The 260,159-nt window shown below is 33.9% G+C and overlaps 2 protein-coding genes across 2 annotated transcripts; both read left to right on the forward strand.

The window, feature by feature from the left end:
* Window positions 1–49,266: 49,266 nt before the first annotated feature.
* Window positions 49,267–228,460, forward strand: beat-VI (Immunoglobulin domain-containing protein beaten path VI). The gene is made up of 7 exons (XM_073962969.1): window positions 49,267–50,439; window positions 149,518–149,588; window positions 199,063–199,176; window positions 206,667–206,758; window positions 207,455–207,565; window positions 226,536–226,805; window positions 226,917–228,460. The coding sequence occupies exons 3-7, from the start codon at window positions 199,092–199,094 to the stop codon at window positions 227,358–227,360; spliced, it is 1,002 nt and encodes a 333-aa protein (XP_073819070.1). The 5' UTR covers window positions 49,267–50,439; window positions 149,518–149,588; window positions 199,063–199,091; the 3' UTR covers window positions 227,361–228,460.
* Window positions 228,461–238,782: 10,322 nt separating this feature from the next.
* Lsp2 (Larval serum protein 2) lies at window positions 238,783–240,958 on the forward strand. Its single transcript, XM_073962968.1, has one exon. It carries the CDS (start codon window positions 238,793–238,795, stop codon window positions 240,896–240,898), a length of 2,106 nt encoding a protein of 701 aa, XP_073819069.1. The 5' UTR covers window positions 238,783–238,792; the 3' UTR covers window positions 240,899–240,958.
* Window positions 240,959–260,159: the final 19,201 nt, after the last annotated feature.

The following is a 260,159-nucleotide window of genomic DNA, read 5'->3' on the forward strand; positions in this document are numbered from 1 at the left end:
TGTACCTTAAAACCACTAAAAAACCCGCCATGGTGCGGTCTATGTTGCGTACGCGCTCCCTAGGAATGAGGAGGTGGCCCCTCGGTCGGCAGGGGCGAACGTAAAAAAGGGTAAAGCCAATAATTTATTTTCTTCTATTTTGTTGATATATACGTTTTCCAAATTTCTTTGACCGTCCGTATTACCCAAATATACATATATATAACACCGCATAAGTATTTATAACACCGCAAAATATTTGGTGATATTGGGTGTTGTATTTACGGCTGTCCGTCCACCCCCTATGTTCTTTTGTAATTTGTTTATACCCTACGCCACATTGTGGTAAGGAGTATTATGTGTTTTTAACATGCAAAAGCTTCCATATATAATTATTCAAGATTTTTGGTATTTGTCCAATTCTGATTAAATGTAGTAAACGTCACCTAATTCGGACTATAAAAGTATTCCCGAATTACATACTTTCGCCCGGTTTCAGGCATTTGGTGCACTAACTTTACTACGTATGTTCAATTTTGACGATATTTGAAATGAGTGACGGAATTTGATACCAGTGTGAACAAAAACAAGAACTGAAAGAAATGTATTACCTTATTCTATTTTAATTTTACAAGTTATCATGAAATGCTCAACATAAAACTAACAACATTTTTTGCAGTACTGTCTTAATGTAATGTTATTGTGGAAATGCCATGGGCCCATTTTTCACTTAAGATCTAATGTATACTTCCCTTAAATGTTGAAATCCTCCCTTGAATATTCTCCTGGTTTTAAATTGTCCCTATCATTTGATTGCCCAAAAATATACAAATCAATTTCCTCAGACAATATCCTTAATGTGGCGATATTACACATGTTTTCTAGATAATATTACAAGGATGTGTTCATTCGACCGTATACACCCTTATGGACTATATTTTTATGAAATAAAAATTTAAGCTTCATGTTCACGTCATATACGCCATCTATGTGTCTTCTACACACTCTGGTAAGCGTATATTGAGTTTCTTATGACGGAGAGAATCGTAACATCTGATGTGGAGAGGAGCGGCAAAACACAAATGCTACGCCATAAATGTCTTTTAAAGGACATATCCAACAATAAACATTTGCTTTTAGTATGGCTCAATAACAAACAAACAAAATGGCAAATTTTATGGGACCAATGAAAGTAGGACAATTTCCATGATTTTATGTGACAGCAAATGAAACCATATTTCCAGTAGCGTTACTACGCTGCTAGCCACCACAAAACAAATCTCTAGAACATAACACAGTTGTGAGTTAGAAAAAGAAAGAAAAGAACAACGGGGTATTAAGGCTTCCTAAGCGAACAATTAAACTAAATTAACAACATTTGATTTACCAATAACGCAAGACATATCTTATTTGTAAACAATGAGAACAATGAACAACTAGTCGGCAAAACTAGTTTTGCAAGTACAGAGTCCTTAATAAGATTCTAAAATCAATAAAAGATTAGTGATTTTTTCTTGTTCCATCCAATGCTCCGAGTTAAAAGAATTGTTGATACTCATATTATTTTGAGGGCAACTGTTTGGCATATGTGGGTTGATGAATTTGACTCAAAATTATTATGAAATAACTCAATATTTATTTATATAACATTTCGTATTATATGTATATTGATTGACAAATTCCTAATTTCATGGCCCAGTAAATTTTTGTACAATTATTTGACCAATATGTAAGACATAACAATTCTCTGCATTAATTAGCAGACAGAACCAGAAAAATATTTGCGGTTATTGGCTTTTACACAAAATCAAACATTTACAATACGATTTGAGATAACTTGTTATTGTCTTTGAACAATAATTTGTCTCTAATAAAGTTATACAACAAACAACTGGTCCGGAAGACATGGACATAACTAAACACAAGTGTCATTATGTTCGAAAGATTGTAGTCAGGAATTGTAACAAAGCCTCTTGTGTTCGATACAATACAACAAGATTTAAGTCGATACAATCAAATGCATTCGTTTGTGGACGTGGAAGGAGAATTAAATCACCTGACAAACGTCTGCAGCATGCAATGCGCATTGTTAGATGAAAGAATAAACGCTGTAGAATGCAATGTGAAACCACAATTGGCAATGAAAGACATTTAATGAAATGGTGCAAAGCAGTAATATTTCTTAATTTATTCAAAGACTAAGCTTCTAGTTATGTTATATTAGCAGAGAAATTTCATTATATTTATATGTATTGGAAAATAAATGTAAAATTCTTGCATAATAAGTCAATAAAAAGGGATCTATTGTGACATGTATACTGTCGAAGATAGATTGCAGATCGCAATAAGAAAAGCGGAATTTATTGTGGAAGGTACTGCGAGGGGAAACAAATGCAAAATCGAAAGAGGTTGTCGTTTAAACAGTTACAGTACATATTAGAAAAATGAAACGCGGGTAGACACAAAGAAAGAAGTATCCCCAATGGGATGTCAAAAGTTTTTAGTCCTTTTCCAGGGACAAATGTTGTCAGATCGACTCGGCTCGTCGGGACGTTCATTTTGGTATTTATAAGTATAGGTCTACGGCATTATTTCGTTGCGTTACAAACTTTTTGAACAAAATCAATTTATAGTACCCTCTCCACATAGCGGTGTAGGGCAAAGTATGTTCTGGAGACATGTACCTCCCATATGACGAAATAGTGCAAGAGTCGTAGAACATGGAAAGTGTGACATACTACTTCCTTAAGGGTGTTGTATACCCATCATATCAACTCCTTGTTCCAACCTTATTCACAACTTAATATCATAAAAGTGTTATACACAAACTAATATATAAACAAGTAAGAAAAGTCTATAGTCGGACGGAGCCGACCATGAGATACCCTATACCACTATCCCTGGACAATCGCTCTCCACGGAACTTCTTTTCAATGGTTGTGAAAATTTAATTATCAAATATCAGAGATGTAATGTATAATACTTATGACCAAAACCAAAAAGTTATGTAGCATGACAAAGGCATTTTTGTAGCAGGAAAGGAAAATTTAGTTCACACAAACTAAAATGTAAGGAAACCCACTTATGTAGTACTACTACTTCCGTTGTTTAACCGCTACGTTATTGAAGTTTTTAGCAATTTCACACAAAAGTTTCAGTCCATTTAACCCGCTAAGTATTATCTGATCTTCACGTTGGTTTGTACGCTTCTTCTTCATCATAAACTCAAACTTTGTTTAAAATTTTGCGGGTTATTATTTTGACCTACAGAACCGCTACAAAATTGGTTAAAATGTTGTTTTTGGTCCATTTCATTCCCTGAACATTTCACGATCATCAGCAAAAACTAATCATTAAAAAAATTCGTTACAATCGGTCCATAATTGTGGCCTTAAGCTTGTTTACAATTTTTAATGGACACACATCGCTAAATCGCTTTATCTCGTGGAGATATGAATTTTGGCATTGGACGAATATTTCGTGGTGTTACATAAACTTTTGGAGAGACAATATGTAGCATGGGATAAAAATGTGGTTCTCTACTTCTTCTTCTTTATTTGCGTATCCGATATTCGGATGTAAAGCGATCATACAATATTATTGTTTACATATTCAAAAATATATTTCAAAATATAGATATTATCTAAGTGTATGTAAGCTCTCGATTTTTAGCGGCATATAGTAAGTTGGTTTCATCTCTGTATCCCGTCCAATCTAGAATATTTTTTAGCCAGTATGTCTCCCTCCTGCCTCTGTTTCGGTTTCCTTCTATTTTGCTTTTTATAATGTTTTGTATAAATTTGTATTTTTCATTTCTCATTAGATGACCTAAGTATGAGATTTTTCGCGATTTAACAGTATGCAGGAGTTGTCTGTCATGGTTCATTCTTCGAAGAACTTCCTGGTTTGTTATATGTGCAGTATATGGTATTCTTAAAATTCGTCGATATATCCATATTTCGAAAGCTTCGAGTTTCTTCTCATCTGCACTTTTAATAGTCCAGGTTTCGACTGCATATAGTAGCACTGACCAAATGTAACATTTCACAAATCTTATCTTTGTTGCTAAGCTTATGTCATGATTTGTTAGCACGGTTTTATATTTGAAAAAGGTATCTCTAGCCATCTCCACTCGACGATTGATTTCATTTGAATTATTCCAGTTGTCGTTTATTAGGACACCAAGGTATTTAAATGTTTTTACACGCTCAATTGTCTCGTTCTTTATTTTTAGTGTTGTATCAAAAATGTTATTATCTTTTCTACTGATCACCATGTATTTTGTCTTTTTTATATTTATATTGAGACCATATATTTCGCTTATTTGTGTCAGTTTGTTTAGTAGATGTTGTAGATCAGACATACTGCCAGCAACTATGGTGGTATCATCGGCGTATCGTATATTGTTTACCATCTTGCCGTGTATTTTTATACCCATGCGTTCTTTTTCAACTGATTCACAAAATATTCGCTGAGAGTATACATTGAAGAGGAGGGGTGATAATATGCAGCCTTGTCGAACACCTTTGGATATGGGGACTTCGTCTGTAACTTCACCATTTATTTCAAGTCTTGCGGTTTGGTTTTTTTTTTTTTTATTATTATTTTTTATTTCATAATTAGTAACAATTCAGATTATTTTATTTGCCCCAGCGCCACATGGACATTTTAGGGGCGAAATGATCAGGTTTACATTGCATTAATTTCAATTACCATAAGAGTAAAAGTGATTGATAAATGGAAAACAAAAATTTTACAATAGAAGCATTTCTATGTTATCAGTAAGATATTTTTTTAGATTCGATTTAAATACAGAGATTGTCGATATATTTTTGATGTTTTGGGGGAGATGGTTATATTCCAAGCAGCCGGCATACTCAATTCGTTGTTTTGTGGTTTCCACACCTTTTAATGTGAAGATTGCTACTGTTTCTTGTATTAATACAAGTTTGATTTTGAGAAAAAGTTATTGCATGGTAACCAATATTGTTTAGCGATGTAAACATGTACATTAAAATTTGCAGTTTATATAGGCCATATATAGGCAAAATGGTTTTGGATACGTTTTTATACAACAATACTGTAGAAAATGTTTGTGGGAGGTTATAAACAATTCGAAGAGCTTTGTTTTGTGTTCGTTGCAAGGATTTAAAGTCTATATTCTTTTTGAAACCATATATCATTGGCAAGTAGCTGAAGTGACTATGAATAAGATTATTATATAGCAATAATTTGGTTTCCTCATCAAATTTATTCTTGAATTTAAAAAGTAATCCAATTGCAGGTGCTACTTTTGACTTTAAATACTGCAAATGTGAATTCCACGACAAGTTATTTTGGAAATTTATACCTAAATATTTCAGACAAGTGCTCTCGGTGATATTTCTACCGCAAATAGCTACATTGAAATCATTCCGTCCGCTAATGTGAGGACGAAACCGAATGATTTTAGTTTTTTCTGAATTTAATACTAATCCATTGATTCTAGTAAATTCATGAATTGCTAAAGCGTCATTTTCTATCTGTGATTTTAATATGACCTCATGCGAATAAGGATAGAAAAGGCTCATATCATCTGCATACATTATTAATTTCCCATGTAGATTAAGATTCGATATATCATTCAGATAAAGCGTAAATAACAAGGGACCTAGCACACTGCCCTGAGGCACTCCGTACATGATATTTTTCTTGGTGCTACACATTTTCCCTACCTGTACATACTGCTTCCTGTTGCATAGGTAACTTTTAATTAATTTGAGAGAATTCCCTATGACTCCGTAGTACTGAAGCTTTTGTAGTAAAATTTTGTGGTCAACTAAATCAAAAGCCTTTGACAAGTCGTAAAAAACTCCTGCGACGCCTCCGTTACCACTATCCAATCCGTCACATATAGTATTAACGACATTGACAATTGCTTCCTGTGTGCCACTGCCTTTTTTAAACCCAAATTGAAAGTTGTATAACAGTTTGTATTGTTCCATGTATGCTGTCAACTGTTTATGTAATATCTTTTCAAAAATTTTATCAAAAGATGATAATAATGCTATGGGCCTAAAAGAATCCACTCTGCATGAATTTTTGTTTTTGGGAATTGGTATAACTTTTGAGACTTTTAAATCGTCAGGGTAAACTGATGTATCAACAATCGTATTGAATACCGACACCAAATATGGTACAATAGCATTTTGACAAGTTTTTAACATCTTTGAATTAACGTTATCAAGACCAGGGGATTTATTGATCTGAAAATTAGCAATAATACCTATAATTTCATCAGGAGTCGTCCTACAGAAGTTAAAGGAGTGCTGAACAGGTACTAGCGTGTTGAACATATTGATATTGTCTTCCGGAAATTTCTGAATCTCTTCCTTCAGTTGTTTAGGAACATCGATAAAAAAATTGTTAAACATTTCACACATTTCACCTTGAGTTGGATGTTCTCCATTGTTGCTTCTTAATTGTATTTCTGAACGCGTAAACCTGCCTAAATGTTCATTTAGAAATTTCCAACATTTTTTAGGATTTTGTTGAAGCTCTTCCAGATTTGATTTGTAAAAAGAATTCATGCAAATTCTTGTAGCTATTTTTATAACCTTACTTACATTTTTTAGTATATTTTGGATACCAACGTCTCGACCTTTCTTTCTTCGTTTCACTAATAACTTTTTCTTCCATGTCATTAGTGCAAACAAATTATCATTAACCCATGGTGTCATTAAACGTTTAATTGGTATTATCTCTTCTTTTTCAGTAGTAGATTGCTTAATACTTTCAGAAAATATATTTATCAGCTGTGACATGTCAGAGTTTGCATTACCATACAGCTGTAGGTTTGCAATTTTTTCACAAATAGTTTCTTTAAGTAAATTATAGTCACAATGACGATATATTTTGTGAGTATAATCATTACTTTCTTCATTACAAAAAATTTTGCATGAGACTATATTGTGATCTGTTAAATTACATTCAATTGAGTCCACGACGATAGTATTTTGAATATTACTAAAAATATTGTCTATCGATTTCGCGCTGGAGGGGCGAGTAATCAAAGAATGACAACTTCTGTAGTTAAAATGTGAAAACAAATTTAGAAAATCAGAAGAAGATGCAATGTCTAGCAAATCTATGTTTGAATCGCCAACAACAATACTCGGAGAAATGCCAATGATTTGTAACTTTTCTTCAATGGTTTTATAAAAAGTAGTAAGATCACATTTTTGAGAACGGTAAAAGCTGGTAATTTTAACAGGTTTTCCTCTTATTTTGAAATTATTTATTAAAATAGTTATTATATCAAAAAAGTTCTTGCTTTCACAGTACTCAATTACGTATTCATAGTTGTTTCTAATGAAAAATGATGTACCACCATATGCATCATTCCTGCAGCAATGAACAGTATTATATCCAGGAATATGATAGATTTCTTTTATATTACTTTGAATCCATGTCTCCTGAACAGCAATAATATTCGGTAAAATCTCAAATTTTGAAATCATTATTTTAGTTATCTGCATTTGAGGGTGATATAAAATGAGACTCAACTTCATCCTCCGACTCATCAGAATCATTTAATGGGGTTACAGGCCTTTGAGATTGTCTTCTGCTTTGATACTTATTCGTTGTAGCTTCCAAAAGAATATCATCGACGTATTTCTCGGTTTTAATTAGTTTTGGCCTAGTTATATCGTTCTTTTTAGCAAAAATTCTTCCAGAATGTGAGTACACTTTGTTGTATCCAATTGATTTTAGTGATCTTGCGTAGTTTAGTAAATTCATCGACTCTTTACTCAAAAAATCATTTATATAAATAGATTTTGTTTCATCATTATTCTTTAATTTTGATTTAGCTGTCATAAGCGAATCTTTAGCTGATTTTGAAGTGAATTTTACCACCAAACTTGCCTTTTGGCTTGATTGATTTTTCCTTTTTAAAAAATAGGCTTCATCTATTGTTTGTTCAGGGATTTCCACACCAACAGTTTTTGAAAGTTCAATTACAGATTTAGCAGCATTCGCATCACTGCTGTAATTCAGTCCACTAATCACACAATCGTTCTTTACGCGTTGATCATTTAAGAACTTCAATGAATCTTTCAAGTTTTTTACTTCAATTTTTAAATCTCGGTTTTCTCTTTCAACATGTTCAATCTTTCTTCTATTTTCATTTATTCCTTGCATAAGTGCATCAAATTTTGATGACATATAATTCATAGATTGTTGCAAATCATCAAGTTTATTTAATTTTTCTTTTATTAGTTCCAATTCTTCTTTAACCGAGCCTGAGGATTTGTCACTATGATCACATATGTGACAAATGTATTCCTCCTCTTTATCTTTCACTAATCGTTCATATTGCCGTTTGCTCAGTTTTGTACACACAGCATGGAAGATTTTACCGCACTCGTCACATTCAATATTGTCCTGCTTATCCTCCTTAACCTCCACTTTGCACTGACCACATTTAATCACATTTTTAATGCTGCGGCGACTTTTACTAGGCATTTTTGCGTTTTTTTTTTACTTTGTTGTTTTTTTAGTTCAATTTGAGTAATTTGTTTAGTTCTCTGCACACTCGGGGTTCTAAATTACACTTTTAGTTTGTTTGTTGGAAATTATTGCATACTTTTAGGGGCAACAGTAAAATGTAGGGGTTTATGGTAATGCAGTGTTTTCTTTAATGCTACTGTTAAAGGGAATTCACAAAGTTAGTAAAAGCTTTTTTCATGTATTAAACATTTCCGAAAATCTTCTCTTTTTAGCACATTAAGTTTAGTTGTTTACGAATAGAAAACGTCAAAATAATAATTTTGCTCTCAAAATTTGTATTTTTTTTGTGCACTTATTCTCATTTGTTTTCACTTTAGTTTTTATTTTTTTTTTAAAAATTCTGGCTTTTAATTACAAAAAAAGATTAAAGCAGTAGATAAATCACTTCCGCATTTTTAAATTAGTGCGACTTTCACTTATTTTTAGCTTGATATAGCTTAAAGCGTTCAAAAAACACGATTTTATCAGAGCTTTACAGAAACACGTCCGTCTTGTATCACTTCACTCTCTGTGTAGATTTCTTATACACCTAATTTCCTTTTCTTCTATCCCAATATCTCTTAGTATGTTTATCAGTTTATCATGTTTGACAGTGTCGAAAGCCTTTTCATAGTCTATGAAACATATGAACACATCCTTATGAACATCTCTACATTTTTGTACAAGTATTTGAAGAGATAGTAGAGCTTCTCGGGTACCCATACCTTCTTTGAAGCCGAATTGGGATTCCCCCATAGCAGTTTCACATTTGCTGTATATTCTCGTATGGATTATTCGGAGGAAGATTTTTAATATATGGCACATGAGACTAATAAGCCTGTATTCACAACACCTTTTTGCATTCGATTTTTTGGGTATCGGAATAAAGGTAGATTTTAACCAATCGTAAGGGTATTGACCAGTATCATATACACAGTTAAATAGGCGGACAATCAATAATACGTTGTCTCCATCTATAAGTTTTAAAATTTCAGATGGAATTTCGTCAGGTCCAGTTGATCTCTTATCTTTTAATGATAAGATCGCACGTTCCACTTCCGATTTCGTGATAGGGGTTCCAGATATATCAGCACTTACATTATGTTGGTATATTGAACGTCGGTCGTCGGTAAATAGTTGTTCAATATAGTTTTTCCATATATTCTTTATATGTTCTGTCTCAAAAATTGGTATATTGTTGTCATCCATGAGCAGTGTTGATGTTGTTCTTCTATATATCCCAGCGGTTTCTTTTAGCTTTTTGTGTAAGTTAAAATCGTCATGGATATGTTGTAAATGCTCGATCTCTTGGCATTTTTGGTTTAGCAGAGAATTTTTGGCAGCCCTGATCGCTGTTCGAATTTCTTTATTTATCTCCCAGTAGCGTTCATAATCAACATTTTTGTATTTTCTTCTTTCCTCTCGAAGTTCCATTATCTCGTTGTTCATCCACTCCTCTTGGGTTCTTCTTGTTTGGTTTCCAATGTAGTTCTCTACACAGAACCCATTATATATTAGGCAGTAGGCCCGTTATCTACCAAACACTTTATTGCAATTTACATCAGAGGAAAGGTCAGTAGTTTTTTCCCATCTGTAGGCTACCTTGCGAATTATATATGTCCTCAAGGAATTAAAATATCGACCAAAAATAAAATTTTTATATTTTTTATACAAAAGTAATGATCCATTTCACCCGCTAAAGAATATCAGATCATCATTCAAAATTGTAGGCATCTTTTTCGACCTATACTCTTACCCGGTGCAAAATTTCGTGACTATTGATGTATAATTGCGACTTCAAGCGAGTTTGTTATTACACTACAAACAAATAACGGAAAATATTAGGCTGTAACTCTGTTATCTGTTCATGCACAGCAACATAATTGGCATCAATTGAAAGGTCAAGCGTTTCACTTTCAAGTATATCTCATTGGTCCGGAATGTCACTTCCAGGAATTAAGATATAAGCTGTATATTAAGAATTTTCACAATTTTCACACAAAAGTTTTGGCCCATTTAACCCTCTAAATATTATCCGATCGCCATCTCAAATTGCAAGCTTCTCCTTTGTGATATACTCTTACCTTATTTAAAATTACGCGTTGATCGGACTATTATTGAGACCTACAGTGCCGCTAGAAAATTGGATAAATATTATGTTTTTGGTCCATTTCACCCGCTAAATATTTCACGATCATCACCAATAAGAATAGGGATCTATTCTGATCTGAACCCGACCTCCATACAAAATTTGGTGACGATCGGTCTATAATTGCGGCCCGGAGCATGTTTACAATTTATAATGGACAGACGGACGGACGGACGGACAGACACACATCTCAAAATCGCTTTATCTCTTCGAGATATGAAGATTGGTATACCACATTGGGGGTCTCCGACGAATATTTCGCGGTGTTACATGAATTTTTACCAAAACAAACTTATAATACCCTTTTCCACATTGTGGTATAGGGTATAAATAGATACATGCATACAAACATTTTTTCAATTATTTACAAAACCAAAAAAATCATAATTATTTGTGAACCTGTGGAAAGAGGAAAGAGGTCTCCTTAAGAGATTGATCTATAACCAGGATAAAAGATAAAGCTGCCTATATAAGGCCACATTTGTACGTAAAATGTGAAGGGGTGTATATATTGGGATGGAAGTAGATTTATGGGCAGGTATCGGCAGTATACTGCACAGGAAATATATTGCAAACATAAGATCGAAATTTCACTGGGCAACTTTTTAAAGGTAATCGTTTGCAAACAACTTCTTTTGAGGTTTTTATGTAAGACATACCCAAACGCAACTCTTTTTGAGTTTTGTGTTGTCTGATCATGTTTGGATTTTATGGTATTATATAAACATGAATTGATATTAACTTTTAAAGCAAATCAATCATCTCTGAAACCTACTCGAATCTTGTTTTAACCTCTGGAGCAAACTTCTTTATAAGACCATGAAGAAAATATTTGGAGAAATAATTTTTTGCTTCACGATATCTCTAAAAGTATTATTTTTTCGTAGTGTTATCTTTGGGAAAATATTCCCTTAAATGTAGTAAACAACCCTTCAGAACACTCCGTGGTTTTAAAATGCATCTATCACTTTGTTTGTGGTATATTTTTACACGATAATTTGATAAATATATCAACAATGTAGTCAAGTACCAAATGTGAAAACAAAATTTAATCTAGAAGTTGTTTGCACTGTTTCACAGTGTAATTATATAATTGAACTAAAAAACTGATTTGAATATTACGGGTCCATATGCGGTAGAAACAGCAATAAATTTAGAGGAAACCATGACATCCATTTATTTATCCTTTTATGATTGCTAACATACATATTTAATATTAATATTTATGTCGTTATATCCCAATATATGGAAACTTACATACTCATGTACGTGTGTGTGGCTGTCTTATTATGTTTAACGTATGAAAACATTGTCTCCTCTTGGTTGTAACTGTGGGCGAGAGTGTGTCATGGAAATATTTAAGAAATTTACATATTTTATGTAAATATTTGATATTATTAGGCTTACACTCAAATTACTTTATATAGCTATTTAAAAGCAAAGAAAAGAAACTAACTAAACGAGACAACGAGGGAAATTGCAGAAAAAAAGAAAACAACAAAACCGTAACAAAATAATATAGGTTATTTTTATAGCCTCAAATACTAAACTGAATTTGAATAAGGTACTTAACTTACAATAGGGGGACTAAGTACACTACATGTATCGTGCACGTTAAAAACATTTACTTATGGTTTACGTCCAAATTGGGTATACGTTTATTTCTGCTCTAAGTCACCATCAGTGCGTATTGTGTTCTAAGAAATCGTGAATACATGTTTGTGTGTGAAAGGGAACTACGTATATTGGTGAAATGAATAGTAAACTTACTCGCTATTGATAAAATGTTGATTATCCTCAGTTACGAGTACCTCAGTTAAAAACATTGCAAACTTCGTGACTATCTTTTAGTTCTTTCTGTATTTATAAGTAGAAAAAATTGTTGTCGTTTGACTTAGATATTTATGAATGTATGTATATATAGAACATGAGAAAACACATACGCCCTTTTTGCTATAGAATTCTGTAGTAAATTGCCAGTAAATCGTTTGGCAAAATTATGTTAAATAAGTGGTCACATTCGTGGTCATTCTTTTGCAAAGGGCATGTGTTTAATTTGGTACAGTTATTAAATCTATTGTGTTTATGAAAAAACATTGAAACCTTTAACGAGTGCACATGAAATTCGCCAACAAATATATAGCATATTGGACCACGGGACATTCCTGAACATTTTCTGAAAATTTCATGAAATTAGGTTCAGTAGCTTTGGAAAAATAATGTATTGAAAAGCGTGGTCATCATTTGTAAAGGCCGGGCCGAACTTATTATACCCTCCACTACAAGTTATAGTGAAGTAAAATGGAACAATTAGTTTTCTTTCGTTTATGAAGAAGACTAATTACCAAATTTCAGCAAATTTCGTCGATCTATACCGATAAATTCATGCGGAAAGTGTTTAGACTCAAAGAAGACTAATTATAAATTTCCGATATTTCGGTAAGATAATGTGACTTAAACCTAAAAAATACCAAAATTTAGAGGTATGTTTCTGTGGGGGATGAAGAAAGACGTGGACATATACTAATAATTCTTTTCAGGAATACTTTACTAAATAACAAAACCCAGTCATTTCGGTGGGATATTGACGTTCTACGGGGGTTATACAAAGGCGTAGGCCTATACCGACAACTTTCATACGGAAAGTTGTATACCCCAAATGAAGACTAAACACCAAATTTCAGCCAATTTGGTGGAATATTGAGGCAACAACTTTCAAAATACCGAAAATCGGGAGGTACCGTTCTATAGAGGCTATATTAAGGCGTGAACCTATAACGACAAAATTAGAGGGGAAAGTTGAATACCGCCAACGAACACTTGAGGGCACAAACTTCAAAATACCGAAAATCGGGGCTATATGAAGGCGTGAACCTATAACGACAAAATTCTAATGGAATGTTTTATACCCCCAGCGAAGACTAAGTACCAAATTTTAGTCATTTTGGTTTGATACTGAAGCTAAAACCCTAAAAAATCGGGTGGTGCCGTTATATGGGGGCTATATCATAACGTGGACCGATATAACCCATTTGCAAAACCAATCATCCTCGGAGTAATAGAAACTTCTGTACCAAATTACAAAGCTCTATCTTAAAAATTGCGAACTGTACCTTGATTTCAACAGACGGGCGGATGGACAGACTGCCATGGTTATATCGACTTAGAATGATCAAGAATATAAATATATTTTATAGGGTCTCCGATGAATATTTCGATCTGTTACAAACGGAATGACAAATTTAATTATACCCTCCATATTATGGTGGAGGGTATAAAAGAGGGACGCCCAGGGATTTTGGTTCCAAATATGCACCTAGGGTCGGATTTAATGCTAAATCCGAAACTCATAAAATATACATTACCCTTGCAAAGCTTGAACATTTGCTGCACATTTCGCAGAAATCGGTTTAGCGGTTTTTGAGGCGCGGTCGGGTCTTTATGCCCCAACGAAGTACATAGATTCTCAATTAATTCGTAAATTTTCAAACCTAGAACCTAGATTCTCGATTAATTCGTAAATTTTGAAACCGATACATTCGTTATTATTGTAAATTTCGCGTTTTTTTTAATATTCAACAAAATACATTACCTGAAAATTTCAAAATCGGTTCAGAAGTTTTGTAGATATAAAAATTTTTCTTTCCATAAAAATCTATGTTGGGCTATGACGAATATTAAAAAAAATATTCAAATTGGTCCAGTCGTTCTCAACTGACGATATATAGCATTTTTAAAATAATAGGGTATAGGGGAAGTTCCACGCCCCCTCCGAAATTCAAAAAAAAAAAAAATATGTAGCCTGATTTTACCGGGCGACATCCATGTATATTCTTTGACCATTTCAGGAAAATAGGTTCAGTAATTTTTGCAGAAAAAATTTAAGTTGAAAAAGTGGGTGTGTAGTTCTTGCTCAACCGCGTTCTAGTAAGCAAGGATTTCTTATGGTAAAGCTACGTACACTCGGCAACGTTTTAAATGCATAATCTAGCTCCAGAAGTTTTGAAGAAATATAGACCTAGAGATTAAACCGGATTAAACAGAAAAACGAACGGACGATTTTTTTTATACTGACTGGCATGTAAATTTTTATGTATGCATGTAGCTTCTATCGTTCGAAATAATTATATAAAGATATATTAGGATTGGGAGTCTGTAATAACTATGGCATGTACGGATAAGGTTATATAATAGGGTACGGATAAGGTTATGTAATAGCGTGGGGCGATTTGAACACCATTACGGGCGCCTGGAGTTTCTGATTCTAAAGTGAAAATCGAGCCACCGGATTTTGACTTGAAATTTTTTATCCAGGTTTCTTGAATATTTTGGCATATAACTGCCAAACCACTCAGATTTCCGATTTCTTTTCTCTTACGAACTGTCGGATTTCTTCGCCCATTGATGCTGTTTCATTATCGTCCATGTCCCCAGACTTTATCCTAAAGCGATATAATGAATTTTAGTTTTTCGTGGCTGATGAACCGTCGAACCTCACCATTTAAGGGAATTTGTAAATTTATCGTTTTCTTTGATCGAGGACGCACCCACCGTTGTTTTGAAAATTAATTTGAAAGCCGATGCCCTCATGAGTTTAGCAAATATAGCGATTATAAAACAATAGGCCTCCGAAATTCGTCTACAAATATATAGGGTATAGGGGAAGGACCCCGCCCGTTCCGAAAATCGGTTCAGTAGTTTTTGTAGAATTGATTAAAATTTAACATTTAAAAAAGTGGGCATGGTCAAACTTTCTTCGCATAAAAACCTAGATTGGGTTATGATGAACATTTCAAAAAAAGGATTATATAAATCGGTTCAGCCGTTCTCAACTGATGCCATTATCAACGAACGACATTTGATTTTTATTTATATGGATTTTACCCTTAATATTGTTCCAAAGAAATAACTAATGTGTATAACAAAGATTAATATAATGTATAGGAATTTTATTTTATGCCCGTATATGCCACACCAATTCTATTTGCCATATTTTCGGGAATTCCAGGGTTTCTGGGACAAACTTATAAAGGAAACCCCCTTATGAATATTTTAGCTTGAGTTTATATTTTATCATGTTTCAACCATAACCTACCATATATAATGTTTTAGCAATGTCAGTTTATAAACACAACTTTCGATGTCTACTTTTAATCCATAGCACCTGAAAATTACAGTTAAAATTTAATTAATTGACGTGTGCGGAATCTAAGAAAAACATGATAGATAATTGTCCAACTCATGTTTAGGACTTGTGTTTCACATATCTGGTCCCATTCCGACTAAAGCTTTTCTCTTCATAAAATGCATATTTTAATTGTCACCATATTGACAACAAAATTGCACTATTTTTTATGGATTACCATATTTTTCAATATTTCATCAAAATGTTACAAAAAACACCACTGACGTAATAATCACTCCCATTGATAGCAACAAAATTCATAAAAGTTGTTTTACACTTCCCTTTGTGAAATCACTCCTTTGTGGTTGTGGAATATGGGAAAATAGTTGAGAGTTAGTATTTTGTCTATATTTTTGCGAATAAATCCTTTTTAGTTGTATAAAAATACAACAATTCTCATAAATTCGTTAGTTTTCTAGAATTACATTTTTTTTGCGTTCTGCAAATCGTCCGAACTTTTTTCCCCACAAACATGTGTAGATCTGCTAACAAAACGTAACGAGATTGTAGTCATGCTATTTCAATTAAATTGGACTTTTTTGCCATGAAGTGACCAAATTGGTTTCAGTGTTGGCAGAAACAATATCAAATATTAATAAAAAGCAATAAAGCGTTACGTGAATTGCTGAAGAGTTTTTATTGAGAATTTGCGATATGCGGTCTGCAAGTGCAGATAAGATACACAAAATATTCAAATTGTTATAAGAGTAATGAAGCAAAGTTGCAGTAAATGTGAATTCATAAAAGGAATTGGAATTATTGCGGTTTTTGCAATGGAATGGTTTACGAGTGTAATTCGAAGTAACGAAATACAAACCAACATATTTATTTTAATTCGACATTTCTGCCATTTCATTTGTCCTATTTCTTCTTTGGATACTGAGTAAATGTAAGAAGAAAACAATAATAATCAATGTACATACGTATGAATCATAGTTACGATGACAAGTGTTTTCTGACGAATATAGAGGCCATATGCCACTATATCTATCATATTATTACATTATTTTGCTCTAACTCGAGGAATTAACATTACTTCTATATAGAAACATTCAGAAAAAAGAAGCAGATATCAGCGACCAAACTACAAAAGCGGAAACTACAAACAAACAGAAAGTTGTTCCTCAATATCATCAGAAGAACAAAACACCACAAAACTCTCGAAAAAGAAACATTTCAAGTACCTCGCAAGGAGGATTCTACTGCGAAGCTTTGGAAGAGAGCCATGAAGGAAGTTCGAATATGAGAAATGTGAACTCGACAACACAATCTTTTGCAGAGCATCGTAATTAAAAAAAATCGATCCCTATAGAAAGGAAATATGCCTTAAAACGGGCTTCATAAACTGGTTATGCCATATGGCATAGAATCACAGAAAGGGTTAAAAAGTGCCAAAAACATGCAAAACGACTATGAAAACGCGACAAAAATGACTATGAAAGCGCGACAACATCGATTAGTTGTGAATGAGAGCCGTACCAAAAATTTTATGAGCGACATTTTTGCAGAACATTTCGAAACTAAAAAACGTCATCTTGTGGTACTTTTATAGCGGCTCTTAAAGTTAAGGACGAAAAGGACATTGAAGCAAGCGAGTTAGAAGGTCGAGGTGCTCTACGAAAATAATCCTCATTCGATTTGACTGCACACATGTCATCTCAAAAATAAGCCAAAACAACAGTGAACAAAGATATAATTCCTGATGGCTTACAGGGTCTCTAGCAAAAACTTCATCACGCCAAAACGCGGAAGTTCGACTCACGGCGAATCTGTCCTTCGGGATTCTTAATATACTCACCAAGGGCTTTCATCTCCAAAAGGAATTATCTCTTCCTCAACATTTGTGTTCACAGTGTTATGGGAAAATATCTGCGAGGACAATAGCCTGTTTGTGGCATCATCCAAAGGACTTTTTTGTTTACAAGAAGACGATTTATAATGTTGGTGTATACAGTAAATATTAAAAAAAAAAATTGCCACATTTCTGTTAATGAGTTAAGAGTTGGGATGCGAACAATGCTAAACAAATACAAAATATGCCAAAATGGATAAGCGTAACCATGTTTATTTAAGCATTTTCTCGGTGTTTATGGGCACTCCTATTATTTTGAACACAGCTGTATATGGTAAAAACCAAAAATGTTTTACAATCGATGAATCCTAGTTTCACCCATTTAGAATTCGCGAACTGTTAACATATTATATATAGTATGACTGTAATTCTTTAAAATTAGGTGTTTTAGGAGGGATCCCATAATGTCGACCATTAAAATAAATTTTCGTGGAAGCTGTGTTGGCATCAATGTAGAAAAATGGGTAAAAATGGGTTGAAGCCAATAAGTTTTTTATGTTCCCTTCCGATTTCTGGCTTAACCTTAAATTTTATGTACCAATTTCCAAAGAATGAATCACAGAATACTCCATGGGCAACATGATACTAGTGTATGGTTTTTCGATATATCCACTGCATCCAACTAAAATTTAAATTAAAGGACTCTGGGACAGAATAATTTGGATTTACTTCCAATTTTTTTATTTTTTGTTGATTTTCCGCGAATATAATAATAAATTTAATAAATATTTAAATATCTACGAATAGATATGGAATGCTGTTGACGATTTATGCATAAATATTCTCATAACAACAAATAAGATATTTTTAAATATTTTTTCTTTATATGAGAATAAAAACCACTATAACTTTTGCGCGCATCCTCCAATTTTGTGAACGCAAACAGATTTGAAACCAGATTTTTTTCCTTAACCTCTATGCCAAAAATTGTAGATGTGTTCGCAATTTTTTTTTTAAATTTTTTCAAATGGAATCGCAAAAGAATTTTACTTTTTACCACATTTGTATGTATTTAAATTTGTATGTATTTAAACGAATGTTAGACTACAAAAAATATTATATAAAATAAATATTACAGCTGAAACATAATAATTTCAAATGTTAAATGAGCTGTGAAGTGAAAAACAATCTGCATAAATTTTGTGTATATTGGCCAATTTGCAAAATTTAAGAAAAAAAAACAAAATTTGTCGCATATCACATCAATATTTTACAAAACATGTTTCTTTCTTGGTAAATAAACTCATCTTGTATGACAATTATTGTTGCTCTTGTTGTTGCCGTTCATATGAAGACAATAAACAAATTATTTGACTTTGTGTACAAACACAACTATAACAAAGTAATGTTCATGCCCCGTTAACAAATCCTGCACAGTTGGATGACTGCCTATACCACGCAATTCCTCAAAAAAATAAATCAGTGGCAAAAAGTACTTTTGCCTATGTAGGCAAGTGCTTGGTTGCCATCCAAGGCAGCATCTTGTAAATAAATTCTGTTTCCGCTCATTAAAAAAACCAATTTCATTAGCAATCGTTTCCACATCATTGATTTTTCATATCTTCATTCAAATATGCCTCTGCCACTACCACCATACAGGATCTGAATCACTCAAAGATATTAAGTCGAATTATCTGTGACTCATTTACAAATTTTCATTTTCTATATTAAAAAAGTATTTCTTGTTTCCTTTCATTTTTAAGGAAATTTTCATGGCTAATATATTTTTTAAAAACATAAGAAAAAACTACACTGCCGTCAGCGTGACATGTCATTTATTCAGCTTTGGGCTCTACTTTTGACTTATCCAACTGCTTCAACGAAATAAGTATGTGTTCTCCAAACAAAGATGTGACGAGAAAACATTAGCGCCCATTGACATATGAGAAAATTATGCTATTCTTCGAGCATCTTTGTGCTTGTGTCTGTGCATTCATGCTTATGTGTACGTGGAAGATTGTATTTTGGATAGGATATAATACAAGAAAAATGAAACAGCGTGCAAACACGCGTATTCTTGTCTTTCAATTTAAATCTGTGCAAAATGCTTACTTCCGTCTGTTAAATTGTTGAAAAATGAACATTGAAACATACGAACATACCCAGAACAGTTAGGGGTATGTTTGGAAATACACTGCAGATCGTTTAAAAACGGTGTTGTAGTCTTTTCAAATACTGCCAAATGCCAAACGTCATGGTAGAACAATATAATATAACTTCATGCTATACAACTCAACAATAACCACATAGATATTTGTTTTTGTTTGTAATGTTAGTGTCACTAGTATGTAAAAACAGAACAAAAGGCAAAACTTAAAAAAAATAAAAAAACAAGAAAATTTTTATAAATTATTGGAATTTAAACAAGTAAGAAAAGTCTATAGTCGGACGGAGCCGACCATGGGATACCCTATACCACTATCCCTGGACAATCGCTCTCCACGGAACCTATTTTCAATGATTGTGAAAATTTAATTATCAAATATCAGAGATGTAATGTATAATACTTATGACTAGAGTTAGGCAATCTCATTCAATTGAATGATCCGGATCACTATTTCGTTCAATGGACACCGGTAATTTCTTTGACAAAACTGCGTATACTTAATTTCACAAGTTGGTTTTTATGATGTTACTCATTCGTTTTTGAACGAGGACAGTGATCCGTATCGTTCAATTGAACGAGATTGCCCAACTCTACTTATGACCAAAACCAAAAAGTTATCTATCATGACAAAGACATTTTTGTAGCAGGAAAGGAAAATTTAGTTCACACAAACTAAAATGTAATGAAACCCACTTATGTAGTACTACTACTTCCGTTGTTTAACCGCTACGTTATTGAAATTTTTACCAATTTCACACAAAAGTTTCAGTCCATTTAACCCGCTAAGTATTCTCTGATCTTAACGTTGGTTTGTACGCTTCTTCTTCATCATAAACTCAAACTTTGTTCAAAATTTTGTGGGTTATTATTTTGACCTACAGAGCCCCTACAAAATTGGTTAAAATTTTGTTTTTGGTCCATTTCATCCCCTGAACATTTCACGACCATCACCAAAAACTAATCATTTCTATTCTAGCCCGAACCCAACCTCCTTAAAAAATTCGTTACAATCGGTCCATAATTGCGGCCTTAAGTTTGTTTACAATTTTTAATGGACGGATACACATCGCTAAATCGCTTTATCTCGTCGAGATATGAATTTTGGCATACCAAATATGGGGTCTAGGACGAATATTTCGTGTTGTTACATAAACTTTTGGAGAGACAATATGTAGCATGGGATAAAAATGTGGTTCTCTACACAGAATCCATTATATATTAGGCAGTAGGCCCGTTATCTAGCAAACACTTTATTGCAATTTACATCAGAGGATAGGTCAGTAGTTTTTTGCCATATGTAGGCTACTTTGCGAAATATATATGTCCTCAAGGAATTAAAATATCGACCAAAAATAAAATTTTTATATTTCTTACAAAAGAAATGGTCCATTTCACCCGCTAAAGAATATCAGATCATCATTCAAAATTGTATGCATCTTTTTCGACCTATACTCTTACCCGGTGCAAAATTTCGTGACTATTGATGTATAATTGCGACTTCTAGTGAGTTTATTATTACACTACAAACAAATAACGGAATATATTAGGCTGTAACTCTGTTATCTGATCATGCACACCAATATAATTGGCATCAATTGAAAGGTCAAGCGTTCCACTTTCAAGTATATCTCACTTGTCCGGAATGTCACTTCCAGGAATTAAGATATAAGCTGTATATTTAAAATATTCACAATTTTCACACAAAAGTTTTGGTCCATTTAACACTCTAAATATTATCCTATCGCCATCTCAAATTGCAAGCTTCTCCTTTGTGATATACTCTTACCTTATTTAAAATTACGCGTTGATCGGACTATTATTGAGACGTACAGAGCCTCTAGAAAATTGGATAAATATTATGTTTTTGGTCCATTTCACCCGCTAAATATTTCACGATCATCACCAATAAGAATAGGGATCTCTTCTGATCTGAACCCGACCTCCATACAAAATTTCGTGATGATCGGTCCATAATTGCGGCCTGGAGCGTGTTTACAATTTATAATGGACAGACGGACGGACGGACGGACGGACGGACTGACGGACGGACACACATCTCAAAATTGCTTTATCTCGTCGAGATATGAAGATTGGTATACCACATTGGGGGTCTCCGACGAATATTTCGCGGTGTTACATGAATTTTTACCAAAACAAACTTATAATACCCTTTTCCACATTGTGGTATAGGGTATAAAAACTAATATTTTTCACAACTGATTGAATATTTTCAAAAACATTATATGGAGGGTATAATTAAATTTGTCATTCCCTGTGTAACACATCGAAATATTTATCGAAGTATATGTGTATATATTCTTGATCAGAGTAAAATTCTAAGTCGATATAACCATGTCCGTCTGTCCGTCCATCCATCCGCCCGTCTGTTGAAATCAGTTTGCAATTTTTAAGATAGAGCTTTGTAATTTGCTATAGAAGTTTATATTACTCCTAGGATGTTTGGTATTGTAAATGGGGTTTTTTATATAGCCCCTATAGAACGGTACCAGCCTATTTTCGGTATTTTGAAGCTTTTAGGCTCATTATCACACCGAAATGGCTGAAATTTGGTACTTAGACTATGTTGGGGGCATAAAACTTTCCCCCAGAGTATGTCGATATAGGTCCACGCCTGCGCCCACAGAACGACACCATCAGAATTTTTGGTATATTGAAGGTTGCGGCCACAATAATCCATTGAAATGGCTGAAATTTGGTATATGGCCTTCATTTTGTACATATAACGTTCCATATGAAATTTGTCGGTATAGGCCCACGCCGTAGTATAGCCCCCATAGCCCCCTCCCGATTTTCGGTGTTTTGAAGGTTGCTGCCCCAATTTTCCTCAGAAATGGCAGAAATTTGGTATTTGGTCTTCATTTGGGGTACTAAACGTTCCATATGCAATTTTTCGGTATAGGTCCACGCCGTACAATAGCCCCCATAGGCGGTACCAGCCGATTTTCGGTATGTTGAAGGTTTTAGGCTCAATATCACACGTAAATGGCTGAAATTTGGTTATTTTTCTTCGTTGGAAGTATAAAACTTTCTCCCAGAAATTAGTCCGTATAGGTCCGCGCCTTCATGTAGCCCCCATAGAACAGTACCTTCGGATTTTCGGTATTTCGAAAGTTGTGGCCACAGCAACCCACCGAATTGGCTGAAATTTTGTATTTAAATATATGAAAAAATGAAAATTTTATTTAGTCTTCCATGGGGTTATAAAATATTTCAGAAGATAATTATCAGTATAGGCCCGCTGGTTCCTATTTCCCCATAGAATCGTACCTCTTGATTTTCGGTATTTTTGAAGGTTTTATCGAAATATCAGAAATTTGGTATTTAGTCTTCTTTCCGCAGGAAATGTATAGGTGTAGATCGACGTTTCGATATAGCCCCATGGAACGCTACCTCCCGAATTTCGGTATTTTGAAGGTTAGGCACACTGATTTACCGAACTTGCTGAAATTTTGTATTTCCTCGTTTGTGAAGAAGACTTCATATATGAAAGGAAATATTGTTCCATTTTACTTCAATACAGCTCGTGGTGGAGGGTATAACAATTTCGGTCTGGCCGAACTTAACGTCGTTCTTAATTGTTTTTTCATTTTTTGGGTCGATATAAAAACGTTTTTCATATTTATTACTATTATTACGATATATCAATTCCTCGTGGTAAGGAAGTTACCAGATGTTACCTGTGGGCAACATTGGGCCATTGTGGTTATAAAAACCAACATAGTTTGTTTCTTAAGACTTTTTATTATCATTATATTTTTTATTATTCGCTTTTCCACGTAAACTCATGAGTTTCTTTAATTCTAGAGGAAAATTTATGGAAATAGAAAGGAAAATTGGTCAACATTTATCATATCTAGTTCACAAATTAGCCAATTTCGAAGTATGTACATGGTGGTGTTAATATAATTTGTAGTGCTCATATTGACATTTTTTAAAGCAGAAGCGTTTGAAAAATATTTTTTATTTTGTATGCAGACTCTACACTGATATTTTTTCCTTTCGTCCAATACACAACATTATCATCAAAGATATTTGAGCATATATCCCCTAGACAACTTAAAAATCCCTAATATGTAATAGTACCAAAAAAGTGTCAATATCCTCTAAATTCAAGTCATGTCAATATTATTAAAACATCGGATCTTTCACCACTTCAATTGCACTCATGAAAACTCGATGATAAAAATCAGATCTTTACGACTTCAATTGCACTAATGAATATTCGATGAAAAAGATCGGATCTTTCACGACTTGATTCCCTGCAAAAAATCCTCCCAAAATAATGAGTTTTGTAAGGGATTTTTAGCAGCCGTAAATACTTACAAATTCCCCTATTAACTCATTATTTTAACAAGGGCATGTCGCACTGAATTACTACCCTGAAGGAAGCCTGGGGTCATGTGTCGACATGTCACCACTTTGTCCACTTTTATGGTGACTTTGTCAACATTTTATCTACAAGTAGTCAACAATCGTTATTTTACTTTAATTTCTTTAATAAAATATTTATTGTAACTGTTTGAACTGTTCATTGTCTTATAGAACTGGATTTCAAATGTCAATTACCTTGCTTATACGTCAAATAAATCCTCGTCATATATCCAGTGTATTTTATTGCCCGTATAGCTATGGAGTGGACAATTGAAATCCACTGGATTTCGTTAATATAAAGGTAGTGCTATGCATCTGGCTCACTATCCAATGTCTCTATTGACTCACTACCTCTAATGTCTACACTGACTTACTACCTTAAATGTCAACACATCAGCAACTATTGACATACTAGTTCCAATGTCACTACTCACTTTCGAATGACACGTTCATACAAAATGTCTATAGGAAATTACATGAGTTGTCTACACTTTGTCAGTTGTACTGTTGACAATGTCAGTAGTAAGCCAGTATAGATTCACTAGTGACATTTACTACAGGGTAGTTATTCTATGACAACTTGAATAACTAGTTATTCTACGCCCACTGTTATTTTTAGAAGAGTTTAGGTGGAATTAGGTGGAATTTCAGCACATTTCACGAACATTAAATGTTGTTTCAATGTTTACATGTGCACCACCAAGTGTTCATTGGTTTTTCTTTTAACAAAAAGTACTCGGCCGGCGGTGAGCGTTGAACACACAACACTCTGATTGGTAGTCGCACACACTAGCTCTGTGCCACTCATGACTTAATAAGGAGTCATTTAAGTAATTATTTTTGGTTACATTACTTTGTAATGGGATACATAATGACTAACGGATCCGATTTTTTTCTGGGTTGGAACTCATGCAAAAGAACCAGTGAAATCATGATTTCATATGGAACCACTTCCATTTAATTTTGCTGGGTTGTTAGTATCAAAGTTGTCTTTGTTCATCCTCTGATTCTTGTCCATGCCTTGCACACGTTTTGATTTATTTGACATTCTTATGAGAATTCCTATTGTATTCAAACTCTTATGGCTAGACTAGTATATTTTCGTAAATTAATTATAAAAAAATGTGCACATGTTGCTTATCCCATGTATTTTAATACGTACATCTCCGTAATTTACATCACAAAACTCACTAGACAATATTTTTTTTCATTCATTGTGGAGTAGTATATAAATATGTATGTTATTTCAAATAGAATTAAAAAAAATTGGACGTACTCTCTATCAATTTTTTGATTATACAATTGTCAAAATTTTAGTAAAAAATAACATCTAGTAAAATGTTGGAGACATTGTTACAAAATGTTGATTGAACAGACACACGTGCTAATCAGAGTTTTACAAAATTCCATGTTTGGTTATCTAAAAGATTACCAATATTCGGCCACTGTTTTTTTTTATAATATCGTTATCCAAACAACGCGCAGTGTCAACATCTTAGTAACACATACGAAATTGTTCACATATCGCGATATTATAAACATTCATACACTCATTCCATATCATCCTCAACTATAAATACAAACACAATCACACATGTATTGTTGTGAATACAACAAATATTTTTCTATGCGTACGTGTGTTTATATCCTGGAGTGTGTAGAGTGAATTATGGCAATCATTTCAATGGCGCCACACAAAAAATGACAATAAATAAACAACATAGTTTGTTGTCATTGTTAAAGGCATTCGCATGACGAAGGCCGATATGATAAGATGTCACAGGACTACCTAATAAGCCAAGAATTGAGGAATTTCACCCTTTGCTATGATCTTTATCTGTTGAAATTGCTGCGATTATAGTCGCAATGATGAATTTTAAATGCCATAAAACGAATTTAAATTTATATATTTATATCATTCGAAATATAGTTCATTTGCATATAGCACTTCTACTTTTGGATCAAGTTTGAGGATGGGCTACATTGAACCATTACACTACGGTTTCAACCATGAAATTTTTGGCCAAAACTATTTGTTGGAGTTTTCAAAATTTTAATTTTTTTCGCGAGGCAAAGTAAAAACACTTCAATTAAACCGAAAATAAATAGATTTTGTTAATACCGATAGATGCCGTTAAATTCCAGTGTTAAATTTGGCACTTTTTTTTAAAAAAAGAAGGAAGAAATTTGTAAAATTAGCGTAGTAAAATCAATGTTTTTATGTTTGAAGAATATTTTTTACAACTAGTTTTTAAATATATTGAAACTTTTAAAAAATTACCGAATATGACCTCCGCCAAATCAATTTTGGAAGCTAGCAGGGGGTCTGTACTAACAATGGGATTTTTTTTTTATAAATACCTGTTATGATTGTATGTCGGATCCAATTGAAATTGATCGGTCATAGCTACATTTTCAACCGCTTTTCCTTAAAATTCATATTTAACTTTGCCCATAGCCCCCATATAACGAGACCAATCGGTTTTAGATATACTGGCGGTTTTACCTATATTTTGTACTTCAACTTCTTGGAAAATAGGAATCCTTCTTACTGAAAATTGCACTCCACGTCAGTAGAATAGAACACCTCAATTTTTGTTAATGTTAGCGTATTTATCCCAAAACGAATGAATCTACGAAATTAATCTTGTAGGGATTTAAAGCCTATGATGTTCCGTATCAATCACAATAAGAATTATGTTTCTAGCTTTTCGCGAAATGATTTTCTGATAATTTTTCCGATAGTACTATGAAAAATAGGCATTTATTTTCGGTCATCAGGATAGAACACTCATTTTATTTTCGTGAATTGTGGAGATATTAGCGCCGAATTTTCTTTCAGTCGATAAAGCGTGGCTTTCTAAAAATTTTTCACCAATAAAACCATATAAATAATTGACAGATAATAGAAACATCTCAGAATATCAATATGAGTCGCGCAGCTATGTCATATTTCTTCACAATAAGATAGAATATGACACAGACAACCTCGACGGATACAATCGAGTGCTTCGGATGCTGAATATATGGAACATTTTCAAAATAAGTATGAAAAACTTCAACATTTCTTGGAAAAACCTTGATATTTTGTTCAATTAAATGATTTTTCCGCGATTATCTGTCAATTTAAACCCGTTTACGCTTTTCTTTGAATGTCCATAACCGACAAGATACCATACTTCCTCTAATTAATTTAATGCTTTGAGAAATAAATTAGGGAAACTTGGTCTACATCGTGTTCATTCAATGTACGCTGCATTGAATGACTGTCTGAGAAAGTTTGAAATTTAAACAAAAGCTAAACTTCATTTGAAACTTTTGTTTTTCGCCACATTTAGCAGACATAAATGTTTTTTTTATTTTGTTTTATGCACATAACGGTAGCGCCCAATTAGAAAACAATAAGTCAAAAAATAAAACCAAGTCTAAGAGTATAATGTAAGTTATATTATTTAATCAATAAGAAATTTATTCATCTGTGATCATAACACCATAACATAACACTGGACATCTTCATCACAATTCCCGTAGTCATAGAAATCGATTGTATCAGAAATATACCATTGCGGGTAATAAACCGAAAAAAGTATTAATAATATTTTTTGGAAAATATTTGACAGGTAAATATCCGAATTGGGTACTTATAGAAAAGTAATTAACCGGGACAGTTTGAAATCATTTATATGAAAAACTTTTGGGGATTTAGATTATGAGGCAATTAAACGGGAAAATCAATTAAGTAAAGAGGTAAATAACCGGGGTGAAGTGTAGTTCACTGACAATGTGGAGAACAACATATTGGGAAGGTCGGCCCACGTTTTGGGATAGTCCGCATGCAACGGTACTTCTTAATGTTTCGGTATTTTGAATATTTTAGCTAAACTTATCAACCAAATTGGTTGAATTTTGAGATGCGAGGTTTTCACTTTACAAAAAACTTTTTCTATTTTGTTTTTCAAAATAGTCAGGCTTAATCCCATAGTCGTTGTTTTAATATTTTATTAAAACAACTTTAATTTATTAATGGGAAAAATTGGCAATGTTTACCAAGGGGTAAGGCAGGGAAGACTATAGTTTCAGATCTCGCCACAGATCTTCACCAGTTCCCTTGTTTCTTGTTTTTCAACAAGAAACTTTTTTTATCCAAGGTAGTGCCAAAGAAATTCTCGATCAGAGTGTTCCTTTGTATCTATTTGAGCGAGCAATTGACACTTGGGTATAAAAGGTTTCTTGTTGAAAAACAAAAAACAAGGGAACCCAAAAAATATGGACATAGGTCCACGTTTTGATATAGACCCCATATAACGGTACCTCCCGATTTTTGGAATTTTGAAAATTTTACATATGTTCCACGCCCAAATACGCCGAAATTTTGCATTGAGGGTTCCCAATGGACCAAAAAACTTTTCTGATAAAAAATATGTACATAGGTCCACGTTTTGATATAGCTCCAATAGAACGGTATCGCCCGATTTTCGGTATTTTCAAGGTTTTAGCCACATTAAACAACCAATATAGCTGATATTTGGTATTTAGTCTTCGCCAGGACTTGCGAAATATTTTTACCGCCCAATTTTCGAGTTTTTAGGATTTTAGCCACATTAACCACCCAAAATTACAGAAATTTGGTGTTCAGTCTTCAAAATTTTGATGTATTTAATAAACTCACAAAATTATTGAATACATCAAAATTTTGTCTTCAAATAAGAGAATTTTCCTTAAAAATTTTTTGACCGCTTAATGGTCAATAAACGGCACATTTTTTTTAAATCGAAATTTTGACTTTGTATTCTTTTCCTTGACGGTGTATTTTTTCGGGGACAAGTCCATACTTTTTGATATAATGGCCCTGGAGCTCCAAAAAATCTACCGGCACTAACTACACTTGGTTGTGCCTAACATAACACTCGCGTATATACTTGGCTTACGTCAACTATGGAATGTACATCGTACCACTCCTTAGGGTATCTCCCACACAAAATTTGGAACATGTAAAGTTTAAGGTTTTTTATACCCTCAGCATTTATGCTAACGAGGGTATATGGGCAATATTATTGAAAATTTAACATCGTTGAAGCCAAGGTTTACCCGTTTATAACTCGCGAATAGTGGTTGTATATTGTGCAATTTACATGCTTTCGGATAAAATGAAATGCTATATTTATGTTAAAAAATGGGTAAAAATGGGTTGAAGCCAACGTGTCTTTTTTTGTTTTCTCTCGATTTGTGATTAAACCACACTTTTCACGATTTTCCCGTTAAAGTAGAAGTAGAAGGCAACTAAATAAGGATCATCTCACTAGTGTATAAGTTCTCAAAATTTGATCTGCGTCTACCATTAAATGATGCTGACATTTTGAAGCCAGATTTTAAGTGTTTTTTGAAACTTTCTTATAATTTCGTTCCGCAAACAGGTTTTTCAAAAAATCATATATAGGAATGAAGAACTCACGATTCTGATTTATTTGATATATGTGTCGTGAATGTAGCCTACACAGCTTCAGAGAAATCTGTATCCAAATACGAAAATTTTGTGCGAACAAATTTCTAAAAATCATATATTTCGGGTCTAATTTATACAATTGGCATTCGATTTACTCGTGCATGATTGCAAATTTTGGATTTTTACGTTGCGGATCTAATAAATCATTATTCGTTAAAATCCATCTACTAAAACGCGAGATAGGAGAAATTCCAAGGTAGGAAAATCACCTAATTTTGTTTTTGAAAATATCGCGCATTTTATCGCGTATTCTGTCGGCCGCTTGCACTACTATGAAAAAACTAGTGCAGCATCTTCCTTTTTGCGGAAACAGAGATTTAAAAACTTCACTGATAAGGGAACTAAATTCATTTTATCCCAAAAATAGTGTGTGATGCTACATCCACGGTTCTTGACTGATTGCCTTGAAATAGGTATATATAGATGCAGATTTTCATGGTGACACTAAAACCGGATGCGGAACGAAATTGTATGAACTTTGCGCAAATTAGCGATGTTTTATAGGTTTTTTAAAGCTAAGATGCAGCCGATGCTACATCTTAGCGTCCAAATTATATTTCGAAAAATATATACAAATTAAAAGATATGGTCTTGCTGTACATGAAAATCACATGCGGACAAAACGATTTTGGTAATTACGCAATTTACACATATTTTAATAATGCATGTAAGTTAAAGCGGTTTATTTGAATTCTATTTCCGTTTAAGAAGTCTAATGATTTATTTCAACAACCCGATAACTTTCCTCAATGGGAAACCTTCTATGTAAATGTAGATAAAGCAAAATCCGGCAATTTCCTTGAGAGTTTCAAGAAAAATAAAAGAAGTACTCCTATAGAATTTTTCCAATATTTTCGACTCTAGAATGCATGTGAAAACCATTATTCCAAACCAAAATTAGTTTTTTGTAACACAAATATTTGCTTATTTTGGCTATAATATCCTAACTACTATCCCGATGATTATAAGTTTGGTCTCATTTGATTCCCCGTTAAGTCTTTCTTTAAAACTGTTACTTTTTTGTAATATTTGACGGGTAAATGCACCTATATTTTCAAAAAATTCGGATTACATTTAAAATTTTGTCAATTTTTTGTAAATTCCGCGAATGCTGAGTAACATTTTACAAATATTATGCAATCTACTTAATGACGTCACTTCGTGATAACTTTTTAGTGACAATTGTGCTCAATATAATAATTAGCGTTTTTATAATAATTTTTTCTTAAAAGCAAAAGTAAAACCGCGATAACATTTGTCCGCAACAACCAAAAATTTGCTCGCGAGCGGATTTGTACTGGGGAATTTTTTCTTAACCTATGTACCAAAAATCGTTAATGTAGCGCGAAAAGAAAAAACTCAATTTTTTTGAAATGGAATATGAAATAATTGACAGTTTTGCCCATATACACTTTCATACAGGCAAAATGTGCCTCACCGAAATAATGGTTTTAGACTCCAAGTATGTTTGGACGAAATGTGTTTCAGACAATTTGGAGTCGATTTAGCAATGTCCGTCCGTCTGTCTGGCTGGTGCGTATGATAACTCTCGAACCGATTTGGTCCAAAATTTGGCTTTCGCAATATTTTGTCCAAACTTAGTTTAAGTTCGAAGATGGATTATATTGGTCCAGTCCTTCCGGTACCTCCCCCACAAAAGTTCGAAAATGTTCGGAAAATTTGTGCGCACGATAACTCTTGAAAGGAGTAACCGATTTGGCCTACACTTTGTACATCGTGAAAGTTCTACGAGACTTAGATGAAGTTCCAATATGGACCCAATCGGTCCACTACATTGGGTACCTCCCACACAAAATTTCGGATAAGTTTACTTTAAGACCGGCTCTGAAATCACTTTGATTTTTGTTGAAGCGATTTGCATTCGCTACCTCTATTACGACGGTAAACGTTTTTTTTCAGGGACAAGTCCATATTTTTTCGCTCTCGAACTGTTCTATCGATTTGGTGCAACATTTGATCTTGGTCATATTTTATCCAAACTTAGTTACTTGGGGCGATACCGGTCCACAGCTTCTGGTACTACTTCCCAATATTTAAAAAATGCCACTAAAATGTTAGGACGATGTCACTTGAATGGTGCAACCAATTTGGTCCCATCTTTGGATCTCCTAATATTTTGTTTAGTTTAACTTCTAAAATGGCCCATATCGGTCCTCCCTAAGAGTAACTCGACCCACAAAAATTAAACATTTGTGTTAATTCCTAATCCACATTTTTGTCGGCATGTTTAAATGTTCAAAAAGGGCCACAAAATTCTGAAGAGACCCTAAATACATTCGATCTGTCCGTAGATGAAAGTTCCAATTTACATTGGGTGAAGGTATATATCTGTCGGCAAAACCGACTGACCATTTTTTACTTGTTTATTATAATAATGGAGAAATCTTTTTACAATTATGTTATTGTTAATCGATCCCTATGACAGACTGTTATCTAACAATAGCGGCGATAGTATGAATATATGTACATGGATTCCGTTTCCGAAGTTTTTATACCCTCCACCATAGTATGGAGGGTAAATTAAGTTTGTTTGTAACACATCGAACTAATCATTTGCGACCCTATATATTCTTGATCAGGATAAAATTGTAAGACGATCTAGTCGTATCCGTCTATTTTAATCACAAGCATTGAAGATGAACCAGGTAGTGGACGTCCAAAAACAGCAACAACAACAGAAATTGTAGCCAAAGTGCATGATATGGTATTTTAATCAAGGGATAGAATTGCTAGAAAAGCGTTGGACTAACTGTATTGAAGTTTCAGGAGATTATATTGAAAAATAAAAATATGTTTGAAAAACTAACTAACTAACTTTCATTGATAGGCTAAGAAGTTTCCGAACCGCCCTCGTAGGTCTACGTTTTGGTTATAGCCCCCATATACATTTTTGACCAAACTAATCGAAATTTGGCATTTGAGGTTCATAATGGACTAGAAATTTCTCCACTAAAATTGTCAAGATAGGTTCACGTTTTGGTATAGCCCCCATATAAGGGTACCTCTCGATTTAAAGTATTTTGAGGCTTTTAGCTCCATTTTTTTTTTGCCGATATAGCTGAAATTTGACATTTGTGGTTCCCAATGACCAAAAAGCTTCTATACTAAAAATTATCAAGATAGGTCTACTTTTTGGTATAGCCCGCATATAACGGCACCTCCCGATTTAAAATATTTTGAGGCTTTTATCTAACCGAATAAGCTGAAATTTGACATCTGAAATTACCAATGATCAAAAAGCTTTTCCACTAAAAATTGCCAATATAGGTCCAGGTTTTGGTATAGTTTCCATATAACGGTACCGCCCGAATTTAAGTATATTGACGTTTTTAGCTACATTTGCAGACCGAATTAGCTATAATTTGTCATTTAGGGTTCCCAATGATCAAGAAACTTCTCTAACAAAAACTAGGGACATAGGTCTACGTTTTATTTTAGCCCCATATAACTGTACCGACCGACCGATCAGAGTATTTCATGGTGGAGGGTATAAAAATTCGGTCCAGCCGAACTTACCGGTTTTTACTTGTTTTAACTTAACAAAGAGTGTGCAAAGGATCCTCATCATATTCCATAACAACAGCTGGGTACGCAAGTAATGGGAATATATATGTAAATGCAGGCGTGCTTAGAACTCCTAAAAAATAAAATCATCCATTGTCATCATAAAATATATCTCATAAACATTTCATAATTACTCAAAGACTATCATAAGAGAATGCATGTAATTGAGCCAATAATCAACAATTTATTGACGTCTTTGTGCTTGATCATCATAAAGAATATTATATCGAATTTACCGATACATCCTTTGTCGTCGTCATCATCATCGTCGTTGCTGATGTAGTCACAGCTTTCAGCATTTTTATGGGAATTTAGCAACATTAATCTAAGAAATTTATGGAAGAACTAAAGTGTGATTCTTCTATTCATGAACTTCACATGTCTAGAACCTGGTATGGACACGGTCCAACACGTGTAAAAGGATTCCACTCACCTCTCATCATGACTTTCATACTCCTGACATCACGAACTGCCTTCTACATATTTCTGTCAATCGGTGCTGATTTCAGTTACTCTCATTTCGTACACACATTTCGACCCAAATGTTATGGCCGTGCACTCTAACATGAGCCTTATGTTGTTACATCTCTACACACATACCTAACTGTGTACGTATGTACATATATTTTTGTGATTTTGCAGCACTTTTTCTTCTTTAAGTTGGTATTCTATGACGATAGAGGTGTTAAATGTGTCACGTGCCACAAAAGTAATTTCACTTTTATAAGCTCACATCTTGGTATGTGACAAAAGGACACACTTAAGTTTACATAAAGCAATGCCTTCAACTATAACCCAAAAAGTAAAAAAATAAGCAAACGATGAGCTATTGAAAGAAAACATCACAAAAACTGCTTGATGACCAGTCATAAACTTAAGTGTTTGTGCAAAATATCATGAAGAGATTTTAATTTTACACACATGTACATGTGTACTTATGTGTGTTTATGTACACGTCCCCCTGTACACATGTAACACTACATGGAATAAGAAATTTACGACGTAAATGTACTAATGTTGATTTTTGACGAAAGCCAAATATTCGAGGTATGCCTTGAAAAAAAAAAACTTTTAATTCGAAACGAATTTTAGTAACGATTTCTTGACACACTCGACTTCTTTTCCTCAGTTCCAAGGAATATTTAATATTTCTCCTCTAAGCTATTTTTTTACATGTCAACTACAATGATAGTGTTTGGAAAAATTCGTTTTCTGACCATAGTTCCAGGTTTTGGTATATCCCCCATATAGTGGTACCACCCGATTTTAAGTGTTTTAAGGATTTTATCTTCATTTTTAGCCAGAATTGGCTGCAACTTGGCATTTGGACATAAGTCCAGGTTTTGGTATAGCCTTTAGATAACGGTACTACACGATTTCAGGCATTTTAAAGTTTTTATTTAAAGTTTCGGCCTAAATTTACTATAATTTTGTTCTCAGTGGTCAAAAATGTATTTACTAAAAAGTTAAAAATAAAAAAAATTAAGTTTCAGTGTTTTATTTAGAAATTCACTTTAAACTAGGAAATAATTTGTCGCTTAGCCTCAATAAATATATTCTTTCTCATGATGGAATCTCTCAAATAACACGCTTGTACTTAAATTATAAATGATGGCAAAATTAAACGACAAGCGTTTTATTTTGAGAGATTCCATCATGAGAAAGAATATACTTATCGAGGCTAAGCGACAAATTATTTCCTAGTTTAAAGCCTAAGACCTCTGCAGTCATGGCTTCGCTCTCCCTTTATACGTGTAATTTAGTTATAAGTATAAACATGAAATAAATAAATAAATAAATTTCCTAGTTTAAGGTGCATTTCTAAATAAAACACTAAAACTTAATTTTTTTAATTATTTTTTATTTTAACCGGCTTTGGTGTGTGTTTAGTTCAAATTTAGTAACTCATTTTCCACACAGTTGCAGTTCACCAATCGAACTAGAACTTTGCACACTTTTCAGATTTGGATGATAATACATTAATATGAAACCAAAACTAATATGGGTCCATTCTTTCTTATAGCCCCCATATAGCGGAACCACCGATTTCAGATATTTTAATGATTTTATCTACATTTCCGGCCTAAGTTAGCTGTAATTTTGTTATGAGGTTCTCAGTGGTCAACTATTTAATTACTGAAAAATTAAAAAATAATTAAAAAATTAAGTTACAGTGTTTTATTTATAAATGTACTTAAAACTAGAAAATATTTTTTCATGATGGAATCTCTCAAACAAAACGCTTACATTTGAATTAAAATTTGTGATAATATTAAACGGCAAGCATTTTATTTGAGAGATTCCATCATGAAAAATTATTTTCTAGCTTTAAGTACATTTATAAATAAAACATTGTAACTTAATTTTTTAAATTATTTTTTTACTTCAAATTTTATTAAATAAACTAAAAAAAAACATTTTATTATTTTCATTCAACACCATATTATACTATTTTTATTGATAAAAGGTAAAAATTTAATCAATTACTGCCCTCAGTGAAAGTGACGCCATAAATTGAGAAAGCTATTAAACCACATCTGTTTACTGCTTCTTTTTTATTACAAAATATAATGAAATTGAAATAAATATCCGCTCCTTCTAAACATTCAATTAAATTCAAACTGAAAATATTTATATTTCAACTAAGAAAATCTCTTTTAATATAACCGCTAGATTCCATTTCAAAAAGAGAACCTCATTTGCATTTATATGCAAATTGTTTTTCATATCCGGGTTTTTGGCTTTCTTTCATCCCCTAAGCTTAGCACCAAGAACATGCTGTCCATTGCCTTTGTGCTGAAATATGTTTGCCTTTTAGACCAGACTCCCTTTCCAACGACTCATCGTCCAGTACTGTTTTGACCAAATAATTGCCCATAAATATATTCTAGTGGTTTTTTGTGGGTGTGTGTGTGTGTGCTCATGGTTGTGGATGATTAACGTTCAAAAACTAGAATGGCTTGTGTGTGAGTGTTTAAAGGCAAAATATTCCAGTTTTAAATAAATAGTATAAATTTAAATATGTATAATTCTATATTGTTTTGTATGATATTTACATTGTATGTGTATAAAGGATATCACTTAGAGCTGACAAACAATCTATGGAACTATCAATAGTATCGATACTCTATTTCAAAATACACTATCGATCGACAATATAGAACTTAACTGCTTTATTTCGAAAATTATCGTAAAATTATCTATATATCGTATTAATTGTGTATACGAGGGCAGTTCGGAAACTTCTTACCCTAGCACAAAAAGCGCGGTATAAACAGAAAAAGTTAAGTGTTTTTGGAAACTTCCATCTCTGTTATGAACACATGTTAAATTTTGTTTCGATCTGGCAACTCCTTCATATAGAAACAGGTGTTCAAAAAAGACGCATCCGCAATTTTTTTACAATGGACAAATTAGAAATGCTTGCTGTCATTAAATATTTACATAAAAAAGGTTTATCGGGACAAGAAATTCATAATGATATGGTGAATGTGTTAGGTGAAAGCGCTACTTCATATGCAACAGTAAAAAAATTGGGTTGCTGAATTTAAACGTGGTCGTACAAGCATTGAAAATGAACCACGTAGTGGACGTCCAAAAACAGTAACAACAACACAAATTGTAGCCAAAGTGCATGATATGGTATTAAATGATCGACGAATAAAAGTGAGTGAAATTGCTAATATCATGGGCATCTCAAATGATCGAGTCCATTTAATTTTGCATGAAGAACTACAGATGAAAAAGCTTTCTGCAAGATGGGTGCCGCATTTGCTAACAGTCGATCAAAAACGCATAAGAATGAACATTTCTCAAGCTTGTTTGTATCGTTTTAAGCGAAATAAAATGGATTTTAAGCGTCGTTTCATAACTATTGATGAGACATGGATCCACCACTATACTCCAGAGACAAAAGAACAATCCAAACAATGGACTGAAGCTGGAGGAAGTGCCCCAAAGAAGGCAAAAACAATTCAATCGGCTGGTAAGTTTATGGCAACGGTTTTTTGGGACTTCAAAGGTATTTTATCTGCAAAAAATAAATTCAGAGTACTATTGCAACCTTTTGTATCAATTAAATGTACAAATTCGAGAAAAACGTCCTGGCTTACAACACAAAAAATAATTTTTCATCAAGACAACTCACCAGCGCACAATAGTGTTTTAACAATGGCTAAAATCCACGAATTAAAGTACGAGTTACCTTACCTTACCTTATTTTCCTGATTAAGCTCCCAGTGACTTTTACTTGTTCCTAAATCTAAAAAAAATTCTTGCAGGCAAGCGTTTTACCTCAAATGAAGATGCAATTACAGTTGTAAACCACTATTTTGAAGACCTTGAGGTAAACTATTTTAATTATGGGATAGAATTGCTAGAAGAGCGTTGGAATAAGTGTATTGAAGTTTCAGGAGATTATATTGAAAAATATTTTGAAAAACTAACTATTCTCTTTCATAAAAATGATTTTTATTTATTTTATTTATTTATTAATTTATATTTATTATTATATTTATTTATTTTTGGTTGAATTAATTTTTATAACCTCAGCATTTATGCTAACAAGGGTATATACACTTTATACGGGCAAAATGTTTCGACGAAATGTGTTTCAGACAATTTGGAGTTGATTTAGCCATGTCCGTCCGTCTGTCTGGCTGGCTGGAGCGCATGATAACTCTCGAACAGATCAATCGATTCGGTCAAAAATTTGGCTTTTGTTATATTTTGTGCAAACTTAGTTTAAGTTCGAAGATGGGTTATATCGGTCCACTCCTTCCGGTACCTCCCCCACAAAAGTTCGGGAATGTTCGGATAGTTTGTGCGCACGATAGCTCTTGAAGGAAATAACCTATTTGGACCATACTTTGCACATCGAGAAATATCTACCAGACTTAGATAAGGTTCTAATATGGACTCAATCGGTCCGCTCCTTCTGGTACCTCCCACACAAAATTTCGGAAAAGTTCAGTTTAGGACCTGTTCACAAATCGCTTTGACTTTTGTTGTAGCAACATGTATTCACTGCCCCCCATATAACGGTATACGTTTTATCAGGTGCAATCCATACTTCCTGAGAAAATAGCCTGAAAGGTACAAAAAAGCCCTGTGATACCGTGTGTAGTGGTTGGAGCCCAAGGTAACTCTCGAACGGATCTGCCACAATTTGGTCTTTATAATATTTTGTGCAAACTTAGTTTAAGTTCGAAGATAAGCCATATCGGTACACTCCTTCAGGTACCTCCCCCACAAAAGTTCACAAATGTTCGGAAAAATTGTAAGCACGATAACTCTTGATGGGAGTGACCAATTTGGCCCATACTTTACACTTCCTAAAATATCTACAAGATATAGATCAGGTTCGAATATGTACTATATTTGTCCTCTCCTTTTGGTACCTCCCACACAAATTTTCGGATAAGTTTAATTTGAAGACCTGCTCTCGAATCATTTTGATTTTTGTTGAAGCAACTTGATTTCGCTGCCTCAATTACGACAGTAAAAGTTTTTTAAGGGGCAAGTCCATACTTCTTGAGAAAACAGCCCAAAAGTTGTAAAAAAACCCTATGACACCATATGTAGTGGGTGGAGAGCTCGAACCGAATACTGCGTTTGTCCACTCTTTGGATATTATTGCAGCCGATTTAGCCCAAACTTTGTATCTCTAAATATTGTTGAAACTTAGTTTATGTTCAAATTTGGGCCCTACCTGGCCAATCCTTATGATATCACACACACAAATGTTCAACATTTTTGTGTGGTTAAGGGTATGATCGAGGATCCTTTGAAAATTTTTACCGAAGGTTTTCCTAGTGGCCCTGTTTACAGCAATATTATGTTTTTCGTAGGCTAGTGTGATAAAAACAGACCTATCTATCTTTTTTGAGCTTTAATACTATCCATACTTTTGTTGGTTCATACGCCTAATATTTTGAATCCCCCCCCCCCCCCCCCCTCCCTATGTAGCTTTTTTTTGGAATAAAAATTTTCAATCCACACAGGCTGAGGGTATATCGCTGTCGACAAAGCCGACTGATACTTTTTCACTTGTTTTTTAAGGAAATTTATAGATTTTGTTCGCAGATTGAAAATTGATTGAATGTTTTGCTACACATACAAGCACATACATACGTACAGAAGGGGTTCACCGACTTAACAAACATATTTGATAGTGAGTGCCCCGCTTAAAGAATTTTTTAATTCGTTCCAAAATTTTTTTTAGACTTTTTCATATGTCATTTTGAATATTTATTGATACAAATGCTATGTAAATGATATTTTTATTAGCATACAGAAAATCAAAATCAGTACATTTACGAAAAAGTTTTCTAAAAATGTTATAAATAGATTATAATTGGTTTTTTTTAAGATACCGTCAGCATGAATTTCGGAGGCCTATTGCTTTATAATCGCTATATTTGCTGAACACATGAATGCATCAGCTTGCAAATTAATTTTCGAGACAATGGTGGTTGCGCCACCGATCAAATGTTCTTTGTTGGTGCCGAAGTCCCGACCACGGCAGTTTTTAAGATTTTTTTTATGACATTTTGTGGAATGTACATTAGGCCGGGGCGATTTGTATGGAAGGAAAAAAGTGTTGTCGGGCGCCTGGAGTTTCTGATTCTTGGGATTGTACTGAGCAAAAAAGTCAACTAGACCATATGTCTACAGTGAAAATCAAGCCCCCGGATTTTGACTTTAAGTTTTTTGTCAAGGATTTTTGGATATTTTGGCATATAACAACCAAACCACTGAGATTTCCGATCCAACACAAAGACAACAATTGTAGCCAAGACAATAATAAAGAACTCTCTAGTACATCGCAAAAGCATTGGAACGATCCTTCAGGCAGTTATGGCCTCGAGAAGGTGCACATTTTTCGGAAAATATTGATAAATGACACTGTGCTACAAAATGCGACTCAAGTTCAGTGGGTGGTAAATTCCTTTTGGAGATGAAAGCCCTTGGTGCGTGTACTAAGAACCCAAAAGGAAATTTTCACCATAGATCAAGTTTCCGAGATACTGCGTGATTAATGGTTTAATTTTGTCCCCTTAATTTGTGAGAAAATAGCTTTATATCCCTCTAAAGCGTTATTGTAGCTTCATTTTGACATTACATGTCTTCAGTCAAATCGAATGGTGAATCTTTTTGTAGAATATTTCATCCCTCTAACTCCATTCCTTTTATGTCCTTTTCGTCCTTTATTTTTTGAACCGTAGTAAAAGTACCACAAGACGAGATTTTACAGCATCCAAATATTCTACAAAAATGTTGTTCAGAAGATTTTAGGTACGGTTCTCATTGATGACCAATCGATATTGTCCCGTTTTCATGGTCCTTCTTGACGTTTACCTGGTTTTTGTTCAGAAAATCATTTTTTGTTTTTATGTATATTCGTTATTGGTCTGTGGTGCTTCTGAAATACTTGCCATAAATAGCTCTTGTAATGACGAACATGTTAATAACAAATTTTATTGAAGGATAGATCCGGTTATCTAAATTTTTGAACCGGATATTCTGATATCAAAACCGATTTTGGAACCGGTTTTAAGTAACCGATTAACCGTATATGTATATCATTAGAAAGCTAATAAAATGGTCAATCAAATGACAGCAAGTAGCTAATTACAACTTTGTTGGTTCCGAAGCTAGAACAAAACAATTTTAAATATCACTGGGTTGACGTGGTTCAAACTTCTGAGTTATGGCGAAATTAATTCATTTTTGATGAACTTTAAGTGCATAATAAAAAAAACAACATCACAACATCACACAAATTTGTATGTAACATACAAAAGGAAGCGAGATAGACCCATAGTTCCTTCTAGGGATATACATAGAATCACTTTCTGAGTCGATTTATGCATGTCCGTCCGTCCGTCCGTTCGCAACATACAGGTCGCATTTGTTGACCGATGTCGCTGAAAATTGGGGAATACCATTTTTTAGCCGTCGGAAGATCAAGTTCGAAGATGGGCTATATCGGTCCAAGTTTTGGTATAGCCCCCATATAACGGTACCTCCCGATTTAAGGTATTTTAAGGATCTTAGCCGCATTTGTTGCCCAAACCAGCTGAAATTTTACATTTGAGGTTCCCAATGGCCGCGAAATTGCTCCACTAAAAATTGTCAAGATAGGTCCCCGGTTCGGTATAGTCCCCATATAACGATACCTCCCGATTTAAGGTATTTTATGGATCTTAGCCACATTTTTTGCCCAAACTAGCTGAAATTTTACATTTGAGGTCCTCAATGGCCGCGAAATTGCTCCACTAAAAATTGTCAAGATAGGTCCACGGTTCGGTATAGTCCCCATATAACGATACCTCCCGATTTAAGGTATTTTAGGGATCTTAGCCACATTTTTTGCTTGAACTAGCTGACATTTTACATATGTGGTTCCCAGTGGCCACGAAATTTCGCCACTTAAAATTGTTAAGATAGGTCCATGTTTTTTGTAGCCCCCATATAACGGTTCCTCCCGATTTTAGGTATTTTAAAGATTTTCCCCAAATATGGCTCCAATTTGCGTATTGGGATGTATACTAATTATTCCATTTTTACATATTTCGACTGGTGTAGGGTATTACATAGTCGGCCCCGCCCGACTTTGGTCTTTTCCTACTGATTTTGTTCTAGCTTCGGAACCAACAAAGTTGTACCACTTGCTGTCATTTGATTGACCATTTTATTAGCTTTCCAATGATATACATATACGGTTAATCGGTTACTTAAAACTGGTTCCAAAATCGGTTTTGATATCAGAATATCCGGTTCAAAAATTTAGATAACCGGATCTATCCTTCAATAAAATTGGTTATTAACATGTTCGTCATTACAAGAGCTATTTATGGTAAGTATTTCAGAAGCACCACAGACCAATAACGAATATACATAAAAACAAAACATGGTTTTCTGAACAAAAACCAGGTAAACGTCAAGAAGGACCATGAAAACGGGACAATATCGATTGGTCATCAATGAGAACCGTACCTAAAATCTTCTGAACAACATTTTTGTAGAATATTTGGATGATGTAAAATCTCGTCTTGTGGTACTTTTACTACGGTTCAAAAAAATAAAGGACGAAAAGAACATAAAAGGAATGGAGTTAGAGGGATGAAATATTCTACAAAAAGATTCACTATTCGATTTGACTGAAAACATGTAATGTCAAAATGAAGCTACAATAACGCTTTAGAGAGATATAAAGCTATTTTCTCACAAATTAAGTTCACAAAATTAAACCATTAATCACGCAATATCTCGGAAATTTGATCTATGGTGAAAATTTCCTTTTGGGTTCTTAGTACACGCACCAAGGGCTTTCATCTCCAAAAGGAATTTTCCACCCACTGAACTTGAGTCGCATTTTGTAGCACAGTGTCATTTATCAATATTTTCCGAAAAATGTGCACTTTCTCGAGGCCATAACTGCCTGAAGGATCGTTCCAATTCTTTATTATTGTCTTGGCTACAATTGTTGTCTTTGTGTTGGATCGAAAATCTCAGTGGTTTGGTTGTTATATGCCAAAATATCCAAAAATCCTTGAAAAAAAATTCAAGTCAAAATCCGGGGGCTCGATTTTCACCGTAGACATATGGTCTAGTTGACTTTTTTGCTCAGTACAATCCCAAGAATCAGAAACTGCAGGCGCCCGCGATGTTGTTAAAATCGCCCCACTCTAATGTACATGTAAACATGAAATTCGAAGGTGGCACGGTATCACTATTTATAAAAACTATGTATTTACAAATCTCCTAAAATGGTGAAGTTCAACGGTCCATCAGCTATGAAAAACTAAAAACATATAGTTCTCAATAAGCGGGAAAATTCAACTTTATCATTTTTTCAACTTTTATTTAAATCATTTTAGGATAATGATAGGGGACATGGGCCAACATAAATGGGCGAACAAATGCCACAAAGTCCGTATGAGAAAAGAAAGGTTACAAATCAGTTATAAATTTAATATCCTCAATGAATAACTTAGTCTGACAATGTACCCAAAGAAATGAGGTAGAAAATACCCATTTTTGAATTGTAAAGCATAAAGTTCATAACAAGTTGTCATTAAAACTCAATACGACGGGCCAACAACGGATCCGGGTCTGCTAGTACTTAAATAACAATCCATTCGGAGGGCATTTTCGATTTTGGAAGCAAGTTTTAAATACATATGTATGTCATATAAATTTAATCATAAATGTTACATCCATATAAATCCAGAGATTTTTTTAGGAATATAGTAAAAGAATTTTCTCAATCAAAAATCAAGGAAATTTAAAAAATATACAAACCTTAGTTACTCTGAGCCTGATTCCAGGAAAACTATACGTTAAAAAATTACTTTTAAAACGTCTCAAAAAATATTATTTTCATACAAAATTTAAAGTTTTCTAGCAAAACAATTCTTGGAGCCAATTAGGTTAAGTAAGAAAATAATGTATTTCTTCTATATATAACCTTTTTCTTATCCAATTTTCTTCATACATTTAACATTTATTTATTCATTTTTTAGTATTTTAAAACCTAGAACACCTTTTATAATAAACCCTCAGTCATAGGTGGGCATTTAAATATGATTAAAACTGTGCCCCATTGAAATTAAAGTTTTAGATATATCAGGAAAAATGTCTAAAATTGTCTTTTCCATTTCAAAAAAAAAAATCAAAAAAAAAATTTGATACTACATCAATGATTTTTGCTACATATATTAAACAAGTAGGAAAAACGTTAAGTTCGGTCGGGCCGAACTTTTTATACCCTCCACCACAAATTTCAGCCATTTCGGTGGATTAATGTGGCCACAACATTCAAAATACCGAAAATCGGAAGGTATCGTTCTATGGGGGCTATATGATGGCGTGGACCTATGCCTACAAATTTCTGGGGGAAAGTTTTATACCCCAACGAACACTAAATACCAAATTTCAGCCATCTCGGTGTGATAATGAGGCCAAAACCTTAAAAATGCCGAAAATCGGAAGATATCGTCCTATGGGGGCTATATCAAAACGTGGATCTATATAAACATTTTATGGTAGAAACGTTTCTTAGCCTCTGGAAACACAAAATACAAAGTTACAACCGATTCTGTTGTCACCTACGTCAATCCGTTCGGACGTTAGAGTGATTTCCACAGACGGACAGACATGGCTATATCGATGTAGAATTTCACGCTGATCAAGAATATATATAGTTACAAGCGGAATGACAAACTTAATATACCCCCATCCTATATGGGAAGGTATAAATAAAATGCAGCATTCCAAATCTGTTTTCGTTACTAACTTTGATCGTTGCGCGCAAAAGATATGACCGTTTTGATTATGATAATTAGAAAAAATTCTACAAAAATCGAGGCTTAATATTGTTAGCTGTTATATCCTATTATCGTTAACTGAATTCGTACCCTTTGCGATGATGAAAAAAATAATCGCAAAGTCTTAATGGATTCGCGAAAAATCAAATTTGTTAAATAATTGCACGTATTTACAAACATATTTTTGAAACAATAGCGCTCATACTTACGAAAAATATATAAAACAAATTATAACAGTATCCAGACACTTTGAGGAATAAAATGAAACCTAAGTTGTGAAGGTTGGAGCTATAGTGTTCATGTTATTTGAAAAAATACGAAGAAAATATTACGAAAAATTAAAATCATATTATTTTAATTTTATTTTTTATGGTTTTATAGGAAAAGTTGGAAAAAAAATGTTTGAGTTGTTCGGTATTTTCGTCAAAATTTCACGCAATAATGATGATATTCCGTTGTAACAAATTTTTGGCTTCTAGTTTTCCTATTGGATAATATTATTAGAACCTTATATTAAATCACAAGGAATTCCAATTGTGGCATAACGTTAAAATGATGTTATATTGAATATTACAACATTTGAGACGCATATAAACCGCGTAATTATGAAAATGACATGATGCGCATCCGATTTTCCAACACAGCGAATCAGTCCCTCTTATTTGATGTACAGTTTGTCAAATTCTATTTGGCGGCCACGATGTAGCATCTGCTGCATATTAGGGTGCAAAATACAGTAAAATGGTCATAATTTCCGCGAAGTTCATTTACATTTTAGGCGCATGCGATTTCAATAATCACCATTAAAAAATACATCATTCTATGCCGTTTCAACTCGATCCATCAAGAACCGTGGATGTAGCATCGCACTCAATTTTTAGAAAAAATCTATTATATCTCTGGATTTAAGGGAATTTTTAAATATCTGTTTTCGCGCAGTTTAAACACGCGTATCGATCTATTTATTTTAGTAGAACTGACACATACAAAACGCGTTTTAATATGCGATATTTTCAAGATATTTTTTTTTGCAAATTTTCGAAATTTGAGGGGTATCACAACAATTTCGTTTTTTGGCGCAGATTACTGTGTCCTGTGAGCGCTACACCCTCATGTTATACATTAAAAAATGCGAAATCGTGAGTACTTCAAGCAAATAACAAGCTTTTAGGAAAATCCAGCTGCGCGTCCCTATTAGAGCAAAAATTAAAAAAAAAATCCAGTTTTCAAAATGTCAACATCCGTTTGAGGTAGATACAGTGGATATATTAAAAAATCATACATTAGAAACTTTAACTCTGAAGTGTACTCTTTCACTCCTCCTTTGAGCATTAAGCTCTACATTGTGTTGTAAAACCACTAATTGGAAAATAACTTAATAAAACTTGTTTCCTTCACGATTTTTCCGAGTTTTTTACATTAGTACGACCACAGATTCCGCTCAAATTATTATTTTAAGTAACCCCTCAGTCAATCAGGCTAAAAAAGTTTATTTTACCGAAATGCGGTCAAAAGTCATGGTATAGTAAAACTGATCGCGAGTTACAATAACCCAATCCTCAGTTTCAACATAAGTTAATTTTCTACAAAAAGCTTGATATATGTTAGGTCCAATTGAGTATCCAATAATTTGTTGTTGATTTAACAGTACCCGTAAGTTCCGCTGAACTACATGACAAACCCTAGAAAATAGTAACATATTAGTCCCACTAACGCTGCCCACATATTTCCCGCATGTTTTAGGGTTTTATTAATATTTTCCCAATGAATTAACTGTAAGTTGAAGTTTCGACTTCACCATGGACAGGAAACCTCCTCTCAAAATGTTGTTGTTATAGTCCGTGTTTTAGTATGAAGCCCAACCTAGCGGTTTTAGTTATTGTATGTTATTTATGGATAGGAAAAGGGAACCAAATTATGAAAGCCCTTTAAATATTTTTTTAATTGGTTAGATTGATAATTCGACATTAATTAATGGGGAATATTAACAATGTTTGTATCATTAAACAAAAAATATTGCAAAAACATTCCAAATTTGGTTTTGCTTAAAGTTTCTGTCGTGAAACAAGCATTTTTACAGTGTTTTATTTAACTTGCCTTGGTGTGTGTTTAGTTCAAATCTGGTAACTCATTTTTAACACGGTTGCAGTTGACCAATCGAACTAAAACTTTGCACACTTCTCAGATTTGGATGACAATACACGAATATGAAATCAAAACCAATATTGGTCCATTTTTACACTGTTTCACAGTGTTTTATCTAATTTGCTTTTCAAATCTGGTAACTCTTTTTTCACATAGTTGCAGTTTACCAATCGAACTTAAAATTTGCACACTTTTTAGATTTGGATGACAATACATGAATATGAAATCAAAACTAATATTGGTCCATTCTTACAGTGTTTTACGGTGTCTAACTTGACCCCCTTTTCAAATCTTGTAACTGATTTTTAACACGGTTGCAGTTGACCAATCGAACTAAAACTTTGCACACTTTTCAGATTTAGATGACAATACATGAATATGAAACCAAAACAAATATGGGTCCATTGTTTCCTATAGCCCCCATATAACGGTACCACCCGATTTCCGGTATTTTGCTTTTCAAATCTGGTAACTCGTCTTTCACGCAGTTGCATGTGACCAATCGTACTTAAACTTTGCACACTTTTCAGATTTGGATGACAACACATGAATATGAAATCAAAACTAATATTGGTCCATTCTTACAGTGTTTTTACGGTGTCTAACTTGACCCCCTTTTAAAATCTGGTAACTGACTTTTATCACGGTTGCAGTTGACCAATCGAACTAACACTTTGCACATTTTTCAGATTTAGATGACAATACATGAATATGAAACCAAAACCAATATAGGGTCCATTTTTTCCTATAGCCTCCATATAACGGTACCAAACGGCTTCTGGTATTTTGAGGATTTTGTCTTCATTTTAGCCCGAATTTGCTGTAACTTGGAATTTGGAGTTCTCAATAGTCCAGGAACTTTCCCACTAAAAATTGTGGATGTAGGTCAAGGTTGAATATAGCATCCATATAACTGCACCATCCAATTTGAAGCATTTTAATCTACATTTTGTGCTCAAATGGACTGTAATTAGGCATTTAAGGATCTCAGTGGTAAAAAAATGTATTTACTAAAAAGTTAAAAATAAAAAATATTTTAAAAAAATTAAGTTTCAGTGTTTTATTTAGAAATGCACTTAAAACTAAAAAATAATTTGTCGCTTAGCCTCAATAAATATATTCTTTCTCATGATAGAATCTCTCAAATAAAACGCTTGCCGTTTAATTTTGCCACCATTCATAATTTAAATGCAAGCGTTTTATTTAAGAGATTCTATCATGAGAAAGAATATATTTATTGAGGCTAAGCGACAAATTATTTTTTAGTTTTAAGTGCATTTCTAAATAAAACACTGAAACTTAATTTTTTTAAAATATTTTTTATTTTATTTTTTTCTATGAACTGTTCATTAATTTTATTTGTCAATTTTAATAGATTTTACGTCATTTCGATGAAATGTTCTTATGAAAACTCGTTAGTCAATCATAAACATTTTAATATTTTTAATTGTCGATGATATGGGGGATAACACCATCATCAACCATGTCCAACTATAGCTGTTCTTAGTTATTTCGTAGGATGATACCATACATTTTCAACCAAAACAAATTATTGCGGAGCTCTAAAGTGTAAACACCCCACTTTAGAGCTCCGCAATAATTTGTTTGTATTTTACTTTTATTTTTGATTCGCTCAAATGCAAGTGCACCATCCAATGTGGACAACTGGAGGCATTTATGGGTCAGGCACAGCTACAGCACACATCCATACATATATAAACAGAATTCGATAAGCATCTACATGCATTGTTTATCGCAGGACGAACGTTAAACCTACGAACAGGCAACCAAGCGAACGACTAACAATGGCAAGTACTCAATACAAAATAAATTGAGTTTCATCCAATGGGGGCAACACGATGGAACAATGGAAACGATGTTTATCTCCGAAAGAAAAATGAAAGTGAAACATAATAATATGGGAGTATACAACGAACATACAGGATAATTCGAAGTGGTGAGAGAATTGGTTTTATTTTGAGAGAGGAGAATTTGAATTTCGTGTCACAAATAAACAGCTGATTGCTCCAGAAGCGTGTGCGCCAGAATGAAATTGAAACAGCAAAACAAGAGACACATTTCATCTTCTCAAGTAACGAAGGGCAAAACTTGCGAAGAGGTAATAATTTTCTCTTTGACTGCGCCCCTTTTTATTGTGTAAACACAGCATCCTGCGTACAGAGGTCGCCTTTGTTTCCTTGGGAAAAATAAGACATTATACGACGTAATCACAGCAAAGAGATACGTTTTTAAAAGGGGCTTTATTATTTAGAGAGAAAATAGAGAGCATGAGTATTAAGTTTGCAATGGAATTTTTCAACTTTTCGTCCGTTCATTTGTGCGAGTCTGTCAAAATATTGAAATGTGATTCTTGGTCTCATCAGAGTTGTTTTTACGCAATTCTGTCGTTTTCCGTTGCTCCTTGCGGTCCACTAATGTCTCTGACACTCGTTTTAGACCACAGCTGAAATTGAAACACATTGAGCTCGTTTATTTTGTCAGATGTTAGTTGGAAAAGTACTTTCGTATGGATCGGTACAACGAGGTGATGTTTTCGTTACAAGCGCTAATGTTGAAAATATAAAAGTAAACACACACATACACACTCCGCAAGCAGAAGAGAAACAATCAAAACAACTGATGATAATTTGAAAACCTTAAAACCTACAAAAAGAAAGAAAATAAACAGAAATCAAAACAAATGATAAATTCTAAAATCAATTAAAAAGTATTGTGAATAGTGATGCAAATAATTGCAATTTTTATTCAAAAATCAATTAATGTTGATTACAAATTGTGCGCGGATGTTACAATAACTTCTCATACATTACTCCTCACTGCTAAACATTGTCCCATATAAAATTAAGCCAATCTTTTATATATCTTACCTATAGGAGCAGTTGTTTAAGTCGCATTTACTCTAGTGTTAGCATATAAGTACATATTTTTATGACAGTGTTTTTGAACAAAGTGTGCAATTAATGATATCCTGATATTGTACACGCCACTCGTAAAATTGTTGAGGTACTGTCTTGGAACATGCCTAAAATACCAATGAACCAATAATACGAACACAGCAGAAAGTCCTCAAATCAAATGAACGTTCACCCTCCTGCTGTGTACCGCCATTAGGGCATACCATAGTAAATACCAATTTGTTGATAAATATCAAACCACCATCATACTAACGTACATAACTGCAACCTTTGCAAAAAATCACACCCGCCCGAATTCGATTTCATTCAGGACATTTTTGGTGCGAAAATAAGTGTTGTGATGTAAAAGCCATACGAAACGTGCACAGTAAGCAAAAATAAGATGTTAAAGTAAAAAAGCGCGATTAACAAGAGTGCAAAGTGAATCAAAATCAAAAGCCAACCAACCAAAAAGCAAAAAAGCAAACGTATACAAAAATTATGAAATAAATTTTTTATATTTTCCTCATAACGTGAATTGGATTAGTAATCATCTCTTCACGACGGAAATAGAAATATTCACACGCACACACGCCTATCCACATTTATAGGGAAGCGTGTATTTGATATAAAAAACAACAACTACAAGTGGAGCAGCAATTTAATCAACCATAACGAAGTCAAAGCACACGTTTTTTTCTTTTGCATAAAGTTTGATAGCAGACGCTGTTGCTGCATTCGAAGAAGTTATCATACCGGAATAAGGTAAACATTTAGCATTCTGTATTCTAATACACACATACTCACATGTGATGAGTTTATTTATTCACTCACACATGCTAAAAATACCGCCACTGCCATAACGCATAAAATATATTATGGCATGTTTGTTGGTAAATTAGTGGCATAAAGTTGATCCTTTATTGTTCGTTGAGTTTTTGTTTTTGCTTGTTTGCCTTTGGAGGGCACTTAAAATTTTATTGACATTAGCGTTATGAGAAGAAAAACAAAAATGTTTATTTTCCAAATGAACTCTTGTATTACGAGGGGGTTTCTTTTTCGTAAATTGAATGAGTTGAAGTTAAAACTACTCATGGCATTATATTTGTATAACCTACACCATACTGTGGAAAGAGTATTAAAAAATCTTTTCTTCCCGGAAGTATTGGTCCTATGGAATATTTAGCTGATTAAATGTAGCAATTATAGCCCAATCAACATGAAATTTGGTGAAAGTTTAAACAATAGTTGTTGTTGTCTTGGCAGCATAGGTTTGATGCTGGGTTGGCTGCCGCTGACTAAAACGCTGTTGGTTTCGGGTCGTGAGTTTGGTTTAGAGTTTTAATGGTGATATGATAATATTAGGGGGTAAAATGGACAAACTTTTCTCTTAAAAATGTTAATTTTGTAGGAGAAAAGCTATTGATCTTAACACTGTTATGTTGCGAAATGTTGTCAGATAAGACCACATTAGCCAAAGAAATTTAGCTGAAAAGATATTTATTCACGATGATCCGAAAACATTTACCGAATAAAGTCGACATATGTGTATGTGTGTAAAGAAGAACATATATGTATGTACTACAATTTTTGCGACATATATACCAACTACGGACACCTTATTCGCAATCCTAATATATGCATATTCGTATTCCTCCAATGGCTTAACTTCATATTACTCTCTATTACAGAGAGTAATGTTTACAAAACGAACTGACAACATTGCAAAAATTGCTGATTATCACCAATATCATCCGGGCATAGGGAATTTTCAATTGCCTCGGTATGATATTTTTGGTGAATAGTGAGTTCTTTAATTATCGATTTATCTCATGTAAATGATTATTATACTCATCTTTCGTCGTTCCAAAAAAAACATCAGAATAAAAATATTTGTGGATGGCTAGAAAGAAGTTAGTATCATTCTTAAACAATACAAATCAAACACAAAACTCCTTATGCTCACAGTCACTGTTATTGGTCGAGTTGTTGATCGTTTTCGGCGATAAATAGTTTATGATAGTTTTTATCACTTATCTATGAGTTGAAAATGGAAGCGATAGAAGTCTCCCTTGGTACCGACCTCTTATGTCCCTAACCAAAGAAAACATATTTTGAAAATTTAAGGTGCATGACTTTTTCAAACTAGTTCGACTACCAACAAATATATGGGATGTCCGTCCACGAGTTAATATGTGAGGACTTTTATGTTAATTCGGAAAATGGAAGTTCCATAGATTAAGTAAGACACAAGCCAACAAAATTCTGTAAACTGTTGGTTAGTTCAAAATACCTCAATCAATTTTTTGGTGACCAAGGATAACGAAAATCCGCGTAAAAATCGTAAAATAGTATTCTAAACTATATCTTATCAAGCAAGAAAGGACTATAGACAGGCGGGCTGACCATTTAATACCCTACACCACAGTGATTTTAATAGTGAATAATCATAAGATGGCCTCCTTTATAAAGAAGCTTAGTAGGAAATCTGAATTTGGTTTGTTTCAAAATATGACAAAATGAGTTCATCCATCACCATACAACAGAGGTCCTGTGAAAATGCAACGCTGCGGGAAAACCTTTCTCAATTATTTGTGGACAATAATATGCAAGTGTCAGTTCTATCGAACGCGGTGGTTCCAAATATTGCATTATTTCAAAATTTATGAACTCTCTTAAAAGGTTAGCCAAAACGACCACAATAGTTGCCCATTTCGACAACATTCTTCAGTTATCTATTTTACAATATTGAAATGAAAAATTTACAAAAAGACAATATCTACTTTTCCACACCAATCAAAAACACAAACATAAAAATTATGTGGGCCCGAAGATCCATTGAAAAATAAGCTGTCTAAATTTAGCATCTGAATTTTAACCAATCCATACTCTTAAACTATAAAGTCTCCTGTTTTAAACGTCTCCATTTTGATATTCCGCCCATGGACGAATCCATAACCTAAAAATAGTCACGGAGACTGCTAACGAGAAGTAAATGGCTTATGTGGTAATGATATCACTGGTAAATGATATCTCATAAGCAGTCTTTATTACAATTTTTAGGCTATGGCCGTATCATGTGCGCTGTTTAGCGTAATGCTTTTGTTTTTTTTATTTTTTTTTAATAAAAACACATTCAGAATGTTTGGTTTTTTTTTACTTTTATGTTAATTTAGTTTGTTTCACTTAAAAAAAAAAGCAAAAATTGTTTTTTAAAGCTTCATTCTTCATGTCTATACGTTAATCTGAAGACAAATAACTTTAATACTATAAATTCAAAGTGAAGAATGTTATAGATTCCATAACACTAAAACGAAGGAAGGTTCTTATTGACCGAATGGTAATAAGATCCTTGTTAGTCAATGTTACGGCTTGTAACACTGCTATGCGCAAATGTGGAGTTTAAACTAAGGTTCTTTTAGGAAGTTGCTAAGGCAACAGGACTAAGGTCCGGGAGAGAATTATTCACTGGTTTCTTGAGGAACAATAAGGGGAATCCACAGAAATTCGATCTTCAACTTACATATTTTATTAAGGTATAGAGATATCTTCAGGTGCGATCCGTTGAACCAACACCGTACAGCCGAGATCGTATGGAAATGGAACGTTTCGAGAAAATTGTATTCAAAATTTTGTGGAAATTTTCATTGTAAAGATAATTATTATCCGCTCTTTCGAAATCAAGTCACTTGACAAAGATACGCCGGCTGCTTCAGGAACTATGTATGGCCTCTAGAAAAAATTTTCAAATGTTGCAAAATTGGCTATATCTCAGAGATGTGTGTAGCTTAGGGTGGTTTTAAAAAATCGATGTCGGATTTTTGTAGACAGCAATCCTCTAATGTGTATAGTTTTCTTAGATTTTAAGATTGCCAAATTTTGAGCACAATTGGAATATGTCAGCACTTGCCACTGGGGCCTCAAAGTTTCCATAGCAATTTATAATTTCGGCCAAATATGAATTTTCACGATATTGCTCTAAAGGCTTCATTTATTTTCCAATCGACGAGTATTTTTACCAGTTCATTGCTGTGCAAGAAAACGAATCCTACAAACGTGTATTTGTGCAATTTTAGGTAATTTGGGCCCTATCTGTAGCTTTATATTAAAATCCAACCGATTTTCAAAATTTTTTGTAGGATTACTTTTTTAAACACCGAAATGAAATGGTAACATTTTCTCATCGATTGGATGATTTGGTGAAAATCCACCTTTGGTCCCATGCAAAATGCTATGGAAATTTTCAGGACCCAGTGGTAAGTGTTGACATATTCCAAGTGTCCTTAAACTTTTGCAATCTTAAAATCTAACAAAACTAAACACTTTAGAGGGGGTGCCGTCTAGAAAACCGATATCTGTTTTTTCTTTCAGTTAAAATTGCTGGTATCTGTGTAAATGTGGGATTCGCTTCTTTAAAAATAAAGCAATTCCGTTCCAAAACCCATCTAGGACCAAAGATATTCCTTATTCTAAGAACAAAATAGTGTATTTTAAAAATCTTAAAATATATGTTGTTGTTTCAAACATATATATTTTTTATCAGGAAACATAATTACACAAAATATATTGATGCATCAACAATACATATTACTGTGATTGCTCCTACAATATCTCTTCTCTTCGTGTATATAATAATTGTTCCACAAACATCCCAGATGGGACAAGGGAGACTCCTCTCATATCAATGAGTGCACGCCGATTCATATTGGCTCAATGATTCTTATTGCCGAGTCCGAACGGCGTGTCTTACGACACCACTTGTAGAGAAGTTTTTCATGGCTTAAATACTCAGGAAATGTCGCCAGCATTACTGAGGGGGAATTTTGCCACCGTTGAAAATTTGATGTTGCTTGGCCTGGGATTTGAACCGCAGACCTTCTGAGTGCAAGGCGGACGTGCTAACCATTGCACCACGGTGGCCCCGTGTATAGAGTAAACAATTTTTAGTCAATTCTGACCCCTAAATATGTTTCAAAGTTAACCAAATTCAATACCAATCGTAGTTAGTGAGAAGCCTAACTGTATGCAAAATTTTTAATCGATGGCACTCAGAATGCGCAGAGAAGTCGATCGGTCGATCGGAAGGTGGACCTATCTCCATTAGTTTGGTATGTTATAAACTTTTGGCCCAAAACTAACTTATTATTACACTCCACACGTTGTGGTGCAGGGTATAAAAACATTTGCTGATGGAGAAAAACTGTTTTCGGACAGCTCAACAATTTGAGTTAGAAACCAACAAAAAAAATGCGGACGAAACAAAAGTCGTGCTGAACAGTGTTTTTTTTTTTTTTTTTTTTTGAAAATATGACAGGCTTAAAAAAGCCTGTCTATACCAACCGTCTATATATTGCGTCAAATTCAATTAAAAGTGTAATTCAACGAAAGATAATGGGTAATTTTTTTTTACCGATTACTCAATAATAAAAATGCGTAATAGTTTCATTGGATCTATGCAGTTCTTACTTGGAGTGAATTCGGACTCTGTTCCATTTATTGTTTCATATTAAGACTAAACTATTCTCTTTCATAATATGTGTGTATTTTTTTTTTGGAAATTGTTGTACCGCGTCAGGGGTTTCTTAAACACTTTATTTAAACGTACTATTTCTATTATTGTTGGTGGTTCAATCCGCATAGCGCTGCTTTTAGGAAGTGATTTCTTCATAGTACTATTAGTTGTTTCTTATGAATTGCGACATATTTTAACTGAAATACATAGCTTGTGTCCCCTTCTATATGTGACATTTTGTGAAAATCGGTTCAAATTTGTACATCCTTCCCATATTCGGCCGACTTCATGTATTTGATGTACCAAACACCCTGTGGATGTCCAATTTCAATTAAATTTGAATGGTGTGACAGAATTCGGTCGAATTATATAGAAATCGGTTCAGATTTCGTTATAGTTTCCATGCACCAAACACACTATATTTGTAACATTTTAATGAAATTTGGAAAATGTGAAGCAATTTGGCATAGAAAAAATTTCGTCAAGTTATATTGGAATCGTGATGGTTTAGGTATCGTATAGTCGGTCCTTCCCACTTTGATCCTTTTCTTACTGGACTTAATTCCATTCTTAATTTAATTAAAATTAAGTTCAGATGATGCAAGACGCTTATGGGATAGGTTCAATCGCTGAAGGAAATATCGGTTCTTTCACGATCCCTGAACCAATCGAAAATATCCAGTAAAATAATGGTATCGCTTGGAATCACTTGCTGGGACCTTGAATCAGTTCCTCCACAGCAAAAATAAATAAACATTCTGCAGTATTTTTGAGTTGGATTTAAAACGGTTTTTGGTAGTCCTAAAACATTTTTGCAAATTTTAAACATAACGCTATATAGTGGCATATAAGGGCATACAAGGAGGAAATTTGCTAAAAACCCTAAAAAATGATGAAAGGATTATTGATTGATTTCATTCCGGCGAAGGGAATTATCAATTGGCTTTTCAGTTTTTTTTGAAGTGATGTCATTTTTAGCGAAAACCCGAATTCTTTAAGTGTCCAGTATTCTCAAATAAATGAGAATCACACCCATCTTTCTAATTTCCCAAAAAACATCAGACTTAAAACAATCAAATGAGATTGAAACTTCAACAAAGCCAAAAAAACATTAAATATAATCTTCAATATCGGACCATTCTACATAAGTTTAAAACAAGATTTTCGCCAAATTGCGATATTTTAAGCATTTATTTTAACTTAAATAAATTATATGTACACAAATAAGTGTTTGTACAAAAAATTAAATTCAAGATTTATAAAAATATTATAAAATGTTCTTTATAAGTCATATTCTGCACGCTATTTCGTTATAAGGACTATATTCCCCACATGGTATTGGCATGGTAGTATTTTGGTTATAGCCATAGTTTGCAGTGGAGGCACTTACATGGGAAGGTGCGACAAAAATACTTTTAGATAAGATATCGAACTTCAATTGTACCAATGGGTCCCAGTGACTGGAAAGTGTCGTAAGAAAAATGATCTACGTGTAATTTAGGTCAGTATCATCCCCTTTGCAAAAATTAACTATGTCGGGTCCTCATTTTGCCACAGTCCTCACAAAGTCATGCTTCCAGAATTATGGTATGGTTTCCATACATCTATAATATTGACTTATCGTAGATCCTTCTTCTTCTAATGGCTTATCACTTTTGAATATTCCGGTTCTTAGCTTCGATCTACCACATATTTGAGAATTGTCAGCCGAATAATTCTAATTGCGACTTTGTCGATAACGCTTCGTAGCAGATATGTGTTGTTGTATTTCTATGTGAAAAGAAAACTTCGACATACTCAACAAATTAAAAATATATTTGCAACATTTATGATTGTTTTGGAAACATATTTTTTATATAGCACATACTTGCACATCTGACAGTAACTTCTAATGTTTTGTAACAGAATATCATGTTTATTTGTACGAACAAAAGTATTCACATTTACATGTGTGACGGTCTCATAAATCATTGTCACTGCTGCTCATGTCGATTTTATCCAATATCAATGCAAAGAACAAAAGAAAGTACGCAGAATACACAACACGAAATAACGAAGGCAAAGCCATACAAACAAATTGAAATAATATTACACACAAGAATAAAACTTCTAATGACACATGTGACGAAAAAAAACTCACATAGCATAAAAACAAGAAGAAGAAAACATGGTACATCAATACACATTTATTTAGAATCCAAGTGTCACAATGAATCATCGATCTTTAGTACGACGACAAAAAATGTAATTGAATATTTCAATAAAATACTTTTAGAATTGAAATCAATTTACATTAATTTTTATCGGGACTTTTTCTTAATGGAATTGATGAAAGACAATGAGACTTGAAATAATTAAAAGGCAATGTAATTACATATGTTCGTACATACAAACAAACATACGTATATATTAATCACGAATATGTCGACACATCCATCTAAGTCTAAAAAGTGAGTTTTGCAGGAGAAGCTCTCAAAGTGTGAACATTTTTTTGAACTTCAGTACTATGCTAAGTCAATATTTGTTTATAACTTCTGTTCGGATTGACCGATCATTACCAAAATTTGACAGAATTTAAGTTAAAGGACGTTCGACACAGCCAAATAATAGTTTGCTAATTCTGAACAGTGAGTTTTGCATGACAAGCTCTAAAAGTTTGGAAATTTCTTTGACTTTCAGTACTATGCTAAGTAAATATTTGTTTATAACTTCTGTTCGGATTGTCCGATTATTACCAAAATTTGACAGAATTTAAGTTAAAGGACTTTAAATATAAAAATGTAAAGAACTTGAAAATATGCTAAGTCGACTTAGCATACTATTGTTTGGAGGCGTCGATGTGTGCTAATTTTTCAATATTGATATTACTGTTGTGCAACATTATGTACATACACTCCGATTCACCAGGCTAGAAACCCAAAAGTATGCAAAAAATTATCTGTGCACGATATTGTATTAAGTGGTCTTTTTTTTGGCTATACGAGTAAAACAATATATCCTAAATCGGTTGTAACGGTATTTCTTTCTCGCTATAAGAAAATAACCATACATCTTTAAAGTTCCACAGAATATAAACATATTATTAGGGCCACGGCCGTACGTTGTGTTTGAAATACGTAGAAAAAAGTAAAGAAGTCAAAATTTTATACTGAATTAGAGTGAGAAAACCACTGTTGCGGCCAAAAATACCCATTTAGATAGTTTTTAAGTTTTGAACAGAAAATTCGGTTGTGGATATTTCACATCAAGTCCTTCAATCTTCAAGAGATTTAATTTTATCATTGGGAATGGTAAGAATTTTTCTGAAGCATTTTTTTACATTCCATATCATACAATCTATTGTAACTATACAGTTAGTTAACTACATTAATGCAAAACCAAAATTATTACAAAATTTTAAATAAATCAACGTTTTATTGGAATAAATAAATAACATTGGTAACAGTTGAATTCTTACACATGATTAATAATAAAATAAACAAGTAAGAAAAGCGTTAAGTTCGGTCGGGCCGAACTTTTTATACCCTCCACCACAAATTTCAGCCATTTCGGTGGATTAATGTGGCCACTACCTTAAAAATACCGAAATTCGGAAGGTACCGTTCTATGGGGGCTATATGATGGCGTGGACCTATACCTACAAATTTCTGGGGGAAAGTTTTATACGCCCAAAGAAGACTAAATACCAAAATTTAAGCCATATCGGTGTGATAATGAGGCTAAAACGTTCAAAATATCAAAAATCGGGAGATATTGTATTATGGGGGCTATATCAACACGTGGACCTATATAAACATTTTATGGTAGAAATGTTTCTTAGCCTCTGGAAACACAAAATACAAAGTTACAACCGATGCTTTGGTCAAATGGGTCTAATACATTCAAAATATATTAAAATGACGCGTACTTTGTAAGGGGTCTTATGTGGGGACTATACCAAAACGTGGACCTATATAACCCAACTTTGGTAGGAATGTTTTCTGGCCTTTGAAGACACAAAATACCAAATTACAACCAATTCTGTGGTCAAATGGGTCTAATACATTCAAAATATATTAAAATGACGCGTGCTTTATATGGGGCCTTATATGGGGGCTATACCAAAACGTGGACCTATGTAACCCAACTTTGGTAGGAATATTTTTTGGCCTCTGGAGATACAAAGTACCAAATTACAACCAATTCGGTGGTAAAATGGGCCAAATATCTTAAAAATTCCTTAAAAAGACGACGCGTCACGCGTCATTTTGTATGGGGGCTATACGAAAGCGTGGACCTACATAGCCCGCTTTCAATACCAAAAGTCCTACGTAAATATAACATATTTTCCCAAAATTTCATCAACCTACGTCAATCCGTTCGGACGCTAGAGTGATTTCCACAGACGGACAGACGGACGGACATGGCTATATCGATGTAGAATTGCACGCTGATCAAGAATATATATACTTTGTGGGGTCTACAATGATTATTTCGAGTAGTTACAAACGTAGTGACAAACTTAATATACCCCCATCCTATGGTGGAGGGTATAAAAGTAGTAACATTTTACTAAAAATGTTCTTAAAATTTACAAAAAAGAGAACATATAATTGTTTGTACTGGTTACTAAAGAATTGCAAAATTCACAACTTCTCTGTCTTACACGGTATTTCTTGAAAAGTTGGTTCTAATATTTCTTAAGGTCACCTCGGTCATCAATAACAGCTTGTAAACGTCTCGGAATTGAATAAATAAGTTTCGGAATGTTGTACCCCACTTATTGAAAATTGGCCTATGTATTTCATGAATTTTTTACAAGAAATATACCAAACATTTCAGAATATTTTCTTTTAATCTGATAGGTCACACATTGAACAACTTTCATGTTTTTTTTTTGTTGAAAAATATTGCACAGTGTTCTGGCAAATGGCCGCCCACGAAACACTTTTTTTACTAAAGCAGTTTGCGGTGTCCATTGTGGCTCGAAAATGACTAAACCGATAAGCATCTGTTTTTTGTGGGGTTATTATATATATGTATATCGTATCTTCCGAAGCGTGTTTGGGAATATTCCGTCTTTGTTTCACTGACGACAATCAACTAACGACAACAAGTTATGACGCGTCAACAGATTACATCTGCAAAAGTCATAAAAATCCTTAATTTCAAAAAAAAAAAAAATTGCGGGAAATTACACGATCATTAATTTTGCAATTATTTAGTTGACATCAAAAAACACCTACTTACCGTTTTTGTTTTTGTTAGTCCATATTTACGTTATAGTACGGTTACACTAGAGTTTTTTGCTGGGTTAACCCACTTCGAGAGGATTTATTTGACGTTTGCGCTATGGAATTGACATTTGAAATCCAACCCCACTGGGTTAATCCGGTTAAGTGTAACAGGGGTATTAGGCCATTTTCCTTGCGGCAATTGGCAGTTTGTAGGTGAGAGAGGGTGTTGAGAGGCAAAGGGTTACAAATGCCTCACCTCTCAATCCATCAAACTGACAATTGCCACAAGGATAATTGTCTAATATGGACTTATTTCCGACCGATTTCTGCACTTATTGCCACTTATTATAATGTTGACATAAACAGGTAAATCGACTGATATGTAAAAATAAACCCAAAATTACTGAAAGAATTTCTTGTAACTCCTAATTGAAAATCTAAATTCTTATAAATTCATCGTTTGCAATAATTTAGTTGACTAACTGTATGTCTTTGATGTGGACAAGAAGTGTTAATATGTGCATTGGTCTTTATTTTTTTGAGTTGCTTATATACATTGATTTGTATTCGTTAGGTGTAATTTAATTTTTGAATACAATAGTTTTAATTTTCCGAATGTTATTTACAAATCTCCTTGTTACAAATTCTACATTAGAATATTTGTCAGAGCATAGACATATTTTTTATAATTTTCCAGGGTCTTTCTAATATTTTTGGCAGACTTTATTTTTAATATTTCATTTTGAAAAACAACTGTGACCTTTCTTCGGTACATAACGGTATTTGGTTGTAGTATTGTGAGGCTTTAACCGGAGATACCGTGGCGATTAGCTTATTCATAGGCACCGGACCCTATTTCTTGTCCAATTTACGTCAAATTGCGGATCTAATTAAAATGCAATAATATGCTAAATGTATAAAGTTTGAATATGCAAATAACAGTTTTGGCGTATGCAAAATTTATATTTACATATGCACGTTCATCTTCCTGATTTATACAAATGCGCAATATAACTCAGCGCCCATTTGATCCGACGGGGGTGAAATTTGGACCCCTGGCATATTTATTAGCTTTAATTTAATGCATTTATTTTGCACATGCAAAAAATAAGTGCATATGTATTTTTTATTTATGCAAATATGTAAAAATATGCACATATACAAAAGAATAATGCGGTATTCTCTTCATTTTTTGATAAAATTGAATTTGGTATAATCGGTCATACAGCAGCATAGAGTAACTATGACCACACTATGCATTGTATGCATTTGCATAGGTTTCCGCTGTCTACTTAACGACCACTTGAAAAATTTACAAAATCGCAATTTTGATTGGCTCATTTTATAGTACAGGTAGAATAGAACATGTTGAAAACAATTTTCGAGTCTATCGGACAAAAATCGAAAGGAAAATTTCATTGTGATTTGTATGTAATATCGAAGTCTTAAACGAGATTTTCTTGAAATGGCATTTTTGAAAGCGGTGCCCACTGTAGCACGAAAACGGATAATTCGATCTCCATATGTTTTTGTCGTATTATTATACACAAAAAAGCTTGTCCTTAAGCAAGGGAATTAAATAAAACAGTTCCCTATCATTTTTAAAAATGAATATTTTTTAATTCTTAAAAATATCCATGGGTAAAGAATCAAATATAATATAACGGAAATACAATACTCTTATCTATAGAAAATAATAATATACATATATTTTTTGTCTGACTTTGTTAATCCAGAAAAAAAAATCCTTACTAAATAATGGGTTTTTATAGCACTTTTTAACAAGGGCATTCTATGACCACTGGAATAACTTGTTATTCTGTGGTCACTAGACGTTGAAAAATAAGTTTAAATAACTCTATTTTTAGAATAGTTCACATTTCGATCACTGCTGGATTTGATCATGCGAACTTTTGATTTATAGACGAACACAGAACAGACTCGGCTACGCGTACGAACATTAAGGGTTGTTTAAACGCAAACATGTGTACCACCACTTGTTATTTATCTTGTCAACAAAAAACTCTAGTGTCGACGGTGAGAGTTGAACACACAACACTAGGATTTGTACTCGGACACACACGCGCTGGGCCGCCGTACTCAAAACTTAGTAAGGAGTAATATACGTAGTTATTTTGGTTTACATTATTTTGTAATGGGTTAAATAATGACATACGGATCCGGTGGGTAATAGTGCTCTTAATTTTGTCAGGCATTTCGAACAGTTTTGTGGGGAGGGAATTATAAGTTTTGGCCAAAAAGTTTGTAACGCATCGAAATAATGGTCGTAGACCCATATGTGTGTCCGTCCGACGGTCCGTCTGTCCATCTAAACCTTGTTATCACGCTAGAGGTCACAATTTTGATTGGATCGTCACCAAATTTTGGGTGAAAGGCCAATTGTTGTTGGTGATGGTCGGATAATATTTAGAGATCGGAATGGGCAAAAAAACGTATTTGGAGAAAAAGTCAACGATTTCTCCTGTGCGAATATCTCAGCTTCTATAAAAGGTATACCTAAAAAACCTGATAATTAAAGTAGAAAATATAACCTTTCCAACGATGTAAATAGGTTGTCGTAGGTGGTCAAACGACGAAAATATCGCAACAGTTGCATACGAATATAAAACCCAACTTTTTTTCGATTTTAATTATAATGTCGCAGCTTTGCTTGGAGAATTTCCAAAAGCAAATCCTGACTACGAAAGTTAAAAATACCATATTTACAATGATGCAAATTAGGTTGGCGTAAGTGGCCAAATAACGGAGACATCGCAATAGTAGGTAATACATGCAATTTTTCCATTTTTTTTTTTTTTTGAAATCAGTGATCGGATCGTCTCGAAATTTTGGGGCTTAATGGGGTCTTGGAGGGGAAGAAGATTGCTGATTTTGGTGATGGCCGGAAAATATTCAGGGGTCAGAATGTCCAAAAAAACTTATTTGGAGAAAAGTCAACGTTTTAATCCAAAGCAAATATCTCAGCGTCTATAAGGGGTATACCAAAAGCAAAATTAAAGTAGAAAATATTACCTTTCAAACGATGTGTCGTAGGTGGTCAATTAGCGAATAGTCGGTTAAACATTCCTTTTTCCATTTTTTTTTTTTTTTGCAGTAACACTACAGTTCGGAATTTTCATCGGATCATCACGAAATATTGGGTGTTGATGGGGATCTCACAGAGAAATAAGCCTATTGATATTGGTGATAGCCGGATAATATTCAGGAGTCGGAATGGGGAAAAACTATGTTGGGAAAATTCAAGGTTTTATTCGTATGAGAATATCTCCGATTCTAGTAGGCATATTCCAAAAGGAAAGCCCGTCAATGGAAGAATATAAGATTTCCTTTACATTGTTGCAAAGTAGGTCATAGTCGGGCTCCCGTATGTGGACAAAAAATCAAAGATGTTTTTCTTATGCGAATATCTCCGCTTTTAGCAGTCGTATACCAAAAGGAAAATTCGTCAATGGATAAGGAAAATATCGCCTTTATTATGATGCTAAAAAGGTTGGCGCACATACCACATTCCAACTTTTTCATTTAATTTGTACTGACGAGTATCATCTCAGCTTTGTTTGGATGCGTTTCAACAATGAAGACATTCAATGATGTTCCGGCTTGAGTTACCAAAATTGGTGAAATGCTTGTGATGTTGAAAAAGACGCTGAGATATCCCAATTTCCAATTTATGGAATTTTATTTCAATGACAGATATTTCTGCTTCTGTTTGAAAAAATTCCAAAATTCCGAGTTTAAAGCATCTGAGCTTTAAATTAATACAATAGGTGGTATTTATGGTAAAATATCAGAGTTATTGCAAAAGGCGCTAAGCTATCACAATTTTAATCTTTTGAAGTGTTTACTTTAATGAAAAATACTTCTTCATATATTTGGTAAGACATGTAATCCGCTCTATTAGTACCAAGAAGATGTCGACAGTAGACGAAAATAAAATTCGCCTTATGTCATTTGATATAAAAACCAGATAGGTGAAAAGAAATGCTTACGAGTGAAAATCTTATGCACAGGGGTAGTAGTGTGTAGGGTATCACATAGTCAGCCCCATCCCGACTATGGCCTTTGCTCACTTGTTGTAAATTGGATTTGTTTTTTTAACCACACACATAAGGGGCATCTTATGATGGTTTGCCCTCTTTCTTTGCTGGTTGTATGTATCCATATAACTATCCCAATCCCTATTCCTTATGTTTACATGAATGAATTAATCGAGTTAATATTGAAACAAATGTTATAAACAAATGTTTTATCAACAACATCATTTTACAGCGAATGCCTCACTAGTTAGGCCAAAACTGACAATAATTTAATTTTTCAGCTAACAATGGAACATATTAGGAAACATTGTGATTATGTAAAATACCTTGGAACACATTTACATTTTACAAATTACCTTTTTCATTGAAACAAATTCATTTCAAGAGGTCATATTTTGTAAAATGTCACATAGGAAAAGTTTGGTGTTTTTTTACGAAAATTCTCCTTGTTTTCCTCCGGTAAATAATTCTAGGATATTTGTAGCGAATGTGTATACTTTCCCAGTCGCATTTATCTTTTGGGCTTATTGTATTTTACGTTGTGAAAATCTCTTAAGGTGTATTTCGTTATTTATTCCGTTTTTATGGAATTTGTCGTATTTTTCTTTATTCCGGTTACATGGAGCCACGGCTCTCGTGGTATCTTCGTTCGACTTGAGTCTCAGAGGACAGTTTTCGTCTTCTTTTTTCTGCTGTTTTTTTTTTTTTTGTTTTGCTATATATTTATATGTTTATTCTGGAGAGCGGCAAGAAATATCATCCTGAATTTCATCGTCAACATTTGCAATTTTATGTTGTGCTTAATGTCGACCATGCTGTCTCGTAATTTTGCATGTGTGCTTATATTGGAGGGCGAATGCATGAAATTCATATACACATTTGTGCGTGGGCTTGAACCCGTGGTTTTCTCTGGCATTTGGGGAAAATGGTAATTGTGCTTCGCTTAATGCCATTGCGGTTTGTGAGGCATTAAATGCCATAAATATTCTCAGCACTCTCGTTGAACGGGTCGTCCAACTTGAGTCTTTTGATGCCTTAATTTTTGCAACTGCCACGGCTGTTGGCATTTTAGCCATGGCTGTGGTCTCCATTGTTCTGTTATTAACAAAATTCTTTGGTGAAATTAAAATATCTCCTGTGTTGCGTTCAATTTGTTGTGCGTTTCATTTCACTTTGCCTGCCATCGTTTTGACATTTATAATTTTTCACTGAAACTGCTTCGAAGAAGAAGCCACCACAATTTCTTCGGTCAACACGGCCGTACAAATGCCTTGATTATCTTTATTATCTTAAGAATTTCTCTCGGCCAGAGTACATAGTTGTGGTCTGGGGCATAAAAGAGCACAACTAGGAAATGCTTCGGTGGCCAGTTTTCTCATAACGTTTGCGTTGTTAATACGGCAATAATATAATTAATGAAATTATTTATCGCTCATAGTAGGGGATGACTTTAAATGACATCTCGCATTTTAAGATTTTTTTTTTCGCAGAACAAAATAACAAATATTCAACTGTGAAATGGTATTGCACTTACAGAAGTTATTGCAAATTACTTTTTATTATTGATTGGAATTTTCAAACAGATTTGTGTTAAAGATAAAATTTTTTACGAAGATATGCTTACATCCGGTTAAAGTTCAATTATAAAACAATCATAACTGGAAGGATAAAATTTCATTTCAGAGTAATTACGCTTCCTTATTTATATTGCTGACGAAGCTGGTCATTCCGTTGGGCTACATTTTCGTCAGCATAATTAGCCCTTTAAAATCTATGGGCTGAAACGGATACACGCTTCTGTCAATTATCAAAATTTGCCAAGTATGTTAATTAAATAGTAACTTGCTAACAACTTCCACGACTTAACTCGTCAAGCAACAATGCATTATAATCTTCGTTTACGAATTTGCAAGCTAGTTAAATCAAACTCAAAAGTCAATTTCTTTCATTTATTTACCTTGCCCCAGTTATTATAATAAATTTAGCAACAACAACAACTTTATTACTTTCGTTCCTCATACATTGTTCTTTGGGGATCCAAGTATCCTTGTTTACAGAAAATTGGTTTAGGTTGGTGTTTTTAAGGAATAACATTATGGCAACATATTTTTCAAATTTGATTTATTCCGATTTGCTTAAGTGTCTACTCTTGTTCCATACACGGTCTGTTGGTATGCATACATACATTCATATATAAAAAGTTGTGTGCCTTCAGTAATTTCTATGTTTTCAATGTTGGCTAACATTTTTTGTGATTTAATATACACGCATTCAAACACATACACGCATCATTTCAAAACATCGTCAACCGTGAGGGGGATACACAAGATGACGATGTTGTTCTTGTTGTTGTTTGGGATCCGCTTTTAAGCATTGCGAATGTTGCATGGAATATTAAAAGAAACCAAATTCCTTAATATCAAAACATAAACGAACACACACACATCCATCCATACATACGTAATCAATTCTCCGACCGTTCAACAACAGCAATACAATCACATATTGCAGGAAACAAGTGACATATACATACACACACATGTGAGAATTGTGTGAAATACGAGTGTATTTGCCTGCAAAAAGAATTCCAATTCACAAGTGAACGGCGACGATGTCGACAATGACAATGAAGACGAGTGAGTGGTGTATGCAGTTTTTGTTCTGCTGTTGGTTTTTCTGCGTTCATTCTTCTCTCCATTTAATGTTGTTTACACTGCCAGATGTTCTAACCGGATAAGTGGATAGGGGAATTTGTTAGATTTTGGTGCTGGAAGATTTTTTCCCAACGCGATGTAGCTGCAGCGTAAGCACGATTAACACGCTTTAGCAATTACATGAATATACATTTAATTCGTGCTTGATGTTGGTGTGGTTGTTACTGTTGCTGTCGCTATCGCTGTTTGCCATTTCTTCGGGAAGCGTACATATGCCATTCTTAATTATATTTGTAACGCAATTTATTTGACGACATTTTTAAGTGAAACGTTACTTTTGTTAAAAGCTATATCGGTTGGTGTAGCTGCTGTTATCAAAAAGGGAGCAAATTTCAATGTTTTGCTTTATTATCACAGTAACAGTTGGCTGAATTTCATGGATGCAGAAAGGAACAAACACTTCCGCTCGGATGATAAGTATTTGCGATAATTTTGTTGTTTGTTTTTAACTTTTTACCAGGCTACAGATGAGAAACGCGGGGAATGCTATTTTGCAAGTATGAAAATCACCAACATAGAAAAGCTCTATCGTGAAAAAGATCGCATCTTAAAGGTTAAGTTGAGTTGTGTAAATCGTGGATGCTGCTTCTCCAATGATTAGTCTTACCCATACCAATGGCTACCTCAAAGATCAGTCTATATAACGCGGCGCAAAAGGTAACAAATCTAATGAAAAAAAAATAAAATTAAAAAATCCTATACATTGCAAGTCAATGATTGAAATCAAATAATAACGTAATTATATTCTTAACACTTTCAAACCTCCACAACCAAAAAATTACAATCGGGCATCGGCCCACGGCGACATGCCAGCTGTCAAAGATAACATAATTTTCATTCCGTTTACTTCTGACATTCAGTCGTAATTAAACAATTTAAATATTTTGGCGCCAAAACCTGATCTGTTGAAATTATATATATTTTTCAAAATGGAAAATACGGGTAATGGAGTGTAAATTAAGATTAATATTAAAAATGTAAATCTAATAAAAGATGTGTTTAATAATTTGGTGTGTCAGTAAGTGATCTTTTTTGATGTAGTCTGTGGTATTGTCGATGTGTTCTTTGGAGTAGAACTTTCGGTATCGGGGAGTATTCTCGTAAATATATATATGTGGTGAGAGGTGAAGAAATTTGCGTATACTTGCGAATTAAAAATAAACCAATTTCCAGGCTTCGTAAAACTTGAAAGTTTGGATATTTTTAATTTTTGGTTAGAAACCCAGCGAAAACCTAAACATGTTATAGACTGGATTTCTGCGAAATGTAATAGAGGTGCCAAAGATAACTATATGACGGGAGTTAAACAATAAATTAAAAACATTTGTGCACGCCTTTACCAAATAAAATACTTCTGTGCGCAGGAAAAGACCAAAGTCGGACGGGGCCGACTATGTGATACCCTTTCTTAACAACTTAACATTAAATAGGATGAAAATATATAAGGGGCCTATAGTTAACTCTGAACTGAATATAACAAAAATTTACCGACTCTACTCTTGGCTGATTTCGGCCGGAAGTACCGAATTTAATCCGGATCGGACTTATTTTACGAATTTACTGTACAATAAACATCAAATCGGATGAAAAATGTATATGGGAGATATATTCTAATCAGAACCGATTTAGATATAACTTGGCAAACTTATTTATTGTCCGAATTCCGCGACATTTCCCAATTTGCATCAAAATTAGACATAATTTGCGTATTTGGTGCACCGAATACCTCAAATCAGTCTAATAAATATATGGGAGCTATATCCAAATTCGAACCGATTTCAGTATAATTTGGCAAACTTTTTTCTAGTGCAAATTCCGTAAAACATTCCAAATTTCATCGAAATTGGACAGACATAGCGTGATTGGTGAACCAAATACCTAAAACCGGGCGAATATATCGACGCCACCAAACAATAGTATGCTAAGTCGACTTAGCATGTTTTCAAGTTCTTTGCATTTTTATATTTAGCGTCCTTTACCTTAAATTCTGTAAAATGTTGGTAATAATCGGACAATCCGAACAGAAGTTATAAACAAATATTTACTTAGCATAGTACTGAAGGTCAAAGAAATTTCCAAACTTTTAGAGCTTGTCCTGCAAAACTCACTGTTCAGAATTAGCAAACTATTATTTGGAGGTGTCGAACGCCCTTTAACATAAATTCTGTCAAATTTTGGTAATTATCGGTCAATCCGAACAGAAGTTATAAACAAATATTGACTTAGCATAGTACGGAAGTTCAAAACAATTTCCACACTTTGAGAGCTTCTCCTGCAAAACTCACTTTTTAGACTTAGCATACTATTATTTGGAGGTGTCGATATATGGGAGCTATATCCTATTCGGAACCGATTTCAATACAACTTGGTAAACTTATTTATAGTAAGAATTCGGTAGCATTGTCCAAATTACATCATAATTGGACAGAATTTGCGTGTTTGGGCCATCAATTACTTGAAATCGGACGAACATATATGTGAGAGCTATATTTATATATGAACCGATATCAACAAAATTTGGCAGATTCGTTTCTTGGCCGATTATAAACATCTGCACGAAATTTTGAAGGTCTAGCTTGCCCATGTGATTTTTTGCCTCAAATGCCTGACTTTGGCCCCACTGTGCATTGGAAAGATGGTAGATTAAGTGGTGAAAAAATTTAATGAACAAAAGTTAGATGATAGCGAAGCCGCTCCACAGCCGATATGCCTGATGAGCCTCTACCAAAGGCGAAACATATCACATAGCGGTGGTTGTGTGGATTCGAATCTTCGGCCTTCCTTTTTCACTTACAAAAATCATAGGTCATTATGCTCGACTCTAACGAGAAATTAATTAAAACAAAAATTTTAATTAAATTAATTTCTCGTTTGAGCTGAGATGAATGACCGAAAATATTTTGCACATGCAAAATCTTCGATCAACTCCAACGGGAAATGATTTAAAATTAATTAATTTATATGAGCGTGGACCCCAAAAGATGCTATTCATTTTTGGATCCAAAGCATGTCATTTACACCAATGCTCTGACATGTCATTTTCACCAATGCTTTGGCATGTCATTTCCACCAACCCTTTGCAATGACATTGTTATTACTACGAGAGTTTTAACAACGTTGATTCTGATTTCGAGTCTCCGACAACATCAAGCCTATTGTAAATAATTAATCTTATATATTTAGAAAAATGTGTATAAATAAAAACACAAAATTCATCACTATTGGATCGATGGAATGGGTTCAAAGGCTAATGAAAAGGTCGGATCTTTCACAACTTCGTTTGAACCAATGCACAGTGTCCGATTTTCCGAAAAACCTGGCCAAAACTCTAAAAATGAATGGATTTTGACCTAACCTTTGGTTCTTATGTTTTTCGGGCCGCTGATTACATTTTTGATATTATTTAACCCTCAGGCGGTCATTTAAGGGGTCTTTTTGGTCCGTCCTCCTTTAAAATTTGATCTTATCTGATCAAAATATTCTACAAATTTCTTCGGCATCAATTTTTACTATAGGTCCTAGAATACACCAAAACTCTATATCTTACCTTAACTCCAGAAATATGCAAATTAAAAAAACATTTTAGGGTTAATGTCGTACTTCATCAAAGTTTTGGAAAAATTGTCATACAAAGCATCATTTTAGAAGATTGGCGTCAAAGACAAAAATGTTCTCAGCTAAATTTCACTATAAGTCACAAAGAAATGAAATCCCTATTTGCATTACCTACCAAGGAAATATCGGTATCAATTTTGCCAAAAAACCAAGAAACTAAAATAGGTGTGCAAGCTTCCACAATTTCTACAGTTTTGGAAATATTTGAGTTAAGATAACTTGGAATCCTTGCACTTTAGGTGTATAATGCCTTTGGCAACTTTACTGACAATAATGCAAGGAATAATTGTCTTAAAAAAATTAACCCTCGTGCGAGTCCTTTTGGTCCCTTTTTCCACAAATCTTTAAAATCTCCTATAAAATGTGGTCGGATCAGACCAAAATATTCTAGAAATTTTTTCGCCATAAAATTTTACTATAGGTCATAAAATATATCAAAACTCTAAATTATGCCCAAACGCAAGAAAGTGACCCTATACTATATTCTGACATTCTGAATGAACGAAAATCTGTACATACCTGCAAGACAAAATATCACATAAAAACAAAAAGTGCAAATATGTGCAGGATGTTTCGATGGACATTTGTAAAAACCCCTTCCTTTTTTATGAAATGATAAATTACACGGCCCAACTCGATCTTACTCACAACTATTTTCATAATTTATTGTGAAAATTGATCTCGAAAAAAATTAACAAGTACGGGCATCAATTATTAAAGAACGCACAATTCATTGGCGACACTGAACATCTTAAATACGTTTCACATACCTTTCATTACAATTACTAAAAGAAGATATTTAATAACCGTTGTTTATTTTGCATATTATCATATATTTACAAACAACTTAAATATTAAAAAAAAATCCAAATAGGGTCACTTCGACCTGCTTTTATACCCACTTATTAAACAAGAAATATATATATTTTTTCATAACTATACGCACTGGGATCCTATAAACAATATCTGACCCTTTTTAGTGAAAATTGATAATTTTTTTTTTCGATTTTTGGCCAGGTTTTTTTGGAAAATCGAACACTGTGCAATGCAAAAGATGCCATGAACTCACGTCATCGCATGGAACCCTTCCTTTAAATGTTGCTGGGTTGAATTGCACTTGTAGGGGGTTCTCTTAGTTAGGCAGACCAAAAAATAATTTTTCATGTTTATTTTTCAAAGAAACTACCAATATTTTTAAGCTGAAAGGCACGACTTATACTACTTTCAAAATTTTCGTTGTTGGAAAATTTTGCAATGTTTTGTGGTAAATAAACTTCCTGCGAAAAACTTTGTTCGTAAAATAGTTTTGCATTGGCAACGGCAGCTCCAAAAAAAAAAAATGGGCCGATCTTCGTATATTTTGTGGGCGTCTTAAGAACATAATAATCGCTGTTGCAATTTTGTTTTTTTAAGTCTGGTTTAGAGAAACGTTTGGTATTGTTCGCCAAGGGGTAAGGCAGGGAAAACTAGTTTCGATCCTTGCCACAACATCAAATCAGTTCCCTTGTTTCTTGTTTGTGGATATTCTCCACCAAAGTTATTTTTCAATAATTTATTCAACAAAAAACGTGTTTTCTTAAATATCAATCGTCGACTCGAAATATTATCTTTAAACGAAACAAAATTTTAAAAAAAATTATAAAAAATTGAGAACTCACAAAGTCAAAATTTCGATTTTATCGAAAAAAATTGACCGCATTGTGTATCAAACGAAATTTAAAAAACATCTTTCTGGTTTAAGGACAATACTTATTATTTAATAAACTCACCAAAATATATGAATACCATTTCGAGAAAAACGCGTTTTAAGTTGCACATCTACACACAAAACACAAAGAGTTCTTCACTTTGAACGGTCATATATCAGCAAAGATATCGCCTCGTAAGATATCGCCAGTGGCGATTTATGCAATATTCGATTTACTCAATAAGTATATTTCTTGGCTGCTAAAAAAAACCAATGGATGACTATGTTTAGATGCAATGACTATATTCATTTCATTTTATATGTATACTATACGAGAAAACGACACTTTTATAACATTATTAATGCTCCATGTCAAACCCACGTATTGAATGCATTATAATTATCCAACACACAGCCGACGCATAAATGTAAACAATTCAAGTTTAACCAATCTACCAATTTTGACAGGTTAGGGATTTATTATCGAAATTTGGTGTTGAAATTAACGTGTCAGAAGCAACATACACACATGCATATCGTCTGCTCCGTCGGAAAAGGTCGTAAGTCCCTCTCAATAAATTTTTCAGGAGAAAGAAAAAACATTCCTGCGCTGTCTGTATTAAAGATTTTATTATGGTGGAAAAGGCAGTATTTTTCGTTTATTTATTCCGCTTCAATACCTGTACTTTGTTTGATAAAATTCCGTCGCTTTTGGGAGATAATTGGATGTCTTTGGAGTTACGACCTTTTCCTTATACAGTTTTGTATTTTTGTAGGGACTTACGACCTTTTCCTACAATTTACGGACGTTTTTAAATAAAATGTTTATACTTTACAAACCAATGTGGAAAGGGTATTATAAGAGTGTTTTGTCCAATATTCGTGTAACATCGCGCTTGCCATTTTTTCATATCTTGACGAGATAAAGCGATCTAACCATTTTTTCATATCTTGACGAGATAAAGCGATCTAACTATGTGTGTCCGTCTATCCATTAACAATTGTAATAAAATTCCAGGCCTCAATTTTGAACCTATCGTCACGAAACTTTGTGGAGAGGTTCCGACCAGAAGTGACCCCATTAGATGTTGGTTATGATCGAAAGGTGTGAAATGGACCAAACCCACAATTTTTACCCGACTTTGTAGCTGTCCTGTAGATCGCAGTAATATTCCGATCGGAGCGAAATTTTAAGAATGATTTGAGTTTAAGACAAAGAATAAGCTTACAATTTAACATGGCGATGAGATAATTATTAGCGGGTTTAATGGACCAAAACTTTTGTGTGAAATCTTATATATAAAAGACAATGCGTTTATGTTTGTATGTTCCGCATAGACGCAAAAACGGCTGAACCGATTTTTTTTTTTTTGAAAATTTCAGAGAATATACAAGGAACAACCGAGGTGAAAATAGGCTTTATAGGGAGTGGGCGGGGGCAGGCCCTATTTTTTAAAAATCGCTTTTTTACAAAAGCTATGAAGTATCGGTCAGAAAATTAATTTGCGAGGCAACGGTTGTTGAATCTCTGACCCTAACAACTTATTCCATGTAATTTTCAGATTATGCACAGGGATGTCTCTTGGTGGAAGTAGGCTATATATGTTATTGAATTTCGGAGGAGCGGGTTACACCTGTGCCCTATTTTTTAAATGGGCTATATATATAAAACTTACGAACGATTCCGTGTCCCCAATCCTGGGTACATATTTTAGCAATAAGACCCGACCAGAGTAAAACTCTAAGTCGGTATAACCATGACCGTCTGTCCGTCTTTTGAAATTAAGATACAGCTCGCAATTTTTTAAGATTGATCTTCGTGATTTGGTATAGAAGTTTATATTACTTCTAGGATGTTTGGTATTGATGCCTTCATATAGCCCACATAGAACGGTACCTCCCGATTTCCGGTATTTTGAAGGTGTGGCCTCAATATTCCTCAAAAATGGCTGAAATTTGGTATTTATTCTTCGTTTCGGGTATAAAACTTTCCCCCCTAAATTTGTCTATGTAGGTCCACGTCTTCATATAGCCCCATAGAACGGTGACTCCCAATTTTCGGTATTTTGAAGGTTAGCCACATTGTTTTACCGAAATTGCTGAAATTTGGTATTTAGTCTACTTCATAAACGAAAGGAAACTAATTGAAGTAAAATTCAATAGAACTCATGGTGGAGGGTATAACAAGTTCGGCCTGGCCGAATTTAACGACGTTCTTAATTGTTATTGATATTCACTTTAATATCCCAACTAATTTGCGATGCAAAAAAAATTAATTGACATAAGAAAAGGTAACATAAACTGTTTCAAGGGCCAGCAACGTGGACCGGTTCGGCTAATATTTAATATAAAATATGACACGTTGTACTTACGACCTTGTATTTTTGCCTTACGACCTTCTCCTTCAATTAAATTTCATGATTAATTCCGTTAATGTACGTGGCTTCTTAGCTACATTGTAGCCCCAAATAGTGTCCTTTTTTGTCTTTCCAAGTATTTCTGCCCCAACTCACTGCATCTTTTGTTTTTGTCTGCAAACCATGTAGAATCTTCAGCATGTAACGTCTTCCTGCGTTAAGGAAGTTTATCATCAGAGCTTTCAGAATCACCGTGAAAACCATAGGGAACTAGACCCATGACACCATCGTCTAATTCCATTCCAAATTCATACTGCTCTTTGTTAGCAAAAATCATGATGCCTTCTTAGTTTAATAACATTTCAATCAATTATTATTTTAGAATCATTTAATAATATAAACATTGCACTTACCCGTCCGTTAGAAGGTATTACTTTAATGATTTCAGAATACAATCTACTCTCGTTATGTGAATAAATGTCCCTAGAGAAACCACAAATTACCAGTTGATAAAGTTAAGTAAGATATACGACAGTAAAAACAGTAAAAATTTTGATTTTTTTTAAAAATTTTTCAATATATGAGGTATTTGAACACATACAGCATCCCAATTTGTATCAAAGAAAAGGCCAGAAGTCCATATTTCATAATCATAGGGGAAAATAGATTTCAAATGTAAATTTTCGTTGCAATATAGAAATTATCACATTTTTGTTCAAAAGTTTGGTCCACAGGCTCCGCCAAATATCATCCGATTATCATCCAAAGGTGTAGGTTAGTTCTTTACACTGTACCCCAACAATGGATGAAGTTAAACATTATAACTGAACTACATTAGGTGTAGTATTCTTTTAAAGCATACATTTTCCTGTGGACTTACGACCTTTTCGTACTCAAATTTGTACGTTTTGTGGACTTACGACCTTTTCCGACAAGGGCAAAACATATAGAAAAACGCGACATATTACCATTTTCTTTGTATCATACGACGTGTTTTGACTTGTACTATCATCCTGTAACAAAAACGCGATTTCCAAAAAAAGTGGACTTACGACCTTTTCCGACGGAGCAGACGATATATTCTTACTTTACTGATGCTTTGCATGTTCCATAATATTTGTATGCATATATGACAAGGTGTTTCCTATACAGGTCAGATCATAGCATTCATGCTAACCAGTCAGAATTCAAATTAGGATTTAGCTGCTTTACAAACAATTCCCTGCTGCTTTCTTCTGATACCACACACAATATAATTAAGTAGTTTGTTAATGGGTAGATAATAATACCGCACATGGGAGCAAATTCTCTTTGACTTTATAACCACAGAGTTTACTTATACTCTGTGGTTATAAAGTCAAAGATCAAAGAGATTTGTTCTAGACTGTGTGATCGGCATTAACGTAAAAAGGTCCAGAGTTTATTTTGGTTACTTTGTTACCTTAAGTTGAGACAATTGTTTCGTCTTTCGCTTAATAAAGCAATAAGCTAACGAGTACGCGCAACATCTTTGCCTACAAGAACAATAGCAGCATATGTTGGTAATACATAAATAGATTATTAGAAACGTCTGTTAAGGTTTACGACAAAGAAATTTACCAAAATTTTGTGTGCAAATTGGTAAAGTTTTTAGTGAAATGACTATACATATCTTTAAACCTGAAAAATATGTTATACCCATGTAAGTTATATTTAGAAGAGGAACGCTTGAGCGTTCCATTGATGCCAATTATGTTGATATACGTGATCAGATAACATAATTGCAGCCTAGTGTGTACATAGATGCCTCGGTTTTAATTTAGATTTTAATAATAAGCTGATAGTATTTAGGTTGTGAAATTGAAATTGTTTGAAAAAATATGTATAGTTTGCAACATTGAAATGAAAATGTATTGAGGATAAAAAAAATCACTATATTTTATTGAAAATAACAAACAAATAGTTTTATTTGATAGACATGAGGGTAGTCTTCGATGATAACAATGAAACGTTCGCAATACTTGCATACATTAGAAAATGTACGGTTCGAATCCCAAACATCCCAAAATTTATATCGAAAGAGCTAGAGCTTGTGGAACTGTGTAAAAAATTCTTGATATTTCTGAACAAAATAAAACTAAATTTGTAGCTAAGATTCTCAAAGAGGATATTAATTAGTTTTAATGGCAATTATAATACTTGTAGTGACAAATCCACCGTAAAAGCCAGAAAAATTGTTCATCTATAAATACAATAACTGTAGAGACAAAATTCCGGGTGTTATGCCCTGTTTATAAATTCTAAAGACATGAAATGCTCAGAAAAGATCTAAAGTTTCAATATGGGGTTATCTTGATCGAGTTACCTGTTTGAAAAAAACGGTAATTTCTTGAAGGAATCCCATATTTGTGGGGCCATTGTCATTTTGAAACACGTAATGATCCTTTTCATACACCTTTCCAAAGGTTATTACATGTTTCGAAAGGACAATGGCCCCAGAAGTATAGATTTCCTTCAAGAAATTCCGGTTTTATCAAACAGGATAACCTGAAACTCGATCAAGACCACCCTATATCAGTAACTTTGGAATCATTGTGGAATCAGTATAAGAATACAGCATACAAAATTTCGCAAAATGAACATTTCTTTTTAATTACTTAGTCGCCAAGGATCTGACAAGCAACAAGATTTTTCCAATGTTAACCCGTTAAGATATTTGCTACACTCACTCATAAATGATTGCCTAGCATCGGTTTTTATTTTATTTTATTCATTATTTTTACATGCTTCAAAAACCACACTTTTATTTCCATTGATGTGAAACGGCACGGGAAAACGAAGCTATATATATATATTTTGTTATTTGAGATTCAGAGAATTTCGGTCGTTTCAATCTTTATGTAAAATTCAATGTAGCAGCAGGTTATGGTATTCAGTAGTTCACCAATGTGCTGTGCCAGTGTATCGTCTGTTTTTAGGAGTGTGCATCCATGTTTTCCTTGTTGTTTTTCAGGAGCTCTTAAGTTTGGCCACTATTCACGTTTAACATTTGCTGTGTATTCAAAATAGCAAACACAACCAGAAACAGGAAAAAAAGCGCAAAAGGGGATAAAAAAGGGGGATGTGGCAAAAAACTCTTTGCGACAAAAATCAAATTAGTGTCAAAACGTTGTGTTTACGTTTTTTCGAGTGCAGCTGAGCATAAAAAGCGGAACACATTCTATAAAGTTTCATAGCCAAATTATACTTATGGAAGAAGTAGAAAAAACCATGGCATTCACCACATTTTGTGGATTCCCTACCTGTGGAAGGAAGCAATAAGCATTAGTGGCTTGCAGTTGTTGTTGGTGTAGTACATAGAAAAAATGTTTAATACATTTATGGCAACTATCGAAAACATGCAAAGATGACACTTATGTTTATGGGAATACATACTCGTACATGTCATGAAAAATAATATGCATAACTTGATATTAGTTTCGTACTCAGACCAACATATTCAAGAAAAATGTTTCGCATTCATAGAAAATTGGTAAGTCCCTATAAGAGGGAAATGTTTTGTTAAGTGATTTATTGTTTGTCATTATTATTTTAAACATAATTTATATACTGAATAATTATTTTGGCGTTGATTTTCTGTTATAATGGGGTCTTGGGACATGAATATATGAAATTAAGTTAAACTTATGTCTACTATGAGTGAAAATGTAAAGCACTGCAACTGATAACAAATCGGATACCCCCTGACAGAAGGGAATATGAAACTACCCAAATAAATCATGATCCAACGAACAGTTTCCGACTTAATTAAACTCATTAAGAAAACCTACCAGAGAGATTATACCACTGTAATTAATAAAACTTACAAAGTTGTAGCCACGATTATGCGTACATGCTTTACGAAATCACTACGTAAAGAATAATCCGCACCACTACTACCATTGCTACATTCCATTTTTATGGAATATTGAGGCCACAAACTTAAAAATCCCGAGAATCGGCATCCACCGTTCTATAGGGGCAATATAAAGACGTGGATCTATACCGACAAATTTCAGGTTGCAAGTTTCATACCCCCATTTCGGTAGGATCTTGAGGCCACACCCTCAAAATATCGAAAATCTGGAGGTACCGTTCTATTGGGGCTATATGAAGACGTGGACTTTACTTTCTAAACTGGCCCACTACAGAACATTTGTTCAAGTCGAACTAAAAAAATATCTCCAACTCTCTCTGTTTAGCGCTTCGCTTTCTGGAATATCGCGCCTTGTCATCTCTTCATCCACTTGCTTGCGCCATCTATTTTTTGGCCTGTCAATTCTGCGTGCACCACCATGCGGCCCGAATTTATACGCCTTTTTAGCGGGTTCATTATCGCTCATTCTTATGATATGGCCTAGCCAACGCCCTCGTTGCATCTCGATACGTTTATCTATACTGATGCCGTTGTATAGCTGATACAGCTCGTGGTTCCTACGACGTCGACGCAGATTGATCCATAGATCTTTCGAAGAATTTTTCTCTCAAACACACCAAGCACTGCCTTGTCTGCTTGCGCAGTACCCAGGCTTTTGAACCATACATCAGCACGGGTAGTATCTGTGTTTTGTAAAGCGTTGTTTTTGTTTGACGAGATGTGGCTTTATTCCTAAACTGCTTACTCAGCCCGAAGTAGCATCTGTTGGCCAACACTATTTTTCTTCGTATTTCACAACTGATGTTGTTGGTTGTGTTTACGGCGGTGCCGAGGTAGACGAAGTCATTTACTACCTCAAAATTATAGGAACCAACGTCAACAGTTGGCCCGATCTCTATGGACGCATTGCGCGACGACACCATTAACTTTGTCTTCACGCCGTTTACCGCTAGACCCACTTTATCAGATTCCCTTTCGACTTTTTCAAAGGTATCCGCTTCTTCCTTTACCGTTCGACCTATGATGTCAATATCATCGGCATAAGCAAGTACCATATGGCTGTTTGTATATGTATATTGTGCCACTTCTTTTCACCTTCGCATTTCGTATAACCTTTTCCAGCAGAATGTTAAAAAACACCCACAGAGGTACAGTTCTATCGGAGCTATATAAAAACGTGGGTTATCCGGCAAATTTCAGATTGAAAGTTTTATACCGCCAACGAAGATTAAATACCAAATTTTAGTCATTTTGGTGGTACCGATCTATAGGGGCTATATCTAAACGTGGATCGAAATAGCACATTTTTAATACCAAATATCCTAGGACTAGTAGCAACTTCTATACAAAATTATAAAGCTCTATCTTAAAAATTGCAAACTGCTACAAACTGAATGACAAGTTCAATTATACCGTCCATATTATGGTGGAGAGTATAAACATGTGTTAGGAGTCTACATTCTTCTCTTGGGTCCTCTCCACAATTTGTAAAAGGTGAATATCTGTGTCGCTATGCTAATATTCTAAGTAATTTTTATTAAAAAAAAACTCAATGACATTTGATGTTTGATTATTATTAAGTGTTAACAATTATACCAATATTTACATTACAGAATGATGGTAGCAGTGCTACCTAAGTTTTAGATAAAATATTCCACTATGAGGGTAACTCTCTAAAGTTTTAACCTCCAACTTGTATTTCTGCCCTGCCTACCTTTTGTCAAGTTCGTGCAATGCTCAAAGTAGGGCGCCGCTATCTACAATCAAGAAAACTTTTATGTATTGTTAGAAACGAATGAATGATCACAGAACTTACTTTGGAAGAAAAAAGGTGTTGAGTATTTGGGAGTAAAAACCAACGAACAGCGATTTAAACGAAGAATGTTTAACGTTTATTTAATGGTGTTTTGAATATGTCGTTGTCAGTTTTTGTTTTTCTCTGCCCTTGTCTTGATTTGGAACAGTGAATAAAAACCATAATGTTGCCAAAGTAATAAATAACATTTAAGAAGTTTAAAGAAATTTCAACAACAAACGCCTGTACCTGTTTGACTCTCAAACATTTTGTTGTGAACAGTGTCATAGGTTCTGCCTTCATTTCATTGGTGAACTCCAAAAACAGTCATTGAATGTGATGACAGATCACGGCCAAAAGCACTGTGTTTAGTTTTTTCGAAAACAAAAAAACTAAAGCAAAGTTGATGAAATTCTGTTTCAAATGGGCGACTAATGTTTTGTTTAGACTTGAACAAAACAGAAAAAACGTAAACATTGCAAATCGACTACACTTTTGCCAAAAACAAAAGGCGTCCGTTTATGCGAATGTCTCTTACTTGTTTTTGCAGAATTGAAATATTTGTTGTTTTTGCGAGGGTTGAATTGGCCTTATAGACAATATTATGGCCCTTTTGTGTAGGCATTAACAACTGGAAAAACAACAACAAAGGCATTGACTATAAAAAGCTGTCAGTTATTGTGTCAGTAAACACAAATTGAAATAAACTTTTTGTGACATAATGCTAAAATACCAAATGGAATTGTTGTTGTTGTTATTTTTTCAACGACAACATCCGAAAAAGTTTTGTGTTTAACCGTTTGAATGTGTGGGTGTCTAGATGAACCAGAGTTTGTTGATAGCATTCTACTAAAACCACTCACACACGCACTTATACACCCACCATTTGGCTGGTGAACACACACACACATACTCACACAAAGGCTCATGCGACCATCATGACATGATGGCGGCATATAATGAATGACTGTTTGACTGACTGACAATGGATATTAGGCAAAATTACCATAACAATGTTAATAATGATCATTATGTTAAATGTGTCAACTTTGTGCATGTTGTTTGAATGAGTGTTTGTGTTCGTTTTTTTTTCGTTTCTTCCTTTGTTTTGTCCGTTTTGTTATTGTTTCCGGTACAGTGGATTAGGCGGCAATAGTGCTTTCAATAACACCGTCCTTTATTAGCTATGTTTGCGGAACTGTTTGTATAAAATAATAAAGACTTTTAAATTGGATATACTTACGAAAATATGCATTTTGTTTCCATTCAACACGAATTAAAGTTTATAATAAAGATAAATCGATCATTCGATATTTCATAATTTACCAGTAATAGTTGGATATACAACACAAAAGCTGCATTCTAAAAAGAAAGGAACTCATTTACCTGCAACGTTTGTGGTACAGCATCTGTGTACAATTAGAAAGCCGATATATGTAAGCCACTTTAGGTTGAGATTGTAAAACATTTATAGTGCAACAAATCGAGAGGGTCTTTGCTGTAGGTAGCCACACGTAATCTGTCGAGAGTTTTTTAATAGGGATCAAAAACTCCGAACACAAAAACTCAGAAATGGTACAAAAATTTTGCATAAAGTGCAATATAACTAACCAGAAAGGAAAGGGATGAAATACACATTTTAAATGCTTCTAATCTTCCTATGTCAGCAGCTTCAATAGCCTACGTCTCTATGGCATACAGTAAAAGTGACCAGATGTAGCTTTTTTAAAAACCGAGCTTTTGACTCGATGTTTATATCGTGACTGACAAGGATTTCTTTATATTTTAAAAAGGCATCTCATGTCATCTCAACCTGACATCGTAATTCCTTCGAGGAATTCCACTGGTTCTAAATAAGTACACATAGGTATTTGTAACATGGAAAAGGAAACGATATAGACCCATAGCACAGTTGATTGACTTGCATGGAGAAAGTGGCCAAAACTATTTCGGGTGTAAAAATCAAGGTAATACGCTGGCTACAGTTTGTGCTGTTGCGAAGATTGTTTTAAGAAACCATGGGCGTATAATCTCCCTCTTTCCCCTTTACAGAGGGTATAACGTATGATTTGTTTTATGCTGTTAACACAAAATGTCATGAACAAAAGCACCGATTATCTTATGCGCAAAAATATGCATGGGGAAACAAAATAATCTCCAAAACAACATAAAAACCAACCAATTTAGCGGGTTAAAAACACTAATCTTTTTGTCCCAAAATTGGTAAAATTTTTTATATAAATCTTATAGCGTTCTTCCTGAACGACTCGTACCGCTCACGTAAGCCCTATTTGGAAGAAGAATTCTTGACCTTTCCACTGATGCCAAATATGTTAATGTACGTGGTCAAATAACAGAGTCATACCAGAGAACACGAAATATTAAATTACGTTAAACTAAGTTTAGAAGAAATTTTTGAAAATATTGGGCTTTTGGGCCATTATCTTAGGAAGTATGGACTTACTCCAGAAAAAGTGCACAGTTGTAATAGGAATCGTGAAAAAAAACTTCTGCAAAAAATTTCAAATAGATCCGATACGACCTCAAACTGCACTTTTCCCAAATTTTGTGTGGGAGTTATCTTGTGGATTTTCCATTTTACTTGAGACCGTCCGGGTTTCTTTGGGCTTTTAGGACAATATTTCAGGAAGTATGGATGTGCGCAAGAAAAAAATGTACTGTCGTAAAGGGAGCCGAAAGGACAACCTATTGAAAAAATTTCAAAACTATACTAAAAGAGCTTTTACCATATTTAGTACCTTTTACTTTTCGTACCCCTCCAGGTCGAATTTCCAAAAACCCAGCCTTATCTCACCCCAACACAACCCACACTCAAAATTTCAAGCTTTAGCTTCAGCGGTTTCGTCTGGGCGATGAAATGTCAGTCACTCACTCATCACTAAGCTCTTTTATATATCGTCACCTGAAATGCCCAAAGACGTAACCCTCAACGTAACCCTTTGAGGGTTACGTCTTTGGGCATTTCAGGTGACGATATATAGATATATGTCCGCCCGATTTAAGTTATTTTGTGCACCAAACACGCAAATTCTGTCCAATTTTGATGCAATTAATAAAATATCTGGGACTTCGGACTAGAAATAAGTTTTATAAATTATATTGAAATCGGTTCAGATTTGTATATAGCTGACATATGTGTTCGCCCAATTTGAGAAACTTGGTGTACCAAACACGAAAATTCAGTTTTGATGAATTTTGTAAAATTTCACAGAATTCGGACTAGATATAAGTTTGCGAAATGATGTAGAAATCGGTTCAAATTTCTTCTTTCATTTTATTTGTACTATTAGCTAGTTATCCAGCTACGTAGAGGCTGTGTATATTCGATGTACCGTTGCTAAGTTTTGATATTGTTTTACCTCTGATTCTTGTCAGCCGTGTGTTGGCGGAAACCTAGCCTTAAAACTAGGTAGATTGCAACCCCGTATATCGGACATAGACTACACAGAACCACTGTTTTCCAATACCTCTCATTGTGTTTGAAGATATTACTATTTCAACATTGCCTAGAATACAGCAACGCAGATTTGCTAATATTAACAGTGACGGATGATGGCCAATCAACATTTCAAAGCCATTACCGTAAGTAATTTTGCTTGTTGTATCAACTGTGAGATGTTTTCACCGAAGCTAAAAGGCGACAACAACATTTTGATGTAAATCAATGCTTTGAGTTAAACACTCAATCAAACATTTGGCGGTTTATACTTCCTTTGTCATAATTTCCAAATGTAAGATGATTTTACCTGGTTCGTAGTCAATCTGTTACACAAACAAAAGAACTTTTTTCAACTCTGAAAAAAAAACTTGAAAACCTCAGCAAAGTCACAATAAAATGTGGAAAGTTTTGGCTTACGTTCGCGAACTTGCAATTGAAACATGAGTTATTTACTGAACTTTTCAACAACACACATTCTAATTTTGAAATATTTCAATATGTTTTTCTGCTTCATGTTTGGTTATTAATAAAACAGAAGAAAATTATAGAATAAATCTGCGGTTCTAAGAGATAAAATTGAACCTCAAGTATTTAAATATTTAACGATTTAGGATAGCTGCAAGAGATAAACGATTAGGAAAATACTTCAATTCGTGCCTCTCTTAATACTATTAGTTGTCACAATATTGTCAACTTTAGAGATTCTCTGTGAAACCCCCGAAGGTGGAGGTTAGTCACTACCTCTTTAACTTACAAGTTGGGAATATAACTTAAAAGTCGGGAATTCTTTATTGAAACCTAAGCAGCCAACATGATTCCCATGAGACTGGCAATTTTCCAATAGTGGAATTGAAGAAATGTACGTCAAAGTTGTAAAAAATAAGAAAGTGCTTATAACATACATCCATATATCTTTATTTACATATATCTTTAATTAAGAAAATCTAAATAATTTATATATAAAATGATTTACTTTTGTAACTATATTCAAATCCGCGCTATCAAATGACTTAAAATTAAATTAATTTACTAAAGCTACTCGCTCGTTCAGGTATTTTTCAATGATATTCATAGCTAGCCACAAAAGATAACAAATAAATAACAAAAACAAACAGAACTACATTGAATTTGTTGCTTATTTTATTGTGGTGGGGGCAAAAAGAACAAAATAAATGTTTTATTAATTAAAACTGGTCATTGTTGTCTTCGTGACACATTCACAGATTATCTTTGCAGTTTAATTGAATTTATTTGCTTTTATTTGCTCAGGTTTAATTCATTTTGTCAGCATTTGAATGCTGTTAGATTCATTCATTTGAGTTAGATAATATTTTGTGAAATTATAAATAATAAATATTTGCACAATATGACGCACAACTGCTTGAGGTCATTTGTAAATAAAATTTTAGCAAGTATACTTGCAATTGCACTGTGGCCAAAATTTACGAAAAAAAACCTGGCCAAAACTCGAAAAAATATGTGTATGTATCAATTTAAACTAGATAGTGCCAAATATTGATTATAGGATCCAAATGTGTGTAGTTATGAAAAATATACACGTTTCTTGTTTAGTAGATGTTATAAAAGCAGGTCAAAGTGACCCTACTTTGGAATTTTTTTCTCAATATTTAGATTGCTTATAAAAATATTATAATATTCAAAATGTAATGAAAGGTAATTTTAATTGTAATGAAAGGTATCTGAAACGAATTTAAAATGTTCAGTGTCGCCAATGAAGTGTGCGTTTTTTTAATAATTTTTGATAATTTATGTTCTTGCAAGTTCTCGAGTTGAGCTGTGTACCGTATCATTTCATAAAAAGGGAAGAGTTTTTTTTACCAATTTCCACCGAAACATCCTGCACATATTTGCACTTTTTGTTTTTATGTGATATTTTGTCTTGCAGATATATAGATATTTTCGTTGATTCAGAATGTCAGAATATAGTATATGGAAACTTCCTGGTGTCTAGGTAATATTTAGAGTTTTAATGTATTCTAGAACCTATATTAAAATTTTATGGCGAACAAATTTCTAGAATATTTTGATCTGATACGATCACATTTTATAGGAGATTTTAAAGACTTGTGCAAAAGAGACCACATTTATGACTGGCACGAGGGTTAATGTTTTTAAGAAAAATATTCTTCGCATTGTTGTCAGTAAAGTTGCCAAAAACACCACATACCTAAAGTACAAGAATTCCAAGTAATCGTAACTCAAATATTCCAAAACTGTAGAAATGGTTGAAGCTTGAACACCTATTTTAGTGTCATTATTTTGGCAAAATTGATACCGATATTACCATGGTATGGAATGCAAATAGAGATTTCCTTTCTTTGGAGAATTTTTTGTCTTTGACGACATTCTTCTATAATGATGTTGTGTATGACAATTTTGCCAAAACTCACATGAAGTACGGTCTTAACCCTAAAACGCGTTTTTAATTTTGCACATTTCTGGAGTTTAGGTAAGATATAGAGTTTTCGTATATTCGTTTTTTGATAAATTTGGCCACTGTGTATTGATAGAGAACACGTTTAGATCTCGATGATTTCTCGTTAATGTTGAGTTAAATAACAGAAGAATTGTCGCATTGCAAAAGGATAGCTACAAGAATTCCACACATACCCAATCTAAATACAGGTTAGGTTTTACAGTTATTTAAGCAGCTTATTAGCTTAGATTTGAATAGTCGGAAACATAATTTTAGTCTTTCGTAATTAATACAAAATTATGGATACTTGTATGTGCGAATTGAATGAACAAATCACTTTCCCATCAATATGGAATGTCAAATAGAAATATTGAATGAAGTAAAAGTGAGTGTAAGAAAATCGATATGTCAAGAGTAAAAATTAAATCCGTCTTACTTACAAATTTGTGTGTAAAACTAAGGGTGGTGATTCCGTATAAGATTCGTCCTTTGGACGAAAAAATGATAATCCTCAATTTTTACGTGAATGGGATAAGAACTGCCATCTGTAATTTGAATACAAACATACAGACGGACGGAAGAACATACGTAAATCAACTCAGAATATTATGCTATGTAGATCATCAAATTTAACCGCGGAAGGGTTCCACATATCAAACTAACCCCAGAAGCTTTGCGGTCACCACCGAAGTATACATATTAAATCGGGGCAAACAATTGTTGGAAGAAACTTCTCTGGCGGTAGAATGTGATTTTGTTCTGTTGTCTGGCTTGGGAATCGAACGCGCACCTTCAGAGTGCAAAGCGAGCATGCTTACCACTGCAAGACCGAGTCATATTATCATCAGATAGAAAAACGTCCCATATTTGTTGAAATGTGTTGAATTCTTAAATAAATGTAAAAAATCGCCTTTGAAGTGACTCACTTAGAAGTATCTGCACACGCGCTAAAAGATAATCATAATAATGCTATAGGCATTGTTTGTGTAATTCACCAACGATCATCTTTTATCTTCCTTGGCGTGTCTCCGGAGTGACGTCTTAGGCGAGGGTGTCAGAAACTACATCCAAATGCTGGCAGGGTACATACCGAGTACAGGCTTTTCTGTTGATGGTGTTATTGTGTGTACCATTCCAATGTGGCGTATAATTTATTTTCCTTACTTTACATATAAATTATACGACACATATGAACTGCGGTTTAACAAAAAATTAGAGTTGTGCTAAATATATTATATATGAAACTTTAGATCTACCTGAGATATCCAAACTAACATAACATTTGTTTCTCACAAATTTTCTTTAATTCTGAGAATCATTAAAATGTCGTAAAGGCTGTTTTCAAAGATATAATTTTTTAACAAAAGCAAACAAAATCAAAAAATGTTCAAAGTGCTTTGTGCATGACCGTTTTCAATATTTGAATGAAATAAACGTTATTTTAGTTATTAGTAGGATTAAGTTTATTCATTCGTGCAACAGGAAATAATTTTTGAAAAAAAAAAGATGAAAACCTAACTTGAAAACCAACTTTTGACCTCTTCCTTAATGCAAATTATATAAATGTAGAGGTAAGATAATGGAACTACTGTTTAACATATTGTATAAGTGGGTTCCTTTAGTTTTTTGGTTTGTTCTTTCTAAGAACCGCATGCTACCAAGGATCGCAATCATTACAGTAAAGTTTTGAAATCATGATAGAGAAATTCCAATTTTTTGAAATTATCTGGAGTATTTGATGTTTTTGAGCTACGTTTGGTCAACAGTAATGTAATGGCCCGAAATATTGGACGTTTTTTTATTAGTTCATTTGGTAAAAATCAACGAACGTTTTTTAACGATTCTACACAACATTTCTTTAGAATACATGTGGAGACTTATTTCTACTTTGTCACTTTTTGTCTGTAAAAAGTCTATAAAAATCTCAAAATCTAACAAATATAACAAAGATTCAAAATATATTTGCTGCACTGGAAATTTTAAACTTTAGTCGCATGCAGCTGCAGTAAAAGTCATAGTATTTAATGTATAACTAAACGACTGATTCGATCTATTTTATCTGCAAACCTTCCTCTGTATGAATATTCGTGTAATTATTCATATCATCTTCATCATGTATTTAATGTGCAATATGTGTCATCTCACATGTTGTCAGCCAGAAACCCTTCTTTTTAAAACATCAAGCATTTGGGTTTAAATACTGTCATTGCTTATGTTAAGAGTTTAAATATACCAAAATGAAAGGAAGCCATCTGCCAAAGTACATTCAAGAAGATTATTCATACAAGTAAATTTATCATTTTCAATGTTGCCACAAGAGTTAGCTTGAAAAGTTTCCTAAATCCTGACAATAAAATAAAAAGCTTTTAGTGTTCAATAATAATGAGAAAAGTTTAGATAAGCAGTTAACCTTAATTCGACAACAATTTGGAATCAAAACTTCAAGTCGCTATACTGAAAGTCTTATCTACGTTAAACGATAGATCTGTATGTATTATTGAATGTGTTGACAATACATGACATTGACATATAAAATAAATTAAAAGTAAACTTTTTATGGGCAGAAGGCAATTCTTTTATTCGATATACATAAATTGAAGCAATTTGATTTGGTGGGATTATGTAATTTTTTGAGGGTAAAAATAAAACACAAAATTAAAAGTAAGTTTAGCTATACCTTAATTTTTGTCATTTATTAGGGATGGCGTTTTTTATTTGGGATGATGACTTCTATTTAGTTTTTCAAAATAGTCAGGCTTAATCCCATAGTCGTTGTTTTAATATTTTATTAAAACAACTTTAATTTATTAGTGGAAAAAATTGGCGATGTTTACGAAGGGGTAAGGCAGAGAAGACTATAGTTTCAGACCACGCCACCGATCTTCATCAGTTCCCTTGTTTCTTGTTTTTCAACACGAAACTTTTTATACCCAAGTGTCAATTGCTCGCTCAAGTAGACACGTGTCCAAAGAAACACTCTGATCGAGAATAATTTTTGTCGCTAATTTAAATAAATTGAAAATAAAAAATGGAATTATATATGAAACTAGCTGAACCCGGTGCGCTTTGCTGCCCCGACTACGATGAAATATAATGGAATGCCAGAATTATTTTAACGTTTTTAATATTTTAACGAATAAATATAGGAGATATGAAGGAGTTATATACCTCTTCAGGGTTGTTATGGAGCTACTATGGTATTTTTGTATGTTTCAGGAGGTAACACTCCTCCGAAAGCCTTTCCGCCTATAAGTATTCCTAATAATTTAGATATATCATAATAAAACATAAATCTTAAGAAGTCTCTCAAAGACATGATACTTAATAGCTGTAGCCTTGGTCAATTCCTTCCCGACTATAAGTACTTCTGTAAATAATGATGACTTTTACTGACTGTTAAGTCTTCAAAATTTCATTGAAATTGAACATACGTAACAAAAATATGAAATCGACCGAAAATATATATATATCCTATATGAACCGCTCTCGATATAATTTGTCATATTTATTTTTAGACCAAATCCCGTCTCACATTCACATTTTGTGCATAAAATACAGAAAATCAGCCGAAAATATATATGGGAGCTATATTCTAATCTTAACTGATTTCGGTATAATTTGTCCCATTTATTTCTAGAACGAAGTGCGTCACGCTTTCCAAATTTCAGTGAAATTGGACATATGTAGTGTGTCCAAATCTGAACCAGTCTCGATATCATTTGGCACATTTATATTTGGAACAAATTCCGTCAGACATCCCAAATTTCAGCGACATTGGACATATATAGCGTGTTTAGAGCATCAAACAGGAAAATCGGTCTAAAATATATATAGGAGCAATATCCAAATCTGAACCGATTTCGATATAATTTGGCACATTTATGTCTAGACCAAATCCCGTTACGCATTCCAAATTTCACCGAAATCGGACATAAATAGCGAGTTTGGTTCATAAAATACAGGAAATCGGCCAAAAACATATACAGGAGCTATATCCAAATCTGAACCGATTTCGATATAATTTGGCACATTTATTTCCAGAGCAAGTTCCGTCAAACATTCCAAATTTCATCGAAATTGGACATAAATGCATGCTTGGTACATAAAATAAGGAAATCGGCCGAAAATATATGTATGTGGGAGCTATATCCAAATCTGAACCGATTTGAATATAATTTGGTAAATTTATTTCTACATCAAATTCCGTCACGCATACAAAATTTGGAGATTGTATCTGTAACAGTTCTAAAGATATTTGCATACAAAATCTAAATGTTTTGGAGGTACCTCCGGTTTTGATGCTATATCTCCTGATCAACGCGAAATTTCAAAAAATGATATAGCTTATTTTTATTCCAGGCCATGTAGCAATGTACCCTAAACATTTCAGTAAGATCTGTTCAGCGGTTTTCGAGTCTATAAGGCACGTACAAACAAACAGACAAACAAATTTCAATTTTATATATATAGATAGGTAATTCAAGTTTCAAATGAAATATAATATAGTAATAAATAAATTATGGTCATACGTAATTTTCCTCTGAATAATGTTATCTTTTAATCAAAGCTTTCCATTATGAAGATTTCTATTATGGATTGCCTCAATTGGAAGCGATTAGTTTCTAGACATCAGAACAAAATATCATATAAACATACTTTTTTTTTGTTATGTTCGCCATAGCATCCCAATTCCTAATTAATTTCTAAATTAACTGACTTCAGTTCGCATGCATGTATTTCGTATTCTGTGGGTTATAAATCAAGTATTGTTAACAAAATTTATTGTATGTTTATCCAAATAAAATTCTCGGCACAATAATATGTTAAACATACAAAATAGAAAAAAATCTGGTCAAACGTGTGACACACAAATTTGGGTACCCATCAAGGTTATCACCTTCAGAAACCTTTTGTTCTGGCAATTACCCCATTTCAGTTACAACACATAACAGGTGTTAACAACAAACGTTCATTGAATTTCGTGTTGGCATCGTCTTTGTTGTTGCTGTTGTAAAGAAGGATGCCAATCGAATATACCAAAATTAACTTCTATCATGGGAATCAATAAATCTTTAACTAGTTATCATTTATTTATACAGACAATAACAGCAGCAACAAAACATGTCCCACAAAGACCAACAACCACAATCGGTAGGAAGAAAGTGTCGAATAAAACAAACTAAAGAAAAAAAAATCGAATTCCCTGAAGACTTTTTGGCTCCAGAGCAACCTTTTAGTCTCGGCGACAATTTCAACATTTTGCCTTTAGTACCGTTTTACTTTCTGTATGTACATACATATGTAGGTAGATGCATAAGGTGGGTAAGGAAGAAGTAGCAAACTGGAATAGAACCACTATCAAAAAACAGAGGGATGTTAAAACCTTTGGTTTTTCTGTAATGCCCCACAGGATGTTTGATGTCGTGCGTATGTCATCAATCTTATTTAATAGTGCTTATATTTGAACACATACAGGCACATATACCTACAATAATAAAAGTATGTATGAATCACTGCGGGAACACTACAACATCACACCACGGTAAAACAAATTTTAGTACGAGAAATTGATTATTAGTAGCAGAATGAGCAATGCGAAGTTTTGTTAAATCGTTGGAAATAAAACACCAACAGAGCTTTAACTGTCGTAATAGAATTGATATAAGTTAACATCGAAATACATTAAATAAACAGGTATCGCTATACAAAAACGTTGGCCTAGTTAACAAAAACATTTTACGGTTAAAATAAGAACGCCGAGATCTATCCGAAAAAAACATTAAAATTTATCTGCGAATAGGTCTCAAGCTATTCAAATGGGTTATATTCACCCTCAAATTTCAAAAAATTTCAATTTTAATTGCACTGGTCAACAGGACTTTTGAATCAACCGATTTTTTCGTTTCTAACTGAAATCGGTGAGTTATTTTCAAATCCGGTCTCGGTTTTTATTCATCAGCTCTTGTTCTTGAGATATAGCTCAAACGATTTTGCGAGTTTTACTCAGAATTTCTTTATTCTCGGATACAAACAAATATTTTTTTGTATATTTTTCGACACTAAAGGGGAGTACACACTAACAGTCAAAACTGACAGTCAACGTACTTTTAGGACAATTTTCCGGCAAATAACAACTTTTATTTAGCTAAAAATGTTGGAAACACAATATTTACGGTATTATTTAGAGATTACAAAAGAAATTTTTCAGTTAGGATTTGATATTCACGAAATAGACCTCGATGACTGTCAGTTTTGCTTGTCAATGTGTACTATACTTTATATATCAAGGAGATATTGTATGTTCGATATATAAAAAAATATAGAAAACTTACGGCGGACCTTGTAAAAATTGCATATTTTGACTACTTTAAGCTGTAATTACGTCATCGGGGGAAGTCATAGGATCTTCATATGGCATACCGGATATGCTTAGGAGGTCTACTATATAGTTCAGTATTCAAATATATAAAGTTCACAGCGCCCATGATTCGGCCATAACGTAAAAATCGTCATGAAGACTGGTTGCCAAACGCATCGTTCCCGAAGTCTGGAAAGTAGCCAAACCTGGCTACTTACCAAATCTACAAACTTAAGTATAAGTATAACCATCGAAATAGCCACATTCTTACAACTGATAGACCCAGAGTCAGATTAAGCAGAAAAATGAACATACAAACACATAAACTACTGTCTCAACAATAAACAAACTGCAATTGTGGATGTATACTTTTTGATGATAACACTGTGCAACATTTTCGAGGTAATTTTATGCAAACAACTTCTAATGCAGTTTTTATGAAAGTACAGACCCAATATTTGAAAAAATAATTAACACGAATAACCTCATTTATTGTCTCAAATTTTATAATGTATCTAAAAATTCCGTAATTTGAATATATTTCGCAGCGTATCTCCAAAACGGTAAATTTTTTCTAATTATTATAATTAGGAAAAATATTCGCTGGAATATAACACACAACTCTTCAGAACATATCATTGTTGTAAAGTTCCTCTATCGCGTTATTTCTAGCATATTTTTCAACGACAATTTGAAAAAATATATCAACAATACATTGAAATTTCAAATATGAGAATAAACAGAATGTGTGAACGTTGTTTGAAATATGTTTTGTAAAAAATACGATATGAAATCCCGCCTAAACAACATGAAATAAGTGTTTTACAGTTTCAGAATGTTCTAAAGAATTGCTGAGTAGATTATTTGGAAAATTTTTGCTAAAGGCTACTTGGTTCAACTCTCAATAGTTTGGCTGTAACTGACCCTAATTCCAGAAATTATGTAAACTTTTTCATATTTTATCAATTTTGATGCGCTAGTTGCGGTTTTTCGCCTATTTGAAACTTAAGTTCTACTACTCTAGGACTACAATACTGCTAAAGACCGCAAAGCTAAATTATTATTAGTTTCTGAGATAAAGCCCGTATCAATGGAACAAAGGGTCGCTTTAGCCCGGTAGAGATGAGACCATAAAATCAAAACCCGGTCTTAAAACATGAAACCCAACTAGGGGTTTTGTAGTCTCAATCTGTACTTTCAGAAAATGCCCACTAGAAGTTGTTTGCATTTTCAGTGTTGCACAGTGTAATTAAATTATAGTTATTTCATAAATTCCTTTGAATTAATAAAAAAATTCATAAATATCGTATGTCAATACAGCATTTTCCATTTTCCGAACAAGACGTGAAAATTTCATGCTAAAGGGTTGGTGAAAATGACATGCCAAAGATAAGTGAAAATGCTATTCTAGGGAATCGGTTAAGATGACATGACAAAGGATTGGTATAGATGTCATGACAAAGAATATTTCAAAATGACATTCCACGAGTTAGCGAAGATGACATGCTTAGGATTTGAAAATGAATTGCATCTTTTGGGGGTCACGCTTTTATAAAAAGAATGAGTGAAGATGCTAAATAAATGACATTACATTTCACTTGCTCCCATTCTTGAATAGCATCTTTGGCATCGAACATTTTGCTGGGATCGTTTGCATTGGTTCAAAGGAAGTCGTGACAAATCCGATCTTGTCATTAGCATTTGAACCCATGCACAGGAAGTCGTGAAAGATCCGATCTTATCATCAACATTTGAACCCATTCCATCGATCCAATAGATATGTATTTTTCTAAATATATAAGATTAATTATTTACAATAGGCATGATGTTGTAGGACACTCGATATCACAACGAACGTTGCTAAAACTCACGTCGTAATGATAATGTCATTGCAAAGGGTTGGTGAAAATGACATGTCAAAGCATTTGTGAAAATGACATATCAAAGCATTGGTATAAGTGAAATGATTTGGATTCAAAAATGAATAGCATCTTTTGGGGTCCACGCTTATATAAAATTCATCGATGAAGATGCTAAAAAGATAACATGCCAGATCACTTGCACCCATGATTGAATGGCATTTTTGGCATCAAAAATTTTGCTATGTACCTAAGTAGATCTTTAATATCTTAAAGAGCACATCTTAAACTACATATTTTGGAAACTTCCTGCGAAGCATTTTTTAAAGCGTTTTGTAGTGCCAACGATATCTCGAAAACGAATTCATTCATAAAGTTTTGTGGGCGTTTTAAGAGACTAATAATCTTGTCTTTAAGGGAAAGAAAATTTTAAAATATTTACTTTAAATAATAGTGGACTGTCGAAGTCAAAATTTCTATTTTAATAAAAAAATGCAAAGCATTTTGTCTAAAAATCAGCAAAAAATTAAAAAAATATGTCTCACCAAAATAAATAAAGATGGGTCCATTGGTTTTCGAGATATAGTTGGCACAAACTTCAAAAATACCATTTTGAGAAACACGCGTTTAAGTTTATTTACAATAAATTACTCCCGTCCAATGCTTATATCTCAGTGAATTGTGGTCTTACCGACTTATTTTTTTTTGCGTAATAATCTATAATACCTGTACTTCAAAATGATATAATAACATTATTGATGATTTTTTGAAAGGGGTTACCCACTAAAATAAAACATTGAGATATTGATGAGAATCTATGTAATTACATCACTTTTTGACACTATTTTTCAATTATTGAATAATTAATTAGTGATATTTTTTATATCGTGCCACGTTTGCATGGTAAGTAAAATTTTGTTTTTTTGGTTCTATAATGTGGTAAAATCCTTCACAATACCGAAAATCAAGACAAAGAACTACACCGATAATTCTCTAAAGACATTTTTTATACCCCGACCAAATTACAGCTACATCGATAGTATAATGTAGATTAAACCTTAAAAATACCGAAAAACGCGCGATATCATTCTATCAGGGCTATACCAAAACAAAGACATATACCCGCAATTCCCTGAAGAAATAGTTTATATGCAAAGCTCAAACTAAACACAAAATTTAAGCCATTTCGGTTGAATAATGTGGCTAAAACCATCGTAACACCGGAAATCAGGCGGTACCATTATATGGGCTTTACCTGAAAATTTGGACCTGTAATGACAATTTTCTTCTTTGGGACAAATTGCTGTAGCCCAAAAGAAGCATTGAAAATACCGATAATCGGGAGGTACCGATTTATGGAAGCTGTATCAAAACATGGACCTGTACTAAAATCCTGGCCCCAAAGAAGACTAAACTCCAAATTACGACCATTTCGGTGTGGTAATGAGACTAAAACCGTGAAAATATCTAAAATCAGGAGCTCCCGTTCTATGCGGGATATATCAAAACGTGGACCGATACCAAACATTCTAGGAGCAGTACAAACATCTGTAACAAATAATTAAGTTCTATCTCAGACGGACGGACAGACGGATATGATTATATCGACTTAGAATGTTATGCTGATCAAGAAAATATATTGAACTTTTCGATTTGTTACAACCGGAATGACAAAGTTAATTATTATAGCGGAGAGGGTAACAATCAAATAGGCAGCGGCCGATTCCTAGGGGACCTGAGTGGAGAGCTTCGGAGTGTGGCGATGTTTGGCGCCCCGTTCACCATTTAAAAAGAATAGGTAGGATCAATCAGTCGTGTGATAACTGTACAGACCATAGCATTAGGATGACCCTCCAAAGGTATCAGGACAAGCAATTAAGACAATACCACAGCTGTCAACGGTGGCAATAAAACTTTACTGTAGCGAACGCTACATACAGTTTGTCTCGGCAAAAAAAATAAATAAATTGCATATGATCGAGTTATATGAAGGGTATAAACCTGAGGGGTATATATTGTGCAAGGAGGGTGTGCTTACTCCATTGCACCACGGTGGCACATCTTTGCACTTTGTTCAAAATCCCTAATAATTTTATGGTAATCTCAAGGTTACTTTTATGTATCAAATTGATACAATAAACCCGTGTTTCTTACATACAAATCGCACATTTACCCACACTAAGAATTATAAAAACTTTTAAAGAAAACGTGACTTTTCCAAAAAAAAAGTTAGGAACTACATAAAACCGAAAAAGAAAACAAAACCGTATAAAACTACTCAGGTTATTTATCGTGATGTTAATAAATTCCAAACAGTTATTAAATTGTCCATAATGACCTCCATTTGTGTGCATGGTTGTTCCTGCAGTTTTGTTTGCCCAAGGAAAACTTTTTCCAAAGTAAATTAAACGGAATACAATTTCAAGGAATTTAAGTGTAGTTATTTGGATATCAGTTGTCGTTTGTACTTTGTTTCTTGCCGTAGGCGAAAATCGAGAAAATGGCAACAAATATTTTCCAAAGTTTTACGTGTTAAATCCTCAAATTTTGTTAATTTCTACGCAAAGGTCAGTAGTAGAGAACAGAATGGAATAAAATGAAATTCAGCCAAATCGCCTTGGCAATTATTGACCTTGTTCTGATTAGAAAACGAAGAAATACAATATTTTATTATTCAAAGGCATTCGTACGTACACATGTGTGTATGTATGTAATTTGCAAAAATATCATTGATTTTGAACATTGGAATACGTGTTGTTACGTGAATATGAAGCTATGTATAGCATTTCTTACGTTTGAAGATTACTTCCATTTTCCGTCACTCCAGCTAGGACAAGATTTGAGTTCCCCAACTTCTTTATATTCATAGTATACTGAAGTTAAGCTTATATTGTCAATTCTATTCTGTCACATCTACAATATTATGATTCTGCTCCATGGCATTGTTATCGTAACGAGAAATGCTTCTTCCCATTTCCATATTTATTTCATTTTTGGTTTCTGTCGTTTTTTTATTGATTCATATGAAGGTATGTAAAAACATCATAGAACCCAGAGTATGCATCGTTAGCTTTATGTTATAATCAGCGCACCTTTTGGGAAAAATTTCAAAATTTGATTACAAACTGTAAAACAATGATGGAAGCCAAACAAAGATTGGGATCGTAAAGAAATGGAAAATGAAAGAAATAACAAAAATACAATTTAAGCATATTTAAATTATAACTATTTTGAAAATAGTATGTAAAACAGATACATTCAGTAATAAAAACCTTAAAGTCGTCATAATAATAATTTTTAAGATTAATGTCAAACTTTAAAGATTAATGAATCAATTTTCTTTTAAGATTAACTGTTATGACCTAAGAGGTACATCGAAAAATTAGGAATCTACCGAAGTCCAAACATTCAATCATTATCCAACGGTTTACGGGTGGTTAAGTACGATCATCAGGCATATTAGAATGTAGTTTTTGGGGGTGGACGAAGGCCTAGCTAATTTATAACCAGTTATTTAATATTTAAAGATCTTTAAGGTTGCTTATGATGATTATAATGCTATTTATTATAGAATGTATAATTTTACCGACTATTTTTAAATATAAAAACATTTTTAAAACACTTCTTTTTAGTTTTGAAACAAAACAAATCGGGAAGAAATAGTTTCCATCACATACACAAATATTAGCATGGGAGGTACTATCTGTTCTGGCTTATTCAAAATATTAAATTATTAAAATTTTATTTTATTAAAGCCAAAAATTGAAATGTTGACTGCCAAAGCATTTTCGATGCCAAGCCAAAACAGCAGACCTCGCAAACTCTAATTAACGAAAGCTTAATACTGTGTGGTAAATTCGGTCTAACGATTCCAAGTAGTACCCAATTCTCGTTAGCTGAAATTTCATAGTTTATCGAAATATATTAGTCTAGAGACGAACCGTCTTCTTAGTATACAACATTGTTAATATACGAGGACCTTCCTGTGTATATCCCCCATAATACATCAATAATCTTCCTAACGTTTTCTTTTTTCGATAGTCGTAATAAAAATTGATTTTATCATGAACTGGAAAAATCCCACGGCTGCGATTTGAAGCACATTCTATCTTCAAAGACCGTAACAACAAGCGTTGACACCTCTAGAGTTAAACACTATACAGAAAAACTGTTATATGGAGACAACAACAACAGCAACAAACACTAGCAAAAGTAATAGAAAATGTTAAAGAAGAAACAGCAACCATCCGTTTTCATTATATATGACAAGGAGTAATGGTTTGATACAAAATACTACAAAATTCCCTTTTAACGTCAAGTTTTCATTGCACACAGTTACAATGAAAATGCGGCAACAAACCGATGCACACACACTCAAACACCATCCTATTCTGATAGAAGAGGGCAGCACCCATTGAACGCTCAAACACTTTTCAACAACAGCAAGCAATGTAAGGCAAATGAAGAAGATAAAGGCAAAATAAAGATGCATTAGCAACTCAACTACACACGAGTACACATACATACATACCCACATATGTACATCTGTATACGAGTATAACCCATAGAACCTTCAGAGTTTACTATCAAAACTCTACATATTCATATAGATAGCAATGGTGCGGTGTATATTGAGAATGCAAGACACACATCCACGCACTGTCACGTCATGTGAGCACAATGGGAATGACTGCATATAAGCGATGTCGATGTGAATACCATAGCTGGTGCTGATAATGATGTTGATGATATGCATGTACGAATAGTTTAAAATTCTTCCAGTTGCCTCAACTTTCCTCATCATTTCACTTCTCTTATTCATTCAGTCGCCGGGCTATCTGCAACTGGCCACATATTCATGCAGATAGATATGTACCCATCTTGAAATGTTTGTTCAAGCGCTCTTGTTGTTTTTGCTTCTATTGCTCTTGATTCTGCTTTCAATATAAGTGTTGTTGCTTGATGGCAAGTCAATCGTCAGACAACATCCTTTTATAGATATTGATTCGAGTGTACTTTTCGAATACGAGAAAGTGCTTTCTTGTCTTCCATTTTTGTATGAATATTAGCGCCTTTAAGCCAGGAATGCACATGTCGCTGACTTTTTATTATTTTGCTCTTCAAAGTGCGAAAACCCGATCTTATGCATCTCGGTATTGTGTGCTGTAGCCTTGGCTTCATATGGCGTTTTGACTAATTTCTTTACTCTATTAATGATGTCCGCTAGCTTATGGTCTGTTCCAGAACTGCAAGAATATACTAATTTTTACTAATTTCTAAAAAATTAGTAGATTCTTGCAGGTTCTGGAACAGAGCATTAGTTTGTAGCCAATTCACTTTTTGCCTTTCTGTGTATGTCTTTAAAAAAGCGAAATTGTTATTTCCAGTACTTTGTTTAATTTTCCCAGATTATATTATTTCTTATTGTCGAAGTTGCGAAGATAAATAGCTATGCTTTACTTTCGTCGGATTTCTATCAGTTTATACTTTCCAGCATATGTATTAGGGCGGGACGATTTGAAAACCTTAATGGGCCCTTCGCCTTTCTGATTACTGGGATTGAACTGAGCAAAAAAGTCCACTGGACCATATGTCTACCGCGGAAATCGAGCCTCCCGATTTTGACTTTAAGTTTTTTATTGGCACTTTTTGGATATTTTGGCATATAACTGCCAAACCATTGAGATTTTCGACCCAACACAAAGGACAAAATTGTAGCCAATACAATGATTAGGAACTCTCTAGTACATCGCAGAAGTATTGGAATGTTCCTTCAGGCAGTTTTGGCATTGATAAAGTGCACATTTGTCGGCAAATATCGATAATGACATTGTGCTACAAAAGTTGACCAGAAAAATATTCAAGCGTTCTGTTACAAAATTCTATCGTGTTGGCGTCCATGGACAACGAAAATACTTTTCGTTCGGTTGGGCGTTTTATTATTTTATAACGGTAAAAGAAGTGAAAATCTGGTTTTCAAACATTTTCAAATTTAAACGGGCATATCTTCTTTTTTTCACTACGGATTTCTATTGATCCCTTTTCCTATTAAAGGGGTGAATAATATCTTACGAATAAGCTATTATTGGTTCAATTCGGTTAATAAATGGCAAAATTATAGTGGTTGATTCATACATATGTTAGACATATGGTCCAGAAGACTTTTTTGCTCAGTTCAATCCCAAGAACCAGAAACGCGAAGGGCCCATTCAAGTTTTTTTCCTTCCACACAAATCGCCCCGGACTAATATGTATACTGCCTTAATTTAATCAAATGGGATATCGTATTTCCTGTTAGATGACGTGTGATGCAACAACATTCCACTTTTAGTCGTCGTCATTATCGTCAGATAAGAAGTTAAAATATGTTCCATAGAAGTAATGATAAAGGTCCGATTTTTTTTCATTAAATTTTTTTTTGCAAAATTTCGTGTGTTATGTTTTGATTCACTACATACCCTTAATATGTTACCATCATTACCAAAAATTATAGGTGTTCATTCTGGTCGACCCGAACTCCATTTTCAATTTCGTAACCCTCGGTAACTTACTTAAGACTGGCCGTTTATTACAATTTAGCTAGATCGTTTCATGTCATCAAGGTAGGAATATTTTCTGTATAGTAAAAATTCGAATTAGAAATGGAAAATTGAAATTATAAATGAAATAATTGTTCTATCAATTCATGATCTCAATATAAAAATTAATTTATTGGTAATTTAATTGGCATTCTCCAATAACAACTGATGTGATTCGAATTACGTGTGCAAATGGTGAAAAATATTCATATGGTAGAAAGTATTCAAGTTTTAAGTTAAAACTCTTATAGAAATTTGTTAATTTCTTTTCGATTTCTCTTTAACATTTTATATCCCTAAAAGTTCAAAACTCCAACTACGAACAAAAGTTGTAACAAGTAAATTATTATTGTATGCAGTTGCTCAAGTACATTTTTCATTTCGCTCACAAGAATTGTCTACTCATTCTTGCATTCATGGAAGCGGAAACATCATCATTGCCACCATTTCTGCTTTTAGTCGACATTTGTTTAGCATTTTGTATATCTTTAGCTCCCCCTCGCCTGCACAACTTGCAGAAAACTGCAAAATGGAGTTTCTCTTAAATTCCCAAGTCACGCAAAGGCAAATTTGCTAACATTATTGCGAAATTGTAAAAATAGAACATTGATAAAACATGCTTACGTTTCTTTTGCAATTCTTTTGGTATTTTGTTGTTGTTGCGTGTATTCTCTCTCATTTGGTAGATGCGTTTTCGAATGTTGCTTTAATTTAATAGAATATAAATACAGTTTGTGCCATGTACATGGCGAAGCGAAAGCAAAACGCAAGTGAAAATGGGCTAATTGGCTTTATTTTCTCATTTGGTCTGAGTGGGTTGTGAAATGTAGTAGAATACTGTTCCCGTTCACTTCTATAGCTTCCATAGAACATTTTTTTGGCTGAAGCGATAACTGAAGGTTAATGAGAGAAGTATTGTTATAATTATCATAATATTCTAATGTTTATTGTAATTTATCGGGTTCCACCGTAGTGCAATGGTTCGTTTCCCAATATTCAACACTGGCAAAATACCCTCACTGTAATGTCATATCATTGAGCTGATATGAATCGGGATATCAGAGAAGTCTCCCTTGTCCCATTTGGACATAGATAAAAAAAACTTTGTTTGGGACTTTCTTCTCCATTCCATTGTCTCTAAGTGAATGAGAAGAAACCCCGATTCATAACTTGGAATTGGAGTAGAAAAATTTAATGACATTAAACTAACTTAATGACTTTCTTTTGAATTTTTTCCAACCTATTTATGTGAGATTTACAGAACGGTGTCCACTTTATTGCACAATAGTACAATTTGCATCTAAAACTGGTAATTTACAATAGTTCGCGTATTATAATATTAGAAACCTTGGCTTCATGAAAACTTAATTTGTTTGTCCTTTACTCATTTATATTTTTCCTGAGAAAATTTTTAGAACGACAGTACGTAGAAAACTACGTACTGTGATACCCAAGGCATATTTCTGTAAGGTAAATGCATGAATTACAACAAAAACAAATTTACAAAAACAACATTGTTGTTATAGAAAATTTAATGTCAAAGAAAATATTGAATAATGGGTCGTTCTAAAAATTTTCTCAGAAAAAATATAAATGAGTAAAGGACAAAAAAATTAAAAAAAATAAAAATCGCTAACGTATACTAAATTGAAGTCATGCTGTCCTTATCTTCTTTTCTATTTCTTGTGTGTTCCATTGGTTGATGTATGCGTAAGCTCTCTAACGTGAATCTCTTTTTCTCTATTCTTTCTTTATCTATCAGACAATGTTGTTATTTTTTAATTGTTTTTTGTTTTTAATTTTTTAGTAAATAGATTTTACTATCCCGAACAACATCCTGCCAATCTCCTCCGAATCTCTTCGAACAACCTCCTTCGAACTTCCTCCTCTTAACTTGCCCTTTTCACCATCATGCGAATCCAATAAAAAAATGTAGCCAATTTAGCTACACCCGAAATGTAGATAAAAACTTCAAAATACCTGAAATCGGGTGGTACCACTATAGGGGGGCTATACCGAAACCTGGAAATGTGTCATAAATTTTTGGTGTGTAAGTTTCGGTTCTATTGGAAACTTGGAAAATAGTTACTAAATCTGAAGCAAATAGACAACAAAGCAAGTTAACTACAACACTGTAAAAATTAGGGAAATTTCCGTGCAAAATTGCAGAGTGGAGTGTAGACATTCAGTATGTATGCTGATTGGCGAAAATAATATATTTTTAGTCTATTCTGGATTGACTTTGTGCTTATTATTTTTTCGGAATTTTTACTACAATTTCGGTCAAGCATGAATGTTGAAAAATGTTTGTAATGTATTGTGTTCCTAAATGAATAAAGATTTAATGAAAAAAGTAGTTGCAGCTTTGTAACACCAACATCGCAAATTAGGAAGCTTCATATTTTTTTGTTGCTCTACATTAACAATTATTTTTAGTATATTTTATTGTAAAAGTATCTCTCCTCTTTTGTTTATTATTCATACCGGGATTGTATATACTTAAAACAATGTTGACCTTATAAACGACTATATACATAGAAGCAGTAACCCAATATTATTGTATACAACGATGCAAATAATTCTCCGACTGTATGCTATTCAGACTAACAATAATAGAAATAATTCCTTTTACACTTTGTTTTCCTTGCAGTACAGTGGTAATGGTTCCCTTTTATCTATCTATGACCGCCAGGAAACCTTTGTTTGTATATGTGTTCAGCCAGGCGTCTCCGTTACTGTCCCCTTACTAGATTTACAACTAACTGTGATAAATTATCGAGTTGTTGTTACACTGTTTCCATACAAATAAAAACCTTCTCGCATACCCTTTAGTGTGTCACACTCTCAGCACGGTGCTCTTAAACCAAATTTAAATGTTAGGTGCTTACACCTGGGAAGTTTTTACGGATTCTGAAACAGCAATGTTTATAGATCAGAAAAATCCAAAAACAAGAACAAATCGCTGGATGGATTGTTTAATAAATCGTGATCAAAGTTCACATTCTTAGGTTTTTTTAGGTTTTCACGATTTTGCTTGGAAACCGCAAGTCCTATCGAAATGGGACTAAGAAAATGTTATAGCAGTGAACATTCTGTACAAGATCGACTGATTGATATTTTCCTAGATTTTATCATTTTTGAGATATAGAGGTTCAGATCAAACTTTTTTCTTAGGTCTTCAGAACTTTGCTTGAAAACTGCAAATCCTTTCGAAATGGGACTACAAAATATGTTGTAGCTGTGAAAATTCTCTACAAGATTGGCTTTTTAATTTTTTCTAAGTTGTACCATTTTTGAGATATATAAGTCTAAGTTGAATTTTTATTTTCTTTTTTTTTGTTATTTATTTATTTCTTTTTTACATTTTAATTTGAATTTTACTTATTGTTAACGTGGCTTGATTTATTAAATTCCTTAGTTGTAAATATCAGTATTAAAATAGTATGTAAATATCATTGAAGTAACAGTAAAGAAAGAAAGTAGAATTAGGAAAATGAAATAATAAAATGAATTCAGTTGTTGTACTTACCACCGAATTGAAAGCGTCGTCTTCAACTTCTTCTTTAAAACCGTCCGGAAAATAATCCTGAAATAAAATAATACTCTATCAAAAAATTATAAGTTACTTGATTTTTTATTTTGTATACTTCCCTTAAATCGAAGTGGAACAGAGCCGATACAGTCAATCCATTGTCCTTATTTGAACTTGTATATCTCAATAACGGTAAAAATTATGAATATATCACAAGTAAAATCGTGAAAACCTAAAAAACTATTAAAAATGTCAACTTAAATCGCAAGAACTTCCCAGGTGTATGCATCTTCCATTTAAATTTGGTTCAAGAGCACCGTGTAGGTATATTAAGAGAATTCCCCTTGCCGATTTATTCTCACTTTTGCTGTTGCTACGTCCTTTACCAGCTTTTCTTTGTTTGGCAATTTCTTTCAATTTTTCCTGGTTGTTTGTTTGCTTTAAGCTGGCCATTCTCTGTACTGTCGTTGTAGCCTTGGCCAATTGCAAATTAAAAATTCATGTCGAGTCCACGTTGTGTTCTCGATTTTTCAGCGTTTTCTGTATTTGCGGCCAATGCAGAGAATGCGTATGGAATCCACAATTATGTATAATCATCAAATACCAGCAACAGCAGTTTTTCCCAACAGCATTGAAAAATACAAGAAAAATAACACAAATTTTGGAAAATTCAAAATGCCAATGCAAACATTAGAAAGGGTGAGTCAGCTAGCGTCGAAAGGGAGAACAAAAACAAACAAAAAAATATATGTATATAAAAAAATGTCATGGCTTTCCTTAATACCAAAGGCTTATAGAATGACCTTCTTTGCCATAAAAAATCTACATTACCCAGAGTTTCAACAAAGTAGTTTAACAGTCATTGAGGAAATTGGATCAAAGGATCTGCCAACATAAGCTCAACGAAATATGAAAAATGAAAATGAGTTTCACTTTTCGGGCTAAACGAATAAAAATATTAAATTTAATATAAGTTGGTGGTCATGGGAATTTACGCAAAAGGGGAAGTACACAGCAAGAGCGACTGCATTCAATTTATTGACGAAATTTAAATTTTAAAATACATAAAGGATTATTCAAAATAATTGCTGATTATATCCATCATTTGATTTGTGAACAAAAGATTAATTTTAGTTAAGCCGATTAAAAGTTGTTTTTGAATACTGAGTGAATTCGCATGGGTATTTGTAAGCACGACATTTAAGAAGCGTGAGACACATGTAATTATACATTCTTGAGGCCATTTGTTAATAATATGCATACATTTTATAATTGATTACTCCAGAATTTAGGCATTGCATAATGTGCATGTCAGCAGATTTGCCGCCCGAAAGCTATAATTATTGTTATGGTCAGGTTCTGAGAGTTTATGCTTTTTAGATGCTATTCAAATCCAAAAAAGATAGGTCGGACAATTTCGGTTCATATTTAAAAATGTTATTTAAATAAATGTCAATATACGTAGTTTGGTACAACTGTACATTATATAAAGCGAAAACATATATGAAAACTACATCCAAATCTGAACCGATTTGAATATAATTTAGAACAAATGTTCTCAAACTTAGAAAGACGAATACATCAAAACGGCAGGAAATATACATGTGTATATGGGTGTCATGGCCAAATCAAAATAGACTTCAATCTTATTTCTAGACCAAATCCCATCAAAATCGGATGAAAATATAAATGGGAGCCATATAAAAAATCTGAATCGATTTCGATAACATTCGAGCGAATAAACCGGTTTTGGGCCAAACTGTGGAACTCGTAACATTTTGCCTAAATATAGCTTAACCCTCGGATGAGTGACTGTTCTGAACTTCACGGCCGTGTGAAAAGGTCCCTACGGACCTTTTTTGTAAATCATGTTTTTTTCATATAATTTTTTTTTTTTTTTTTTTGATTGCTTGAGTGGATTATTCCCCCATTGGCTCAACTTCATTTATTACCCTCTTTTACAGAGAGTAATGTTTTTCAAAACGAACTGACAGTGTTGCAAAATTTTACTGATCGCTACCAATATCATGATTTCATCCCGGCGAAGGGAATTTTCTTTTTTTATTTTTTTATTGTTTATAACTAAATTCTACATACAAAAATATTTTTTTTAAACTGTTTTAATTTTTTTGCTTAAATTTTCTTAAGACTATTATAAAAAAGTTTAAAAATTATTGTTGTTGATCGTGTACTTCTTGTCCCCCGCCCTGTGCGCAAGTGTTGCAGCGATGTAAAAGTGTGCTATGTTCTCCGCAAACAGCGTTGCCGCAGCCGAAGCAGTATGCCCGCGTTTTCCGCTGCCGCCCATACTCAGAACGGCAAAGGCAACATGACGGTCTACTTGACCTAGCCGCAAACGACGGTGCATTGACTTCCATCGGTCTTGGTAATACCTGAAATGAAAATAAAAACAAGTAAGAAAAGTCTATAGTCGGACGGAGCCGACCATGGGATACCCTATACCACTCTCCCTGGACAATCGCTCTCCACGGAACTTCTTGTCAATGATTGTGAAAATTTAATTATCAAATATCAGAGATGTAATGTATAATGCTTATGACCAAAACCAAAAAGTTATCTAGCATGACAAAGACATTTTTGTAGCAGGAAAGTAAAATTTAGTTCACACAAACTAAAATGTAATGAAACTCACTTATGTAGTACTACTACTTCCGCTACCGCTACGTTATTGAAATTTTTACCAATTTCACACAAAAGTTTCAGTCCATTTAACCCGCTAAGTATTATCTGATCTTAACGTTGGTTTGTACGCTTCTTCTTCATCATAAACTCATATGTTGTTTACAATTTTGCGGGTTATTATTTTGACCTACAGAGCCGCTACAAAATTGGCTAAAATTTTGTTTTTGGTCCATTTCATCCCCTGAACATTTCACGATCATCTCCAAAAACTAATCATTTCTATTCTGGCCCGAACCCAACCTCCTTAAAAAATTCGTTACAATCGGTCCATAATTGCGGCCTTAAGCTTGTTTAAAATTTTTAATGGACGGACACACATCGCTAAATCGCTTTATCTCGTCGAGATATGAATTTTGGCATACCAAATATGGGGTCTAGGACGAATATTTCGTGGTGTTACATGAATTTTTACCAAAACAAACTTATCTGTAAGTGCCTAGCATTTGATCCATGGTATCAACGCCGCATTTGTTGGCGTTGTAATCCAATATGACATAGGGCTTCTGCTTTTCGGTTTGCTCGTCAACGTGGCAGGTGTAGTGCATTGTGGAGAGCACGTTCACCACTTTATTTTTTTTTCGGCACGTATGAGCATTACGCTGTATCCCATTCGTTGGACCCCAATAATGTACTATTGATGGTGCGCTTCGGGTTCTTCTTGAACTCCTGTGGTATGAATGTTTTGTTGTAGCGCACTGTACCAACATATGCGGTCTTCCTCCTCAACAAAATACGCGCCAAGTGAAGAGTGGTAAAGAAATTATCCGCGTATATAGTACGGCCAGCATCTAAATATTTTTTCACAAGATCCAGCACTACGTTGTGCCCTTGGTTTATCTCCCGTTGTTGGTTTGGTAGTTTTCCAGAATATATCATTCCCTTCACAGGATAATAACTCTGTGAGGCGCATAACCACCATACTTTCAAACCACACTTAGCTGGCTTTGACGGAATATATTGTGTGAAGCGGGTGCGGCCTCTGTAAGGGAACAACTGCTCATCAACCCAACAAAATTTAATGGAAGTGGTTCCATGAGATGCCATGATTTCACTGGATCTTTTGCATTGGTTCAAATGAAGTCGTGAAAGATGCGATATTTTCATCAGCATTTGAACCCATTCGAAGGAAGTCGTGAAAGATCCGATCGTTTCATCAGCATTTGAACCAATTCAAAGGAAGTCGTGATAGATCCGATCTTTTTCTTAGCATTTGAACCCATTCCATCGATCCAATGGAGATGAATTTTGTGTTTTTATTTTTACACATGTATATATTCTTTTATTTATCTAAATATGTACGTTTAAAGTAATGTAAGATTTATTATACTAGGAAGTCCCAATCATTGAGCTAAAAGTAGAGTCGGACTGCGCTCTTTGGTATTAGTCGTGTTCCTTTACGTGCCTGAGGTTACCAGTTTTTACCCGCAAAGTGTTTCCTTACATTTAAAAGCATACAATTTATATGAGAGCAGTAAAGGAACAGACCAATTATAAAAGTTTCCTTGGCTGCACTAGAGAACCCCGCTCAACAAGTCGATTTGTAGATCCCTACAAAACAACAGACATTTCCAAAACGTTGTAAAATAAAATTCACGAAATAGTAATCTACAGTTGGAGTCAATGTCGAAATCTGCACTGCACTGATGGGAAGTAAAATCCTTTTGTAAGATGAATTAAAACCTTTTGCGGAGGAAGTAAACTCTGTTGCGTGCAGCGGCGGTGTTTAGACTGCAACAGCTGGGACGGCCGCAAGTCAAGTTTCTCACTTAAATTTACAACCTGTCGCTTGCCAAACACATCGTTCCCGAAGTCTGGAAAATAGGCCAGCTACTGAAGCCCGAAAAGGATGCCAGAAAAGGTGAATCTTACAAACCGATTTCGCTTTTGTCGCCCGTAGCAAGGACCCTTTTGGTTATAGTTCTTCCATCCAGTTGCCGATCAATCGCATAGGATCCGTAAGCAGCACAACAACTGCGCTGAAGGCCATATCCATATTAGCAGACGACTCACTCAGAGCAAGCCGTGCTCATAATCTAGAAAGAGAAGTCTAACGTTACAAGAGAGAACCCCTAGATCAACAAGCCTTTCAACCAGGTTTAAGTAGCATTCACACGAATTCAGTCGCAGATGCAGTAAACAGTTATCGTGTGAATGCGGTCCTTGGAGAACATCTACCATCTATCGCAGCTGAGAAGCGCCAGCTGTCAGGACAAACCAGAGTAGTTTTGGGTCAATACGCTCGGGATGGTGCAGCCGTCAAAATTCCTATAGGGCAAGTACTGATGACACCGTGGAAAACATCTGCCCAGCATACAGCACAGGCCCCCACGACACACTGCTCCTTTTCAATTGCCCTACCAATCCTGCTAAGAAACTTAAGTTTGCAGCTTTGTGGTAGCGAAATAGCCACATTCTTACGACTGATAGACCCAGAGTCAGATTAAGCAGAAAAATGAGAATACAAACATATTAACTACTGTTACAACAACGAGAACAAACTGCAATTATAGATGTAAACTTTATTATGATAGATAAATTATAGTTATTTCATTAATTCCTTTGAATTAATAAAATAAAAAAAAATGAAAATCATTTTTCAATACAGCATTTTCCATTTTCCGAACAAGACGCGAAAGTTACATGCCAAAGGGTTGCTGAAAATGACATGCCAAAGATTAGTAAAAATGCTATTCTTGGGAATTGGTTAAGATGGCATGCCAAAGGACTGGTATAGATGCCATGCCAAAGAATTGTTGAAGATGCCATTCCATCGAGTTGGTAAAGATGACATGCTTAGGATCTGAAAATGAATTGCATCTTTTGGGGGTCACGCTCTTGTAAAAAGAATGAGTGAAGATGCTGAAATAATGACATTCCATTTCACTTGCACCCATTCTTGAATAGCATCTTTGGCATCGAACATTTTGCTGGGAACTGTTAGTGCTTCATGAGGAGTGTAAGCTGCTGCCAAATTATGTTGCAACATTTGCCAAATATCGTCAATAGCCGCAGTTTTGCTGTTGATGGGTGGCTTTTTCGAGTATTTCCATTGTCGAATCGAAAAAATTGTTTTATACACATGAAGCGATCGTCGCGCCCCATAATTACATAGCGTCAAGGCGTCAAACTCTTTTACTGTGACTGGCTTCCACTCCTTTTTCTTCGTGGGATTCGCCAAATTCCATGCAGCTGTAACCTTCCTGCCTTTACGATTTGTTTCACGTAGTATTAAGTGTATTATTTTTACTCCATTGGGTGCCATCTTTACCAATATAGTAACTTTCATTCGTTTCCTGTCCATCATTTTCTTCCTCTTCATCATCGTCGTCATCAGTATCTTCATTTAGCTCGATGTATCCTTCAGTTTCGGCATCTGACTCTTCAGCAGTTTGGTATGTGCTATCTTCATCATCCTCAACTTCATAATTATCAATTGCAGCAATATCAATTTCTTCATCCATGTCATCGTCCATAAAATAAGCAAATCTACTATCAGCTGCACGCCTTTCATCCGCAGTCATTTGCTGTTAACGTCTACTACGGCGTACAACAATTTCAGCAACGTCCAAATTACTTGCATCTGCCATATTTATATTTATACCCTACACCACCTTGTGGAAAGGGGTATTATGTCTTTGTGCATTAGTTTGTAACATGCAAAAGGAAACGAAATAGACCCATAGTTCCTTTAAGGGATATACATAGAATCACTTTCTGAGTCGAATTATGCATGTCCGTCTGTCCGTCTGTCCATGTATTTTTGTAAATAAAGTACAGGTCGCATTTATTGTCCGATTCACATGAAAATTGGGGAAGATAGTTTTTTTGGCCAAAGGACGAACGCTATTTTTTTTTTTTTTTTTTTTTGGTACAAATCGGTTCAGATTTGGATATAGCCCCCATATATATTTTCGCCCGATTTAAGGAATTTGGTGCACGAAACACGCTATATATCCGATTTCAATTAAATTTGGAATGTGCGACGGTATTTAGTCTAGAAATAAGTGTGCCAAATTATATAGAAATCGGGTCAAATTTGGCTATAGCTCCTATATATATTCTCGGTCGATTTTAGGTATTTGATGCACGAAACGCGCTGTATGTCCGATTTTGATGAAATTTGGACTATGTGACGGAATTTGGTCTACAAATAAATGTGAAAAATTATATCGAAATCTGTTCTGATTTGGATTTAGCTCCCATATATATTTTATATATTCACAGTGGTGTACTGGTTTTGTTTATATGACACAAGATAGATTTTACTCTTCGCTGTCTAAATTTTGACTGATTTGGTTTACGAAACTACAACTTCTTTTATACTCTTTCGTACGTCTACCTAATCTCATAGACATTAGGGATGATGATAAAAACAAAAAATTCTAAGAACAAAAATACTAATAACAAAAAAATTCTAAGAACTGGTATATTGCTAGTAAAAATTCAAAAATGTCCCTAGGGACCTTCTCACTCATCAGAGGGTTAAGGTCGAAAATGGGTCATATCAGCCCCACCTTCGGGTATCTCCCCCAACAAACCCACTGTTTATAATACCTACCCCAAAACGCGGAAAACTTATTTTTTCACTTACAAAATTGCTATGTACTTTAATAAGTTTATTTTCAGCACATTTAAGTTCGACTCTCCTCTTACAGTTCTTTGTACTGTCACAAGCTATGGGTGTATCTGTGTCGTCGAACCTGACTGATAATTTTTTAATTATTACTATTATACATTTTTTTTATATTATATTACTTTGAGAATTGCTAGGGATCAAACTTCGGAGTTATATACTGTAGAATGTTTGCGTCTGTTCATGAAAAAATAGCTTTGCAAATTAAAAAAAGCGTTAATAATATACAAGCTATACATACATAGTTTAAAGCAATGAAGGCGAATACTTGGAAGTGCTACCAACACGAGTCGGAAACTTGTATAAAGAATTTGTCGTGATTTGCTTAAAGCAGACAGCGACTCTTAATATTTTGTTTTTTATTTCGTATTGCATAGTCAGCATTCTTTGTCCCCCCGAATACAAGCCATTTATAGCAGTTGTTATGTCATTGTGCACACTGCGGCTATTTGCTATTATAGCTGCCATTATTCATTGTGATGCCACAAATATTTGGGACAATAATTAAAGTTTTAGTTTTCCAGTTTACTGTTGCCATTGTGACAATTGTCTAAATAATTAAATACAATTACAACAATAATTGTTTGACAATTGCATTACATTCAAATGAAACCACCAGCAACAAAACCGACACTGCAATCATTCAAATTGAAGTGTCAATCATACGCCACAATGCACACATGCTCCTGCCTCAGTCAGTCATATCTACAAAATTTATTCTGCAACATAATCAATGAAATATGTACGTACATATGTACCTACACATTCATATAACGCCAACAACTTTATGCAACTGGAACTCAAAATGTAATTTAACACTGGTGCTTTGAAGTTCCGATCAAAGTAGAAAGGTTGTAAAAAATGTGCAATTAAATCACTAAATTGCATTCCTTGAATTCAATGAAAATATTTAATTTTTAGTATTGGGTATAATACGCATACATATGAGTGCAATAAATATCTAAAATCCCTTCAAAATGTTTAGTTTTATTTCAGAAAATTGTTGATGTGAACTAAATAAATATAACGTTTTTTTATAGATCTCCAAATTTGTTAAGGATTTGCAGAATTATTTTTAAGCCACAACAATGAACTAGTAAGGTTTTTTCAACGATTGGGTGTCAACGTGGTGCAACGCTAAGCACGTCCGCATTACACTCATAAGGTATGCGTTTCGATTTCCAGACAAAAACATCACACTTTCCAACGGTGGTAAAATATACCCCACTGTGTAATGTGAGCGACATTTCCTGAGTATTCAAGCCATGTAAAAATTCTCTAAAGGCGGTATCGGACTCGGCTATAAAAAGTAGGCCCTTTATCACTGAGCGTGCACTCATTGATATGAAAGAAGTCTCGGGGATGTGTATGGGAACATATGCATGTATGGACTATATATACGATCCTTAGAACATTTCCGTCAGAATTCACCTTTGATCTCATACAAGGTACTATGGAAACATTGATCGCTTAGTTGGTACGTTTTAAGGTTAACCGATCGTCATAAAATATAATATATAAGCTTTTTTGATCAAAAGGAAAAAAATGGGGAATATTTTTTTTTTTGCCGTCCTAATATAAAATTTCTTTTTCTATATAACATTTTATTTAACAATTAGCTATGTATGGTCATATAACATATAAACACATATCGCCCATTTACTCGAAAAATCCAGTTTCTAGAAAAACGCATTTTAAGTTGGCGATTGAAATTTGACTTCCCAACTTAAAAAGACTATTACCCAAAAACTAAAATAACTACTTGGGCCATATGTTGTAAACATCTAGCCAGATATCACTGCTAAATTCCTGTGTAAGATCAAGCAAGTTTTGAAGTGTTTTAGTGCTTCATAAACTCAAAACACATTTATATTGAATTATGCCAAACTCGTAGTAAATGTGCTGTAACTCGTTGAGCTTTAGAGATATCAACATGCAAATTTGACACAAGATAAAATAGGAGTCGTAGAAAAAGTGAAAAATGGTAACTCAGAAAACGCATTTTTTGAGCTATGCCACTCTTTGAGTAAATGAGCGATATGTTTGTTTGTAATCGAACATATTTGAAATCACTGTCAGAAGTTCTATGTGGAATGGCAAGTTGATTGAAGTGTTTATTATGCCCTCGAAACCACAAAGCAAAATACAAACAAAGATACGCCTTATTGTCATAAAATAAATTAATTTTATTAAAAATATTTTTGTCTACCAACATGTATGTATTAAATAGGCCAAAGAGTACAAAATAATATAACATTATTCTCCTTCAAAAAGTTTAATGAACCCAAGCTGTGGTCTAAATAACGATGAACTAATTTTCTGCCCAAATTAAATATTGTTAGAATAATAAACTATCTAACAATATTTAATTTGGGCAGAAAATTAGTTCCTCGTTATTTAGACCACATTAAATGTTGTGAAGGAGAATAATGTTATATTATTTTGTACTCTTTGGCCTATTTAATACATTTAGATATTTATATTTTATAAGATGTATTTACACATATCACTCCAAGTATATTAAACAAATTAAGTTGATATTCGTTTGTGATCATAATACATAAGTATGTACATTATTACATCCCGCACATTCTTAATTTGCTTCTTTTTTATTAAACAAATAAAACTAAAAGCTTTTATTTTGCAATGCCAAAGTTCATTCGCATGTTATATTTGCATAAACTCGCATACATACATGTACATTGTACATTGTATATAGGCATGTAGATATATGTGAGCATACCAGTTGCGTATATGTATGTGTGTGTTCTTGGGTTTTCATAATAGTTGCTTAATTTTAAATGAATAGCAGAAATGTTTGTTTCGCTTCAAAGAAGAAATTCTCAAAGTTCCAGAAATTCCAGGCTTGTTGTCTGTCGGCATTGTTGTATCAAAACAAATACGACCGAACGAAAGTTTCACAACAATCAACAAAACAATAGACAGCAATAATTTGTAACCATTATGCGTTGCAAAATTCTCTCAACAAATATTTGATAAACAAAGGCAACCCAGAATGAGGATTGGAACTACCATAAATGGAACAGATACAGAATCTACAACAGAAATACAGAAGCCAAGCTGAAACGCTCCTTCTGGAGAGTGAGCGAAACTGGTGTATCCTTTAAAATTTGCGACCCTTTCAATGGTTTTGCCATTGCATGAACATTTTTTGTTTATTTGTGTTTTTGATATCAAAACGTTTGTTTTGTTTAATTTTTAGTTAAAAATATTTATTCACTTGTGTATGCGAGCGTGTTTAGAAAGGAATACAGTTTGTCTGTATTTATGTAAATATTTAATACCAGAGGATTTCTATGTATACCTTAAAGCCATGGCTGAATGTAAATGCTACAATTCAAATACCCATTCAGACAAATGATATTCACACTTTTATACATTAACATTAAAAAGATAAATCTTGACAAAGCTCCCAACAAAAATTGCCACATTCGAGTGAGGGTCCCAATGAGACACATTATTGTAGTGGGAATTATGTGATGAAAGACCCTTATTTGTCTCTACGGTTACAGTCATGCTATATTTGCGTGTTCTAGGAACAGCAAATTCAGTTTTGTAACAAAATTTCTAACTAAACAAAACAATTAGAGGTTACAAAAAGGTTTTACTATTCTAACCTCAATTGGAATTATAACCAAACAGAACGTTGTATGTTCAAATAGTATACCCAAAGCCACACACCGACCAAATAAAGAGATTGTATACTCTATAGACCGGAGTAGGACAAATACAAGCACAGGTAAACCCTTTTAAATGTCCTTTGTTGTAACAAAAGTCTGAAGTAAATCAGAATTTTAATGAATTGAGAAAATCCTTATTAAGGTTAGTTTACCTATCCCAGTAATGTCTATTAAGAAATAAACGTTAATGATTATGGATATATTAGTAACAATGTGGATTACATACAACAAATATAAGTGTTAATTAAATATTAGTATACATAATACAAATACATAGATATGTACATTATCTATACTCAGGGAATAATGTTGGATAAAAGCGAATAATATTCACTTCGGTAGCCAATAGCAATGCATTATTACCATATTTGCAACACAGTGTGGCCCAAGGCATTGTACTGGATTATCACTTATGTTACGTTGACTTAAATATTTGATAAAGGCGGGGCTTAAAATGCTAATTATAAACATTTTTTACTTCTTCGTAATTTCATAATTCCAACTGGAGGATTACACATTTAGTGGTGTAGGGAGGGTAATAATATAAGTTGGTTTCGATTCAAAGTCTGGTGGAGTTGAAACGATCTGGCTATGTATGTCCGTCCATAAATTTTAGTGGAGGTGGAGATCGCAGAGAGGAAGAAACCTCTTCATAATGGATATTCTAAAACAAAAGTTAGCTAATAAAAGTAGAACATTTTACACTTATCTTGACGCAAATTAGTTTCAATTTGTGAAGAGGGGAAACGGAGATATCGCAATAGGCGATAACCAATGCTTTATTATACCCTATACCACAATGTGGAAAAGGGTATAATAAGTTTGTTTTCCCAAAAATTCATGTAACGCCGCGAAATATTCGTCGTAGACCCCTCATGTGGTATACCAAACTTCATATCTCGACGAGATAAAGCGATTTAGCGATGTGTGTCCGTCCGTCCGTCCGTCCGTCTGTCCGTCCATTAAAAATTGTAATCAAGCTAGAGGCCGCAATTATGGACCGATTGTCACGAAATTTAGTATGGAGGTCGGGTTTGGACCAGAATAGAACTGATTAGTTTTTGGCGATGATCGTGAAATGTTAAAGGGATGAAATGGACCAAAAACAAAATTTTTGCTCGATTTTGTAGCCGCTCTGTAGGTCGCAATAATAGTCCGATCGGCGCGAAATTTTAAACGTAGTTTTGGTTTGAGATGAAGAAGTAGCGTGCAAGTCAACGGTATGATCGGATAATATTTAGCGGGTTAAATTGATCAAAACTTTTGTGTGAAAATTGGTAAAATTTCTAATGCACATCTTATAACAGCTAGCCCGGAAAGCTAGTGCACAGGGATAGTGGTATAGGGTATCACATGGTCGGCCCCGTCCGACTATAGTCTGTTCTTACTTGTTTTTTTTTAATTTTTTGGATTTTTATTTTAAAGACGAATATCTTTACTTTGTTACATTTCTAAAAAAGAGTTTTAAATCCGTACTTGGTCGAATAACAGAGACAAATCAAAATTTTGTTACTAACCCAACATCCTTTTAATAGAATTTATACCGTGATAATGAATATCGCCGTTTTCTGTGAGATTTTCCATAGGAAATAACTCTTGAAATAGTCGATGCGCATTATTTGCAATTTCTTGATTTCTAAAGTGTGACTCAAATAATTTAATTTTAGGCAGAAATATTTAAAGCATCTAATAACAAGTCTGGAATTTGCCAATCATGAAATACCCTACACCTCCACCCCTAGGAATTAATATTAATGACTAGGGGTGGTGTTATATGGTAATTTATGTTAGACCAATTCCACACTTGTTATTCTCTTGTCATTTAAAGTTTTTTTTTTTTTTTTTTTTGTTTCTGCTGAAACTATCGTTACCAAAACAATAACGACAAAAATCAGTGAAAAAAAAAAACACTAAAACTAAACAAACATTGAAAAAGAAGGAAAAACCATGCAAATAAATATACAATTTGCCTAAATTTGCTCGGTTCACTTTGTTCTGCGTACGATTCCCAACATAAAAAACAAACATACAAAGGAATTGCCTAGTTCGAATCAAAGGCTGGCTGACTGTTTGTCCTTTCGGGCAATCAGATGGTCTGTCGCTCGTTGTACGTTTGCCTGTCAGTTAACATGTTATCGCTCTGGCTTGTTTTGTATCAGGTTTTGAGTGGTGCAATTTCTCACCCGACCAAAATAGACAACAAAATAGTTACAAAACTCCTCCGCCAACATTTCATTTACAATCGGTTTCAATTTCAAGAGAATTGAAGCAGTTTTTGTTATTTCAATAAAATTGCTTCTAACGTGCATTTTGTGCCTTTTTAGATTTAGTTGTTACAAAGGATGCAAATTGATACATTTTTCCAATACCATGATCAATTAAGTTCTACTATTTTGATAGAATTTTTGGATAAAGTATTTTGGAATTGAAAAAGAGAAATAAAAGAGAACACGAATTGGAGCTGTAATGATTTACAAATCATGCTTAATGAGACACCCTGACTTGGTTGAGCAAAGATAAAAAAAACTTGTAATTGAAATGCGAAATGTTGTGGTCAATTAACAAATTCAAAGTACATCATTAAATGTTTATACACAATAATTTCAATGACAATAAATTTCAATGGCAAATATTACATATAACAGATACTCGTATTTTAATATTTAATCTACGTAGCATATACATAAATTTGTGTTATAACTTTTCTGCATTTTTTGCAAATATCAAAAATACCACCACATAGCAATATAAAATATGTACAAAGTAAATGCTTCTTCAAAAAGCTAAAATCAAAATTCTTATACCCTACACCCCTATATGGGGAGGGTATTATAAGTTGGTTTTGGGCAAAAAGTTTGTAACACATCGAAATAATGGTCGCAGACCCATACTTATATATACCAAAATGAATGTCTCGACGGGCTGAGTCGATCTGGCTATGTGTGTCCGTTCGTCCGTCTGTCCATCTACTTGTAATAACGCTACACGTCGCAATTTTGATCGGATCGTCACCAAATTTTGGGTGTGTAAGAGGGTCTATTGATTTTGGTGATGGTCGAATAATATTCAGTGGTCGGAATGGGCAAACAATTTATTTGGAGAAAAAATCAAAGTTTTATTTCAAAACGCTTATCTCCGCATCTATAAGGTTGTCGTAGGTGGTCAAACAACAAAGATATCGCAATAGTCGGTAATACATCGCATTATTCAATTTTATTTTTTTTTAAATCTCGCTACGTGCCGCACTTTTGATAGGATGGTCACGAAATTTTCGGGGTTAATGGGGGTCCCACAGAGGTAGAAGCCTATTGTTTTGATGATGGTCGGATAATATTCAGGGGTCGGAATAGGCAAAAAGTCATTTGGTCTCTGTTTCTTTAAGAGGTATATCAAAAGCAAAACCTGACAAGGAAAGTAGAAAATATCACCTTTACAACGATGTAAAGTAGGTTGACGTAGGCGGTCAAACAACAGAGATCACGCTGCAGATCGCAATTTTGATCGGATCGTGACGAATTTGTTGGCAGTTGATGCGGGTTCACAGAGGAAGAAGCCTATTATGTTTGGTGATGGTCGGATAATATTCAGGAGTCGGAATAAGCAGAACGCTTATGAGGAGAACAGTCAACGTTTTTTCTCATGCGAATATCTCCGCTTCTGGTAGAAGTATTCCAAAAGGAAAGCCCGTCAATGGAAGAAGGAAAGATCTCCTTTATATTGATGCAAGGAATGTTGGCGTAAGTGGGCGACAACCGAGATATCGCAAAAGTCAGCTATATATCAAAATTTTTCCATTTTTTGCAATCACGCTACAGGTCGCAATTTGATCGGCTCACCACGAAATTTTAGTTGGTCGACCCTGCCCCCACTATAGCCTTTGCTCACTTGTTCTTCATAAAAATGTTCAAATATCATTTTGGAAATCTTAATCGGTGCCGTTTTTTGCCAGAATCGAACTAAAACAAGCGTTTTCGTTGTCAGGACAATATTCCGCACATGATACTTTTTTGTTATAACGGGGTGCGTGATGAGCAGAATAAGGCAACAAGCTACCTTCTGTATTACCGGTAGGCTGTGAAATTATTGATTGGATTTATCATAGCAAAACTATGACGACTACAAAACCAGCTGAGTTCAGAGCTCAACGCCGAAAACGAACATATGTACATATCACGGAATTGGAAAACTGCAATTTGAATCAAGGGCAATGCCATGTTTGCCACTCTCCATGCAACTGCTACAAAAGAGTTGAATGCCCTACTAATTTCCATAAGACGAATTTAAAACAAGAGATATTGTAGGCGCAATCATATTCTATGAACAAATTAGGGTATTTTAAAAATACAAAAATATGTATTGTTGGTGCAACAATATATTTTTTGTCATAATGGTACCTGACACAAACTATGTCGTTGAAACTACAACATATATTTTCAGATTTTTATCCCATATAAAGCCACTTGTTTTTAAACGTCAGAAACCTTTTGGAAAAAAATTGAGGTAAAAGTCGTATATGTTCGCATATTTGTGTGTGTGTTATATTTACATATATTATACATATATTTATACATTACAATAGATGTCGAATGTTACTCTGATCAATGGTATATGAACTTAATGGCTTTGAAATGGCCATGTCGTTGAGTTGGGAAGGTATTGATAACATAACACCCTTTATTCTATTGTTTTCTTAATAAAATTTTTGATTTCATCCTTTCATTGTCTTTTATTAGCGACAAGTAAAATTGAGGATTGTTTTTTTCTATTTGCAGCTAGTAAGTAAATGTAATTCGATAACAGAAACAAAAATATGCACAACAAATCAACAAAATCTTGCAAGTTATGACGATCTATCATTTATTTAGACAACATTTAAAATGTAATATGTATTTACAATTAATCTAAAAAGCAACAAATATACATATATTCAGATATCCGTGGAAGTTATTAAACTTTCAAAAATCCTATTGGGGCAATGTAAAAGTAACATAAACTAAATGTAACCACATATATAATATATCTTTATTTAAAAAAATATTGCGTATATTTTCTTTTGTGGGGTGAACCAAAATAATTTCCACAGCTACCCCTACCCTCACCATTTTCTTCACCTACATATTAAACTTTATCAGTTAATTTTTCAAAAAATACGGCCTGATGATTTTATAAAAATAATCTGTTTTTGTCAGAAAATACTGGCAGTGATAGCATTAATACGTATTTTGATGTAGGTCTATTGCGTGTGTCGGTAATGTTGTTGTAGCAGTCATAACATCTACTTTGAATATGGGCAAGATTAAGAAGATACTGAAAGGTCTTGTAAATGAGTGAAAATATTTCCACGAACTATCCTGTGATGATGGAGATTAGCAGTCGTGCTGTCCAGAATTTTTATTGTAAATTGGTAACATATGTATTCACCACTACTTCCATTGCGTTCATATAAAACATTTTGGCAGGTCTTTTTTAATAAACAGTAATAAATACAAATATCTTACGTATGTAATATTGAAAATAAAATTAAAATATTCCATTTTTTCTATTTCTAAAACTAATTTTATCCAAAACCGTGCGGTATTTCATTGCAGCTACAACCGAAGCTTTATTCTACTGTGCAAATTATGGAGCCATAACCGCTAATGACCGTTTAAAAATTTAATGCACTTACCAGCCCTTTTCCCATACTATTGGCTTCAGACTAAGCTTTTGAAATAGCATTTCCCTTTGGCCCACCCCACCTATACAGCCACCGTTCTCGGAATCGCAGCTCCCTGAAGGCTGTTGCCAGTGATTACTTACAATATTTCAATTCACTTTGCGCGAGCATTGCATTCCCCTTCCATTTCATGTTTCGTGGTCCTCAGAGTATATATGGCGTTCTTAACTCTGGGGTTTAAGTGTCAGAAGCAATTTCACCTCTTTGTGTTAAAGTTTACATCGATTTTCTTAAGATGCTGTTGCTACAATATGAGCATGGCATGGCATGTGAGCAAAGTTGTGTATGGTTTGGCTGCACGGTTGGTCGGTTAACAGGCAGAGTTTGTGGCCGCAGAAAATAACATAACCGGAAGAGATGCACATTATTTCCATTTTTGCATTACTTTTGGTAAAACCCGAACGAGTCAAGCAGGCGAAAAGCAATTAAAACTTTCAATCCAACAGATAGACAAAAGCTGTGCAACCTACGAAAGACTTGCGATAGACAGACAAATAGTTGTCCATTTGGAGCGAACTTCAAACCGCTCTCCACTATTTTGCAAAGCAACGTCGACAGCTGTTGCCTTCAATTCAGTTTTATGCTAACAAGTGAAACTTTTCCTTAACGATGCCTTTACCACAAGGACTTTGTCAGCGCTCCCGTTCGCATCATCGTCGTTCCCACAGTTGCGCTTTATTCCATGCCACTCTATTCATTACGGGTGTTTGGTAGTTGTCGTCCTTCATTTTATTTTTTCTCGTTTCTTCTATTACTGGGGCTCACCACTAATAACTCTACATCTAAATCTGCATCTTAATGCACAACGAAGCGAAAAAAATAAAAAAGAACAAGACTAACGCTCTTTAAGGAAACAAGTGAGCGATAATTGCTTGCTGATGGTTCAGTTCACCTCAAGCTATTTTAGGACGACATACAAAAAATATTTGAAATAAAAAATGCAAAAAATGTACAACAATTTGGAATGTCATTCACAAATAAAAAAATATAAAATAAAGACTAGAACCCCACAAGTCGTCACAGTTACGCTGACCAATATCTAGGACTGTAAATGTAGGTCTACTTTTTTAAATAACATTTGGGAAAAAAGTCCCACATTAAAAAAGACGAAGACATTCTTAGCTTCAAAATGTGGTCAAATACTAGAGATATAGAAAAAGATGCTCAGGTACACCAATTTCTAATTTGTGGAATGACGGATATCTGCGCTGCTGTTGGACATAGAACCTGATAATAAAAGAAGAAGTCTGAGTTTTTGATCAATACCAAATGAGTTGGTACAATATTTCACATTTGTGTCATAAGTGCGGATATAGAAAAAATCGACAAAAATTCTATTTTAAAAAAATCGCTATAGTTTTTATATTACAATGCGTATTCCTCTATATTTTTGCTAAATGTGAAGCAAAACATTAAAATCCGATAATCTCAGAACCGGAAAATTACATATGGAACACTTAAGCATAACACCGACGATATAGAAAAAGGCGTCAAGCTATCCCAATACTCAATTTTTGTACTTTTATTGTAATCGCCCTTTTATTGTAAATTAAAAACGATTAGAGGTTGCTCATTGCAGGGTCTACAATATACACTGTCCCTCACTTGAATAGAACCCCCTACCAATTTTTTTCAATCTCTATTTTTCCGAATTATACAAAATATGAAGTGTTGACGATTTTTATATTTTGTTTCATGTGTTTTTGGAGTCAACTTATGACCTGTTTCTCTAAGACGATTCGAATTCAAATTCGTTGTAGAATATTTTTGTTTCAATTAAAACAAAAATGAATCATATCACAGAATAATACCAAAATCGTAGATGGCGTTATTAAATCTAGCGTTTTATCTAAACCGATTCAAACATCGTTTTAAGTTCTACCAGTTTCAGTGGATTGGTTTTGGACTGCTGATATCTCCCCAAGGTGGGGAACAATAATCCATACACTTCCATTCTGTTGGAGCAATTTCCATATTTTGTAATTATAACTGGGGGCACTATCCCCATTTTCTGTTTGAAACCCCCACTACATTGCCGATTCCATATTCTCTTCGTTGAAGTCATAATTAATGGTTGTTACTGTGTTTTTTTTTTCTTGTTGTGTTTATTCATTTGAGGCTGTAGTTCCAACAAGGAAACAAAACCCTAAAGAAATGCAACACACTTCAACTATTTGAGGTAGGTTGTCTTTAGTCAATTCTTAGACACAATCTAATGACATTGTTAACGACAATGACTGCCATAATAACGTCAACTGCCAACGGCAATTAAAAGTACTTGTGCGGCAGCAGACTTGCGAAGCATCTTACCTGAATCGGTGTGCTGGGCCCATTATCTATGGTACGTCGTCATTTAGCACCACTAATGTTACTCCCCAACCACTACTACCTTGACTTGCCACCTACGGCAAAGTACCCACCAAACTTCATCCTTCCTTGTCGAATCATTTGCGTGAAAGCAGAATTCTTCATTACTTTGAGTATACTTTTCATCACTCACTCTGCATGAAGTTTAGCTCCTTAGTGGGAAGAACAGGGTGAGACAGGGATTTTGGGTTTTATGCATTTCCGTTTCCTCTCTACACTGCCGGATTGTGCGGTTTTGATATTTTAGTCTTTTCTTTATTTCGTCCCTTTTAAAGTTAATGAAGATATTCAGCCGCCGTTTCATGTTAAAGCAAAAACCAAAAACGTTTCGTAATGCTCTCAGCCAAGAGGCAAGGAGAAACTTTAACAATTTACTTAGTGATTATGCGGCATACTAATTTCTGTGTCCCTAATCTTTACCAAACTCAATATTGTGGGAAGCCTTACAAGTTGCTGGAGTTTTCGAGTAGAGGATGATAACACGATTTGAACATTGGGTAAACAGATGGTTGGCTAATGCCCCAAAAACGGCAAAATCCAAATGCATTTAATAATATAAACTGATTATGTGGTAAATAATTTTCTAGTTTGTGATAGAGAGTACTGGATAAAGTTGGTAAAGACGTCAACCCTAAAAAGTTTCTATTCATTAACAGAAATGGAAATTAATTAGGAATTTTGATTATCCGACAAAAATTTAATTGAAAACATTTCAAAAAGTGTTTGCTTTAGCTTACAACATTAGCAGAGTTTCTATAGAAAATCGAAAATGGTTTTAAATTCCATTTGCATTTTTTCACACATAATCTATGTATGTGTGATGTGATTCCAATACATTCTGGCTCCCAAATAATCTCATATCGCCTTACCAAAAAACACAAATTACTAAAAAATTCGTTCAATTTATGCTTAATTCAAATAAATCCGAATATGTCGAAGCCGCTGACGAGTGTATAGAATCTCGATTACCACAACATATTTCAAACAAAAAATCTTCATTTGCCTGCGATTATGCCTAACAACTACTTTCGTGCTAAGTACATGTCATTATTTCAAATATCATCTGACATAAAAGTTACTCATGTCATGTGACAGAAATAACAGCACATACATATGTATCTATGCATGTTTTATTCTCAATTTAATAAGAAGGAAGAACACATACCTATCACACGAATGCCATATTAGATTTCATAGTTGATTAAGGCTAAAACAACAACCTCTCTGACAAGGGAAAAATTATAATGATTTAACCTTGAGTATTTCGAATGAAAGCATGGAGTGGATTCATGAAAGTTCTCTCGTCCTTATTGAGAATAATTAAAATATATCTTTAATATTTATAATCATCTTAAATATATTAGCATAAGTGAAAGTGATATGAGAATGAAGGTCCTTACCACAAATTACATCATTAGATGGTAAGGGAAGTAAAATTAGGAAACACATCAACAAACTAACCCTAATGGGGAATCGCGTAAATAAATAATGACTTCAAAATTAGACATAGTCGAATATTGCAATATTCTTGGTGCATTTACATGTTCGTCCTTGTACTATGAACACGAATTTCGGGGAGAGAGTGTGTGTAGAAGATTGGAAATGATGCCACCCTCTTTGTTGTATTTTAAAACATGACATTGCTCTATTATTGGGTATATACTTATATGTAATAATGTAATAACGTATGTATGTATATATGTATGTAACTTATGTATGTATATATGTATGTATGATTGAATATAGTCTTAGTAAAATTAAAAATGGCCACTATTATAATAAATAAAAATAAAAAAAAAAATCGAAAAATATGTAGCAACACAACTTTTGTTCGGAATTTATAAACATTTTTATTTCTGTTTTAAAACATGTAGTCCAATCAATTACATACTTCGAAGTACTATCAAAAACAATCTGACAATCGAAAATCAACACATAAAATGGAACATATGTAACTCACGAAATTTGAAAATTACATTTTATACCCTACACCACTATGTGGGGAGGGTATTATAAGTTGGTTTTGGCCAAAAAGTTTGTAACGCATGGAAATAATGGTCGTAGACCCATACATATATATACCAAAATTAATGTCTCGACGAGGCTGAGTTGATCTGGCTATGTGTGTCCGTCCGTCTGTCTTTCTGTCCATCTAAACCTTGTAATCACGCTACAGGTCGCAATTTTAATCCGATCGTCACCAAATTTTGGGGTTGATGAAGGTCCCGGAGGGAAAGAAGCCTATTGATTTTGGTGATGGTCGGATAATATTCAGGGGTCGGAAAGGGCAAAAAACTTATTTGAAGAAAAAGTCAAAATTTTATTTCAAAGCGAATATCTCCGCTTCTATATGGGGTATATCAAAAACAAGACCTAATGCTAATGAAATTAGAAAATATCACCTTTGCAACTATGTAAACTAGGTTGTCGTAGGTGGTCAAACAATGAAGATATCGCAATAGCCGCTAATAGAAGCCAAGTTTTCATTTTTGCGATTTGTATAATAATGACGGATATCACACCTTTGGTTGGGGAGCTTCCAAAAACAAAGTCTGACTATGAAAGTAAAAAATCCCATCTTTACAATAATGCAAAGTAGGTTGGCGTAGGTGGCCAAATAACGGAGATATCGCAATAGTCGGTAATACATCCCATTTTTCCATTCTTTTTGTAATCACACTACAGGTCGGAATTTTGATCGGATCCTCACGAAATTTGGGTGTTAATGGGGGTCCTATAGAGGAAAAAACCTATTGGCAACAGAGATATCGCAATAGTCGGTATTGCATCCCTTTTTCCATTTTTGTGCAATCACACTACAGGTCGGAATTTTGATCGGATCCTCACGAAATTTTGGGTGTTGATGGGGGTCTCACAGAGAAAGAAGCCTATTGATGATTTGCGTACATCACACTTTGTGAGTTGTACCGACCCGACTATAGCCTTGACTCACTTGTTTTGTTTTTTCGGACCTCGTATTTTATTTCTGTTATGATCCCATACAGCTTGGTCCTCCGGCTACTCTCGAGCATCTCTGCGAGCGGCCCTCAACCCTTTTAAACCAGCATGCGACCATACAGGAAAACAAAAGTACAGTTAATAAATATCGATATAGCCCAAGTGAAAATATGAAAGTACATAGTGTTGTAATAATAACACTTTTTGGCAGCGTAATATGCATTGATAATAAAGGCACCTTGACTTATGACTTTTTGCCCTTTTTTCACAAAATTATGACCAAAATAACGTTTATGCCATGTAAGTATTAAAAAGGTCCCTTACAAACAACTTTGAAATTATAATTTATTGAAAAAATGTAAAAAAAAATAATTTCCTGGCGCTCGAATTAAATAACTTTTGTTATACAACCAGTTATACAGCCATTTATTGAGCACCAAGAAAGGATTTTTTTATGAATTTTTTACAGGAAATCTGCCAAACTTTTTTCGAAAAAAAATTTTTTTCTATCTGAAAGCCCATAACTTGAGTTACCTTCGGAATTATTTTGTCCAGAAAAATCTTGCTTAGTTTTCTGGCAAATAAATGTCAGCCTACGAAACCCTGCTTTTACTAAAGCAGTTTGCGGGCCCCACTTTAGCTCTAAAACGAATAAACCGATCAGCATATATTTTTGTCGAATAATTAGGAATCTAATAATCTTATCCTTAAGTGAAACGGAATTAAACATGTAAAAAAGTAACAATCGGCTTTGCCGACAGAGATATACCCTTGGCCTATGTGAATTAAAATTATCATCTACGGACAGATCGACACAATTGTTGAACTTTTGTGGGGGAGTTAAGATAAAGAGAAGATCGGCCATTTTAGAAGTTAAACTAAATTTTGAAAAAATATTAGGAGATCCAAGGTTTGGATACTTTTTGGTTGCCCCGTTCAAGGAATATCGTGCATACCATTTTAGTGAAATTTTTTAAATATTGGAGGAAAGTACAGGAAGTTGTTGCCAATCTTCGAACTGAAACTAAGTTTGGACACCTTTTGGGCTGTTTTCTCAAGAAGGACTTGCACCTGATTCGAGAGCAGATCTTAAAGTGAATTTATCCAAAATTTTGTGTGGGAGGTACCCGAAGTAGTGGATAAATATAGTCCATATTCAAACCTGATATACATATGGCAGATGTATTAGGATATGTAAAGTATGGACCAAATCGGTCACTCCATTCAAGAGTTATCGTGCGCATAATTTTTCCGAACATTTTAGAACTATTGTGGGGGAGGTACCAGAAAGTGTGGACCGATATGGCTTATCTTCGAACTTATACTAAGTTTGGACAAAATATACGAAGGCCAAATTTTTAACCGAGTCTGCAGATCCGTTCAAGAGTTATCTTGCGGACTCGCCCCAGATGAAACTTGTACCGTCGTATGGAAGGGCTGTGAATACATGTTGTTACAACAAAAATCAAAGGGATTCGAGAGCAGGTCCAAAACTGAACTTTTCCGAACTTTTGTGTGGGAGGTACCCGAAGAAGTGGACCGATTGAGTCCATATTGGAACCTCATCTAAGTCGGGTAGAAAGTTTACGATGTGGAAAGTATGGGCCAAATCGGTTAATCCCTTCAAGAGTTATCCTGCACAAAAATTTACCGAACATTTTCGAACTTTGTGGGGGAGGTACCGGAAGGAGTGGACCGATATAACCCATCTTCCAACTTGAAGTAAGTTTGGACAAAGTATTACGAAAGCCAAATTTTGAACCGCATCGGTTCATTTCTTCGAGAGTTATCGACAGACAGGCAGACGGATAGTGCTAAATCAAATTCAAATTGTCTGAAATGGTTTTAGTCCAAACATACTTGGGGTCTAAAACCATTATTTCGATGAGACACATTTTGCCCGTATGAAAGCGTATATACCCTCGCTAGCATAAATGCTGAGGGTATAAAAATGGAGAACGGTCAAATTGAAAATTTCAAATGACACTAATAAGAATTTTGCTTTGCAGTCTTTAGAAATATTGTAGCCCTAAAGTAGTAGAACTTATGTTCCAAACAGATGAACTAGGAAAATCTGCATCTAGCGCAACAAACTCGTTAAAATATAAAAAAGTAAACATAATTTCTGAAATTCTGGTCAGTAACAACTAAACTGTTGGGAGTTGAAACAAGTAACCATTCTAAAAATTTTCCAAATAATGTGACCATTAATTCTTCAGAACATTCTGCAACTCTAAAATGGTTATTTCACGTTGTTTAAGGGGTATTTCATGGTTTTTGCCTATTGGTCCTCTACTTTCATAAAATTCTAGACAGAAGTTGTTTGCACGCGATTAGCTCAAAAATGTTGCACAGTGTAATCTTACAAAAACATATGAAGATTCTATCATACGTTTTCGAGCTACAGTGGACACCGCTTTCAAAAGTGTAATTTCGAGAAAAACACGTTTTTTTAGTTTCTATGCGACATACAAAATACAATAAAAAATGTGTTTCCCTACCAACGCTCATATCTCAGCCAATTTTTGTCCGATGGACTCGAAATTTTTGCAACCGGGTCTTTAAAATGAGTCAATAAAAGAAATTGCGATTTTTTTAAGTTTGCAAGTGGACATAAACTATTAAGGAAAAAATATGGCTGACCTAAACTGTTGTCAAATAGGATAGTCTTAAATTTTTCGCTTAATTGAATATATTTTCCTAATTCTCTGTTCTAAACATTGCGGTTGTTTTCTGCATTTTTCTATTGCTCATTGGTAACGCCGTCATTATTTTTCTCCGAGTTTGGCTATTACTTTCCTCCACAAAGAAGGATATATTTTTGGGTATTAGTTACTACATTTCCAATTTCTTGCCACATTTTTTGAATTTATTTTCTTTTTTCCCTACATTTAATGTTCGGTCTTCACAGTGTCTGAAATTAGAAAACATGTTAAAAATTTGAAACAATATTTCCTACTTCGGATATTGTTGGTGGAACATGAATGACATTTTTGTCATTTTTATAGAATATAAAAAATAAAATATATAATTCTTAACATTACATATTTGAACAGCCGGAATGATAACACCACCCACTACCTGTTCAATATACCTTGAGCAAACCTTTATACATTAAAAAACTGGAAAATATAGAAGAACATTAAAGTTGTGCCTGTAAAAAATAAAATGAGACATTCCCCTAAGTCAGGTGATCTCCCACGTATCGTACTTGCGGAACACTTTAGAAAGGAACAAATATATTTATAATAACTTTCCAAAAGCCACTGTGACATACATTAACTGATTTTACTTGTGGTTGGCCATGGTGGTACTGGCTTTGATGCAGCCAGTAAACAACGAAACATGAATGGTGACTAATATCTTTCTGCTGTTTTGTTTGTCGTTGAACACAGAACAAAAAACGAAAGTAACACTAAAAGCAAAAGAAAAATAGTGGTAGTAAAATGGCTGAAATGCTTGTATTGGATAAGCTTATTGTTTGTGTATGTGAGAACACACAAGTCTAGGTACGTATGTGAGGATATATACATATATGTATTTCCTTTTGGTGCTGATTCTACTTTTTCTTCTTTCGTTGTTGTTGTAAGAAGATATCTTCTAAATTGAATCATTCATTTCCAGTTTTTTCTTCTATGTTACCGCATCTTTCGCTCGCGTTCATTCATCTTCCGATTTTTTCGCAAGCCAAATTACTTATGTTTCATGTATGTAAGGGAGGAAGAGACACTATTTTTTGTTTGTTCCTCGATGCCAACGTTGTCCTTCATCGCAGCAACGAAATAGTTCTTTTGGACTGGCTTTTAGTTCTGTTATATTCCATCCTTACTGGCGCAGCCATTTTGGCCTGACAGGAGTCATGTCGCCTTTAGCTTTAAGTCATGATTTACGATCAAAGACAAGTGGTAATTTTAAATGTTTTTTTCTTTCTTTTTTTGGTTTTCTTGTTGGTATTCCATATTTTTGTGTGGGGAGTCGCTATGCTTATGGTTTTTGTCAGAATATTTCGCATTTGACTGTGCTTTGGTTTTATTTGGAAATCACAGTTTTTGCTTATTTTAATTTAAGGCAAATGAAAAAAATAAGTTCCACCCAGATCAAAAACAAAATGTTGAATTTCAAACACAAGCAATCTAAGTAATCAGATTTAATTAAGTTTGTCTTTTTGCTTACGACGTCCCCAATATTATCCTAGTAAATATTGTGTCTCATCTAAAGAATTTTTATTTTTATCAGTGAAACAGAGAGGCACAAGAATGAAAAAGGTTTCGAGTAGGATAACCTCGGATATTAAATTTGGGATTGGTTCAGTAAATGGACGAATAAATATATAATTAACACAAAGTTATTGTAAAAGTAGTTCATTATGATTGTGAAAGGCACCAAAAATGTTATATGTACGTTTACCTACGTTCAAACATGAGTAGTTTACAAAACCATTATTTTGCTGAGGTATATTTTTGAAAGTATCAAAATGTATATAGCTTCTTTAGCTAAATGTCTGAGAATATAAGAACAATTTTGGGTGATGTGTGCATAGGTTTGTCAAGTGGATATTTATTTGGTCTTCCTATTAACAAAAATCTGTAAACATACCGAGTAAATGCCTTTTCGTAAAATACTTAAGAGGTTATAGTCACTTATTGAGCATCAAAAAAGTCATGATTTATTTTACAAGAAATCTGACAAACTTTTTTAGAAGATTTATCTGAAAAGTCACACTTTGAGCTACTTTTTGAATTTTCTTTGCTCAAGAATATTGCATAGTTTTCTGGCATATGTCCTCCTATGAACAACAGTTTTTACAAAAGTTTGCGGTACCCACTGTCGAAAACGAATAAAGCATATATTTTTATAAGATCATTACAAAATATTGCCAAAAAAGTAAAAGAGAGCTATAATGGGACGGGGCCGATCATATGATACCCTACACTCCTTCCCCTGGGATCTAGTTTAAAGCGGAATTTATGTATATGATTGCAAAGTTTCCGTTGTTCCTTGGGAGATGTTGTGGGAAGAAATGTATGTATGTAATATTGCGACACGTTATGTATTATTTTCATTGTTTCATAATGGACAGATGGACCATACATACACACATATATATTTCTTAAAAAAATATATTTAGAAAAAAATACCAAAGGCATTTAGAAATAGTTTTTGGTGACTTTAACCGAATCTATCAATTAAAGAGTGGAAATTCCTCTATCATGGTTTGAAAACTTTTCTATCATGTTTGAGTTTCTTCACAAACAAACCAAAACAACAAAGGAACCACCCACTTATGAGTTAGACAGTAGTTGTCTTACATAACTGAAATATTCATCAAGTGAGAGGCCAAAAGTTGGGTATCAAGTTTCGTTTTCGTAATTTGTCACAATATACGACCCACAATTTAAAATACAGCCCAAAAATTAAATTGGACACTTTGCCCACAAAAGTTATGGTCAATTTCACACGCTAAATACTTACTATCCTGCCATTATCTAAAATTATTGGCACTATCCTAGATCAAAACTCTTACCTCTATAACGTGATTATGTTTACACTACACACAATTAAAATCGCGGGATCCTTGTATATAATAGGCTGTGACTCCGTTATCTGACCACGTACATCAACATAATGGCATCAATGGAAAGGTCACGCGCTCCTCTTCTATAACTTACGCGGGCTCAACACATTTTCAGGAATAAATATATAGCATTTGCACTAAATCACCTCATTTAACCCGCCAATAATTATCTGATCATCATCTTAATTTACCAACTTTTTCTTTGCCGTAAACCTAAATTTTACTTAAAATTTCGCGAGATCGTACAGTTATTGCGACCTACAGAACCGATACTAAATCGGATAAAGATTTTGGTTTTGGTTAATATAACTCCCTAAATATTTCAGGATCATCACCAATCGCTTTATCCCACAAAAGCATATGAAGTTCGGATAATAAGATTTTCTAGCTACAGTGGGCACCGCAATTAAAAAATGTTCTTTCAAGAAAAACACGTTTTTAATTTATATGCTACATACGAGTGCAAAACACAATTAATATTTCTTTCCAACGCTCATATCTCAGCCGATTTTTGTCCGATCGACTCGAGCATTCTATTCTACCGGCATTCTAATATGAGCCAAACTATCACGATGGAATTAAGGTTGTATGCACAGTTTATACAGTTGGACACTAAAGTCCAATTTACATATGCATATTAAATGATTTCGTTTTACGAAATCCTAGAATCAAATGAATTGTATTTACATCTGTTTTTTTGCGTCATTTGCTTACGCACACAATCGCACATACACACTTATACAATAACACAAACATACGCACACAATATATTTATTCAGAAAAATAGGAATTTCACAACACAAATGTGTATCAAATAACTTAAATTAATTCCAAAAACAAAAAAACATAATTTTTGCAAGTTTTTTAACCATTTATTTTCACTTTTGTCATCGTTTGAGTATTTTTGTTTTTCTACAACACACACAAACAAACAAAGACATCTTAAAACAGTTGCATTTTTTGGTAGTTTATGACAAAAAAACTGGGCTGCTTATAATAGTATGGTGTTTTCGTGCGTTGTTTAGAATAAATGACGTAGCTATCGTCATTTATTTTTGTATGGTAAATGACGCAAAATGTTGCCTGTTTTAGCAAATAAATGACGAAACAGCTCTAAATGACGAAAAAGTTGCTAATGTAAATTGGACATAAGCCCAAAATACAAAGAAACTTAAATCAACATAATGTAAAATCTATTATATTTGTTGTCAAAAGTTGTTAACAGAACTCTGAATGGCCGACCTTCTATACTCGTAGGCCTTGGTTATATGTTTTGAAATGAGAATGGAACCCAAATGAATGCCACCAACATTACTCCTATCCTGTACTATTTCATTCGCACTTTAACAAATTAAAATTTAAAAGTAACATTTAATACACTTTATTAGAAAAAAATACTGAAACGTTGCATTAATGTTTATAGGTGTGAGTGACATAGCCATGATGCCCTCAATTTTAAGCTTATTAAAATTTCATTTTCACTAATGCCGTATTTCCAAAATTGCCTTCAGAAAAAACCAACTACCAAACCATCCAAGTATTGTCAAGTCCCATTCACCGACATCTTATGTCATTACGTTACATCTCATCCAGGCATTTAGTCACGCCTGATGTCTTTAAGGTATCTCAGCATTCCACCTTTTCTTTTGACCATAATAATGGAAACATCACGTTTTGTGTTTTTGCTCTTTTTTGAAGGTAGCTTTTGAGTGTAGACTTTGACGTTTGCATGTTAGGAGCAGAATGCCAAAAGAAAAATAACTTATCAGGCATGTTTTGTTTGGCATTTCCATTTCAGTGGAACGGATTGCTTGTCACGTGTGAATCCATTTCTTTTGTTCTATTTATGATGGCGGTGGTGCTTTTCTAACACAACGTTTAGCTTCAAGAGTACTTTGACATTTCCAGTCGACATTTATCTAAGTAAATAATTTGTTAAGGTAGATATGCAAAACCAAACATAAATGCGTGATGAATAAAAAATACGAAAGTACATGTAATATTTTAATACGAGATTGTCTAATGTAGATATCTTTTACAAAATACCGCTAAAAAGTAGGTACGTTATTTATTACTTTATTTTAAAATAAAGAATTACTAATTTTTGTATAAAATTCACATAAGACCGTTCATATTTAAGCACTTTAGAGAAGAACAAATTTTAGGTAATTTGCAGCTTATAGTCACAGGTTTAAATTTAACGTGACGTTTAACACTCAGTGAATATAATAGGCATGTTCGATAACTTCACAAGTAAAAATATTTGCAAGTTCTTGCAAATACTTGCAACATCTCTCAGTTCTCTTTCACTGAACAAGTTTGGTATCCAACAAAATTTTTTAAAATTTTGTACAAATTTGTACAAACTTTTGAGTTATCGTACAGACCTAATATCTTCAGCTATTCATAATCCAAAAGATTTTGGATGCTGTTTTTATTAAAAGGCGAAAGGTGAATTAAATGCCGTGGTGAATAAAACTGGTTACACGTATCATTTTTTAAGCCGACTGTTGCAGTCATTGATTTAGTTTCTTATATGACAAAATATACTAATATTCCTAGGAACGCAATTGTTTGTGAATGATTTCATGATTGATGATTTCAAAAGTGGGAAAGACTTCAATAGATGTTTGTAATTTATAATCTCACAAACTTACAATCATGATTTGCAGTTTGTAAAAAAGCTAGTTTGTAAGCATTTGCCATGTTCTTCGTATATGATAAGATAGCTCATTTGATAGAATCAACTTCGTTACACAATTTTTGGAATAATTTAAATACCAATGATCATTCATCCTCGGCTGACCACAAGAATGTACGCCCTCTTTGTGTGCAATTTATTGTTTTACATTTATATTGGGTTTTTTTCTTCCGCCTTCCATTCCGTGAACAAATACTCAAACTAATGTTTGACGCACCATTTACCACATGCACACACACACATGTAAAGCTCGGTAAAATATTTAATTGGCAACATTTATTATACACAAAACCTCAAATGGGCGTTGACCCAATATTATAATAGTAATTGTTTAACATAATACTTATTTATAATCTCCCTGCTCAGACCCATATATAAGGATGTAAATTGTGTTTTGCAGAGTTAATGTGAAATGCCGTCGAACAAAATCTGCAAATTTATGTGCATTTAAAATGTTATCTAGCAAAAAACAACACTGTGTAACGACACGACAAAAGTCAAAGTCAAAATGTAAATAAGTGTCACTACAATTCTAGGAAATAAGTTAGAAAATTGCTTTAACCAAGTCGTTTGAAACACTGCACTTCAGAAAGTTGCAGGGAATAAAGAAGTCCTCGTGCGTTCCTAAAAAACATGTAGCGGTTACTCCAACTACGTCTACATTTAAAAGGGCGGTTACGAGTATATGAAGTAAATTTACATACGTACATAGCAAAATATAAAAAACTGCATATTTACATATGCGAATGGGTACAGCCGGCTTGAGAGACACTGGTACATATTTTTTTAAAAAAATATAATGTAATGTTAAACGAGACAAAGCGATATTTTACATGTAGTCATAAAATACCATTGGGGATCTTAAAACTTAAAATTCAAACCTGTTCATTTAGCAGTATGAGTGTTAAGCTTTAAAAATATATTTTGCATTTTTTTGAATTCTCAACATTAATTTAAATGTACTTAAATAACTGAATTTTACCTCTGAAATATAATACTTATTTATATATACAAAAGTAGAATAAAATCCAGACTATGATGATACCATATTGAACTATTTGTCATTAATTACTTTTCCTTACTCAGAAAAGGTCAAGACGTGAACCCTCATTTAAGAGATAACTTGGACAAACTGTTTCCTTAAAAAAGTTTCAACTGGAAAAAATTGGGTCAGTAAAAACTGGCAGCATCCCGGCAAACCAAATGTCGGACGTCCGATGCGTCTGCTCAAAGTCGGAAGTTTTTTCCGAAGCGTCTGACCGACTTCGGTTCGAATTCTGTCCGACATGTCTGAGGATTTTTTCTCACTCTGAAGGGATTTATTCTATTTTCTCTTGTACTGAGAGAAAATAATTGCACATTTTGCTCTTGCCGAATTTGGTGAAGTACGAACTAAAAAAATTTAGTGCTCGGGTTTTTATTTAGGTATCGAAAATCGGTTTATTTTTGTTATGTGTGTTGAAAAGAAGCAGCCAACAACATTGAACGACAATAGAAAAATATTTGGAGGAGCCAAAGGACCGAACTTTTACATAAAAATTTTATTTATATTTATTTTGCAATGAAAATGTATACTTGACAGCAACTTTGCTTTATAAGCGCACGGATTATGAAAGGTGGATTCCTGGACTTTTTACTGATGCCAATTGTGATGATGTATGTGCTCAAATACCACGCATATTGTAAAATTTGTAAAAATTCCAATTTTTTACTGTTTTTTTGTATACCTTACTTACAATTATATGTGGTGCTTATACATAATATTCTTTTGTGTTTTGCAAAATAAAAAGGCTGATAATATAGGAATTTACAAAACATTCCGTTATAATCCGAGCCGTATGATCATACATTTGTATTTATGTGAATCATCCTTTTTTTATGTTCTATGACTGTTCCATTCTTCAAAAGTATTCGATCTGGACGAAGATGCAAAAGTGACGAATCTGTGCGGTTTTAAATATATGCCAAATTGATATCAATGGTTTGAACTGAACTTTTCGGACCAGTGGAAGAGTTTACATGAAAAGCTTAATAATGGAATAACTGCATTGCAGTTCTAATCCACATATATATTTGGCAATTTCGTTATTTAACCATCTCTTTAATTTGCATCAATGGAAAGGTCAAAAGTTCATTTCCATATATTTTTTAAAAAAATTTTCAGAAATATGTGTTGCATAAATTAAAATATGAACCAAAAATTTAACTTGACAATTTTTAACACCATGTGATTATTTTCACCTTCCAAGTACACATTTTATGATCATCACCAACAAATAATGTGGCCTCTTCTGGACGGAACTTGACCTCCCCACAAAATTTCGTGACGTTCGATCCATAATTGAGGCCTGGAGTTTTTATTACAATTTTAATGGACGGGCGGACATACACATTTAGTTCGCTGTATCTCCTCGAGATATGAAAAATGGTAAGGGGATCTGCGACTTCGTCTACCTCGGCACTACCATAAACACAACAAACAACATCAGTTGTGAAATAAGAAGAAGAATTGTATTGGCCAACAGATGCTACTATGGATTAAGTAAGCAATTTAAAAACAAAGCCACATCTCGTCAAACAAAAATAACACTATACAAAACGCTGATACTACCCGTGCTAATGTATGGATCCGAAGCATGGGTACTTGCGCAAGCAGATAAGGCAGTGCTTGGTGTGTTTGAGAGGAAAATTCTTCGAAAGATCTACGGGCCGATTTGCGTTGACGGTGAATACCGACGTCGTATGAACCACGAGCTATATAAGCTATACAAAGACATGCATATAGTTAAACGTATCGAGATGCAACGATTGCGTTGGCTAGGCCATATCATGAGAATGAGCGATGATGAACCCGCTAAAAAGGCGTATGAATACATGCCACATGGCGGTGCACGCAGAATCGGCAGGCCTAAGCTTCGATGGAGCAAACAAGTGGATGAAGAAATGGAAAGGCGCGGTATTCCAAAAAGTCAAGCGAAAAACAGAGAGGAATGGAGATCTTTTCTTAGTTCGGTCTATAGAACAAATGTTCTGTAATGGGCCAACTAAGTAAGTAAGTAAGTATCTGCGACGAATATTTCGCGATGTTACATGAATATTGGGCAAAAGAAACTTATAATACCCTTTCCACATCGTTGAGTAAAGTATACATATTTTATTTTAAAAAATCCGTAAAATGCAGGAAAAGATCGTAAGTCCCAACAAAAATTCAAAACTATAAAACAAAATTAGATGTCCAATTATCTCCCAAACGCGATGGAATTTGGTCAAACAAAATACAGGTATTGAAGCGGAAAAAGTGAGCAAATAATACTGTTTTTATCACCATAATAAAATCTTTAATACTGAAAGCTGTAGAATGTTTTTTCTTCCTCCTGAAAATTTCTAAAAGCTGACTTACGACATTTTCTTGCGTAACAGACGATATGTTTTCTTTAACTATCGGATGGTTTTAAAAACGCAAAATAAACTAATTTGAAGGTATTAAAATATAATTTTTAAATTAAACGTTAACGAAAAAGAGCCCCTTCCTTGAAATTGAATCATCACACTAGTCACATTAAACATAAAGTTAACCGGAACGCTATACATTTGTTCTGTAAATACAAACTATAACAAAATAAGGCTTATAATAATGAGAGGAAGTAGTATTAAAACCTTTAATAGTTATTTTTTTTAATTAAAAACTTCCTAACTTTTATTTGTCCGAATGTCGGTTTATTTTTCTCCCATACATCTAAAATATGTATATTTTAACATGTCAGATATGAGAGACGTAAAAATTGAGTCGGACCTGATCAAAAATAACAATACTCTACTGTTCTCTAAACATAAATCCGCGTCAATATTGCAGGTCTTTTAGCACCGCCAGTTAAATGGATATTTGAAATTCAAATATTTTGCAGTACATTTCCGCAAAAGCTTTACAGCTCCTGTTGTGGCTGAAAATTCAAATTTAGTTTATGAAAAAACCACTTCATTCCTTTAACATGTTTAGCTGTTGGAAAACTCAACCTTTTGTTTTATCCGCTGTGTCGTTTTTAGATTCCCGCTTCTGGTCTTATGCATTTACAACATGTTAGCTTCATTTTTGCAAGTGCATAAATATTTGTATGTTTGAGTGTGATTTATGCAAAGATTTTATAGCAGGTTATGTCTGTAAGCATGCAGGACATTTGGAGGCGGTACATACACTCCAATTCATCAGGTTAGAGCCAGAATTTACTGAAAAACAAATGAATTTATATATACGGATATGAAAGCGAATTTTGAATTGTGTGTGCTTAAAAAAATAATAATGTCACCATACTGCTTAAGAAATCGGTTATAGTTCGGATAACCACGTGATATATGAACTCTTGTAAATGAAATCATTGTTACTGACAAAACACTTTTTATTGTAGTTTTGACATCCTCAGTCTCGTGGCTGCTATAATTTTGATACGATCAAATGAGCCTCAGATAATTTAAGTCTTCAAAAGTATGTCCGGCCTTCGGTTGTCTAGCTGGAGTACACAATAACTCTTGAAGAAAGTTGTCGGATTGGTCCAAACTTTGTCAAAGTAATATTTCTATCAAAATGCTTCAAGTTCCAAGATGGAACATAAATTCGTTTGGACGTTTTAACCAATTTTCCAAATCAATTGTAATTTGCATTTTGAGTATTTTGTAACTCAAAAGTTTCCTTAACAAATATTGTTGACATAGGTCAACTTTTCAGTATAGCCCCCTGTATAACGTTACATACCGATTAGACGTATTTTGAGGAGAGGACAAAAACTCTACTTTCAAAATATTGTTGATATGGGTCTAATACATACAAAATTGTTAAGCTTTTTAGCGCATGTAGCGTAGCTGGTGTTCAATTAATCTATAGAAAAAAATCTCAATTTTCTGGGCCGAAGTTGTACTCATATGAAAAATCTGCTTGTAACTTGTTTGCATAATTTTTGGAACTACATACATTTTTAAGGGGTCAAAATAATTACTTCTATTATGTTGGAGTAAAAAAACACTATCTCCTTTATGAGCTCTGTCATATAAGCCTTTCTGGTTATAACCAGCTCCATAGTAGTGTATGTTCACAGTCATACATACTCGTATCTATGCATCTCAGTGTGTTTGTCTATGAACGAGTGCATGGTCGTAACATATGCGAAAATATGAATTACATACAATATTAGAAGTTACTCTGCAGTTATTTTTCGTGCATGTTCTCAACTCTTGAAGCAAAAGAGAATCATCTTTGCTTAAACTTGTCGTTTCTTTTGTAGTAGACACAGTGAAATGTGTGGCGAATATATTGTTCAGGGATGCGGAAATGCAAATTTGCTTGAATATGCTGGCGGCTATTTGCGAAAGAAGGCGCAGTATGAGTGCATTATAAATTTACGTTTTAATAAGTTTCTGGTAGAACCAGTAAGATAATAAGAAGTTTTGATAAACATAGATACATACTTACATATATATGTATTAATAGACAAGAAATAAGTTAATATCAAGTGCCACTATTTTAAAGCATCGCAAATATGTGATGTGGTCAAGGAAATTGGGACCAATGAACAGTTCGCGCATCCATTGGAAAATGTAAAACAAATTGTTTAGTTTTTTGTAGAAAATATGAGGTCATTACGTTAGCAGAGCATACATGATGCACTCGTGTTTGACACGAGAGTAACCACTATTATAAACTCAGAACCTTGAACCTTCTCGAGAGTTTGAAGGTTAATTTTGCATAAACATATTCGTCCAAATGTTGAATTACTTCAAGTTCAGAAGATGGTTTAAAAGTAGCAAATTGATAATAACAATCTCTTGTCGACTACAAGGTTGCCTTTGATAGCCTTATAGTCGAAAGGTGTTCCAAGCCATTCTTGAATTCGGTATCCCTCCAAAGTTTATAGACCCAATTGTACGGACCAATTATTTAATAGAGCACAAATTTTGGGGAAGAGATAATTCCTTTTGGAGATGAGTACATTAAGACCCCTAAGGACAGATCCGCCGTGAATCGAACTTCCGCGTTATGGCGTGATGAAGTTTTTGCTAGAGACCCTGTAAGCCATCAGGAATTAGCGTTATATCTTTGTTCACTGTTGCTTTAGCTTATTTTTGAGATAACATGTCGTCAGTCAAATCGAATGAGGATTATTTTCGTAGAGCATTTCGACCTTCTAACTCGCTTCCTTCAATGTCCTTTTCGTCCTTTATTTTAAGAGCCGCTATCAAAGTACCACAAGATGACGTTTTTCAGCTTCGAAATGTTCTGCAAAAATGTCGCTCAGAAAATTTTACTTACAGCTCTCATTGACAACTAATCGATTTTGTCGCGTGATCGTGGCCGTTTTACGCAGAACATACAAAAACACAAAACACAGTTTTTTTCTGAGCAAACAGGGGTAAATATAAAGAATATAAAGAACATTTCGAAGCTGAAAAACGTCATCTTGTGGTACTCTAATAGCGGCTCTTAAAATAAAGGACGAAAAGGACATTGAAGGAAGCGAGTTAGTTATTTGTGGCTAACTACATAGTTGATGCACCTCGCATTTGGTCTAAAAAATTCCATTGTATATCCGACATCACTATTACTGGATACAAGAGATATTTTTATAGCCTCAACCTTATAATGGAGGGCAAATTAATTTTGTTATTCCGTTTGTAACATCTCGTGAAAATCACTTTAGATCCCACCTAGTGTATATATTCTTCATTCTTCTACATCTATATAACCATGCCCGTCTCTGGAAATCAATCAGCGTCCGCATAGATTGAAGTACGTGGATAAAAGATTTGTGAAATTTATTGTATCCATAGAATATTCGGTATTTGGCCATATATGGGCTATATATATGAACGCGTCGTTTTCGAGTTCCGTTCCAAAAAATGGCTGACACGTTTTCTCTACCGAGTAAAAACGAAACAAAATATGGAAAAAATCATGGATTTGGGCCTCAATCATGTTGTCCTGATTTAGCATACACTGAACATTTTCATTATTTAAAGCTAATGGAAAAAGATTTGGGTCAAACAATCAAGTTATTGATCAGAAATACCTATATTATGGACTTCGGAAATCTGATGTTTTCAAAAATATGTTCTTATAATTAAGATTGCTTCAAAAAAATGTGAGATTAAAATATGAAATATTCTTTCGCACTTATATGAAGAAGAACAAAACTGCGTTGTTATAGTCCAAGTTGGGCGGTTGTTATAACTTTTCCCCTGATAAACAAACTTTTGTGTGTTCCACCCCGTTTGCACTTAACCGGATTTAATAAACCCACTGGGTTTCAAGTGTCAATTCCATAGCGCAAGCGACAAATAAATTCTCATAAGGAAGGTTAACCCGGCAAAATGTTCTTATGCAAACGCTGTTTTACAGTTATTTCCATATCTTTTGTCTTTTCCTGATTCTGTAAAATCTAATCGAATTCTTATTCTATGGTATAAAAGTTTAGAGTTTATTCATTCATTCAATATCAGTTCCGATAAATGTAAATATATATTTCTCGATTTTCCGGAAAATATGATTTTGTTTCCCGGGAAAATCCCGTAGCGAAAAACCGAGAATTCACTTTACGGAATTTCCCTACCCAGAACCCTAGTTGAGCATCAACTTCCGCCATTGAATTCTATAAGTAAACGCATTATAAAAATAAAACAATAAATATAAAGCAATAAATATATATTGATATGCTACTTTCTGTTCTTAATTCTGAACAGGCGCGACATATTTTTTAAATGAAAAGTACGCACTTAATATTCAGTACAAATTATGTAATTTGAGTAGTGTGCTAAATGTTTTTATCAAAAACTTTTACATATAATATAACAGCAATTAAACATTTAACCTTCTTAAAATTTGATTTATACAAACAGTCATTTATCATATGCAATTATTTGGCATTAATCTTATATTACACATTTAACAAAACCACACACATACACACAAAAATTCATCTTGGCGTTGTTCTTACATGGCCTCATAAGTGTAAAACTCTTGTAAATCTTTAACAATAATTTTTCATAATTAATTTAAATTTGCCTCATTACCAACCAAACTGGCATCCATTCGTTATAAGGCGGTTGTTCTTACATAAAACAAATGACTCCAGAATACTTGCGGAAGTAGTGATCCACAAAGGAAATCGACGACAAGAAAAACAAATGAAGATGAACGTAAATAAAAAAACACGCAAAAGAAAATAAAACAAATTATGAGATGTAATTAACAGCCATAAACAACAGACATGGCAAGTGTTTCAACAAGAAGAAGTGATTCTCCAACATGCACACACAACCACACAGGGAATTAAAAATGAATACGAGGTTCCATGTAAAAACGAGGAAATGGCTCTTCACAAACGGAGAGAAAATAATTAGCAACGGATCGCAGATCTAGAAATATGATCCAATCGATCCATTTAATATAAATCAATAAAAATCCACTCGAATAACAACTTTTGCGTTTTACTCAGCCTTTATGTGCGTCCCTCCTACAGGCACTGGCAACCATGGTAGAGAAATAAGTGTACTATGAAAACAGACAAAAAAATCGTAACAAATTTGGGAATAATGTAAGTTCCTGGAAACAACGATGGAATAGAGGAGTTAAAAAAACTCCCCAAAAAGATACATGCTGATGATAAATAATTTGTTGTACAAATATGTTTTATTACTGTGCAAAGTTTGTTCTTGTACCTGGACTGAAGAGTAAGAAAGGAGAAATTTCACATAACAAATGCATTCATTAATAAATAAACTCTTGAGAAAATGTGCGTACCAGTCTCGCACATCTCTGAAGAATCGAAACTAAGAGGAATCTCATGTGAGTGCTTACAGCATTACTCATTGCTAGCTACATGTAGTCGAAAAACAACATCCATTAGCTATTTGCCAAACGATTATCGCATTTGAATGTTTTATTTAGAATTATTTCGTTGGAGATTGTTGCCAGTTCTCGTTATTAGCCTACATTTGTAGATTTGTTTTGTAAAAGCAATTTGGCAGGTGATTAAAATCCCAATAATTGTTTTGTGTTGGACGTGAAACGTTCTAACCATGTACATGACCAATGTGATGCTGTCTGCCATAATAGAACGAACATAATGACCAAAGTTTCAGTCATTACCCGTACCAAAAATGACTATGCCTTGCTACTTACCATAAACTTGATGCATATGTAAACCATACCTGCATTATTCATACTCATCTAAAACAGATTTAGCCACAGAAGCAACATAATGTAGAGATTCGAAACATTTAAGTATGAGGCGAGTATTTTACTACGTAAAAGTTTGAGTTGTAATATCACGGTACACAATATCCTTCACTTGATTAGTATGAGAAATGTAAGGTTAATTATTGCAATTGCAAGTTTCATTTATTAAATATTGGACTATTCTTTGGCATTAAATTACACCAAAAGTAGATTAAACAAGCCAAATTATAGTTGGTAAATATAAGACAATGGAAATAAAAATTAAGAGAATATGGTAACATTTGCGAGGATTAATTTCAGGCTAAACTTCTTAAATATTAATATTAGTATCACTACATAGACGAGTGGAACCGTTTTGCTAAAATCATATATAAGAGAAAAATCTTCAAAAGATGAATTGAAAATTATTTTGAAAAAATATTACGCTGTTTTTAATGATTGCGTGTTTTTAATGTTGCGAAAGCACACCTTATGTTCTTAATTTGATAAATGTTTAATCAGTATGGCTCACGGGAAACTAGAAGATGTGGGTCAGCAATATCGACACAATCGGTATTAATTTAAAAATGAAAATCCCCAGACAACAGTGATTAAAAGTGTAAAGTTGTACGAAAATTAAAGTGTACGTTTTCTACCGACAAAAGGAATTTTCTTATTGAAGTGACAATGAATGAAAGATAGGGTTTTGGTTACAAATTCGCATAGCAGGCAATCTATCGATATCCGCAACATTTGATAGATTCGGTATTTCCATTCAATCTATCGATACTATCACCCTTATATAAGTGGTTTAAATAATATAGATATCAATTTTCGCTCGCTTGAGTAGTCACATGTGCATTGGAGATTTTTTCCGGGTTAACCCCTTTTGTGAGGATTTATTTGATTAAGTTCTCTCTCTGTTGCGATTTAATTAAGTTCTCTTTCTGTTGCGATTCTGTCTCGTATTCAAAAGTTGGCTAAAAACAGGTAACTACTATTTTTGGTTTTGAATCTTTGTAGAAAATTTGTTTTGAAAAAATTCGAATTTAAATTTTAATTTTAAAGTCGATACTATCGTTAGTACCATCAATTGTTTGCCAGCTCTAACTCAACGTGATACAATGTGTTACGTGCTATACTGTGTTGCCCCAGTCTGCGTCAATGCCCACGACAGCTCATGACCCTAAAAGGTCGATTAGGCTGCGTACATTTCTGTTGATGTTCAGACCCACGACGGCTCTTGAACGATTTGTAGGTCACTTTTTTCCTGCATTCTGGACCACGACGTCTCGTGTGTTTTATGTCCTGCCCACGATTGCTCCTTAACTTTCAGAACTTGCCGAAAAAATATGGATTTGTATTAAAGCTCAACAAATTTTCGGGGGGTACCAAAAGGCACTGACTGGCATAGTCCATTTTGGAAGTGGGTATTATTTAGGAAGTCACTCCTCTAGATAAATATGGCGCCCATCAGTCATATCAGTATGGTGATCATATAATTTAGAGCTTTTGGGGCATTAAATCAGGAAACCTGTGCTTGCCGACGAAAAACGTAATATCGCTGTAAACAACTCAACTAAGAGTTCCTTCGGTAAAAATCGCGCGTACCAGTTTAGCGAATATTTTCGAACCTTTTTGGGGGATGTACCGGAAGGAGTGGACCTATAAGCACCACTTTCGAATTTCATATAATATCCGAACGCAGTATTTGGTTCGATAGTTGTCGTGCGCACCAGCCAGTACACAAGCTGGTCGTAAGGGTTTTTACTTCAAGAAAAATCCTGACGATTCCAGAGGAGGTCCGAAATTGCATTTTCGCGAAATTTTGTGTGGAGGTACCCGATGGAGTTGACATATATACCCCATATTCGAGCTTGATATATGTCTCAGTACTCAAAATTACCTGGACAGCCCATATGACAAATGCCGATGTACTGAGAAGGATGCACTGCGAAAGAGAACTTATCTCAGTTATAAAAAGACGAACGACTGCGTACCTGGGGCGTATAATGCGAAATCGAAAATATAAATTGCTGCAAAATATAATCCACATAAAGATAGAAGAGAAGAGAAGAGAGGAAGAAAGGAGACAACATGGATCGATAATATTACAGAATGGACTGGCATCCGAGATACTACAACCCTATTATCAAAGGCTAGATATAGAAATGCGTTTGCAGACATACTAAGCAATCTTTAGACAAATATTGTATATATACGTATTTATAAAAACAATTATATTTATAATTGTATTGGTCGCTAACATTCGGAAAACGAATTGGCAAATAAAGAAGAAGAAGATATGTCTCGTAGAAATATTACGATGTGAGGAGTGTGGACCAAATCGGTTACAGCCTTCGAAAGTTATCGTGCGCACCAATTTAGCGAAAAGTTTTTAACTTTTGTGTGGACTGGACCGATATGGTCTATCTTAGAACTTAATTTAAGTTTGCGCAAAATAGTACGGCTGCCAAATTTTATACCAAATCGTGCGCTCCATCCACTTCACATAGTGCCATAGCAGAAGTATGTACTTGCCCCTGAAAATACTTGTACTGTCGTATTGGTAACAGCGACTACAAGCTGTTACAATAAACATTTAAACGATTCGAGAGGAGGTCTTAAACTGCACTTTTCCGAAATTGTGTGGGAGGTACCTGAAGGAGTGGATTCATATAGTCCGCATTCGAACATGATCTATACTTACTTAGTTAGCTGGCCCATTACAGAACATTTGTTCCATAGGCCGAACTAAGAGAGATCTCCAATTCTCTCTATTTGTTGCTTCGCACTCTGGAATACCGCGCCTTTTCATCTCATCATCCACTTGTTTGCGCCATCTATTCCTTGGCCTGCCAATTCTGCGGCGTGCACCGCCAAGCGGTCCGTGTTTATACACCTTTTTAGCGGGTTCATCATCGCTCATTCTTCTGATATGGCCTAGCCAACGCAAACACACCAAGCACAGCCATGTCTGCTTGCGCAAGTACCCAGTCTTCGGAGCCATAAATCAGCACGGGTAGTATCAGTGTTTTGTAGAGCGTTATTTTTGTTTGACGAGATGTGGCTTTGTTTTTAAACTACTTACTTAAACCAAAGTAGCATCTGTTGGCCAATACAATTCTTCTTTTTATTTCACAACTGATGTCGTTTGTTGTGTTTACGGAGGTGCCGAGGTAGACGAAGTCTTTTACTACCTCAATATTATAGGAACCAACTTCCATAGTCGGTCCGAGCTCAATGGACGCATTGCGCGTCGACACCATCAACTTGGTCTTCTCAACGTTTACCGCCAGACCCACTTTAGCAGATTCTCCTTCGACCTTCATAAAGTTATCAGTTACTTCTTTTACTGATCGGCCTATGATGTCTATATCATCAGCATAAGCAAGTAACATGTGACTATTGGTGTTGATCGTGCCACTTCTTTTGACGTTTGTCTCTCGTATAACCTTTTCCAGCAGGATGTTAAAGAGATCACACGAAAGGCTGTCCCCTTGTCTGAAACCTCTTTTGGTACCAAAATCTTCGGAGAGGTTCTTTCCTATTTTAACTGAGGACCTCTTGTCATTTAAATTCATTTTGCAATGCCGGATGAGCTTTGCGGGGATACCAAATTCAGACATGGCCTGGAATACCTTTGAACGCAGCGGGTGTTGTGGTAGGTGTCGATCTGCATCTCTTGGGTCTTCTCCAGGATTTGCCGCAGTGTAAATATCTGGTCAATGGTGGACTTGCCAGCTCTAAAGCCGCATTGGTATGGTCCAATTATCTCGTTGACCATAGGCTATAGTCGTTCGCACAATATCCCTGACACGATCTTGTAGGCAATATGGAGTAAGTAGACTTATGCCCCTATAGTTAGAGCATACATTTATCTTGGTCCCTCTTTCATCTCAAGTGGACACTGGCCTCCCCGTGGTGTCACCTGGGGAACTGCCTTTAACACCCGTTAAAGGTAGTGAGCTAACATGTGCCGAGCGTTCACCCATAAGAACGTTTAAAACTTGGGTTTGCGTGTCGGGTTAGTAACTCTCCCCTAGAAAAAACAGCCTACTATGAAAAAACGAAAGAAAAGAACATGATCTATACCTGGTAGAAATATCACGATGTGCAAAGTGCGGACCAATCGTAATCTATGCGAACATTTTGGAAGATTTCGTCGAAACATACTTAGGGTCTAAACCCATTATTTCGATGAGGAAACCTTACACATGAAATTTGTCCACGATCGGTTAAGGTTAACCCGTGCTACCCGAGTGATCTTTGTTTCCATAGTAATTTGTATGGGGCCAAAGTGCATTTTCACGAAAAATTTCTAAAAGCCGCATTTACGGTCCAATTGATGAACATTAATCCTACAAAAAATTGTGAAAATCAGAACAGATTTTGAGGTCCCAAAATACCTAAAACCGGCCTATCGGTCAATATCTAAATCCGATACGATTTTCAAAATTTTTTGTAGGATATATTTTTTTGCCACAACAATGAACTGGTAAAAAATTGATCAAAAGTCATTGGAAATGATGTATCGGTATCAGCAATTAATTCGATTAATTAAGCAGATTTTGTTGAAAAATTATATCTAACGAAATCCCACACGTCCAACCAATATGCTACGATCGCCTTTCGTTGGTTGTTAATTAGTATTACTGACTACAGCGCTCATATGGCGAATTGTCTTTCATACTTAAGAGAAACGATTATCATAAAATATAGACAGCAATACACTTTTCTAGCGAACAGAATATTAGAGAATTCAAGTCCATTCGATAAACGAATGCTCGATTTGCCTTTGTTTTTGGTGTAAGGTATAATGAAATAAATTAATTTTAAGAATATAAATTTAAAACTTTGCAGGTTTTTTCGTGTTCAAAATTTGTTATGTACATTTTTAAACTCCTTCCCTATCTCTACAAATTCTACAGTTCTTTGGTTATCAGCATCTTGTAAGCTCTTAATTTCATGACATTACTATACTGGTCATGATTTTAAATTTGTTGGTCATTTTATGATTACGTTGCATTATGTCTATACATGTATACGAATTTTTAGATTTGTAAATATTCTGACATGACAGACATGCATCGTTGGCATATTATCAATCATTCGTACATACCTTAATTGTGCACTTTCATATTTATTGTTTTACAATAACTTTGCCTTTCATATTTGTTTTCATTATTAATTAGATTCTCTATTGTATTACAGACCTGGCTACGTATTCCGACTCACCCGACGGCAAATTTTAAATTAAATTAAAATCAATATCAAACATTGAGGTAAGCTTTAAACAATCCATTTAATCGAATGTGAAAGAATATTTGTATAGCATTGTAGCAACCACATCAATATGATCCTTTAGATTACTCTTTACTTTATATGTGTGCATGCAAATGTGTATATTATTATTAACCACTTCGTGTCTGTGTGTATGGGTGAGTATGTAAATGTTAAATTTGTCCCTAGCAAACATTTACATATGTTGCTTTTTATCTAAACATCGATCGAAAATGTCCATTTGTGTCTGTGTTTCTGACAATAAAGCAAATATGGGAATGGTGTGTGTAGGAATTTCACTTGTGAGGATATATGGTTTGTATTTGATGATATGACAACAACCTATGTATATGTAAATAGTGTTGTCTGTATCGCCTAGAAAGCCACAGAAACATTACCCACATCAATAAATCAAAGTCAAAAGGGCACAAAACCAAATACCAACTTTTTGCATATACATGTCTTTGAAGCTTCTTCGTTACCCTTGTACGACAGCATCACCGGCAGACAGATACAGCGACAACATTAACGACAACACCTATCACACAGACAAACACTCATGTAAATGTACATACGAATGTTGGTATTTGCATTGGAGTAAGGTATGTATGGGTACAACGTCTTGCCTGTATGACTTCTTTAAATGAAACTTTTGTATCGTGTTTGTGAGTTTGTTATGCACGACACTCTGGAACTTCGCACCCACCCAAACAAATCCATTGACTTCATTCACCATACGTTTCGAGGAGTTTGTTTGCATACCTATGTATATATGTATGTGCGGGTGTGTGTGAGTGTTTGAAAGTGTGTTTACCGGTGGCGTGTTCATGTAAATAATGTTTGCCTCTGTGCCTCTGTTCATTCGTTTATTCAACATCATTGTAGTCTACTCGCCACCACTACCATCACTACTACTATGATTACTACTCAAAGTTGTTGTTATTGTTGCTGGGTGTCTCTTAGTAGATGCTTTAACTTTTGTTTGTTGTAATAGTTTTTGTTGGCTTCTGTTTGTGCTGTTGCATTAAAATCACTTGTGGCCCTATTTTCTCGTCATCACTGCCCCCGCCTTGCATAAGTACTGCTACGCGTTGGTTCACATGTAAGTTTACACTTTCGTACTGGTGTGTGTCTGTGTGTGAGAGTGTGCCAAGTGAAGCGTAGTAGTAGTCGGTGTGGTGTATCACAATCATTTCTGATATTCCATGCGGTACAATAACACACTTCAATAAAACGTGCCCGAGAGCTGACAATGGGGAATATGAACGGACAATTGCTGTAGCTACTGCTAGGACTGGTAGCTGTTGCTAGTATCTGATATTACTATCGTCAGATTGGGAAAGCGAGCAGAACAAAATAATTTGCAGCCTTGTTTGTTAGCCAATATTGATGTTGCCGTTGGTCTACTTTTGTTTCTTATCGAATGAAAATAGATTGTTTATGATTGACAGAAGGGGGCAAGCGTGCCATCATGCTGAGAGAAAAAGTACTTGTGTCCACATGACGCTTAAACGTGTGAATTTTAAAAGAAAATGGTTTAATTCCAAAGGTTAGAATATTTAGAATTAAATCAAAATATTCCAGAATGATGTGTGTATAAAAGTTAAAAAAATAGAGGTTAATGAGATTATGTGAAGGTCAAAACATGGATTTTTTAATTATTTACTCATAAATTAGGTTATTCATTGTATTCTCGAATGTTACATTTGGGGCAAATATATTTTATAAGCTTAAGATGCTTAATTGAGTCATAACTTCGACCAATTTGGGTGGAAATTGTGCTAGCAACTAGGGTGTCCAAAAAACCGACTTTTTTCAAACAAAACGGTTTTTAAATTTCATCAAAAACCTGTTTTCGGGTTTCAAAATTTTTCAAAGCCGGTTAACCGATATAACCGGTTTTGTGAAGTAAGTGCAAAATTGCCCATAATTGATAAATATTTGATTAAAAATTTTCTGAAAGGGGTTAATTAAGATTAACGACTTCGTTATTATATAATTACCTGATAATATCAAATAGCAGATTCAACTACGAAGTGGGGACAGCCAAATTAAGACTAAAATTGTGCTATAAGAATAGTAAAAACTCTTACATAAATATATAAGATTGTGTACCAAAAGAATTAAGTTTACATTTTAATAATTCTATATTCTCCCTCATGCGTTGAGAACCTCAAATTATCGTGCCCGAATCAATCATGCGTTTTGTTATCGTTACACTTTACAAGCTTAAATTCGACAAGTTCTTAGTTTACTGTATTAATTCGTAAAAACGTACTACGTATACACAGTTTTTTCATAGATTTGATTTAATTTGATTTAATTGAACTAGATTGGCACAACCATACATTTTACACTAAATATTTATACCCTACACCACTATGTGGTAAGGGGTATTATGTGATAGTGCATTTGTATGTAACATACAAAAGGAAGCGAAATAGACCCATAGTTCCTTCTAGGGATATACATAGAATCACTTTCTGAGTCGATTTATGCATGTCCGTCCGTCCTTCCGTTCGCAACATACAGGTCGCATTTGCTGACCGATTTCGCTGAAAATTGGGGAATACCATTTTTTTAGCCGTCGGAAGATCAAGTTCGAAGATGGGCTATATCGGTCCAAGTTTTGGTATAGCCCCCATATAACGGTACCTCCCGATTTAAGGTATTTTAAGGATCTTAGCCGCATTTGTTGCCCAAACCAGCTGAAATTTTACATTTAAGGTTCCCAATGGCCGCGAAATTGCTCCACTAAAAATTGTCAAGATAGGTCCACGGTTCGGTATAGTCCCCATATAACGATACCTCCCGATTTAAAGTATTTTATGGATCTTAGCCACATTTTTTGCCCAAACTAGCTGAAATTTTACATTTGAGGTTCTCAATGGCCGCGAAATTGCTCCACTAAAAATTGTCAAGATAGGTCCACGGTTCTGTATAGTCCCCATATAACGATACCTCCCGATTTAAGGTATTTTAGGGATCTTAGCCACATTTTTTGCTTGAACTAGCTGAAATTTTACATATGTGGTTCCCAGTGGCCACGAAATTTCGCTACTTAAAATTGTTAAGATAGGTCCATGTTTTTTTGTAGCCCCCATATAACGGTACCTCCCCATTTTAGGTATTTTAACGATTTTCCCCAAATATGGCTCCAATTTGCCATTTGGAGTTTAATGAGTTCAAAAAATTTACTTTAATGTTTGTTTTGGGTTATTAAACTTCTCCACCAAGAATTATGGACATACATATGTCCACGTTTTGATATAGCCCCGAATTTTGGTATAGCTTCCATATTAAAGTACCGCTAGATTTTAGGCACTCTGTAGTTTTTATATACTTTTTATACCCTACACCACTATGTGATAAGGGGTATTATGTGTTAGTGCATTTGTATGTAACATACAAAAGGAAGCGAGATAGACCCATAGTTCCTTCTAGGACGATTTATGCATGTCCGTCCGTCCGTTCGCAACGTACATGTCGCATTTGTTGTCCGATTTTGCTGAAAATTGGGGAATATCGTTTTTTTAGCCGTCGGAAGAACGCTATTTATTTTGGTGAGAATCGGTTCAGATTTGGATATAGCTCCCATATATATTTTAAATATGTATAATTTATATATTTTTCCACAAACATCCCAGTAAAGAAAGGGAGGCTTCTCTTATATCAATGGATGCATATTATGTTATTGATATGTGACCTAGTTTTTATCGCCGAGTCCGAACGGCGTGTCCTAAGTTGCCACTTGTAGCGACGATTTTCATGGCTGAAATACTCAGGAAATATCAACAACATTACTAAAGGGTTTTTGCTACCGTAGACAATTTGATGGGAATCGAACCCGGACATTCAGCGTGTAAGGCGGTTGCACATAGCTAATTCCTATAGGTTGTGGTGTAGGGTATCACATAGTCGGCCCCGTCCGACTATAGCCTTTGCTTACTTGTTTTCTAATTTAAAGGTATCTGACATTTACAACTTTGCCAGTACCTTGTGTTAGTTAAGTTTAGTTTACTATCAAGAATAAAATTTTAATTTTTTGACCGCGTTTTATTTAAAAAGCGCTCCGGCCTTTTTTTTGGTTTTTTGATTTTTCTCATCTACGAACATTGTATTTTCAGAATCCGAAAAAACTTCCCAAGTGTAAGCTGCTTTCACGAATTCGATTTCCCGCAGTCCCGGGATTTCCCGATTTCCCGGGAATGAAAAAAATCGGGAATTCCCAAAACCTATCAGTCATTCACTCTTCATTTATTGATCGAACTAATTACTAATTGTATTGTATAAAATTCGAAGCAACATATCGTCACCAAAAATGCCCGAAGACGAAACCCACACGCAAATCGAAATTGTTTTTTTATGGGATCTGATACATAAAGTTAAAATACATTCTCTGGCAAAATTTCAAGCTTCTACGTTCAAAGACAACGATCCTATTCAAGAAATGACATTTCGGAAAATGGTATGGAATTGCAGATTTTGTTGTAATGACGGATCCCAAAACCAAGCGTTTCCGCTGTTTTGGTTTCATTTTTTACTCCCATTCATAAAGGATTGATAATATCCCGAATACTCGCCCTCATAATAATTATATTCCATAAAACAGTTCTTCATTTTATAACGCTTTTTGCTTCTCCTGTAAAGTTTTGATTTTGTGGGTTACGTCTTCGGGCATTTATGGTGACGATATACAACAGGGATATAACCAAAAAGAAAAATACCTCGACAGTGCCATGTGCGGAGTATTGTCCTGATAACGAAAACGCGTGTTTTAGTTCAATTCTGTGAAAAAATTTCCGCACCGACTGCGATTACTAAAGCCCTTTTGATAATTTTTTTCATCTTAAAACTTTACATTTGCTTTGTTTGAATAAATATTTATAGAAAACAAATACGATTCTCACAGGCAAAGTCATTAAAACAGTCTGTAACTTTAGCGAATTCGATGCAAATGGCCACAAAGTCTCTTGTCCGATAGGTACAATAAATATAAACACAAAATTCGCGAGTTTATAAAGAAAAACAAAAAATTGCAATATAGTCAAAGGTGCAAAAAATGCTCAGAAATAATAAGAAATGATTTTAAATTAGATTAAAACTAATAATAATAAAGGATAGAAAAAAAGTGAGAGTAAAAGGTATACACTGGAGAGCTTACGTATTCAAGAGAGGATACATAAATCAATCAACACCAAAGAGGATAAAGATAACACTAAGCTCCAATATTCAGTTGCCATCTTTTAAATGAAACAGTTCTGTGATTTAGATTTAAGTGCTGCAATATTTTTATTTACATTATTATTATTTATTTTATTAAATTATACAAATTCTGTGTTGTGACGTCCAGTTTTTTTATATTTTTGATGACAATATCTAATAAGAATGTAACTAAGACTAATTGTAAGTATACGAAAAATCTGTTTGCACACAATGTTGTATAAGTAACCAATTGTATTTTGTCGTTAGGATTTTCATAATAAAGAACTCCTGAAGAAGTTGGAAACAGACCAACGAAACGTTGAGTTAAAACATGAAATAAATTAGTTTTATTTTATTAACAACTCTGACTGAATCAGCCCGGTGAAAAACACTCGTCTTGGAATTGATAAAGCACGGTCATAACATAAATAATAATAAGTTATTACAAAAAGCGTATATGTCATTATAACTTATAAAATTAAATAATGCATTACTGAACTTCAATGTATTTGGTGCGGAAACTTTTTTCGCGATAGAGAACAAAATACACTGTATTTTATCCTAGTTTTTATGCCTACAGGGCTATGCGATGGTATTTTTGATATTTGCAAAAAACTTATAACCCTTATATACAAGTGTATATAAAATAATACCCTCCTTAAGTTATTTTCCACTTCTTTGCACTTAAAGCCCAAAAGGAAATAGTTGTTGTTTTATTCCAACATTTGGTCATATTTATATGGGCACGAAACCAAGAAGATTTCCATATAACCTAACATTGATTGACAGTGAATGACCCAAAGACCTAAAATGACAAGAACAGACACCAGAACCACAACGAAGACTAGTTGAGGATACAATTTTCTAATGGCTTGGATGGTTTTGAGTTGCAGCATTATTTTTGTGCATTCAACCACATAACCAAAAAATAAATAAACATATAATACTAATTCATTGTATAAACACATACTCGTACATATGTATGTGCACACATGGTATACATACATACATACAAATTACACTATTTCAAAGGTGTATATTATATTTACTAGTGTGCACATAAATATATACATATGTATGTATAGATACCCAACATAACTAAAAGAAAGCGGTTCATTCATTCGTTGAAATGATGTCAAAAGAGCACATGAAAATCAGAAGAATTTATGAAAATGAATTTCAAAGAAATTGATAAAAATGCCAATTCAAACAACTTATAAATCGATGTGTACGTTATGTTTTGCAAATTAATTCAAAATAATGAGATGCAATATGCAATAACATTCCAAGGAATTATGTGTGAACTATGTGAACTAAAAGAATGGATGATTCACCGAAATAAAAACAATGCCTAAACAATGATCAATGAGTGTGCCGTTTTGCCAGTTCGAGGAGATTCGCCTAATTTGAAGATAGATTATAGAGTCTTCGTACACTCTACATTACTTCAAGCTAGAAAACTGGAATCCAATCATTGTGATAACAATTTCGATGTTCGGGCTTTGAACAATATTTAGAAAAAATCATAATAAATTACAGAATTGCAAAATATATCCATTGTGTTGCTGTAAATCCATGTAAATAACAGATAATAAAAATCAATGAAGTAGAAGTTTATTTACATTGTATTGACCCAAAACGCACAACATCTACCTCAATCTATGGGTGTTGCCAATGCAATGATGAGTCCCACATTCGACCATCCAAATTCTTTATAATAATATGTACACATGACCGAGAGTGTCTGTGTGTTGTTGGTATGATTGAAAAAAGGATCAAAAGCGATTTGTTTTTTCGAAGAATGATTGTAGAGAGGTGTCGACGAGGTAAATTTATTCCAATAAATATTTCTTTGTTATTTGTTGCTGCTAAGGCCTATTTTAACTTTAATTCTTTGCTTTCGGCAGATTGTGTCTGATACGTTTTGTAATAATGCTCGATGTTTGAAATTCCATAAAGAATGCTGCAAACTGGTTTATCGTTCTCGTCTAACCATTCGTATGATAAAATTAAACCCAGTGTTTATGACTGTCGGAGCCAAGGGGGTTGTTTACCTTTATCGGTATGTTTTGTAAGAGCATTTATAGTATGTATTAAACTTTTCCAAAATATTTTTACTATACTTTAACAATAAATTGACTTCGAAAGATCATGAATATCTGGCAACAAATTCAGTTGCGAGTAGACCCTTTTACCAGTGAATTCATTGGAAATCTCTATTCCCAATCGATTGATGATGTATTAAGAAGGCACCTACACACATGGGTTCCGGACACAGACGTATACACACACGTAGTTATTTTCATAGAAAATCAGAATTGACCTTGAAATGGGTCAAAGGATATCCTTCAAAAGTATATTTTGTTTGCGAATGAAATTTGATTTCATCCACATGGATTTTTTAGAAACGTTTTGATTGTTATTTGAAAACAGTGATTTAACCCAAAGTAAATCAATGAAAAATTTAAATCTTTTTATGAAAATCAAATTGTGTTTTCAGTACAAACACGTTGCATAAACATTGTTTCATGTCCCAAAAATAAAACAATGAGAGAGAAAATTCTATAGAGAAATTTAGTTTTTCTTTTAATCGTTGACTTTAAACGTGGCACAGAGGGGAATTGTATATTAAAAGTTGATTAAAACTCCTGAAAAGCTCACTTATAATCCGATTGATATAATATTTTGCACAAATCATATCTTCGTACCAAGGACTATTTCTGTAGAAAATAATCAAAATCGGTCCAGATTTAGATATAGCTCCCATATATATCAGCATCGGATATGTGGTAAATAATGCACTAAAATCGTAATAAAGGTTCGATCAAGCTGAAAATTGGTACAAACATACAAAACTAGCCTAGAACACAGTGTTCCAATTTTGGTTGAAATCGGTTCAGATTTATATATAGTCCCCAATTATTTTTAATCGATTTTCTTACTCAATTGCAAGAAAGCTCTAATATATCACAGTTACTTTTTTGTAATATAAGTGAAATGTACATACATACACATATGATTCAGTTTATTTCATAAATTATCCTAAAATGCAGATGAAATTTGGTACAGAAAGGATACAATTAAAAATAAGACACATTTATTATGAATTTACTATAAGTACCAACATATTTCGAAATAAGCACTGCTTGTATTACCCATATTTTATTTGAGAAAAAAAGTGATTTTTCCGAATGGCGCAAACATTTGTCAAAAGTGTGATTTAGTATGATAAATAGGAGTCCCTGTTATAAGACCGACCCAAATTTAGTGTTGCAAACGTTGCCAAAATAATTTTTTTTATTTTTTGAAATTTTGCCTTTTTAGGGCGAAGATCATTTTTAATGATTTTTTTTATTATTTTTTTCAATATTTGTTGTCTTATTAGGGCGAAGGTCATTATCTATGAATTTTTTGTATTAATTGAATTAATTACCTACCTAGCGCAGTCCAACACATCCAACCAATAAATATGCTACGATAGTTTCATGAATTGTAATGTCTTCCTGTTCGGAAGTTTGATAAATTGGCAGTGACTTAGAACGTTAAGACGTCGGCATGATTGTTTGTTTGTTGGAGAGAGTCCATGTTCATACCAGCCATATGAGTATGTGATTTTTTAATAATTATACCCTCCACCTTAGTATGGAGAATATATTAATTTTTTAACAGGTCGAAGTAATCATATGTAAATATTCTTGATCAGGATAAAATTCTAAGACGATTTAGCCAGGTCCGTCTTTTGTAATCACTAATTGAGATATAACGCTGAAATTTTGCACTTTATTGCCCATCTTCAAACTTTATACACTTAAGCTCGAAGACAGGCTACATAGATCCACGATTTGGTATAGCCCCCATATAACGGTGCCATTCGATTTAAGGTATTTTAAGGATTTTAGCTACATTTTTGACAGAACTAGCTAAAATTTGACATTTAAGGTTTCCAATGGCCAAGAAATATCTTCACTATAAATTGTCACGATAGGTATAGCCCCCCATATAACGGTACATCCAGATTTAAGGTATTTTGAGGACTTTAGCAACATTTTCCGCTGAAATTGGCTCCACTCTGGCACATCGAGTTGCAAGAGGTAACAAAAAAACGTTTGTACCAAAAACGGTAACTCCCGATTTAAAGTATTTTGGGGCTTTAAGCTAAATTTTTGACAGAACTCGCTGAAATTTGACATTTGAGCTTGCAATGGCCAAGAAATTTCTCCAATAAAACTTGTCATATAACGGTACCTAAACGGCTAAATTTTTTTACCTAACTAGCTTTAATTTGACATGTGAGGTTCTCAAAAATAGTCAACATAGGTCCTTGTTTTAATATAGCCGCCATATAAGAATACCCTCCGATTTTTGTATTTTGAGGATTTTAGGTACAATTCTTTACTGAACTAGCAGAATTTGACATTTGAGGTTCTCAGTGGTCCCGAAACTTCCCCACCAAAAATTCTACAAATAGCGTCATTTTATGGTATAGCCCCTATAGAACGGTACCTCGCGATATTCAATATTTTGAGGATTTTAGCTACAATTTTTAACCGAAGTAGCTGTAATTTGGCACTGGAAGTTCTCAGAGGTCCCGAAACTCATCCACCAAAAATCGTCCACATAGGTCCGTGTTTTACCATATTCCCCATATAAAGATACCAATAGATTGAAGAATATTTTACTTACATTTTTTACCTAATTTAGTCTTTCGGGGTATCCGCGGTCCTTCCATTTCCATTTTAATACAGAATATGTTATGGTGGAGCGTATGAGAAATTCGGTCTGGCCGAACCTAATGGTTTTTACTTGTTATAAATTGAATATTGAAAAAAAAACGTTATGCTTGTTGATAGTGCTCATATTTACAAATAAAATCTTATAAGTAGATATCATTCATAAAATGCAAAGTGGGTTATTTTTCTTTGTTCAAAGCATAGACGGGTGAATATTTGCCCCCTTCAAAGTGACACCAATAAATAAAACATTATCCTTACAAAGAAATAAAACAAAGTTCTGTTAAACCCCTGGAAACACCTTACACCTACAAATGTCTTACTCAACAAAGCTTTCTAGAAGTTCTGCTTAAAACAAAAAAAAATACAGGTCTTCCAACAACAGCACGTCAAAAAGAACAGCACGAAGGACTTCAGTATTTACCATTTACAAATATTTTGTGGTATTTTATGTTTATCTTTCAATCCCGTATCTCAGGCTCAGCTCCTTGTAAAGACAAAAAACAAACAAAACCGACAAAGCAAAGAAAATCCAACCACAGAAAAGTGTAAAACACAACAGCAACACAAGTCTTTACGTATGTTTTCTTTCCTCTATTCTCATTTTTTGTTTTATAGAGTTTTTTTACGAATACATATCTTTTATGAAATGGGACAGTTATTAGGTTGTGTAAATAGAGTCAATCTTCACTCCGACCACATTATCCGCGACATTCAATTCGTCGTGTCAGGAGTGACATGAAAATGGAGCAAATTTACTATTATTTACTCTTGTTCTTATTCTAACAATAACGTTTATTCTGTTATTTGAACATCATTTGGCCTAAAATACGACAACCAGAAGCCGAGAATGGCTGGTTTCCTTAATGGAACAACAACCAAAATGTCTCAATAATATACATGAATGTTGAAAGTTTTCTCAAAACATACATACATATATTCTTATATGTATAATGAACTACAAACAAAGTTTAGTGTGTTGGGCAAAAAAACAACAGTGGAGCTATTCGTGGAAATCTGACACATTTTCAAAAGAAAATGTAGATGCATGCGGCAATGGTGAAAACAGTACAGACACGTAACGTGATTGGTGTTAATATTGGTTGTGCGACAGATCCCCTGCGGGACTTTTCTCAACCGGTTGAAAAAAATAGTTAGTTATAAATGCATTATTCTACATCTAACTACTAATTGTTGAAAATTCGTTTATAGATCAGCCAGGTTGAAAACTAAAAAAATGGACAACTGGCTATCTCTGCATTACTTTTCAACTAGTTATTAACCAGTTTGAAAAATAGTCAGTTACAAAGCAATTATTCTACAACCAACTATAAACTAGTTGAAAAGTCTTCTAGAGATTAACCAGTTGAAAACGTTGAGTGTGTGTTTTCGACGCAAATAATTCTCATATACACTTTCGTAATTATTTCGATATAAATGCAACTTACAATTATATAAGCTAGTTTTGATAGACTCGACATACCAAAAGAGAAACAACAAGGAAACATAACTGAGAAACAACTGGTGTCAAAATAAAAAGTCAAAGATAAAAGAGAAAATTAAAAGAAATAAAAAAAAAAAAATTTCACTCTCTTTAAGACAAAAACAACATTTTTAAACTGATTATAAAAAGTAAAAAAAATAGATAGATATAAATTAGTCAAAAATAGTTGGTTTATAACCAGTTAAAAGTAATACAGAGGTGGACACCACTGCCTAGCTCATCCCCATGTTAAATTAGTTAGTTGGCGTAATGGGAAATAAACTAGTTGTAAACTACTTTGAAACTAATTTACTTCCCCACAGGGAATGTATTCACCATTTTCAGCAGCTTGAATGAACAAAAATATCTGTCACTGTTTCAAGCCCCAACAATTTTAATTAGTTGAGATGTAGATTATTCCCAGTGTAGAATGCATATACATATGTATGTACATTTTTATACTGTTTTTTACAAACCTACCACACAACCTCACAAGTCGATAGACTTCTACAACATTTTCCAGAAGAATAAAAATAAATTCGTAACAACAACAAAACTTGTATAAAAACGGAAATCCATAGTCCGCTAACTAAGAATGACGATGGCTGAATGTCTTTACCCACAGTCGCGTAACAATAAGTTATCATTGTTGCAGACAGACACCAAATCAAAACATAGCGTATACATACCCACACCAACAACACTACCATCAAAGACACAACAACTATAGCAGCACAATGATAACAGTAAACATTTTTACTGTCCTAATAAAAGCCAAACAAAGGACACTTCATTCGCATATTAAGATGCCTCAAATGACGGGGTCTGAATGACTATCTCTCATTGGCCCTCTGATTGCCTCCATTCAACAGTCATCAATAAGCTAGAGCATAACTACAACCATAGCTACGAACGATATCCCTTATGTGGACTATGTATCGTGGGCGACATTGTAGATATGGGTCAGAATTGTACATACTTATGTCTGCCAGTGTTTCAGTTGTTGTCCTTTATTGTGATTTGGCAATTTTCATTATTTTATTTGTCCATAAAGTCAAACATATTTTCCGGACAAGGCACAAAGACAACGGTTGTCCGTGTGAACAGGGAGACGAATATTGTGAAAAAATATGAAGAGGGTGACTGATACAAAGCCGTCCCTAGCAAATAAAACTTAGGCCTACTTATGTAGTATTTTAGCATACAGGCCACAGGACATCTTAATATTGCTTTTAGCATATTGTTAAACTGTCCTTTAAGAAAAAAAGACAACAAAAGAAGTGAGGTATAATTTGACTTAAGTGGCCATGCTTGCTAACCCAACGAAACTTTTGTCTTATTCACATTAAACCCAAAAAAAAATTATAATTCACTTATATCCAGCCAAAGATAATATGTGTGGTATGATAAGTGAATCAGAAAAAATTGCACTTGCACAATAAAATTACAATTACAAAAAGTCAAAATGTAACAGTATTGGCATGTCCAAAACATTTACAATTTTTCCTTTATAAATTTGAAAAGTTTACAATGTTTTGAGTGCGGGAGAAAAACTACTTTGACTATTTATAAAAATGTATTTTTATGTGAAAGAAAGTACTTGTAGTAATTGTGTATTCGTAATCCGTTATATTTAATTCAGGGTTTAATGATCAACAAAATTCATCTGCAATAGAATACTCAAAAATAATATTCAAAGTAATTCTTGGAACTCGATTTGGAAGAAATACTACGTTTTAGAAATGTTGACCAAACCGTTGCATAGGACTGTATATATGGCAGTTTTCAACAAAATTTTCAAATTATAAAAAAAGTATACTAAACATTGGCAACTAGATTTGAGGGCGAAGTATAACAAAATGAAGAGGTGAATGTACAATTTCCAAAATGAAACTTCATTGACAATGTTTTTACGAAAAAAATAGATTCACTTATTGCAGTTTTGTTGAGATGTGTATTATTTTATTGTTGTAAAATAATGCAGCTTAATCTCGGGTTTCGTTGTTTTTAAATTTTGAAAACAACAAGCTTTATTTAAAGTGGGATGTAGTTAAAATTGATTTAATTTCGGGAAAGGCAAAGAATACTAGCTTCGTCCAACGCCACTTGGACTCATTAGTTCTCTTAGTTCTTTGTATTGAAACAAAGAACTCTTCCCCAATTTTATGACGACGAGAGCTCAAGAATAAGCGTAACCGATTAATTCGTTTAAATGCGAATTCAACAGAAACATTTAAAAAATCTCGTAGCCGCATATGTAATGCACAGTCCATAACAGTGGGAAGTAGTTATTTGATTTACATATGCGGCTACGAGATTTTTTAAATGTTTCTGTTGAATTCGCATTTAAACGAATTCATCCGGGTGGTCATCAGTTTTCAAAATAGCATTTTACCCTCCGAATCCATGTACATTCCCTGACAATTTCAGAATAATCGGTTCAGTAGTTTTTTTAGAAAATATAAAAATTCAAAAAAGAGGGCGCGGTAAAATTTTCTTTGCACACTTGACAAAAAGAATTATCCAAATCGGTCCAGCCGTTTTCAACTTTTTTATTATACCCTACACCACAATGTGGAAAGGGTATTATAAGTTTGTTTTGGTAAAAATTCATGTTACACCGCGAAATATTCGTCGGAGAACCCTAATGTGGTATACCAATCTTCAAATCACGACGAGATAAAGCGATTTTGAGATGTGTGTTCGTCCGTCCGTCCGACTGTCCATTATAAATTGTAAACACGCTCCAGGCCGCAATTATGGACCGATCGTTACGAAATTTTGTATGGAGGTCGGGTTCAGGCCAGAATAGATCCCTATTCTTATTGGTGATCATCGAGAAATATTTAGCGGGTGAAATGGACCAAAAACATAATATTTATTCAATTTTCTAGCGGCTCTGTAGGTTGCAATAATAGTCCGACCAACGCGAAATTTTATATAAGGTAAGAGTATATGACAGAGAAGAAGCTTACAATTTGAGATGGCGATCAGATGATATTTAGGGGGTTAAATGTACCACAACTTTTGTGTGAAAATTGTGAAATATATATTCCGCCCACGTAAATAAAAAAATTTGGAAGGCCATTTCTTCACCTTTCCATTAATGGCAATTATGTTGATTTACGTGCTCAGATAACAGAGTTACAGCCTAATATATCCAGTTATTTGTTTGTAGTGTAATCAGAAGCACGCTAGAGATCGCAGTTATAGATCAATAGTCACGAGATTTTGCACGATGTAAGAGTTTAGGTCGAAGAACATCTCTACAATTGTTGATGATGATCCCATATTATCTAGTGGGTTAAGTGGACTATTACTTTTACATGAATAATATAAAAATTTAAAATTTGGTCCATATTTTACTTCCTGGAGGGCATGTACCAGCTAAGTAGCCTACATATGGAAAATTAACTACTTACTTTCCCCTGATGCAAATTGCAATAATGTGTTTATCCTGTATGGCCTTAAACATTAACTTAAACATGGCCTTAAACATTAACTCGAATCAGGCAAATGGCGTATGGAACACTTAAGCATGACACCGACGATATGGAAATTATCTACAATAAGGTCCATATGAGAATTATTTGCGTCGAAAATACACTACTGCACATTCAATGTTTTCAACTGGTTGATCTATAGATTACTTTTCAACTAATTTATAGTTGATTGTAGAATAAATGTTTTGTAACTGGTTGATAACTAGTTGAAAAGTAGTGCAGAGATAGTCAGTTGTCCATTTTTTTTAGTTTTAAATCTGGTTGATCTATATATGACTTTTCAACCAATTTGTAGTTAGTTATAGAATAATGCATTTATAACTAACTATTTTTTCAACCGGTTGAGAAAAGTCTTGCAGGGAAGTAATCCTCTCGGTAGTTTTCTACAAATATGCAATTTCTTTGCAATAAGCTTCAAAAGGCTTAATAAGTTTTTTGTTAAGCTTTTTACAGCTATTTTCTATTTAAGAGCAGAGTTAGACATACAACAAAGTTTGGCAAACATTTTTGTTATTGGGTGAGCGCATGAGTGTTCCATGAGTTACCTTGTGTGTGGAGAGAGAGCAAAACCCAGTGGTTCATCTTTTGTCTGAGAATGTTTTAGAGTGTTCCACTAAATATATCTGGAAGATCAAGATGCCAACTTTATTTCTGCGAAATGTCAAAAACGAAGCATGAAACTGCATATTGTTTTTGTTGGTACACAATGCATTGAAAATAAACTTATTTAATTGTTAAAGATACGGTCAGATTGGACAAATATGAAAATGTGACCACCTAATACTTTTCAAAGGCAAACAAGAAAACAACTGATTTTAGGAAAACAAAATAGGTACCGGCAAACATTAGACCGATGTGCATTCGCGCAATGTGAATACAAAATTAGCTCTATATGATATTCAAATTTGTTTCGGCAAATATGGGAAAACAAATTTGGATGAAATATTTAAGATAAAAGAACAACAATAATATAATAAAGTCTGAGGGCTAAATGCGTTTTCTGCAAAATCGACTTTTTGAGGTATGGCACAGTTTGAGTAGATTTGCGACACATATAATTTAAATTCGTACCTCCCTTTACCTGTTGTGGAAAAATAGTTAAAAAGTAGATAGTTGAAAATTTCAATTAATTTTGTTTAATTAATCATATTTTCTATAACATCTATTTGAAGGCACCCATTATATTTATACTCGTATCTAAACAACGTTTTAAAAAACTAAGATTGCCTGGGATATATTTTACGTCATTATTTTCTTTTCACAGACAATAACTTGACATTATTTTTACTCTGTTCATCAATGTTAAACCGCTTTCTATTGGCATTTTTAGGAGATATTGTCATCAAATACCCTCAAAGGGCAGACACATAAGAAAATGAGAAAAATAAAGATTTCCCTCCACTCAGAGAATGACTTTAATAGAACATAAATTTTATATACATAAGTAGAAAAAAATTTAATTTATTTTTATTCTGGTTACCACTCCCGCCATACCTTCTGTCCATTTGTATTTGCATAGATCGTTTCATTCGGTGCGTTTCGTGGACGGTCCTCCAGTGCGAAGTGCAAAAATTCACTATCAAATCACCGTTTTATTACCCAAAAGTTTATTATGCCATGGAGAATGGCTTTGTCGTGGCCATGACCATTGTCGCTAAGTTGTTGGCCTTTTTTTCTGTCATCTTGATGTTGCTTTTAATGGAGTCCTGTGTTGTTTTTATTCGATGACATTGTCATGGGGGGAAGTTACTTTTTTACTTTATGCCGGTAATTATTTGTAAATTTCGTTTATTTTTCTTTTTTCGTTTGATGAGATTATTCAGCATTCTTGGGGCGTCACGACAGTCACATAATGCGGATAGTTGATGTCCATCTGTCGGATTTGATAATGGAAAAATGAAGTGATAATGCTAACATTAACATGATAATGAACAACGTGTCATGTTATGATTTATTTGTGTTATTAATTAAGAACACAAGAATGTGTGAAAAGACATTCAAAAATAATCTTCTATTTGCTGTAACATCTTCACAAAAGACTTTTTACATTCATAACAAAATTAATAATATTGAACGATTCTACAATTGCACGCAGGAAAAAATATTTTTCACTTTTGTTGGAACAACAGTATCTATTTTTGTTCCAAGAATTCATTTGTTTTGTTCATGCATTGCAATTGCAAATGCAAAAATACCATCGTTTGCTCCAAACATACAAAACAACAACAACTTGCTAAATTCCTCAATATTGTAAAAATCATTGGCAATACCTATGGTAGGAACTAGTATAATCTTGAATTTTTAAAAAAACTATTGTCAGCCCAGAAAACCTGTTACTTACTGAAATTTTTTTTTTTTTCACATACCTTTGGTACTTTGGTACACTACACATGACCAGCTTTTGCCAGGTCTAACTAAAAAGACAACAAATTGAATGAAGAAACATAATTAATACATTGCGCTCATCCTCCAAGTACCTACCCCAACATAAGGAATACCATAAAACCACAAAAAATATGAAAAGAAAACACAAATTACTACCAAAAACACTTCTCAGATTGTGGTGTAACTCAACTATCAAAACACAAAGAAGAATGAACAAGAAGAAACAAATAAAAACAAGAATCTCATGGTTTGCATACACGAAAAAAGAACAAAGATAAAATAAAAAACAAAGATAAGGGGAACTCATACAAACAAAACTCACCAAAATTGTTATTTTCACAAAATTTTCGAATAAAGAGAATAATATTGTCCAGCAGACAAAAACTATTGTTGGATATGACAAAAACACTTGTTGTAATTAACAAAAACGATTATTGGACTCACAATACTACATGCGAAATCTAACAATATCTTTACAATACATATTTTGCTGTTCGAATATTGTTGGATCAATCATATTTTTTCTCTGCGTGTGGGTCATGGATAATTGTTTAAAAATGTACAGTTCAAATTCCAGTCAGCACATGAACAAAACATTCAAAAGTAACGAAATTTGAATTTACAATTGTATTCCATACCAGTTTCCAGTCCAGTAGGTATTTCTGTAGCGATTAGAATCGCTAACAATAGGTCTGTCTGGTTACTTTCACAGCAAGAAATTTCTCAGAGAGTAAGGAGCTTTTATTCTCTTTTGCAGAAAATTGTAAAAAGTAAACAAACACCTTCCCAGAAGAAACCAGCATGTAATCAGCTGGCTTGCCAAAACAGAACAATTTGTCCGCCAATAAATGAACCAAAGGAAGCAAAAATTGTGTATTTTATTTAAAGTAAAAAAATGGCCCAAAAAGGAATTTTTCAACTATGTTTGTTCTCTGAAAAACAATACAATTAGGCTTCATATTTCCGCAATAAAACTGTTTTTCATTTTCAAAAACATAAATCACGGAACATTTAAAACAGCTGATTGCTTTCAGGAAGAAGAAGAAGAATAAGTGTTTGCTAGAAGAAATTTGTCTAGCAAGAATTTGCAAACTCTCACTAAAAGAACTGCCAAAATGTCTCTCTCGATTCGGTTTCTTTTGCAGATTTTTTTGTGGTAACAGACGACTTCCAGAATTGGTACAAATTGTTAGCGTAACCAGACAGACCCAATGTTGTTATGATATCGTAATAACAGAGTTTATGCCCATATGCATATTGAAAAAAGTTAACAATTAAATTTTTCTATCTTTATATTTCTATGTCATTGGAAGCTATATATATACATATATATGTATGTGTACCAACACAAATAATTTTTATCAAATTATGAACTAAATGCTACCAAACTCAAAACTCTATTCTATAAAATATTCTGTTTTTGTATAAGAAGTAGAACATACAAAAATATGTAGAGCTTGTTAAGTACGAGTATAAAAATATAAAATAAAATTGTGAAAGAATATTTTATGGTGAAACCAGAACAAGTGTATACTCATAGAAATGGGTTAGGCAGTAAAGCTATTGAAAATGTATAGCACTGAAAGCAAAAATATAAAAGCCATTAATGGAATTAAATACAAGGCTGCATTTGGCATAAAGTATCATGGAACATTTTAGAGTTAATGCAATATTTAAATAAATTAATAATTTATGTGAAATATATATATATATATATATATATATATATATATATAATATAGTAAGACATTTATCATAAATTATTACAACATAAATAATTAATTAAAATACAGAAATGATTTTAGTAGAAACAGTTAACACAAATTTGCATGCCTCAGATCCCCATAAAAGTGGCTTCTCTTCCCCTTGATTTATTTTTTATGATGTAAAAATAAATTCAATATATCCACGAACTCATCAGGTACAACTCAACGGTACGAAGTGAAAGTCGATATATATGTAGAATACCGAGTGTTAAATAATAAAGCAATAATAAAATCAACATTTAAAGTATGCCACAGTCACAGTAAAAAGTTGTCATTAAAATTCACTACGACGGGCCAGCAACACGGACAGGGGTCTGCTAGTTAATAAATAAAAAGCATAGGGTATTGCCAGATATTAAAACATGTTTTCAAAACACATGTATAATTTTTATAAAACTTGCAAAATGTAAAAGCATGTTTAATGTGCAGTACTTATATTGGAACAAGCTAAAGAAAAATTACTGTAATTTACGCACGCAGAATTTAATCATCATCACCATCCGCAACAGCCCATATCCACAGTCATGGCCAGACATGTGGAGCAAACATTTATGAATGCAAATGAAAGTCGTATAATTTGTTGATGTGCTTTCAGTTGAATTTTTAACAGGAATTCATTATAAATAATTTTGTGTATTTTATATAATCCTACATGTGAGTTCGGTAGCTGCAAATCAAATACCGGAAACGGTTTGCCTCTACCTCCTGACACAAAAATACATGCATAGTTGCCAAAAAAAAATGTGGAATGTGTGTGTCAAGCACACAAACGACCCTTCATTAGCAAAAGCTCAACGTTAGAATCGATGCCGCCGTCATCATGAGCGACAGCCGCTAAATGTGCTACCCCAAATTTACCATACGTTTGCACATTTAAAAGGATGCAGAATTTCATCAGAATAAAGCAACTCAAAGTAAAGACAAGTTATAAGTTAAAGGACAAAGTTTGTTCTGTGTTTCTGTTTGTATCGTGTGTTGTTTGTTTGTATATAAAATTCTTTTACTGGTACTTAAAAAAAATCACACTTGTTTTGTACTTTTTTTATTTCAAAAGAAACGTTACCACATTTTATTTACAGTGGCAGAATGAAATGGAATTTCCGAGCACTCTACTTTGTTGTAGAACGAAAACGCAATGGAACGCTATATTTGTTTCTCGTTTATTCTAAATATGAATGGAGGCTTCAGAAAATTTGTGGTTGCCGCACTATTTTCCAGCAAAAAATAAAATGAAAAATTATTACAATCTTACAGGTTCTAAAGATCAACTCATGTTAAATGTCTATAAATATATGTATTTATTTTTTATTTTCTACTCTAAAACAGCCCACTGTGTACTTAAAACATCTATATACATACATACAAAATAAGCACTCTTTGTTGAAATGTATTTTTATACCCTCAGCCTTTAGGCTAAAGAGGGTATTTACACTTTGATACGACCAAAAATGTGCCTTATCGAAATAATGGTTTTAGACCCCAAGTATGTTTGTACGATATCCGTTTCAGACAATTTTGAGTAGATCAAGCAATGTCCGTCCGTCTGTCTGTCTGTCCGTCTGTCTGTCTGGCTGGCTGGTGCGCACGATAACTCTCGAACGGATCAATCGATTCGGTTCAAATTTTGGGTATCGAAATATTTTGTCCAGATTCGATTTAAGTTCGAAGATGGGCTATATAGGGTCACTCCTTCAGGTACCTCCCCCACAAATGTTCAAAAATTATCGCAAAACTTGTGCGCACGATAACTCTTGTAGGGAATAACCGATTTGGTCCATACTTTACACATCGTGTAATTTCTACCAAACTTAGATGAGGTTCCAATATGGACTCAATCGGTCTACTCCTTCGGGTACCTCCCACACAAAATTTCGGAAAAGTTCAGTTTAGGACCTGGTCTCAAATCGCTTTGATTTTTGTTTACGCAAGTTGTATTCGCTGTACTCTACACGACGCTGTCAGTTTCATTAGGGGGAAGTCCATACTTCCTGAGAAAATAGCCTGAAAGTTACAAAAAACCCTATGACACCATGTGTAGTGGTTGGAGCGCAAGATAACTCTCGAACGGATTTGTCGATTCGGTCCAAAATGTGACTTTCGTAATATTTAGTCCAAACTTAGTTTAAGTTCGAAGGTGGGTTATATCGGTCCACTCCTTCCGGTACTTCCCCCACAAAAGTTCGGAAATGTTCGGAAAAATTATGGGCACGATATCTCTTGAAGGGAGCAACCGATTTGGTCCATACTTTGCACATTGTTTCCAATATGGACTCAATCGGTCCACTCCTTCGGGTACCTCCCACACAAAATTTCGGAAAAGTTCAGTTTAGGACCTGCTCTCGAATCGCCTTGGTTTTTGTTGTAACATCTTGTATTCACTGTCCCCTCTACGAAGGTACAGGTTTCCTCAGGGGCAAGTCCATACTTCCTGAAAAAATAGCCTGAAAGTTGAAAAACAAACCCTATGACACCCCATGATTATGGGTGGAAGCGCAAGATAATTCTCGAACGGATATGCCGATTCCGGCCAAAATTTGGCCTTCGTAATATTGTTTCCAAACTTAGTTTATGTTCGTAGATAAGCAATATTGGTCCACTCCTTCAGGTACCTACCCCACAAATGTTCAAAAATATTCAGAAAAATTGTGCGCACGATAACTCTTGATGGGAATGACCGATTTGGTCCATACACATTCTCATAATATCTACTAGACATAGATCAGGTTCGAATATGGACTATATTTGTCTCCTCCATCCCGTACCTCCCACACAAAATTTTAGATAAGTTCACTTTAAGACCTGCTATTGAATCACTTTGATTTTTGTTGAAGCAACTTACATTCGCTGTCTCAATTACGATGGTAAAAGTTGTTTCAGGGGCAAGTCCATAGTTCTTGAGAAAACAGCCCGAAGGGTGTAAAAACCCCCTATGGCACTCCCATGGTCTATGTCGGCCCATTCCTTTAAGTACCCTTTCCGCAAAATTTTAGCACTTTAATCTTAATCGACAGGCTGAGGGTATATCTCTGTCGGCAAAGCCGACTGATACTTTTTTACTTGTTTTTAAAGAATTTACCTTCACTTGTTTTGGGGAACTAAAAGTGTGAGAATGCAAGTAATGTATCTACTGGATATATGTATCTTTGTACATGCATACATGTGTGTGTACACATATGCAAATATATCTTTTTGATGCCGGTTTGTGTGTGTGTGATTATAAAGTTAATCAAGTGCTTTGACAGAAAAAGAGGACAATTTCAGTGCAAAAACATTCGTGAATGCTTTCACAAGCACTCGTACCTTGCCAAACTCATTCCTACAGCTTAACACATACCAAGCGAAATAAATGGCAACTCATTTGAAAATGATTTTCAACATCATCAGTGAAAATGGTAGGATATCCAAAATAAAAAAACATGTCGAGCAGTGGAAATCTGTGAAAAAAGTAAAGAAAACAAACTTTTCTCCCCTTAATCTGCTCAAAAAGAATTTTGCTAAAATTAAGTTCCTGCAGCTAATGCTCAAAGGCAATTTAGCTTATTCAATGTACAAAGAAAAAGATTTGGAAGGAACCCTTACGAATTAATGTCTTTGCTTTGAGTTTTGTGAAAATAAAGGGAAATATTGCTTATATTTGTGGGTAAATATTTTACCGCACATATTCGGGAAGGAAACAATTACGAAGTGTGCTGATTTAACAAAAAATGGAACTACACTGGAAATGTGTCAATGCAAAAAAGCATCAAACGAATCATTAACCTTTTAGATTTTAATGAACGAATTGCTGAAAAGAGTGTTCATATAGCTACTGACGTCCATTTTAAGAAGTTAATTTGCAATAAATATACAAATCTTATACAGCCATCCGTTCGGCCGTCTGTCAATCTAAACATTGTAATCACGCTGCAGGTCGCAATTTTGGTCGGATCGTCACTAAATTTTGGGTGCTTGATGGGGGTCCTGGAGTGGAAAAAGCCTATTGATTTTGGTGATGGTCGGATAATATTACGGGGTCGGAATGGTCGGAATTTTGAGAAAAAGTCAACGTTTCATTCCAAAATCAAGACTTGGCCATGAAAGAAGAAAATATCACCTTTAGAACGATGTAAAGTAGGTTGTCGTAGTCGGTCAAACAACGGAAGTATCACAATAGTGTTTAATCATGAAGCGAATCATAACGAGCTTTTGGGGGTTAGTGGGGGATGCCAGAGAGGATAAATCCTATAGATTTTGGAGATGGTTTGGTAATATTCATGGGTCAGCTAAACCTATCAATAAAAGAAGAAAAAATTGTCTTTGCATTGACGCAAAGATATCGCATTGAAATAACAAAGATATCGCATTATTCGGTAATACATCCTATTTTTAACTTTTTTGTCATCACTCTACAGGTCGCAATTTTAATCGGATCGTTACGAAATTTTGGTGGTTACTGGCGGTCCAAAGAACAAGTAGCATATTGAGTTTGTTGATGATAATATTCAGGGGTCGGAATGGGCAAAAAATAATGTGGGGAAAAATGCAACGTTTTTTCCTTATGCGAATATCTCCGCTTCTCTTAAGCGTATTCCAAAAGCAAAGCCCGTCAATAGCAGAAAAAAATATCACATATAAAATAATGTAAAAAATAGGTTCACCACAGGTATCCCTATTTCCAATTTGTGAAATTTTATTAATTATTTCGGTTCAGTTATCCCTACGTCACTGGTCATATTTTCATAACATAACGGAATATCAAAATGCAAATGGAAGCGTTTGAAAGAGTAGATCTTCTGCTTTGGGAGTATTGATTGTGATAAATAGAGATTACTTATCTTTCAATGAATCGTTGGGTACACGTATTTGTTGTTGTTGTTGCTCCAGCAGCATATGTAGAAGCATAGATTGGATGCTGAGTTGGTAGCTGCTGGTTGAAACACTATGGCTCGGGTCAATCCGGTGTTTTTGTTTGGTGTGGAAACTTAGATATTGTCTTTCAATTTCATCAATGAAATATTAACCAACATTTTGTAGGAGAAAATATATTCAAGAACTAGAAATAATGAATATGGCATTACATAAAAAAAAAAACTATAAATTCTTACAACACTTGAATATTTTTTTAAATCGGCATTTTTAACAGGGGATTTTTTAGTACTTAAACGCCCTGTTAATCAGAATCCGTGATATGTTGAACATACATATACACATCAATTTAAAATGCACAGTGTGGCCAAAATAAGGGTTTTGTGTCAAATATTTATATTTTCTAAACGGATCTTTATCCGTGAAGAGCTATGAAATTTGGAGGAGATGTTTGCCACCGTAGAAAAGTGTTTGATGTTGACTGGTCGGGGAATCGAACCCACGACCTTCAGCGTGCAAGGCGGGTGTGCATACCATTGCACCACGGTGGCACCCAAAGTATTTCCATGTACAAATTAAAATAATATTTATTATTTTTATACCCTCAGCCTTTAGGCTTGACACGACCAAAAATGTGACTCATCGAAATAACGGTTTTATACCCCAAGTATGTTTGGACGAAATTCGTTTCAGACAACTTGGAGTCGATTTAGCCATGTCCGTCCGTCATATCTGTCCACTCCTTAGGTTACCTCCCCCACAAAGTTCAAAATTTGTATGTAAAATGCAATCGATCTAGCCCAAAGTTTGCACATCGCATTATTCCTTTCAGATATAGATCGGGTTCGAATGTGGCCTATATCTGTCCACTCCTTCTGGTACCTCCCACACTCCTCTCGGATAGTTTTGAAATTTTTTTCAGTAAGTAGTACTTGCGGCTCCCTTTACTATAGTACAATTTTTTTCTTCCGCTAGTCTATACTTCCTGAGATATTGACATAAAAGCTCAAAAAAAATCTGACAACACCAACCAAAATGGCAAACCCGCAAGATAATTCTCGCAGGCAGTTTTTGATTGGTTAAGACTTTGCTCATCGTATTATTTCATCCAGTCATGTATCAGGTTGGAAAATGGACTATATCGGTCCACTCCTTCGGGTACCTCCCACACAAAATTCGGATAAAGTATAGTTTAATAGTTCCTGTCGAATCGTTTTGACTCTTTTTTCAGTAGGTTATTCTAGCGGCCTTATTAATAACGGTACATTTTCCCGCAGTAAGTGACTTTAGCATATTAAATGCATTTACGAGAATGAATTCGTTCATACGTTCACATGCCAGCAAATCATATCATATTGTAATATTAGGTGATGTCTGAACAGTATTCCAAGTAAATGTATTTCGTGTTAACTTACCTATCCTTGTGCCTTCTTCGATAGTTGTAAAATAGGACGTATACATGCTTCTATTATAGCTTTTCCATGAAGTAACACATATAAAAAATTATATCTAATTCGGTCAGAAAAATGTAGCTAAAATTATAGCTAATTAGGTAGGAAAATGGACCTAGGTTCACAAATTTTGTTGTGAAATTCGGTAGAAAATATAGCTTAAAACTTGAAAATACCTAAAATTAGACTATAAGGGGACTATATCAAAACGTTGACCTGTATTTACAATTTTGGGTTTGGAGATATTATATTCGTAGGAAGAGAAAAATGTTAAATTTTTTGCTAAATCGGTTGATTATTGTACATAAAATTGGGTGAAAATACATTAAATCGGCTGGTAACGCTATATGCAATGCAATTACTTCTAAACACATTATAATACCCTAGGAATTATACATTTTTTCATGTTTGGCACAAAATATAGAATTTGGTCACACTGTACAATGTTGCTATTCAAAAATGCAAACTTCGTTTAGAGACGAACTCATTTGAAAAGTGCTTCTGCAGACGCATTGTGTTTAAATGAAATGCATCATTATTTTAGAACTGTTTTAGGTCATGGTTGGTTTCAACATGAATCGATACATTTGTGGGGCGATTTTTCGTATGGGTCTTAACCTAGTTTAAAATGCATTTTGCTCTTAAAAGCACCATCGACTCTCTGCATGAAAGTGGAATGGATGTTTTATGGGCGGTGTTCATAAATCATTGTTGATGTTTGTGATGTTTGTTGTATTATTCTGAAGAAATTAAATGTAATGGCCTTTATGAGAACCATATTTGTTGGGTTTTATGAATTGTGCGAATACTTGTATATGTCTGTATGTACATAGTTCTATACTCTTCTCTATGGGGCTAGTCAAGTGCAGCGTTTTTATTTTGCCTTTTTTAGTATTTGAATTATACCATTCCTTTTCACCCACACTACGACTCTTCTCCTCGTAAAATATTGGTTGTGTAGAAAAACAAATGGAAAAATACTCATAAATATAAATGAAAGCCAAAAAAGGAGCACTGTCATATCTACATAGCCAGCGGACACATATAACATTGGTGACCATGCCCACTCATTCTCTAACGAATTTGCATGTGATGGAAGCCTCTCAATTACCTCATGCATACGAATACTTTGAAATAAAGAAGTTTTGATTTCTAATGCAAAGACAGTTGCGATTCAAATATTGTTGACGGTCTGAATGTAGGATGATTTTAGTAATTTAATTGATAACTTGTAACAGTTATCTATAGGATGTTTTTTGTTTTTGTTTTTTTTTTGTAGCTTAGAATAAACATATTTATATCTTTACCTTTTTAATAAACTACTTTCAATGAATCTTAAGATAAAATTCAAAGAAAAGCATTGCTTTTTATAGCCTAGACCACACAGTGGCAAGCGAGATTATGTCTTTGTGCATTTTACATAGAATTGCTTTTTGAGACGACTTATGCGTCCGTCCGTTCCGTCACATTTATTGTCCGATTCGGAAAAATTGGCGAAGTTCATTTGTAAGCCATAGGAAGAACATTCCTGGTTTTTGTGAGAATGGGTTTAAATTTGGATATAGCTCCCAGAGGTATTTGGTCTGGAGGAATTTGGTCTGGAAATAAATTTCATTTTTTTATTTCATTTATTTATCAATTATAATTCAAAAAAGAACGGTTAAGGCCAAATTATATCGAAATTGGTTCAGGTTTGAATGGCTCCGATATATGGTAACATGGGGCGCCTTCGCAACTGGGGCGGCTGGGCCAGCGTCGATTTTCTCGGAAAATATAAGTGCCGTTAAAAGCAAAATTGTGAGTTTAATGAAGATGTATCATCTCCCAAAAGTTGGTAGTTGTGTCATAGGTATGTCCGCTGTCATGCACGCGGTTTTGTGTTTTCAGGCTATTATGAAAAATAATTATGGTAGGTATTTTTTCTGATATCTTCTTTACCTTTTGTGATATCAAAAACACATTTTATGCCGTTAGAAGACAACTACTGAAGAATATAATATGAAAAAAGCAATTGCAAATGTCAATATATTAATATTATGGAATATGTAAGGGGTGGAGCGCCTACGTCATGATAGGGGCGTAGTGGGTTAATGTTAGAAATTTGTCATGTTTAACTTAAATTCTTTATACCATAGACATACAACACTATAATATGAAGTTAAAATATTATCCTAAACGTATCTTGTTTTAGTTATATTATGATTTGTGTACCTAAATTCAAGGCACCTACTTCAATTAACCGCTAGAATCGGTATCTTTTTGTGAATTTTAAAATTATTTTTGATTATTCAATAGAAAACATGTTCCTGTTGTTGGCGTTTTTTATTGTTGGACTGCAGAATTTTACATCTTTGTGTTTATTTCAGCTTTAGTCCATATTTTGTTGTATTCAAGTATTTGAATAACAACAAAATGTTTTACAGTGGATATGAAATTGATTAGTTGCGTGCGGAGGGTAGGGAATACTATAGTTTCAGTTGTCACCAAACAACTTCATCAGTTCCCTTTTCCGCCGACTCTGTATCGATAAACAGGTCAATAAGCCCATCCAGCAAATTAAACAAAATGAGAAATTTGCTATATGGCCCTAAAACTGATTACCCTACAATTTGAGTCGAACTAAAGAATTTTATATCCACCACTGTTTTTATGTCGTCTTTGCTTTGCAAAGAATACGAACATAGGAGTGTTGCTTCAATAAGCGGGGGTAAAACAACGAGAAAGTTGTACTAAAGCTGAAATAAACACAAAGATGTAAAATTCTGCAGTCCAACAATAAAAAACGCCAACAACAATAATAGGCATCAGCACGGCCTTGTTGATCAATGCGTAATGCAAAAACAACAACTTTCTCGTTGTTTTACCCCCGCTTATTGAAGCAACACTCCTATGTTCGTATTCTTTGCAAAGCAAAGACGACATAAAAACAGTGGTGGATATAAAATTCTTTAGTTCGACTCAAATTGTAGGGTAATCAGTTTTAGGGCCATATAGCAAATTTCTCATTTTGTTTAATTTGCTGGATGGGCTTATTGACCTGTTTATCGATACAGAGTCGGCGGAAAAGGGAACTGATGAAGTTGTTTTGTGACAACTGAAACTATAGTATTCCCTACCCTCCGCCCGCAACTAATCAATTTCATATCCACTGTAAAACATTTTGTTGTTATTCAAATACTTGAATACAACAAAATATGGACTAAAGCTGAAATAAACACAAAGATGAAAACATGTTCCTTTTTTGCATAATGTTGATATTGAAGGAAGAAGTATGGTAAATTACAGTTTTGGAGTCCGTTGAAGAATGTTCAATATCGATGGCTTTTTACACATTTTATAAATTCTCAAAAATAATATTTTAAAAACGAAATTATAACCATTTATATACGAAAACTTATAGTCAAGATATGCTAATATTTGTACCAAAAATAATATTTGAAAAAACTTTAACGGTGTCGGTATGAGAACATTTTGAACAAAAACGTGGCGAAGGCGCTCCATGTTACCATATGTATATTTTCGGTTGATTTGAGCTATTTGATGCACCAAACACGCTATATCGGTCCAATTTGGAATGTGCGACGGAATTTATTCGAAAACTAAATTTATCAAATTATATTAAAATCGGTTCATATCTGCGCCAAACCATGTTTAGTCGTTCACAAAAATCGAACAACAATGTGAGAACTAGAACTAATAAAGGTAAAAGGTAATAATGTTTTTAATTTGGGACATATATGACAATCTTTGTGTAAATGAGCTATAGCCGGTATAAAGAAATCTTATTTTATACTCTTCAGAAAAAAAATTTAGCTGCTGCCTTGGCAAAACTGCAGCCTTGTACATTAAATCCCAATATTTCCTTCCTATGTGGGCAGGTGTTTCGCACAAACTCTCTTATCTGGGATATAATGACGTTTTTATTGTCGCTGCATTTCATATTCATACTTTTCGCCACGAAACCTTGTTAGGAATTTGCACTCGCTTGATAACTCATAAAAAATGCATTAATAACCATAAAAATTCCTCCCCTAAAACTGAAACTAAACGCTATTTTTGCCGTGAGTGATTCAATTTTGTGTAAAACCCAACTGAATGACAGCAAGTGACAATACCGGAACGAAAGATTTCCTCGTGAAAGGTAGAGAGAAAATAACATTTACCAAATGCAGGTCATCACCATCAGCATCACCAGCTCGTCGTCGCCATTTCATCACAAAACGGGTGTAAACAAAATAAATAAATTAAAACATGGAGAGCAGCACAAAGCAAGTGGCCGACAGTCAAATAATGCACCAACTGCAACTAGTAAACACTTTAAAAATATCACCGCATCTAAAACAGTTTAGCAAACATTTGGTGAAGATTTCAATCTTTGATGTTTAAGTGTGGTGGTGGGCCAAGACAACTTTTGCATGGAGGAAGGGAAACATTCAGCATGAAAGACTATTATTGTAGCTTGTAACACAAAATTTGTATGCCTATAGAAAGGTAGTTATGAATGATATTTCATGTGCTTATATTTACATTTATATGCAACACCGTAAGATCTCCGATAAGCAAATTACACAATCTGGAAATGTTCCTCCCATTTTATGTATAGACATTTGCATTTCATATTATGTGTTCTTTGTCAATGTGGAATGGTAATTCTAAAACAATTGGCGGATGTCAGTTCAATGATAATTTATAAAAACCAACCATAAAGTTCGTATGGTGATGTAATGGCGTTATCCATTCTAGAGTAAACGGTGTTTCATACCGAAAATCACAATGTAGTCATGGATGTGTAGTTTTATCTGTCCAATGGTGAATATCCTAAATACCTCATTAACAATAGTTGGGGAGTTATGCTAGGTAAAGAAATAAAAAAAAAATCTCATAGAATCATTATTTCTTTAGCCTTTACAAACATTACAAAATGACCTAGATAAGAATTCATGAAATCGTGGCAGTGATGCTCACGGTGCACAGTGGTGGACCATTGGCCAAAATTAAAAAAAAATGAAAGCCTAATTTTTGGTACCAAATGTGTTCATATTTACTCCTAACATGTTAAATTTCTCTAAAATAAATTTGTTATGGATTAGTTCTTACTGTGCTCCTTGAGAATAGACACAAAAAGACAAAATTTAACAAGTTGGATTTCGAGGTGAATTTAATGCAAAAGTTAGGAGAAAGTAAAATATTAATATATAGCTAAATGTACTCTATATTGACCAGACTTAATTCGCATATTGAAAACCAATGTATTAGCATAATTTTTATTTAGTTTTGTGTTTGTTAATTTTTGGGATGCATTATTGAAAACGCGTGTTATCGGAAGGACTTTTGTAATATATTTTTTCAGTATAATTAAATTTCATGTTAAGTTCTAGTTATGTTCCCCCTCTTTCCCCTCAACAAAATTTTTTTTAAAAGATCAGTATTAGTCTAAAGATTCTATTTTCAAAATATCAGCTGCATCTTTTTGCACCCTTGGAACTTGTTCACAAAATACTAAGGATATCTTTCAGTGTGTTTTTGTCATTTTTTTCAAATGTGCAGATGATATATTTCAGTTTTTTAAATATATAAAAGAGACATTGTGCGGTTAAGTTATATGAAGGGTACGTCAAAATGTAGTCCTCGATGTAAAATTTGGAAAACCAGCCATTTTGATTGATTATTACGGCCAGAACCCTAAAAAATACCGAAAATTGGGGGGTACCGATTTATAAGACAACATCAAAGGGGGGACCTACATTAATCGAGAATTTTCTTTGGGTTACCTACATTTGGGAAAGATTAAGTGGCATTTCGGCCATTTCGAATTAATAACTTATATAACACCTTCAAAACGTGGACCCAATTCAAACATTTTTTGCAAGAAGGTTTTCTAACACTAGAGAATACCGATAGCTAGATTGTAGCCAATTTTATTGAAAGATGTGGTTAAAACCCCCATAATGCCAGAAATCAGGGGGTACCGTTCTATGGGGTCTATACCTAAAGTTGGACCTATGTTGAATTTTTTGCTTCTTTTTATTTGTGGCTAAACTAGGCTTTACTGAAATTATCGTGTTGATATCTGCTCAGGAAGTATTTTTGGTCGCTCTTCCGCTGTTGTGCTGATGCACCGGTAAAACCTTCGTCTTCTCATGAAGATGGTCCACTGGTATCATGAGGAGGCAACCTGTTACAGTCCTCAGGAAGGTAGGTTTGAATATTCTTCCACTGAGTAGCGCTAACGCGTTTTAATTTACACCTCTACACACAAACACAATTTTGCTCCGATAGACATGGATTTTTTAAAGCGATAAGTAGGCGTAACCCCTTAAATTAAATTCTTTGGGAATATCATTAGCATACCTCTTATATGAACATATCGCCATTAGGCATACTTATGTACATATGTGGTGTTATAATTAATAACAGTGAGTGCAGTTATTATAAATTATTAAAGTTATATTAACAATCATACGCACTGTGGTCCCAATATAAACCCAGCAAAATTTATTTGAAGTTGTTCTATGTGAAATGTAAGTTTTTATACCCTCAGCCTTTAGGCTAAAAAGGGTATTTACACTTTGATACGACCAAGAATGTGCCTCATCGAAATAATGGTTTTAGACCCCAAGTATGTTTGTACGATATCCGTTTCACACAATTTTGAGTAGATCTAGCAATGTCCGTCCGTCTGTCTGTCTGGCTGGCTGGTGCGCACGATAACTCTCAAACGGATCAATCGATTCGGTTCAAATTTTGGGTATCGAAATATTTTGTCCAGATTCGATTTAAGTTCGAAGATGGGCCATATAGGTCCACTTCTTCAGGTACCTCCCCCACAAATGTTCAAAAATTGTCGCAAAACTTGTGCGCACGATAACTCTTGTAGGGAATAACATCGTGTAATTTCTACCAAACTTAGATGAGGTTCCAATATGGACTCAATCGGTCCACTCCTTCGGGTACCACCCACACAAAATTTCGGAAAAGTTCAGTTTAGGACCTGGTCTCGAATCGCTTTGATTTTTGTGTACGCAAGTTGTATTCGATGTCCTCTATACGACGCTGTAAGCTTCATTAGGGGCAAGTCCATACTTCCTGAGAAAATAGCCTGAAAGTTACAAAAAACCCTATGACACCGTGTGTAGTGGTTGGAGCGCAAGATAACTCGCGAACGGATCTGCCGATTCGGTCCAAAATTTGGCTTTCGTAATATTTTGTCCAAACTTAGTTCAAGTTCAAAGATGGATTATATCGGTCCACTCCTTCCGGTACCTCCCTCACAAAAGTTCGAAAATGTTCGGAAAATTTGTGCGTACGATAACTATTGAAGGGAGTAACCGATTTGGTCAATACTTTGCACATTATGAAATTTCTACCAGACTTATATGAGGTTCCAATATGGACTCAATCGGTAAACTCCTTCGAGTACCTCCCACACAAAATTTCGGAAAGTTCAGTTTAGGACCTGCTCTCGAATCGCCTTGGTTTTTGTTGTAACATCTTGTATTCACTGTCCCCTATACCAAAGCACAAGTTTCCTCAGGGGAAAGTCCATACTTCCTGAAAAAATAGCCTGAAAGTTGAAAAACAAACCCTATGAAACCATGTTTATGGGTGGAAGCGCAAGATAATTCTCGAACGGAAATGACGATTCCGGCCAAAATTTGGCATTCGTAATATTGTTTCCAAACTTAGTTTAAGTTCGTAGATAAGCCATATCGGTCCACTCCTTCAGGTACCTACCCCACAAAAGTTCAAAAATATTCGGAACATTGTGCGCACGATAACTCTTGATGGGAGTGACCGATTTGGTCCATACTTTACACATTCTCATAATATCTACCAGATATAGATCAGGTCCCGTACCTGCCACACTAAATTTTCGATAAGTTCACTTTAAGACATGCTATTGAATCACTTACATTCGCTGCCTCAATTACGATGATAAAAGTCAGGGGCAAGTCCATATTTCTTGAGAAAACAGCCCGAAGGGTGTAAAAACCCCCTATGACACACACTTAAGTACCTTTTCCGCAAAATTTTTGAACTTTAATCCTAATCAACATTTTTGTCGGTTCATACGACCAAAATTTTGAAACTCCCTAAATACATAAGTTTTTTTTGTGAAAAAAGTGTTTCAATTTGCACAGGCTGAGGGTATATCTCTGTCGACAAAGCCGACTGATACTTTTTTACTTGTTTTTAAGCAGTTCATGTGGAGAGGTGAACAATGCACTTTATTTATTACATTTTAGAAACAATAGCATAGAGATCCCTACAAAAAAATCAGTTTTTCGATCAATACAAACAACGACTTTATTTTTATTTCTTCAAAAGATAAAAAAGGGTGTCTACATTTCTATTATTTTGTTATAAATTAAAAAATACAAACAGTTAAGTTAATAAAAAGTTGCGAACCTTTTTGCGGTAATCCACGAGAGTAGAATGATTGGAGTGGATTTGGAGTCCTTGCCGAAAGCTGAGCTGGTGATAAGAAGACAAAATACAAAGACATTTTGGATAAGCGGAACATGATGACGGAGAGCAGAGGAAGTAAACACAATAGCGATTGAATTTAATGGATACTTTTTATAACTTGTGTTAAAATAATAAAGTTCTTAATACTCTTCTTTACACAACAAATAAATGCATTTTATTCTGGGATATTATTAATGGTTTACATTTTTATTGCATGCTTAAACTGATTAAAAACACTTTCCTAAGAATGTATCTAAATTCAATCAAAAGCACTCAATCAAAAGACGTGCCGTGGATCGAAAATGGAGTTCATCCTAGACGTTTGCGTAGAAGCTGCACCATGCCCTTGTAAAAAGCATGACTTCTTTCACATAAAAAGGTGTAGTCCGAAATCACTTGCACTCATGATGCCCATAATTTCTACGCGTAGTTATCTATCTCCCGTGTAAGCAAAATTTTATAATTTCAACTCACAGGTATCGTTACCGGGCCAGAAACGGCCGTGTTACCTACACCAAGGATTTTACATGCTTAATCGTTGCCAATGTGTTAAAAGATGTAAAACATTTCTATGTGGCAATGATTTTGCGAAAACATGAATGAAAATCACCACTGTTACCACATGATTTCAAAAATTACACCCCGTGGTAAATGGCACCTAGAAATTTCAATAAGCGTAGGTACCTACCCGGTTACCTAAGCTTTGAAATTACGGGCATGATTCCTCTACTTCTTTGGCTACAAACATTTTGCTGGGAAGTAATAAAAAATATATTAAATCGGTTAAAAAATCTATTTTTAACAGATTTTATTATTTTAAATCTCGAATTCGAAAGCTGACTTATGGTCTGTTTCACTAAGACGATTCGAATTCAAATTCGTTCGAATTAGTACCAAACTGTTGTTGTCATAGACAGTTTTTGTTTGTTTTTCAAAAAACAGAAGTTTGGTAGTAGTTCGAACGAATTTGAATTCGATTCGTCTTAGTGAAACAGGTCATTAATTTGTTTTTTCGTAATAGTAATACCCCGTTTATATATAACCGGATTTAACAAACCGACTGGGTTTTAAATGTCAATTCCATTGCTTATATTTCAAATAAATCTTCATAAAGAAGGTTAACCCTGCAAAAAGCTCTAATATAAACAACATATAAGACTATTATTGTTTAGTATCTTCTAAGCGAGGAAAACAATTTTTTGTTTTAATGCGTTTTATTACTACTATATTTTACTCATTAGTTAACCGACTTAAAAAATGAGTTTGAAAGACAATACTCAAATCGTCTAAATTATAGGAATCCGTTGTAAAAAGAAAGTCCGTTTAAAATTGAAAATCTAAGAAACCCTGTTTTTATCCACATCCGCATTTCTGAAGTGACTTAAAAACCCCAATTTTATTTTCGTCTTTCATGGCCTCCAACAAAACCGAATTGGGACGCCAGAACTCCTAAATAATTTGTTTACCCTACACTGTGGTAACGGATATAACGTCGTTGTGTATTTATATGTAACATGCATAAAGAACCGAGACGGATCCATAGTTCCCATTAGTGCTATACATAGAATCACTTTTTTTGTCGATTTATGCATGCCTGTCCATGTATTTTTGTTCCCAACATACAGGTCGCATATATTATCCGATTCGGCTTAAAATTGGGGAATATCATTTTTAGCCACAGGAAGAACGCTACTGCTTTTGGTGAAAATCAGTTCAGATTTGGATATACCTCCATAAATATTTTTGGCCGATTATTTCCAATTTCAATTAAATTTGGAAAGTGTGACAGAATTCGATCTAGCAATAAATGCGCCGAATTATATCAAAATCGGTTCAGATTTGGATACAGCTCCCATATATATTATCGTTCGATTTTATGTCTAGAAATACTTTTGCTAAATTATATCGATATAGGTTTAAATTTTCATTTCACAGTATTCCAATTATTAAGAACAAGTGATTATATAATTTTTCAAGTATTTCGGAATCCATTTCCATTTAACATTTAGAAAACAATACACATTTTTATCCATTTCATGAGAATAGCATGGTCTCACGTACATATTATCTTATATGCGCATACACACTGCTATATTGAAGTCGCTTTTGTTTTAGACATATATTGAATAACATGAAACTAGAAGATATGCGTCATTATTTATTTAGAAACATATAATTGTAGTTTTAGCTTCTCTATGTCTATCTAAACTCGAACTAAACAAATGTCTTTGTTCTCTGTTTTGTATATACATATTTACGTACACGAAAAAAGAGCTTTATCAACTTGTTTGAATACAAACACTTTTATTCAAAACTCCAAAGGAACAAGTATCATTTACTTGAACTTTGTTGAATTCGTGCTACTCGCTACCAGCGTGGTATTATATGTTGGGCACGTACTTGTTTGAATTCGTCTGCGGGACCTGCCATAGGAGCCAGTTTTACAGGTACTTGACAAAGTTTCTACTGCTTTAAAATGTATGTAAAAGACTCATACAATTGGTCTGATGAAATGATGGTAAATAGCTGTGATCAGAGAGTTTAAATAAATCATTAGCGTTGGATAATCTAGTTCCTAGTTTATTGTACTAGTTCCAAAGCGATTAAACGAAGAACGGATAGCATACGCAGTATGTTCATACAAATTATGTGGGCCATTGAAACTGTGTAGTGAACGAGATAATTCTATATACATAGTTTATTTGGCACAACCCTATAAATCACACATAGTATAGTGGCATTCTTTAATTGTTCAGTCAGCTGCCTCCCCTTAACTAAAATAAACAAAAATTTTGGTTGAAATTAATATGTCAAAATTTTCATCACGTCATATTTACGAACCGACTCCATTAAACTTCACTTAATTTTTTTTTTCTTTCATCTGTTCCTTGTTTTTCATAGAATGCGAAACCAAAATAAGTACAACGGCAACAAGAACGTCATCTGAAACAAGCAGCTGAAATTTATGACAGGATTTCATGTTATGAAATTCTCATAAAGTTATTGTTGCATAAATACTTTGAACGCATACTTGCACACGCACACACAATACAATCAGACATGAACCACACTCACACATGCGGGAGGACAATGACGAATATGAGGATTATGAAACCATTCCACCTGAGTCTGTTTTTGTCTTTGTTATGGCAACCAACCTTTTCATCTCTTATTTTGTGGTTTCATTTCATTCTTGTTCGTTTTTTTCTGGTTTAATGTTTATGTTGTTGTCAGCAAAATGGAAAGGAACAACACTACGTATATACATACATACATACGTATGAATGTAGAAACGCCGATGCTCGTGTTGAAATGCCTTAAAGTCTTATACATTTAATTTGCTCTTATGCAGTATCACAATCATATTTCTATGAGGAGCTTTGTGAAAGTGAACGAGTAAAATATTGTTCGCATATGTCGATTTCATACAATTTCATTATTAAACCAGGTTATTAAAAATCAACCTTTACAAGCACATGCTGGGTATCAACGGAAATTCAATGTTTTAAATAAATTTTGCACAAGCACTGGGTTCTTGGGGGGCCACCGTGGTGCAATGGTTAGCACGTCCGCCTTGCACTCAGAAGGTCTGCGGTTCGAATCCCAGGCCAAGCAACATCAAATTTACAACGGTGGCAAAATTCCCCTTCAGTAATGCTGGCGACATTTCCTGAGTATTTCAGCCATGAAAAACTTCTCTAAAAGTGGTGTCGAAAGACAAGCCGTTCGGACTCGGCGATAAAAAGTAGGTCCCATGTCATTGAGCCAATATGAATCGGCGTGCACTCATTGATATGAGAGAAATCTCTTTTGTCCCTTCGGGGATGTTGTGGGAACATATGTATGTATGTATGTACTGGGTTCTCTGAGAAAAAAACGAAATTACAGAAAATCCAAACCATTTTCGTCTTTTGTAAAGTTAAAACCAAGGTATATTGAACAGTTAGTGGCATCAGAAAATGTAAGTAAACATGTTATATCAAAAATGCTTGTATCCCTATCCAATACGCATACCCAATTATTGACATATAACCAATATTTTTAGTAAGCCAACTTGTGACTCCTAGATAGCTCGAAATATTAAATTACGTTAAAGTAAGTTTTGAAAAAGTAGGATTTGTGGAGCTTTTGGACCATTATCTTATAAAGAGGGCCGCAAGGACAACCTGCTAAAAATTTCAAAACGATCCAAGACTTGATCTTAACCTTCATTCAATTATCCAAATTTTGTGTTGGAGGTATCAGAAGCGTGGGCCGATTAGCCCATATTCGAACCCGATGTACATGACTGGATGAAATAATGCGATATCAGAAACTCCCTGCGAGAGTTAACATGCGGATTTGACATTTTAGTTGGTGCCGTCAGGTTTTCTTGGAGCTTTTAGGCCATTATCTCAGGAAATGAGAACATGCAGCGAATATTGTACCGCCGTAAAGGGGCCGTAAGAACAACCTGCTGAAAAAAAATTCAGAACGATCCGAGATGAGCTATTAAACTTCACTTTCTCTGAATTTTGTGTGGGAGGTACCCATCTATATCTCTGGAAGGAATAATACGATGTACAATGTTTCAGCCAAATCGATTGTTTCCTTCGAGTGTTATCGTTCAGAACATTTTACAGAAAAGTTTTGAGCTTTTGTGGGGGTGAATTCCGAAGAGATGACTGATATAACCCATCTTCGAAACTTAATCTAAATGTGGGCAAAATATTGCGAAGTGCAAAATTTGGTTCAAATCGGTTAATCAGTTCAAGATTTATCGTGCACACCAGCAGGACAGACCTACGGACAGGGCTCAATCAACTCCAAATTGTCTGAAACGAATTTCGTCCAAACATACTTGAGGCCTATTCGCCATTATTTCGAAGAGGTACATTTTCGGTAGTATCAAAATGTATGTACCCTCGTTAGTCTAAAGGCTGAGGGTATAAAAATCCATTATTTTGTAATTGGAGTTTTTGCTGGGCTGAATTTTGTGATCCTATTACAGTTAACTTTTTTAATATGGAATGAATAAGGATAGAACACTAAGACGATCACCTACTGGAGTATGTTAAGGTATTTTTGCAGTTTGCCGTCATTATAAGTAGTATTCATTAGGGCTATAACCAAAAAATACCACGCCAATACCATGTGTGGAATATTGTCCAGATAACGAAAACGCGTATTTTAGTTCGATTCGGTGAAAAAAGTTTCCGCACCGACTGAGATTACTAAAGCCCTTTTAATTTTTTTTTTAATTTAATGTTGCCTTATTTGTTTTCTATAAATATTTATTCAAACATTTATAGAAAACAAATACGATTCTCACAGGCAAAGTCATTTAAAACAGTCTGTAACTTTCGCCAATACGTTGGAAATGACCACATATTCACTTGTCAGATAGGTACAATAAATATAAACATAAAATTCGCGAGTTTATAAAGAAAAACAAAAAAAAATTGCAATATTTTCAAAGGGGCATTAAGTGCTCTGAAATATCGCGATTTGATAACGTATTGGTCCAGAACGGTTTGATATTGATTTTAAATTAGATTAAAACTATAAATAAGTTATTACAAAAAGCGTATATGCCATTATGATAAATAAAACTAAATAATGTATTACTGAACTTAAATGCAGTTGGTGCGGAAATTTTTTTTGCGAGAGAGAAAAAATGAAAACGTATTTTTATAGTGGTTTTTATGCTCTACACGGCTATGCGGTGGTATTTTTGATATTTGCAAAAATTGCAAAAAAGTTATAACCCTAGTATTCATGTTATAAATAGTATTCATGTTTCTCTAATCGTCCGCTTATAATTCTGTACTTCCCTATCAACTTAAAGCAAATCGCATTAAAACGAATAATTGAACAGTGCGTCAATACGAAAATATAAAGAAGGAAATATTCTTTAAACTTTTTTTGACAATTGTTTTTGGGGGTCTAACTTGTCATTTCCCAACGGTTTCAGTCCCTTCTCAAAAATACGCAAAGGATTTATTTAAGTCACATACAAACGATTCCTTTCCATGACCGAATGCACTCATGAAATATTACTGTTTGCCAAGTTGAGACTTTGGTCATATCGGGTTTGTTATTGAAAATCACCCGCACTCCGTCTTCTATCTTCCGGTCAATGACTGCGATAAAAGAAATCGACAAATGCAATGGGAGAATTTATAAAGATTGTCCTTTCGTGATCACACAAACCGGCACAATCTTAAGCATTCATACAGCCAATAGCGGAGGTGGGTTAAAATACACTTTAGTTGAAGAAGAGAAAACTATTTTTATGCTTCATTTATTGTCGAAAGAAATAACCGGGTGACCATTCATATATTTTCCTTAAAGACACACACACACACATTGGTATAAAAACTTCTTGCCCTCGTAAATGGTGGAAGAAGTTAAGCCCCTTACTTGTGGGTCAAACTTTTGCGTAAAGTTTCCTTTTGTGGAAGTTTTCTTTGCGTTTCGCTCATGTCGATGGCATTGCTATTAATCATCGTCTGTTTTAAAATTGGAGATTTTAGTAAAGTGACAACGGTTTATTTGGAGAAATGAATGAGCATTACAAATTCCACCGAAGGGTAAGAAAAAATTTAATTAAAAAAATAGGTTTATATATTGAAAAAGTAAATTGATTTTGAGAATAATTCCAATAAAAAAAGGTATTAAATCCGATTGGTCGATACATGAAATGTAGGAACAATGCAGGCTTAAAACAATCAATTTGGGATAAGAGGGAATTCAAAGTTTGATTACTCGACTATAAATAAAATAGTATCTCTATATGTGCAGACCAAAAAACTAATTTTTCATGATTTTTTCTAAAACTACATTTTGATTTTGTTGAAAAATATTGCATAGTTTAGTGGTAAATAGGTAACCTTTTTTGTAAAAGCGTTTTGCGATGCCAACGATACCTTGAAAGGAATAGGCCGATCTTCATATATTTTTGTGGGCGTTTTTAGAAACCTAGTAATCTTGTCTTTAAGCGAAACATAATATTTAAATCAAATCAAAACTCAAATTTTCGATGTTAACGAATAAATTGACAAGAAGAAATTGGTCTCTCTTAAAACAAAATTTTTATGTATTTAATAAGCTCACCAAAATATACGAAGATCAGTTCAAATATATGAAAATCGGTGGCCAAAATATATGAAGATCGGTCCATTCGTTTTCAAGCTATCGTTGGCACCGACTTCAAATGGCTTGCACACTAGTGCGGCAGGGTTTTTGAGGTTTTGGAGAATTTTAAAAGTACGATAAGCAGCGTTACCTAATGAATACCCTAGAATGCGTATAACATCTTCATAACATGCATCTATCCATCCGAAATTATAGACAAAGTGCTTTATAGTATTCACGTTTAGCTTTAGCATTTCACTTATTAGTGAAATATACCTAGAAAGCACCTCGATACAGAAAATGTTATTGTTAAACTTTCGTATTGATCATGTTTAAGCAGAGCAAACATTGTTCCCCTTTGAAGAACCAATCTTCTGATAGAGCCAAATAAGTCATTTTTAGTTGATGTTTCAAAGCACACGTTATTAAGTAATCGAATTAAAATGAAAATATATCTAATGCATTTAATTTAAAGTTTAAATGTTCAAACTATTAGAACACATATCTGGATAACTGGCGTCTTTCCATAATTATTAAAGTCTCAACCTTCTTTAAAAATATTCCTATTCCACATCTATCAATGTGTATCTCTCGGTAAAAGGCCATTTAAGGTTTTTCCTCAAGGTCTTTTATTTCTTTACAGTTGTTTATTTTTCCATTAAAACATCAAACAATTTAAGTAAATTTGATGTCTCTTCATCATTATTACGAGCGTGTTCCCGTCAATCTCTGTCTCTGTTAGTGAACTTAAGTGTTATAAATGATTTTGTTAGAGTCTTTTAAAAATCTTCACATTCATCAATATATACTTCGGCCGCTGACGAGACTTTTCTTCGTAATAACTGTGGATACATTCAACACAAAAAACATTGACGATTTTACTTTACTGTTTTAACTTCTTATTTAAAACGAAAATATATATTGAGCAAAATTAACTTGTCTTTTTTGGTATTTTATATTTAATAGGTTGTGTAAGAATTTAATGCATTTGATTGAAATTAAAATCTAATTTAAAGAATGCAATTTAAAACATTACTAGATTTGTCTATTCCCAATATTCATTAAATGTTAATATGACACAACGACAATAAAATTATAGATATTTCATGCGTGTAACACACCCCCTCAAACCTACCTTATTAATGTAGCAACTCATGTGGCTGAGATCATCTCAATTAAATGTCTGTGGTTATCTGTTGTCGATGCTGTGTCTCGCATTGACTGTCAACGGTTATCTTACCATTCTACATTTGGACAAATGAGTGTGGCGACACCCAGGTTAAGACCTTCAAAGGAAATTATATTTACTTTCCATTTGCCGCTCTTATGATTGATAAACAAGCCAACCCAGTTTACCAGTATATAAATGGAACTTAATCAAAAATCCATTTGAACATCTATTCTTGATGCTAAATGAAAGAAAGAATGAAATAAATAAAACCAAATTACAACATTTGAGATGTCTTTAAGTGTATTTTTATTGCCTAGCAAACACACACATGTGTTGTCTTTTGTCCCGTTGTGTGACTTGTGCGCCGTAGTCATCAGAATCGTTAGAGGCGTATCCGGATCCTTTAATCAATAAACACTTATTTATTCAAAAGATAAGACGTAAACTTCCTCCTCCAAATGTGAAAGACATGAAAGCACAATAAAAACACTGAAATCTGAAAACAATGGATAGATATGTGTGACAGGCATGAATGAGTTTGTGGCTAAATTTTGAAATATTCAGTCAATGCCTGCAGTCCTAGATAGAATGACACAGCAGATGTGCACAGAAAGAAAAAACAAAACTTATCGGATGACGGTGTATTTGCAGCAAACTTCATAATGCTGGAAACAGTGGTTGAGCTGAAAAATATGTTCTAATATTGGCTAACGAACCTGTTAAGAAACTAATACCAATGTATATGTAGATTAAAACATTGCAAGGAATCACAACGCTGCACCATTGCTTGGATAATGATAACAACGAATTAAAATATTCCGGTAACGTTATCATCGGTTTTCCTCATGTTTCCTGTTTTTCTCATTGCGTGAATAAAATCTACACATTTTACGGACAACAATTATATAATGTTTATATTTATTTGAAGTTTTGTTATACTTTAAAAAAATACTAGCCTATTTCCGAAGTTATCCTTCTATGTCACACATCCTACGCTATTAAATTCCAAATGACTCCCTGTCACATAATTAATCGAAAAAATGGTTAATAGGCAAAAGAAGAACGAATGTTATACACAAGTAAGACAATACTATCACAGTGCCTCCAGGCTTTGACATATGTAAAGTACGTACTGCTCGTTTTTATTCGTATTTTGTTTCCGGTATTGACACACACGTAAAATTTGTTTCACTTTAAAATGATTGTCATCTCTTGAGGCATGAAGTGCAATACAAATTGATTGAGTATCAAATTCAAGAACACTAAGGTCGAGAAAAGTGAGCAAAACCAAAAATCTGACTTTAGTAATTTGAACAAAGATATGATGAAAAAGTGCTGGAAGAAAAAAACTAAAAAAAAATGACATCCGACCCCGAATCACTTAAAACGGAAGTCTAAGGTAATGATTCAAAGGTTTCCGCATTGTTTGATGAGTACTCTATCTCCATATACACCACATACGCACTTTTGTTCGATTTTGACGAAGCTTCTTTGTCTTGTTATGCAGTTGTTTAAGTAAGAATGCAGCCAAAATTGGAAATAAAGGAAGCTTGGGCAATCGTGACTTCTTTCTACCGGAATTTTCATTTTGTTGTGTGTTTTTCTTTTTTTTCAAAAGAAAGGAAAATCAAACAATCGTCGTTACTGCTACATATCATTGTTCGTTTTTTATTTCATTGCTTGTTGGCAATTCGTTAGATTTTTGTGATGGCGTAAAATTTGATGAGATGGGGAAATACAAAATCTATAACAACTTCCTATTGTGTGGTGTTACTTTTTGTCGTTGTTAAAGATTTGATTATTGCTCTTTTGTTTGAATCTCGGATTTTAAGAAATTCGTCAAAACAAAATTTCAGATTGGGAGGAAAAATTTAAATATTTTTTTTAATATGGAAGAGGAAAACTCTTTTATATATTTGTGACAACTACACAACCTGAGGTTCTTTCATGATGCTCTTATTCAAATAAAATATTAAAAATATTACTTATTATTTGAAAAGTAATTCAGACAGTAAACGAATATTGTAATTGTAAAAAAAATAAATAAAACAACGGTGAAGTTAATGCTAGTTATTTCTCATACACGAATTGTTTGCCTTTGGGTATCTTATGTTGAATTTTATCGGCCAGATACTTTGTTGGCTCTTTAAAGATACACATTATTATGCCTCTGTATTAAAGGATCTACAGTAAGGCGATACTATTGTTGATAATAGATCATCCCTCATGCAAATACAGCTGAAATGTGTAGTCGTCATATCCTTCGTTAGACTCACCGACACCATTAATAACTTTAGGAAAATACACGTACAATTATACTCGTGTGTTTTTCAAGCAAACCAAATGTCTGATGTCCGACACGTCTGAACAGTTTCGGAAGCAAAGTCGTTCAGATTTCGTTAAGATTTCTAAACGATTTTTCGAAGAGGAAACAGCTCAGATTTTGTACCGAATTCGTTCCGATTTCGGAGCGAATGTCGGAAAGAAATTTCCTTTCCGAATTTCCCGATCGCTCCGACATTTCGCTCCGAAATTATGTCAACAACTTTATACAAATTTTGTTAAGATATCGTTACGATTTCGGATCAGATGTCCGAATTTTGTTCCGATTTCATTACAATGTCGGTACGATTTGGTTTGCTGGGGTTTCTCTTACAGATTAGATGGGAGAAACGACATAATTTTTTTGAGAGAGAAAAGTAAGTGCAAAAAGCCCTCCCCCGCATTGTACCATAAGTGTAGTTATATTTTAAATACGTGCCAAAAACATAGAGTGAACATAGAACACCACAAATATAGAGATCACGTTAAGAAAATAGAGTACGATTGGTTAACTTACAAATATTTTTTTACTTTAAATCGTGTGACCCTTACACTTAATATGTTTATCTACGTTTAATGCCAAAAAGAAAAGAACAGCATACTACCCTGTAAAATGGTCTCTAATTAAAGAATTTTTCCCGTATCATACATCAGTGATATGATGATTTTTACATTTAAATTTTGAGTCGATTGATCCTTACCTATGTACGAAACGTTTGTGTCATATGTGGAAAATTCATTTTTTTGACAAAAATTAGCTGAGAAAAGTGTTTCAGGTAAAGAAAGGTTTCTTGTGCATGGAGGAAATTGTTTAATCAACCTGCTGGAAAATTACTTTCTTGTTCTGTATGAGTCTTGCACTACAATATTCATTGACATTTCATTACTCTTTAAAAGTTCAGGTTGTTTTACTCCTTCCTCTGTAGTCTTAATGAGTTATTTAAAGGAAGTGAATAAATATTTGTATCTGCTACTCATAAGTGAAGTCTGTACACAAATCCGCCTACAGAATCATTGTTGTAATATACTTTATTAAACAGCTGCATAAACCTACTGCATTTTACATATCGGTAGGCTGTATTCACAAAGTATACCAGTAGATCTCCTAACACACTTTCGCATCCTTCGCCACCCATACATACGTGTTCGTTTAGCAAAATATTCATTGGTCCATTTCAAACATATAGGAGAATGTTCATTCTTATTTTATTAATCTTAATTATTATTAACAGATCGAATATTCGCTAAGACATAAGTGTTGTATATAATACGTATTCGCATGTCATGTACACTCCGTTTCATTTTAATAGCACAATCATCCAATCTATTTTCTTTCTGTACATAGGAAGGATCCTTTTTTTCTTTATAGTACATTGGATCAGACCCAGAGCAATAAAAATCGTCCAATATTTTAACGGTTAACTTATCTTAAGGCCAACATTGGACACTGTTACAGAATAGGAGTCATAGGAATTTGAAGTTTCAGAAAGAAATGTACCCAAATTTCAGTAGAGCTCATGTTTATTTTGAACCATCTGTCTATCATTCTTTCTAACTTTCAAAGACTACGCTAAGAAGCGTTTGTCATGAAAGCCATGCAATTTCTGAACAAAACATTCAGAATTGTAAAAAACAAATTGCATTTGAAAGAGTAAAAGCTAGATGATAGCGAAGCCGTCCCACATCCGATATGTCTGAGAAGCCTTCATTACCAAAGGCGAAACATGCCAGTGGTGGGTGTGTGGGTTCGAGTCGTCGACTTTCCTTTTTGAGATGCATTATTGATCATAAAACTCGGTTTCCTACGAGAAATTAATTAAACATTAATACTAAAAATGATCTTCGGCTAAAATGGCAAAATTTTCAAATAAAAGAAACTGTCAACTTATGACAATTTTTTAACGTATTATAGACCATAATAATTTGTCGCTTAGCCTCAATAAATATATTCTTTCTCATGATGGAATCTCTCAAATAAAATGCTTGTCGTTTAATTTTGCCACCATTTATAATTTAAATGCAAGCGTTTTATTTGAGAAATTCCATCACGAGAAAGAATATATTTATTAAGGCTAAGCGACAAATTATTTCCTAGTTTTAAGTGCATTTCTAAATAAAACACTGAAACTTTAAATTATTTAAATTATATTTTATTTTTAACTTTTTATTTGACCACTGAGAACAAAATTATAGTCAATTTAGGCCGAAAATTTCGATAAAAACTTTAAAATGCCTGAAATCGTGTAGTACCGTTATATAAAGGCTATAACAAAACCTGGAGTTATATCCATAATTTTTGTTGGGGAAGTTTCTGTACCATTGGGAACTCAAAATGCCAAGTTATAGCCAATTCTGTCTAAAAATTAAATAAATAAAATCCTTAAAACACTTGAAATCGGTACCACTATATGAGGGCTATACCAAAACATGGATCTATGTCAAAAATTTTTGGCGGAGAAGTTGTGGACCATTGTGGACTCCAAATGCCACGTTAAAATCCTTAAAACTCCTAAATCGGGCCGTACCACTATAAGGGGACTATACCAAAACCTGGACCTATGTTCACAATTTTTGGTGGTGAAATGTCTGTATCGTAGCAACACTTTTTGTGGAAAGTTACTTCACAAGTGTACGAAACAAGATATACAAACATATCCCAAGATATTCGACTAATGTCAACTAAAATGAAGTAACAAATATGTTCTGTTATCGAAAAAAAATAGGTATAAAAATAGAAGATTCTTGCAGTACTGGAACAGACCAATAAAAATTTGAAATGTTCTATTGAAATCAAACGGAGTGTATATTGACTTCACAAGCTTTTCAGAGACTAAGATTTTATATACATCAAATGAAGCCTCACAGCATACAACCAAAAATCTCTTTAGTATTTACACATATATACTGCTGTTCATTTGAATAGGGCTCTTCTACTATTTTCATTGATTTTTATATTTGATTTTTTATATAAAACTATTCCTTTAACATATCGAAATATTTATACTTTTGCTTTTCAAAATAGTCAGGCTTAATCCCATAGTCGTTGTTTTAATATTTCATTAAAACAACTTTAATTTATTATTGACAATGTTTACCAAGGGGTAAGGCAGGGAAGACTATAGTTTCGGATCTCGTCACAGATCCTCATCAGTTCCCTTGTTTCGTCTTTTTCAACAAGAAACTTTTTATACCCAAGTGTTAGTTGCTCGCTCAAATAGATACGTGTCCAAAGAAACACTCTGATCGAGAATTTCTTTGGCACTACCTAAGCACAAGCAACTCCATTTGCAAACAAAATCAAATCTTTCCCACTGCCATGCGTTCGTTCAGTCTCAACGAAAAACACATAACTAATATGTTGGTATTGATTTATACATCAATATACCAACATTTAATCGGCGTTGCCGATCTCACAATTAGGAGGGTTGACGTTTTTTATTTGGGATGACGACTTCTATTTTGCTTTTCAAAATAGTAAGGTTTAATCCCATAGTCGTTGTTTAAATATTTCATTAAAACAACTTTAATTTATTAGTGGAAAAAAATTGGCAATGTTTACTAAGGGGTAAGGCAGGGAAGACTATAGTTTCGGATCTCGCCACAGATCCTCATCAGTTCCCTTGTTTTTTTGTTTTTTTTTTTCACTAATAAATTAAAGTTGTTTTAATAAAATATTAAAACGACTATGGGATTAAGCTTGACTATTTTGAAAAGCAAAATAGAAGTCGTCATCCCAAACCAGCCAACCCTCCGAAATATTTTTACTATTAGAAACTTCTATTTTGCGTAACAATCAGAGTGAATGCATAATTCCTGAACTTTGTACGACACCCTTGTCCACGTCATCATCGCCCTGCAAACGCCTAATTTTTAAATGTTTTAAATAAGGTATTTTCGAAATAAAGAGGTCTAGTTTTATACCTTTGTACAGTCCATAATCCATAAAACCAAACAAAGCTTTTCAAGTAAGCGGCAGTGTGAATGTTTACCTCTAACCTTGTCAGATTATAAATGTCACTCGCTTATAAAATAACCATGGCAACCAAGCGTTCTCTGTGGTTTTTAATACTTCAATGAAAATTGTGTACACATCAGTGGCAATTCCTTGAAGGAAAGATGTAAAACCAAAACCATCTGAACCATGTCCTCAAATAAGAACAATTAATTAATCGCAACAATTAAAAAATGCTTACTTTTTGAACGTGGCGTTATTTGAAATTAAATTATTCCAGGTAAATTATCGTACAGAGATATCTTTATTATTTTTAATTTCCTGTACATGAAAAATATGTTCAATTTTTGGAATATTGGTAAAAGGCATATAAAAAATCTCATATCAGGCCTACAATTAAAATCTCCTGCAGAGAATTACAATGTTGAGGGCTATGGAAAGAGTTGTGTTTACATACACACGTATGTTGCTGTAAATAATATATCCCATCATAAGGTTATGTTTTTCTGACTACGACGATATTCACTTTTTGGTCCGCTGCAGTACAGGTTTCTTTGTCCAGGCTATAAAAGTGTTCAGACAATTGCTACTCGTATCCTCTGATGCTTCTGTTTTATGGTTTCACTTTTGTAGTTATTATTATTGTTATGTTTCTGAAAAGATAATTAAAAAAGTTATTTAAACATCATCATAAAAATTTCAACAGAATACAAAACTCGGCAGCAAAGGAAATGCAAAGCTTTTAAATTGTTGAAATTATGGTGAGTATAATAAGTTTTTCCGCCTGTTTTCATAGCATAGCATTTTTAAGATAATAAATGAAAAGAATAACCAATTTTATATTACCAAGTTAAGGTTGGAACCGTAAACAATAAAATGTTGTCCCCAATAAGGTTTTCCCTAAGTCCAAATTCCAACTCACTTATAAAAGTACATACCTGAAATTTTAAGAGTATATTAAAACATAAATTAGTGACTTTTTTAATATTATATAATTGTTTGCTATTATTTGGTAGATAAGTTCTTCTTTACATAGAATTAATTAATTTAACATCCATATTATAATTTATCTTTGCAGATAAAATAGTTGGCCAATACACTTTCAGAATGATTGGAAAAAGGAAACTCTTATATCAGTGGTTTAATTGGTTGTTTGGAATTTGGATAATAATATCTGATATCAGCATGTGTGGTGAGTATAAGAAAAACAACATACCAAGTCATTTAACGTACAGATTCGCTGGTTACGATTACTATCCTGTATAAATTCGACAGTCTTAAAAGGGGTTTCTTATTTTCTTTTTTTACTTCATGCGTAAAATAAATTGTCATGACAATGGTTGTAATTGAATTTTCAATCAAAAATAACGCGTCATAAAAAAAGAAACGAATTAAACAACATGTAAAACGCAACTGCAATAATATGTGTATGGGATCTGTTAGTGCAAAATAAAACAATAGCCAATGCATAGCCCTATGGGGCTATACAAAGTGGATATCAGTAATTAAATTTACACTTTTCCAATTTTTATGAAACGTGTATCGGACTACAACTTGTTTATATACAAATAGATGGTGGAATTACTTGTTACATATCGTCACCATAAATGCCCGAAGACGTAACCCACAAAATAAAACTTTACAAGAGAAACAAAAAACGTTAAAAAATGAAAACCTGAAAATCTTATGGGGTATTATCAATAATGTACAGGGGGCCACGGTGGTGCAATGGTTAGCACGTCCGCCTTGCACTCAGAAGGTCTGCGGTTCGAATCACAGGCCAAGCAACATCAAATTTTCAACGGTGGCAAAATTCCCCCTCAGTAATTCCGGCGACATTTCCTGAGTATTTAAGCTATGAAAAACTTCTCTACAAGTGGTGTCGTAAGACACGCCGTTCGGACTCGGCAATAAAAAGTAGGTCCCATATCATTGAGCCAATATGAATCGGCGTGCACTCATTGATATGAGAGAAGTCTCCCTTGTCCCTTCAGGGATGTTGTGGGAACATATGTATGTATGTATCAATCATGTACGAATGGATGTAAGTAATGAACCCAAACCGGCGGAAACGTTTGGTTTTGGGATCCGTCATTACAGCAATATCTGCAATGTTATCCCATTTTCCGAAATGCAATTTCCTGAATAGGATCGTTATTTTTGAACGTAGAAGCTTGAAATTTTGCCGGATTATGTATTTTAGCTTTATGTATCAGATTCCATTAAAAAACGAATTTCGATCTTTATGTTGGTTACGTCTTTGGGCATTTATGATGACGATATTAATTCACGGAAATTTATTGTCATTTGCAATTTTTGGTCTGATTTCAAAAAAATATATATTATAAAATATTTTTGAACCACTTGCGATTCGATACAAGTTCCGTCTTCATTGTGTATTTGCCCTGCCGGAAGTCTAGGATCAAGTGTCGAACTAAATTCATTGTTTGTTTGTTTGAACTAAATTCATTGCTTTATACGTAGTACTGGATTTCAAATATCAATTTCGTTAAGTTTACTTCAAATAAATATATTGGACGCTATTGCAAGTACGGAATCGACAATTGATATCCAGTGGATTTCGGAAATAAATACATCCAGCTTTTAGACCAACTTACTACCTCCAATGCCAACACATGGCCCTCAATAACTACTAAATCACCACTTTGGAATGACACGTTCATATACGAGGGGAACTAAAAAAGTGTCTGGCCTAACAATGAAAACTCAAAAATTTACCATCAAAAATAGTTTTATTATTTCTGAACTAGTCTTTAGCATGATTCATACATTTTTTCATGCCCTCAATCAAATTATTGAAGCACCTTGTTCTACTCTGATTAACATGGTTTTGAAAGCTTCAACAGCATCTTCTGGCGATGAAAATCGTTACCCACGCCTTTTTTCTTGATGTGCCGGCATCGAATGAAGAGATTGGGTTCCACGTTAGGGCTCTACGGTGGATGACCCATCAATTACACGTTTTGTCCGTCGAAACATAAGAAAAATGTGATTGTGAAAAAGTGATTTTTTTCAAGTCACTGCAAATAACACAACACATGGTCGTTAGGGTTATGACTTTTTGTACAACCTCATATTTCTGTATGATATTTTGATGAGTTTTTACCAAAGATTACATAAAATCCTAATAATAAAGTGGTTCGATAAAAAGCTTCGGCACAAAAGGCTTTTAAAGTTTTTTTTTCAGAATTTTGGAAAAATTTTTGGCTATATTTATATGACGATCAAAGTACATGTGTCCCTCATGACATAACCAAAATGTCATAACCGCTAGTTAGCAATAAAGTGGTTCGATAAAAAGCTTCGGCACAAAAAGCTTTTAACGTTTTTTTTCAGAATTTTGGGACATTTTTTTGACGATATTTATATGAAATCAAAGTATAGGGGCACACGACATAACCAAAATGGCATAACCGTTGATTTTTCTCTAATTTCATATTTTTGTGAAAAAAATTCAAAAAGTCAAACTGTCCGCGGTACGTTCAAGCTAAAAACTGTCAAACTCGTAAAATGTCTACAGGCAAATACAAAGAGTTGTATAAAATTGGTCACTAGTACTGATGACAACTGATTATGATGATTTAACCCTAAATTATAGAAATATATTAGAACAGTAGTTGTGCTGGCCAAAAAAACTCAATTTTCATAATTTTTTTTTTTTTTTAGAAAACTAGAATTATTTTTAGGTAAATCTTTTATTCCTATGAAAGAGCAAATTTTAAACTACCTTTGGAATTTTTGTTGTTGAAAAATATTGCACAGTTTTGTGGTAAATGGCTACTTGCGAAACCCATTTTTGTAAAATCCTTTTGCGGTGCCAACGCTTGCTCGAAAACGAATGGGCCGATCTTCATATAATAATTTTGTCTTTAACAGACAGAATTTTCAAAAACCAATGTTAACAAAAATAGTGACCTATAAAATTCAAAATTTCGATTTAACGAAAAAATGGACAGACTTTTAGCAAAAAATCGGCCAAAAAATTAAAACACTGTCTCGCTTAAAGACAAGGTTTTTATGTATTTAATAGCTCACTAAAATATACGAAGATTTGTCTATCCGTTTTCGAGCTATCGTTGGCACCGACTTCAAAAATGGCATTTCGAGAAAAACGAGTTTAAGTTTTTATTTCGGTTTACATGAATTAAAAATGTATTTTTGGTAAAATTACAAAAAGTAATTCCTGGTCCATACAGGACAATTCTTGCAGAATATAGACTTCCGTTTGTTTGGTAGATATTTCCGTATTTTATATGTTCGTCTAAGAGCTCGTGAAACTTTTTTCCTATCCATTTTGAAAAGTATAATAAAATACACTGTTTTTTGTTATGTAGAACAATCTCTTTCGTTGACGCTTACTAATTGACAAAAAATAATGAATGAGCGGCTTTATAATATGGAAACGCCCATTCACAGGTACAATACTTCTATACCTGGGGCTCAATTCTGTTTCTATGAAAATGTGAAATGAAAACTTTTATAAAGGAGAAAACTGCCAAATGAAAAAAAATATAAAGGACATATTTTTCATTTCAAATTTTCATAGAACAAGAATCCAGCCCCTGGACATGGAAATGAATGAATGACCGACCACATGTTTCATTCGTAGGTTACAAGTGAATTCATTTCAGGGAATTCCCAACAGGTAGCCATTGTGAGGTACATTAAAATTATGCAAAAAGAAGTGGTAAATAAACCAACATAGAACGCCTAAACACACAAACCACTACGGGTTCTCCACTGTGAAAGGTCATATCTCAGCCAATTTTGTCCGATCGACTTGGAATTTTTTGCGGCACACTCTATACTACCTGTACTTGAAAACAAACCAATAATTTTTCACTTTTTTAAATTTACAAGTAGGGAAACCCCTTAAATAACATTTTAGTTGTCTAATGTTTAATCAATTTTTTCTCTTGCAGTCATTAATAGTATGAAGTTTGAAAGATAATTTAAAACTAATTTGAAATGAAAATTTTATAAGTTAAGTACCTTACGGCAGGCACGTAAGATCGATGAAATATTTTATCCAATATCATAGTTTAATACAGCAAAAAGAATTACAGCCAAAGAATATCTGTGAGTGAAAGTTTCTAGGGTTTGCTTTACATCCGTGATTATAATATTTCATTTCTTTCAATTCCTATCGTAAACATTCCAATCGCTGATATATTTCAAACTACGTTACAAATTTGAATCGGGCTATTCCATGTTTCAAAATTAATCGATTTTTACCCCAATTTTAAACATTATTCTACCTTACTTATTCCCACTTGTAATTTGTAATTTAAATGATAAATTGATATTGACATGTTCATATGTATAGTCACACCCATCACTAGTATTGAACTTCAGGAGCATTGTTCGCATTTCATTGTGGTAGGGAAGTTTATAAAAGTATCATTGTTTGGTAAATGCCTGTTATATTTTCAATAGATCAAGTGCTTATCGTATTTTTCATTAATTCACGTTCATTAATGAGGTGTCAAAAGCAGACGCAAAAATCCGTATGTCATGTTTCTAGTATGACATAAGTACTACCTGCAATGATGGATAATCATGCCTATTAACTGAAATACACTGAAGAAAATAATCAACAAGTCTATTTGATTTTTTAAAGCTTTTCGAATAATGTGTCGAACACATTTTAATTAAATTTCTTAAGAGATAATTTTTATTGTAATTGTCTTTTCCTCAAACTATTATTGTTGTGTTAACTGTATCATTTTTGAATTAAAAATTATGGCATTTAATTGAAATATTTCTTTTGGTGTGTTCCCTTTAAATGGAACATCATTAATCTGGTATTTGCCACCATACTTATGTCATCCACAACATATGTTTGAAGCGGTTACTTCCCCACATTCACCATTAGTGTGCATTGTTATCTGTCAGCTCTTATGACAATGCCAATTGAAAGAGACCCGTGACATTACACAATGCCAACAATAATGAAATTTGTCAATTTACGCGTCATTCATTAACGTTTACGATTAAATAATTAAATGATTTAATGAATTTACATTTAATTTATCATGTAACAAAGAGGTTATCATTTTTATTTCGTTTTTTATTGTGGCTGTGTGTTCCTTCAAATTAAATTGCAAATCCATCAGTTGTATCGCCATAGGAGCGTATAAGTGTCAAATGCAACAAAATATTTATTATACGATCGAAGGTTTCAAGGAAGCATTTATTGCAAATACATATGTTGTGTTAGATGCTTAGATGTTATTTCGTCTGACTGGATCCAGTTACAAACATCACGCTTGATTCTAAGTATTGAATGGAATAATGTGTACGGGAAAAATAATGACAGACAATATACTTTTTTACTTACCATTAAAAAGTCGAACATTTTACTTTACATCAGGGGAACATCCACTAGTGTGGTTCTCTAACGCATTTTTTGGGTTGCCGAAAGAATCGGTAAAATTTAAATGCCTATAATTAATTGAATGAATCGAGCTGATCTAAGGAGTTTCTATGGAAAAAGTAAATTCCAGCGAAGTCCCACACACCCAACCAGCGGTTGTTGTTTAATTCAGCTCAAAGGCGAAGTTTGATAACCTCTATTTATACGGAAATTATTGCAAATTTGCAGATATTAAGTATTTTAGAAGCCTTTGTTTTAAATCAAGTGAACCTAGTGTCTTGATTATAATCATTTCTCAATACATACACATATCCAATCCAAGGGAGTTTCCTTCATTTATTGTAATGACTTCCAGTTCGGAAATTTGATTGGCAGTGGCTTAAAACGCTATGACCTCTACAACATTGTCTGCTTGTTGGTGAGGACCCATATTCAAACCTCGGCCGGTTAGCAACCAAAATAGAGTTGTTGATAAGTCCTACCGATAGCAACAGCGTTGCCAACTTTTATTAATACTTTCCATTCATAATTTTGCGTTTTAATTTTACTGATTTTTGTCAGTAGCCAAAAATTTCGTTCAATATTTGTGAATCGCATCTAGAAAATAGAAAAGGAAAGGTATTTGAAAGTTTTCACACACAATTTTGTGTTAATCTTCTTTTATTCTTATAGCCATTATATAAAACTGGCGTCGATTTTGCACTTTTTAATTTAAAAATCCTATTTTATTGATAGGTTTTTGTTTATTGTACCCTCCGCCACCTTGAGGATAATTAAATTTGTCGTTCCGTTTCCATACTCGTACTTTCTGGATCAGCGCAATATTTAAGATACTGCTTTATAATTTGGTATAAAAGTTTATATTACTCCTAGGATGTGTGGTATTGGTAATAAGCGTTTTGATAAAGCGTCCAGCTTCATTATCGAAACCAAAAGGCTGAAATTTGGCATTAATTTAAGATGGGGGTATACAACATTCAAGAACAATTTTGGCATAGGTCTACGTCTTCGTATAGCCCCCATAGAAAGGTACCCTCCTATTTTAAATATTTTAAAAGTTTTAGCTACATTATTCAAATGAAATTTGGTATTTTACTCTTCCATGGAGTTACAAAACTTCCCTCCATAAATTTCTCGGTAATGGTAGACGATTTGATACACCCCCTTAGAACTTTCGATTATCGGCATTTTGAACGTTTTAGCAACATTATTCAACCGGATCAACTGAACTTTGGTATTTAATCTAAGGCTTAGGGTAGCTATGGTACAAAACATTGTAACGGATACAAAATTTAAGACCGAAGATTTTTAAAAGTTTAGTCAGATTTTTCTGCCAAATTCTTTGTTAATTGGGATTTTCTGTTCTCAGAAGATAAAAAACAAAAAACTATCTTTATATATATCAAGGTGCCGACCCAAAAAATTCATTTGCAATGAATACAACAAATTATCAATCAAATAAAAATCAAAATGATTACCACCAGTTGAGATATGCTGCTGCTTCTCCAAGGTATAAGCCTTATCGTAGAGAAAGAGCTTAGCTATTTTCTTCAATTCAGTTCGTGGTGGAGTGTATAAAAAGTTCGGCGCGGGCGAACTTAACGCCGTTCTTACTTGTTTTATGAACACCCCATACCGCTGGCCAGGGAGAGTATAATAAGTTAGTTTCAGCTCAAAGGTGATTGGCTTTTACAGAAGGTTGTGTCACCACAGTTTGAATCTAAACCTTTATACTTGATAATATAATAATAATTGTTCCACAAACATCCCAGAAGGTACAAGGGAGACTTCTCTCATATCAATGAGTGCAACCCGATTCATATTAGCTCAATGATATGGGACCTACAGTTTATCGCCGAGTCTGAACAGCGTGTCTAAGACAACACATGTAGAGAAGTTTTACATCACTGAAATACTCAGAATATGTCGCCAACACTCCCCAGGGGCATTTTGCCACTGTTTGATAATTTTATGTCTCCTGACCGGGGAATCGAACCCACGACCTTCAGCGTGCAACACGGATGTGCATACAATTGCACCACGATGGCACCCATTTGATACCTTTGTTCAATTAACACTGATTAAAACTGCATAGGCTTCCTTTTCGAGTTGTATAACATTCGAGATCTAATGATCTCAAAAAAAAACAAATTTCAATGTATTGCATCCATTTGTTAATATCTTACCAAAACCATTGAAAAATATAATCTAGTGTTATTAATATATCCGCCATATTTTTATTTCCGCCACTAATTTAATATTGTGTCATTTTATTTATTTTGCAGTTGATTGTCTGAAAGATCTAAAAATATTCGTGCCAGATGCTGTTATTATGGGCAATGCAGCAACGCTGTCATGCCAGTATGACCTGGAACAGGTAAGACTGTGTGGCTCACACGCTCACACTTTTGAGAGGGGTATAAAAAGATGTCAGTTGAACATAATTTCTACTTGCAAAGAAATTTATTAAATGTTTTGGCTCAAGACGGACGGATGGTGGCATCAAAACATGTAACAAGAAAAACACGAAGGTGACTAAAAAAGAAAACTTGGCCTTAAGCCCAGTACAATCAGTATCTCTCCCCTTAATTTGATATTTTCTCTTTATAAAACAATATTGCTACAACTACAGAAAGGGTAATCTTTAATTTGAACTAATGTGAATTTGGAATGATATATATTTTGTTTTTATTGTAATAACTTATATATAATATATTCATATGAACTATCCTACACACCAAATACGTTCATGAAACAGTTCAACTCATGGAGTATGATTTGAATTTTGTTACAAATGTGTGTTGGTGTCAACCAAACTACATTACCAATGCTACCGTTAAATATCATAAAAATTATCCTAAATTGAAAATTTGCTCATGCAAAAATGTTTACTTTCCATTGTGCCGTTGCCTTCATTCGAGTAAAATATTACTATCGTGTACGACGGAGCTAAAAAATTTCCTAATTAAATTAATTGCAAGTAAAATTGTTTCTAAAACTGATGCTGTTCATCTTCATTTTTCTTACATATCTATTTCTACAAGTGAGTGTTTTTGTATTTTTTTCTTTGCAGGCGGCGTTATACTCGGTGCGTTGGTATTTTGGTACTGAGGAATTCTATCGCTACGTGCCAAAAGAGTCACCTCCGACACTAGTCTTTCCGGTGTCTGGCATCAATGTCGATGTAAGTTTTGCAGTAACATCATTCCATGGTATCTACACATTTCACCCACATACTTTCACACACACACACACCTATCAACTAGTAGCACATTCCATTGCCGTGTAATCTTTACCTGAATATGCGCTCCTGCGCATCTGTAATACATTTAGTAGCACTGGGTATACTTTAGGCGGTATTTGGTTCACTTTAGCAAACCTTGCAAACAAACAAACACAAATATCTGGCCGAACATGTCGTCCGGGAATGGCAGATTGACGTGATGCTGCTACTGCCGGTGTATTGCATTGTAAGCTTATAAATCATGAACACGCACAGGCACTTCAAGTATTCCTAGGTATCATCATTATATCGGGGGCAGTTCGCTGTGATATACAAAATAGCCTGCACAAAGGCACCAAGAGGCTCTTAAACTGTTTAAAACATGTCTGTTGGCATTCGCATAAGCTAAGCGTGTTGGTATGCAAAAATATCTCAGCTCTTTGTTGGTATTCGCGTATATACATATTTATTTATGAAGCAGCAACTGTGGCAAAATGAAAGTAAAATGTTTTCCATGGGGGACTTTTTTTGGTTCGGAATGGTTGAATGTGGTGTCAAGGACATCTTATAATTTTACTTCATTTAAAATTAATAAGTATATCGTTGATATGTATGCGAGCCCACCTGCGATTTTTGTACCCTCAACATTTATGCTAACGGGGGTATATACACTTTCATACCTGCCGAAATAATGGTTTTAGACCCCAAGTGTTTTTGGACGAAATCCGTTTCAGACAATTTGTAGTCGATTTAGCCATGTCCGTCCGTCTGTCTGTCTGGCTGGTGCACACGATAACTCTCAAATGTTGTCCAAATTTGGTTTAAGTTCGAAAATGGGCCATATACATAGGTCCACTCCTTTAGGTACCTACCCCACAAAAGTTCGAAAATATTCGGAAAATTTGTACGCCTGATAACTCTTGGAGAAAATAAACGATTTGGTCCATACAAAAAAATTTCTACCAGATTTAGATGAGGTTCCACTATGAACTCTGTCGGTCCACACTTCTTGAGAAAACAGCCCGAAAGGTGTGGAAACCCCCTATGCCACCATATTTATTGGCTGGAGAGCACGAAAAGTCTCGAACTAATGAACCGATTCGGTCTAAAATTTGGCCTTTGGCATATTTTGTCTAAACTTAGTTTCAGATCGAAGTTGCCCATCTTCTACCGATTCCCAACTTCCGGTACTTTCCCTCGGTATTTAAAACATGCCACTAAAATATAGCGATATCTCTTGAACGGGCCAACCATTTTGGACAAAACTTTGTACTCCTTATATTCTGTTCAAATTTAGTTTAACTTCTAAAATGGCTCATATCGGTCCACTCCTTAGGCTACTTCCCCCACAAAAGTTCAACATTTGTGTCTAAGTGCAATTCAGGGTCTGTTTGGAAAAAAGTGTTTCAATTTTCACAGGTTGAGGGTATATCTCTGTCGACAAAGCCGACTGATACTGTTTACTTGTTGATATAGAGGTTAATGAAAAGGTTTTGGTTTCATATCTGTTCGCGTTCACAAAATTGGCCGGTATATATAGTTATGTGATTCTCCCACTTTCAAAGTATCTATTTCCGCAGTTTTAGCGGTTGGATTCGAACGCCAAAGGGATTATTTGAACCGTCGAGTAAAGTAACTAAACGGGGAGTTCAAAGGAAATTGAATGACACTTGTAAATTTTACACGCAAAAATAGGGTTTTTAAGAAAATTTATTCATCAAATTTTCGAATTTGGTCTCTAATTAGAGATGAGAAATGGGTAAATACCCAAATGGTAAATACCCATTAACATACCCAATATTTGGGTATAAAACACAGAAACTGAAATCATACAATTGGATGCGAAAACGTAGTGTTTTAGCAAATCTTAACTGACTATGAATAAAATTACGTTTTTTTTTTTTTGGGATACGGGGTAAGCAAAAATATGACCAATTTTGGTCCATATTTTGTGGTAAATCTCTCATATATTGTGACAGCATTTTTTGACATTTGAGAGCGGTTTGTTGTAGTTCTCCATGCAGAAAAACATAAATGCTGGATCGAGATCCAAACTTTATAATATATCAGATAGATAAACCCACGATTTCAGTGGATAATCTTGAGATGTGAGTCCTCCTCAACAAAGCTATAATTTTTGCATTCATCGTTAAATTGTTCGCAAGTAAAATAAAGAATACTGTAATCCTATAATCAGTTTTGAATATTATTTCGTGGGGCGCCCGGATTATTTGAAACTTCAAAAAACTCCAAAATTCAGCATCAATTTTAGGTGGATGTAGTGGATATATAGAAAATGCAAGGTTAGGCCAGAAATCAGTAGGGAACATAAAAACCTGTTGGCTTTTTTCCCATGGTCTATATTATGATACCCCGCCTAAAACGATCCATTTTAAAGATCTTCGGTAATATTATATAGAATTGTTAACAGTTCGCGAATTATGAAAGCGTGAAACTCGGATTCATCGATTTCTTTGCTTTTTACCATATATTGTGTTCAAATACAAATGTATTAATCTAATTAAATAAATCAATATATTATTAATTTTATTCACTCAACACAGGGGCACATACGTTCACAATCAAATTTATCAATGTTCCAATTATCAATTTGGCAAAGTATTTCCTCCATCCCCAATGGCCGATGTGTTGATGTTATTCCATATTTACATTAATCATTACTGCAACCACCAATAACCACTGATGCAATCAAACCACTTACACTGAACCCAACCTCATTGCAGCCACCAATGCATTGCAATGTCGTTCTGTTTTGTAGACAAAATGAATTTGTTTCGTCTGTTTTTTTTTTCTTTTCAAATGTTTCCATGGTTTATTTTCTACGCCGATACGGGACAATGCCTTTTGCATTTTTGTTTTGTTTTTTTTTTTCTAACAAATGTTTGTGATTTGTGATTTTTTTGTTGTTATTGCCGCTGGAAGCGGATGCTGTTACCGTTGCCAATTGCGATAGTTCGCTCTGTTGTTGCTGTTGCTGCAATCAACATTGCTTAACCGCAATTTGGCCAAATACATGTGATTGGTTTGTTTGCTTCAGCCTGCCAAATACACTATCCGCACCTGATCAATACCAGCAACTATGGCTTATACAATAATATGGACATTAGAGCGCACCGGGACTGCGAAACATAATAATAACATATTAAAATAAATATAACATTACCGTATCGATATAATTTGAATTTAGTTAATAACTTTTATCATACGTATTTTGGGTTCTAGTTTAATATTGTCGATAAGCGCAAAAAAAATTCATTTTCCGGGAATATTCAAGAAAGTACAAGGGTAGAGTTCTTTCTTCGTTAAGTCCGAGCGGCATTCCAAAAAAAAAGTGCGGACCTACTTTTAGATTTATTTCACATGCCTGAAATACCGAACAATGTTATCCAATATTAACCTGAGCTTGGGTGAAGGCTAAATTGCACCCATCAACATTGCATTTAGAAAATCAAACTTCTATGATATGCTTGGTCTCTTAATTACAATATTCGCAGTTACAATATTACAACAACTTCGCTATAAGTATATAATTAGAAGCATTGCCAAGAGAAGCACAATTAACAGCAAAACCGGTCGGATAATTTGGTGGTTGTGTGAGAATTTCCTTCCTTTTTCGCTTGCAAAAACATCTTCGATCATTAAGCACAACTCCACCGGGAAATTAACAAAAATTAATATAAAAAATGATGATGAAAGGTGAACGATAATTACATCGAAATGATCTGCACCATAACAGGCAAAATATTATACATTAAATATGTTTTTTTTCAAAATCAGAATATTTAAGATTAATTATCTTAGCCTTAAATTGTAGTATATTTTCTTCTTATAGTCCTTTGAGTTTGGGTGCCACCGTGGTGCATCAAAAATTTCAACCCTGGCAAAATACCCCTCAGTAATGTTGGCGACATTTCCTGAGTATTTCAGCCATGAACAACTTCTCTACAAGTGGTGTCTTACGACACGCCGTTCGGACTCGGCAATAAACAGTAGGTCCCTTATCATTGAGCTAATATGAAGTCTCCCTTGTCCTTGAGAGAAGTCTCCCTTGTCCAGTATGGGATGTTTGTGGAACAATTATAGTCCTTTGAGTTTTATTCATTTAATGTCTAGATATCTTTGTGATAAGAATATTTTGTGAAAACTTACGGCTCCAAATTATTTTTGAAGTCTGTTTTTCCAAAAAAAACTTCCATAATTAAAATACACTTTCATTTCGACTTGTCTTTAGACATCCTATTGTTAATAGCATTTAACATTTTTATGTGGAGAACATCATTGGAAAAACAAATATTGAAGGCACAACACAAACGATGTAGCCACACTCATCCATTTAGGAAGGTTTTGGAAAACATTCGTTAAGGCCCCATAAACAGCCGAAGCAGCAGTAACGTAAGCAACAGGGGCATAAACCTCACTATCCGTTCAATAAACACAGTTTGTCCGTAGATATACAAAGACCAATTCGTTCACATTTAAACTCATTCATTCGGTCATGTCAAGATTGACACATATGTACAGACAAACATGAGCATATGTATATATACATATGTTCCTATGCATGAAGGATAGTGCATAGAGAGAATATAAATGAGGATGATGCAGAATGATTTGTCAGTGATGCTAAATTTTGAATATAAATTTTTGAAACTCTAGGTTGATGCGGACGCACTTACACACAATGTTAATATTTAAACATTTTTGAACATGTTAATGAACTATGTCATGATTTACTTTAAATATAGATTTACTTTAAATATTTGCTTAGACTAAAACTAAAAAAATATTTAGCAAGAACATTCATTGAAGGACAAGGGGGACTACTTTTATATTGATGATCCGATCGCCATCTCAAATTGAAAGCTTCTCCTTTGTGATATACTCTTACCTTATTTAAAATTACGCGTTGATCGGACTATTATTGATACCTACAGAGCCGCTAGAAAATTGGATAAATATTATGTTTTTGGTCCATTTCACCCGCTAAATATTTCACGATCATCACCAATAAGAATAGGTATCTACTCTGATCTGAACCCGACCTCCATACAAAATTACGTGACGATCGGTCCATAATTGCGGCCTGGAGCGTGTTTACAATTTATAATGGACAGACGGACACACACCTCAAAATCGCTTTATCTCGTAGAGATATGAAGATTGGTATACCACATTGGGGGTCTCCGACGAATATTTCGCGGTGTTACTTAAATTTTTACCAAAACAAACAAATAATACCCTTTTCCACATTGTGGTATAGGGTATAAATACAAAGGAACGACAACATGGATTTTATAAGCAAATATAAAGAGGTAGCAAAGGAAGTTAAAAAATCGGCCAGAAATGATAAACGTGCGAATCTAAGGAACCTAGCCAGCCATCAAATAATCAGTCATATATCAAATAGCAATAAGCACAAAAACCAACTGATAAAATACACCAATGGCAAACTGCTTACAACAACAGAAGAACAAACAAGAAGGTGGAAACAACACTGTGAAAGTATAAGTTATGACGACGATCCTACTCGTTACGAAGCAATAGCACGCCCAGAAATTAACAACAACATCACTAAGGCCACCCCCGACATCGACGAAATAAAAAGCGTCATAACGAAGTTAAAGAAACATAAAGCTCCGGGAGAAGTCGGAATCCCACCCGAACTGCTCTAAACAAACTCCTTGGCAGCAGCGAAAAAACTCGCACCATATATACAACATGCATGGACGCATGAAAACCTTTCAGATGCATGGACAAATGGAGCCATTATCAAACTCCCCAAAAAAGAACGATCTCACAGATTGCAACAACTGGAGGGGTATAACACTTTTAAATACCATATATAAAAGAATGGCTACCATAATAAAGGATAGATTGAAATGTGTTGAAGAAGCATTGAGAGAAGAACAAGCAGGTTTCAGGCCCCATTGAAGCTGCTTGAATCAAACGAACACGCTCCGAATAATTATGGAACAGTCAGTAGAATGGAGATCTCCGCTTTATCTAGTTTTTGTTGACTTCAAAAAAGCTTTTGACTCGATAAAGCGGACAGCAATATGGGATGCATTGTACTCGAAGTGTGTCCCAGCAAAAATTCTTCATTTAATACGAGCGATGTACCAAAATGCTTCTTTGCATGTGAGGCACAATGGGATGATCAGCGAACCTTTTTGTATCAAAGCCGTCGCAAAACAAGGCTGCCCACTATCACCACTACTTTTTGCCATCGTTCTTGGCGAGACAATGATAAAATTGAGCAAGCAGAAAAGAGGAATTATCTGTAACTTCAACCAACATCTAGAAGACTTACATTATGCGGACGACGTATGTCTACTGTCTCAAAAATTTACCGATATGCAGAGCAAACTTAATGACCTGGTTAACATGGCGAAAAAGGTCGGTCTTGAAATCAATATAGAAAAAACATTTGCGATGCGATTAAACTACATAATAGACAACCACTTCGTGATTGAAAATCACATACATAGCTACACGAACAATTTCTGCTATTTGGGAAGTATAATGGCAACCAACAACAGCGCGGAAGAAGATGTAACAAACAGACTCAAAAAAGGCAAGATCTGCTTTTCATCGTCTGAACAAGACCTGGAGGGCCACTTAAATCTCCCTTAAAACAAAAATAATACTTTTTAATTTATGCGTTAAGTCCACACTTTTATACGGAAGCGAAACATGGCTCATGTCTAAGATCATATCCAAACGGCTGCAAACTTTTATCAACAAATGCCTACGGATAATATGTGGAATACTTTGGCCAAGAACAATTTCCAATGCCGATCTGCTCACCTTGACTAATGAAGAGAAGATTGGAAAGCAAATCATGAGGCGGAAATAGAAATGGATTGGGCATACCCTCTAAAAGCCCCCAGAAGCTATTCCAAGGGCAGCAATTGAATGGAACCCATTTGCATTGCATGCAGACCTGAAGAAGACAAACAAATCATTCGATGAAATTAAAGTATTATGTCGTGACAGATTAAGATGGAATAACTTTGTAGAAGTCCTATGTTCCCAAGAGGAATAAACAAGGAATAAAAAAATAAGTTATCACAGTATGCAACTAAGATTTCGCTATAGTAAGCCATATTTCTTGATGAAGTTTTAGCAGAATACATTAATTATTGTATGTGAATATACCGAAATAGTTGGAGGACTCCCATATATATTTTTTTTTAATTTTTCTAATCGAACCAAAAAATATATTACGAATAATATTTTAACAATAAGTTTTCTCTCTTTGGCAAATGCTTTAATATGCATTTTATAAAGCCAATGTTTATATATTATAGTTTCATATTTTTTACGCGTTGTATAGATTCTGTACGTATTTTTAATTTATTTTTAGAGGTTTATAGGGACTCTGAGGTAGCATAATTAAGATTTGCTCCTAGATTTTTTTTAATTTTTTGATTATTCGCGAAAATAAAAAAAATTAGAAATTATGGTACATCTACGGATTGATATCAAATTTTGCAGACGTGTTTTATGCTCTATAAATATAAATAGCGGAACGAAATTTTGATGATACAGCTTTTTCCAGTGACTTGTTATCTCGAAAACCTGTCATTGGGTCCATATTGCAATGGATGAAGACTTGTGGAGAGTCCCGAAACTACTTACCTCCTCATAAATGCTATTATGTTTTTCCATTAAAAATACTTATTTAAATTTAATTTGTTTAAAGTTTATTGTTTGAAAAACAGTTTTCATCACACATTCTTCTTCACATAGGGTGTTATGTTTAACAAGAAGAGCGTGGCAAGGTATTTGTGAAACAACTTTCATTCATATGTACATATATTGGCAGTACAAAATTTCGTTTCCATTTGAAGAAAGGATTTTAAAAGGACATGCAAATGTAATCACACTTTGAAACCAAACTTACACTGTCAGCACCGGTCATGTAATGTGGGCTTTTAAAAACGAAGAACAGGGAGACAAACGACCATTGCAAACATCGATGTGTAAGTGTGTGTGTGGATACAAACTATATCCTCAGCATGCCGTGTGTATGCATTAAAGTTGGCGGAAACGATTTAAGTAAATGAGTGGCTTCCGGACGTTTTTATATGTTCGCTCAACACAGTGTCTATTTGTGGTGAATGTAGTTGCATGTCGTTCCAAATGAATCCTATACACAGAACCAAGGAAAGAGCAACGAAGTTAATCACAGGCTTTGTTATTTATTCAAAAATTTTTTTTTGTCTTTTTGCATTTTTTATGAATTAATTAAGAAGGAAGTCACTGCCACAAACTTTATATTGCAGTTTCTAAAATTGGGGACGTTTACTTCTGACGTTTTTACGTTTTATGACTTTGTTTATAAATTTAATTAAGTAATAAAAATAATAAGTTATAATATTTTGATATGTTATAGCAATGAAGCATATGAACATTTTATCAACAACGGGGGTATGTTAATGCCAAAAACTACATTAAAGCGCAATTCGGCTATACAAATTGTGGAAAAGCAAACATTTGAACTCAAGCTTTATTCCATAGAAGTTTCCAGTTCATTGAGTTTGTAGTTAGCGGTTAAAATCTCCAGAAATGGTTAACTATTGGTCTGTTACAGAACTCCAAGAATCTGCAACTTTTTACTTTTTTTCGATAACATAAGGCCATGTTTATATTATAGCTGTTTGCAGAGTTAACCTTCGTTATGTGGATTTATTTGAAATATAAGCAATAGAATTGACATTTAAAACCCAGTGGGTTTGTTAAATCCGGTTTTTTATAAACGTACTATAAAGAAAAATTTGTTATAGTCGTAAAAATGTGTAGATTCTAGCAGGTTCTGGAACAGGTATTATGTTGTTATGGTATCATAACAACAGAGCTTTACCCCATCTATTGACGCATGTTAACAATTGAGTTTTCCAATCTTTATATACATATGTATATCTTTGATGACGATGTCTTACCTTTTATACCTGGTATCTTGGAAATAAACATTTTAATGAGAGAAATATACATTAAAAATTAAGACATTCAAATATATAGGAGTACATATGAATGTATACATACAAAAAACATACATATTTCTATTTTCGTTTTGATTCTCTTTACAAATATTGTAAGTATATATATAATTTCTACCATACAGTGCGCAACGCAATTTCTCCCCCTCATCTCACGACTCATTATATGTAATTAATTTACTTGGAAAAATGTCTCCAAAATGTCAGAATAATCCAGCAGTTCCATGACAAAAAATAAAATAAAAAAATGAATTTACAAATCACAGTAATCAACACTTCAACATGAAATGGCGTTGGTTGGCAACAGGACAACAATGACTTATCCATAATAACAAGAATTGCGGCAGCGACGCTGTTAAGTGTTCCACCAACCAACAAAAGCGGCTATGAGAGCCTGCGAATAAAATCGGCTGCCAACCTAACAAACAGTCATTGCACGTTTAGGGATTTGGCATTGCTGTGAAAATGGAATCATTAAAATTAATTAAAAAAGCCATGGCTGTTGAAAAAAGTCTTTTGAAGTATGCTTTAAATTCAAATGAAAAGCTCAGACACAACCCCAACTACCATCTAACGCCCTGTCCAATGCCTGCATATCACTGGAGACAAAAAAAAAACAAATGAAAGACAGTGACACTGACATCGTTAGATGGTGAATAGAGAGGGAGGCATTGCATCTGCATATACACATTCATATCTCATTACATCTTCAATGACCCTGAATGAAGGGTTGCAACACACGAACACAAGCCAGCCACAACGACATGGTTTAATTTTAGTGGAAAATATCTCCCCCCACATACCAACGACAATAACACGACAACAATCAGTTCAAGTCACAGATATCATTATACTTGAAGCTCTTGAAGTTGAAAGGACTTTAGTGGAGTAAAAATGATTCGAAATCTATGGTGAAATCTGAAGCGGAAACATTTGGTACTCCCTGATTGTCAATACAGAAATCCAATGTTCTAATTCAATACAGTAGAACTTCGATAATTCGTACCTCGATAATTCGTAATCTTCGATAATTCGTAACAAACTGCCGGTCCCTTGAAAAAATCGCGATATTTCGTAATAATTACATGCATTTTGGTCCCCTCGATAATTCGTAATTTTTTCACCTCAAAACATTTTCAAATTTCATAAAAATGTTACAATTTTGTTGGTAACATCTTTTTATTACAAATGTTTACGCACCAAATTGATAGCATCAATCATTCTTGCCAAATTACACGATCACTAAGCGCTGTAAACGGCTTTTACCGTTGGGTAAACATAATCAAATCGTGTATTCAAAATTGCTTGCGAGCTTGCGGTTTTGTTAAGGATTTGATCTACAATTTATGCGATGAATCGATAGTAAATATCAATAACGAGTTTCAACGTATTCCTTTTAATTCCGAGAATGTCGTTACCTTTGAAGAATACGTAAATGTGGATAATGACGTTGGTGTTATTGGAAATTTGGGAGATGACGATTTTTTGGAACAAATTTCAGGGCAAAATGAAGAAAGTGATGGTGACAATCATGAAGAAGTTATCAAGTCATGACGAATCATTATTTAACAGACTATTTTCATGTTTAATTTCATTTATTTTAGTTTTCAAATCAAGTGTACTCATTTAAGCTGTATGAATAACAGTTTTTGTTTTTTTAGAATTTTTATATAAGTTTTTCAATAAATGAAAAAACCTCGATAATTCGTATTTTTTTATTTTAACCTCGTTAATTCGTAATCTCGATAAATCGTAATCTTCGATAATTCGTAAAAATTGGCTGGTCCCTTGAATTACGAATTATCGAAGTTCTACTGTATCAAGTTTATTTTGAGATCGAAAGGTTTCCACTTGTCATTATAGTAATCGATATCGAATAAGTTTTTATCAACATTTCGAATATAACATTGCAAATGTTTGTTTGCAGATAAATTGGCTATCGCAACCCACAAGAACCTTACAATGTGTAAACAAAGTAAAATAAAATTAAAGTTAGTTTAAAGTGGTACAAAGTTGAATAAAAAATGTTAAAAAAGTGATGTTACGACGTATTCCATATCTAAGTAATTTGCGTAGGCACAACAGATTTTATCTGCTCAAAGTCAAGGGTGTTTTGAATTGTAAATGCCACACGAATGCAAACAAATACGATATCGATGCTTTACGTTCTCAACATCGTACATTAAAAGTAACATTTTCCAGGAGAAATAAAAAAACGATTCATTTTTTGGTACATTATTAGTTGTGTAAAACTTTAAATACAATTATTAAATACAATATATTAAGAATTGAATACATCGAATTCCCCAATACTTGCAATTAAACGACCGTTTTTATATCTTCTGAAATATTTTATTTTTTAAGATACGAGGTTGTGATGGTGAATGGCATCTAAATATCACGGTTTGTAAGAGTAACCCTAATTTTGACACAATCCATCAAGTCACGGTTTGTAAGAGTAACCCTAATTTTGACACAATCCATCAAGAGCATAGAAAATCCATTATTTTCAGAATCAAATCTTTATAAAACGCAAATCTGTTTACGTGTGCCTGAGGTTTGATTGATTTCAACACTTATTTATCATAGGCAATTGTTTGCGGGGAGACATAAGCATCTTAGCATTTAAATTTATATATGTATGTTTATATGTGTGTTGTTAATGACTTTTTCATAAATTTGCATTTTTCCAATATATGAAGTTAAACTGCAGACTACACGCTTCAATGCAACTTCTTTACCCATGGCCGAGTGCTTTGAATCGCAGTTCGTTTCAGGGGTTCTTCAACATTCCAACCCACTTGAAATAGCATAAAATATCACTTGACAGAGTGTCACCCACATACCACTGAACAGATATCAGTTGCAGATGCAAAAGCAACTTCGGCGGCATACGACATTTGCATCAAAATGTAAATTTACCCCCATCCAGCCATAAGAACAACGACGACAGCAACAGCTGGACCGTCTGTTGTCGGCTTGTATCAATCGGTGTAGCTGAGTATCGCTGAAAAGTGCGTCATGTTCATTAGACAGCTGTCAGCAGACAGAACTGAAGTAAAGCAAAATGTTGGATATGGCAAGGCTGCGTTGCATACATACAATGAAATAATCTTAAGGTCCTGAGTAATCTCATTTAAAATGCATAGACTTGTCATTTCATAGGATCGATACGAAGCATATAAATTACAGAGGCAAAATGTAATGGTATTAGAATGGCCCAATTTCGGTACATTCCAAAATATTGCCATCATTACAAAATTATAGGTTCGGCATTTTGTTGTTGGTTTTGCCTAAGCTTTCAGACCTCTTATAATTTGAACAAATAAAACAAAGATTTTATGGTTTTTTATTTCCTACCTTTCGTCGCTTGTTTGGTGAATTCTTCTGGGGAATTCGTATTATTATTTTAAAGGTGTTTCACATTTAAACTTATAACTATAAAAACGCCCTGAATTCGTCTTTCCCACTATTTACTTGATGGCAACCCCATAGCACGAATTTTCGTTTCTTAATATGGGGGAATTGATTAGATAAATTTTATGTCATATTAATAAAATTTGCACCTTCATAATAATAATAAGTTTTTGGATTCTTTATGAACTGGCATAGCCCCACCAATCATATTTTGGATTAAATATTAACACATATTTAGCGCATCCGCGTACTCAATATTTTGTAATAATTATGTTTGCTTAAGTCTGGAGTATTCCTCCAATGGCTCAACTTCATTTTACTCTCTATTACAGATAGTAATTCTTACCAAATGAACTGCAAACTTAAAAAAAAATTAGCTAATCGCTACCAATATCGTGATTATTCCCGGCGATGGGAGTGTTACTGAATGTTGCTTTTTTACTCAAATTTTAAAATTGTATGCCTCGTCGGAAAAGGTCGTAAGTCCATTTTCATACATTTTTCAAGAGAAAGAAAAAACATTCCAGCGCTTCCTGTATTAAATATTTTATTGTGGTGCTAGAAGCATCGAGTTTGGGAGATAATTGGATGTCTTTGGACTTACGACCTTTTCCTTGTACATCTTTGTATTTTTACAGGGACTTACGACCTTTTCCTACAATTTACGGATTTTTTAAATAAAATATTTATACTCTACTCAACAATGTGGGAAAGGGTATTATAAGTTTGTTTTGTCCAATATTCATGTAACATCGCGAAGTGTTCGTCACAGATCCCCTTTGCCATTTTTCATCTCTCAAGAGATAAAGCGATCGTACTATGTGTGACCGTCCGTCCATTAAAAATTTTAATAAAATTCCAGGCCTAAATTATGGAGCAATCGTCACGAAATTTCTGAGATAGGTCGAGTTCCGACCGAAATAGACCCCATTAGATGTTGGTGATGACCGTAAGGGGTAAAATGGACCAAAACCAAAAATGTTAACCAGATTTTTGGTTGATTTGAATTTACGCAAGGAATACAATGTTCCTTTAATATATCTGACACTTATTATTAGAGCAAACTTGTAAGAATAAAAAAGGGTTATCTCCCGATACCGGCCGGCATTTAACTACAGAAAGGATATAATAACGGGCCTTTACATCGTCGATCATAATGACCTACTTCGGAAACTGCCCTACTAGGGTCTGAGAGAAAAAGAGCTAAAACTCTTCGAGAGTTACATTAGAAGTAGGAAACAATTTATTGAATTTGAAGGAATAAAAGGAGTCGTTGGGTCAGTAAAGCATGGTGTTCCTCAAGGGAGCGTATCGTATTAAAAATCTAGCGACAATTTAATTTTTTAAAAGAGAATTAAAATTATTTCTGTTAAGGAACATAGATACGATTATATTGCAAAGGATAACATTAGCATTATAAAATTTAGAGTTCAAAGTAAACAAAACGCGTCATATGGATACATTTTAAGTAATTCATTATCGTAATTCGGTAGAAAATATCTTTGCATAGAATTTTCTTTATATGTAGACGTTCCGGCATACCCCTCTTATACCAGCACCAAACGATTCATCTACCAAATTAGAATTAATTTGGTATTAAGACGTAACTAAATCATTGAAATGCGGAGCTAAGATTGATAATGGGAATATCGGTCCCCATTTTTTGTTAGATATGCGTAATTAAGTTTATTTATTGATTTTTTATATTAATACTAGCTGACCCGGCCCGCGTTGCTCGCCCGTTTTTGAGGTCCCGGTATAAACATTTACAACTACAACTTTTTTCTACAACGGATTTCTACTACCAACACACCAACCACCAATTACCAATAATAATATCTGAAATTTCACGTTTTGGTCAAAACAGCTGTGGGGGAGGTCACCCGAGACCACTACTTCCCGTTATACTATGAGAATTTGCATTGAAAGCTGTTATTTCGATATTTTGAAGAACTTTGGCTGATTTCCCAATCGATTGTTTTGGAATTTTGGTCAAGTGCCATTTCAAATTATCGGAATTTTACTGTGAAAATTGTGAAGTTGACCGCAATGCCTAACTTATTGAAGCCAGTTTTTATAGCGCTTTTAAAGACACGCGTACTAACATTACGGATATTATCTGCAATTATACATTTTTGAGAAAAAAATGTGGACCGCGATATTTCACTTCCGCGATGATCATTCAGGGTCAGGGTAATAATTACCATAACATTGCAAACAATTTTTAAACAATAGGTTGGAAAATACCTTCGATTTCACGTTTTGTTAAAAAAAATTTGTGTGGGAGGTACCCTGGTCACTCCATTGACCACTATAAAAATTAGTTAAAAACCTATTCTCAGACCTACAAACTCCACATACAAAATGTCATCAAATTCGGTCCAGCCGTTTCGGAGGAGTTCAAAGCCGAACACCGTGACAGGAGAATTTTATATATATATAGATAATCTTTTAATGCATTTATACAGATTTTTCAATTGGTGGTGCTAGTGTTTTTTATGGTTGCATGTCATCAATCCCTTTCGTTTAAAAACATATTTGACCGCTGGGTTCATGATGCACATTGCAAAGTTCCCACTGCGGTCACACACACACAGAAACATGATTGCATACGGCATGCCATCACCCTGAGGTTCGTTCATTGATTACTGATTAGAAGAATCTGAAAAAATCGAGTTTGGTATTCATATTCGTGGAATAGAAAATTCTAGTTGTCTATGTGAATAGCTTTGAACAGAAGATATACATACATAGATTATAGTTTATTTCTAGTTATGTTTCACACATAAATGCAAAAATCTGGCACACCGTTCACATAACAGGTCTTAGTTTCCCATTCCACGAATCCATACATATTATAGCTACGATAGATACCCTGGCAACAACCATCCATCTACAACTGACACAGTGCCTTGCCAATCCATACATAAAAAAGGTTGGAACACATAGACGAAAGTGCTTCTAACTGCTTATGATATAAATTCAAAAATATATTCCATGTCACGGAACTCCTCTTTGTGGACAAATTCAACAGAAGTAGCCACCACGCACTCAACATAAAACCGACATTGTTGACCAAATTTCAATTTGTTTTAATTAAGTTATCGAAAATTGATAAAGGGTTTGTTTGTGGTCGTAACAAATTTGCAGCTGCCATTCGCACATGAAAATGTCATTGACTGGTTTGCGTGGATTATTGCAGAAGGACTACAAAGCATAGACCTTTTGAATTAAATACACCACAGTTGGATGCTCAGCAGATATAGACATCGTAATCACAGCCCTATAAACTATATACGAAAAATCAAAGGTCGATGACAAGTTTAGTCTGTTCAGTGTTGCCGCTATTTGCAAATTTCAAAAAAAGGAAAGAAGTATTTGTCTTTTTTTCAACTATAAGTAGCATAGAATATATTGTAACCTTTAAAGTTCAATACATTTGGTGACACCACATTTCTAAATACTACAATTTAGTTTATTTAATATTTAAAAACAAAATATAACCCTACTGCACATTTTTAATAATTCTCCAACACTTTAAGTAATGAAGTAAAAATTTAAGTTTGTGTAAATGTGCTCATGTATGATGCTGTCTGATACTCGTTTGTGGCAGTTTGAATGTACGCGACACCACAAGGGTGGTAGACAAATTGAAAATTTGCGGTAACAAAATTTTACCAACATAAATTTTCAATTTAGGTTCACATTCTCTGTCGACTTGTGAAGTGGGTATGTAGTCACATGATTGCGAAAGGTAATGGAGTTGAACCAAACGACAACCAAGCAAAAAAATATATATTAATTCCTTTGTAAACATTAGCACCTGTCTGTGTAGAAAGTGTCAGAGCCACTGATGCCAAACCCAATTACGCATTAACAACAAAAAAGCCCCAGGCTTAAATTTGCCAAAAACCCTATTAAATTTATAGACAATAAATGGCTCACACTTAAATTGAAATTTAAAAATTTATGTTCATTTTAATTTCTGTCCTTGGCACTGAGTACAACAATAGGGATGAGTTGCATGGACATGGTGAAATTTTCCATAGCTTCTGTATGCTATTCATAAATTATATTGTCAGAATTTGGCAAACACATCGATAAGGCGGCATGGGCCTACAACTTGCGCCCTGGGTAGTCAGGTATTTAACCTGGTAGTTTATTATGTTAACATGGCTTCCAGCGTTGGTACTTAATAAAGCGTACATGTCGCTACAAAGCAACACGCAGTCACTTGCAAACAGAAACAATAAAATAATATAACAACATTTTAATTACAAATTAAATACAATACCAATACATACAGAGGTAACGTAATGGAAGGACGAACAATAGGCGCTTTAGTGGGTGGAATCACTACCGAGAATGAGAACGATACGAGAGTTTGACGTAGACGAATGACGGGTATAAAATATTTTGTAGAGAATTTGCTCAACAAATTAATTCCGCAGTATTAATTTTGACACGTCAAAAGAACAATTTAAGTATCTGAGCTAATACACCACTTCTGAAAATACTATTTAACCTTCGAGCCATAGCACCTTTTACGCCAAGCGACAGTGTTTTCAGCCAGACAATGCAGTCGCCTCAGTTCGCATTTGGCCAGAATTGATAGCACGTTACCAAATGACAAAAACCCACGACACGCTGCATCTCTTTAAATGCCCAACACTACCCATAAACCTGATTTTTAATGGACGCAGCCTGTAAAAGTTGCACAATCGTTGTCTTTAAAAGTTGATCTATATCGGCGCTAATCATCTCTTTCTCGAGCTGTTTTGCATTTATATTATCTCATTTAAATACTTTGTCATGAATTTTATTTATTTTATTTAATAACACTGTGCAACACCAAAATTATAAACCATATTCTGACACCGCAGCGTGAGAGAAGACCAAAAAAGAGAGGGCACGTGTCTCGCTGTATAACAAAACTTGAGAAAAATTTTTAAAAGAAATTTTACCATGGCGATTTTGACCTTGCAGTTGAAGTTTGATGGATTATATGTGTTCACAATTTTTGTTCTTTAAGACAAGAGCTACAACTTTGCCTCTAAGATAAATTCAAATTTCCTAACGGTTTGGGAGATATTGTCCTGACTAAATGACCCCTTTTACATCAAATCCTCAAACCTTTGGAGGCTTATAACCGCGAAAGTGACATACGAAAAAACGGCGACACACGTCTCATTTTTGGTGTTATATCACAGTGTGGAGTCAGAATATGGTTAATAAACCATGACTCAAAAAATTACACACAGTGCACTGTGGTCGAACTTGTATGGGAAGAGCGGCCAAAAATACTTCCTGAGCAGATAAAAATACGAAAATTTCAGTAAAGGCTAGTTTAGAAACACAAATAAAAAGAAGAAAAAAAATTCAATTTAGGTCCAAGGTTAGGTATAGCCCCCATAGAACGGTACCATCTGATTTCAGGCATTTTTGGGGTCTTGACCACATCTTTCAGTGAAATTGGCTAAAATTTGGCTATCGGTATTCCCTAGTGTTAGAAAACCTTCTAGCAAAATTTTTTTTAACTGGGTCCACGTTTTGATAGGGTCCAGATTTTCGGAATTTTGAGGGTTACATATAAGTTATTAAATCGGAATGGCCGAAATGCCACTTAATCTTTCGTGGATGTAGGCTACCCCCAGAAAATTGTCGATTAATGTAGGTCCACCCTCAGATTTTTGTCCCCATAAATAGGTACCGCCCAATATTCGGTATTTTTAGGGTTCTAACAGTAATAATCAATCAAAATGGCTGAATTTTTCCAATTTTACATTGAGGACCACATTTTAACGTTTCCTTCATATAACTGAACCTCACAATGCCTCTTCTATATATTTAAAAAGCTGAAATGTATCACCTGCTCATTTGAAAAAATGACAAAAACACCCTGAAATGTACCCTTAGTATTTTTCGAACCAGTTCCAAAGATGCGAAAAGATGCAGCTGAAAGTTTGAAAAATATAATCCTTAGACTACTGCTGATCTTTTAAAAAAATTTCGTTAGGGGGAAAGAGGGGGAACATAATTAAAACTTTACATGAAATTGAATTATATTGAAGAAATGACATTACAAAAGTCCTTTAGTCAGCACACTTATTCAATAATGAATCCTAAAAATGAACAAACACAAAACTGCATAAAAATTAAGTTAATACATTGTTTTTCAATATTCGAATTAAGTTTGGTCAATATAGAGTCCATTTAGTTTGATATTGATATTTTACTTTCACCTAACTTTTGCACTGAATCACCTAGAAATCCAACCTGTTAAATTTTCTCTTTTTTGGTCCCATTCTCAAAGAGTACAGTAAGAAATTTATTTTAGAGAAGTTTAATATGTTAGGAGTAGATATGAACACATTTGGTACCAAAAATTAGACTATCATTTTTTTAATTTTGGCCAATGGCAGCGACCACTGTGCAGTGTGAAGATACACTCATATTTATCAACTTTATTTGCTTTGTTTTGACCATTTCAGCTTTCAAGTTCGGACGCAACATCGGTAACCTTGAAAGGTGTTACGCGTGAATTAACAGGAAGTTATCAATGTGAAGTGTCTGAAGATGCCCCTCTCTTTCACACAGACATTCGGTCGGCCCATATGCAAGTCATTGAATTGCCTAAAGATGATCCCACCATGCAAGTTGAAAAGAAAACTATAACCGCGAATGATTACTTTAAAGCTGTATGTTCTATTGGACCCTCTTATCCGGCGGCAAATATAACATGGTATATAAATGGCCGAAAGGTATGTGTTATTGATCCCAAACAACACATCTATATAACAAATTGTGAAAAGACAAAACATTAAGTCTATTGACATTAAAAATATTTTATTTGTTTTATTTAATTCAAATAGGTTTATAAAACACCGTTTCAACGTATTACACAAACAACCAGCGAAGGTTCCGGTACCGTGTCCTCCCTCGATATTTATCCCCACAGCCAGGTGTTGCAGGGTTTCTTCCAAGCCATACCGAAATTTCAAACCAGTATATTGCTTCTGTGTGAGGTCTCTATTCTGCACGTCTTCCACAAAAACGTACAGCAGCGTATTCTTCTCAGTGTTGGACCACCTACGACAATTTCACCAAATCTTCTCGGACTTGAAGGATCGAAACGTATGAATGGCGATCCCGACAATTCTGCTCTAACCGGCAGAGGGTCAAAACATACGCCATCTTTCTTTCAAATGGCTTTGATCATGGGATTCGTTGTGAGAAAATTTCTGCTGAGCAGAGGGAAATTCGATGTTCTTTGTGTAGCGCCAGTAACAGCACAACAATATACCCTTCAACTGTGACCAAATGACAATTCTTTATAAATGCCGAAGTAAAATAAATAAAATTTATAGAAATTTCTGTTAAACTAAGTAACACGTTTACTCCCACACACACACATACAAACATACACAATAAAAACAATTTAATAATTATAATAAAATTATTGCATTGTGCAAAAAAGACAAAAAAAATAACAACAACTACATATATGATAAATAAACAATAACATAACAAAAAGAAAAACCAAAAAAATAACAATCCATAGATAATAGGCAACTACACATCTACAAACATACACTACAGACAAAAACAAACAAACAAACACTGCAGCATATGGAAAGCATTATTGAAACTCTGATTCGATCTGGGCAAATCGGTTGGGAAAGAGCAACAAAACAAATGCGACAGCATAAAAAGAGCCAGGTGCCAGAAGTCCGATGTGGTAAATAAACAATCGCCAGATAAACTTTTTATTTGTGTTTAATAAATAAAACGTACAATATTGGACAAAAAAATTGAATAACTGTTTATTATTATTATTTTATTAAAATGTTGAAATTGTTTAATTAAATTTTATACAGCCAATGGAAAAAAACGTGCTAAAGCAAATAAAATTATGATAATTTTGACATATGAATATTGGTTTAACATAAAACAACACAAACATACACAAACAATAAAATCGACAAACAACTGCCACAAAGAAATGAATTATTTTGATGTGCCCTACTTCCGGTTAATTTGGTTAAACATTTTTTGGGACTCTTAGTCATCGAAAGATGACACCCATACACAGCTTTTCAAAGCATAATAGAAATTAATTTTTTATTAAGAAGTAGGGTAGTTTTGTATAATATGACGGCTAATGTACACAACTCACCTGCCAGAACCCAGTTTTTATGTTCAATATATATACTAATATTTTATATATAATAGTAATAAATAAAAATATTAAAAAATGGTGTTCAAATGTAAAAAAGATGCAAAACAAATGAAGAGTGAAAATGTGGAAAACAATGTTAAAGAAAAACAGAAAACTAATTATAAGCATAATTACAGTAAAAAAACTCCAAGTATAGAAAAATAAATAACACAGTAAAAATAATAACATAACAAAAAATAATATTTTATTACATAAGATAATGTATATAAATAAATAAATTGATAATTGTAAAAAATCAAACAAACCACAAAATTATGACATCAATTCGATGAATTACTTAATTGGCCAGGTACAACTCAATCCTATCTACAAACTAAAAATCACACACATACATAATTCAAACTTATTATTTACCAAACAACTACAGTTAACTGTATGTACAATACTTTGACTTTGCCAGTTGATTAAATTTTGGCCAATATTTGTTAGAAAAAAAACTTTAACTATGGCCGAGAAAAAATTATTGATGGTCCAGATTTCAGCAGAGCCCTTAAGAGTGGTTTCTTTCCACGATGTGTTATTTTACATATGTATTGTCATTTATTGTATAAAAAGGGCCAACACGTAAGAAAAATAAACATATCGTGAAAATATGCCATCACATTGTCCTCTACTCGTCAATAACTGGAATTAATAACGTCTAGCCCATATACTGATTATTTCAAAAGCACTTTAAGCAAAACGGGAAACCATTTTGACAACTTAAAAACTCTGATATATGTATGTACTTTCCGGTTCGTATCGCTAATGATCAAATTCAATTTACCCTTAAGAACGACCAAAAGTCTGTAATAAATATCTTTGAAAGTTGTAGCTGTTTTTGATTATCCCCGAAAAAATAAAAATAATTTATTGTTTTTGTAAAACAAGAATAATCAAGTCAATCATGAATACGAATTTCGTGCAGAAAATTATTTTTGTCAATTCGGCGAAAATATTCCATAATTAAGTGGTTCTACTAGGTTTTCAAGGTTTTAAAATATTTATTTTAAAATAATTTCAATTTTTAAAATTATTTTTCGTGCGGGTAATTCCGAGGGAAATATTCATGATTGAATAAGAAATTAACACAAATTATGAAATTTATTAATTAAATTCAATCGCAATTGAGTTTGTTTTCTCCGCTCTCCATTTAATCCAAGCTGAAATGATGTTGCTTCATCTCCTAAAGGGGTTCTTATATTGTCTTCCCATCACCAGTTGAAATTTTGCTGTGACAACAGCACATTATTAGAAAATTTTCTTCCCGTAAGTTACCGTAAAAATGTTCCCATCTTTTATTTTTTTTTTTATTTTATATTAAAATTTTAGAAAATACACCATCATCATTCCTACTACGACATCATTCCTCCAAAAAAAGAGTGGATTTTTTTTTGGAGGAATGATGTCTCTGTTTGTAGGTATCTACAAACTGGTTTGCTTGTAGGGATATCTAAGCAACTGCTTGTAATATGTATCGTACTCGCTTGAACTACATCCGGATTCAATTTAATTGTGAGAAATGTCATTCGTTGGATTGTATCCAAATGGGGTTAACTGTTAGGAATTGGAGTGCCTTTTTTCACGACTACATTGAACTGCATCCAGTAGTGGGATTCTCTAACACATTTTTTAGTTATCGACAAAAATTGTTAAAATGAAAATCCTTATATTTTCGGTAATTAACGATATTATTAGTTAGTGACCAATAAAAAGTAGTCGCAAAGTTCTACCGATAGCAACAGTGATGTTAACTTTTATTTGAATTTTTTATTCATATTGCGTTTTAATTTGACCGATTTTTGTCGGTAACCAAAAAATGCCCTAGAGAATAGCATCTGTAGTGGATGCTTTTAAAATTTGAGAAAACGAACCCATTCGTTTGAACTGCATCAAATCATGCCGTGAAAGAACTAGTCTATATGGCACTACTTCTAATTTATTTTGCTGGCTAGTGGAGCGAAGCCGACCATACTCTACAACACTACTTGTGAATTTTTATTCAGCGAATAAACAAGCTACTCCTTCAAAAGACTTAGAAGTACGCTGGATAATGTATAGATCCTGTTACAGGTTACGATGTCAGTCATCTCATAAATAATTTCGATCGATACACTTAAAGATCCAATGTTTCGAGGTATAACATTTCTTTTGAACAAAACCGAAAGTAGTAACTGCGAATTTCTCTATCATGTGTCCGACAATTTCTTTGTCAGATAGCGATTTTTTGTCGCATGGAAGAAAAAGTTATTTCTTTGCGCACAATGCAAACAATACATATATTGGGTGTACAAGTTACTGGTTGGGATGGATTATACGGGCTCAGCTCTGATGATATCTGGCCAATATAACTTTTTCCCATAAAAGCTTTTATTGGAAAGCGTCATTATTCTCCTGATAAATGCAAATACAATTTTAATTTTCTCAAGTTGCCTACTCTTCAACGTTTCAAAGCAGTTTAAACTCCTTAAAGGTACGTGGTCTACATTACAACAATACATTGTTTTTGTTTCCGAAGCCCGCATTACTTAAACCAACCACAGCTGTAATTATTTATACCTTCACAACATCATTAATTTGGCAACTTAATCACCGAATTAAACAATATTCAAAAAAGTACAATTTCAAGCTTAAAACTCAGTCCTCACATTGTAAAAAATAAACAAAACCATGAAATTGTATAAAAAGTCCATAAGAAAATAAATATATAATAGGAAAGAAGTCACTAAGTGTTGTTATTTGTTTTTGTGTAAAAAGTATACTTGTCTAAATCATTTGTAGAGAATTTTTAGTTCAAAGTTATTATTAGTCGATTAATGTAATAATTAATTATGTACATTTAGAAACATAAAATAAAAACAAACTAATATTGTAATAAGAAACTCAAAGAATAATGCATTTAATTTTTAGCTTTTATGTTTCGAACAAACAAATGTTAACTATAGAAAGTATTTCATAAAATAAAAATATATAAGTAATATAACTATAATTAAAACCACACATGCATACATATATAACAAATATCTTAAGGCATTTAATTATACGTAATTTTACCTAGAAACAAATGTGGTAAAATAAAAACGAAATCAAATTGTTGTAACTTAAAAATCAAACAGAAAGAAAAACTGAAGAGGAGAAGAGATTCTGTATCCCTTGCAACCAAATTAATGTAAATTAAATACCAAAATTAAACCAAAAACAATTATACTACAGAGCTACAGGTAACATTAAAAAATAAAAACAATAAATTAGTAAAAATAAAACGACAAAAAATATGGAAAATACTTTAAGAAAAAAGAAGAAAAATAGTGAAGTGTGACTCACTGGAGATGAAGTACAGTAATAGTATGGTAACGAAATGCAAAGAGGATGCTCACATGAAACGCATACCTGCACAAAAAAAAGAAAACCGGAAATCAATTATTACATTTACTACGTCAACCACAATGACAGACAAACAAAGAAGTGAACAAATCTCCCACATTACACAAAAAGAAATAAGAAATAAAACAAATTTTGTATTCGAATTTTTGTTATTGGAAAGCAATGATTTTGTTTTGTTATTTTTTAGCTGCTTAAAGTGGTTTAGGAAATGTATTTAAAAATCATATTTGCAAAGAAAATATTTGAAAATGACATGTTTAATTTTTATTTGTCAATAATAATAATGTGCAAATAATATTTAAAGACAAAAAACAGAAAGAAAACCCATTTATATGTTAAATGAACAAAGAAAACAATAAACATTAAAAAATGAATAAAAGTATAATTATATACAAATAATTTGAGATCAAGTTGTTTTCATTTATATGGAGTGCAGTTAGCAAATCAAATATGTTTCGGGGTTTTTAAAACTTCTTACAATAAGATGGAGCCATTCTGAATGAGCAATGAATGAATGAATTAATTTTGCGCTTACCCGCGTTTCCTAAAATGTTATATTTCCCATCTTCTTTCAATGCATTTATAAGGGAATATAAAAATAAAAGTTCTATTCTTAACGAAACACTTTTCGAAATTTTCCTTTTAGGGTGGTGCGATTTGAACACATTATTGATGCCTTCCTGGGATTGTACTGAGCAAAAAATGTCCTACCGATATTAAAGTTTTTATACATGTTTTTTGACATTTTGGCATATAGCCACAAAACCATTGAGATTTTCGATACACCACTAAGGCAAAAATAATAATTAATTAGTACATCTCAAAAGCATCGGAACGATCTTTCAGCCAATTTTGGCCTTGGGGATACAACACTTCAAGTGGAAATCAAATTCGAGGCTTTTTTGAAAAACGTAACCTCAGGCGACTCTTCTAAACAAATAACAAATGAATCTTCCTTTGCATTAATTTCGAGTCATTTCTGCCCATTTTTGATGGTATATAAAGCCTTTTTCGAGTCGTATTTTAATCATTTATTCGTGATTTGTTGATTCATTTGTGACTCTTTTTCGAGTCTCTTTTGAGTCATGTCGTTTATGAGTCTTTAGATAGTCATTTATGAGTCTTTTTATCAGACGAAAAAATGTACAGCCTGTTCATGTATGTCGACCGAAAGGTTTTTTGCGCTTCGAAAGTGGAAAAAAATCATTTTCTGTTCATGTAAACGCCTTCGAAACGAAAATCTATGCGACCGACAAGCCATACGAAATAACACGTAAACGTACACTTTTCCATTAAATTTGGGTTTATGTATTTCGAAAGGGCTGTCTCTTATAGAAAGAGAATGTCAAAATCACTCACTTGCTTTGTAGCTGCCGAGTAGAACGTAAACTCGCGAATAACACCGAAAATCTTAAAACAAATTTATGCAACACATTCTTGAAACAAAATAAAAATTTTACAGATACGATTCAATGGCGCTTTCATTCATTATTTTGAAGAAATCAATTAAATAAAATAATTAAAAATACCGACACATTTTATTTTTCAAACAAAACAAATCACACATATTCCAATATTTGTATGTATATGTGGATTTTGTTTTCATTTCTCATTTGGCTCTCATTTATGGAACATAGTTGTACAAATGTATATTCAAATTAGTAGTATTTCGCATAGGATACGTAACGGCAGTCGCACGATAGTTTGCGAAATACATGAACGCATTTTTAGACGGAAGCGAGTGACTGCTTTCCTTTCGTACAGGTTTCCGTGCGACATACATAAACAGGCGGTTAAAGAATTTTCTTTTTTTTTTTTTGAAAATTTTGCCTATTAGGGGAAGGTCATTTTTTTATTAATGTTTAATTAATTTCTCGTTAGAGACGAGCTCACTGACCAAAATGATTTTTGAAAAAGGAAAGCCGACCATACGAACCCACATAACCACCACTGTGTAACATGACATGTTTCGCCTTTGGTTTTAGGAAGGCTCCTCAGACACATCGATTGTGGGGCGGCTTCGCTATCATCTATAGTCCGGTCAAAATAGACATGCGTATAAGGGGGAAATAGCAAAAATTCCCACAAAGCTGAATTTTGGTGGAGAGCTAGGGTTAGCCATTAGAAGCAACGTCCTAAAAGTCCCCATCGATCCCATGTGCGCAAAACAAGTTATTCGGGGTCAAAAGTCATTTTTGGAGGCATTATTCAGTTTTTTAATTTTTCTCAAAAAGGGTAAGACTTAGCAAAAGCTGGCTAAAGTAAAAGTTGTAGATTTAATAATTGTCTACAAGAGTGGTATTTATGATTCTTAAAAAAGACTTACCATTTTCGAGATATCGCGATCTAGATTTCAAATAAAAAATTAGCCGCGTAAGTACATTATGAGACGAGCCGGTTAAAGTAAAGACACTATGTGTTAGATTCTTCCGTAAGCTTTCAAACGATATGAACTTTGCAGTTATCGGTCCAGTAGAACCGGGTCTAACCCGGTTTTTAAATTTGGGCTTTCGGGTCGAATAACCGGCGAACCGGATCCGCAATAGTTGAAAATTATACATTTACGTAATCAGCGCAACAATCCCTACCTTCGGACAAAACTTGAAAAAAATCGGAGAGTTTTCGTTGGGGTCGTTCCCGTTGGGCTGTCGATTATACATGTGGGTTAAATGGGCTATTTTTTCATAAAATAACTCTAACATTGAATAACTCTACTAAACACGCTCCGATTTTGTTGAAATTTTTTTAGAGGATAGCTTTAATTTCGCTCTTCAAGAAAATATATATATTTTTTGGGGACAAACCCGATTACTTCGTTTATTTTAGCCGGTTCGTTGGAATATGTGCATATTTCCCTTATAAGTGCATAAAAATCATGTGTTTTTTAAAACAGCTATATCTCAAGAATGGTTCCTTCTAGGAAAAAATTATAAAGGTCCAATTTGTAGATAATTTTTCTGTCTACAATATTTACTTTAGTCACTTTTTGATTAGATCAACCGTTTTCAAGAAATAAATCCGAAAACCTAAAAAACCCTTAAAATTTGACCTTTGACCCCGAATATTTTTTTTTTTGCACACTTGGGATCGATGGGGACTTTTAGGACGTTGCTTCTAACGGCAAACCCTAGCTCTCCACCAAAATTCAGCTTTGTAGGAATTTTTGCTATTTCAATGTCTATTTTGACCGGACTACTAACTTGTTTCCTCTTTCAAATGCAATTTGTTTTTTACAACGTTGAATTTTTTTCTCAAATATTTGTATGGCTTTCATGACAAATGCTTAGCGTAGCCTCTGAAAGTTATGAGTTTGGTTCTGAACACTAACACGCCGTGACACACTTTTTCCATGTGTTTTTCAGGGACGTGGGTTCGAACCCCTGCCTGGCTCAAGCTGATTTTTATTTTTATTTGAAAATTTTGCCTATTAGGCGAAGGTCATTTTTTTTATTAATTTCTCGTTAGAGACGAGCTTACTGACCAAAATGCTTTTTGAAAAAAGAAAGCCTACGTTACGAACCCACACAAACACCACTGTGTGACATGACATGTTTCGCCTTTAGTTTTATTCTTCTTTGTTTTTTGTTTCTTTTCTTTGTTTTGTTTTCTCTTCGGTTTTGTTATGACTTTTACCCTTTAGTATACTGTTTCTTCATTTCACTTGGCAAAACCTGGATATGTGTTGTCTTTGTCAATATTCATAATGTTATACGTGATATTTATATCAAAGTTTTGTAGAAAGTGTATTTGAGAATTCTATACAACCAAACCATTATGTTTTGATTAAGCATTTTTCAATCTTCAGATGATTAAAATGTGACAATAAATAACAAAAAAATGCTTAAACGCCTCAATGATTTTTTGTGATTGCTACACATTTGTTGTTGTATTTTAAATTGAACTCTTTTTAATCATTACAGGGAGTCACTTTCGAGTCCCTTTCTGATCATACAAGCGACTTAATCAGTTTTTGAACACCAAAAGGACTCTAAAAAGACCCCGCAATGTGATGTTTAAAAAAACAATCTTCCAAATGCTAGCTGGGGAAAGGCACAACAATTAATATTGTGTGCATTTTTTATTTCAGCTTCAAAAACGGCGCTTAATTGAAAAATTAAAACATACCTTATTAATAATCTGTCTTGACAGGGTTAAAGAGGACAAAATTCTAGCTCATTATCCAAAATAGCAATGCCGTATGCTGTTTACTTTTCTTGTTGCACTGTGTTAAAATTAAGTTTTTGCGAACAGTTGAAAAAACACAAATTTGGGTGGCTGTGAACGGTGGTAACGTAGTTTTTATACCCTCAGCATTTATGCTAACGAGGTTTTAGACCACAAGTATGTTTGGACGAAATGTGTTTCAGACAATTTGGAGTCGATTGAGCAATGTCCGTCCGGTACCTCCCCCACCAAAAGTTCGAAAATGTTCGGAAATTTTGTACGTACGATAACTCTTGAAGGAAGTAACCGATTTGGTCCATACTTTGCAAATCGTGAAATGTCTACCAGACTTAGATGAGGTTCTAATATGGACTCAATCGGTCCACTCCTTCGGGTACCTCCCACACAAAATTTCGGATAAGTTCAGTTTAGGACCTGATCTCGAATCGCTTTGATTTTTGTTTCAGCAACTTGTATTCACTGGCCCCCATACGACGGTACAAGTTTCATCAGGAGCAAGTCCACACTTCCTGAGAAATAGCCTGAAAGTTGCAAAAAACCCCTATGGCACCGTGTGAGTTGGTTGGAGCGCAAAATAACTCTCGAACGGATCAACCGATTCGATCCAAAATTTGGCTTTCGTAATATTTTGCACAAACTTAGTTTAAGTTCGAAGATAAGCCATATCGGTCCACTCCTTCAGGTACCTCCCCCACAAAATTTCAAAAATGTTCGGAAAAAATGTTCGTACGGTAACTCTTGAAGGGAGTGGCCGAATTGGTCCATACTTTACACATCCTAATATATCTACCAGATACAGACCAGATTCAAATATGGACTATATTTGTCCACTCCATCCGGTACCTCCCACACCAAATTTCGGATAAGTTCACTTTAAGACCTGCAATCGAATCAGTTTGATTTTTGTTGAAGCAACTTGCATTCGCTGCCTCAATTACGATGGTAAATTTTTTTTCAGGGGCAAGTTCATACTTCTTGACCGAACAGCCCGAACAGGCTGAGGGTATATCTCAGTCGGCAAAGCTGACTGATACTTTTTTACTTGTTAATACATAAAATGTCCTTTTTAGTATTGATATATCAAGTATCAAATGTGTTGTAGAAATATGCCTAAAAATCTTCAAAATATGTCCTTATTTTCCACAATTTTGAAATGTATTAGGGTATCGAAAAAAGAGTGTCGAGAAGATCGTGAGAAAATTCTTTGTATTTTTCTCTTGAGTTTTCTTTTTTAATATCCGCAAAAACTCCATGTCGTTTTTTGCGCATTTTGAGTTATGTAGAAATGGTGAAAATAGTCATGGGTCAATTTTTTTGTCTTTTTGGGTTTTTGTCTTCATTTTCTGTGGTCTTATTGAACACTATGTCGTGTTTTGCATTGATTCCTGTGTTCACCCTAAATAAGACTATGTGTGCAGGTTTACGATTACTTTATATATAATAATCGGAACATTATATATGATTTATATGAAATGATGGCGATGGAAGTTAATGTTGACAACTTGGAGTGCTATTCGTTCTTATGAAAGTTTGTTTCTATTAAAAAAAGTTAAAACGCGAAAAAATTTTACAAGTCTACTATTTTTCAACCGATTTCATTACTTTTTTCTCATTTTGGAAAGCTAACTAATTTTCCTTCTAGCTTAGAGTGAATAATTACTGAATAATTAGTTTGGTATCTTCAACGCAGACTAGCATTTCATGCCTTGTTCGAAAGACATTGTTCTTCCCGTATAAAGAAAGGAAAAAAATAGAAATCTGTTGAGTAAAAACCTACACTACATTTACGAAGTTACCAAAAGACACCAAGCGTATTTTCGTCTTCCACAGACTCACTCAAAAGAGAATTTATGCATAAGATCACCTGCAAAATTTGTTTACCAACTTTTGTATCACAGTGTTATTGATAAACCAAAATAAGTTTCGGCAATTAAAGTGAAATAAACACAGAAAATCCAGAAAAGGACATATTTTGAAGATTTTATTTCTTCAATGAATTTGTAAGAACAATTTTTTTTTCAAAATATTGAGAAATACTTCTACTTGATACATCAATACTAAAAACGACACTTTTATGTATTAAAAATTACGTTACCACCATTCACAACTACCCAAATTTGTGTTTTTTTTTCAACAGTTCCCAAAAACATAATTTTAACAAAGTGCAACAAGAAAAGTAAACAACATACGGCATTGCTATTTTGGATAATGAGCTAGAATTTTGTCCTCCGTAACCCTGTCAAACAGATTATTAAGAAGATATGTTTTAATTTTTCAATTAAGCGCCGTCGGATTTTAAACCTACGTGCGACACGGATTAACGTTAACCTGTTGCCATCAAATTTCATCTATATTGTTTTTGGATCAAATGGATCTCTCTAATGTGTATATAGTACATACATACATACCAAAACATCACAGATGGAAACATTACCTGACAAACTGCAACCCAACAATATTACTCAACACCTTAATAGCCATATGTAGCATTTGCAATGATCGCTGATACGTTTTGTGTAACTGAACTCATTGAACTTTATATTTTTTTATTTTAAGTCCTTACAAAAGACATGACCACATACATACACATATCTGTAATGGAAATTTTCGATGTTTTTAATATTAAAAAAAATGATCGTCAATAATTTGTTGTTTATGTTCCATGGATTACTGCCATCTGTCTAGTCAAGTAGTCGATAATGCTTTTGCATGTACTTTATTTAAAGAGCGCAAGAAAACTGACTAGCAGGGTCCGATAATATATGACACAAAGGTGAAGAAAAAACGAAAACATCCACACTTCCAATGGTAATTGCAATTACGATAACCGTGTTTTCTTTCGCCTTTTCTTTTTGTGTCTGGGAGATTACCTATATACCGAAAGTTACATGGTGATAATACAGTTGTTTCAGCGATGGTATAAAAGACGATTTTGTGATGTGATCAGCACGATTTCACAATATGAAGTCAATCACTGCGGTTGTATTCATTGGAGTGGCTCTGTCGTCCTTCGGTAGATGCAAGCATCTGGAATCCAAAGTGGCTGATAAGGATTTCTTGGTGAAACAAAAGTTCTTCTTGGACATTCTTCAGCATATCTATCAGGATGACGTGTTTGTTGACAAGTATGGTGAACGTTATTTCAACTACAAACCTTGGGAACATCTGGAAGATTATAAACACTCTGATGAACTGATGCATTTCTTCGAAATTTGGCAACACCAACCTGTGCACGATGACGAAGTCTTTTCTCCCGTCGATCAACGCTATGTAGAATACGCTCGGGGTTTGGCAAAGGTATTCTACTTTGCCAAGGATTGGTTGGCATTCACCCACGCTGTTTTTTGGGCTCGGATGCATGTGAACAAACAGCTCTTTGTGTACTCCTTGACAATTGCAAGTCTCTATCGTGATGATTTGCATGGAATTACATTACCAGCCATCTACGAAATTTTCCCTTGGCACTTTTTCGATGTGGAAACAATAGAGACAGCAGAGCGTTATAAATTACATGGTTTTCACAATGTCAAGAAACTCGACAATGTCTTCAACGTCGCGATCAAGTCTAACTACAGCAATGCCCACGGAGATGTGAACTATGCACATACTTTGGCATACTTTACAGAAGATATTGGTTTCAACGCTTTCTACTATTATTATAACATCGATTATCCCTATTGGATGAAAGGAGTTGCGGGCAAGGAACTTGATAAGGACAAACGTGGCGAGCTTTACTTATACCTGCATCAACAGCTGTTGGCCCGCTACTACTTGGAACGCTTATCCAACGACTTGGGTGAAATTCCTCCCTTTAATATGTATGAAAAGTATGAGCATGGATATTTCAGCAACCTGAGATACTATCACGGCGTTGCTTTTCCCAACCGAGACAATTACTACAATTTTTACCATCCGGAAAATTACGATATTGTCAGGGATATCCACTTTTACACTACCCGCATTGCCGACTACATTGACACCACAAACGACGACTACCGCACGGCTGTTGAAAATCTGGGCAATATGTTGCAGGGTAATGCATTTACTGTTGACCACAAAAAGTATGGCAGTCTGGACATACTTTACCGTGATTTAGTTAACGAAGGTCGTCCTTATGGAAAACACGGCGATAACTTGCCAGCTATCCTCATGCAATACGAAACATCGCTGCGTGACCCCATCTTCTACTCCATCTACAAGGATATTATAAGTTACTATTGGCGTTTGGCAGCTACTTTTCCAGAATATAAACATCAGGACTTTGTTTTCCCTGGAGTTTCCATCACCGACGTTCACGTACCCGAAGGTCTTTTTACTTATTTCGATTACTTTGATGCTGACATCAGCAATGCCGTCAATGTGGAAAGCGTTGTGGAAGACGTCTCGTCCGATTACCTTTACAAATTCGGTCGTAATTCTGTCCATAACGGCCAAAGCTTTGTCATCAAAGCACGCCAATTACGTTTGAATCACAAACCATTCGAATTCACTTTAGATGTGACATCGGACAAAGCCCAAAAGGCTGTGGTTAAGATATTCATTGGACCGAAGTATGATGAAAATGGCCGTAAATTACACTTGGAGAAGAACTACATGAACTTCTTTGAATTGGATCATTACGTTGTGGATTTGGTGCCAGGTGTAAATGAGCTAAAACGTAAGTCAGAAGATTTCGAATATTGGGTTGAAGACCACACCACATATGTTGAACTATATCGTAAAGTATTGAGTGCCACCGACTCAGATTTTAAATTCCACCTTAATCAAAAAGAAGCACATTGTGGTGTACCACAGCGTATGATGTTGCCTCGAGGCAAAAAGGGTGGCCAAACATTCCAGTTCTTCTTTATGGTCTTCCCCTATCATGCACCCGAAGTTGAACAGTACTCTACATTCGATGCCATTGTTAGTTGTGGTGTTGGCTCTGGCAGTCGTTATGTGGACGCATTACCGTTTGGTTTTCCCTTCAATCGACCAGTTGTTCATGACTATTACTTTGATGTTCCCAACTTTAAATTCCACGATGTCAAAATTTATCACAAAGAAGAACCCGTTAATATGGTGTAATAAAGTATATTTTCGAAAAATAAATGTATTTTTTTATTAATAAAGCAAATATAAAATGTATGCTGATTGTTTTAATTTATTTGGACCTATTCTAAACCCAGAACTTTTGTTACTACTTACACACCTATACAGAACTCATCCAGATTTCAATATTATGATTTTAGATGTAACGAGTAAATTGTTGATATTTTTTATGAAATAGGCTATCAAACATTGTTCTATGTCAAAAATTAACAATACCTCTATGTGCAAAAACCTTGGAAATACTTAGAATTAGGAATACTGAATATAGGAGTTTACACCAAAACTTTGACCCATGCACAGTGCAGCCAAAATGGTTTGTTGTGACACTATTCTACATATATTTTCTAAACGGGTGAAGGTAGATCTATGAAATTTGGGGGAAATGTTTATCAGATATAGATCTTTTGTTTTACATAGTTATAAAAACGTCATATATTTATAAATTAATAACATCAAAAGATAACCTATGTTGACGATTTGTTGTAAGAAAACTTTTTACTCGAAAAATCTCTAGGTAAATCGTCTAATCACTAAAAATGCAAACAACCTCTAGTATTTTATGTTATGCCTTTTGCAATATGTATACAAGTACAAACACTGTTGACAATATACTAAATGCCCCATGATAGAGGCCTTATACAACAAAAGTATGTTTCAAAGAATTGGGTATTTACATTCAAGCGAATATTTTTTGCAATGATTGCATAACGACAAACTTAAAAGATTGCGAGATGTAATGCAAGATATACAAAAATTTTATTTTATAGATATTTTATAAATTCTAAAACGGTAATACAGTTTTATTCGAGTTGATCATTTTCGTTTTCTAATCTATAAGTTTGCTAAATATGCCGTAGCAAAATTTGTATTGGTTTCAGAGTTTGTTTGTTTGGAAAATGCAATATTTTTCCAGACTTAGATAAAATTGAAAATACGTACAGAATATAGACGACACGTCGAAACATACGAAACCAACATTATAATAATTGGGTTCATAATAGACATATTACTGAAGCAATAAACGGTAAAACTTATTGTTGCAATCACAGTTTATACAGTTGGACACCAAACCCACCTGATTGTTATGTTTGTTGTCAAAACCATTATTGTGATTTAAAATACAAAGAAACTCAAATCACAATAATATAAAATCTGTTATGTTTGTTGTCAAAAGTTGTTAACAAAACGCTGAATGGCCGACTTTCTATAGGCCTTGCTTGCAATATTTTCGAAAATACATACATTTTTTGGTTTGATAAGAAAAATAAGACAAAATATTTGGAAGTTCTCCAACTACATATTTTGCTAAAATCCCATACAATACTATTTGTAGGTAAGTCAAGCTTAACCTCATATTTGTTGTTTTCAAATTTAAAAACAACAAATTTAAAGTGGGATGTAGTTAAAATTGATTACTTTAGAGGATGGCAAAGAAGGCTAGTTTCGTCCAACGCCACTTGGACTCATCAGTTCTCTTAGTTCTTTGTATTGAAAAAAAGAACCCTTCCCTAATTTTATGACGAGCTCAAGAATAAGTGTGACTCATGAATTCGTTTAAATGCGAATTCAACCGAAACACCTAGAAACTCTCGTAGCCGCATATGTAAACCAAATTAACTACTCCCACTGTCATGTGTCTCCACATTGCAGAGAATGCACATAACTATTTTGTCGAAAAATAACGAAAAATAATATTTATACCCTACACCACTATGTGGAAAGGGTATTATACGTTTGTTTTGGTAAAAATTCAAGTAACACCGCGAAATATTCGTCGTAGACCCTCAATGTGGTATACCAATCTTCATATCTCGACCAGATAAAGCGATTTTGAGATGTGTGTCCCTCCGTCCGTCCGTCCGACTGTCCATTATAAATTTTAATCAAACTCCAGGCCGCAATTGTGGACCGATCGTCACTAAATTTGGTATGGATGTCGGGTTCAGACCAGAATAGATCCCTATTTTTACAGGTGACGATCATGAAATATTTAGCGGGTGAAATGGACCAAAACATAATTTTTATACGATTTTGTAGGTGCTCTATAGGTCGCAATAATAGTCCGATCGCCTCGAAATTTTAAATAAGGTAAGATTATATGACAAAGAAGATGCTTGCCATTTGAGATGGCATTCAGATAATATTTAGAGGGTCCATTTACCACAACTTTTGTGTGAAAATTGTGAAACATTTTAAAATATATATGGGAACTGGGTATAATATACTTACTACACATAGTGGTATAACATTAGAATACAACTCTACATGCAAAATATAAAATGTAAGCCCGCCCTCTATATTTTAGTATTAACAATTTGGAAGCTTTTGTATTTTTATTTGTCATTGTGAATTAATATCTTTTAATATTGTGATTGATCTTAAAATTTAAACTTTAACTGACGAAATGCAACACTGTGAAATATATTTAATACTACTAGCTTAAGCAACTGTAAAGTACTAATTTAATCATATGATACTAGAGGCTTCTCATGAGTTGTACCTAAATAGAGTGAATCTCAAATTTAATCACTTTGCAATCGGCAGTCGAACCACTTGTAGTCTCGTCCATTCTTGTAAAATACATTTTTGGCAGCTCCAATGGTTTCCATTGTTGAACAAGCAAAACAAGGAACATCAATTCCGAAAAACTAATTGTTAGGATTTTATAATAAATAAAGCAATATTTAAATAATTCACTAAAATTATTACATGTGTTTTAATAAAATCCTACATATATAGCTTATATCTTTATTCCTGGAAGAGGCATTCCGGGCATGTAAGCTATACTTGGAAGAGGGACGCTTGACCTTTCTATTGGTGTCAATTGTGTTGGTGTACATGATAAAATAACAGAGTTACAGCCTAATATATCCAGTTTTTTGTTTGTAGTGTAATCATAAACACGCTAGATGCCGCAAGTATGGCTCAATAATCACGAAATTTTGCAGGCGGTAAGAGTTTAGGTAGTAAATTTTGCACGAGGTTGGGAGTTAGGTGAGGAAGATGCCTATAATTTTGGATGATGATCTGATATTATTTGGCGTGTGAAATGGACCATTACTTTTGTATGAAAAATAAAAAAAAAATATTTTTGGTCTATATTTTATTTCCTGGAGGGCATATACCGGCAAAGTAGACTACATATGGAAATAGAACTACTGACCTTCCCCTGATGCAAATAGCAATAACGTTTCTGCTAGATAACGGACCTACTGCGTAATATATAATGGGTTTTGTGTAGAGAACCACATTTTCCCATTCCCAGTTTTTGCATTATTGCAAATTACATGGTACCCTAGCCTTTTAATTGTCCAATTGGATTTTTATACATAAATTGCAGCATGAGTAGCATTGCCACCTTTTTTCAAAACGATTCCCCAGCCAGGCAACATCAAATTTTCAACGGTGATAAAATAACCTTTAGTAATATTAGCGACATTTTCTGAGTATTTCATCCATGTAAAACCTCTCTACAAGTGGTGTCTTAGGACACGCTGTTCCCACTCGGAGATAAGTCCCATATCATTGAGCGAATATGAATCGGGGTACACTCACTTATTGATATAAGAGAAGTCTCCCTTTTCTCTCTGGGATGTTTCTGAAACAATTATATTATTATTTAACCTTGGTGTGATACGGTTCCAGAATTCACAAAGTTATTTCTTAAAGGTCGCTTTGTGTTTCTGTTTGCTGAGATTGTACTGAGCAAAAAATAAAAAAATAAACTGGTAAAGTTTTTTCATCGAATGGAAAATAATTGTGGTCAGTGCAGCGATTTCTTGAAAATTCGCCTTTGTTGCCCGTACAAAGTACTATGGAAATAAATATCGGTCAGGCAGCACGGGTTATCGTTAACAGATCTTCATAACTTTTTGTAGAAACCTTGTTTAGCCACAACAATAAACTGTAGTGCGATTCTCTAACATATTTTTGGAGTTACAAAAATCGTTAAAATAAAAATGGTTATAATTTCGGTAAGTAACGATATTATTCGGTAAGATAGCGTCCAAAAAAAGTAGTCGCAAAGTTCTACCCATAGCAACAGTGTTGTCAACTTTTATTTGAACTTGTCATTCATAATTTCGCGTTTTAAAGTTGCTGATTTTTGTAGGTAACTCAAAAAATGAGTTAGAGAATCGCACTACTGGTAAAGTTTTTTTTATCGATTGCACCATAAATACGGCTCTTAGAGCATTTTCGTGAAAACTGATCTTTGGTGCCATACAATTTACTATGGAAACAAAGTTCCCTCTGGTGGCACGATTTAACGTTAAAAGATCGCCATAAAATTGCATATAAAATGTTTTTGGATCAAAGGGAAAAAACAATTTTGTAATGTTTGGGCCGCCCTAATATACATATGTACATATAAAAATATATTTTGTTTAGTTGGGGTTACGAAGCTAGTTAAGAATAAAATTGCCACAGTGGCGCTATGGTATGCACACCCGCCTTGCACGCTAAAAGTCGTGGGTACGATTCTTCGGCAAGGCAACATCGAAAATTTTCAACGGTGGCAAAATACCCCTCAGTAATGTTAGCGACATTTCAGCCATGTAAAACTTCTCTACAAATGATGTAGTAAGACCCAAAAGTAAGTCAAATATCAATGAGCTAATATTAATCGGGTTGCCTTCATTAATGTGAGAGTCTCCCTTGTCCCCTCTGAGATACTTGAGATACTTATGATTTTCACCAGGAACCTCTATTCCATTTCGAACATATTTGTGGGACACCTTGCATTACATGTAATTATTGGTCATGGTTAATATTGTTATTCTATGTATGTACATAGTTAATTTCTTGTCATAAACAAGTCTACCATCTAATTTCTGTAAAATTATAGCGACATTTTAATTGAATTATAATTTAAATTAATACACAAATCATGGTACAACAATACACGGCAAAGTAAATTCTATAACAAATACAACTCAACAGCAACCACATACAATTTTTTTATTTGTGTATAAGGCATAAATACAAAAAGATGGGACAATGTTTGCTCTCGTTCTTCAGTGAATGGCTTTTGAATTTAACATAATGTAATTTAACGATATGGTTAAATAAAATTTAACCAATTTTAACGAACCAATATACATGAAATTCTTCTGGAATAGTTCCTTGAATTCATAAATTTCGTTTCTGGTACTATTACATGAATTGTTCCACCTTGATTTCGATTTTAAATTACTTGCAACCAGCATTGTTTCTGTTAAGGGTTATGTTTCTATATATTGTCTTGTTTTTATAGTTATATGAATTTAATTTTTTTTTTTTTGACATTTTTTACAATATGTAATTTTTTTTATTTTATCAACAAGCTTTAAAGTTTAATACTGGAAATGCAATTTTAACAATGTGAAGATTAAGTGTAATTCAGTTCAATAACATTTTAAACTAAGTGATAAGATACGTATTTAAATAATACCAATTGAAACAAGATTAATCTGTCTGTTTATTTCCAGATGGATTTCAAATTTAAAAATAAATTGACGGCACGTTTTATTTCACAATGGTTGATGTTCTCATCTTGATAATAACAGAATAAGTTTAAAATATATTTGCTATTCCAAACGAAATCATTCGAGTCCGTTACTCTATACACGAAGAAAGTCCATTAGTTAAATATGTACATATCGTACCTTTTCAACAACAAGGGTAGTAACTCTGAATTGTCTCTTTTTCAGTAGAGACAAACAACTGTTGATAAGTAGTTACTCTGAAGACATGAAGAGCGCCATAACAGTATATTTTGATGAAAGAATAGACAAAATAATGGGGAACTTTTACAGTGTATGAAATAAATCATTATATAATTTTTTTTTTTAATAAAAAGTTAAAATCTCAAAATGTTGCTACCCTTTTGTTGAACACATCTCAATATGTATAAATAAGCAACCAATAATTTCGCATTTTTGTGTTGTTATGGAACTACTTTTAAAATATAGGTTCCTAACAACTGAAGCGGTTACTTTTATTTTTTGAAAATACTTGCAAGCTTTACTTTATAATATTAATTCTAACAAAAATCTGATAAGTCGATTCAGGTTTCTATGTTAATATTAAATTAAGGTATTCTATGTAAATATTACACACTTACATATGTATGTATGTGCACACATATGTAAACAAGCCATCCACATTTTCAAACCCAATTAATGACCGTGCAAATGAGAGCATTATTTTTATAGATTTGTCGCTTTTATTTCTGCAGTTTATTTTCAATACATACTAAAATTCTTGTAATAGGATCAGATTTGGGATTTCCGGGATATGACATGTCATTTTGTGGCAATGTGCGTGTTTTAAATGATGTTTGAATTGTTGATGGCTTTTCCAATATTCTACGGGATTTATGGCATGTCATCGTTGTAACAACAAATATTTATCACGGTGCTCTTGAAACAATTTTAAATGGAAGGTGCTTACACCTTGGAAGTTTTTGCGGATTCTGAAACTACAATGTTCATAGATGAGAAAAATCAAAAAACAAAAAAAATCGCCGGAGCGCTTTTTAAATAAATCGCGATTTAAGTTGACATTTTTAGGGGTTGTTTAGGTTTTCACGATTTTGCTTAGAAACCGCATGTCGAATCAAAATGGGACTAAAGAAAATTTTGTAGCTATGAAAATTCTCTACAAGATCGACGTTAATGGTATTTTCGTAGTTTTTACCATTTTTGAGATATAGAAGTTCAAATCGGGACAATTCAATTCTGTATCGCCCCCTTATAAAACAATGTCATGAAGGATGCGCCTTAACTAACTTTTGATGAAAACCGCTTACACAGGGGAAGTTTTTGTGAATTCTGAAACAGCAATGTTCATAGATAAGAAAAATCCAAAAACAAGAAAAAATCGCTGTAGGGATTTTTAAATAAATCGCGGTCAAAATTCAAATTTTTAGGTGTTTTATAGGTTTTCACGATTTTGCTTGGAAACCGTAAGTCCAATCGAAATGGAGCTAAAGAAAATGTTGTAGCTGTGAAAATTCTCTAGAGGATTGACATTTATAATTTGTTCCCAGCCTATACCGTTTTTGAGATAAAGAAGCTCAGTTTAAAGTTTTAGATTTTTTTGTTAGGGTTTCGCGATTTTGCTTGAATACGGTAACTCTTATCGATACGGGACCTGAGAAAATCTTAAAGCTGTGAAAATTCTCTACAAGCCTGGCTTTAGTAACTTATCCTAAGTTGTACCATTTTTTAGATATATGAGTTTAAGTTGGGAATTTGCAGTCACCACATTGTTTTATAAGGGGGCGATACAGAATTGAATTGAATTTGAATTGTCCCAATTTGAACTTCTATATCTCAAAAACGGTAATACCGACGAGAATACCATAAAAGTCAATCTTGTAGAGAATTTTCATAGCTGCAATATTTTCTTTAGTCCCATTTTGATAGGACTTGCGGTTTCTAAGCAAAATCGTGAAAACCTAAACAACACCTAAAAATGTCAACTTAAATCGCGATTTATTTAAAAAGCGCTCGGGCGATTTTTTTTGTTTTTTGATTTTTCTCATCTATAAACATTGTAGTTTCAGAATCCGCAAAAACTTCCGAGGTGTTAGCACCTTCCATTTAAAATTGTTTCAAGAGCACCGTGTTATATGAACAGTGTTTCAGTTTTTATTAAAAAATAGTTGTGTTATTCAAGGTTTGTTGTTTGCTTTAAATATTTTCTCCTTTAAGTGCAATGACTGTACAGGTCGCAAACAATCGGATCATTTTGAAAATGGTCGAATAATCTTTAGGGGTCGAAATTAAAATAACATCCCATATTTATATTAATGCAAAGTAGGTTGGCGTAGTTTTCCAAATAATAGAGACATCGCAAAAGGCTTAAATCCATCTCATATTGCCGTTTATTTAATATTAATTGCAATGACGAATATAGCAGCTTTGGTTGGTTTAAATTTACACCAAATCTATATAAATAATAAAAATCAAATGTCTTCCGTTGGTAATGGCTAGAGTTGTGTCGTTCATGAACGAACCGGCTCAAAGGAACGACTCCGTGAAAAGAACGAACGAATCCGTATCCAGCTCATTCGTTTATATCGTTAATTTAGATCAGGAGGAGGCATTGTGACTCACAAGAGAGCCCATGTGCTCTAAGTGAGCGTAAATTTGTTATCGCTCACAGCCTGTGTAGATGCTAACACGTTGTGAACAACAACAAATTTACGCTCATTGAGAGCACAAGAGAGACCCAAAAATGTTCTCTGCCTCACTCTGATTTAGATGGAAAAGACATTGCTGCTTACAAAACAAAACCACCACCTTTAGCTTTGCACACACACAAGAAAAACAAATGCATATGGTTGCAGAGTTGTGTCGTTCTTTTACATCGTACGTTTAGATTTTGAGCTGAATCATCTCGTTCAGTTGGCTACGCTCGTTCTTTTTTGCTTATCTCGTTTTTTTTACTTTTCTCGTTCTTAAAGCGCTTGGGTTTTCAAGTTTTTAAGTTGAACGTGTGTTAATTTTCGCTCTATCTATCCCTTACGATGAAAACATTTCTTTTTTTTTCTTGTTAACATGTTTTTTATTTCTTATCCGATTGGACTCAAATTTTGGGTCTAGGTGTTTTAATGGTAAAAATATGCAAAAATATGCACAATATGCAAAAAAAATATGCAGAATATGCAAAATATGTAAACAGTTTTTGAACGAAAATCGACATAAAAGTCGTAGAATTGTCAATTAAAATTGGAAAAATCATCAAACATCTTCAAAATGTTGGTCATTTAACGTCGATTTTGTAGCAGATTATTATGTTATTGAGTCCACTTACGACAATGTGGAGTAGGGTAGAAAAATATTGTATTGTAATACCATTTTTTATTATTAAATTTATTTTTTATTATTAAAATGTATTATTAAAAATATAAAATTTGATAAAATATCAAAAGTTTTATGTAAAATTCAATCTTTTCTTTGTCTTAATGGCTGGTTTTAACTCATAGGGAACAAATCGATGTCGGGTTTTTTAGCCGGTTTGCGTTTTGTTAGATTTTGAGATTTCCAAAGTTTGAGCACAATTGGAATATGTTAACACGTGTTTATTGTAATTTAAATTTATTCAAACGTCAGACTTCGTTTGGTTTTGGAGTTATCTGGGTACTGATGACTACTTGGAGATCGCATTGTTTTAGTTGTTCGTCCTTTGTAATTAATTGGTTGTAATATGTGATGAGCTCCACTCCTCGCTCTGCTATGTCGTTAGAAACTTTCAATTTGTTTACCATCCCTTGCGCCTCCTGGAAATTCGGAGTTAATGCTTAATGTCTTGAACAACAGGAAGTCCCACTTTTAATTACGCCGGGTAGAACTTTTTCTAGGAAATTCGGCAGTTGCTCCTTTGTAAGTTTGAATCGAATATTTCTATAAGAATTTCCATCTTTGCTTTGTTAAGATTTTTGTCGCCTTTTGGCTCTTTACGGTTTTTGCACTGTCGGATCAAACAATGCCAGGTCAACAAGTTCAGGACTAAGATATCACAGATTCTTTATAATTTCCTTTTTCTGATATTTGTTTGTCGAGGTTTTCGTATTTCAATGAGGTCTAGGTCTTGTTTTGATGCTTAACGCATCGTAGAATCTGAAGAACTATCTATCTCGCAAAGAATCAACTACTGGACCCCTGTAAGATGTCATATAGGAACGTTACTAGTATCATTATCGGGGAGAATCCCAACAAATATAAGTAAGATCTCTAAAAGCTTTATCCGTGAACAGCGGAAAATAAACCGTGAAAGATACACGCGACAACTTCAATGAACGAGGCTATTTGCGTGCACTGACATGGAAAACTATTACCAGGTATTCTCGACTACTCGCTTACTCAATTGTTAACAGCACTGCCTAGCAGGAATGGAGTGTCCAGTTATGTTCACACTGGACTCCAAAGTATAAATATCTATGTAAACAAATAAATATCTCATGTAAAATCGAAACTAATTAAAAACTCTTTCGAAATCTTCTAAGATCCGGAAAATAGCTTCCTATTAGAAAAATAACACTGTGCTACACGAAACATTTGTATTTATTCGGTTTGTATTTATACGGTTTTGTGCGTATCCATGGAAGACGAAAATTTACAACGGATTTCAATTAAACCTTTTAAAGATGCAAGTAGTACCTTTCGAAAAAGCCATTCATTATACCCTACACCACACTGTGGTAAGGGGTATTATGTCTTTGTGCATTTGTATGTAACATGCAAAAGAAAGCGAGCTAGACCCATAGGTCCTTTTAGGCATATACATAGAATCACTTTCTGAGTCGATTTATGCATGTCCGTCCGTCTGTCCATGCATTTTTGTGATCAAAGTACAGGTCGCATTTATTGTCCGATTCAAATAAAAATTGGGGAAGATAATTTGTTCGGCCACAGGACGAACACGAACTTGAAAAAAAATCGGTTCAGATTTGGATATTGCTCCCATATATATTTTCGCCCGATTTGAGGTATTTGGTGCAACAAACACGCAAATTCTGTCCGATTTCGATGAAATTTGAAACTTGTATAGAATTCGGTCTAGAAATATGTGTGCAAATTATATTGAAATCGGTTCAGATTTGGATATAGCCCCCATATATATTTTCACTCGATTTGAGGTGTTTGTGAATTCCCGACTTTTCTCATTCCCGGGAAATCGTGAATGAAAATTTGATATGGAATATATTCTCGACCGATTTTAGGTATTTGGTGTTCGATTTTTATGAATTTTGAAACAAAATTTAATTTAAATTGGTTATTAGTATGTTGAAATATTATTATGAAATTCGGCAATACTGACCTATTGTAAGTTTTAAGATATATCTTTATATAAAATAGAAAAATGTTTGTTTGTGCCTTATAGACTCAAAAACCCTGAAAAGATTATATTACAACACCGCCTGAAATTAAAATAAGCCATATTAATTTAATTAATTCCGCGGTGATCTGGAGATATATCATCAAAATCAGAGATAACTCCAAAAAATTTAAATTGTATATACGAATATCTATAGAAAGGTAACATATATAGTCTCCAATTTTTGTTTAACCAAGTGGGAAGTAAGTACACGTTATCTCCTACAAAATAAGCGGGTGGGGTCAGGGAGAACAGCTCTCCTCTTTGAGCTGATAATACCAAATAGCATCTATTTTAACCACTATAAGCTTGAAAAGCTTCATCTCATACAAAGTTATGATTAAACGAATCTAATGTTTCACGAGCAAAAAATGTGTGTAGGCAATGGCGTGGGAAGTATCCCCTAGGAACAAATTACAAACATTAATATTTTTGCTTTATTATCGTATTGAGAACTGTAACATGTAAGAGTCATCACCACACTGTAACATAATGCCATAAAATTAATGCTTATCAGATTTACATTTTGTTTCAGATATTGTCTCAAAGAACAGTAGTAGGTACCGCGAGGAAACACACATATTTCATATCGTATTTTTTATTATTCAAAGGTTTTAGAAGTTATATTTTAAACAGTTGTTATATTAGGCAATTTTCCTAGCGGCAATTGTCAGTTTGGTGGAGAGAGAGGTAAGGCATATGGTAACCTTTTGCCTCTCAACACCCTCTCTCACCGACAAACTGACAATTGCTGCAAGAAAAATTGCCTAATGTAAATATGGACTATTTCTCATTTGGCTCTCATTTATGGAACATAGTTGTACAAAGGTACATTCGAATTAGTAGTATTTCGCATAGGATGCGTAACAGCAGTCGCACGATAGTTTGCGAAATACATGAACGCATTTTTAGATGGAAGTGAGTGACTGCTTTCCTAGCGTACGGGGTTTCGTGCGACATACATGAACAGGCTGTTAATCTCTTTACATTCCAGAATAACTATGACATTAAAAATTATTATAATTAAAGTTTATTCATATAAATGTGTATGTACATTTAATCTAAGTCGGGGTTGCGAAACGCACCGGGTTCAGCTAGTATTAAGATATAAATCGTTCCGATTTCATGTGCATCTTCTTTTACATTACTAGCTCATAGGCCGTTATATGTACCAGAAACAATTCATTGTTTTCTCCTCCGAATAATAAGCCATGACTGAAGAGAAACTATGTAATTATTTCATGTTGTATACATATTCACTGTGGTGTAGGGTATCATATAGTCGGCTCCGCCCGACTTTGATCTTTTCCTTACTGGTTTTAAAATCGGTGATGTTTAGACGTTTATAGCTACATTTTCAGACAAAATTAGCTATAATATGGCATTGAAAGTTCGAAGTGGCCAAGAAACTTCCTCATTTAATATTATGGACATAGGTCCACGTTTCTTTATAACCCTTATAACGGTGTCACACGATTTCGGTTATTTTGATGTTTTAGCTCGTTTCAGACCGAATTATCTATAATTTGGCAATGAGGGTTCCCAGTGATCAAGAACAATCTCTATAATGGACATACACAGGTTCACGTTTTGTGCTAAAAAACACAACAAAATTCCTGAAATCGCCAGGTCTTTGATAATATTGTGATTCAAAAATATCCACGAATTGTGAGCATTTGATGTATTTATTGAGTCCCGTCCAAACCGTAAGAAAATGTCAACAACTTCTCACAAACAAATCAAAATGGACATGTAAATTTTTGATACACTGTGACGTATTAACTCGCTTGTCTTGGCGCACTGCACGATTATATGTCAGACGAAATTTAATATTAAAATGCAAATGTTTATTGTCTAACCGAAATCTCAAAAACAACACAAAATGTTAATGCCAATGTGTGGCTGATACTTGCCAAAGAAAACGCAACGTCGAACAAACGTCACCGAACAATAAAATGCTTGAATTGCATAAAATCGTTAGCAACATTTCCACCAAGCTAAGAAAGCATCTTCAGAACCTGCTCCACTATACAGGAAACGGAAATCAGGAGGAGATTTTAACTGCATTTGAAATGTTCCATTTAGAATGCTGCCCATAAAAGCAGGCACGCCAGCAAGAAACAGAAACATCAGCAGGGTAGTACTATTCGTGTTATTTGTGCTCTCTTAGTTTCAATTGATGTCTTAAATATTTATGGCCATTTCATGGCTGGCACTGTCGGTAGGGCCATGAGCATTGTGGCAATTCGACTGTGGCATGAAAATGATATGGCGTCATCTAATTTGGCGACATATTTTCCATTTTCCCCCGGATTGTGTTTGGAAGTCAAGACAACAAGGAACGAATTAAGAAAATTTGTTTAGTATGTGGACAAATAAGAAATTACAAAAAACAACAAACCCATTCCACTATCCATGTAGTATGGTTGTATATTTATATCGAATAGAGAATTATGTAAGAGACTGTTTAGATAAAGGATGTTGTAATCTTAAGAAGACATTGCCAAGATGAACGCCTCCTCGATTTATGTTCTGGCCGAAAATGTTTCGACAGTTTTTCTTTATTTGTGTTGTTTTTTGTATTGAATTTTTGCAACATTACCGAATACGCCTACAAATGGGACAACATTTGTAGCAAATAAATTATTATGACATTAATAAAATTTGGTGTGCCCGTTCAGCCGAACCCACTCAGTTGGCCCAATCGAGAAACTAAAATTAGATATGGGGTTGGGAGGCATTGACTGAAGAAATAACATTTTATCATTCGAGTGAAGAAGACGAGGTTTGTGAAAATCATGCAACCAGGAAATATAGAAACACAAATTGTATTTAATGCAAACGACCTAATATATATTATACATATCGGCTAAACAATTTATATTGTTTTATATATTCATGAAATATAATCTTAACAATTTATAAGAAACTTAAAATCGATACCTTCATAGGCAATTGGGGGAATATTGCTACATCGTAGAAAGCACCAGTTGGAGGTTGCAGGTGCCAAACAACGTGATGTGAAACGACATGCGAGTTCTTATCAGGGTTTCGGAGTCGGAGTCGGAGTCGGAGTCTACGAGTCGGAGTCGAGCAATTTTGCTGGAGTCGGAGTCGGAGTCTGAGTCGAAAAAAATAACTCGACTCCGACTCCGGGCAAATTTTTTCCACGTTATAGAAATATAACATTAAATTTGGAAAAAGGACATTTTTTTAAAAATCCTTATTTAAAAAGATATAAGAAAATATATATGCAAATTATATATTATACTAAGTTAAAGGACAATTCACAGGATATTTACTATCCTCTGAGATTGAATTAATATTGGACCTCTAACTTCTTTCGTCAGATTTCTTACTGGTCTTCTCACAAAGGTCTACTGGTATTCTCATCTTGTTTTTAATGAGAAATTATCCTTGTCTTCTATTAAAGACATTGTGGTCTCTATGGGAAATCTTACTGAACACCCTGTGACACAAAATGAAAGTTAAGATCTGGGGGAAGACAATTCCTTTTAGTAATGAAGTCCCCAATTGAGAACCACAAAGGATCCCATAGGATTCATTATATACTCAATGAGGGCTTTAGATGTAGACATTCAAATAACGGAAACTGTCCGCCAGGAACAGATATAGTTGATGTGTATCCGAGTTTTCTACACAATTAATTGCATATACGAAATTCACTGAAATACATAATCATAAAGTTTTCATGAGAAAGGATCGGGTAAAAGTGATAAAGGACAATGAAAACATGACAATGTCGATTTCTTGTCCTAGTGGACCGACCCTACATAAAATTTTCCTAGCAACATTTTTGTAGAATATTTTCATGCACGAAATCTCATCGTTTGCTAATTTTTCAGTTCCAAAAAACATCCATCTGCCTACGTGCTGAGTGGTGTACGCAAAATATCTCTAATATTTCAATAGAATTATCCACTCCACCCACACCAAAGTTCAAAATGTGAGCGCTGAATTTTAGTTTAAAGGGTGATCCCTATTTGTAAATTTCAGAAAAAGTAGAAAGTATAAATAGCATATAATATGTGGTCAAATTTTTAAAGTCGATCGGAACAATAATGCCTCAGAATGAGTGTTGGATGGGAACAATTTATTTTATTTTGTATGCAGCATATAAATTGGGGTTTTCTCGAAATCGGCCCCAAAAAAATATATGACAATTGGTTTATTAGTTTTCGAGATAGAGTTGGCACCACAAAATGTTTTAATAAAAACAGGGTTTCGTAGACGGCCTCAAAACTTCGTAATATTTTTTCTGTTTCAGATGAAGAAAAAAAATCTGCCAAAAAGTTACGTAGTTTTTCTCGAAAAACAATTATGAAAAATGGCTTTTATTTAGGTCTCCCTATAAGGCTAAGCACACTAAAACGTTGGCTTACATCCAGTTTGAAACTTGGCCATGAATTGCTTGTAATTTATATTGCATGGAGTTCTTACGATTTGTATTGCCCCATCATTTTCACATATTTTGAAAGCTTAAAATTTTTCTCACGCGGAAGAATTCCGCCCAGAATATACTAGTGCAAAAAATGGAAAACCGACAAAAACTTTCCAACTTTGCTATTTTTCAATGTAAGATTCGGCAGAAACAGTAATGCATATGTAAGGAAATTAGCACATTAGCCTATATAGGCCAAAATATAGGAAAATATTAAAAATTTGTGCACATTTAATTCATTTTTAGTGGTATAGGAATTCACTCTCGGAGTCCACCCGGAGTCTGAGTCGGAGTCGGAGTCGTGAAAAAAAACTCGCCTGGAGTCGGAGTCGGAGTCGAGCCAAAAATACCTCGACTCCGAAACCCTGGTTCTTATTGATGTTGCTTTGCTGCATTTAATCAATCTCCTGATTTTCTATTAATATTTTAATGGGTGCAGTCACTTATTCCAACAGTGAAACATTTTCTAGAACGGATAAATATGAAAAATAAAGATATTTAAATTTGCATATTAAGGATATTTTATCCCCAGAAAGCAGACAGTTGAAATTTCAATAAATTCGGTTACAGCTGATGAAAAGCGAAACCTACATATACATATAAGAATGAGTTTTTTTTTTGAAAAAACGTCATGGTAACATGGTTCAAAAAATCTATATTCGAAAACAAAAGACAAAGGTGTGACACAATTTAGCCTCAATTCATAAGAGGTATTAAATACATTTCAAAATTAATACTTGGAGCATGTTTCCTGTACAAATTCCAAATGTTCTATTTAATACATAATTAAATAGTTTAACAACATTTTTATATATTTTTAAAAAAAAATTAATTTCAATCTTTAATTTAAACATTTTTCTATTAATTATTTTGGTAGCTCTGATATGCCGATGTAAATCAAGTTTGTAGAGCACAAATGTTTGCTCATTCACTTCGTTCATTTCTAATCAAAATAAATGGAATAACGACCTCTTGAACTGTTAATGATTGTTCATTGTTCAAAAATAAACAAGCAAAAATCAGATTAAAATGTTGTTCAATTAGGCAATCGGTTGATCTTTTGAAATTCGTTTCGCTCCCCTTCAAATCAAGCGAAAATTAATTATGAATTGAATCAAGTAGCTAGCTGGCTTGAGCAAACTTGTTTAACAATTAATGTACAATTGAGCGATAAGCACTGACAGTGTAGTCCGAAAGTGAAAATACACAAGTGTACATATTTATATAATATGTATGTACAGAGTAAGTATATACATTAGGGTTAGTCATTTTTTTTAGATTCAAAATCTGTGGAAATAGCATATAGGGCAGGCAAAAACAAGCAGAATTGCGTTTTTACTTTTTCGAATTTGTGAAAAAACGTTCCGCACAAAATGCAATTACTTTAGCTAAAAACAAACTTTTTTAGTTTACTTTTTTTTAATTTTTAAATTTGAGAAATTTTTTTCTGCAATAGTTGTTCTTGGAAATAATTTTTTTTAGTTGGTTTTAGTGCACCGATTTCAAATATGCAATTTGATCAAAAATCTGTCATATAGTTTTTAAGCTACATCGATTTTAAAATTTGCAACTCGGTTTCATTTCCCAGTTTTAAAAATTTTAAACGAGTTGCTCTAATAAAAGTTTGTAGCTTAAAAACTAAATGACAGATTTTTGATCAAATTGCATATTTGAAATCGGTGCACTAAAACCAACTAAAAAAATTATTTCCAAGAACAACTATTGCAGAAAAAAATTTCTCAAATTTAAAAATTAAAAAAAAGTAAACTAAAAAAGTTTGTTTTTAGCTAAAGTAATTGCATTTTGTGCGGAACGTTTTTTCACAATTTCGAAAAAGTAAAAACGCAATTCTGCTTGTTTTTGCCTGCCCTATATGCTATTTCCACAGATTTTTGATATTCGAAAAAAAATTAAAAAATGACTAACCCTAATATACATACATAAATAAGTACATATTTTCGTGGTTATTGCTATCGTAAAAGATTTTCCAGTTTCTCTTCTCTTGTGGTAATTTGTTAATTTGTGGCCATTAGTTAAGATAAAAATCATAGAGACTGCCTAAAAAGAGTAAAACTCTGCCTTTTGCTTTTGAGTGGATAAGAAAATTGGTTTCTTCTTTAGACGAACGCATTTGAGGTTTTCGCTATTGTAAGTAGCGGTTATTTCTTCTATTATAATTTAAAGCAAAAAAATCGACAAGAAAAATCAGAAAAGTAATTTGATATATTTTACAGTGGCTTGCGATCTGTTTATTTAAAATTAAAATCGAACTACCAACATCATCGTAAACACATTATAATATGATGCAAAGTCTAAATCACATTGAACTTTTAAGGCACATACATTTCGTTCGTTGTAAATGACCACCATAATTAAACTACTGGAGGTACGATGTAATGTATTTTGTGTTTGTTGAGCTATGATGTTGTAACCACTAACCACATGAATATAAACGAGGCTTTTTCTTAGAATGTTCATGTACTTTATGTTTCAGTTTTCTTAAAAAAACAGATTGGAATTAGGAACAAATTCGAACCACGACCGCCATTACCAGTGCTCCTTCACTGCGGACTTCGGCAGAGCAAGTCTGTACAACAAAATGAATGATATGAACTGCTGAAATAAAGAGTCTTGAGTCTCATAGTAGAGATTTCGACGTGAAAATCGCTTTTACTTCGGCAACAGAAGGCAATCCCAGAAAAAAAGTTTATCTTATTTGACAATAGTGTATCATCGTGCTATTAACTTCAAACAACTCATGCATGCAATTAATAATTTCAACTAGCTCTGACAAAGAACAATATGTTCTCATTCACGGAGTCAAACAGCATTTAACTCTTTAGGGAATACCTTCTGCTTCCAAAATGGATGAAATGCATCCAAAGATGTAGTTATTTGTCAGCGCCAGTGTCTCTGAACCTCACATTTTTGCATGAGTCGAGCCCGGGCTTTCACCCAGTTAGAACTAGTCCGTTTTTTCCAGCAAGTTTTTACTTCAGTGTGTTGAACTGAATTGAAAAACAATGCGGAATGCTCTGACTGTACACAAAGTTAGCTAATCGTCTGGAATTTATGGACCGCAAATCACGATGTACAAATATCGCTGTAAACTCAATAATTATACCCAATAGCAGCTTGATCTAATTCATTCGGAGAGAACATCGAAAATTTTTTAAATATCGGTAACACTGTCCAACATTTTTAAGGGGATCTTGTGCAAACAATTCGAACTCAGGATTTTTTGAAAGTACAGACCCAAACGACAAGAAACCCTAGTTTGGTTTTATTGTGTCAGATCCAGCTCGGATTTTATGGCCCCATCTAAACATGGTTAAATATTGAGTTTTTAAAGAAATTCGGGGCTATATCTCTGAAACCAATGCGAATCTTCTTCTGACCTCTGAAGCAAATTTTTAGATAAGGACAAGAATAAAATATTTGGAGAAATAATAAACTCGAAAAACTACATTTATTGCCTCAAATTTCAAAATATATGCAAAAAATACACAATTTTTATACATTTCGCACCGTATCTCCAAAACCGTTAATTTTTTCTGAATATTTTCTTTTGGAAAAATATTCCCTGGAATGTTATACACAAATCTTCAGAACATGTCATTGTTGTAAAATGCCTCTATGCCGTTGTTTTCAGTACATTTTTCAACGACGATTTAATAAAAATGCCAATAATGTAGTGAAATCCGAAATGCGAGAAAAAACTGTTGATGTGAACTGTGTTTGAAATACGTGTTTTAAAAGATATGATGCAAAATACCGCTTAAACAACATGAAGTAAGCATTTTAGAGTTTCAGAATGTTCTAAAGAATTGTTGAGAACTTTATTTGGAATATTTTTGCAAAAGATTACTTGGTTCAACTCCCAATAGTTTAGCCGATACTGACCAGAAT

Source organism: Musca autumnalis, unplaced genomic scaffold (genome assembly GCF_047663935.1).
Source record: "Musca autumnalis isolate F117 unplaced genomic scaffold, ASM4766393v1 scaffold_1, whole genome shotgun sequence".
Lineage (NCBI taxonomy): Eukaryota > Metazoa > Arthropoda > Insecta > Diptera > Muscidae > Musca > Musca autumnalis.

What these genes read in the sequence shown, in the direction of transcription:
- beat-VI (XM_073962969.1), top strand. Translation starts at nt 199,092, where the DNA reads ATGATTGGAAAAAGGAAACTCTTATATCAGTGGTTTAATTGGTTGTTT. An exon ending in ATCTGATATCAGCATGTGTG is followed by an intron (nt 199,177 to 206,666) that starts GTGAGTATAAGA and finishes TTTATTTTGCAG; the next exon opens with TTGATTGTCTGAAAGATCTA. An exon ending in GGTATATAAATGGCCGAAAG is followed by an intron (nt 226,806 to 226,916) that starts GTATGTGTTATT and finishes TAATTCAAATAG; the next exon opens with GTTTATAAAACACCGTTTCA.
- Lsp2 (XM_073962968.1), top strand. Translation starts at nt 238,793, where the DNA reads ATGAAGTCAATCACTGCGGTTGTATTCATTGGAGTGGCTCTGTCGTCC.